Source organism: Syngnathus leptorhynchus, chromosome 11 (genome assembly GCF_054491065.1).
Source record: "Syngnathus leptorhynchus isolate UIUO chromosome 11, UIUO_Slep, whole genome shotgun sequence".
NCBI lineage: Eukaryota > Metazoa > Chordata > Actinopteri > Syngnathiformes > Syngnathidae > Syngnathus > Syngnathus leptorhynchus.
In genome coordinates this window covers 5,264,437-5,525,009 of record NC_141205.1, presented here as the reverse complement: position 1 = coordinate 5,525,009, position 260,573 = coordinate 5,264,437, and the positions used below count along the sequence as shown (strand labels likewise).

Genomic DNA, 260,573 nt, shown 5'->3' with positions numbered 1-260,573 from the left:
TGTCATCTGCTAAAGGAGCACCATTGCTCAGAATTTACAGTGTATGATAAAACTATACTTACTAATTGGGGGCTAATCCAAGTTTTAATCAGACATGGTGAGTAGAAGAACAACCGAATTCCAGATACTCACACATGATATGGAGGTGATCATTTCCGTTATGCCAAGTCCGATAGTAACGTAACGGATTTGATCTGTTGGGATCCCTGCTCTTCGAAAGATGTCAAAAGCAAAAATGCTGATCTGGGAATGAAGGAGATGATGTCGGAATAGAAGAGAAGTTCATGTTTTTTGTTCGTCCTCACCATGGACATGCCCGATAACTGGTTGCAGCAGTAGATGGTGGCCATGGTGATGAGCTGCCATCGGACTGTTTGGTCCTGAAGGAGCAGCAGAGGACTTTTTGTTGGGGCAGCTTCCATCGTTGCCTGCTCAGTCAACATCTCCTCCATTTCCTGCTTGAAGTTACCTTGGCCCCAAAGGCTCTGAAGAGCTGCAAGGGATAGATTACAATTAGTACATTTGATTTAGAATGAGATGAAAACGATGCATTTCGCTCACCATTTCGGCAGCCTTTGTCATCTCGTTTCTCAATGAACAGATATCTGGGCGCTTCGGGAAGATAAGGCATCACCATCACTTGGACCACTGAAAGACAAGCGGGGACACAAAGAACCACGTTCCACAGCTCTTGGCGGCCCAGGATCTCACTATGACAAAGAGAACCAAGTGCTGTGGTGAATCAAACAGCCCAACTTATTAACAAACGCCTTTTAATTGGTCATGGAAATTTATCGAATTACTAACGCTAAGGTTGACGCGCTAGCCGTTCATTCATTTAAAATACAACTCGAAAATGTACCAAAAAAATGTACAAAAAAATCGGGGTTAGACAGAATGTATCGTAGGATCAAAGCAAGTAAAATCGAGATGTAGCTGTAACGATAATAATAGACCGAATGTCATTAAAAAAGCGGCTGCAAAAATAAAAGAAATTCATACCTGAGGCCCATAAACTGAGCAGATAGTTTGCCAAAGGAAGCAAAGGTCGCTGAGGTCATGGTGACAGCGCCTCTTAACTTTCTGGGTGACATCTCGCCGAGGTACATCAGATGTGTGCTCGTTCCTAAAGCTGCAAGCCAAGAAGGAGGATGTTCTTAGTAATCATTAGCGAAAAAAAAGTGCTACATGTTCTTGTAAGGATTTAGCAGGAACCCATTCAAAAGGTTTTAGACACACCAACAGAAGAATAACTTGTACGAATTATATATATTATTATTTTTATTTAATTTGATTTTTTTAAGACGTCTAGCAGGTGACAATTGTCTTACCTGCTGAGTAGCCAAACAGTATTCTGGCCACAATGATCATTTCATAAGACTTGGCCCATTTGCTTGTCAGCATGATGGTGGCTGCAGCAATGGCAATAAAGCTGTTGCAGATCACCGCCTTTTTTCTGCCAAAGAGCAAACGTGTCCTCGAGTGTTGAAAAGCTGCTGCATGTGAGCACTCACCTTCCCAGGAGACCCGAGAAGCACTTGACACTGATGGCACCAAGGAGGCCCCCCACGGCGAACATGGACACGATGAGGGACCAGATGATGGTAATGGTGCCCCCTGATGGCGGCACCGCGTATCTCTCATACCAAGTGCTATTGATGAAGTGCTTGATGAACTGCGTGGAGGGTGAATGAATTCAGATCACAGTGATGCGTGCAATTTTAGAGAATGATACCAGAAAGTCGCTGAAGATTGCACGCATGACAGGTCTCACCGGCGAGGGAGAACTGAGGGAGGTCAAGTGGTATCCCGTCTGGAAGCTCCCTCCAATTCCCAAAATTAGGATGAGAAAAAGAGCGTTTCCACGCGTCTAAAAGAATAAAGCGTAGAGATCATCTTTTGATCAGAAACACAAATGTTTTTGGTTTACTACAAAAAAAGAGGAATTGACTTTGAAAGACTTTTGGAGTGGATTGTAGTAATACATTGAAAATATAAAATGTCACCTTGTTCTTATAGAAAACATGTTTTCAACAACAAAACACAACATCAATGAATTCAAACCAACATGTTTAATTTACTGTCAACCATTGTACTGGCTAAAAAATAATAATAATAATAATAAAAACCCACTAGATAATGACACTTGGAATGACCAAGCAAAAAGCATTGAGATGAGTCACTGCTTTAACTAGCAACTTTTGAGTTACACATTTAATTTCTATACAGCAACATGAAAACATTCACGTTGTCATTTTTGATCTAATATGAATGATACTATATGCAGTAGAGTAAATCCACAAAAGAGATTCTGCGAAAGCCTACCAGCTGCTGCAGCACGGTTTCCATGGCGTCACTTACGTGCACCTTCACAGATCCAGTACAGATCCATTAAATAGCTCAGGCGGTTTATCATTAACTTCTCGTACTTTTTAACCATAAAAGGCACAAATACAGACAAACACGTGTCTTGACGCAACTTTCTACAAGAGTCTGTAAGTATCTAAAATGGTTGACTATTTGAAATAATGAGGAGGAAAGAACTTGGTTTTCAGTGTCATGACCTGTGACCTGTACTCGTCAAATTGTGTTTTGCCCTGGGATATTTGCGTCATACACCATCAAACCCATCATTCATTTTGTATAGCGCTACTATTTGAATTATCTTTTGGTATTTTCCTCGATTCTTACAGTTGGAAGCAATTTGCATCTAATTATCTTTTCTGTTTTGATTGGAATAGCTTTTATTTTCAGCAAACACAACCTCTTAATGCTGCAAATTCAACAACTATTCAGTTCTGTAAAATGTGTTGAGGCACTGCTGTGCATTATTTCAACACTTTTTCAACAAACACTATTTTTTATTTTGGGGAAAAAGAACTGTTGTTATTGGGGAGTTGCAAATTATATATATATATATATATATATATATATATATATATATATATATATATATATATATATATATATATATATATATATATATATATATATATATATATATATATATATATATATATATATATATATATATATACATCTAATATGCATCGACTTTTTCTAAAAATCATAAAAACACATAGCACTGGCATCATAATTTGAAATCTTACCCCTTGGAGTTCCATTCAGCCCATCCTCAGATTGTTTTGTTAAGTGTTCATCTTTGGCGTTTTGTCCATTGTCATTCTCAATTTCAATCAAACATTTACATCACTTGTTTTTTTTTTCTTCTTTGTTTTGGATTCTACGTTTACGCCTCCTTCTAGCTCTATGTCGGAGGTGGGGGGGCGTCACTCCAGTCATCTGACATTAGACAAGTTGGCTTGCTCACTCATTTAACTAGCGGACTGTAGAGGAGGCTGTGCAGCAAATCAATTATCAACCTATATCTACATATTTACAATATCTTTTTGCCTCCCCAAACATAAGCCTTTGTGTGAAAAGTGACTCACTCTACTTTGAACACATCATTTTGGTGCAGTCGAGGCTCAAACATAAGCACAGTTCGAACTGCTCCAAAAATGGAAGTTAAAAATTGCACTCGCAGACGTGAACTCTGAGCGACTCACTCAGTTATCGGCTCTCAGTGTATTTTGGCATTGCAACATGTGCTGCTTATCCAACCAAACCACAGAAAACAGTTTTTGCAGTGGCCACCTTATCCTGCTCATACGCATTGGTTGGGTGTTTATTTTCTATTATGGGTTTAGAATTAAGTCTTCTATGAAATATATCTTTAATTTCTCTTGCTATGCTTCAAAATTCAACCAAATAAATAGATATATTTTACACAATTAATCATTTATTAAAACAATATTCAATTAGGACTGCGAGAACAGTGAATTCACACTGGGTAATTAATAAACTACACATAATTCGTAGTTATGTCCACAAGACGGCAGTACAGTATAACCATGGTAGTTATTGTGCCAAAGACGTGTTCTCTTTTCTCTTCTCGTCGAGCCACGCTCAGGCGGAAACAACGTTGTGCTGTTTGCCGTAGTCATCGTTGATTACTAGCACATTCATATCTGGACAATTTTGCTATCCGTCCTTGGGGTGGAGACAGCTTTACTTCATCTTCCTCACGTCTACATTTGAGACAAAATATGCCGCTAGAGAATCTCGAGGAAGAGGGTCTGCCCAAGAACCCTGATCTGAGGATAGCACAGCTCAAATTTTTGCTCACGATGGACGGTCACCGACAAGATGCTAAAGTGAAGACGGAGCTCATGGACGCTATCAAAGCTAACAGTAAGTTGGCATATCACTACTTCGTGTTCGTGGTTATCACAGAAATGTGAAAACGCTTAAAGTAACGTAAATGATGGTGCTTGTTAATCAACAACGTGCTAACGAGCTGCTGGCTAATCCAAGCTAACAAACCTCCATCGACATGCTCAACATGGATCATAATCCATACAGTAAATATCCTTAACTTGCATTTGACCTTTTGCGTGTCTGTGCCCTAGACATGGCCCCTTACTACGAAACCTTATGCAAGGAGCTCAAGTGGCAACAAGACAGTGACCTACTGAGCAAGATGAAGAAGGCAAACGAAGAGGAGCTGAAGCGGCTCGACGACGTGCTGGAGGATGCAGAGAAGAACCTAGGCGAGAGTGAAATCAGGGATGCAATGATGGCCAAAGCTGAATATCTGATCAGGATAGGCGATAAGGTAAAGCATCCCTTATACTGTCTTCACCACCAACGTCAGGAATGAGAAGAATCAATTGAGGTTCAACGCGAGAACTGTTTCACATCTAAAATATAATAAATTGCATAACAGTAAATGATCATGTTTTATAGGACTTGGGATTTTTCTATAAATGGATCACATCAAATCTGCTTTTGCTATGTGCATCCACAGGAGGGGGCCCTAACAGCGTTCAGGAAGACTTATGACAAGACAGTGGCTCTGGGTCACAGACTAGACATAGTCTTCTACCTGTTGAGGATTGGCCTCTTCTACATGGACAGTGACCTCATCACACGCAATTCTGAGAAAGCCAAAAGGTAAGGAGAAGTGGTTAGGGTTATTTTTGCAGTGTATGCGCTGATGCAAACGGTGTATGTCCTGCAGCCTGATTGAAGAGGGGGGAGACTGGGACAGGAGGAATCGACTGAAGGTCTACCAGGGTCTGTACTGCGTGGCCATTAGAGATTTCAAGCAAGCCGCCGAGCTCTTTCTTGACACAGTCTCCACCTTCACGTCCTACGAGCTCATGGACTACAAAACGTTTGTCACCTATACGGTCTACGTGTGCATGATCGCCCTCAAGCGCCCTGATCTTCGTGAAAAGGTACAAGAATTGGTAGTAAATTTCCCCCCTGGGGATCAATAAAGATAGATAGCTAACAAGTTGCAGAGGGAGCTTTTTAGCAACTGGTATTACGAAATCAATCATGTCTATTGAGGGTTCTGGTGTCATGACGATAATGCATTTTGTTTTTCCAGGTAATAAAAGGAGCGGAAATCCTGGAAGTGCTGCACAGTCTGCCAGCTATTCGCCAGTATCTGTTCTCTCTCTATGAATGCCGCTACTCTGTGTTCTTTCAATCTCTCGGTGAGGACATTTAACCTGTCGGTTGGTATCACTGCTGGGTCAGGTCCACCACGAGAAAGAGTGGCTCATCATTTTGCTGAAGTTCACTTTTGTTGTCTTTTTTTTTTTTTTTTTTACACAGCAACAGTGGAGCAGGAGATGAAGAAGGACTGGCTCTTTGCCCCACACTACCGCTACTATGTGAGGGAGATGAGGATCCAGGCCTATAGCCAGCTCCTGGAGTCCTACCGTTCACTCACGCTGGGCTATATGGCAGAAGCTTTTGGCGTCAGCACAGAGTTCATCGACCAGTGAGTGTTTCCTTGTGATTTTTTTAAATTTATTTTATTTTCTCCCCAGTGTATCTGGATTGTTTTATGTGCACGTTCTTTCTGGAGCTCCATTAACCACACTTCCTTCTTCTCAGGGAGCTGTCCCGATTCATTGCTGCTGGACGTCTCCACTGCAAAATTGATAAAGTGAATGAGATTGTGGAAACCAACAGGTAAGGTCACCGTTCCTCAGACCGCAGTATTGCCCGCCCTTAATTCAAAAGAAAATTGAAAATATTTTCTTTGCCCCTACCAGACCTGATAGTAAGAACTGGCAGTACCAGGAGACCATCAAGAAAGGTGACCTGCTGCTCAACAGAGTCCAGAAATTGTCACGAGTTATCAACATGTAAACACGGTGGCCACATTTTGTCAGGTGGAGCCTTTCTCATTGCTTTTCTTACACCTGTAGTTTGTTTGACAAATTCATTTGTGTACATAATAAAACGTTTGACTGTTGACCCGGTTGTTTTTGAATGATCAGGAACAAGGCAGAGACCTTCATTTGTATAAATAGTATAAATTATTTTATTTACAGAACTTGTTACAAAACAAATATACTATACAATCTTCTTTCCTTAAATATTACTCCTAACTTATGTTTTGTTCATGAATTACATAGCAGCCAATACATAAAGTCTAGCTGTAAATGATTTGAAATCTACAGGCTTTTTGTCATATGAAGGGCGGTCTCACCCCCCCCAGACATTAGCTGTACTCTTGCATTCACATTCCAAGTCTATGGTTCTATTAAAAAAAAAAAAAAAGAATAAATTCCTCATATTTCCACTTGCTTAAAACTTTAGTTGAGATGTCAGTGGAGTTTAAAAGGTAAACAAAGGACCAGATTGAATGTTGTCATGTACATTGCCAAATAAGCCAGAGGCTTCTGTCACGCGCACACACACTGATGACAGGAAATGTTGGTGTCAGTCTCACTGAACACACACGCACACTACGACTGTTTGATACCGGGCAGCTGGCAAGCTCAGGGTTGTTTGTTTTTTTTATATATATTTTTTTTTGACCACATTTAGGGTTCATAGGCAGATTAAAACACTTTAAACATTCAAGTAAGGTAAATAAAAAGAACCCAACAACACTGTCCTAAAAACAGTCAGGGTGAAATAAATTCAGGCACTTTCTTAATTTGATATTTCTTTGAAAAGCTGTGATTCAAATTACTTGTTTGGCAATGACGATGCAAGCGATTTCAATGATTAGTTCCTTCAACCTTCTAAAACAACAACCGAGAAATGGAGTTTAAGGTCAAGTGTATGACTGACGGGTCCATTGAGACAAAGCCCGGTTCGCAGGCTGATTGGGCCGCACGGGTTACATTACTTGTGTTGATTCAGAGGCAACAAAATATGTGTTGTAAAAGCACATGTGATTTGAGACCTTAAAAAAGTGAATAAAGGTATTCGCTGTCAAACAGACACATGCTACAGTGGAAAAAACACTTCACCTTTGTCCCTTAAGAGACCCTCAGACCATGATTCATGAGAGGCTTCGATTCATACTGAATATATCCATGTATTGCATTATATAGATAGACTTGGCAGTGAAACACTTTGAAAATAATCAAATTCTGGCTTCTCCTCTGGCTTCCTAAATAAATAACGACTCTTCAAAACGGTACCCAAAAATTCCTGCATGTACAAAAAAAGCCTGTGCAAAAATACACATTTCATTTATGTACAATTGGTTAACAAAATATTTTTTTTTTTCCAAATAGGGGTAGCTCTTTGACTTCATAAGCTAGGGGGAAGCTTTAAAAAAAAAAAAAAAAAGATCTACTTTCCACTCTTGACTGACATCAGTGGAGGTTTCCAGATAGTAACTGGGTGGCTGCCAAATGTCAAAATATGTCCTGTGAAGCCATCTGCATGAATCGCAAACCATCTTGAAACTTGCTCAAAAGCAGCAAAGCATCCCACACTCAAGACTGTGGACTCTTGCCTGATTCAAGACTCCATTTGGACTCAAGGAATTCAAGGTATAGGGGGCTTCTCACCCCGACACCGGCCGAGGCATCACTACTCGATATCCAAAAGGTTGAGGGACAAAAACACCCACAGAAGACAGTTGACGTGCATAAAGTTTTCTCTAGTTAAGACGTACCATACCTGATTCCCCATGCGGGGGAAGAAAAACAAACCCACATAATTCACATCGCTCCACAGGCTGTTGTGGATCACCCACAGTAATTGCGAGAAAAGATTGTGGCCATAATATGATTTGCACAGATTCTTCACATCCACGCAGGCAATGCACCTTCAACCACTTCAGCGGCCCGACATTCGACACAAAAGTAGCAGCTTTAGGTGAGCTTAGTTATCAAATAAGCATTGCCTGTGCGCTGTGAAGTTCTTTTCGTGCTCTTCACAGTTGGGGAAGCAGGTCGACTGTGGCTATCATTCTGCACATTGACACGATTCTGAAATTCGCTTCAAATTTGTTTCATCGTTAAAAAAACAAAAAAAAATGAAAATCAAGCGTGAGGGGGCATCGGGTTTCATATCTGAAAACGCAACCCCCACTCCTCTAGCTCATCTACGAAGACTCTTTGTAGTACAGTGTAAAAGCTCATAAGAAAACATTGGAATATGATAACACTTGCATAATTCTGCGGGGGCATTCAAATAAAAACATTTACAGGGTCGTCCATACCGGCTCTTCTCAAGCTACCGCACGGAGCCCCCAAAACGAGTGAGCCGAGTCCGAGTGACCAAGCGTAAAAACAAGGTGATTGTTTGTCTGTTGGGGTAGAGCGAGCGTGTTTGCCGCCCATCCTGCTCTCCTTTCCAAGGCTTCTGAGATCAGGCGCAGGGGGTGAAATTGAGTCGTAAATTATTCCAGTAGTCCATCAGAATCTGACATGAGAAGATTTCTCAACACACTCGCTCGTCTTTTTCACACACGTACAGAAAGCCTTCCGAGCATTTATTCCATATCATGAGTTGCGCTGAATCGCTTGGAGTACGAATACACTCTAAACATTGGTCAACAGACTTGAAGTGTCCCTTGTTGTATTTGTAATACCAATTAAAAAGAAATTTCACTTTTTTGTTTTTTCCTTAGCACATGTGGTTTTGGAAATGTTTTCATTATTAGTTTTTGAATTTGACCTACAAAAGGTTGCGCAATAAGGACGTGTATAGGAATTTTGAGCAAAATTTACCTTTAACCTTCATCATGATATTATTAAAACCTGATGTGCTAGAGATTCGTACAAAAAAAACCTTCAAAAGGTTGCTTGATTCTTTGATAAAAAATTTTAAAATGTGTTGACCAGTGTCATACAATCTGGTAGAACTACAAGTTACTCGTGATCCAAAACTGCATTGACATCTGCACACTAAAAGTTTTGCCACACACAAAAAAAAAAAAAAAAAAAAAAAGTTTTTCTACTGGTGTGAAAACAAAGATGGCATCTGCGTACTCCGGATCAGGTTTTAGATATGAAATAATAAAATATAATATACTCACTGATATTCCTAGTTGCAAGCAGATGCCAATCGCTGCCCAGTTTTGTCTCACTAATAACATGCAGTAAAAGCCATTCTTCATAAATGTCATAATACAGTAGTGGAAAAATACATCACAGTTTAAAACGTGACGGCACGTGAGTAGAACGACAACTCAGCGCATGATGATATTGAAGAAATGCTCAATTGGCCTGCCACACGCACGCACGCACGCACGCGCGCGCACACGCGCACACACACGCGCACGCGCGCACGCACGCACGCACGCACGCACGCACGCACGCACGCACGCACGCACGCACGCACACACACACACACACACACACACACACACACACACACACACACACACACACACACACACACACACACACACACACACACACACACACACACACACACACACACACACACACACACACACACACACACACACACACACACACACACACACACACACACACACACACACACACACACACACACACACACACACACACACACACACACACACACACACACACACACACACACACACACACACACACACACACACACACACACACACACACACACACACACACACACACACACACACACACACACACACACACACACACACACACACACACACACACACACACACACACACACACACACACACACACACACACACACACACACACACACACACACACACACACACACACACACAAGGAAGAGATGGGCTTGTTGTCTCCCCACTTGCTCAGTGTCATGCCGGCTTACGGCCGCAGAGCTCACAACAGCTCTTAACCGGAACCCGAGTGCACCCTGGATACTCATGGCTCGCTTTGCTCCCGCGCCGAGACCTTCTGGAAGACCACCCGTAATACGAGGACACCGCCACGCTAGCGGAGCTCCGTGGCGGGCTCCGCGCGCGACCTATCTCCACCGAGCACCGCTTGTCCCCAGTACCCCTCCAACAGACATGGCTTTGGGAGAACGAGTACGGACTTTTGACCTCACTGGGCAGTCCAGATCATCTCCAACCTGAGGATTGTGGGAAACTGAGAGTAATGTGGGTTTTCATTTTAGAAGGCCTCTAACAGTCCAGAGCGGATCGCTGCGGACTATTCCCCGTCATCGTGCCGTATCCACACACTCTGCGGGCTGACACCAGTGTCAGGGACGAGCCTTTGGCTGCGTGGGGAAGGGGGACAAAGAAAATGTGTCAGTGCATCTGAAATGTCCAACGACTGGATTGATGACTCATATCGCCGGCACCAGGTTGTCCCTTTGTGGCCTCACAACTCACCTGATGTAAATGGGAGTTGTTGGATAAGCCCGGCGTCCCCGGAATGTTCCGCCCATGCTTGCCGTGGATGTTGTTAATGGCGGGTGACTTGGACACCTTGGACCGACCCGGTCCGGGACCCCCACCTCCACTATTGACACCGCTGGAGGCAGGCGAGCTTTTGCGCTTCTTGCCTTCCAGGCGCCCCTCTGAGGAATGGTGGCTGAAGCTGCTATGGTGGTCCGCCGAGGACTGGTGGTGGACGAAAGGCCCCAGAGAGAGGGTGGAGTCGCTGCTGTTCATTACCACGCTCATACGCTTGATGGACTCGGCGGGGCTACCCGAAGCCGGGCCTCGCGCCGGCGGGCCCGAGGAGCCGCCAACTGACCCTGCGGAAAGCTCGGCCTTGAGGCTGAGAGAGTTCGTGCGGACGCTGGGGCCACAGTTGAGGCCCACACTGTGGACGCCGCTGTGGGAGGAAGATAACGATGAGCAGGAGGAGGAACCTAGTGAGCTGTGGTGGTAGGTGCTCCCTGAGCTGCCGACATTTGCACAGTTCTTCTTGAAAGTGGACGAGGGAGAATAGTTCGCATTAGCAGGTTCTGAGGAGCTATGGGACGACGAGAGGATAGAGCTGTTCTTCCTCTTCTTTCCCGAGCTGAAGCTGGTGCTGCTACTGTTACTGCTCGCGCCAACTGAGATGGGGATGATGGGTGTGGAGGAACCAGTGGAGATCTCCTTGGGCCTGATGGACAATGACTTGGTCGTGCTGCTGCTGCTGCTGGAGGGACGGGACTTAAGCGCCCGGCCTGAGGCGAGTGAAGGAGCTAAAGGGGAGGTGGATGAGGACAAGTGGGCTGAAGGCATCTGCGGCGACGAAGACACTTGTCGGGCCTGTGTGGTGCCGTAGGCCGGGTGCTCGGGCCCTCCCTGTGGAGAGCTGCGGGCGTTTAAGGTGGTCCCATAGGAGAGCACAGGCTTGCCCTCAAACGATTGGCTATACGGGGTCTGGGGCATGGTCGTAGACGGGCCCAGGAAGCCTGAAGATGGGGTGCTACTGGGGGAATTTGTGCTTGTCCTATGGTTAGGTGCAAAGGAAGAGCTGTTCTCCAAGGCCATAGGGATTTTCCTAAAACAAAACAAATTTTTTTTTTAGCAACGCCAACAACTTGATTTGAATTCTTATGCATGAAGTCTGACGGTTGTCGTACACGTTGCCTGCAACCCATGATGCTCACGTTTGTTTTAATGCGACAGGGCGAGTCACGATACAACACGTAACAGATCGTGGGCCGCAACACTGGGGACACCATCATTAATATCTTCTTGACTTACTTCCACATTTGAGAGTTGACGTGCTTGTCCATCATTGCAGAGAGGACACATCGCATTTTGTCCCATCGCCTGTCAAAGGAGTAACAACCTCTCCCAAACAGTCGACTTCCAAAATTACAGTACTGAAAAAAAGAGAGTGGCAATCAAAGTGGTCAATGTTTGCTCAGTTGACACTGAGGCATTGAAGAGTGAAAGTGTTACAGGAGAACGAAAAATAAATAAATAAATAAACACTTACAGCTACCGGTCGAGGGTGATAACCTGAATAGTGACAGTGCATTTTTTCAGCGCTCTCCTCACGCTCCTCATTCTCTCCCTCATCGCTGGAGGCTCGAGAAAGCCCGTCGGGAGCACTTTGGGGATGATGTGGTGAGTCGTGGACTATTGCGGGGTCCGCTGGGGTACCAGGCCCGTGTGTGTTGTTCAATCTGTTGGGTAGAGAGCACCAAGTGATTCTCAACTTGTAACAAAAAGATGTTGAGTTCCAAGTTAATTATTCATGACATTTAAAAAGAACATCCTAGCAGATGACAGAAAACCAAGCGGCGCTGGACTGGGCATCACTGACCGTGGAAGACCAGGGCTGTGATATTTGAGTTTGTTGGATGGCAGAATCTTGGTGGCGTCTGGGGCAGGGCCGTTGCCATGAGCCACCGGATGGACATCATAAGAAGTGGCAAGATGGAGGGAGGGGTGTGGGTCCCTGAGAGGGGGAGTTGGTTGGGAATGGGTTTGGTGGAGTTCTCTCTCTCGCTCCTTTGTTCTGTACTTGTGCTCTGCCAGCAATGTGTCAAAGCGCTTCCTCCGCCCTGGCACTGCCCTCCGCTGGCCCAAGGAATGTGTCTGATGCGGCAAAAACAAAAGGTCTTGATTCAGAAAAGAACATGTTTGGGTTCCAGTCTTAACATGCTTTGTAGAGGCTGACATTTTACCCCGCAGCGCCTCCTGCTATCGGTAAAAAAATATATTTGTGCCACATGGATATGAACAAACTGATAAAGCATAATTACCTTGCATGTTAGGGATCTTGTGCAGGTTTTCCGAGCTGTCACATCCACAACACCACAGTGAATATCTGGATTGAACTCACGCTCTGAAGGAAAGGAAGAGTGAAAACATGAAATGATATAGACAGTAAAAGAGGAACAAAATGTTTTCAAATCAGTCCAGCCTATTTGAAATATTGTAGCAATGTGAATGCCTTCACCCAGCTGACCTGTCACTTTCTTGTTAAGGTGGCGTCTGCTACTGGCACTGCTGCTGTTGCTGTTGTCCTGCTTCTTGTCCGAAAGGACTGACAGGTGGCCTTTGCCGTTGGGGATCTGACCCGGGGCTAGTAAGGGAGGCTTTGGTATGGAGGGACAGTTAAGGCCTGGTTTAAGGGCTGAGGATGAGGAGGTGGTGATGGTGGTGGTGGAGGTGTTGTTGTTGTTGGAGCTCACAGTGGTGCTAGAGGAGGATGTAGAGGAGGATGAGGTGGTGGCGGGAGCAGAGGGGACCTGCACCAGCTTAGCTGACGAGTCCACATTCAGATGCATCTTCTCCACCTTGACAGCCGGGGTGAGGCTGGAAGAGAAGGTGACAGAAATGAAGAAAGCGGCAAGGAGGAAGCTGAGCGTTAGAAACATAGAGCCGGTGAGAAACGCATGATAAGAGACAAATGTGCACATGTGGGTGGAGCTGGAAGGACAAAAAAAAAAAATAATCTCATGATTCCTTATTTGTGAGCATCAGGGTTATGGCGGACATATCCAGGACAACACGGTGATTACGAGCTGTAATCAAGGTTGAGACGAAAGAACTGATTATTATTACTGGTTGCATAGGACAGCATCCTTGCATAAATGTTAAGTAAAACATTTTTATTTTTTATTTTTTTTTCATGTAGTGTGCAACCTTGGCAGCGCAGCCCAACTTACATCTTGTCCGGCTGCAGCATCCTGAATGGGGGAAAGGGAGGCCTTCGCTGGATGCCCGACACCTTGTCTTTGGCTGGTTTGAGTAGTTTGGGATTGGAGGAAGAGGATGTTGCGGAAGAAGAGAAGTTCGATCCAGCGGTGGCGGTTCGGCTAACAATCCCTCCACTCGTCACTCCGGTGAGAGACCCTGAGCCAAGTCCGGTTCCGAGACCACCGCTACTAGTACTACTCCTGTTCCTTCCGGACAAAAGGAAGGGCGAGGTGGATGCTGACTTGATGGCAGAGTTATGTCTTCTCTCTGGATAAACACAACAAAGCAGTCTGGTGAAATCCATTTGAATCATACGATCACTAGTGTCTGAATACTCCGGCTTCCTTCCATAAAAAAGAAAAACTTCACAGAAGACTAAATTGTCACTCAATATAAATGTGAGATTAAATGTTTGTTTGTTTGCATATGGTCAAGGTCATCTGGGCTAGCGGGAATTCCCACTGACTCCATCTCCCCCCAAATGTATCGATGGATATAAACACAATGCTAATGTGCAAAAGATGATTGAGCATCAGGGCCACTCGGAAGACAATAGGGACCAAAGCTTTGAAGTATTCCCAGGAAAGACATTCATGAAACATTCTTTAACCACCTCCGCATCATTTCGGTATAAATAACATCAAGAACTAACGAGCACTAACTGGTGCAGGGGCAGCAGATTTGTCTTCACACATGACAGTGACATAAAGCTTTGATTGAACACTCGTCTTCCCGCAGCCAAGGAGAAAGGCTAGCCGTAATAGGACATAAAAAGCCTGCTCTGACAATACTCAGCAGCATTTGTGATCCACGCAAACTCAGCCTTAAAATAGAAACAACCGATAGGTCAAGAGCTTCATTGTCATGCCTGAGCATGATGAAAAGCACTGTGGAGGATAGCAAAAATAGTGAAGATGAAGTCATACTGTAAAGAGGACAAAAAAAATATCATAAACTTGTTTAAAATTTGATTGAACAACATCCAGCAATGAGCATATTTCCTTGCAAACAGCACACAAAATTTGTGAGCGACCATTCAATTTAGCACAAAAGCATAACATTTGAGAAAATCATGCAAACCATGCTGACCAACAGCGTAAACATTCGATTCGAATGAACGTTTGATTTGAGCGAAGGGCAAAAGTTTATTTCTCAACAGGTGAGCTACAAACGATCTTGTCGCTGCGGAAACACTCCGCCGCAAACAAACACATGCACACCCATTTAAAACTGCTGGTTAGGGCGAGCCGCTGGTGACTGTAACTGTAATTTGACCTTTGACCTCCATTTTCAAACTTTGAAAATGTGTGTCTTGGGCACAATACGTAGTGATTGATGAGAATCATTCATGGGCTTTGCTCTGCTTTCTGTGAATTTTCATTTGGAGAACTTTATGCGTCTAATTTTTGGGGAGCAATTTGACTATTTTAGCTAAAAAAATAATAACAATAATCCCACAGACACACAAGACAAAGTGACGCCAGGAAAAGTGTACGCAGTCATCATTTTGTAATCCACATCCAGATGCAGAACAAGCTAGGCCACCTACTTTGCAAGAACAGAATAATGGCTTTCTTCCGCTCCTTCCCCCTATCACTTCCCTGCCCCCAACCCATTTTCTATTGCCTTGTCCTAGCCCGGTCACAGTCACAGCGCACAAACTTCCCAGGAAAGCCCACACACGCTCCACAAACAAACCACAAATACTGATTGAAAAACACAATACCAGTTACGTCACGCCTTCATATCCTTTTTCACGTCTAAAGGGTTGGCCCCAATGTTAAGGGAGAATCCTTCAAAAATGCATGCAAGACAGTAGTATAAAAAAATAAAATAAAAAAATAAAAGTAGTCGAGTGGGGGGGGGGATTATCTCGGAATCGAGGTTGAAGAACATGCAAAGCTTTCTCGCGATGCCATGGAAACATGAGCTTGCAGAAAGAGCATCCCAACTGACTTAACTGCTCTGCAGAGACCAGTAAATACTTTTTTTACATATTGCTCCCACTCTAAATCAATTAATGTGCGATCTCAGTTATTATATTGCTCATGTAAATGCCCCATTACTACAATCCCGTGATTACTGCATTTAATTTAACAATGACTATAATGTAATTAAGATGCACAAAGTAATTATGATATGTACTGTTATTGCTCTCTCTTGTGGCCGACCACAAAGTGTGGCTCAAGTAGCACAAAATATACCACTTGCAGATGAACAAACTCGGAAAACTGAGCTGCTTTTTGTGTGTTTTAAAGAAAGTAGCACGTCAGTTGGGGAACGGAAAACGGCATCAAATATTAACAGGGGATTTGGATACATGCATACAGCCACGCACGCACATGGCGGAGCGTTAAGTAAATAAATCAAAGTTGGTGGTGACTACTCTCAGGTTTCTGTGTTAAGGAGGCAAAGTGGTTTGGGAGCTGGTGTCAGGAGGAAAAGCAATACCGCACACGGGTGCCAATGTAAGAAATGTCCTCATCAAGCAACGCTGTAGTGGCAGTGGCATGCAAAAGTTTAATTCTTTGCAGATTTATTGACTTCCTTCTGGCATTCTTTTGAATAATACATCACCAGGGCGCATTGAAAACCACCCAAGTGTCTACCTTAAAAACGCCTCGGAATAGAGCGGAAGTGTTGGCCTTGACAGAATATTTGTGAGACTTACCGTAATGTGCTTGGAAGGCTTGAGGCTTGACTACTTGACTACAGTGGCTGCACATCACCAGGTAGAAGTCATCGTGCGCTGGATACTGGCCAAATATCGGCATATCTATGCACAGGGGAAATTTGGATTGCTCGGGGATGAGTCGTAAAGAAACAAGAACACAACGCAAAGACATATTCCAAGAAAACTACAAGATTGATTGGCAGTGCATTATGTTCCGTTCATAGCCTATATGATCACAGACACACGCCTATGTGTAAATACGACAAACACGTTTGGACTGAATAAATAAATAAAAGATAATCGGAGCAAACTGACGGCTAAGCCCGGCAAATAAAAATAGGGATGACTATCTCGCACTTGGCTGTGTTCATCATGGTGATAAGAAAAGGCCAAGGTAGTGATTCAAAGGTTACCTGCAGTCAAATAACTTTTCCATTGAGTCAACTTTTTTTCCTACGTATGACAAAGCATGTTGTACGGGAATGCTCCAAATAATTGCAAGTTTTTGTTTTTTGTTTTCAATTAGAACGCATCTTGCTTTGAGGTTTGGAGACATTGGATAACAAACAATAGCGCTCTGTCTTTTCCAAAAGGTTACGTTTGATGGTATCCTTGAATATACTGTCGTGGTTTTTAAGACAAGCAAAATCTGTGAAAAGTTTCTCCATCAACTAAATGGCTAGTTCCAACCTCCCAAACACAGAGGGGGGAAAAAAAGAAAAATCCTAATTTGAGGAGGTTAATTAAGAGATTGCTTGGGGTGTGATGGTGAGATAAACGAAGGAGAGAAGGCAAGAGTGGAGCCTCTCTCCAAGATGTAGCACTCAAAGACAGTCAAGGGTCCTCAAAACATCGTTGACAGGGCCTGGAGAGGATGAGGACTGTCTCAATGGCCACATAACAAGGTCTACCTGGTGGGCCGCCTCTCAGGGTGCCGAGTGGCCTTCATTTGTGGCTGAATTGACGGACCGAGTCTACTTTGTGCATGCGTGAAAACACTTTGTGGTTGCTCAACGTCTCCTTCACCAAGAGACTTTTGTTGTGGCCTGAAGTGGCCATAGGGGAGAAAGAAAGAAAAAAAAAAAGCTAGTGAGGTCACAGTTCTGACAAAAGTGTATAAATGACATTTTGAAGGGGTTGAATAGAAACTCATGCTGCTAATGTGTGCTATTAAGAGCCTGGCTTCTCTGAATAGAAGATAAACGTCATGTTTCACTGGTTTGTTCTGTAGTCACGGGCCTGCAAATCCACCTGGCCACAACAGCTTATTGATTTATTTATTTTTTTCCCAAATGACAAGGAAGAAAAGATACGATGGAAAACTACTTGTTCAATAAAGATATGGCCAACTGTGATTTGTTACCAAAACAAGAAGATTTTTGACCCGAGATTTAGTCAACAATATTTGGTGGAGGATTCTTCACACTCAATTCTACTCATCCATTCAATATATTTTTCTCAGCAGATTATGGGAAGCTCAAATAGAACCAAAATACTTGCTAACTTGGGAGTGTTACGCAAATGTTTGGCTCAACTTTAATAGCATCCCCCCATTCAGATCTGCTTGCAATTCTAATTGAATAGACGTACGCACTGACTGTTCTGTTTTTATATAAAAAAAATGAATAAAAAAAAGCATTCACTCTGCACATGTCTCCTTAAATCCTTAAATCACACAGAGGGGAGGGGGGGGGGGCAAGAATGCAGGGAGAAAGGAAGCCATCAAGAAAAGCAAAAAGACGGACGAGAGAAGCAAAGCCAAGAAACTAGCATGGTAGATAGAGACTGAAAAAGAGCAGAAGCGGGCCTCAGCGAGACAAAGAGAGTGAGCAAAGGACCTGCGCGCATTGGAAGAAGAGCGCTGGTGAGCAGCAAAACACAGGCAGGGAATGAGAGTCCAGTTCATTTCAGCATCCTCATCCACGGCAGTGATGAATGATCTAGGTGGCTGCCTCCCAGCGGCACACACTGGATGAAGCTAAACCTCCGACTGACGCCGTATATGTGGCATATATACAAAGTCATTATTTGCTGTGCATTTAGAAGAGAAAAAAAAACCCGCCGGTTTGTATGAATAAGCTGTTCGATAGCATGGCAGTGGTTACACCACAGTAGGAATCTGGCATGAGTCATGGCAGGGAGTGGGAGAGCCACTTGCTATAACCCCCCCGCGCACACACACAAATATAATTCTATCGAGACACGCGGCAAAGAACTGATCAGTCCAATGAAGATCTCGAAAGTGCCACGTGATGGAGATGTAGTTTCAGTTCACAGCTGCATGACAAGAGATGCAACGCCAGTTAGTGTACAATACGATGTTAAATGCAGTAGCACAGTATACATAAGCGTTTGTTTGTTTGTTTGTTTGTTTGTTTGTTTGTTTGTTTGTTTGTTTGTTAGCCGCATGGTTATGCGCTACTTGAATTGTGCAACGGTCTTATGCTCTGCACACAGGCCACATTGTTGACCTATGAAAGGACAACACCAGATAAGTGCCAGGACAAGGAGTAATTAACCCTCAAGTTCACAGTGAGACTAAACAAACTTAGACTTGACACATGCTGATGACATCATCAGCAATCGCCCAAATGAGATGACGTTATTTGCATGTTCACGTCGTACTTATTCTGCTTATGAAAACGATTTATTTGGGAACTAGTGAGTTTAATCTGAAATGCTGAGGTTTTGGTTCATTTTTAGATTTTGAAATGGGACCTGGCATTTTGGAAAAGACTGGGTTGTTTTTCTTCAAAAGGTGTAAGAAAACAAGAAAAATATTGACCAATATTCCTAAATCCGAGCTGATGTTTATCAATCTTTTTTGTTTGAAACAGAGAATTTGTCAGAGGAAATGGGGCTTGTGTAAATATTATTTGAAATCACCAACATTTGACTTCCTTGCTATATTCTATTAAATTGGCTTGCTAATCAATTCTGTTATTATTATTTTTGTTTTTTACTTCATGCGAAAGATGACCCGGAGTTACAAGAATAATGTCGCAAATAATGGGACACTCCCGCATGTTTACATGTGCAAGACAACTAGAGTGTTATCATTGATAGTACAGAACATTTTAAGGCAATACTCAATGACAGACAGTTTAAGTTGTTCAAGAAGTTATTTTAGGATCGGATGTCAACTATCAGATAAATAACATATATTTCACACAAAAAAAGTCCAGCCATTTGATCTGCTGTAGAGGGCATTTTGAACTAAGAGATTAAGTGTGTATGTACAAAAGCCCAGAACCCAAATACTCTACTGTACACATTTGGCCCTGGATAGGGGGGGGGGGGTTTCTCACCTTCTCTGCACAAACGCATGGCTTCGCGATTTTTCCCCAAGTCTTTGAAACTTTCCTCCAATTCAGCACCTGAGAATGGGGCGAGCCGACAACAGAGGCAAATAAATAGTTGCACGTTGCTGCTCCCACTATGGTTTCTTCGTATTCCGCCGACAACTGCATGCGAACGGCCACAAATAAGCACACCAGCGCCGGCGACGGCGCTCCACCTCGCTTCGGCGGACACATTCGGGACGCGAGCGGACTCACCGTCGTTTCCGTGGAGTTTGGCGGCGTCGACCCAGTTGCTCCAAGGCTGTCCCACCATTATTTCTGGACTGGGTAAGGATCTCCGCTCCGCAACAGTCGCCATTGCTGTGGAGCCTTCTCCGCGCTGGCTCGGCTGCTGCTGCTGCTTCAGCTGCTGCCTGGCTGCTCGGCGCTGCTCCCCCCTGACGTCATCCTCGGCCCTTTCCGACATTCTTTCCGCTACAATGTAACGACACGAGAGTCAGCTCGGCGCAGAAGAGGACTTTCCTCATGATCGCTACCGCGTTGTCTCGCCTCGCACATCACTCAAAATGAACAAATAAAAAAAACACGAGCAATCGGAAGGACTCAAAAATAAATTTATTTTAAAAAAAAAAAAAAAACACTACGGAAACGGACGGCCTCAACTCTGCTCCCAGGCTGTTTAAGCATTAGTAATTTTTTTTGTAGTAATCGTTCTTTTTTTGCCACTAAAGCATAAATTGACAATTGCAGTTATTATTGATTCACAATGACAACGCAACAAATTATTGCTAGCCTCCTAGGAATGTACCTGTGTGACCTGAGCATACTACTGAGTTCAGCAACCTTCTTTAATTATCTTATTAATAATAATTAATTATATTCATATGTAAAAGCACTGGTCACATTAATCGCAAGGATTTTCTCAGGTAGGAAACACATATCTATAAGCAAATCTTTATTTCTATAAATATCTGCAAGTGTTTACATTTCCAAATAAACAGTTCTACCACATTCCTTGGAAATGACAATGTCCCATCACCGATGAGCTATTTTTAGACCAGGACCATGGGGGGGCTCATGCTGGCAAACCCTGACATAATCTAACGTGATGTTTCATAAGTGCAACGATCTACCAGCAATGCCATGATACCGACGCCACCTCATTGCATTTCTATGCATGATCTCACCTTTGACTTACAGTACCACAAAAAAAAAAAGGTCCTCATTTTGAACGCATTCATTTGCATGATTAAAGTATCTTCCCACATGCCTGTTCTGCTATTTGAAGCATTCAAATCCCTTGCGTGTTAGCGTGGTTGTTTTGTGTGGTTTTAAATGGATATTTGTCAGTATAGCTATAGATCTCCCAGCATCAATGCATTTTAATGCTTAGAGCTCTGGAGGGAAAAAATGAAGGAGAAATTATCCATTTATGCCATTGTTGTTATCTGTAACAAAAATGTACATTATAAGATTGCATGATAGCTTTTCCACAATAAAAACTAAAAACATATGTGTAATTATCATTTGCAAAGGCAAAACACCCACTCTGGTCAAAGTGTGACAATCGAACATGTTTATCATTTAGATGGTAATGGATGCTTGTGTGACAGACAAAGAAAGAAACAAGGTGGTGGTGGTGACTCATTCATACTGATGTATTCATTTTCCTTTGCATGTGAACGTTCATGAAAGTAAACCATGAGAAAAGGGTAGAAATAGTTTGTTGTGGTACAGACCAAAAGCATTTCGTAAGCTGGCCAGACTGTCTGGTTACTTTCACTTTCAAAATGAAACGTTCCAAGCGTGCCAGCTTTTCTTTGTCTTCACTGACACAAATGGGGAAACATGCAAAGGAATTTTCATGAATGTAGACTGTCCTGATTTTAAGTGACAGTCAATTGTTTTACCTAACAGTCAAGCCAAAAATTCCAATTTAGTAATACCTGTTAAATAAACACAGTTTGATGTCCATTTTTTCATTCATGTCCCTACTACTAAAAAGCTATGTGCATATAAGCGCACACAAGAAGTGAAAACAAAGCATTCAAATGATCACGTGATAAGTTTTCATTTCTGTAAAATGCATTTGTGGAATCTGCATTTTCCTCTTTACTAAGTAACTGACAAGGGGTCTGAAAAAAAATAACCAATAACCACGTTACTTATTTGATTATTGTTTTTGGATGTATTGCAGGATAGGTGCAAAGGGGTACTGTCATATATAAATCCACAGAAATGAAGGTACCCTAAAGTGTGGAATTTTTCTCCCTCATTTGGTGTGGTAGAATGGAACACAAACACTTTAAGACTCCTGCACGCAAAATGGATTACAGTGTTGTGATTAAACAATCATAATAAAATCCAATGTGTGCGTTTGAATGACAAATGTTATGTAATATAAAAGTGGCATGTAATATTTATAACGTAAATTAGATTAGAAAAATTGTTGCTTTATAATGATGTACCATTTTAAATATTGCAAATCTAAATATTGCCTTTATAAAATGTGTTATTGAATCAGTAAATATAATTCCTACCATTATTTCAACAGTAATTAATGTGAATGGCACAGAAGTCAAGTTAAAATGAAGAAATGAGACGTTACCTTGGCAAGGGAAAAAAAGAAACTTATTTGTAACTCAATCAGCTGATCCACATCAGTTTGGATTCGTACTGGCTGCCGCACACACTGAAGAAGAAATCTGGAATCACACATTGGGGGGGGGACTAGTTAGCAGCAGTTTATGTTGACAGGCTTAACCCTTCAAATTTGTAATTCAACAAATATGTTTTTATTGAGCTTTTGATCAGAAAGCAGTACCGGTAATCCTCTCTATAAAATCATTCCAACATTTTAGTCAACTCTTGAGACAGACAAAACACTTGTGATCTGCTTTACGTTTGAATTTATACTTCACTTTTTATTTTTGTAAACACCATTTTAGAGCCGTAATTCTAATCGTGATATTTTTGCCTTTTTCAATTTCTTTCATGTTCTAATATAAACTGAGAGTAAATGTGAATAAAACCGTGATTCTGCGTTCGTGCATTCTCTCATCCCTCACTTGTAATCAAGCCTGACTTGAACTACATTGCGATTTGAACTCTCAACCGCAACTACAATGCAAAGCATAAAAGTGAGAAGAAGGGAAAAAAAACAAAATCGCCTATCATCGCCGATCGACTTCAGTTGGCAGTTCAACACAGAACAAGTTTTGAGTCGCCTCGCTCCCCACCTCCAAAACAACAACGATCATTACCTGAAAAGTGAGTGAGTGAGATTGACGTGCGAAAAGGTACGTGCGCTTCAGCTACTAGCACAAGTGAAAAACGTGTTGTGTACATCTGACAAAAGTCGTGTAGCAAAATCAGGCAGCATCCACTTCAACTCTATCAAATACTATCAGGGAACATTTGGTGGCTACGTCGCCCTGCTAGCTAAAGCCTGAAGCCAGCCATGACTAGCATTAGCGAGGAAGCTGCCAGCAGCCTGACAGCACAGCACAAGTCATTAGCCGTCGTCACGGAGCCGCGGCAAGTTTGCCCTTACCGATTCTATGGATGCCGTATGTGTAAACAAACGCCAGGCCGATTGAAATCAACTGGATGCAAGGGGCGAAGGGGGCAGGACACGGCGAGAAAGAGCGAGTGCGGTGCTCAGCCTCTGTGGAGGTCTTCACCAGGTGCTTCCATGTCTGTTTACCAGACTGCATTCTGGGAATGTGACGTCACTGAGCCCTAGACGAGCGCTCCCCCTGTAAATAGCTCACGCACAGTATGTCTCGCGTTTTATTGTTTCAAGCGTGTTTTGGGGAAAGGAAGGATAGATTTAGGACACAAACGGGTAATTAGAGCTATGCAAACATCAAAAACAAAAAGGTCACTTCATAATTTCCAGAGGTAGGAAGTGACGAGGGAAAATACTTTGTTGCTGTACTTGAGTAGTTTTCTCGGGTCAATGTTCTTTACCTGAGTTTACTTAATTTTTTGGACTTTTTTTTTTTTTCATTTTTACTTTTACCCCTTACTTGACTGAGATGACTAATATCATCTGGTCCAATAGAGCGGAACAAAAATAGTGACAGCAACGGCATATTGTAAAGAAACAGTGACAGCAATGGTATATAGTAACAAACGTTGGCAACAAACTCAAGGGTGATTTAAGTGATTTTGTGAAAATGTTATCAACTACAATGATGCGTTCTCTTGTCAATCTTTAAATCAATCACGAGCAAATCATTGGATATTTTCAAAAATCATTTTTAAAAAACGCTTACATTCCAATCGGACAAAATTGTTTTGTTATGTTTTTTTTACGGATGGCTGTGCTCTGAATCTTATCCAGAAGAGGGCGGTAAAGCCCCTCCATTTGGTCTCTGCTTACTCTGCTAATGCGGAGAAGAAGAATACGAACCGATGAAGACATGATGGGGTCTGTTACAGATGGTAGCTACAAATTTCATCGCTATTTTAGATCATTTATGTTACAAGACAGTCGATTTAAGTCGAAGCTCTAAAACGAGTCGATATGTTTCTCCCTAACAACGCTGACCTTGTTGCAGATATTCCAGATGCAACATTTGCAAGCCCTTCTCGTGTAGCAATTTTAGCCGCTAGCGGCTAGCTACGTGAACCTTAACAGGTTCTTCTGGTTCATTTTCAGATGAAGTCATTCGAAAGCGTCTTCTTATCGACGGCGATGGAGCAGGGGATGATCGGAGAATCAATTTGTTGTTGAAAACCTTCACCAAGTGGTGCAATTCACCTGGAAGCCCAGACGAAAGGTCAGTGAACTTGACCGATTGATAGACCGACGCTGAGGCTTTCAGAAAATGTGTTCTAAAATGTGTTCTTTAAAAAAAAAAAAAGCTTTGCACAGTACCAGAGGATGCTTGGGACACTTGCCCAATGTGAATTCTCCCTGGGGAAGACTCTGATGGTCTATGATATGAATCTGAAGGAAATGGAGAATTATGGCAAAATCTACTCTAATATAGGTACATTTTTATTGCATTATTTTCTCAATTATATGCTGGAAGTTCATTTCACTTTCTATACTTGGGGTGTATCTGCACTCGACAGAACAAAATATAACGTCAGCACATGAGAAGATTGCGGAATGCAAAAAGGAAATCCAGAGAGCAAAAAGAGTAAGAAAGAACCGCCAAGGTAAGAATATTTACATAATTGGGTTCAAAATGAATGGGACAGGCTTTTGAGCCTATAAGAAAAATGCTTGGTACTTTTTAACATTCTTGGTCATATATATTTCTCCTGCAGAATATGATGCGCTTGCAAAGGTTATTCAGAATCACCCAAATCGTCACGAAACACTCAAGTGAGTTCATCATATATTTAGTGGAATCTTTACAGTTAAACCCAGCCTGTTCTGTGAATTTGTTTTGGTTTATCTTGAATTTGAAACCGTTTTTCCCACCTGTACAAAACATGGGGGGGGGGGGAATGAAAAACTGCATTTTGCATACATTTTAATTGCCATAAACTAGTTAAACCGAGACCAAATGGCTGCTCTAACACTGTAATTATGTTGACTGCTTGCAGGCAATTGGAGGCACTTGACAAAGAACTCCAACAGTTGTCTAACATCAAGGAGAATGTGGATGCAAAGGTAATATGCATCAATAATTAAACTATATGTATTTATTTTGAATAAACCAGATGTGATGACCTGTGTGGTCTGATTTCAGTTTGAACTACGAAAGAAGCAGTTCCACGTGCTACTCAGTACCATTCAGGAGCTACAGCAGACCCTTGAAAGTGAGTAAACAAGGACACTTTAAATTTAGAACTTCCTTTTTCTGTCACCCTTTACAAGAAATGACTTTTTTTCCTAATCATTTGAATCTCACTCACCTCCTAGATGATGAGAAACTAGACATTGACGAAAACAATCAGCCAAGTCCATCAGAGACTGTCGAATAAGGACACCGTTCTTTCATTTTGAATTAAGTGAACCAATTTTGTATGCTGAATTTTCTGCATTTTTGAATAAATGTGAAAACTACAGTCTGAAGTTATTCATCAAACCTCTGACAACATTCAGAGGCTTGAGATCATCGGTGACTCTCATTCACATGAGTTTTCTGACATTTGACCATTGCTTCAAATCTATAGCGAGAAGAATATGCATCTGACCTGCATATTAAGCTTTGCTCATTTTTTGTTAAAAATAGAACACAGCACAAGTGTTTTACACTTTTTTTGCATCGTGAGCTGTTTTATTACCACATGCATGCATAGAAGTCAACAATAAGGGTTGCGATTGTTGTATTCCTTACAACAGGCATCATCTCAGTCACTTTGAGTATCATTTCTTTCCATAAACACAAAATTGATTGTCAGTTTAGAATAAAAACTCAGCAACCTTTGTATATAAAAACCAACAACACTTTTTGGGATCGGGTTTTGTCATGTCAGCGGACACGTCGGCATGCTTTAATAGTGCTAAATCTTACTTTTTTTTCTATTACAACTCTTGACACAAGCATAGACAACATTCACAGTAAATTGTTACAAGAGCACCCACTTGTGAACTCAAGGGGAACAATCCCCTTATGTGATCAAAACAAAATTACCTACATTGTTTAACAGGAGTCATAATGTTACCATATAGATACTACATTAAATAAAACAAACTTCCTCTCATTTAAAAAACTAACCATACTGTAAAATAAATTCCAAATATGCCATGCTGCCTGGTCTAATAAAAAAAAAAAAAAGTTTACAGAGATCAACACAGTGTCACGCAAACATGGTATCATGCACACGGTCAACACTATTTCCAAATTTTGGAATATACAAACAGACAATGTCCACGCTTCAAAAAAGCAAATACATAGATATAATCCAAACAAGAAGAAATATAATACCCTCTCTCTCAAAAAAAAATAAAACCCAGAACTAGGAGTTAAAAAAAAAAAAAAAAAGAAACCTGACAAAACCTTTATTCGTAGGGTGCAAACTCATTTTTTTTGCCATGATCAAAATGCAGATGTACCACTCAAGGTGTAAAAAGGCAAACTACATTTGATTGGCGTAAGAGGTGGGACCACCAACCTGACTGTACTCAGACGGCTGGCCGAGGTCTCCCTGGGTGTTGTAGCTCCCTGACTGATCAAAGCTGCCCTGGTTGTAGGGCTGCTCGGTCACACTACCGCTCTGCTTCTCAGAACCCCCGCCCACAAACCTGCCAGCACCCTTGTGCCAACCAGTCTCCTTGAACACAAACCAGATGTTTCCAGCCCAGAGAACAAAGTTGAGGAATCCAAACACCTGGAGAGAAAAAATGAGATTGTATTTATTTCGTGTACTTTCTAGCCATCTTATTACCTACCACTGAGGTGTTGAGTCCAGACCAGCGTGGTTCTTGCACAGAGCCACATTTATTTGTCAGATCCTTGCAGGCAGAGATGAGGAGCTGAACCTCAGCTGGATCTGTAGCTAGCTTGACATCAGACAGAGCTTTGGCCCAAGCTGATGAGCTGACAAGCCACATGAAGGAGAACACAACGGTAACAACAAAATTCTACAAGGAACGCAAGACACAAAAACATAAGTTTGCATTGCACACCCAGAAAACCAGACCTAAGCTTGCAATCTTCACAAATGGAGACGGCTAACGATACTCACGATGAGTGGTCCTCGGTTGTTTCCGCGGTACTTGCTCTGGAAGAAGATGTAGACGATAGTGGCGACAAGGGAGTAGAGGAAAGCAAAGACCGCAATCGTAACAAAGAACTCAGCAGACGATGAATAGTCTCCAATGAGAAAGAGTTGCTCCCTCCTCATGCCCTCGCACATGGGTGCTTCAAATGACGCTTGGTGCAACCTGATGCAAAATAGACACAGTGATCATGTCATTCAAAACACATTTGCTCTCGATCAGTGGTTTGCAAACCTTTTAGACCAAGAATCAGTACCATTCAATAACAGGAGACAGCGATTCTCTAACCTACCGCTAGAGGTAGCTGTAACATACTTTAAGAATCACTGCTGTAGAAAGCAATGTACATGGAGATTTTTAAGCTTCAAGTGAAGTAAAACACTCAAGTCAGTCAAAAGAGCATTGAACCCATTCCAACTATTGCTTAGAGCTACTGAATAGGCATGTTAGGAGTTCAAAGATGTTCAAACGTGTCTCACCTGAAAGGATAAGCAAAGTCAATGGCAATGCTGAGATTGCTGCTGGCCTTCTCCATGCAGTCCACACTAACTCGCAGCTGCCCAGAGTAGCCACCACATGTTGCAAAGGCAAATATGGCAAATAGCTAAGAGAGAGAGAGAGAGTTTGTATGACTTTTTTTTTCGAAATGCAATATTTCACAAAGCACACCTCTGGAACCAAAATGCTAAAATAACATCTATGTTCTCACACTTCCCATAATGGTTTTGATGAGACAGTTGCCCCTGCCAACATGGCTGCCATTCTTTTGGCTTATTCTAGTCAGCTGTAAAATGTTGATCTATTAAAATAAATAATTATAATCATCTCTTTAAAATATAGACTCTTCCACAAATCTTAAGAACAATAAAATCTCAAATGCTGTATACTCTGGCATTCCCATGCCGATCTCAAATTGCCAGTTGGGATAAGACAAGTGGGGATAGGAGGTGTATAATAAATGCTCTTAAGTGTTAGTAACAACCCCAGATGATTATCTGGTTCCTGCTGTACACCACCCTCCTGCAGCTGTCTCATCTTGCCGTGATTTATCGGAGGGGTTTAGCCCCTCTCATTTCAGGCAGGGTCCTTTGAACGGTGGAGTGTGGCATTGTAGCAGGAGGGTGGCTGCTAAGCCTCACACCCTGCGTGTTTATCTGCCTCTCCCAGCTGGGCTCCTCAGGGAGCGAGCCATAAAGAGAGAGAAAAGAGAAGTGGAACGGCGAGAATGCGGCGAGATGTTTGTTATCAAAATTAAAAAAAAAAAAAAAAAAACATCTCCCTTCTTGCCCCCGTTCCTGACCTGAATGGCTTGATATGCAGACTCACAGCATGGTTTTTATAAACAAATTTTGTCAGATCAGAATTTTTTTTTTTTTTTGCAGATAAAAACAAAACACCTGTCTAAATTATTTTAATTTAATTAATTTTCCAACAGTACAGCAGCCTTTACAAAAGAAATGTATGTTTTAATATCACTTCATTATGGTCAGATAAATACTTTATTGAGCCCCGGGGGAGAAATTCAGATAGACAATACTAACATCAATAACAGAAGATAGCTTAATATGAATAAATAAGTAAATACTAATAATAAATAAATACATTTTTGACAATATGTTGAATATTTGTTGACCATTGATTTGATGTGATAGTTTGAGTCATCTTGACACGTTCTAAATAACCCATGTAAAAAAAAATATAATAATAATAACAACTATCCACTTAATCGGAATAAAAGTCTCAAAAGCTACCCGCTTTATGAACAGCAGCACACGGGTGAAATGTCCACACACTTTCATGAGAGAGCTTGTCTTATCTTTTCACAGCAGCAGCATCACCAAATAAACTCATTTAGTGGCAGCTAATCCCTTCATGCACGGGGAGTGCGTTTTATCCTGCATAGCTCCAATTCATCTACCCCACTAACTCATTTCTCTCACTCTCTCTATCACTCTGCAGGCTCCACTGCCCACAAGCATAACAATCTCCATTAAGATTTTCTTACACTGTTTTTCTTTGATGGCCCTCTAATGTCCATTGCTTCTCATGACTATTTCATCCAGGGTCCATCACCTGGACAATGACATTCCAACTAAGTCGGTACTCTTTAAGATTTGCGTATTCAGGTGAAAGAAAAATCGGAATATTTTATCAATACGATACAGCGCCCGTGCAAGCGTGCGAGATGTCGCAAGTACGATGATGCTTCAATGCATAAACAAATGTATATCATTAGCATCATGTGCTCATTCATCTGTGCAATTTCACAGCTTTTCTCATTCCATCGCTCTCGAACGCTCGCACACACAAACACACACATGCAGTGAAGTGCTTGGGCACATCTCAAGGGACAGCTTCTGCATGAGTTAGTCTATGGCGGAGGGAAGCGGACCGACCTTACAGCTGTTTGGAATAGAATATGCCAACCAAAGATTGTGTGCCAAACACACACACACCATCATCATCATCATCATCATCATCAGTCTTTGGAGGCATGGTCGCTAATGACTTCCAATCTTAAATGAAGATGTGGCAAACTCACTGGAGCTCTGTAACAATGAGTATGGCTGATGTGAATATAGCTTTAGTGTCCACATGGCTGATCATCTGTACAGTTAAAGGTTGGACAGTATTAGCCAAAACACATGCTGGTCAGTCAACCAGGAAAGAAAAGCTCTTATTGCCTGAAGTCACGCAATCGACTCAAGTCGCAAACTTGTGATGCTTTCTAACGTGCAATGACATTTTGTTTTTATAGCCTACTAAATGTTATAAGAAAAAAAAAAAAAGTCCACAGAGGCTAAGATGATATTTGAAGTCTAAACCTCAGAACTGCGAGCTCTAAGCACGGTAGGCTAAATTAATACAATATTGCAGAAGGTACAATTGAATTAAACAAGGTTGTGTACTATATACTGTACTTTTATTTATACTGAATTTTCCCATTTGCAACAAACCACGCAAACACACGCACAGATTTATTTACAAGGTTCATTTCAAAGCACATAAAAACGAGACTATTTTGTTTTCCCCATTACTTTCATTGCATTGTTTCTTTGTTTCACTTTATGTTGCATGATTTATGGACGAATGGTGTTATGTGGCGCATCAAAAATACGCACGAATGGAACACTAAAGTCACATGCCTCCCCCCGCTTTGTGTAAACGCCAAATCCATAATATAGATTCTTAATTGGAATTTTTTTTTTAACTTAATCTACAAGTCACCGCAGCATGGTTGTGATGTTGCTAATCACATCACCCCAAAATGATGTGACGATGATCAATTAAAGGTCAATTCAATGTTTGACTGCAAAAATGCGAATAGCGGCGGGCGCGACGTAAATGTCACTTGGCATCGCACATTATGTAACTCAACCGTGTTTAATTAAGTTATCACATATATGAGATGAAAACAAAATGTTCCAACTCACCCATTCCAAAACACGGATAAATCCCAGAGGTAGTTTAAGCACCTGGAAGGTTCCCGCAGATGCAAGCTGCAAAGACACGAAAGTAGGACCATCATCATATTTTTTAGTTTTATGCATTTTAATTCAGTTAAATAAAGGCATCCTGAGCATTGTGCCATTTACTGACCTGATTTGCAGTGTCCATTCCAGCAGCGCGTCCTCGTGCTACTCGCTTGATTGGATGTAAACAAACGGCAATCGGAGACCCAATACTGAAGATGTGAGGTGGTCTCAGTCGGGGGGCTTTCGGCTCGGATTCCGACTCTATCCGAAAGTAACCGATCGAGTCTCCCTCTCGCTCTTATGTGCTCATTTGTGAATTAATTAATCTACGCATTATTTGAGTATGTTTTCTCATCAATATTGATGAATATATGTGAAGAATACTTTGTGCCTACATGTCTATCTATATTATATTGTAAAATACCATACTATTGCATATCTTTTGGATTTTTTTTATGATATTGTCAACATGTTGTAGATCTGCCTGACAACTGAGATTGAATTTTAGGCATACCTTCTAAAAGAGGTTTATTAAAGACTACAAATTGTCAAATCCCCGTAGGCTAGGCAGAGCTCCATTTTTTTTGCCATTAAATGTGCATGTGTGAGTAAAACAGAATGGAAGTGTCTGATAGGATTCCAATAAGTGCAAAGCATTCAGACAGTAATTTGACCACATCTCCGCCATGATTCCAGTTTCATTTTTGTTCATCCCACCATTCTCTATCTTTTGCACACACACACGTATACACAAACACTGCCTGGGGGGGGGGCTGTCTAAGCATCAGAGAGTCATTACATTCGATTGGCTCGTACGTTCACCATTAAATGGATGTGCACGGGGACAGATGAAAAAGTCGATGACATCCTTTTGGTTAGATCTGTATCCTCCATCAAGCTGGAGCTGAATGTGTTCACATAGGAATAGATTGAATGAGAGCAAAGCAGCAGTATAGGAACAATCATTCTCGTTTGCCTAAGCCCATTTTATATTGAGACTCACTGAGAAATTATAGTAGAGACTGGGTCAGCCATTTATCCATCTCATCCAACAACGGAACACTCCACAACCCTGCAGCAATTACTGCTCAGCTGCAATTGCTGCCAAAGCTCATCTATTCACTCTCTGATGTTGATTTAGAGCAAAGCCAATTAAGAGCAAAAAAAAAAAAAAGAAAAGAAAAACCCCTGCCATAACGTATATTTACAAGGAGTAAGAACATAAACATATTTAATCATGTCACACTCAATTAATAATGAAGTCTATCCTCATATGCCATTGATGGCAATGAACCATAATTACAGTAGATACCAAAATAAAAGATGTGCCTTTGAAATGTTTCTGGGTAAAATGCCAATAGCGCCGCTCTCGTCCCGCACCAGTTAGACGGCGTACATAATCGAGATTAACTGTAGCCTGATGGGAAAGAAGAGAAAGAGAGAGCAACAGACAATAGGAGGAAGAGACGAGCAGTCAAATAGACTGTAACTGAAGCATTGGATGTGTTCATGGTGTGTCCGACTGTATTTTATCACTTAAAATGAAAAAGATAAACCATCTGTTATCTACTTTGGTTCCAGAGCCCTTTTTCAGCATTTCATAACCTTACATAGAAAGTTCTTGACTTCATGAGTAGTATACTATTTGATAAGTATTTTAATTCAATGTGCTTTTTTTGCAAGACAACAAGGAAGCAATATTTAAGGTCATATACAAGATATGAAAATCAATGATTTGAGTGAGCAGGGTGTAGCTCACTTGCTGATGCTATTTAGTCTCTGCAATTTTGGGTCGTTTGGCACTTCTTGACTGAGTTGTTGACGGTCCTGAAACTTTCCACTTTGCAATGACATCTTTTACAGTTGATTCTGGAATACTCAGGAGAGAAGAAATTTCATCAACTGATTTGTTGCAAAGGTGACATCCTATTACAGAACCACGCTGAAATTCAGACAGCTCTTTAGTTTCACTCATTTTGTCCACACGGATGTAAGCAAGGTGATCCACTTGAGCCTAATACAACATTGGAATTCAGTAACGGGTAGAGAAGAATACTTTATCCTTAAGTGTGTAGGCCTCGGTCACTGGAAGAAAAAAAAAAAGGAAGTCTTGTTATATATTTATGGCAATGCTACATTTATGCAACAGTATATCAATTTCTTACAATATTTTAATGTAAATATTACCATGTCTATGTGACGAGGTGGGCATGTGGAGGGAATCAGCTGTTCTGATGCTTGATCTGATCAGGAAAAAAAAAATACATGGCTCAAACTGTCATTGTCCAGGACAAAATCTTTTATACTTTTATAATTATTGCCAAGAGCTGCAAATGGTATTTTCGTGGGATTGCGACAGGTGAAAACAGAAACACATAGCCCCAAAAGCAGTCATAAAACGAATGGTAAATAATGCATTTTAAGTTTAATTAATATAATACGTCACGCATTTTAAAAGTGTCGCGCTTACTCGTACATTAAGAAGAAAAATTATGACTTACCGTCGAAGTAGGAGGTACATTGATGTTTGAGTTCTCCTTCCTGTTTCCCGTAGCTTTGAGCATGCGCGTTGGCATCTTCTGCGCTCATTCCTTCCGACGAATAAAGTGTTCTTTCTTCTCCCTCGATTTACTTTCATCACCCATCAAAAATATTGTGGAATTTAGAGACAAAAATAACATGAAAATAGGTGCGGCTTGAACAGCAAAAAATGTCCATGTGGACGTTGCATAAAGTGGGCGTGACTTTTTAGTAAGTCTTCTCAACACATCCGAGCATCATTCAAGTCAGACTCAGAAAGCTTGAAGCTGCAGAACTGATGTCGTGCTAGACAATATGTCAACATCTTGTTTTGCTTTTAGAAGGTTTATTCCACAAATTAGTCTGCAAAAGCTTCACTCAGCACTCATCAACTGAAATTGCCTATTGCAGAAACGTCCGTCTATATTATATCAGCAGTTTTCTCTTTTATTATTATTATTAATAATAATAGGAATTTATAGCATTTTGGAATGCTACGAGTTTGCCTAGTAATTTTGTTCCTCTTATGAGTCTTAAAATAAGGCAGCTTAAATTGGATGGATATGCCCTAACCACACTAATTAATACACCAATTATATTGGGTAGAAACATCCATGTTTTTATAAAACTGGTGCTCATTAGAACTCTAGTAACCGAAACCCATCACAGTTGATTTTGATTGAGGCATAGTACAACTCGACTAGTAACCAGCCAATCACATGGCGCATATCGATGACAAGCATCCCTTCTGCCTTAGCAGAAACTGCTGACATAAAAGATAGTGGATAATAATTATGAAATAAATAATAACAGCAGGTTGAGTCAATCAACTGTGAGCAAATACGTACATTGTATGCATAGTTGCTGTTGGCCAAGAAAAGAATAAAAAAAGGTAAAAACTCAAATCTGTAACACCATTTCAGCATACCACCTGAGAGTATCTTCGGACGCACTTCCCAAGATGAGTGTCTTTTGCTCCGAGCGTTATTGATCAATTTCATTATCATTCTGCAAGGTTTTCATCGCTAGACCCCAGAGAGTTACACTTGAGATGAAGTTACCTTCACTGGCCCGGTATAAGCCACTACTGGAGCGAGTAGAACAGCAATTGTCTTGAACAGACAGGTAAGGCTTGCCTAACCCACCTCTCCCCATCTCACTAGCCATAGGTCCGGTCTCGGCGTAAGGCCCGTATTCCACCTCTTGAGAGCCGTGCGGTTTGAGCAGCTTCATGTGATCCGGGCCAGGTAGCGCCGTGCTCTTGTCCTGGTGGGAGGAAGCGAGGAGGTGATGTGGGACAAGGGAGCGCAGTTCTGGAAGGGAGGTTGGAGTAGAAGCTGGACTAAGATGGACACTCAGAGGTGTTGTCTCAACGTGGGGTGTTGGGGTAGGTGGTGAAGGCTTCTCAAGTCCTGCGTGAGGCATGATAGCAGGAAAAGGCTGCTCGCTTGCGCCATCATCCTGGCAGACACTTTTGGTAAGCGAGACAGCTGCATCCGGGCTACAAGTCTGGTCAGAGTTGTGTGTGACGGCGCCATCGGCTGGTACGCCTTTGCAGCGCATGTTGCTGTGTATTCTCAACATGGCTGAGCGAGTGAAGCTTTTCCCACAGGTGTTGCAGAGGTAAGGTTTTTCTCCAGTGTGAGAGCGGATGTGACGTTGCAAGTCCCCTGAGCCAATGAAGCATTTCCCTGCACAGGTGGAGAACGTACGATCAGTGCATGGCTCTTAAACCCTAAACATTTTTTGACAACTGAAAATGACATCACAGTAGCCAGGTCTGAAGCTCAGCTTCAGAAAAATGCTGAGCCTGGTTGGATGTGATGCTATCAAAAAAAAAAGATGCAGACTTACCACAGGTGTCACAACTGTGTGGTTTGTCGCCACCGTGGCAAGCTTTGTGTTTCAAAAGTTTCCTGTGCGTGTTGAAGGATTTTCCACACTGGTCACACGTAAACGTCTTGTCTGTGACGTGTGTCCTCTTGTGTTCTTTGAGATTGCTTAAGTTGTTGAATCCTTTCCAATGTGAACAGTAAAGTTCAATGACGACAAATATCTAATTCAGGTCATCAATCACAAAAATGAAACTGGACGCATCATTTACCTCGACCGCATATATCACAAAGATGTGGCTTTTCTCCTGTGTGCACCACTTTGTGACGTTGGACATCCCCGGATGAAGTGAAGCTAGGGGGGGAGAAACAATATTTATTTATGATGGATATCTTTCCTGATGCAACATACGCACACTTTCTAATTCTGTATTTGGGGCCAGCAGTGGCAGAGTTAACGCAAGAGAAAAATCAGTTTGAGTGAGGCTGTTTACCTTTTGCCACATAACTCACAGATGTAAGGTTTCTCTCCAGAATGTCGTCGCAAGTGTGTCTGTAAATTTCCAGCCTGGGAACAAACAACAGTTATGCCACTACAGCAAAACAATCCAAAAAAATCCAAAATGCAATTATTTGATCATACTTGTGAGAAGTTCTTCCCACAAACGTTGCACTCAAATGGCTTCTCGCCTGTAACATAAAAAAAAAAAAAAAATAGAATTATTACAACAACAAAGCTGGCTAACAAAATAAATTGACATGGACTAACCTGTATGCGAGCGTTTATGCATCTCTAGGTTGCTCGGGTGTTTGAAGACTTTCCCACACATGTTGCAAGAATATTTGTGGCCCGTTTGCTGCGGTGGTTCTGGTGCAATCTGCAAACCTTGCTCCTCTTGGTTTGTGGGTGGTGGTCTGGGGATTTCTACATCTGATGGCGTCTTGGGTGCATCTTCCCTGACATTCACAAGGTTTTCAACAGGGGCTTCTTGAGCCACAATCTGGGCCACGGAATCTTCTTTGGGGCAATTAAGGATGGGCTCGCTGACCGATTCTGCAAACATCTCCTCTAATGCCTTTTGAGAACCTAGGTAGTTGTATTTCTTTAGGTAAACCGTCTTCTTTGGACGCACGGGCATACTGAGCATGGCGTCTGCGTGGTCAGAGCTTGGGGTGTTCAAACTATCCGAAGGTGTCAACGCGGCCACGTGATTCTTGTCGGCTGCCAAAGATGTGCAAGGCGGGGCGGGCTGAATTGCGTTTCCTGAGCACAAATGCGACTGGTTGCCTCCCTGGGTGAGTCCGAGCTGACACTGGGACTCTTCCACGACAATGGAAGGTCCCGGACCCTGATTTGAGGCCTGAATGGCACTTTGCTTGAAGTATTGCTTACTGTAGAAATCACGGAGCTTGTAACCGTGGACTAAGTGTTTTTCTACAGGTGCCTGGATGCTGCTACTTGAGTCACCTGAGCTGGCGTTGGGCATAGAAATAGCCATTCGTTTGGTTTGCTCCATGAAGCCAGGTCTGGGTACTTCAGCGGGACAGTGGAGGTCAACATCAGTTGGCAGACTGCTACCCAGGAGGCAGTCGTGCTCTGACGTCAGCATGCCTGGGAGAGAAAAGGATGGGATTTCCACCGCTGGGGGGCAAGGCTTAAGGAAAGTGTTACACATGCTTTGGACGTTGGGAACTTGCAAACACTGAGCGATGTCAAGGAGAGCTTGTACGTTATCCTGGTTGATGTCAAGATGGGAGGTGTACATATAGTCCAATATTTGGCCAATGCCACTGACATCCTGGATAACTAAGTTGAACACTTCGTTTTTCTGACTGGGGGAATTCTGGAATAAAGATCTGCAAAGATCAAATAAGCAAAGGATTTCAATGATTCATAGTCCAATTACATGGCCAAGATGTCACCCGAATAAGCAAATAGAAGTAATTATAGATGTGTGCATTTGACCTTTTTGCACTTGTGTCAATTTGGCAACACCAACTAAGGAATTCCTTGCACAAGTAACTTGATGTAGCAATGAGTAAGTACTACATACCTGAAATAAGAGCTGAAAGCAGCCAGTACATTTTTGTGGGCTTTGAAGCAGACCCCTTTGACCACCAACATGCAGTCACAGAGCATTCCCTGAATCCTCTGCTCCTGGAGCTGCTGCAGCAAGTAGGAACTATGGCTGGATAGTGTGTCCATGCTCACTCATCCGTACAAGCGTTCAAAGCTGGTGGAAGGGAAGAGAACAACCGTAAAGTCAATGACAGACAATACATTAGTTTACCATTTATGTGTTTACAATACAACATTGGAATTTTACAGCATGACATACAACATAAACAACGGCGTTTGGTTTTGTCGCTTTGTATTTTTATATTAGCATCAATCAATAGACAGCTAGCATGCTATCTACGAAGCTTTGCCAAACCTGCGAATTGTAACAGAACTAATTCACGCACTTATGTTATCTGTCAAGAATGAAAATCTATTTTATGATTATTATTTTTTTTGCTACTGTTGTACTCGGAACAACCTACTGAACATTTGGTGGTTTCTTTGGACGATCGGTCACCTCTCCACCGCTGTTGCCTCACTTCCTGCTACAGTTTGCATTTCTTGATAAAAGCAACGTTTGTCTTTTTTTTGTCAATAAAATTATACACGTAAAAATGCCCCTAATTGTGTGTAAATGAGAAAACTACAACAGAAACACCGCCGCCTCAACGTCACACCGAAAAGTAGCTTTGTAAGACAGGGCGGAACCTTCGTTTTGATTACGTGTACACTTTCGGAAGATTAATAGCGGAGCGATTTTATGTTCAGTCAAGAAAACGTGTGTCTTGGTAAACTACACAGCTACATTGGTGGATCATTGTGGGGAATTCTTTATAGAACCCGTGATAATTTAACCTCTTGCTGGTTTAAATCGTGACTTTTTTTTATCTAGTTGATTGCAGCATTTCGATTTAAGTATTGTTGGCTATCGATTTTGCATTAGCTGGGTCTCTGTAGAGAGGAGGTCCATCTTTTGTAGCGTTTAGTGTTTCTATATTACTGAGATTACAAGCCGTCGGCAAAGGCGATATTGTGCTCACTATTTAATCCACGCGTAGGTGGACAGAGAAGTCATTCATCATGGTGTTCTTCACATGCAACGCTTGTGGCCAAACCTTGAAAAAAAACCAGGTAGAAAAACACGTGCTGAAGTGCCAGGGATGCCGGGCTGTGTCCTGCATTGACTGTGGAAAAGATTTCGGGTAAATGTCGATGTCCCTTTTTCCTTTGAGTTTTCCCAAACTTGCACAGCCTTGTAAAATTGTTTTGTGCTTTGAAGGGGTGATGACTACAAAAATCACATCAAATGCATCAGCGAGGACCAGAAATATGGAGGTAAAAACTTTGAGGCAAAAGCTAACAAAGGGGAGGTGAAACAGCAACAATGGATTGAGGTAAAAGTCAACCTCCGACCTTGATTTTGAAGTTGTATCATTTCAGAAGAAACTTGTGTACTCAAATGTCATCACTTTATTACTCAAGAAAATCAACAAAGCCATCAACAAACCTGGAGTAAGTGCTAGTCTGAAAGCTGTGCTCAAGCAAGTCGTTGCACATGACAATGTCCCAAGAAAAAAGACCAAATTTAAGGTGGGTGCTTTATGTTGAAAATATTGGCATTTTAATGTCAAGGGACATGATTTGTTTTGATATTTGTATGAATGACCATGTGGGTAAATATACCTCCTCGGTGTCTATTATCTAATCACTGTGAATCCTTCCATTAGAATTGGATGGAAAACTGTTTTAAGATTACCAGCCTAAGCCTGCATGAAGAAGTGTGGAACATTCTCAATTCATCGTCAGACAGTGTAAGTGGTAGTAGATATTTGTTTGCCCACTATTGTTTTACTTTACTCACCAGATCGAACAATATTTACATATAAATTGTACAAGTATTCCTTGCATTGTTTCCAAGTTTTGTTGAAGATTTTTGGGGGGAAATAACTGTTAATTTTCTATAACCTGACAGCCCCCTAATGTACCCCAGGAGAAAAACAAAGTGAAGGAAACGCCGACTGAAGTCAAAGTTGATAGTGATACTAAAGAAAAACAGAATGGCCATGGAGGCAAAAAGAAGCAGCATGCAAAACAAGAGCATCAAGAAGACCATCAAGAGCTAAATCGGAAAACCAAAACTAAATCCAAAAAGACAGAAATAGCAATCGTTGAGAAAGAGCAGGTGGCCAAAAAGAAAAAAAAGGACAGAAAGAGATCACGGGCTTGTGACGAAAATGGGAATGAAGACCAAAATGGTGCTTCTGAGCAAGTGTCCAACAAAAGGATGAAAAGTGAGTCTTATCATGGTCTACACAAGTCCAACGTACATGTCCACTATATGTGGACAATTATGGAAAGAAGCCAAATACTGATGTCATTTGAATCTATTTGTAAATGCATGATACAATATTTTATCTGATTTCTCCCAGATGACCAAACGGGAGAGACCGCTGTATCGGAACAGAGTGAGGATCAAGTAGTTGTCAAAGGTATGATCAATACTGCAGTTTTTTTTGTATGTCACATTAAATTCTTCCTTCAGAAATGGCTTGAACAAGATGTAAATCCTGGAAAGTGCCAAGTTAACTATTAAATTGGGTTTTTTACTGCGAAAAAACTGTCGCAATTTGTCTTGCCCTGGATGCAGTTATCTGCTTTTATAGACAACTGTAATTGTGCTTCAGTGGCTGATAATTGTTTTTGAACACCTAGGCAATTTCAAATGGAAAGAAACAATCAAAGCAGTTTTGAAGAATTCACCTGATCAGGAATTGCCAGTGAAGAAACTCAGGAAAAAGGTAAGATGTTGACCTGATTAAAGTGGCTCTTTCCTTCTGACCACAATTTATTTTGATGATGAATTATTTTGCAAAATGTATCTAGCATAAAATGATAGAATGAATTCCTCTCTGCAGGTCCTGGCAGCCTACTTCTCAATCACTGCTGATGGCAATTTCAAGACAAAAGAGGAGGTCCTTGCACTTTTTAATCACAAGATCAATCACAATCCCAAATTTAGAGTTTTGAAGGACAGAGTTAGACTTGTAAATTAAACTAGCATATTCAACCTCTATGGCATGTTGGGTCAAAACGATTGCCTTGGTTCACTGTTCCATCTTTTAATAGTGACAGGATCTTGATAATAAAACCATTTGTCGTTCTTAGTCGTTTTGTACTCATTCCAGAGGCCACTGTCGATATATTACTGTCGAGCATGTCATTCACACAGAAAATGACAAATGTTGAGTTAGCTGCTTTGCTCAACATTCCAAGGGTGGGAATCGGTACCCTATCCTTGGGATTGGATGTTACTTTGGGGGAAGGGAAACGAGAGAGCTGCACCTGAGGTAAATTTGACTCTCACACGGAACAAAGTTAATGCACATTCCTCGGCATCCACATTGAGGTTCACTTGGCCAGCAACACAGAAGCTCCATAGAAGATGGTGGAAGCGTAAGGTGAATTTTTGATGCAGTCCGATTTTCCGCTGCTGGAATGAGCAGCCTTCACACTTGCGTGCACACACTCGCACAGAAACACACACAGGTAGCTACAGCAGGAAATATGCTTTATGAAGCTTTGCTAATCCCAGCTGCTCTAACACTGATGCTCATTCATTGTTCTGCTTATCTGAAATTGTATATTGCATACTAAGGGTATTAGCGGAGCTGTCAAGTGTGACAGTATTAAAATAGTATTTTCTGTCCTAGAGTATAGTGTATTGTGCTGAATAACCAAGAACATGCAAAGTTTAGCTTTACCTAGTTGCAAAACAAATCTTTTTAGATGTTGCTATGTATATTTAGCAGTAAACTGATGTTTTCCACCCCTTAAGTGTTCATGTTGCTCCATATTATTTACCTTGCAGGGTTTTCTTATACATGGCCAATATGTAGGTACTATTTGTGATGCTCGTTTAAAAGGGTCCTAAGATATTTTCCACATGTCTACACAATTACTTTACAGAGTTAACATCAATTAACCTAAGGTTCTTCCCAGAAAAATAAACAAATACATTAAAGACTTACAAAATTATGCCAATTATAGTGCTGTATCTTTTTTGCAACGTTGAAAGCTGGCAGATGACAGCTGTTTTCTATTAAAAAATATATATTTTAAAATGTATATTAAAAAAATAGATATATTTCAAAATATGAATTTCCGATTTTCTTCGCTCCTTTTCGGAACACAAAAACTACAACAGTCGCTTTCAGTGACGTCACGAAGCGCGACGTAAACAGGAAGGAAGCCATTCGTTTGTTTCTGAGGATCGCTGTGCAAGATGCTGAATGACAGTGAATTCGCAACGCTGAGAAAAAGATTCCAAAAAAATGCCGAGTTACTCATGCAGACGGGAGCTTCGTCGCCCGACGAAGACAAAAAATGTGAGTAGAAATATTTAGATTCTTGCAACTTGTTCTATCTCTTCTTTTCTTCACGGCTAAGTGTGCACTCTTTATCCCGAGTTGCTGTTCTGGTGAGTAATACTTCTGTTTATATAGTAAATAAACCAACAACAAAAAAACTGGTGGATCGTCATCGTACGCACATGGGCTTGTATGACGCACGTCAAACTACATGTCGTGGTGGTGTTTAATAAATTGTGCCACATGACAAGCAGACATCTCATAGAACCAGCACAATATGACATTGCAAAAGTTGAATGGGTTTTTCTCGTAGTGAACAATATTGTCTTTGTGACCGTCACTGGCTCAAGTCCAGCAATTCTTGATTATTTTAGCAGAGCGAACACTGTCAACTTTGTAACCATGCCCATAGGATTGCTCTTTCATTCTGGGGTCATCTCTCTGTCAATGCCCAATGTTTTTCTTCCAAGGGCCGCTTGATCAGAGATCAAGATCGGGGGATGCTTTGAGAATAATTGTCAATTGTTTGTCGATGTGAAACCCTTTGAGACTCCTTGTCATTTAGGGCTATACAAATAAACTTGGCTTGGCTCGGCTCGGCTCGGCTTGGCTTCAAGAAAATGCAAAGATGCAACAAGGCCACTTTTACATTTATCATCATTTAGTATCCACGGAGGCCTTTGCAGTCCCTATCGGGTATCCACTGTATATTATAGGCATAATACACAATAAAGGAAAATGTCAAGATTCTGGCCTTGAGTTGTTTAGCGCTAGAAGTGCCCTTGGACTGAGGGTCAGAATCACATATGCACATTCAGAAATCAAAACAAGAGCAATGACCTTGAAGCAGTAGAAATTTGAACAAAAAAAATCACGCTCACACTATTTTCCACAGGAACTTAATCATCTTTATTCATTGGTGTGTTTGGAATAGAAATGTGATTATTTTTGTTGCAAATTGTTTGTGCATTCTTTCAAATCTACGTTTGATAAGTGTCAGTGGCATCGTTATCAAAAATCAGTATGACAATTTGCACCTATCAAGTGGTACTGACAAAACACATTGGCATAGTCTTACCTTGTACAAGAGGCAAGCCAAAAGGGATCACTTTCATTTAATACGGAGACTGACTTCCTTTCGAGGCCACTGAGTTCTTTGTGAGCAGTGCAGCGTGGTACTCACGTTTTCAGCAGCCAACAGCTGCCCATGATATGTTTAATCCACTTAATCAATGTCAAATAAAGATAAGTACTTCCCAAAGCAGTAAGAAATCTTTCAGCAAAAATCTATTTTAAAGCCACCTTGGAATCAGTGTACAAAATTGAAATTAAATGGTAAACATTTTTGAAAATATATTTCAGATTCAGAAGAAAAAGATGTCCGACCTGTCCCTCCAATCAACAAGCACTCCGTCTTCTGGGTTTTGGCAGCCGTAGGCGTCACGTATTATGCGGATTTCTTTCCCAACATCATTGCGAATGATGACATCAAGAGGTGAATGAGTTCTGAGTGAGAGACTAAAATGTCAGAGAGAGAAAAAAAAAATCCCATCAAGATTCTCCCATTCACACCTAAAGTATTCTGCTTGATGATGTGAAACTGTTTTATTTTTTTTTAGCTGGTGGTTTAATGTGGGCCTGCTGCTCCTTGCCATTAGCCTGTGCCTGGCCATGTTCTGTATTGGCTATTTGGAGTGGTTCCGAGGAATCGTGCACTATGACCAAGAGTACCCTGCAATCCCTCCCATCACCACTGCTGCATTTATTGCCGCATCGTGCAGGTATATCCAACAAAAACGTTTATATGTTAAAGGTGTGTGTAATACTAGACAGTAACCAGCAGGAGGCCCTATTGAGTCAGTTCCAACATTTGTTTAGTTGGCCACATGAGCCAGACAAATAATTTGCAATTTGTCTTTTAAATTGCTAATATTTAAAAATGTCTTTGCAGCTTTAACATTGCGCTATGGCCAGTCTGGTCCTTCTTCACTCCGCTCATCCTCCTCACGCAGTTCATGGGTGTGGTCATGCTGGTTTCTATGCTTGGATGAACATGACAAGTAAGATTTGTTTTTTTTTTTCTACCTGAGTGACCAAGCTTTTTTTTTTTTTTTTTTTTTTTTTTTTTTTTTTTTTTTTTACATCTGTGTTCCAAATCTCATCCCACAAAGCGACAGTTCTTTCGGGAATGAAGTCCTCTCACATTGCTTCCTCAGCCACCTCAGCTCCATGGATTAACTCCCAACTTTAATATACTTGGTCTCATAACCTTGAGGAAACTTTTACGTTACCGTAAATCACTGATTGAAGAACTTCAAGACTGTTTCATTTGGGTTGCATATCTTAATTCTTGCTTACTACCATCACATTAAAGCAGTTTTGTGAAAGACATAATTGTGTTGTTTTTGAGGCAACCATGGATCAATCACCTGAGCTATTTGTATTATTTTTGTTCCCTCACATGAGCTCCCTTGCTTGATATTATTACTGCGCTTACGTTCGCTGCCTTGACGTTGTTTGCTTTGTTCTCATATGAATATTTGCTGCAGTCCATTTGTATTCAGGACCTGTGGGCTTAAGTCAATTCCATTTCTCATTGACTGGCGGAGGAGCGCCAGTGCAATTATTGAAAGACTTTATTCCCATTGCTTAGTGTGTAGACCGTATTTTCCAGGGGTCGGATATAAATTCACCTCTCCTTATTTCCCACTTGTGTTTGTTTTGTACTCTAAATCCCAGGAACACATTTATCCAAACACCAGACAGCTGTTTCTAATAAAATGAATGTTATTATTGCTGACGTGCGGGTGTCTCCGGTGTAGTTGAGCAGCTGTTTGCTAATGCTATGATAAAGCTAAAGCCGAGACACAACGTGTGGAGAATTCCAATGAATCTTCCAAACTCTGTACAACACTGATAAGTTGATGCTAAAATGAGAATTTTTACACAACCTTAGTTGGAAAAGCACATTAATGCGTTCAACTAAAACCGATTCCACTTTTTTCTTGTGTACCAGCAATGCACAAAGGTCTTCAAAGAAATGATGGACTCCTGGAACATTTGACCAAAGCAGCTTGATGGAATTCATTAATTGTTCCTTTTCATGGCACGCAGTTTGTGTTTTAAGAATGTTTCTACTCCATTAAGTGTATTTTTGTTCTTTTAATAAACACACTACTTTTGATATTTAGAGCCATCTCTATTTGAATAACTTTAAATGATCAGCCAATGTGTTTTAAATGTCTCCCCCTTTTTTTAATTTGGTATTGCAAAATCTTTGTTATGTATGAAATCCTGTGACTTCCAAGCTTGAATACAAACGAACTAATCTAATCATTTGAAAATGTCATCAACATGTTCAGACATAATCAGTGGTTCATTTAAGTTAGTTGACAATAATCGGATGTAGTGTGTTTCTAAGTCCGCCACCCTCCTCCCTTGAGGTCGACAAATGGTAATGAATAAATTAATCAATCAGAGTCACTGGGAACGCGCTTCTTGGAAACCACATCATCAGAGCATGCTGCCATTATTTATTTATTTATTTATTTGTTTTTGCTGAGAAATTGGTCTGAGCTCAAAGTAAGAAAACAAAGTTGATTTAGCAGTGTGAACAAAACAAGCAACAAACAGCAACCACGTAAACAACTCCCACAGGGAAGCGAATGGACGGACGTGCGCAATGACGCATGCGGTCACGCGTTGGCCAAATGACGCATATTATGTTTCACGTCTCAGGTGTTTGAAAAAAAAAATAACCTCAATAAGCAATCATCATTTTTTGCGCTACATTAGATGATTTTTAAAAATCAGATCTCGAATTGCGGTAAACGGAACAAATTATGAAGAGTACCCACGAAAGGCAGTGAATATCCCACTAAAGTTCACGCCCCACTAATCACGTTCCAACTACACCCACCTTTTGTTTGACAAATTTAATCCCCCACCCTGGTTGAAGTCAAATACTTATCCCCTCGGACATGCGCTCGTTGGTACAAGCCCACTTTGAATCCCTCCATATGACCCCCCCATCTTGAAAGCCTTGCGAACTACCACCATGACCATCACAGACGCGCTTGCAACTGGAGCTGAATGGGGTCTTAGCAGCTTTTGGAACTCCTCAACAGCAATGATCTCGTGTAGAACCTGATCGTCACATGGGACGGGTTGCAGCAAACTCTGAGAAAACAGATGCAATCAATAGCCGGATGTGTACATCATTCCAACTTTGACGTTGTGGATAATTACGTGATTGTGATCAGGGTTCGACATGCGGCAAGAGCGTTTCCACTTTTTTTTTTTTTAGGATATACCGCAGTGGCAAGTGGTAGCTGAACAAGCGTTTTTGGAGTCTTGTATTAAGTTCGTTAAGGCGATATCTTGACAAAGTAACTGTGGTAGAAGTTAGGATCACTTGGTGGAATTTTACTCGAGTAAGAAATATTAATAGCTGGTCTATTTAAAGTTTTTTTTTAAAATTATTATTCAAAAGTCATTTTTGTAATATTAAATGTACTTAATTTGGAAGTGGATGTAAAAGTAGAAAAAAATTAAAGCTACTAGTAATTCTAATTTTTATTGTTTTCTTTATTTGAATTCAATTTGTATTTATTTTAGTCTCTTTTTTTTTTTCAGTGGTGCGTTTGCTCTCGGTTAATGAGCGAAGTTAGCTTAGCGCATGTTAGGCTGGCCTTAACTTTATGCCCCAAAGAAACTCATGATAACTGCGGTTATCTTTGTCAGCATCTGCTGCTGCAAATGTGTAGGCAGTAGGCGCTTCCATCGTAAATTCCATCATGTCTCACTTTGGACAGGTAGGAAATGTAGTGGTGCAAAAGTGAAAGTTGACAGAAATATAACTAGTCAAGCATAGAGGAGGTGAAAGTATTTTTACTCTATTACAAGAGTGCACCTGAGAGCCCTTCAGAGACACCTTCAGCTTCTTTGACTCTTTGACCCATTTGCCCACGTTCTATCGAACCATGTCTCCCACCATGGTAGAACCCAACAGCTTGGATGTCATGTGTCTGAACAAATACTGCAACAGCTCCTCTTCGTCGTCCAGCTCGGAGAATGAGAAAAAGATCTGGACCAAGCTGAAGTTAAATTTGGCCCAAGATTATCCGAGGAAGAACGCGGAGATCCTGAGTGGACAATACGGGACCAATTTGCTCCTGATTGGAGCGGCGCTCATGCTGGCCCTGGCCCACCACAGCTCTTCTGTCAAAGAGGACCACCTGCTGTCCTTTGTCACCTGCCTCATGATCCTCCAACTCGTCTGGATGTTGTGGTACATGCTGGTGCGGACTCGACACAAGAATACTCGCACTGAGAAAGACGTCCATGCCACCACGTGCTGGATCAGAGGTGAGTTTTACAACAAGCCTACACTGGAATGCCATTAGAGGGGGAATTTTGGAATGCTAGGAGCTGGTTTTTTTTTTTTTTTCATGATTCATTCTTGTAGCAGATATTTTTTTGGAAAACAAGGTCGGAAATATCTTGCTTCTCAGATTCGCTGTTATGTATGTAGAGTTGATTTCACCTCTCTGCAATAACTATTCATAGTATTCTGCAAAAGCTGAAAAAAGTAACTATTTCGTCAAAGCCAGAAATGCCGGAATTTTCTGTTCAGTATTTTTAATCATATACTGACTGCAGTTGCATGAGACATTGACGTCATTTCTGATTTTCTCAAAGGTGGCTTGACTCTCCTTGCACTTCTCTCAATGATTATGGACGTGTTCCGTATCGGATATTATGTCGGGTATCAAGCTTGTGTGTCGGCCATTCTTGGGGTATATCCTGTCATCCATGCGAGCCACACTATAGCCCAGGTAAATTTGAAACAATCATACTTCCCAGTGGAATTTAAGCGAATATTAGGTCTCATCATTATGTGCTCTTTTGTCTCATATTTTCTCTTTGTGGTTTTGATTAGGTGCACTTTCTTTGGTTTCACATCAAGGATGTCATCAAGCGTTTTGAAACATTAGAGAGGTATGTTTATGATAGCACGTGACATTCTAGCTGTCATCATGAACTTTATCAACACTTTGCCCCCCCTTTCTCCCCAGATTTGGTGTCATCCATGCAGTCTTTACCAACCTCTTACTCTGGGCCAATGGTGTGATGTCAGAAGCCGAGCACTTCTTGAACAACCATAATAGAAGGCTCTCTGCCCTGGGCTATGGAAACCTCACTATAGGTAAGGCTTGATCGTTAAATCATAATAAATCATAAATCAGGGGTGTCAAACTCATTTTTGTCATGGGCTGCATCGTATTCATAGTTTCCTTCGAAGGGCAATTATAACCCAAATAAATGTATACATTCGTATTATATACAGTAAACTGATAATTAACTAGATTGGAATCTGGGACTAGTAAAAAAAAGATGAATGGTAATAAAAATTACATCTTTTTTTTTTAAAGACAATTTGCAATTTTATTATTGACACAAATTTGTCTTCGCAGGCCAAATACAATTACACTGCGGGCCATATTTGGCCCGCGGGCCAAAGTTTGATACCCCTGACATAGATGAACAGTACAATAGTTCAATTGAGAGTGTGAGTGGAAGCAAAAAAAGAAAAAAAAAAGGAAGGGTTAGAGAGGGGAAGGCAGGTGAGCTCGCCAACCCTGCAGGACTTGTTGGTGTCCAAAGTCACTTGATTAGGTTTCAGGAGACGCGCTGTTTGTGCTGAGGCTCCCTCCCAAGGCTTTACTACACACTTCAGCCACGGGCACCCTCCTTGGTCGACCCCCCCCCCCCCCCCCCCCCCACCCGCTGCTTGACCTCACACGGCTTTATCCCAGGCTACTTACTCCCAAGGGTGCTGCAATTACAGTAACTGATACATCTAAGCCGAGGGGTTGTGGGGTTTAGCTACTCCTCCTCATATCCGGCTGACTGTCAGCCTGACTGTTGTTCGCTTTTTAATTAAAGGGTGCAGGGCTGTTGGGGTGACCGTGGGGGGGGGTTGCGGTCACTGGGGACACATAGCTGAGTTTGTGAGGAGGGATGCAACCATTGCGGGGTAGTTAAAGAACAGGTAGTTGAAAGTTTGGGAGGGGCAAATAAAAGAAGGAAATTATTTGTGGGAGTAATAATCATGGCTTGGCAAAGCGGGAATTTGTCTTCTTTCTGATAATTATAAGCTCAAGCTCAATTTTCCTCCCTGCCCTCATCAGCATCAGTGATAAATAAGCTTGTCATTTTGCTTTATTTGAATGAAGATATTTGAGAAGAATTTTAATCTTCTTGGAATGTTATGCTCGCATTAACACATAATTGATAAAAAGATAATTGAGGAGGAAATGAAACAAAAAAAAAATGAAGTGTACTCCGAACAATTAATGTTGAATCCGGTAACATGACATCCGTGATGCTTGCGGTTCACCCTTACCGAAACCAACGAGAATGAGTCACAATGAACGAATAGAGATGATTATGTTCATAATTAACATTCATAATTCAGTGTCGCCATCCTGAAATCATGACGTATGCGTTTGACTTTTCAGTTCACGCCGAGCCTCACTGTAACTGCACCACCAGCACTTGCTCCATGTTCTCCAGCAGCCTCTACTATCTGTATCCCTTCAACATCGAATACCACATCTTTGTCTCCGCCATGCTCTTTGTCATGTGGAAGAACATTGGAAGGAACATTGACCTTTCTTCAAATCAGAAACGGCTAGCTACCAAAACCCAAGGTTTGACCTTGGGTCCCGTTCTGGGTCTAGTCGCCCTGGCCAGTACCATCGGGATTCTGGTGGTTTACATAACACACATGGAAGGTTCCGTTCCAACTCGGCGCTCGGCCATTTCCATGTTCTACATCTACGGCATCATCATGCTGGCGTTTATGTGCGCCGCCTGCGCTTCGGGTTTGCTCATATACCGAGCGGATCGCATGGCACCGGACACCTCGAAGAACCCCTCCAGACAGCTGGACACAGAACTGCTTTTTGGATCATCTATCGGCTCCTGGTTCATGTCCTGGTGCAGCATCGTAGCCGTGTTGGGAGCCGACAGCAGTCCGCCGTATCGCTGGACCAATTTGGTCTATTCTTTGCTTGTGGTCTTAGAGAAGTGCATCCAGAACCTCTTCATCGTAGAATCCCTCTACCGCCGGCAGGACGACACCGGGCGGGGTGACCCCGAATTAGTGGCTTCGTCTGAAATCTTCTCAGTGACGTCCTCTTTGGCCCCACCTTACGATGGGATCTTCAACCGAGCCTACGACACACCGGAGCGAGCTTGCGTCGCCGTGGAGAACGAGCAGGAAGAGAGCGGACAGGTGTACAAATTAGCCGAGGTGCCACAACCTTTTGGAAACCAAGTAGCCGACGCTCCAAATGTCAAGAGGCAAATCCTGAAGAATATCGCCATCTTCTTGATTATGTGCAACATCTCGGTAAGAAGCATGTCGGCATTTTAAGATTACTACTGTTGTGACGTGAAACCGAGATGGCGCCAAAGCAGTATTTTTGTCCCCAAAAAAAAACATTCCTCAATTCGCTTCGACATAGTTCTTTGTTAGCGAGTTTGCCAGGGCTGAGCAGCTATTATTCACGAGTTCATTCAACGTAGAAAAAAAAAAAAATCGTATGAGGACAAGCAGCTGGCTCTGCCAAATGGTAAGAGATATCTCTCCAGTTATCGGTCGATATTAACTCTGAACGGACATTTGGACACTACAAAGTGAATCAAGCTCTGGAAGAATAAATGCGTCGGCACGCTTATGGTGAACTTCGATGCTATCTGACTGAGCCAAGATATCAGTTTCCCTATGTTGAGCTGTATCTCAATGAAAGGCTTTCTTTGTTTTGCAGCTCAAACTATAGATGTGCCTTGCTCTTCGTTCAACAATTCTTCGAACTCGAAAATTTGCCCTTTTTTTTTTTTCCATCCAGGTGTTTTGTTACTTCTAGCAGAGTGGATGTTTTCACTGGAAACTTTTTTTTTTCGGTTCTGCATAGGGAAAAGGAGTGTTGATTGTTCTAAATCTTCAGGCGTATGTAACATTGGCTGAAGGAAAACATGTTATTATTCATCTTTTGGCAGAGAGAGCTGAATACTAAATAAATGTCTTTTTTTTTTTCTTCTCCCCCCCCCCAGCTGTGGATCCTCCCCGCCTTTGGCTGTCGGCCGCAGTACGAAAATGGGTTGGAACAGGAAGCCTTCGGTTTCAGTACATGGACTACAACTCTCAATTTTGCGGTTCCTTTAAACCTTTTCTATCGCATGCACTCGGTCGCTTCTCTATTTGAGGTCTTTCGGCGCGTCTGACGGAAAAGCCCAAGTTGGACAATACATCATAATGCTTCCCGGCGTGATTCCCAGCATGGTTCATAATTCACCAGTCTTGAAAGGAAATCGTGACCAAAAAAAAAAATATTCTCGAAGAATAACAATTCCCAAATTAATTCACAAAAAAGCCTCATATGTTTGGTTGTCACACTGCAGTAGGCTTTTGATTAAATCCTACGCTATGCGACGCATACGTACACCTGATTGTATTCTCAAAGCGTCAACGTACCAGAAAAAATGGTTTCATAGCACTCATTATTTTATTCATGGATGATTGTGCAAATGTGCACGTATTGACCCGTAGTGATATGCATTTCAAATATGCATATTATTTATGGATGCTGTTCTCATTTATTATGGTGGGAGTTTAGTGGAGCAAAGTTCAAATCTCAACTCAGAACCAAGTGCAGGGTGTTTTAAAAACTTTGACATCATTTGAAATATAAACGCAATATCCGAGAAAGCACAGATGCTGAGGTGAAAAGTTTATTCTGTCTTTAAAGTAGTCAACATTTACAATTATAATTTTATTCACCACGTGATGTATATATATTGCCAAGAAAGGACAACGGATCTTTAATTCACACAACGTTGGGGGTTCGGTGTCTTACTTCTGGATACTTAGCCGGAAATTTGTGGGCTAACACACCTTTGCGATTGTGTATATAGTAGATGAATTGATGTCCAGTGAAAGTTCTCACTCAGGTGCTACCTACCATCATCTCAGTAAGTGCCAACATGTATGTCAATTTTGTTTTTCAATGAATATATTGCTTGTGTTTAAAATCATCAATTCAACATTGAGACGGGATCTTTGTGCAAGTCACATGAACTGGTGCTCAAGTGAAATTGTTTTTACGGTAGTCACGAAATAAATATTAGTTTTTGGTCATACAAAGTTGTCGACTGGGACTCGGGTCTCTGACATTTCACTTCTTAGTAAACAAAACCACCACACGATGTCGCCACTTATTGTAGTTAGCGTTCAATTCGTCCAACTAAATAAAGCGTGCATGCAGATAAAATCGAGTAAATAGAACCAGAGCATTCAAATTCAAAATACAATTGGGCATTGGACAAAACAAATTCATAATACCAAGACAAGTATTGTACATAATACTCAATGCAATATTTTTCACTGCCAGATGATTTGTTGTGTAATTTTTTTTTTGTCCAACAGAGCATTTTTTTGGTCAAAATTTTACGATATTGGAATACAAACGCTTTTACAGTAAAAAAAAAAAAAAATCAATTTTCAGGTAATGTAACTCAGAAGAAAAACCTTTTCAGACTTGACGTTCGGTTCACAACCTCCTATCATTCACATTTTCACTTTTCACAAACAGTTTTTCTTAAATGTTTGGTGCACTGCCTCTTGACCAGACATCCGAGATTAGATTACTCCTGAGAATTTGACATTGGGTGTCCGGGGGGGATTATTTTGACGTAGTGTCAGACCGATATGACAAGCACACAGAGGAGGCTAAAAATAGCAGTGACGTGGCCAAGCTGGTGACTTGTTGGCTGCTATGGCGTAAACGTGCGGACGACGCAGGGCGTCATTGTGTGTGGAAGTGACTCACCTGCGGGTATAGCGCAAATGCGCACACACAAAAAAAAAAAAGCCTATTTGACCTCCCGTCCAGACGCTGAGCACATTGCGGCACATAAGTACTGTAATGTCAATTTCAACACCATGGACAGCTCTCGACAAGTCTCACCGTGTTTCCTGCATGTCTCCTCCAACCTTTTGGGAGCTGAAGCACAAAGAAACCAAATCAAAAAATTTGGATATATGTTTTATTTGATAGAAATTCAATTCCGAAATTGGATCATGTCTTGTGGCACACCTGATGATCTCACATGGCACATTGAATTTTCCTGAATGTTCTCATCATTGTCAAGTGTATCTGCTCTATTCTGTTGTTTACTTTTGTGATTAACTTTCCTGCACTAGACTCTATCACTCCTGTCATTGCATGGATGTGTGCACGGTGATACATGCCGGAGGGGTTAGACACTCACCTCAAGTGGAAATAACTAAGCCTCGAGTGTTTATTTATTTTGTTTGTGCGTGTGTGGGGGGTGAGAAGGAGTGTCCTTGTGTGAAAGAGCAAACTCTGGAAATGTTGCAGCGTTCCTCACATCTCATTGTTTGTTTTGTTTGTTTTGTAGATACTTTGCCTTTCAGCTCTGCCCTATTTGACTGTAAAACAAAGATTTTGTAGTCTTCTCTTCTTCACATCTTCTTTCCACACAAAGGAGAGGTGGTGCACCTGACAGTTCTAAGTGATGAGCCCATTGTGGGAATTCTTTCATTGCAGTTGTGATATTTTTTAGATTGTCTTTCATGTGCATGCTGCACACTCTTGTTTGACTGTGTTCGAATTTGTTCCGAAACACAAATTGCCATTTCAGCTCCATTTGGGACCGTCAAATGACCTTCATAGTTTTGTGGAGGCTGACCCCGTCCTTCGCACCCTCGCCCTTTGCACGCCCCTGCAATTTGATTTTAAACCTCTCAATAAAAATTTGACCATTTGAGAGAGGATACGTTATTAGACTACACAATGTGTCTTTTGAGAGGGGGCGGGGGGGTAACATCCTGAGGCACCATGCAGAGGCACACTGCTCGAGAAACAATTTACACCAAGCTCTGGGTTTCAGTCAAATATCACCCTTAAAAGTTATTGTATAATGTCTAACACCCCCAAATTGAATTACCAGGAGAAAATGTTGAATAATGCACACACCTGCTACTATAATATTGGTATTTTATTCTCACTGCAGTTACCAGATTGTAAATCCTGATGGAGCAGAAGAAATGTCCACGATAAATGTCCATTTCTACCCTTAAAACTGCCAGATTGAAAATTGGACCAACCCAGGAAGTTGGGTCTAATTAGTTGGGTTAATTTGACCCAGCTATCTTCAACGTATTCAACATATACATAATCATACGTGGGAGTGCTGTATAAGAAATGACTCCAACCAAATAACCTCAAGCCAGACACGCTGAAATGAAACCGTTCCAAACGCAGCGTCAAACTGGACACCATGGACAGTTCTTTGGTGTTGTGTTGTTTTCTTTCCTTCATTGAGCCAAAGCACATATTTTCTGAGAAAACCCTGTTGCAGGTTTCCCCACACCCCTTTTCTAACGCAGTGCGTACTACACCCAAAAGGGGCGTGACGCACCTGACTGGTTCGTGGATGCACTGTGGGAAATTCTTCGGCACTCTCACGCATTGTGAGTGAGTGAGTGAGTGGGTGGCTGGGTAAAAGGGATCGTGTCCGGCAACGCTGCAAAATGAACTCGCCGATGCGTGCTGAGTTCCAATCTTTGTGCTGTGCGCCAGGCGCTCACTTTCAACACGCTTTTCCGTCACTACTGACGCGTCGCGCGCAGCACACTGTGGCTACGTTGCGATGTGAATGAGCGTGGCCGTCCTTTTTTTTTTTTTTTTTATTTGTTTGATTTTTTCTGACGTGAGGCTGCGCACATGGAAATCCCAGCCAAGTATCTGTCGTCGGTGCAAGGGACTGACCTCGCGCCGGTGCCACTCAGGGAGACCATGTGGAACGGCACAGAATCCGAGGCGACCAACGACGGTGAGAGGGACAGCGTGGTTTTGCGCACCGTGACAGGGTGTTTGCTTTTCCTCCTCATCTTGTGGACCCTGCTGGGGAACATATTAGTATGCTCCGCGGTTTTGCGCTCACGCCACCTGCGGACAAAAGTGACCAACATCTTTATTGTGTCCCTGGCTCTGTCGGATTTGTTTGTGGCTGTACTGGTGATGCCCTGGAAGGCTGTGGCGGAGGTGGCGGGATACTGGCCGTTTGGCACTTTCTGCAATATCTGGGTGGCTTTTGACATCATGTGCTCCACCGCCTCCATCCTTAACCTTTGCATCATCAGCGTGGACAGATACTGGGCCATCTCGAGTCCATTTCGCTACGAGAGGAAAATGACTCAGAGAGTTGCCTTCGTCATGATTAGCATCACTTGGACGTTGTCGCTGCTCATTTCATTCATACCGGTCCAGCTCAACTGGCACAAAGCCAGCGGGGGCGTGGCCAAGACTAGCAACGCCTCTGTAGGTCGCCTGCAGCCGGAGGAGAACTGTGACTCCAGCTTGAGCCGAGAATACGCCATCTCCTCATCTTTGATTAGTTTCTACATCCCTGTGGCAATTATGATTGTGACTTACACTCGAATATACCGGATTGCTCAAATCCAAATTCGGAGAATAGCTTCTCTGGAGAGAGCTGCAGAACACGCGCAAAGTTGTCGGACAAACAGATTCGAGTGCCAACACCACAACACTTTAAAAACCTCCATTAAGCGGGAAACCAAAGTGTTGAAAACTCTTTCGGTGATTATGGGTGTCTTTGTGTGCTGCTGGTTGCCCTTCTTCGTCCTCAACTGCATGGTTCCCTTCTGCGACAAGGTGCCCTCGGACCAAGACGCGGGCCTGCCGTGTGTCAGCGAGACCACCTTTGACGTATTCGTGTGGTTCGGCTGGACCAACTCATCTTTGAACCCCATCATTTACGCATTCAACGCCGAGTTCAGGAAAGCTTTCGCCAATTTGTTGGGCTGTCGGTACTTCAGCACGCCCGTAGAAATTGTTAACATCAGCAACGAGCTGGTCTCCTACAACCAAGACACCACATTCCACAAGGAGATGGCCAACGCTTATGTCAACATGATCCCCAATGTAGTGGAATGTGAGGACACTTTTGACAGGATCTCACAGCTCACTGTCAACAATGACAACGCCACCGACTCCGTGTGTGACTTGGAGGACTGCGAAGCTGTTATCAGTCTCGACAGGATGTCGCCATTCACACCCAATGGATTACATTAACCCCTTGCCTCCTCACCATGCGTTATTGGATGTACTGGTGGTCACTTTATTGTTCCATTCTCATCCTGGCAGGTCAAAAATTCAATTCATTAGGTGTTTTCGTAAGCTTTCAAGGTCACACTCCATTCCATTGTAACCCTAAAGTTACCTTTTTTTTGGGCTCGATTCTGTGACTTGCTCATGGACACTTGGGGCAGGACGTTTGTGTCTGCGCCCATCCAGCCAGACTGCTGCCGCTTTGCCTCATGTGTGATGTAATATTGTTGTACTGAGGGAAAAAAAAAAAAAAAATTGGTGTCAATTTTCATGACCAGTGAAGTCTGTGTTGATTTGTTCAGAGTCAGTGTCGTTTAAACCAATGTTTTCTGCAAGGTTTGTCTAATGTATGACCAATGTAGAAAGTGGAAATATTTCTAAAGAGCACATTCTATGAAATATAGAAGAAGAAAAAAAGGAGGAAATTCATGAATCGAATATTTTTAGCAGGACTCTGACTTTTTAACTCAGTATTCCTAAGAAGATTTCCTATTTTTACATGTCTAGTTCTATTTCATAACCTTTGCTGCTTAATATATAGCCAGAACCTGTCTTGACACTGAGGGCTCTATTCGTTGATGGTGCAGCTCAGTCACAAAAGAAATGGCGCATCTTGAGTTTTGAACTTCAATGTATATAGGACTTATTAATAACATTATCAACTTTACTATTATTTGGCGTTCATGCCCAGAACATTGCAAATTAATTAATTAATTAATTAATTAATTAATTTATTTATTTATTTATTTATTTATTTATTTATTTATTTATTTATTTTGGTTATTTATCATTTGGCCAAGAATACCAAAACCCAATCTAGCCTGCCACTGTGCACATTTTGACGACACTTCGCACTGAGCATAAAAATAGAGCCTTGAGCGTGAAAACTGAAGACAGCCTTACAGAACACCCCGAACAATAGAACCCAATGCAGTCATCATCTCAGCGCCTTATCAAAGAACAAAATGTGTTGCATGGACTTCCATGATGCCAAAATGCAGTATTTAAGTGTTTACCTGTACCCACTCCATGTGACTCCTGTCAGTCACCAAGGGGACTTAATTGCAGTTTGATTGCAAACTTTGATGGAGAAATGTATAATTCAATTGCACAAAACTGACAACGTCTCAATTTATAATCGTGTCACCGATTCAAATGAAGCAGCAGAATCAAGGGTAGCTGTCATGTGAGCTATTAAACATAACAATCTTATGCTGGGTTGAACAGACTATCCAATATGATCAATGATTCTAAATCACTAATATGTACAGTACAGTAAGTCAGACCAAATGGATGACATAAGCGAGGCCAGTGCAACAGGATGTCATAGAAGCACTTCTCCATCATTGTATTGAATAGCTGACTTGAATGTATATTAAAGTGAACTGTGTCATTATTTGCTGAATAAAACGCTAACACACTGAAAGAACAGAGTGTGTATATGTGTCATATTATTGTTTTTATTCTAGAATTTTTATTCATTCACAATTCAGCTATATATTGCCAGGCTGTATGAAATCTACCTGGGCCTTAAGAATCAACAATACAGGTATCTGTGCACTGCAGGTGAACGGGCAAATTGATAGTTGCGAGAGCCAATCAGATCACGAATTGTGTCAGTTGAACGTGACGTCACGTTGAACGTGACATTTACGCGTCCTGTGATTGGATATGGATACTTAATAGTTTAAGCCATGACAGTGCGATGCAGATCAACAGTCACACCTGGAACTGTGAAAAACTTTTTTTAACGCTTTTTCCTTGCAAGCTTTTGTTCGCTAAGGATCACTTTGGTGTGTTGCGCTACACTGAATTTGCAAATTTAAATATTTTAACCAAGGCTGCAAAGAGACACCAAAGCACGTCTGGACAATTGCAAGCTACGGTGCTTTTAAAAACCTTTCGGGGACACCAGAGTGCACTCAGATCAACGAACAGGTAAGAGCCCATTTTGTACACATGTGAGAATCTCAACGGGTTTCAGTGATGTTCCTTTTATTCATTTACTTTATGTATGTTCACAATTGTCGCCATGGTGATTTTTCTGGTTATTTCTTAACTAGATTGGATGTATTTTTTATTAGCGTTGATTTCTCCCACTGCCCATAAAGGCAACACTGCGGTGCGTATATTGCGTTCGGAAAGAGGCCAGGAGGGAAGTGAATGTAGAGGAGACGGCTCTGTATGTGAGGGAAGTTGGAAAAGAATAAAAACACCCATGAAAGTCAAGACATGCCCCTCGTCGTGATTCATAACTTGGAGCCACAACACACAACTGAAGTGATGCAATGTTTAAGTGTTTTTCCAACAACTCTCCAGTTCTGGTGTTATAAAAGGTGGCATAATGATAGGGACATCCCTGAAGGCTGAAATGCATAGTATGCATATCAATAATATGCATCCTGTGCAAATGTTGATTATTTCATTTGACGCCATACCTGGGCTCCTCTCTAATGTGGACAAATTGGCTATATTTGCCAAGACATTATTTGCTGCAGAATTCAGATGTGCCACATTAGAATAATGAAAACAGTTGACGTTGGTGCTTGAATTGTAATCACAATGTCATTAAATAATAACTGTAGAAATTATGTGTAAATGTACGTGAGCGAGACGCAAGAACCGTAACTCTAAATGCCACTGCTGTTCAATTAGGACTTTTCACCACAATTTGGCACCACAATTTGATTAAAAGAAGTCATGCCGATAGCTTGTTATATTAAATTCAGAGGCCCTGCGGTGATGTACAACTCACATCTCCCCCTTGCCGCTGATCCCGTGGGAAATGAGAGAGGCAATGGGGAGATTAGTGGTGTCCATCAGAACTGAAATGTAAGCGTTAACCTGGCTGCTAGTTCTGATGATGGTCACAAAGCAGAGACCGCCACAACTGATTTGTATGACTAAGTGTGTGTGTGCGTATGTGTATGTATACCACGTACGCACGCAGGTACACATAAAGGTTTGAGCACCACTGATCATTTTTAAGATTTTCCTTTATAAATAATTGGTTGTTCAAATCAGCAATTTCAGTTAAATATATCACATAGCAGACAATATATATATACAAAAAAACATGTGTATATGTATATATAGAACTCATATATGTATGAGTTCTGTGTCCTTGCAGTACACAAAAAAAAAAAGAAAGGTGACGACATCATTATTCAGTCTTGACAAGAGGGTTGGAGAGGACACGAGGGCAGGCTTTGGGGGTTACACCATCCGTCAGGTCACATTTATCAAAATAATCCTGCACATGCAATACATGCACAATACATACACAAGTACACACGCTAGCATGCCTGCATGCACAGGCGGGAACACGCGCACATTGAAAACATACACCGTAGATGCTTTTAAGAGATTTTCTCTCAATGGATTTTTTTTCCCTCTTTCCCCAGCATGCCCCTTGCTACGTTTGTCTTTAAAGCAATATTTTGAATGTCACATGTGGACAACCATGTCTCAGAGGAGCTAGGTGTGCGTAGTGATTGACATATATCTCTTTGAGCTTATTGCTGCACCGGAGGCTTATTGAGTGAAACCTGACTTTCAGCAAAAGCAGACTTGACAAGGCTTTCAGAGTGATCGATTGACCTGGCAAAAGCATTCACCGGTGGGGTCTCAGCACTTTTATTGATCTTGATCAAAAATGTTAAATGTGAGAACCAAACCATAACAAAGTCGAACTAGACAGGTGTGCATTTGATTGAAAATACAAAATCCCTCTCCACTCTCTGAAGGTTTACAAATTCGGGAATCTTGCAGAGTATGAGAATTCTCAAGCAGAAAGAGCTAGAGGTCAACACCCAATGCACCTCCATTGGAAGTTAATCCATCACCTTGAGCTTGTTTAATTGATGACTCAGGAATTCTTCTCAATCATCAGTCAGGCTGTGATGACTGATTGTCACTCGGCAGGAAGTTGAGGTGCTTCCGGTCTTGGGCTGTCTGAATCATTAGAGACTGCGTCTCTATGCTGATTGCTAATTAGGAATTTAGAATATTAGTTGATTTACATCCAGGATGCTGGTGTTCATCACTATAATGTTTGCCACTGACTCACTTGTGTGATATAAATAATTCTCCTGTCAGAAAGGTCATTGTAATGTTTTATGGGATATGACAACCTTTAGATATTGTAAGTTTGTCAGCAAATGATACATTATCATTAAGGACATTACTCATGGCAGATCTGTATGAGAGTTTCTCATTTCTTATATGCGCTTACTATGCCCAGCCATCCTTTTTTTCGGTTCTTATTTTTTTTAACTGAAAAACAAATGTAGTACAACTTAAGACCGCTGGCCAAATATCGAATCCCGATACTGCTTAATGGAAAACAGCTCTCCTCTGTCAAAATATGTGCATAGAAATGTAATCTCATTGCAGCTCAACAACCAAAAAATCCCCAAAATATCGACTTTTTGTGAGCAGAGTGGTGGAGTTCTACAAATTGGATGCACAGCAATTGTGACATGAATATCAAATCGTCACACAGGAACACATCAAGATGTCAAGTGGCGATTTGTATTTGCAAAGATCGTCACATCAAGACTCACGCATGCATACAAATTGATGTAATTGTTGTAATCTGTGTAGCGTGATTGTCATCAATACCAAAATCATCTTGTCATCGTGAGGATCTTTTCCGTCACATCATTCCTATTGTCGCAATGAACTCACGCTTGAGTGTGTTCACAAAAGAATGTCATCTTTGCTGAGTGCTTTGTGTGTGAAATGTCAAATTATCTTCCAACAATCGAGTCTTTGTGAAAGAATGCTCCGTGATGATTGATTGGTTGCACGGTCAAAACGGTCCTTTGAGGCAAGCCGGTGCTCCAAAAATGACACTCCTGAATAGTCTTAAATCACCAGATTGTGTCGACAATCCCAAAAAGGTCTGCGTTGACAGACAGGTGGCTTTAAAGTACAACCCAGAAAAAAAAAACATGGCCTAAATCCGTGCTTTATAATCTGTTAACATCTGATGCTTCTAGGGCAGTTTCCCCCCCCCAAACGCAATAGTATGAGGAACAAAGACGGCAGATGAAGTGCAGTGGCTCGACAAGTTTGATACCCCCCCTGCCTTTATCCCCAGGACTCAACCTGACAGTTTCTTGGAATTCTAGTTATTGTGTTGATTCACCATAAGGGAAGGCCAAAACATTTTTTTATAATCTTCCTCTAGCGACTTGTAAGGATTGCACTTCGCATGGCGCCTACAGACATCCGTTTCAATTTTTCCCGGTGAAAGGATTTAACACCCAAACTTTCCTTTTTTCCGACACTTTAATTGTGGAGTAAGAAAATACAAAATTGCTTTACATTATTGATTGAATTACAATTAAACAGCACAGCTTGATGTAAAATTTGAAAATAGTTCAACGCCTTGTGAAAGTAGTGAAACACTGAGACCTGAAAAAACTCAAGTGAGATCATACTGTTCAATTAATTGTGGGACTCAAATAGCAAACAGACCTATTTCCGTCGAGCAAAGGCTCACGCTGTTAAGAAGGCCACTGATGAGCGATAAGTCATCAAAGCTGTTTGAAAAGGGCTCCTCCAAATTTTCTAATTTGGCCACTCAACTAAAAAACATTTGCACGATTTAGTGTTTGATGAGAAATAAGTTTATTCTGTGCTTTGTCCTCGCCCAATAAGACATCCCAGCAAGGAGGTTGTTGAGTCATCTTGTGGGCTGGAATAATAGGGAGTAAAATGTCAGGCCTCCTGAGTGCGGGTGCCTGAAGGTGTCAAAACGACTGCTGCAAACTTTCAACATTCCAGCTTGTGCTAAAATTTCACTTCAGCCCTGCCTTTTCTAGTCAAATATTCTGCAAGGAAGTAAGCAAGAAAACGCTCCATCCTGAATCTGTAATGGCAAAAGGTAAAAAAAAATAAAATGCAAATTTGCTGCTATGAATTACGGTGACTATTTAGGAAAACGGTGGAGCACAGAGTATATTGTGCAGGATCTTCTAATGTCGCATTCAATTATGAACTCATTAGCATCTTGGCACCGCCACTGCACATACCTGTTTAGGGATGTGACATTCAGATTGTCCCTCCAGTGGATTAATCACTTACAAGCACTTGATACTGTATTGATTTGACACACACTCTGGTCGCCTACCAAGAAACAGTCATTTGGCTCCAATTTCCGAGACATCTGTTTCAAGTAGCACTAAAGGAAAGCTGAGATCGCCTTTAGGATTTGGGTTAGGTATATTATATAAAATTTAGCAATTCATAAAATAATGTTATTGGAAATACAATATTGGGGAATGGCTTGAGTCATAATGTGAACTTTTTTTTTTTTTTCAGCCAGCTCCCTAACAACAGAAGTACGTTTCAAGTGCCCCAGAACAGTCATAAAATGTAAGTGACTGGGTACCTAAGTGGGCACAAACCAAATGACTGCACAGTGCACACTGGTGCTGAGTTCTATTATAGCCGCAAGACAGTGGACATCACTCAGATGCTGTCCTACTTTTACTTTTGGGTTAACCAACGCCACGGCAAAAATCTTTTTATCATCTACAGTCACTGGTGGAGCTAAGATATAGACTTCGGGGGCCAGATATCTCAGGAGGTCTGCAAAATAAACAAACCCCCCAAAAATTACAAACCTGCAACATTCTTCAAAAATGCTGATAAATATTCAGTGTGTGTTTTGTTTGGTTCCGGTGGAAATGGGGAAAATAATTACTGGAAGAATCAGGGAAAAACCCAGTGCCCCCACTCCCTACTTGCGGCAGTGTACTCAGTTATACTTGGAACTCAACAAAATCGAGCCTTATTATCTTTAGACAGGCCGAATGTTTGCTACAGTTCTTCGATGGTTGGGTCCGAGTGTTTTAGCAAGCCAGTGCCGGTAATATGTGTATTTCATGTGCATGTAGTTTTCCGTAGTTTTCATTCTGTACAGTCACATCATTATCCTTACCTGGCTTCTTCACCCAGGTCCATCTCCTCACCCATCCACCCCACCCCACCCCACCCCACCCCCACTCCGCTGCTCATGCCCTTGTTGTCTTCCACGTCTCGTGTGCACCACGGCCTGAATTGATGTGCCTTTGCCTCAGTTAATCACTTTCCGGTACCCACCATTATTTTAATCTGTTTGTGTGTTGTGCTATTCTCCTGCTTTTACTTTCAAGGATGTGAACTTTCTTTGTTGGAAATCAAAAGAGGTACTAATGTTATTGGACCATGCCACAAGCCCAATGTTCTTGAACCATAACGTTGTATTCAGCGCATAGCCAGAAGAACAGCATCAGGCAGATTGCTTCATTCATAGCAGGAAGAGAAACTTTAATAATAAAAGTGTTTGTCAAGCAACCTTGAACTGAATCACCTCCTGCCCTCTATCAACTCATCTGTTGCCTGGATTTCTCCTGCTGAGAGCACCACACATCAATCATCTCCTTATCGGATGATTCTACCTGTCTGTAACATCCATTCCCTCATGGACCGAGAGCAATGGTTTTCCATGGAGAGAATTTCTTTTCTCCTGATAATCATAACACCAGTCACACATACTGGAACTACCTCTAAACACCAGAGGATTATTATTATTTATTTTTTTCCGAGCTTAATATTCTTATTTTCTCATTTTATCCAGTTTGCTACTTAGCACTACGTATTATATGCTGTAGTACTACTTAACATATACGATAATATATGATTACTGCTTATTGTATTTTGGCCTTTATCCATTGTGGGTAGTTAGAAACGCTGCACGCCAAGAAGTATAATATAGAAGTGACTGATGAAGGGATGACAAATTTACATAATGCGGGCACCCCTCAGTTGCAACTACTTGAAACTGGAAAAGAGTCTTTCACATTTCTGTGGGGATATTTTCATCCACTTGTACGAAAGTGGAAAGCAGGATTGCTTTAATTCAGCAACACTAGAGGGTTTGTGAACACGAGTGACCTTATTATGATCATGCCACAGCATTTCAATCAGACGTAAGTCTGGACTTTGACGAGGCCACTCCAACCCCCCCCCCCCCTTTTTTTTTTTTTCTTTCTTTAAAGCTATTCAGAAATTGACCTTCCGGCGACTTTTGAAGAGCCTAAGTGCACTTCAGCTTCAAGTCACAAGCCAACATTGTGACCATTGGGTCCATTGCTGAGAACCAATATGGTTTTAGAGTAAACAGATCAACAGCACAGGCATTAATGGAATCAATCGAGGAAATCACCGATGCAATAGACAACAAACGACATGCAGTAGGAGTTTTCATTGACCTCAAAAAAGCTTTTGACACAATTAATCATGAAATACTATTTAATAAATTAGAAAAATATGGGATAAGGGGATTAGTATTAGACTGGATAAAAGATTATCTGCGAGAACGGCAACAATATGTAAAGTTGGGTAATCACTGCTCTGGATATTTGGACATAGCCTGTGGTGTTCCACAAGGATCAGTTTTAGGCCCTAAATTATTTATTTTGTATATAAATGACATGTGCAAAGTCTCTAAAGAACTAAAACTCGTAAATTTTGCAGATGACACAAATATCTTTTGTTCAGGTGACAACATTCAACAAGTGGAATCAGTGTTGAATGAGGAAATGAAAAAAATCAAAATGTGGTTCGATTGGAACAAATTATCATTAAATGTAAGTAAGACCAAGTTTATGGTATTTGGCAAAAAGAACAAAAAGATACGAATAGAAATAGATGGGACTGAAATTGAAAGAGTGCAGGAAAACAAATTTCTTGGGGTTATAATAGATGACAGGCTGAGTTGGAAGCCACACATCGAACACGTAAAGTCTAAAATTTCAAGAAGCATGGCAGTTATATACAAAGCAAAAGAATTACTGGATTATCATTCACTTCGTACACTTTACTGTTCTCTTGTCTTGCCCTATTTGCATTACTGTGTTGAGGTTTGGGGGAATACTTATAAAACTTCACTACAGCCACTTATCATTCTGCAGAAAAGAGCAATAAGGACTATTCATAAAGTCAACTACTTAGAACACACAAATCCACTTTTCATACAATCCAAACTATTAAAATTCACCGACATAGTATCTTATCAAACAGCAATCATTATGTATAGGGCGAAAGCAAAACAACTACCAGAAAATATCCAAAACTTATTTTGGAATCGGGACGGAGGTTATAAGTTAAGGGGGCATCACAATTTCAAAATCTTAAACATAAGAACAACCTTAAAACGTTTTTGTATCACTATAACCGGGGTCAAACTATGGAACAATCTAAGTGAGGAACTCAAGCAAAGTCCAAATATCCACCAGTTTAAAAGAATGTACAAAAATATGTTGTTTAGCGAGTACAAAGGCTAAAAGTGCCAAAGGGCTACATGCAAGTAAAAATGAAACAGAAAATAAGTGTGAAAGTGTGTCTACTTGCGTTCTGTGGTAGAATTACAGTATATGTTGAATCACTGGTTTAATGGATAAAGTGAAAAAGGGGTAGGAATCTAAAAAGCTATGCTTCCTCCTACTCCTTTTCGAGCATTCTTTATTGGTCTATTTATTTATGTATTATTATTATTATTTATTTTATTTAAAATAATTATTCTTTCTGTTTCTTGGTTTATTTTTTGTTTGTTGTATGGACTTATATATGGCACTTCAAGTGCTATCTGTTTTGCTTAATTTTCTTTTGTTTTGGATGTTCGAAATAAAGATATGAATCAGAATCAGAATCAACAGTCAAAAGCTTGGTTCCATCAATCAAAGCAACTCGTCCAGGTCCTGAAGTAGCAATACAACCCCAGACCATCGCGATACCACCATCATGTTTGTCTCTCTTTTTTTTGAAAGTAAGGTGGGGAGCTGTAACTGCTTTATTATGTTTGATTCATCGGTGGGTCAGACCCCTTATGGAGGAATGCAATTGAACGAGCAATGATTGAATCATTTTGCACGCCCCCAAGGCACGGCTTGAGTCCCCGGACGCCGGTTTGAGAACGCCTGACCGAGAGGATCCAATCAATATTAAGTCGCACTCGTTTCAAAGTTCAAGTAGCTCCAAGCTCTGGTTTCCCTCAACTCCAGATCAGCTCAAGTCAGGGAAAAGCAGTGAGATATGCGTGTCAGAATGAGATAACAAGGCCATTCCCCTCTCAATGCTTGCACTGAATTTGAGGAGCAGCTTCACATATTTCTTGACAAATTTTCACTGTCAGAGCTGGGGAAACAACAAGGAATGTCGACTGCCTAAAGGCATCTGGAAGACCCATTAAGTGCTGTTGAGTAGCAATTAGGTCACACAATTGACCTAATTAATGTGACCATTTTAAGTGGCTAATTCTCTGCAATCTGTCAGAATTCCAATTAAACATAGCGTTGAAGTCCAAACTATTGAAAGCAACCAGTGCTGCTTTGGAAAATAGTTGCCACCTCCTTGTGAGAAAGGTGCTGCTCGTGTCGAGAGCAGCAACCGTGCATCAAATCGAGTTATACCATTTTTCTTTGTTTCTTTGTTTGTTTCTTTCTTGCTTTGGAAAATTGTTGCCACCTCCTTGTGAGAAAGGTGCTGCTTGTGTCGAGAGCTGCAACCGTGCATCAAATTGAGTTATACCATTTTTCTTTCTTTCTTTCTTTCTTTCTTTCTTTCTTTCTTTCTTTCTTTCTTTCTTTCTTTCTTTCTTTCTTTCTTTCTTTCTTTCTTTCTTTCTTTCTTTCTTTCTTTCTTTCTTTCTTTCTTTCTTTCTTTCTTTCTTTCTATATTTATTTATTCATTTTTGTGGATGTGGGAAAATGTAATCATGCATAGCAATAACAATACATTTCGGCTACACTATTATTTTGTTTGTTGAAAATAGTCTAGCACAGCATAATGAGGGAATTCTGCAGCTTTTTTGAAACTTGCTAAGTTATCAAGTGTAAAAGAAAGCAAGGCTGTCTGTCTCCTTGCTTGATCCCCATTTTATGGTGGCGTTTTTCTTATAATGTCTGGTTTAAGGTGTCATTTTCAGGTTATCCCCACATGTCGCTGCGCCCACACCGATGATTATTTATTTATTGCATTGACCTTTGTCAGAGGAGAGAATATTTATTTATTTATTTATTTATTTATTTATTTATTTATTCAACCCAACAGTGCACACGTTATGATAATTTCAAATCAAGATTCAGCTCTACACCTCTGGACCGCTTGTGGTCCACCATGGACCAGTCCCCCATCTTGGGGCATATATCGACAAACAACCATTCGTACTCACTCGTAAATGAGCTGTTTTCGTGTATGTGCGTGTGTGTGTGCGCGCGTGTGTGTCTGTGTGTGTTTGGCTGTTTTCTAGTAAAGCATTTCCTCCCCACTCCTTCAATCAACCTCACCTTTTACTGTTGCCAGCTTTTAATAAACACACTCAAGTGTTCTAACAACCCTGTAAAAGTTGCAAAGACGCTCGGTTACTTGTGTCAGCATTTCTTGTAGGTGAAGACGGAAGACTCTTCCCATTAACGATGTGCAGGCATCACAAGGACAGATTTAACGCCTACAGAGAAAGTCTACAAATAGGCCATTTTTCCTCCAGCGTGGTGAAAAGCAAATTCGTCACCTTTCCAAGCACGAGACAATATCCGAAATTTAATGCAGCATGTGTGACTGTGGCCAAGATCCATAAAAACGCCGGCGAGGGTTAATGAGTGCCGCAATGCATCTGGTCTCCCGCAACATTCCCAACACGCCATCATGAAGCTGCAAATGAATCTGGAGGTGAGGCAATCGTTACATGTTGTCGCGTAGTGTGTCAACATGCCTGGTTTCAGAAAATGAGTGCTATCCCCAAGGCCGAGCGAGTGATACCTCTGGTGTTCCCAATCAAGCAGTCTGTCAATCAACCAGGCGTTTGGTCTGCCACTCAACTCCATTGGCTTTTTGTCACTTTCATTGAAATGCAGCCCAGTAACAATCTGAAGTATACAAAGTACATTCATTCAATGACATTTAAAAGGGGACATTATCATGATCAGACTTCACTAGTGTCTGTTGTTTTGGTGGATTTTTAACAGTTAAGAGGTTGAGTGCATTATTTTTTGCTTGCTCATTTCAAAAGCTGTTAGCGCTGAGTGAGACAAGTGCATGTAGGTCACAGCGTGCTAGTGTTTTCGACTCATCTCTTGAAAAAGTTTCAAATGACAGCGTGCCCGGCGCACCATCTGTATAGCGGCTGATTATGCCGAGCTACAAAACAGAAGGTTAATGTGGAAGTGGGCCACATTATTTCTTGCCGTTCCACAAATAGACTGATGTGCACTGACAGGGAGTCTTTGACTCGCTGTCCCCACTGATGATGCTTTTGTATGTGAGCCCCTCCCTCGAGTCCATTTCAAAAGACTATCATTTGAAGAATGCCCAATCAACAAATGTAGCTTTCAAATGAAATCAAAGATTTTAAAACCTCTATCTGTGTCTGATGAACATGACTGGCCTGCTTCAGCACCATCTGACCGGGGGCTCTCTCTGTAATTACTCCGGATCAACCACGATCTACACACCAAATCCCTGCAACGTGACACGAGGCCGTAATTACAATATGAATAGCTATTGAGCGCATTCTTTTGTGCTAATAGATCCTTAACTCATTATGGAAATAATATGTCGTACGTTAGCGCGAGCATTCCGTCATATAACCTCGATGATACAATACCGAGTGACGATTGTGTGCAACAGACTCTTCGTGTCCTCTGAGTTTTGTGTGAAGGGATACAGAGATGTGGCCGCACGGTTACGTGTAGTGTCCTTGCAGCATGGCCACCAGCCTGATGGGCTCATTAGCGTCAGAACTCCCACGAATCCAGTGGTGAGAGGTGACACATCAATGGATCATCTCAAACTTTAAGCGGTCGATCTGGTTTCTGAAGAAGAAAATTCTACCTGAGGGTTTGGGTAATTGACGCATGAGCATCAACTTGTCGATTTGCAAAGTTGAAAGGTCTGCCATTAAATATCGAAATAAAGAATGAATCAGCAGGAGGGGAAATCAATGACGCAAGTCCGCCATCTTTCTCTTTGTGTTTCACGTTCTTGTTATGAACAACTCTGTAAATTAATACAAGCATCAAAAGCCCCAGAGGTATTTTCTGACTCAAACTGTAGGTGGCCGAGGGAGCCATTATGGAAGTGCCACCTGCTTCAAGGCCGCTTTTAGAGTTCTTGTGTTTACTACTTTAGTGTATTGTTAATGGTCTCCTACATGGGTCTCCAGTAGCTTTTTATATTTTCTTCCACATTTTCATAATTTTTTGTTTTCCATAATGGACCTACTATATAGAGTCTTGAAAAGATGAATATTTTTTTTTTCCATATAATTGTTTCCATTTTTCATACTTTACATGCTACATACACTCGGTAGATTACTTGAGCTACGATATTGAGCTTCATATTTATTCTATCAATATTTATTCTACACTGTTGGAAACCCTGTTTGCTTTTTTTAAATATATATATTATGTCTCATTTCTATTGAAGGTGCATTTGTGGTATGAGCAAGAAAAGCACTAGTGGAGACAAGCGACCAATGAAAATACATTTTATTTGTTTGACGCAATAAAAATTGGCTGTGGAAAACATCATTGAATCGTGATCAAAGTCAACAACAAGGACAACAGGGATGTGAAAGGCAGAACTAAAACACGAGGTCAGGCTGGGATTTTAGTAAGTGGGTAGAAGGAGGAAAATGGACAGATTAACAAACAAAACAAGCCCCACTCAAAACTCTTTTATTGCACGCAGACAAGGCTGTGCCCATATGTGGTTTAACCTTGTACTAGCTAGTAAGTTCATAAATACTGACGATATCCAATCCTACTGGGGGGAACTACATCCGCTTCCCTATCTCACGCTTGTCTGCTTCCAGATCACTTCCAGCTCACACCAGGTAGCAAAATTGCCTTTTGGGTTTTTGAGAGGCGCCATAACTGTGCATGTCAGATTAACTGGTTTTTTTTTTTTTTTCCCCCTCCCTCATCTCATAGCATATTTTCAGCTGCATCTGTCAGCTTCTTTTACACACAGTAGTTGACCCAGCATCACACAGGAGCTGACCACCAACCAAAATCAAGGTTTTTGACACAACTGGATAATATGAAAACACAAACTATGGTAATTATAAATGCCGTTAGGCTGGCATAAACCTTGAGACTGGGTGGTTGTTTAATACTCTTGTTCAGCAATGTATCTAAAATAAGATCTAAAAAAAATGGAATAAAATACATCAAAAATTAATTTAGCATTACATTTTTCTTTATCACAAGATAAATCTGTATAAAAAAATAAAATGACGATAATCTAAATCTGAATGCTCCTTCAAGACAATTAGAGTTGAGTTTAAAAAGAACTCTCCATCTTAAAGTCATTTCGTACTTTTCCATTCTTATCCTGCCCTGTACACAAAACGAGCTTCATTTCATGGTTGGTAGAGGAGACCGGGACTTTGTTGATCTTGGCAAAACTCTGACTTATGTCCATGAAGGTTTTTCGTTTGGTTTCAGGTAGAATGATAAAGAGGTAGACAGCCGCCACCACGCAGAAGCCCACAAAAACCAGGAAAGCAAATGGCCCCAGCGCCTCCTACATAAAACACAAAAAGAAAGCCTAATACAAATCCGACGCATGTTTTCCTAATGGGTTTAAAATAATTCAAACTAATTAGTCATTCACAGGTTGCCACAAAGAGTCGTAAACATGCTCTAATTAAAAACGGATACAATCAACTAGCTTAATAAAGCCTGGTGATAAATACATTGAACTTTTAGACCTATCACCAATTTTGCCCTGTTTGTGAGAATTTGTGATTCAGAAAGCTCGTTTTGAGTGTTTTGGTCTGACCTTGAGCGTCGGTCGGTGTAAAGGAGGACCGAAGATAATTACTGCGGTATGCGTGTACCTGCTCTAGGTGATGACGAGACCCTAATAACCATGAGCGCAATGGAGACCAATTTCTTGTGTGAGCTGTTATATCACTCCGGCTGTTGACACAGTTTGCACCGTGTTGAGTGAATTTCATAAGAGCACTATCAACCGACATCGTGCAAAAGGCCCTGGCCCACTTTTCATTTAGCCACTGTGATGTAATGCTCATCTGCAAAGTTAGAACATACAACCAAAAAAATGTTCCCTTTCTCTCCCAGCTGTTCTGGACCCGTGAGTCATCTTCAAAGAGGACAACCTTGGCCATGTCGCGATATCCGATACAGAGAATGAACTGCGGAAGCCGACTGTCTGGGACAGCATGTCCAGGGCGGGACGGAACACGGACAAACCTGACAGGATCCAAGTGAGAAGACCTGCTGAGTCAGGACACAGTGGAGGTGAGGAGGTCCTTTTTAAAACCGCGGGACAAATCCCAACATATTTCCGCTTCTAAACGCCCATTGTGGCCAGTCAAATGATTTGCTTTCTGGGGCAGCACTTTGTCATAATCTGTGGTGGAGGTGTGTGCTGTAGACTGCAAGGGATTATATGCATGTGAGAGGGGTTTTATAGATTTACGGCGTCCCACTGGATGCCGAGTGAAGGACAGCGCCTGTGGAGCATGAAAGACTTAACCGTACACCACATGACAGGAGCATCACTGCAAATATCCGCAGTGGGCTGTTTAGGGGAGTTATGGATTATTGCGTTTCTATTACATTCTCACCCCCAGATAATTGGGAGACACTGCTGAGAAAGAAATGCAGTTATGAATCATACCTGATAGAATACAATCACTAGCCACATGCCTGACATGTGGTCAGTCTATATGTTTACGTTCAGTTCCCATGTTACCGACTCACACTTGGAACGAACACTTCTTTAATTACATGGCCTTGTGTTTTTCCATTTATGTCACTTAGGTTAGTTCTGCTCCAGGAGACGAATAAAGTCATCCAATCTCATCTCTGCATGTTAACAAGGCTGCTGGCAAATTTGCGACATTCTATTCCTGTGTTCGTAGAAGTTTAATTACACTCATGCTGTGGGGAAAGAGAGGTTGAACTCATTTGTCACTGGTGTAAATTTAACAAATATTGAATGTCCTGGTGGGTTAAATACTGCTATGGCTTTTAGCATGCTGCTTCATTACATGCCTTTTAAGTTGAATTTTATAGCCCTAACCTTGACGGCAAAATACGTTTTTCAACAATGCATGTTGATCTTAAAATATGGTTACATCATCAAAATGGGATATTTCTGATATTGTTCTATACTCACTATAGTAACGTATCATTCCCTTTAATCGGCACCTGTAAATTAAAATAATTTTTGGACTCAAGAGGTGAGGGGGTTGACTTACCTGTATAAAAGGAAACAGGAGACCCACTGCAAAGTTGGACAGCCAGTTCACAATGCCCGCAATCATGAAGGCGGCCGGCCTGTAGGATTGCTCAAACAGTTCACCGGTCAGGATAAACGGGATGCCACCTGGCAAAGAAGACAAGAAGGTCGTCAGTTATCAGTGGAGCAAACGCTATGAGATGACGTGAAAGAGAAAGTGAGTGGTTTATTCTGTTCCGGTTTGGTTACGCACCGTTGAATGCATACAAGGCAAAATGATTACACAAGAGTCTCTGACGTCTGTCTTACTGGGAATTACGGAATTGTTCTTGTGGACTTTTGCTTATAATGAGGCAGCTGCTGAGCAAATACTGCCACTCGCTGCTACGGAACCATTAGTGGCGGCCAGGCGGCCGACAATTTTAAGATATTAAACATGTTCTGTATGCTCCACAAACATCATTGGTATTTTGCTCCTGCTAAGCATGCATTGTATATAATATGTAATATGTCTTGTCACCGTGGGATAGTAGGAAACGAAATTTCCATCTCTTTGTGTGTCTTGACGTGAAGAAATTGACATTGACTTTGATTGTCACTCAGCAAATTGCAGCAAGCTATGTTGAGCTATTCAGCCCAAATGAAAAAATATCTCAGTTTTACATAAAACATCTTAACTTTTACCATTCTGATATTCTGTTTTGTTTGGTTTTAAGACAAAATACAGCGCATTCCATTCAATCTGGGTTACCATGGCAACAGACCACACACAATATATATTACCATGGTAACATCTGAAAATACGTGTCCCACAAAATACTTCCAACCATGCGTTCAAAATTAAAAGGGGTTCATTCCATTTGCAAAAGTACTAATGGAGTTTCATTTAAATGTGCTCCCAGTTACTTTCTAACATTGTTAAAAGACTTTTAATTATTTAATTTTTTCTTTTGAACGATCCGTTTCTTACAGCCCACATTGTGAGTCATGAACAAATTTTCATTTCTTTCATTATGATATGCTGGAGCCAAAACTTTTTTTTTTGGCACATAATTTTAACAATAATTGAATAATTGAAAAAATTGCCTTGAAGACAAAGATCACAATGACAAAAAAGGAAGCCACGATAATGATAACAAAAATAATCATCATCATTATCGTCATGCCTTTTATTTGAAAGTAGCTTTCAGACCACACAAGGGAAATGAAAATAAACAGCCAAACCAAGGTAAAAATTGAGAAGAAGACATGATGCAAAAAAACAAAGTTGGCTTTAAGAGAGATTATTGCATAAATTTGTGGTAAGTTCCAGAGGTGAGCTAACACATTTTAAAAGAAACTACTTGTGGAAAACTCTTTAAATTAGACATATATTGGCAAACAAACATATGGCCTAAAAATAAAATAAAAAAATCGGTAAAGATGTTTCCCCCGTCAGGAATGTAATGAATGTGCGAACTTGAGGAATTTTTATCTGAAGCGAGCACCCCTGCTGCAAAAACAAGCCGCTAACACGAGCCAACCGCCTTCGCCAGCGGTGCTTGACTATGACAGATGGTTTGGCACATGTTTCCCATTTTTCAACAGTGTATTGTGTAATCATATGAACAAAGCATAACACACATCAAATGGCACTTGTTAACTCCAATCTCACTGGGCATGATGTATTTAATCAAAAAAAGCAGTGTTGATAAGTAACACAGAAACTATATCATGACCATAAATTGTGTCTTATCTGCATTCTGTTTTATCCATTTATCTTGAAATACGTTGCGGCTTGAAGAAAATAACAGTGGCGAGAATGTTTCTTATAAGAAATGAGAAAAATTGTGTTTTTTTGATAAAATGCAGTCTATCCACTATCCTGTTTTGCTCAAGTTCACTTGTAGGCTAAATCCTATTCCAGCAGACTTACAATGAACGGCCATGAACACCGTGGCCAATCAGCTGTCAATCACGAAAGGCTTTTGCCAAATTGTTCCTATTAAGGTAGAAGCAGAGAATTTGTGTTTATACACCCTTGCACTTGTAGAGATCCCCTAAGGTGACAACTCCAAGCATGCTTATAAAGTCTGCGGTTGAATTGGAGGTGGCAAGTCGAGAAAACAGTTGATAGCTTAAAAAAAGAAGGGAAAAAGAAAATCTAATAGCTCTCATTTGGGATGACTAAGCAGGTTCATGCTGCAGGCAATATGATATGCATGAGCCAAATTCTCCACCCTGCATCATTTGTGGACACTCAAGTGGGATGCGGAAAAGGAAGGTCGAAGACACTGCCAGGATTTTTTTTCTTCCAAAAGAACATCAAACGTACTGAATTCTCAAGTCTGGTAACTAACGCTTTCTTCAAATTTCTGACAACATCGACATTGGGTCTCAAGGTACAAAGTTCAAAGTATTGCCTTGAAAGGACATGACAGCCCTGATGAGGCAAAAATATGACATGGCAGTCAGTAGAAACAATAAATGTGGTTGGATAACCTGCAGATGGTGTTATGGCGGGTTGAATATAAAGAACAGCCTTGAAGCTCCAGGTAGCCAGTTGTGTTAAATATGCCCCATTAAAATCCTGCCGACAACAGGCCCAAGGATGTTTCGGTCAGTATTGTGTGTTCTGGAAAGCACAGCGCCTCAGGTCACTCAAGGGTTGGAATTCAAATGGCTCCTTGAAGGTGACCTTCACTATAAATGTCTGTTAATTCTCAGAGTGAGCGAGTATGGGCACAAGAGAAAATAGCAATTAATGTCTTGTGAGAGCCTGATCACATCAATTGTTTGAAAACAAACCTGGCAGATGAATTGTAAAATACATTTTATTGAATAATTGTTGTCTATTACCACTGTATGCCTTGTGAGGACACACACAATTTCTACAATCCTTTTAATTAAGTCTCGCAACAGTTGCAACCACAAAGCATTAAGTGTCACCTTGGCTGTGGTTCATTCCACAGAATTGCCATTACCATTTCTATCAATTGATATTTCCCCAATGTGATCTCTAAGGTGACTAAAACAAAAGTTGTTTTGAAATTTTGCACGTTCAAGCAACAAATAGATTCAACTGTAATATTAAAAAGGGGTTCTTAAGAAAATACAATTGTATGATAATTGAAAACTGTTGACCCCGTATATTCGTGATTACTGGCCCATTATCGTCATTGTCATTTAAATTCCTAATTTACTAAGTTTACCGGTCTCTAACGCCCAAGGGCTCCATTGGATTTATAAATCATGGAAGCTACCAACAGATAATGAATAATCCTAACCAAATTATTCCCTCTGTTCAGATGGGAAGAGCTTTTCTGTTGTCTTTTTTTTATTTTTTATTTTTTTAACGCCACTTCCACCGCTGTTAGAGCCATTATGACATCTGGGATTACTTCACTACACTGATTTATCTTCATCTCTTTAAAAACAGTCACTGATGCAAGAATTTCATGAATATTATTTTTTGATTCACTTATAACGGATATTTATGATCTAGAGATTGTGACTGTTATGTTTGCCACAGCTTGAATAATAATAATGATAATAATAAGAATCCCCAACCACTAGAGTGTGTGTGTGTGTGGGGGGGGCTCAGGCGGTACGCCTTGAACTGGTCCTAGCCAAACTCATCCCACGGACATCATGGCTTTTCCATTTCTGTTTGATTGTAGAGAATATGCTCAGACATTTGTGTCGTGAATTGATGTGCGAGTCAGCCAAGTGATCATTTTGAATTCCATTATCCACTTTTGGCAGAGTTGCTGTCATGTTGAAGGCCGTTCGTTTTTGTAAATCTCACCGCGGATGGAAGGAGCTGGAATTATTTAAAAACGGTCTCCTCGCCCATTCCAGATGGATGGGCCGTCAATAACGTGTGCGTCGGATAGCTCCTGTGATTTTGTGTTGATTTTCATGGACCTACAGTGGGTTTGCTTGCTTTCTTTTTCTCTTTTAATTGGTGCTGGCCAAATTGTTGCTTCAGGATGTCTAATTTCATGGTCTTAAAATTAGTCAGTTAGGCAGTTTGTAGATGATCACCCGAGGGAATGTGTGAATGTGACCTTTGTTTGAGATAATGATGGAACTTTTTTCATCCCACAGCGGGGAAATAAATTTACTTGTCACAGCAGCGCATATGAGAAATTTGCCAAAATTTCAAAAACGGATCAATAACAGACAAGGCCAAAGACAAGTGCCGCTAGCAGAGATGAAACACAATTCTATCAGGTGCCACGCATGTTGTAGAGTCTGACAGCAGAGGGAAAGAAGGACCTGCGGAATCGTTCCTTCCTACAACATGGGTGTAAAGGTCTGCTGCTCAGGGACCGCACAATGTCATGGAGGGGGTGTTGTCCATGATGGATTTCAGCTTAACGTCCTCCTCTCACCCACAACCTCAATGGAGTCCAGGGGATAACCCAGGACTGAACTCGCTCTCCTTGACCATCTTATTCAGTCTCCCCCTGTCCCGGTCCGTATTGCCCCCACCCCAGCCGACCACAGCGTAGAGGATGGCTGAGGCCCTGAGGAGAGCCTTGCACACACCTAAGAACCTCAGTCTCCTCAGCAGGTGGAGGTGACTCTGACTATTCACGGTCGCCTGTTTAATCCATATCGAAAATCTAATTTCCCAGGTTGATTCCATGGTTTTTATTAATGCATGATAAAATACTGGTACCACATCTCAGCAGTGAGGATTAATGTCAAACCAGCTGCACATGGAGAGCAGCAAGGAATACTAAATTTGGATTAAAAAAAAAAAAAAAAAACGGTTTGAGTGAAATGAACGATCCTTTCCATCATGTCTTAGTGTTATTATGGACGAATATTATCGCGATAGAAAGACTTCACAGCAATTGTGGCTCACAATTGGAATTGACCTTTGAGTGAATAGTAATATCATAAGCAGTAGACGGCTGGCTTTCCAGTATGCTATAAATCTCTGCTGTGAAGATGATAGAAGATTTTCTCTGCTCCCACAAACGGCAATGTATGACATCCTTACCGTGTCAAGTGGAGCTGAGCTTAGTGCAAGTGTGTTCGTGCTTCCAAAAGGTTTGTGCTTCCAAAAAATGCTCATTGCATTTTATTTATTCTAAACCACACATGCTGAGCAGCCAATAACTGGGCAAATTGTTGTACAATCTGCTCATTTGTTTACATCAAAATGCTCAAAAGTAATGAGGCAAGATTAGAAAAAAAAAGTATTACCTGGCCCAGAGCAGAAGGATGCAATCACTGCCAGTAAGCAGCCGTAACTAAGGTAAGGCATCCATGACACGCGGTCCTAGGAAGATAAAGGGAAGGTTGTGCCATGGTGAGCATTAATTTGGCAAAATAAAAATCCTTTTGCACATGTGGCATACGTACTTGGCATCAATGTAAAAAAAAAGAAAAAAAGAAAAATACACACATGCCTAATTTTGTTCAACCGTCAATCCATATTTTTTGTTCTTTCTTCGTAATGTTGCCGTATTACAAACACAATACTGGGACAAGACTAGATGGGGGAGGAGATCAATCCAAAAACAATCTTACTTGAAAATTCAAGAACACTGTGAGTAGACTGAAGAACACTGCCATGGCGCAGAATCCAAATATGAGCAGAGGTTTTCGCCCAATTCGTTCTATCACTAAACCCTGCAAACAGGACAAAGACAGCTTTCAAGTTATCCGGCAAAGTCATTTCCTATGCTCTTAGAATTTAAAAAGTGAACCCTACTACATTTATAATTCTGTGTGTTTAAAAGCCAGAATAAATATTTAAAATTTAAGATGTTTGCGCCCTGCCATTCCATACGTCTTATCATGGTCAAGCTAGTCTTTTTGTTCTCTCCTAGATAATGTGGAAAAAAATAATGCCGTTGTAACTTCACTACCGACTGAAACAACAACACATTGAACAAAGTAGTTCAATGTTTTTAATTGTTGAAAACAATGACAGCAAGCATCACTCCTCGCATGGTGCTGTCAATCATTCTTGAGAAAGAATCCCAAGAGATTCTAGTTGGATGCGCTTGACGTGAGATGGAGGCTGCATCTGTACGAAGCTGCCTAAAGTAGCTGTCGATTGCACGTGGAGGGGGCATTCTGGTATTCAGGATTCTGGTCTAACCTTACTGCTCGGAAGCTGGAGAAAAAGGTCATCGCTGTTTGTACAATATTGGACATATCCCACCAGCTCAGCAGAGACGAGGTGGAAAGCGAAAATGCGCGTGTGTGTTGGGGCAACCTTCCACATTACAATTCATTGTGCGAGTGTGTCTGTGTGTCCCATTTGCCCTGAAGACAGAGGACATTTCTCTACCAGACACTTGTGCAGCCACACACACACACGCATAAAAAAATATCATCAGCAGAGCTGCAGCCCATTAAAAACCTTAAGGGTGTAATTCCATCCGCCTGTGTGACTTAGTTTGAAAGAGGATAGAACCTAAAAGATTGTGTATGGTGCATGGGCAGAAAACGTGCTTTGTTCTCAAAGGGAGGCCAAAATCGTCCATCTGAATCATTCCGAAAAAAGTCAGTTACCCGAGTGAGAAAAAGACATAATTGCATTCTACAATGTTCAATTATTTTTCTAACTATTGTCCGTGCAATTAGAAACACTCCGAGTCCACAAGTTTTCTTGTTGGTTATGAAATTAAAGGATTTTTTTTTTTTTTTTACTTCCACAATAGATGAGAACAAAACGTACACCCCGGATAATATAACACTGATTGAAATGGGCGTTCTCACAGAGCATGTCTCATCTGCACTTCTTGGCAGAGGCAACAGAGGTCAAAGCTGTGACTTTAGCGCTCATGGTTGACAGGACTAAAACGTCTCGTCATTATTCATCACATCAAGAAGTAGACGAGCCATTAAAGACAAGTAGCCACAGCTTGAGGCGCCACTGGCCCTTCATATGCCGTCGCTTCAGCACCATCCCCAGATAAACCCTTGGGAGAGGCGTTGAGTGCGAAAATGTACTTTGTTTGGCTTTCACAGTCACACTGGTGACAATGAAACACAAAGACGTGAAGAGGACATGCAAAAAATGCGGCCACAGATTTTACCTGAACTTTTATGGTTGTAGAGCTGCACCGATTAGTTTCATATGCGCATTCACCGAACCCCTCTTTAGCGAAAAAAAATAAAATAAAAATTCAAGACATAGATGTTTTTTTACTGGTGCACAAAATGAGCCGTGCATGATCATCACCTTGGTCAAAGAACAAAACCAATGCATGAATTCAACAAATTAAATACCTGCAAATCAGTGTGCCTTTGCGAGACCAGTTCAGATATACACAAATAAATCAGGTGTATTCTGACCTCCGCAGTGGACCGACTCACTAAAGTTTGATCGAACCCAGGTTGAAAACCATTGATGTAGATTATTGGAGAAATTGTTCGAAAACTATAAACGTCTCCATGCACTCTTCACTGTGTATAATAAAACACCTTTAAGGCAATTACAGCCACTCCATCATGATTTCTAGAGACAAACTTGCTATTGCATGTTTTTTTCTTATTTTAAAGGGTTCATGTGGGGATATTAAAGTAGCTCATGAGCTCTAACCACAAATGCAATAGAAAAACAACAACAAATAGGCTGTAAAATGAACCTGCTATTGTGTGCTACCACAGAGGATCACTAAATTATTCAGCATCATAGTGAGACAGACACCTTTACCCACCATTAAACCTGTCATGATTGACATTTAGTACAGTACTAAAATGTTTACAAATGTGAGGGCCTGTAAGAATAGAAAACCAGGTTCAATGCGGTTTAAGTCAAGGGAACCAACAAACACAACCTCGGGTATTTTGGAATGATTTAAAGAGGCAATACTCACAGAGATGATTGCGGAAAAAGTCTCTATTCCTCCTGTGCTGAGGGTTATGTATGGAATAATATTTGAAGCAAAGCCTGCTTCTTGAAGGATCCCATTGGTGTAGTACCAGATCTGTAAAAAAGTTTTATCCCTCAGTCTTGCTTTGACATGGACAGCAAAAGATGCAAATTAAGATAATGGTTCACAAGTTGCTGTCTGTTTAACCATAAAAAATATAAAAAGTATCAAACAAATATGAGCTGTTTTCTTTCTTCATAAAAGAGGAACCCGGGAAATCCTTGACAGGACGGCGGCGCATATACTTTTTGTTCTACTGAAATAGGTGCAAACATCATTTTAAATTCCACTAATTGCAATCATCCGATCGCTTGAAAAGCAGATAATAAATAATCAAATCAATTCAACAGCCTTTCAGCTACTATACCTAGGTGCTAATTAGCAGATCAGACATTTTGAACACATAACCTAAAAAAAAAAAAAATATGTCAACATGGAACATACTGTTATTAAATTTGAATGACAAAGTGAAAGGTGCATCTTACAGCATTGAGGCCACAGAGCTGATAGCTGGCCATGGTGACTATGACGGTAATGAGTTGCCAGCGAACCGCCCGTGTTTTCAGAAGCTGTAACATAGAGACCGTGTGGAGACTTTCCTGAGCTCGTGCCTCAGCTTGGACCTCTTCCAATTCCAAAGAAACATCATTTTTTCCAAGAAATTTCTGAAAAGCTGATTAAAACACATGCACACAAATAGCATTAGAATAGTTCAAAACAATAATAATAATTAAAACCATCATATTGAAAAGGTGAATTGCATGCTCACATCTTTTAATTAAATGCAATTAATAACTCATTCATCTTTGGTGTTTTTTTTCCAGCTTATTACAAATAAGATAGATAACAGAAGTGTTTGAATGTTTGAAATGTTTGTGTCTGAAATATATTGCCTTGCCTTTTTGCACCTTTGTTTGGAACTTGTCAAGGGAAATACTAGAGGGAATTTCTTGGCATGAACACGTTTTCTTCACTTTAATACGCAGTCGTGAAGTTAAAACCCGGCAGTGACAGGACCTCAGGGTGTGTGCAGATTGAGGGCACAACCTAGTTTGGGAAACGCTTCAAACAAAAGTTTATCTCTCATTGGAAATTTGCTCAAGCAATGCCAGCGCCAATGCTGCGGCCATGGAGCAACTTTTGTGTGTCTCAGAAAATGTTTATGATGTCAAAGCAATTCAGAGATATTCAGCATCAACATTGTCCTTTTAAAATTCTTTCAATATCAGCCTGGCCTATACAAATCAATGAAGGGAAGATTATTCCCAGAACCTCAGCGGTAATAACAAAGAACAATGTAATAATGGCAAGATGGTGACATAATAAAAGGACATTGTAGGAAGGGGTAATATGCACGAATTGTGACAAAGCAATACGCTTTAAATCAGGTCGACAAAATAATGACATTATGTTCTTATATGTGATTATCATGGTCAATGTAAATGTAGCCAGAGCCGCTCGAGATGTGACCTACTTTAGGAAATTTGGGGCATGTCTTTGCAGTGGCCAATTTCTTTACAATACTTTGAGACGAGCAAAGAAAGAAATGTAATGCAATGATAAGATTCTTGTATTATATACAATTGTCTGTAGTTTAGCCAAGTAAGGCCGGAAGCTTTAATGATGTCAAGCGCATGGCGTGAACTTGTCCGTGAAATGGACTTTAAAAATAAATGTGGCAGCCTACCAAAGTGCACGAAGAGCAAACAAATGTTCACAATCACATGCAGTGTCTCCATGTTGTGGGAAAATTGAAAATCCATACAAGCATAAGGGAAGGCAAAGTGATTCAAACCCCAAACTTCAAAACTATGACGCGGATGTATTATTCACTTGAAGAAGAATGTAGGAATAAATTCAAACCTTTTTGCAGTGCAGGCAAAACACTTCAGGCAATTATCCATAATGTCAATGAGCTCCATTAAATAGAACAAAATATATAACAGTCTCCTTGACCTTTTATAACTATCTATTCACACATAAATATAAAGTCAGACAGGTTGAATTATTGAGCAAAAATGATTTTAAATGTAGCTGTGTCAAGGTATTTATGAAATCTATTGAACAACAGTCAACGCTTTACCACGCTAATTTGTGACTTTATGCCAGTGATATGGAGGCCATGTTTTTATGTCTTTACAATATGTTGTACCACATATAATACAGTGGAATTATTTCATTTAAAAAATGTGTATAAAGCTCAACATTATTTTTTACTTTGTGACTGGTATGATTAAAAATATAATGACATCTGCGTGCAGGGTTGTGAAAGACCAAAGTCACTATTCATATTCATTACTAGTGTCAAGGTTTACCACTGCAAGCTTCTGCACCACTTGGGTACAAATGTGAATATCTTTGTTTCTTTTTGTGTTTTTGTTGTTTTCAGAAAAACATATGATCAATATTCTATACTGCATTCTCCAGCTTTGAGATAGCTCAAGGAGGAAAAAGCGAGTATCATAACGCAGCACGCAACTGAGAGTGCTTTCATTCTTGTGTGTTAGTTACCTCTCTCGGCTGCAGCCTCATCCCTCCTCTCAATCAGCAGGTAACGAGGACTTTCTGGGAGGAAAGGCAAAATGCAGAGCTGCAGCACTGCGGGCAACGCCAGGAAGAAAAATAAGTAGTTCCACCTCGATTCCTGCAGTCACATATCACCAAGCGATAATAGAATCAATGGTATCAAATTCAGTGATGTATGCTCAAGTGTGTTTGAATTATACTTCCTGACTATTGCGAGCAACAGTTGTTGTGAAAACATAACTGTCTGTGTGTGTGTGTGCATGCATCAAAGTAACTGTCACAGTTTTTTTTTTCCCATCTCTGTGTGCTAAATGAAACACAAAATCAGTTAGTGATAAGGCCACGATAATAAATTCCAAGAATACGACTTTTATTTGTTATTGTATGCAGTGGAAGTAGCGGCAAAGATGAATAGACAAACAAAGACAGATTTATGAGAATAATAGAGGCAATTTACATTGTCTCAGCGCGGCATGGCCCACAATCTTTGAAATGTGCCTTAGAAGCTACATATTCATCATTCATCGGCCGCTAAATTTATAATAGCGAATATGACGCATCATATTTTCAAGGGACCATACAAATAATGTATATTTCAACAATGCGCAGGTTGTTACCCAAAGAAAATTTCCCTCAGTCTTCAATCCATCCATCTTCTATATTCAATTCATCAGTCTTCTATTAGACACTTATCTTACCTAGTATCATCACTGAATAGATGAATTAGACAATTTAGAGTCTTGCATGTTTTTGGAATGAGGGAGGAATTTGAGCCCTCCTCAGTAAATAGCTTCCTCAATATATTTGAATTCATGCAAAAGACGCCCTTTGTGTAAACTGCATTCATCCATTTCCACAAGACAATATCGTGCACAGGGATATTTCGCACCTATGTATTTGGAACCTATACTATATCGGTCAAGCTTCTATAGCCTTGGAAGAGAGACAATCCTGGAGCCGTGCTTGCGGCACTCCTGGCCAATTTTCCTGGTAACCCACTTGGTGATTCCTCTCACACAAATGTGTCGTGATCAGGGGTCTCAATTAAGCTAGACATTGCAATACTCATTGATAATACATCAATCCAGCAATAAAGCATATTTAATGATTGGCTTTTTTATTTATTTTTACTTAATGTCTCATAATAACAGTGGGATCACAGTAATAACGGTAAATGCTGCAGTAAAGTTACAGTAAAAGGACTGTAATTGGTATAGCAAGGCACTGCAGGCGTTTTTTTTTTTTTTGCAGCAACAGGCTGCGACTGCCATTAAATGCACCACGGGAAAATGAGAGAGACAGTCAGATAGAAATAGAGACAATCAAGGAACATAGCTCCTATTGTTATTAATGTTCAACCTGGATAATTTACTCTTCACCTAAGCGATTACTCCTGCTCCCTTTTGACAAGTCTTTAGGTAGTGGAAGCTCAGCACCCCAATAATAACTTTGGTGTTTGGACTATTATTTATTCGGGTTTTAATGTGCATTGCGATTGTTCATTGCAAGCTGAAAAGGCCCTGGACACTAGCATGTTAATCGAATGGAAAATATAGTGTGATTTTTCAACAAAATAAAATGGTCTGTGTCCTCCTGCATTTTTAAAAAATATTGTGGAAATATTTCATATTTTATAAAGACATGTTTTTATGGTGATAGTAATTTGTCACCATGCTGTGACATAAGCTGACGGAAGGGCGAACTTAATTTAATATTGTGCTCTGTGAGGTTATTGTTGTTTTTTTTCCACTCTTTGAGTCATCACATGCTACAAGGCTGAGATGGAAGGATGCATTGCCATGCTGTGATTGAATGCAGGTAGAGAGAAAAAAAAAAAAAAAAGGTTTTCACTTATGGCCTTTGCAGACAATAAAAAGCAAAAGTGAAAATCCGTACAATGGCAGCATTCCACAAATATATACTGGAGACAAAATTAGTTTGTGAAGTAGGTAAGCTCTAATGGAAAGGTCAGAAAGACCAAACAGTTTAGTTCTGCATTTATAGGTCAGTCTTCATTGCTTTGCCGAACCAAAAAGAAAAAAGGTACTCCGATAAGAAAAGAACAACCCGGTTGAAAATCATCAGTCGCTGATCGTTGATTGAAAATCTTTAATTCAACAGCAAGCTGTGAGATGTAATTGTCTGTCACTTACTTATAGTCGTTTACAGTTTAATGCATGATGGATTACGCTGTGCACTGCAGTAATTATCTGATACATGCTAGCATAAACAACCAATTTATTATTTTTTTTACATCTTTGAGTTGTATTGATACTCATTAGGTCACATCACTTTTTGTCCTTCATTTATACTTTCAAAGGATTTGTACGGTTCACCTACCAGAATCAAGAAACAAATCGACAAGTCTATTAGCTCAACATTCCTCTCATTTGAATGTATTTATTTAATTATTTTAGTTTATTATAGTAATTACCAAGCCTGAGGAAAAAAAATAAATGCCGACTTGCAGTGGTCATCAGTGCCGTGCTCAAGGACACCTTGACAGTGCTCAAAAAGCAGACAAGCTTCCCTGCAGCAACAAAGTGAAATTTATGGGAGTACTCTGACCCTCTGATCTGAAGTGAAGCCCACTGAGACAGAATCTCTGCCACCCGACAATCAATACCAATTACTGAATTAAAAAAAGCATTCCTTGGCCTTGGTTCAAAGTGAACTTCACAAAAGAAGACACAGTGTTATATTAACGGAAACAGAAGTGTGCAATAAAATATGAAGCACCATTTCAGTGAACAAGCACACAAGTAAAAATAAAAAATAGATGTATTTTCCTGTTATTGTTTTTCATTCGACTAGGTAATACAAAAAAAAAAAAAATCCGTACAAATATTTATTGAGTTTATCATGTTATCATGCGTTGTTTAGGTGATAGACGCATAAAATCGGTCAGTGTAGTCAAAAGAAAATTCTTTTATAAACTGGGGGGGGCAGTGAGCATTGCAGCAGCTAAAAATATACACACGTAGAGAGAGACAAATGTCATTTTGGAGCTTGTGTGACAGCCAGACAACTTACAACTGATTTGTTTAGTATGTTCAAGTGATGATAAGTACTGACATTTTTCTATGCGCCGTAAACAACCCCCCGGCAGAGCGTCGTGATTGATTTTGAAAGCGACAATATGAATGAGGCAAGGTCCATTGGCTGTGAAAGAGCCTACTTGAGAAAATGACACGTTCTGTGTAGCAGAACTCGGTAAAGGATTATCGAGATTAGAAGATTCATCCCCGTTGCTGTATTGGAATAAACACGGGAGCGTGGATTGGCTAACCGTGATGGTCAGATAAAAAAATATCATTTGTCAAAACGTATTACTATTACATCTTTAAGTCCGAATAATAGAAGCTTTCACAAAGATCCCATAAGTGTTTTGCATTTTATCACCATTGGGCATTATCTGAATGTCACTCATCATGCATCTGGTATGCGCTTCTGTAAAATTACTGGCAAGAAGAGAAACCTAAAGGGCCAGATAGGTCGTATGAATACATTACGTGTGGGACAGGTCACTATTCATGAATTACAAATGAATTGTGTCGTGCTCGTGTGTAAATGTCAATGCAAAGGGAGGTTGGATTTGAACTGCTTGTTTTAATTCTGATTTATTTTTATGCAATTTAAAAGAGGGGCACACAGACATGCCTAGGCTAATATTTTAAAATTTGTACTCGTTCATTATTGTTTTCTAATTCCGTGTTTGTAATTTCCACGCAATTTTCAACCATGAAATTACTGTGAGCTTTCTTTTTTAATGGCTATGATTGTTATTATTATTAGCAGAAACTGAGATCCCTCACAAAGAAACGACAGCCATCTGTCTTTGTACTATCTGCTCTAAACATTGCCGCTATTTTGATTTAACCAAGCAGCACAGGCTAGTGGTGAGTGAAATAAGCCAAAGTGGCTTAACAGCTTTTACAGATCAATGCCCAAGAAGAGAAAAAAAAAGTTGCAGAGCAAAGCTGCTTCTGGAAAGTTTTATCAAGGGGGATGAGTACCAAACAATGTTCATCTTCTTTGAACATTGCCTTACACATGTTCTCAGAAGACATTTAGGTCATCTGGAGACAAAAAAATCGGAGAAACAAAAAGTATCAAAGTATTTAGGAAATAGTGAGCAAATGCCACAATAGTGGTCTTCGAGTTTTGCCTCCTGTTCTTGCCCAAAGCAACTTTGAAAAGGATAAGTGGTAGAAAATGGATGGAAATATGAATATGGTCTCACATTGTCCAATCGGTATTTGCCCCAGATTTCTTGCCCCACAACCCCCCTGAGGTTTTGCTTTCTTTATTCTTCTCAGGCTGCCGCATCGTAAAACAGCGAGAGCCTTCAGGTGGCCTATATTTCATTGACACCATCTATTTATGTGTTTTCTGCTCAAGAAAACAAAACTTGAAGCCATTTCCAATCATATCACACCATTTTTGAAGCAATCGGTAAAAGAAGTACCGGTCAACAGACTGATGATCATATTTACATAAGCCGTAAACCATCTCAATTCCTCTCTTCCAAAATCTTTCCTTGATGTTGGAATGTCATGAAGATACAAATATTCCATCACTCACCTGGCCCAGCAGCTCAGGTAGACCCAGCACCTGACCCACAAACACTCCGAGACAGATCAGAATTGAGTTGAACTGACCGATGGAACCTCGGATATATCTTGGAGAAATTTCTCCAAGATACATTGGTAGTACGCTGAGAGCTATACCTATGAAGAAAGAAAAAAAAACCAAGACATTCAAATAATCAGAAGACATTTAAAAAATAAAAGGGCTGTTGAAAGTCTTTTTTTTTTTTTTTTTTTTGCTGAATTTGACGCCACAATCAAATCAATTCTAGAATAAGAGGTCAACTTTGTACAAGTGTAAACCCTAAAGGAAAAAATTTCCCCTTGCTGTAGATTGATTTATTTGTGTTAGTCCAACCAGAGAAGAGCTGTCATAATGTTTTACTGAAATGTCTGAGCTGCCTTCCAGATTTTTTCATCGCAATTGTGGCTTTTCTATTCCTATTTTTTTTTAAATCTTTGATAAAAAATGTCAAAGGTTTTAAGCTTAAAAATTAAAATCATCTTGGATTTTCCATCCATCCATCCATTTTCCAAACCGCTTTGTTCCCGCGGGGGTCGCGGGTGTGCAGGAGCCTATTTTCTTGAACCAAAATTTAATACTCAAAATTAGATTCACCGGGTAGCTGTAATGGCAGTTGGAGTCACCATGGTCGACTATAAAGCATTACAAGGCTAAGGTTGTTAGAGAGGTGGATGCTTGTTAGTTTATTTTCTGATGTTATTTTGAAAAGATTTTTTTTTCTCCTCCTTCAGATCTGTATCAGTTAAGGACACAAGAAACAAATGTTTTTTTTTTATAGAACAGCATAGTTCTTAGTTAGTGTAGGTAAGACTGCAGCTTCTGATCCTTCATAAACATGTCTAAAAGCTTAACCTTAATTGGTGACATTGCTTTAATGTCCCTATTTATTCATCACCTCTTTCCAACATCTAATCAAAGTAGCAATTCTTCCCTATTCCAGAAACTCAGTAGAGTTGATGATTGGGACTAAATGCTAATTTCATGGTCACCGCACAGCCAATAAACACAAACACACACACAGGTAATTTCAAATCTCCTGCTTGATGAGACCATCTCTCGGCATCGAGTATACGCAACATTTACATATTTTTCACAGCTGCTTTCATCGCCACTGTCGAGCCGCAACTATATTACATCATATTGAAAAGGTGCAAAGGTGGGCAGAAGAGGAAATTAGTTGACAGAATATATATCGGGTCCATTTCTTTGATCAAAAGCCACTTGGGCTCATGCTGTAGATGTTTTCTGAAAAGCTCCATTTCAAATGATTCTGTGTTTACTCATGCAGGTGACCCAATAAAATGGACACAAAAAATACAGGTACTGTTCCACACCACCAACGAGACAAGAGATCTGTGTGGGCTGAGCCACGGAACGTTACACTTACCAGAGTCCACTCCCATGATGAATCGGCCTATGATGAGCATCTCAAAGGACCGTGCCCTCTCTCCAAAGGTCAGCAGCAATGCAGCTATCACTGCAAAGACGTTATTCAGTAGCAAGGTTCCTTTTCTGTTTAAAAAAATAATAATACATTGATACAATTACAATAAATGAATAAATACAAATAAATAAAGACATAAATACAAATACATAGATAAATAAATAAAGACTTCAAGACTGACATGGTATGGCTCGAAAGGTGAACGATCCGTCTTGACGATTTAGTTTATGGTTTAATTTGTAGGAAAGAAGTTCTAGTAAGTTTGTAGGACTCTTAAGTTATGAAACTTCACTACACTCTATATCTATAGAAGCACCCCCTCGTGGCATTCATGGGTTCGTTCAAGCGGCGCAGTAGCATTTCGTCAGAGCGCCGACTTTGCCTAGTAAATTTGATTTAATAGGATCTGAATACAGCGTGGCCTGTAGGGGTTTTCCCCCATTTGAGCATTCACACCAGTAAGTGTTTTTACCACTAATTTAAGATCTCCCTTGAGATAAGCTAGTCTGCTTTGAATAATTTAGGACTATATTGTATGAAAAGCGACGACCACTTGGGAACTTTTAATGAGTCAGTCGACTTGATTAACATAGTCTTCATCAGATATTCAACACTCAACAGTTCCTGGTCTGATCTTTTTTGTAAACTATTTTGGGGTGAAAAAAAATACCAGCTCAATCAATGGTTCCCAACTGAGAATAAAAGATGAATAATATATCTTAAATTGTCAGCAATATGGATCACGGATGTTAAGCTGAGATAGCTAAGAGCCATAGTAAAGCATCTTTATTACCCGGAATGAGTGAGAATAAAATAATTGACATAAAGTGCTCTCCGAGTGACATCCTCGTCCCCTATGTATAATTGTTCTTACATTGTTGCCACAAAATGAATAAATTAGGCATCAGCTGATCGAACCTTTATTCCTCCCTGAATTAAAATCTCGTTAATGCTCCAAAAGATTTAGATTTTTTTTCCCCCCGCATGGTCATTGTTATGATACATTTTTGCTGCGCCGGTTGTAACTTTAGATCAAGTGGAGAGAAGAAAGCTATTGAGTAATGTATCAAAGATGGAGAAATGTATCCCAAACATGCTGAAGTCATCTCACCTTCCCAATGTTTTTATTGGCCAAGAGACAGCAAGTGTTCCACAAAGGCCCCCAATGGCAAATATAGAGACTGTGACGGACCAAAGTAGTGTGACTGTCTCTGCTCCGGCAGGTTCATCATATCTCTCTATCCATGTTTGATTGTAAAAATCTTTAATGTACTGCAACAGAAAAGGCACAAAAAAAAAGTCATCAACATTTAGAAAAGTGTTTCCCAACATCTACTGACCCGAGGGACATCTTTTAAATTAAAGAAAAAAAACCTTCCTCGAAAAACACACAGCAGAGTGAAGATTGAATTTCCCTCAAATGAATCGTGTGGTTCACTCACCACAGTCACCTGAATTACAAGGCTTTTGATCGGATCAATCTTGTGACTTCTTAACATAAAATTGTGGATTTGCACTTACTGATTCAATGAGGCGAGTGCAATTGAAAAGCTTCGAGCCTTAGAATAACTCGAGATAAGATGCAAAGCAGTTTGATTGACTGTATAAAGCGCATTTCATACACGTATTAAAAAGGAATATTTAAAGGCATATACAAATCAAATAATTTAAGACATTTAAGAGCAAAGAAAACTCATACAAACAAACAAACAAAAATGCTTTAGAAGCCTTTAATCATAGGTACGCAGTGTTTTTACCTTGGAATTAAACGCATTTAGAACAAAAAAAAGCCCATGAAATATAAAGGTTACGAACCTGACGTCACCCTGTCGTTTTAATTCCTCATTAACAAATAAACAAACAAAAAAAGCTCAAATTCAAGAAATGGAATGAATATTATATCAGGTAAATAGACTTGCATGACCCTGAGCTTTTAAAGTGACTACGTTTTGGACTTTTTGGAGAATGGCAAAGTCAGAGATGCTCCATTTGGCGACTTTCCCATGGGATGACTCTTTTTTTTTTTTTTTTTTTTCCCTTTAACTTTATTATTATACAGTAATGATCCCTGAATGGATAGTTTAAAGCCCTGGGCAGTTTGGGGGCACCTTGACAGTGCTCACAAAGGATCCAGCCTCTCTAGTCCTTTATCCTAATTTACATATTTCTCACTTATGGCAGGTCTTGGATCTGTGACTCTCTAGACCTCAAGCCAATAACTAAAAGAGCTAAGTGACTTCATCCTGAGTTTAAAGACTCACTGAGTCTGCTTATTTCAAGAAAAGTGATGCGGGGGTCTTTCTTTTTCTCCAACGTGTCCATCACCATCATTTTCCTTTGACAGTTATAAAACATTTATTCCAGCTATGACCCCCCCGTCTCCTCCTCTCACCGTATGACAGTCACCTTCTGTCTCCAGAGCGTGATAAAAATCAAAGCACGTTCAGTTGGCAAGACTGATATCTGCTTGGTTTAGCCGACGGGGCCAAAAGTCGAGTTCCCTCGTGCCTGGTTTCGAAGGAATGATGAGAAAAGAATAGCAGGCTAGTAATCAAATGTTAAATTTCATTAATCAGCTGAAGTGGGCCTGTTTATACCCATAGCAGCAATTCTCTAGTTGTCTTCACCTCCGTGACATCTCCATCGCTTCTTGAAATCGACCTGGGATCAACTTGCATGATGCTCTGAGCCAGGGGCAATTTTCGGATCAGAATTTTAGATGGGCGCTAACTGTTTTGCTACCAGAGCACATTCAGTGGGTGGACGCTTGCATTTCTGTTGGTAAAATATAACATTTATACCGACATCCCAAACTTGTTAAAAAAAAAAAAAACTCTTCAATATTGGGAGGGAGAGCTTGGATTTAATTTAAGGGTGCCTGAGCACCCCCAAAATGGTCTAGACACTTTTTTCTTTTTTTATATCCTTTTTTTTTTTAGATGAGATTCATCACGTCTATGTAATGAATATAATCAGAAGACACATCTGTGCTACTCTACCCTGTGAATCGCTTTCGTCTCAGGAAGATTTTCACAATAATTCAGCGATGCCTGGTGTTTACACATTCATGAATAAAATATGTCATCCTAGACTGGCTGTCTTCTCACAACCGCCCACTTAGCCATAGTCTGTAGATACAATTTAGTTTTTTTTCCCTTCTTTTTCACAATTATTTCTTTCCAGTGTGGGAGGAAGTCAAATAAGAGCAAAGTGATGATGGTTGTGTAGCCAAGTCGAGGGCAGTTTGGCTTACCAGTGCCGGAGCATTGACGACAGAGAGGTTGTAGCCATAAAGGAAAGACGAGCCCAGGGCACCAAAGAAAGCTGCACTTAGCAGACAGGATGTGACCCGCTTCTATTGAGAAAGCACATAAAAGTGGAGTCATGTAAACCCAAATTGGAGGTCTTTGGAAGGGGCAGTCAAAATGTTATTGATCAAACTCAAGGTTCATTCAAAAGTCAACGCACATGCTTTTAAAGCCGATCTAAGTCCATGTTGGAAAACTTTCACGATCCGTAAAAAATGTTTTACATGGTTTCTTATGTGCATAATCTCCACGGAAACCTTTGCACCTTTCACTGCCTAAACATTGCACAGCTAAGTCTTGCTTGTTTGGGATTCTGTACACTAACCTTTTTGTCGCTGCGGCTCTTTTCAGGCGAATCGGCGTTCTGTGGTTGATCCATTTTAGCGGTTCAGTGGATCTTCTGCTGAAACAGGACACACATGTGCAGATAAGGCCCATTTCACAATCAAGATGAGGAAGTGGGAAAATCTAAAAAAAGATATATCCGCAATTCTGCATAGGACTTGGACGCTATGCATGCAGTCACAAATTTGGGATTTATTCTTAAAACAGAGGAATTATGAAATTATGACAAATTATCTTTATATCCAACATAAAACGAATGAATGCATTTTATTTGTTTCAAACATATATCATCAATCAAATGAAGACAAAAATAAAAAGCAAAAACAAGGGAAAAGTCATATCAATGATGACTTTGTATAAATACTAGGTAAATACAGAAAACAATCGAGTGCACAAAATGGACAAATCGGAGTTTTTATAAAGTGGAATTTTCATCTCATGAGGGAATTTGCCAGACATAGATAATAAATTAAAGATGTATGTTAAAGGCTTGGCAATACCCTCAATAACCCATTTTACATTGTGTTCATTATGTCGCCATTATTGATAGCCAATATGTTCCTTTGTTGTGTGACACGTCTTTTTCAGATGTTGTTACTACGAGGGCGTGACTCTCCTGTCAGATTTGACAGGTGGGTCACTTCCGCTGCTGAGACCCACAAATCAGCCATAACAGATGACTGCAAAAGGGAAAAATCATCATCATCACCATCGTGAAGAAGGCGGAGGTTGCTGCCGAAAAGTTTGTTAAGGTAAGACCTGCTCAATTTGTCTGAACAAATGGCTGGCAACCTATTTTAAATTCTTCATATCAATTTCATCACAATCACTAGACAGTTTTGTCTTACAGTTGGAAACAATGTTGATAATATCCCTCGCATTTACATTTGAAAGAAACATAGAGTTGTTTTTCCCTATCTATTAAAAAATAATCAGGACATTCAGTAGCAGTAATTTCTCCAGTTAATTTTTGACTAATGTCCACAAAGTACTTGTTAAACTAGTTGTACTAAGTTCATTCTGTTTCCTTTTTTCAATCACTTTTTGGTTCTTTTATCACAAACAGGGCATTTTAGGTTGTATTACCTGACATGTTTCGGCATGAACTTCCGCCTTCATCAGAGTATCACTGCTGTAATCGTGACGCGTCTTTACCAGCTGAGAGACGGTTGAGATCCGTAAACGAGGCCCGAGGACCATCAACAGAGACGAGGGAGCCTACATGCTCTCTACCACCTGGAGCAGCATTTTGGAGAGGTGAAGGGACAGCAGAGGGCGTGACTCATCTGTCAAATCTGACAGGTGAGTCACGCCTTCATTCATCGATCAGCTGATAAAGACGCGTCACAATTACAGCAGTGACACTCTGATGAAGGCGGAAGTTCATGCCGAAACATGTCAGGTAATACAACCTAAAATGCCCTGTTTGTGATAAAAGAACCAAAAAGTGGTACTTGTTAAACTTATTAGCAATTTCATTCATGTTGTCAAGTGTACATAAAAGCACACAACTACGGAGAGAACATCCAAACTCCACCCAAGAAGTGCTGAGCCAGCACATCTCAATCTTCAGTGCAATAATCATATTTATTTATTTATTTTTTTGCATATTTTGCTATAATCACCAATGACGTGAAAGACTAATTCTGCCACCGAGTGGTCATAAAAATAGAATGCAACATTTTGATTGGCAATTTAGGCATGGGTAATTACTTCGAGCTTTGAGAATGACTCGCTATTCCATGACAGGGTTTTTTTTTTTTTCTTTTCCCCCGAGGACTTTGGAACAATTATGCTCTTGTATGTATAGTAAACGGTGGAGGCCAGTATCCAATTAAACAGTTTCCTGTTATTCCCTTTAGCACTAAGCTTCCAGAAAGTAAATTAGTTTGATTAGATAAGCAGAATGAAAACAGTTTAGGTGATTATTCATTAAATTGCAAGTCAGTCCAATAAATGATTGAATATTTTAGGGGTATTTAAAGCTGTAAGAAATTCTGTGTTTTAAACTATTTTGTTCCACAAATCAAAGCATGGGAAACACACACACTTTTCTTGCTTATGGTTTAAGATCACCAAAGCAAACAAGTATTGTTGTAGTTACAATTATATTACGTTTTTAAGTAGATTACTGCTTTTCTGTGACTATGATAACAAACAACAACTGGCCTACCTGGATCATTTTTTGTTTTCATTCTCTGCTGTGGGAATATACTCACCCACGTGTATATCCAATGGGTGCAGAAGGTCCACTGACTTGCTCAGTGTGTGTAATGAGGACTGCACCAAAAGTTCACTAATTATTAACTTGCACGGGTCTGTCTGGGGGTATGTCCCGGTATCTCGTGTTACCCAGGAAACATTGAACGTCTCCATTGTATCTATAACAACAGCTTTTGTCCACTTATATAAAGACTGAATGATATTTATCATGGCCTACAAACACTATTAGATATTATCATAAAATTGAGTCCAAATGTACAGTATTTATTGCCAAGATCAAAGACATAACTTTATGAGCAAATCTGAGTTTACTAGAGAGAGATAAGTTATCATATTACACATGTTTACAGCACGTGACGAAACGGAGCTGTTCTGAGCTAAAGCAGTTAAATGCAGTCCATCTGGGAAGCAGATGTGGGGGGAAAACTCAAGAGGCTAAAATGTTTTTTTTTCCCCCCTCTGTTGTGTCTCCCCAAACACTGCCAGTTCTTTTTAAATGATGACATTGTGTTGTTGTCCCCAAAGGTATAAACAGAACGTTTGTGCTTTTGGCGGCAAAAAACACCGATGAGGATTACGCTGATACCCACGTGAGTTGACGAGTCGATCTTAAAAAAGAGCAGAGCTGAGTATTCACGGAACAAAATGGCAACTTCTCTCCGGTCCTGTGTAAAAGAAATTCCTACTCGACAGAGGGTGCAGCTATCAAGAACACACAGAAGCGTTTTTTTATGGCCCATAAAGTTCTCTCCTAAGGCGCTTTTCTTCCATCAATGACTGCTTTATCCTCACGTGGTAATTTACTGAACAAATTATGAAGCAATGTTTAAAACACATGGAAGGCAACCATAAAAAAAATATGGCAAATATGACATGTCATAAAAAAAAGTAGTCCACCGCACGTGGTTGCAAATCTCAACAAAAAATGAACCAGCTGCTCCGTGAGCAGATACTCACGATGAAGAAGTAATGGAACTCGGACTTTTCGGGTCGTCGCCCCTGAGAGTTGTCCTTTTCTCAAGTTCGGAGCCTAGGTAACACGTGTATTAGATTTCCCCTCGTGCGTAAAAGCAGGAGGAAAACAGTTGGACTCCACCACAGGGTGTTAAAGAAAACATCTAAACAATGTTTGCTGTCTTTAGGTGATCCTGTCGTCTGCAGGTTATACTTGTTTTACTTTTTCTTACAAAATACGAGGCCTTGCCCTGAAACGGGAGGTGTTTCTTCTCATTGCCTATCTATCCATTGATAACATTATCAAGGCAAAGGTTCATCCAATCAAACTTTTGGGTTAAAGAAATATACTCCCATTATGTCATCCGATGAGATGTAAAAACGCCTTTCTGTCATGGTCAGGGCTTGGCGATAACCCTGACCCATATTTTAGAGATGCATAATAAATTTGCTATCTTTATCACACTTTATCAAGTTAATTAACACTCACCAGACTCTTTATCTTGAAGATTCCTCCGCCAGAGAAACTGCAGCTAAGCCACTAGGGAAAGAATAATTACATGAGAATCAGTGGGCTGATTCAATTAGCTTGCAAAATAGAAAAAGGAAGACACAGAATTGCTTTCCTCCTCGGACAGATGTCTCGATGAGTATCGGGTTTTTGGCTATAACGTGACTTAGTAGCATGCGATGTTATTGACAGTAATGTTTTCGGTTACCACTTTTGTTTACTTTTTGCTGTCGGCCAATCACAAATTTCTTCAACCAGATCCTCCAAGTTTTTTTTTTGGGTCAGTGCAATGATTCGGTGTTACTGTACATTTGAGGGAACCTTGTCCTTCAATCAGTTTTAACTTCTAAAATCTGTTGTGAAATAATTTAGGATGTCAATTTTGTTTATATCAGAGTCAGTGCTGCACAATACAATGAATCAGGGAGAAAATGCAAAATTGTTTTATTTCCAGCAATATTATTAACAAATGCATAGACAAAACATGAAAATAGTGAGACAAGTAGAACCCAAAAGATACAACAAAAGATCCTTGAATGAATGAACTTAATGATTGTTTTCAGTTGCTATAATTGCTCCCTAGTCCAAGAAGATCTATAAAAAGCAAAGTTTTAGCCAAGAAAGCAAAAAGCTGCACCCACTCACTGCTTCATCCCTTTGAAAGAAAATGTGACATGAGGGCTTCTCATTTCAGGATTGCAACCAAAAGATTCAAATGTCTTTGAAACACAATATTAGTGTTAAAACAACACTTTTGGTTCATCCATCAATTTGGGATGCATTGAGCCCAACAACTGAAATTATTTATGGAATGTTGAGCAGTGTGCACACAATTATTAATGAGATGTCTAAAAGACTCTTGGGATGTTGCACTTATTTGCAAAAAATATATATTTTGCCCAATTTATTTCTTTTTTTTTGTTTACACCATAACAGTTTTCAATTCTGATGTTGGCAGACAGCAAAAGACACCATTTAGATTGGGGGGGGGGTGATTGAACTTGACAGTAGTCCTTGTTCCTGGGGATGTAGATGTTGGTCAGCATCCGTCTCAGTATTTAATAGTCCACTGCTTGACGCTGGCATCGTGAGAAGTGGTGACCAGAGTATTCGCGTCGATCCAAGACAGGCCGCTGACATGGTGCAATTTGTGACAATCTGCAGGCGTACCCCAAAAAAAAAATTAATGCAATTTTCATCTTTTTTTTTTGTTAAAAACAGGATGACCTACCTGGCAGTTTGACCCGCTTGTCTTCATCACCAATTGTCCAAATATAAACCATCATGTCCATCCCACCAGTGGCAAAGTGCTCATTATCAGGTGCCCAGGCTAAGCTAACTGGTTTAGCATGGTGTCCATAAAACTCATTTTTGACCTTGAACAAAATAGCAGGGAGAGGGCAGGGGGTCAGCTTTGAAAACTGTGGATGATAATTGATTAAAAAAAATAATAATAATAATAATAATTACCGAGTAGCCATCTGCCACACTAAAGGCTGTGGCCACCCTCTTGTCATCAATGACTGCCAAATAGGCTCCATTATCAGAGTAACCCATATCTGTAATGGCACCTTTAACCTGGATGGTTTTTTCCTCATCCTTTAGAGTATTGCCTTGCACCGAGTACAGACGAATGGTACCGTCCTGCGGATGAGAAGAGGGAGAGTAAAGGTGAGTCCTCCTTTACCAGGACCAATTAAGATGTGAGAAGAAGCTGTTCACATGCGGTGCTTTTGCTTCCCGGAGACCTACACCAAAGCCCATTTGTGCAACCAAGCAGCTCAGAACAGAACAGCCATTAGCTAAACCACCAGCTGTCTTGTTTCGTCACTTCAGGCTCTGTTGAGTCTGTCATTTGTGACTGCCAATTCTTAGATGTTCACTCACTGTCCCCCCCACGGCGGCAGTGTTCCCTGCTGGATTGAGAACTCCAACTTCGGGTTCGTAGTCAAGGTTTTCCAGTGTGAAGACATTTCGCTTGTCCTTTTGTAAGACTACCTGGAAAAAAGTTTCATGGATTCCTTCATTTAGAGTCTAACATTAAATTCTAATGTACAGACTCGCATGAACATTGCGTATTTAGAATGCGTAATTTGGCTCGAGCAGAAAGATTACCTGGCCGATGCACACGACCAGTGTTAGGCCCCCGGCAGCTGCTGAGATGCTTTTTGGCTGGGAATCCATTTTCACCACATCAGATGCACTGAAAATACAAACCGCTGCATATTTATATTACTCAAACAAACAATTTACAATCATTATAGACTCCTCTAAACTACTTTTAACGCCCCAGCCTAGTCAGTTCAATGCAATAAACCCAGTGAAAGAATAAAATAGTGACTGCATCTGCTAACAATGTAAACTTGCTAATGGATGCACATGCAATGAATGCTTATTTGATGAATGTGTCTACCTGTAATCCTTCTTGTTGATGCTGGTGTAGCGCGCCGTGTCATCCATGCTGCACGTCACCACTTCATCAGCGACATTGACAACCATTTTGCTCACCTGGTTGCTGTGGCCCTTTCCTGAGAAACAATCATTCTCCCCAGTCTCTGCATCCCAGTAATGTGAGACAAAGGTTAAGTGAAAATGATCGCAGAAACATTACTGAGGAAAAAACTGTTAGTTTGTTATGTTTTGTGGCACTAATGGCACAATTTAATTAAAAATGACATGCATCATGTGTATTCTGACATCTATTTGTCCACTTTTGATTCAAATTTAGTGCCATGACATTTGAAATTCTCACCAAAAGTGAATGCATCTAAGCTGTTGTAATGTGCCATTGGTTGAGAAGGATATTGATGTGCCCATCATGACTTCCTGTGTAGATGTATGGTCGTCCATCACTTCTGTGAATCGTCACACACTGGATGGACTTAGTGTGGCCCTGTAGGAAGAACACGTGGATCAGCCATATGGAGAAATAACACTCCGTAATAGGTTGAGCTTACGAGAGCAAAAACTGGCCAGATGGCGGCCCGCGTCTCGAAAAAAAAAAAAAAATCGTAAAATAGCTCACTCATATGTCAAGGCACCAATGTATTAGAAAAGTCTCCACAGCAAAACAGAGCGTGAATCGCAAATAGCTAAAATTCTATTGGGCTGACCTTGATGGTGCGTATAGGTCGGTCGGGATTGTTCTTGTCCAAGTAGTTAATGTAGCCTGTCAGGGAGATGCTGAGGAGATGCTCGTTCTGCCACAGACAGCCCAGCTGCTGGTCCGCTACCTCAGAGCCCATGTTGAAGGTGGTGACCGCCGTACCGGCGCTGACATCCCAGAGTTTGACAGTCTTGTCCCCCGAGGCAGAAATCAGCTGGGAGCTGTCTGGGCTCCAACTTATCTAAGGCACAAAAGGGAACCGGAGGGGGTTGTTTTTCAACATACTCGTGCGGTAGCTCATCAAACTATAACATCATCCATAACTTTACCCCTTTCATGCTACAATACAGTCATCAAAAGTTAAAATAAAACAGGCATCCTAAAAGTGAAAAGGTGTCAAACTTACAGCATATATTCCTCCTTTATGAGCCCTTTCTCCTCCCAGGCCACTGATGTGCTCACCAGTAGCTCCATCAAAGAGTAAGATCTGAGGAAAAGAAATTGATTGGAATGAAATATATACTATTTGTTACTTTGAGCAAAATCTTGTATTTGAATAATACAACACTTTTCTTCAGGTTTTGAGAATTTCTCATCGCCTCATTGCTTACCTGGCCGTCAGCACTAGCTGTGGCAAAGTGACTTCCATCAGGAGAGAAACGAACACAGTTGACAAACTGGGTGTGGTCCTATCAGCGGGACACATGTCAAGCAAAACATTTCTTGTCAATTCCGGATAAATTTCAGTTTTCATAATTGACAAGATGAAAAAGATGAATTATTAGAAACAATTCTAGGTATGATTTTGTGGCAGGGGTCAATGCCACAATTAACTTCAAGTTAGCATACAAATAACCATGACATTTTTGTTGAGAATTCGAAAAAAGACTTAGCAGTCATTGACTAACTTACTGGGAAATGTGAAATCAATAAAAGAAGATCTTTACTCACACGTATCGCGAACTTGAACTTGAAGGGAGGCCCCTCGGAAAAAGAAGCAGAGGTATCGTCGCTGCCGGTGATCATTCGATAGGGACGTTTTGGACGAATATCCACGCTGTTGATTAATTTGGAATGGCCAGAAACACTTCCTACTGAAGAACCAGAGTCCCACAGAAACACAGACCCGAACCTTTAGAAAGAATGCAAACACAGGTTTGGTTTGTGTAGGTCAGTTATTTCGAAATTGTGTTGCCACTAGCTGTACAAGACCAACTGCCTGAAATACAAAGTGAAAGCAAGACAAGTAACAGCCTGCACGAGATGGTGGTTAAAGATACACTTCACCAGTTCATCTAAAGGAAGGACAGATGCTCACTTCTCTCGTCCGTCCCCAACAACAGCAAGCCTCTTGCTGTCCTCTGTCCATGCGATGTCCTTCACCTTGCCCGATAATGGGGTGTATTCGTACTTGAGAAGGTGCTCCTTCTGCGTGGTGTCCCAGATACGGATCTTTCCTGCTACATCTGACACAAATATTATCATTTATAGTGAGTTTGTGGTAATCCATTAAAATGGTCACTGACTGCACTATTTCAAACAGACTTGTTACCTCCAGATGCGATGTAGAAACCACTGGGGGCGTACTTAGCAACAGAAACGGAATGGGCGTGTTCTGTGTAAATGTCTGCTATGGCTGGGTTCTTCAAAAGAAAAGAAAAGAACAAATTGTTGATTGTTTGTTTTCCTTGCATTGCAATGGCATCTAATAAAATAATCATTTTAGATGTAAGGTCAAATGGTAGGAAACTTTGATTTGCTTAAAAGGTCAGAGTGGATTAATACAGACTGAAATTCTAGACTTCCTGACATGACAAGCAGGTTACACATGCACGGTATACATCAACGACAACATTTATCAAAACAAAAGTGTAATTTTCAATAATTACCTGAATGTTCCGGATGATGACACACTTCCCGTTGGTATAGAGGAAATTGTTGCCTTTGGGATCACCACTAATCACTTTGGCAACTCCCCTTTCCATCTGCGGCAGACTGGCAAAAACTTTTCCTGAAAGTAGTCATGACAGGGAGACATTGCTTAATCATAATAATCATAATCGTAGTAATAATAATAATGACAGTATTATTAACAGTAATAATAATAACAATAATAGTAATAGTTGTGTCATAATCATCATCAGTAATGTTTGTGTTCATTCTTACTGTTACTTTTGATGATTGCTGCGACTTTTTTTGAATGAAAATGCCTCGGCTCATTAAAGGATGCTGAAACACTAATCTAATTCAAGCATGTTTAAAAAAAAAACCGGCACGAGATGGTTTCAGCATGCTAAATATTGCAGTCACGTAGATGTATTTATGTCCTCCTTTTCACCAACTTAAGAAACCACAAGCAATGCATTTAATCTGCACGACAGCTTCCACAACTGTATTTTGTTGAGAGGTTGTTGTTTCTTTTTTGATTATTATTGTTTTAATAGTTAAATCATTAACCACTCCATAGGTAAGGTTTCCCGGAGGAGGGATTGTGTTCAAGCCTGTTAAGGCATGTCATAACAATGAGTGAGCACAATAACACAGTATACCGTGCCAGTACGCAAGCTAAATGACAGAAGTTTGAAGACGCCAAACTACTCTAACTGGATCAATTAATCATAATAATAATCACACACACAGAGACGGCCACAAGAGTATTGCATGTGTCCGGATCACGAGGAAGGATGTGTCAAAATCATCAATCGTATGCGGGTGAGGCTCGCTAGTTAGCTTCATGCTAACCGAATGACTGGCTTGAGCGAAACCAGACAAATGAAGACCTTAATTAGATTTTTTTTTTTCACCCTGGCAACTCAACATGCATACTCACTCAGTTCGTACGACATAGTTGCTGTTGATCACTTGATTTTCTTAATATCAATAAATCAGTGGAGCCAGCAGGCTGAGAACTCCCTGAACGCACAAACCCGGAAGCAGGTAGCGCCCTCACGTCGCTTGCCTTTGACCATATATGGTAAACTCACATACCACGCTGTCACTGTCATCCACTGAACACGCACTGTGATGGAATTATTTGGCCCCGAATTTGACTTCACAGGCTCTGGGATATGAGCCCCGCCCACACAAATAGCCCCTTCTCAGAGAATCACCAATTACCTAATAAGATTTATTTTTTTCAACCTGTTCAATAGAATTGTGTTTTACATTATAATTATATTGATATTCAACTGGTACCCTCGTTGAGGAAGCGATCAGTGAAGTCAATAAGAAGCTGGGAGTCCCCGAAACAGAAATCATTGTTTCACAGTACCTTCACTTACATGGATGACTTAATGGCCGATTCAGTTTTACCCTTCCACATAGTGACAGTAGATTCATCATGTATTCCAACAGTCAGTGTCACTGGACTAAAATAGAACTGGGAACCCCCTGACCTATTTAAGATGGACCCATGTCTACTGATGACCCTGCATGCTTCTATAATATCAATTTAAAAAAAAGGTGCGATGAGACATTACTAAACAGGGAAGTGTGAGATGTCCTAAGCAACTCTGACTGATGCATCTCTAGTCACAAGATGCTTTATATACGTAGATTTCTCAAGCAGTATTTTAAATGTTGCAATGTTTTGTTTTGGGGTTTTAACCATTTTTGTTTGATTAGTGTTGTATTGAGTCAAAGTGCAGGTGGAAGCAACCTATTTTTTTTTCCTCATCTTAGCAAATTCTTCACAATAAATAAAACAACCCAGTTCTTCCTCCCTGTAAATGGGGCGTTTCCTGTCGCGCTTTGCACCTTTACCACTGGGTGGCGCTGTAAGTAGAGGGTTCTCTAATCTACGAAGAAAAAACTGTGACCATGGCGGCTGTCATGAGAAGCGGATTGGTAACATTGATCAAGGTGAGTCCAAAGATGTATATTAGCGGATTTATTTCACATCAGTACACCCAAAGTATAAGACATACTGTCGAAAGTGTATATTGTTTTATTCATGATCAACGTAGTTTATTGCCGGTGTCCCATACGGGTTTGCGCTAACCTTTTTCCTGTTACTAGCAACACACCTCCTTTAGCAACACTGCTGTGGCTTCCTTGCTCCTTAGCTGATTTATCGAATTTTGACAGTCCATACACATCTCAACTCAACTGTATTTCTAGAACAATTAAAAACAACCACCGCTGCACACAAAGTGCTGTACGGAAAGCAAAAATAACTCGTACAACAAACACATACAATGACACTAATAGGTCTATTGTCTGTGTTTTCTTGGGTCTAACCAAGTATATTTGTATAACTCTGCCAAATAAGAGTTATACAAACGATTTATTTACAATAAAAATAAATAAGCCATAGAAATTCCTCATGAACTTGTCATGTTTAATATGCATGCATTTTCTATACTCTCAGCTACATTCCTACTAAACGTTGGTATTTATTATGATATCATTTTTTTTTTTCTATCTGCAGGGTCTGAGCGGCCCTCAGTGGCAGCAGCTCGCCTGTCGACCCCTGAGCATATCCGCTCGCTTACGTTCCGAAGCGCCGCTGGCTCGAGCCGATGCAACCTTTAAGGTCACAATGGTTCCAGGGGATGGTGTTGGACCTGAACTGATGTCTGCAGTCAAGGATGTGTTCAAAGTATTTTCCCCAATGACTCAAATCAACTGATAATAATTGTATCCTCTCCCACCTTGCTCTGCTAACACTTTTTTCTCATTTGCTCCACCACAGGCAGGAGATGTCCCTGTGGAATTTGAGGAGTTCCATTTGAGTGAAGTACAAAACATGGCTAGCGAGGAGAAACTGGACCAAGTGTTGACCTCTATGAAGAGCAACAGAGTAGCAATTAAAGGTATTACTCATTGATTAGTCTTAAGTGAAATTTGGTGATGAAGGAAGACTAAAAGATCTTGCATGTTTTTCAGGAAAGATCCACACACCCATGGAATTCAAAGGGGAGTTGGCTTCATATGAAATGAGATTGAGGTACAAGTTAGACAATATTTTCTTGGTGTTATTATGATTCATTTTTTTGGAATGGGGGAGGAAAAAAAAGCCACCGCCGTGTTCTTTCATCAGACGCAAACTGGACCTGTTTGCCAATGTGGTTCACGTGAATAGCTTGCCGGGCTACACCACGCGCCACAACAATTTGGACCTCGTAATCATCCGAGAACAGACAGAAGGAGAGTACAGCTCCTTAGAGCATGAGGTAAACATGAGTGAAATCTAATTTGTGAAACTTGTATTGTCAGATGTTGTGTATCAAAATGGTAGCCCCTAATCACTACTCAAGAAATTCCTCTCTGGTAATAAAATGTTGATGAGGCCTGACGTAGTTGTTGATGAGAAATATTCTTGCTTTGCAGAGTGTGACCGGTGTGATTGAATGTCTGAAAATCATCACCAGAGAGAAGTCGAGGCGCATCGCCAAGTTTGCTTTTGATTATGCCACCAAGAAGGGGCGAAACAAAGTCACGGCTGTTCACAAGGCCAATATCATGTGAGAAAATATCAAATATTGTTTGGAACCGTATCGTTTGACTCCTTACCCTAATTTCTGTGTCCAATTACAGGAAATTAGCCGATGGCCTTTTTCTGCAGAGCTGTGCCGAAGTGGCACAGCTTTACCCCAAAATCAAGTATGAGAACATAATCATTGATAACTGCTGCATGCAGGTAATTATTCTTTTTCGTTTTATTTTTATTTTCAATTTAATAATGATTTCACTCTGTTTAAATTCCTTAATGCTTGATATCTATGACATTCACACCAAGCAACTGTCTAACAATATAACATCTATCAGACTACGGTATTTGTCAATATGTATTTGACAACCTAGATTTATGTATATTTCATCAAAAAGTTTGCCTTTTATTTACTTTAACCTTGGTTATACACCTTTTCTGTAGAAGTGTTACGGCTTACATTACATTTCTCAGCTAAGGATCATCAATTCAAAATAAAATGTGGTTGAATCTTTATCAGCCACTATTGTTTTTGTTCTTTCAATATGTTCACCTACTTTGTTTTGTTGTTGCTTTGTTTCCCCTGCTGCAGCTGGTCCAGAACCCATACCAGTTTGATGTGCTGGTAATGCCCAATTTGTATGGAAACATAATTGATAACCTGGCAGCGGGACTGGTGGGAGGGGCGGGTGTCGTTCCGGGCGAAAGCTACAGTGCAGAATATGCAGTCTTTGAAACGGTAAGAATCTTTCCCTTTCTGATGTTTGCTTAACATTTCGTTGCTGCTTTCAGTCAATCGCTGGTTGCTCCCTTGTCATATGTGTCGACAGTTTATCCCTGTCCCGTGTTCTCTTGTAGGGTGCGCGCCATCCCTTTGCACAAGCAGTAGGTAGGAACATCGCCAACCCCACAGCCATGCTGCTAAGTTCTGCCAACATGCTCCATCACCTCAAGTAAGCAAACTTCGGCTTCGGCAGTCATTCCCATTGGACTTTGTGCCACCATGCCATAACATATGACACTGTTTCACAAAAATAGAAGAAATATTTTCCCCCTGTCTTGAATTCAGACTTTTTGTCATACTTGAATGCTTCATATGATCAAACCAGTTTTATTATCCTAAGACAATGTACTTTAAGTAAATGTAATATGCCAATTTGTCTGGCCCCACGTACTATCTGAGAAAGTATTCACCCCTTGTACTTGTGCCGCCATCCTTCACAGCAATAGCTGAAATCAAGGACTTGTGATAACTGCTGAGAAATCTTTCGCATCACATTGAAGGAATTTTGGCTCATTTTTGTTATAGTGGAGCATTTTCAAACACAAAGTTAAGGTCACACCGCAGCACCTCGATCGACTTTGCCTCTCTGACACTCAAAAACCTGAATTTCTTTTTTTTGAAGCCATTCAGAGTTGAGTCATAGCCCAATAGCACTCAAGAACACACAAACAAACTCCTTAGAATATTCCTGCAAATGTTTTTTTTTTTTTTTGTGTGTGTGTAGCAATATTGTCATCTTGTCATTGTTGCCACGTTTGTGTTGCAGTCTGGATTATCATTCCCAAATGGTGTCTGATGCTGTCAAAAGGGTCATCAAACAGGGCAAGGTGAGTGTGCATGAGCTACATTGAAGTGCCCACCACTCTCCACAGCCTCAGAATGTGGCAACACTTCTGTCCCAACGCATGATCTCAACATAGCACTAACAACTGGTTGTGAAAATGTCAATTCTTCCGACACCAATGCTGCCGGATGGCCTTGCGTTCAACATTCTTGCTGTCTGTCAACCACGACGTTCTGATAACTGGGAATATCTTGCATTTCTTTTGTTCAACCTTTTGGACTTGGTCTCTTTCTCTTGTTGAGTTGGCTCATAGTGGCCTGTGCCACATTTCTAACATTCACTAACGGGCCAACCTTTTGCTTGCCAGATGGCATCTTGGAAAACGTTCAGACTTTCAGAGCTTGTCGCTTGTCTCAAGGAGTTGGCAGAAGGTGTGTGTTTGTCACGGAATGGCAATGAAAGCCTCACAGAGCTAATCAGAGCTGCTAACTGCAGGAACCCAACGCAACGTCGTCACCTCTTACCCACACACTCCTTAACCGTTACCCTTCTCTGTATGTGTGTGTCTGCATGTCCCAGGTACGGACACGAGACCTCGGCGGTTACTGTACAACAGGCGACTTTGTGGGTGCTGTTTTGGAAAACCTGCAATACCGACCTATTTAGATGTGTTCTCCCATATACGCACACGTCTTCATGATGATCTTTTCTATGGACACTCGGACATTGACATGTCATGAAATGGTTATTTAGTATTTGTCACCTTGACAAAAAAAAAAATTCTACCACTGGGTTTACCAATCCTGTTAATGGGTTACCACAACCCAACAATGGTCATGGGGGGGGGGGGGGGGGGGGCGCTGCTCATCAAGGCATCCACTAACCGTGTCATTTGCGAAGCTGTACACAAATGCTGTTTAATGCTTCACCCAGAATATTCGCAAATCGGTTTATACTCCTGATCAAATTCAGCAAGTGAGACATTTTCTATGTGGTGAACTTCCACAAAAATTGCTTTCTTTTTGCTGCTCTTACTTGAAGCTTTTTTTTTTTTTTGCCACAACACTGTCAGAGAATGTTCATGTTTATGACTGGAATTTAGTCAAAAGTTTTACCTGTACAATTTGGTCAAGCAAATAAAGACAACTAAAGACACACACCCTTTTGAGTTGTTCTGCTATTATTTGTTTTCTGAGCATGTTAAGTGTTCAAATCAAAAGTGGAGCAGAGCAGACCATCTCCGCATATACTTGTATTGTTTCTTTCTCTGCTGTAATTGTACATAGACTTTCTATTGAGTGTATATTGCAAGCTATATCTGCTGTGTTGTTTTGAAATGCACTCAAGCATGCTGCCTTTAATACCATACCGCTTGTCGACATGTGCTACTGCAGCTGTGCATACATAAAGTAACACACTGTTCTTATGCTTGCAACAGGTGCGCACCGGAGACCTGGGTGGTTACGCCACGAGTGACGAGTTTACCCGAGCCGTCATCGCTAACCTGGCTGCCTAATCGTATAATCATTTGCAACTCTCAGCTGCAAAGGCAGACACGGGCTTACTCATTTGCTTCCTGCCGACCTCGTCTCTCCACTAGTCCTGCTCACACTTAAAACCACGATAAGACACCAAAACGCACAACTGTAATCTCTAAAAAGTCATGATTTTTTTATTTTGAGTATGATATATATATTTAGGCTTTACTTGCAGTAATTCCTACTTGAATGTTCCAAGTGTGGACAGCAGTAAATATCTTACTATTTCAGATTATTTATTACATCAACTAATTAAGGTATAGTGCCTCTATTTATAGTGAGCTATGAAGAATAAAATGAGTGCGACATGACAAACTGTCTCAAAATTCTTGTTTATTAATTGTTAGAAGAAACACAGTATCCCATTCCCAAAGCTTGCCCGTCCTAGCATCGTGATCGCAGAAGATGTCGGAATTTCTTCTCCGGCTTTCAATGCAGCAGATGTGCTGCAATTCCCCCAAGAGCCAGCGGATGTCGCTGTTGTTTAGAGCAGCAAATGGAGAGTAGGACAGGGCCTGCTGTGGGAGAACGCCGATCGCTTCCCATTCTTCCTCATACACAGACACACAACATGGCGGTCTAGAATGGTCGACAGACGCGCCCGAGCCGACCAACTGTGGGATTTAGCCCCGAATATGCCCGGAGAACACATCTTGAAGCGGTGATCCATGAGGGCGGATTGAGGAATTTAATCGGAATTGCGACGCTTTTTCTTGGATTGACCACGTCAACTGACAGCGGAGTGTTGGCGGCGTGTCCCAGATCTCGTTCGCCTCCCTCTTCTGATATCGCCAGGTCCCCCCACCCCGTTCTCCCTCTCGGCTCCAGGGGTGTGGAGACAGGGGCCGGGGCCGATAGCTTGGACAAGCAATCGGGCCCAGATTCCGACTTTCTTTGGCCTTTCCTCCCTCCTTCAGAGCTTCCTTTGGGCGTTACTGGAGTCTTGGTGAGTTTTGGTTGTTTGGGTTGTTGCAAGCCTGATTCACACATGTTCCGATGTCGGCTACCATCATGTTTCCTTTTTGCTTTTTTGTCAACCTTAGCCATTACTTTTCCCCCACAGGTACACTACTTATTAACTAGCATTGGAGAAACTTCCCATGTTTATGTTTGGAAAAATCCAGAGACTTCAAGTTGTACGACCTCTTTGTTACTACTCGACGTGTAGCTCGGAGGCAGGGAGGGAAATATTAGTGAAGAAGGGGGGGGGGGGGGGGAGTGAGGAAAGAAAGATCCACAGATGATTTTAGAACCAGAAGTGATTTGTTGTGCTGCAATCACAAAAGCCAGTTGTGAGAGATCGAGTTCTGTCTCGCCGAGAAAGTCCACTGTATTGATCATCACTGTGTTTATCTGCATGTTCGGAGAGGGTGCGAGTGGAGATAGTTGAGTGGGGGGGGGGGGGGGGGGCTTTACACAGGGGCCACAACAGGAATAAGGTCACCCCCAACATTAGCATACTTGCACTGTCAAATCACAGCGTCCACCAAATTCCCCCTTCAGATCCTCTTCCGAAGTTCCCCCCCCCCCCCCCCCCCCCCCCCCCCCCCCCCCCCCCCCCTTCCCTGTCTTGGCCCGTCTTTTAACAGCCACTGTAACAGAGCACATTAGTTTAAAAGTGTTGCTCACACTTTAGTGAAAATGTAAGGCTTAGGACCTTTTTTGAGGGTTCCCAAGTCTTGTCAAAAGTGATGCATGATCAGGAAGAATGCACATGGAAGAACCTGGAATGCAATAACTGAAAAACGCAGTTTGCTGTGTCGACAGAGCTCGACTCATCACATCTGGGTATATTCTCTGAGAAGCAGCACATATCCACCATAATGTACCTCTGTTTCATTTCCACTAGATTCCCGTCATTTTGACCAACACTCTTAACCTGGGAGTGTAGGAGTCTATCTTTACTCAAATGCACTACCAAGTTATTCAGCCTGACACCAACGATATGCATTTGTTGGGTTTGAACACGTCCCCCCCCCCCCTCGGTCACAATGCCGTATGTAGAACCATCTGCGTGCACGTTATAGCGCTTCATTATATTAACGGCCGAGTGTGCCAGCATCATCTCCCTTCTGCTGTCCATACGGTTTTCAAGCTATTTATAGACAATGTGTTATTTCTGTCTTTTGCATCTCCAGTGACCCTCTCTCTCATATCATAAGTTTTCACAATTGGCCTCGTTCGGGGATAAACTTCAGTATCGAATGGGCAACTAGAGTATACCTTGGCACAATGTCAGGAATTGACTTTTTGGGTGGGACGTCAAATGTATTTTTGTTTCCACCTGTAGGCGTAGAGATTTTTCCATGGAGGGGCACTTCTGACCCAGAGGAGACAAATACAGCTTCATCTAGACCATTCTGAACACAAGCGACTCATAAATATCAGAAGAAGAAAAGAGTCCTTTTATTATGCATAAATTATGAGTATTCATTTCCCAGTTCAAAATTTGAAAAGAAAATGAAGTGCAACAAACAGGCTTTGAAAACACAGTTTTTGTTCTAAATATGTAAATAGGTCATTTCTGGAGTGCTTTTATGAAATATGCTCCTGTCAAAACATTTTTTGCTGCTTCAGGAAAAAGGTGAATACGAACGCAGTCTACGCTTAGTAGCGGGTTGAATTTTGGAGTGATGAAGAAGAAAAAAAAAAAGTGATACTCAAAGTCGGTCAACTCACAAAAGCAAGTCGAAAGAAGTCTGAAACGCGTGCCAGTAAAGAGGCTTTCTGTGTACCAGCCCACAAAGTGAAAGGATATTAAGTGGATTTGGGCAATGTACTGTCATCACACTGCCATGTTGTCATGTCCGTGATGTCTGTTCGTCTTGCACAGGCCTCTTATCTTTTCAGAGGAAAAGGAGGAGACAAGTTTGGTGGGATAGTCTGATATGTGAATTTGCCGTTTGTTTCCCCATTGTTATAGACTGTGCTCATTGGTTTTTCTTTTTATAAAAATAGGAAGCAAAAGTCAAACGTGCAACACCATCAAATGGTATTCATAGTTTTCATATGATTTATTATTATTATTTTTTTTAATGGGTGGGAGGTCAAAAACAAAAGCATGCACTTACAGAGAAGATATAAAGTACTTCCTATGGTAGATAATGTCTTGGTTAAATTCAAATTGGAGTGACACAAGCAGACCGGGCCCGTCTTTGGCCTTCATCTCGTCATTTGGCTCCACACAACGCTTAAGGGTTCCAGTGGCTTCTGTGGGGAGCCTTTGCTTTGCACCTCCACATCCTTTCTGTGTTCCATGCGGTGATGTATGAGCGGCTTCCCACATGTTCCCTAAGAAACCTCGCAATGAAGAAGACGTAGAGCAAAGCCACTCACTCACTCATTACTTTAACTTACTCCAGTGATTTTTATGACCCCCCCCTCGGAGCCCGATGCCAGCCAATCACCAATTTAAGCTTCATAAGGGAGAAAAAAAAAAAAAAAAAAGGCCGCCCATGGTGAAATTAGCCCAAATAGCAGCTCTGTGTTTATCCTACAAGCCACCGACTGATGAATGAAGCCAGCAAGAGTCCAAACCACACCAGCACGGAGTCGCATCCTTCAGCCAGGGAAGTCCAGACGATTGCGGCTGTTGTACGCGGCACCGGGGACATATAATCTGTGGTCTGTTTCAAAGAAAGCGACCGAGCGGCCCCGAGTTAGGCTCACGTCTGCCTCCTGTGAACAGAGCCATTCACAGTATCCCTGCTGGCCCAGTCACCCCTCCTTTCTTACTCTCAAGACATAGAAAGTGTATTAATATGCAGTGAATGGACAGAGACAGGCCACCATTTTCTTATTCTGGTTCAACAGAATGCCTTGCAAAAGAAAGCCAGAGGAAAGGATTTTTGCCGAATGGAGGCTAACGTACACTTGACCTTTGGAAGTATTGCCTGTGCCGGACCCTCCAGCAATTAGAAATGACCTTTGCTGATTTTGCTACATTAATATTGATAGCGTTCAAGTTCTCCCCATCAATGCATCAAGTTAGATGTCCCGAAACCGCCCCGTCTGCTGTCCAGTACAGTATGAAATAGGAAACGGTGGATTAGGACATCTTTTATTTTGTAACTATACGACTTCTTTTGACTCCGTGAATGAAATGGCATGTGAACAATCCGAACCTTTCGCTGCTGGGTGATTTCACTCCTATGAGGTCTACACTTGGCCACAGGCAGCCAAGCAGCTGTCTTCATCAGTTGTTTGTGGGTGGACTGGGCGGACTGGCCTCACTTGGCGATTAGGTATCAGGTTCGTTGCACAGGAAACTCATTTCAAGTTTCATGTTAAAATGTGTACAGTGATCAAGTGAAGGTCATTGTCGTCAAGAATAGCTTCTGTGGTCTTCTTGGATTGTCGTAAATATGCAGTATTTTCTCAGCGTTGTGTGCCTTTTATTGTCTGTTTAGGAGTAAAACAAAGGTTTGAGACAAAAGACTCGGGTGAAGACTTTGCAATACTTGTAAATTTGCAACAACCCTGTTAATGGCACTCTTGCGATTATAATTTTCACAGTGCAAATGAGGATTTGGTTCCAAGCAATGCGCTCAATATTAGTAATAAGGTCGTAGGCAGTTGATACGTTGTTAAACCGGCTCATTGATGTCAGCTTTCCAGCCTCATTTATGTTTTCAACACCCAATTTGTTCTCTACCCACTTAGGCAATAATATTCCCTTTAAAGCATCAGATTTGCACGAGATGTTGTGCAGCTCCCCCGGTCCTCGCCCATCTGTAAACAAGCAGATGGACCGTCTTATTCCAGGGTCAAAATCATGAGATTAAAACCACAGATTATCACAGTTTTGTTTGGGGCACCACCGTCTCGGTCAGGATCTGGGATTACAGTTTTTGCACGGCCTTCTTTTCACTCAGCGACAGTCGTGCTTTCTCCCAATCCTCGTGGACGTCATCCAAATTTGAATGTGCCAACACTGCTATTTTCCTTGTTCTGGTGGCTAAATGACCAATATTTGTTTGTTGGGTTTACCTCATTAATACAAATACTCACAGGGAAGTCAGGCAAGCCACAACATGCCCAAGAGGGGAGCAGCAGCATGTCGGCCTCCGCCGACAATGATTTTGTAATTTTTTTTTCTTCAGAAAAGGGCGGGTGAAATAAAGCCAACTGTTAAGTCTCACGTGTCAGTCGTCACATTTTTTAATTGATGCCTGACAAGACTCGTTGCATGTAACTTGCTCTTTTCTTCATGCTGAAGATCTCTTTCATGTTTAAAAGGTGCGGTTGATTCTTTGCGTAACACTTTGTCCTCCCTTGTGTTCTAGAAAACTGCTGTGCGAATGAGTGACTGATCTCAACTCCGCTTTTTCAGGTAAACACGGGTTAAGCTTGTACTTGGCTTTCACAAGATAAACCTGACAAAGCATAACAATGATTGGGGTATTGGGAATCAATCAATCAAATATGTGCAGTGAATCACAACAAAATGCATGACTGTCATTTTGTAGAATTGGAATTGCTAAAAATTCAAGTGATGCTACTTTTAAATCATGTGCTTTCCCAAACCTAAAAGTTATACATGATCAAAATGATTCATGTCCTTCTTCTATGTCCTTGATATAGGGCAGAATGGGTGTGTGTCCCTTGCTCCTGTTGCTAGGTCTCGCCCTCGGGGTCTCAACCCAAGATCATGTCCTGGTCACAAGTAAGATCCAAACACAACAAAAACAAGAAGTGCGAAGTGTCTACCACTGGACCATTGCAGCACAATTGACTGTTAAAAAAAAATATATATATATATATAATAAAATCCATGACTTAAAAATCTGTAAGGATGCAAGCGATTAACCATGCTTTAGCGGCAGAACACTGTAATCCTCCAGTCAGGAAAGGATCATGACTAGATTTTGTCGAGTGGATTTTAATTCAGCTGGGCAGACATCTTAAGTGGATCCAATGTCTCTGAAACTTCTTAAGTTCTCCGAAAGAATTTAGACGTTTTATGGTGCTTGACATATTGTCCCATTACTCTCCAGGTACTCCAAATATTTCTACAAACTCAACCCAGCCTCCCACGGCACGTGTCATCAACATCACCGCCGCACCCACGCTATCCCCAACTGCGCCACCCGCAACAGCGCCCCTGGGAGCCGCGCCGACGACAACAGCAATAGCAAAACCGGCCGTTGGCGAGGATGTCCGAGCGGAAGGTCCCAACGCCACCATCATTTCGGCACCCATTCCTCCACCCCCACCTCAAGCTCCGACTGATGGCCCTCTGCCAACGCACAGTCCAGTGACTCCCTCACCTACCGCCTTAGTGGAAAGTGAGAATGGGACCACACCATCAATTCCAGACACCCCTACACCCGACCTATATGATGACATGACCATGGAGACGGAGACCACCGCAGAACCTGACAGGGATTACACAGATGGTAGCCCGCATGGTGAGTACCGATGCCTTACTCGTTTCTGAATTGACATCGCCAGAGGAAATATCTTGAAAAATATTAACCGATTGATGTCTTAACATTATGACCCTCGAGGATCCAGAGTCCTTTTTAAATCCACTTCTTCCGATGTACCCGTTTTGATCTTTGACCTCGGCTCCGCTGCTATCGGACATCGTTCCAAAAAATCAATCTGGACTTTGACAGCATGATGAAGCACAGCGGACCTCCGCATAGTATTTGCCATCGAGTTAAAAGAGTCACACAGGAACGCGTGCATCAACAGATTCCATGTCCTCCGCGAGAGTATCCCTCAATAGATCTTAGTTCCTTGAAGAAGCAAGATAACACAGTCGTCTGCCTTCTCATGTGACCTAAGAGGAAGTGAGTCATTTTTCTCCAGTGGAAAAGCACTTTACCCACGCTGTGGGCTTTGGTCTCATAACGTGGATGAATGGAACATGTAGCCAGACTTATATTCGCTGTCATTGTTTCTCGGGGTGATTCAGACATCATGTGTGTCAGCACGTGCATAGCTATCAAAGCATTCCTCATTTTGCCTACTCTTTTCTTTTATCTTCAGACACATTTGCCAAGTGTTTCTCACCTATTGCCCAGATTAATAGATTTGGTCACTCAGATAAAAATAAAATCACATCGAAGTCTTCTCTAAGTATGACATGATTATCCGCGCGTCTTTGCGGAGGCTGTCAAAGAAGCAGCAGGAAAAAAAAGCCAAGAAGCTTTCTGGTCAAGAGTCGAACTTAAATATTTTAGATCTTCCGCTTTTAGACATTGTAGCAGTTCTGGAAATATCCTGCCGTGACGGGGTTCCATTTATGCGATCATCCATAAAGAGCAGAACAGCATCCATCTGAACTAGCAAGCTGTTGTTGAAAAGATGGTTCTTTCCCCTGGCAGGAATTGCCAACATTTAAGTTTGCGTGCTGACTCTTAATCACTTTGGGTTCCGAGGTGTTTCGTAAATTCTCCATTGTCACCCTCTGGCTGTCTGAGAGCCTTTTGTGGAATAGTCGCCGAGCCTATTAAATGCCTGAAGGCTGTGTCAGGTCCGCATGATGCTCGCAGCCTGCTGCGCTTTTCTTTTCCTCAGTGTGCACATTGTCACAGGGTGAACACTGAAAAGAGCTGGGAATTGTGCGTGAAAATGTTACAGAGCGGGGTCAAGCGGTCCATTCTCTGACCCGCATGGAGTCCGAAGAGCTTTCTTGAATATCCAGTTGACAATTTTGTCTGTGCATTGTCAGCACTAGCATACATTTGTCTGGAATATTCTCTTCTTTTGTTGTGTCTTACAGAGCGGGCCGCTAAACAAACAACAGCCAGTGTTTTCTTTGATATAATCTCCTGTTGTTGGTCAGGCAAAACGCCTTTGTGATAACTATTGCAGTGGGGAAAAAAAAACGTCATAACTTTTGCATGTAATGGAAATGTATACATAGCGGTTAAATGTAACTTGCCCTTCAAAATAAACGTTAATGCTGACTGTACGCCACCGTAATTATCGATGGCCGTTCACTAGACTCTTTTGTGTGGAGGAAAATGAATCTCATACTGCCTCTGACATGCAGAGATCATTTACCATTTATGCTGTGAATAATTCATGCGGAATTCACAGCAAACATCCTAAATGTTTCATTACTTTCGACAGTCATCCTCTGTCTGCCGTCACTTTGCTTGTGACTCGTCACAAGAACATTCTCTAAAAAACACCATGTTGCACTTTATTTTTTTTATATACTCTTGAGAAAGCTAATTAAATATTAACACGTATAACCTTTCCCGAAAGAAGCAATCTAGAAATCACTGTTTGCCTCTTGTTTCTTTTATATGCGAAGTCACATGAAATAATTTAGAGGAAAATGTAATTAAAAAAAAAAAAAAAAAAAAGTACGTCAAAGCTCAAATTGTAAATTGAAAGCACACAGTACATTTTTAAATGAGACGCAGACTATCCTAAACCTTTTCCTCTTTTTCTCCCTCACTAAGACAACAACCCTTCTGATGACATGCCAATCATAGCGGTGATGGTGGCCCTGTCTTCCTTGTTGGTCATTATATTTATCATCATCATCCTCTACATGCTCAGGTAAGCGAAGCGCGTAACGATTCTCCAGTAAGAAACTTCTGGCGATCGTCAAAGAAATGCTACTGTCACCATTGCAATCAATCAACAATCTATTACTGTGCAACCAAATTTGATGATGTTCACCAAGTGCATCTCCATTATGTTTTTGCTGGCTGGCAGGTTTAAAAAATACAAGCAGGCAGGAAGCCACTCCAACTCCTTCAGATTGACCAATGGAAGATCAGATGATACAGGTACAGCAATTGCTGATAATGTCCCCAGATATAACTACTCGCTTGCCAAGTATTGTCTTGTTTTAGTGGAATATCAGCTATTTAGTGCGCTGGCTTGCTCCAGCTGGTTAGTCTGCGTTGCTTATGGTAACATTCGATTGCTCTTGTTCCCTGATCTGATAACATTTCATTGACTGCTGGCAGAATCCTCGTCGCCTGCCAACACTTAACCAGTGTTCTCACAGCGCCCTCTGGTGGTGTTAAAGTAGTACAAACTAAACAAAGTTTATTTAGCTCAAGTTACCTAAGGACACAACTCTGTTATCTCTCTCCAACCTTTCTCCGCTCCTCTCCTGACTTCTGTCTTCTTTGCTTCCTACCCCGCCGGTGCAGAACTCCAGAGTGTTCCGCTATTGGCCCGTTCTCCCAGCACAAACAGGAAGTACCCACCCCTTCCTGTCGACAAGCTGGAGGAAGAAATGAATCGTCGCATGGCTGATGACAACAAGCTATTCAGGGAGGAGTTTAACGTACGATAAATATACACCCTCACCCAACTTAAGACCTGTCATGTACATTCGGCCCAAAAGTCCAACATCAGTTGACATGTATATGCTGCAAGGTCTCAAAATGAAGACAAAAACAAACAAATATTAATCTCGCTGGTCTTCTGCTATTTTTTTTTCCCTAGGCTCTGCCAGTCTGCCCCATTCAGGCGACGTGTGACGCCGCATCCAAGGAAGAGAATAAAGAAAAGAACAGATATGTCAACATCCTGCCCTGTAAGGAAACCACTCAACTCGGCGACACTTGTCCCTCTGACAAAACTGGGCAACGTTGTAATGAGTGTTTGAAAGCAAACCTTTTCTCTTTTCTTAGATGATCACTCCAGGGTGCATCTGTCATCATTGGAAGGAGTGCCAGACTCTGACTTCATCAATGCCTCTTTTATAAATGTTTGTACAACAATAGGATTCATTTCATTGAAGAAATAGTGTTTCTTGTGCTCTGACTTTCAACTCATTTGGTTCTTTTTGTTGTATGCTTTGTTTCTCTTTCCTTTTCTACAGGGTTACCAAGAGAAGAATAAGTTTATTGCAGCTCAAGGTAACGTATCACTGCAACCAAGGTTTACAGTAGCTTTTGTGGTGATCAAACTCATTGGTAATTTTTGCATTCATCTCAGGACCCAAGGAGGAAACAGTAAATGACTATTGGCGGATGATCTGGGAGCAGAACACAGCCACCATTGTGATGGTGACCAATCTGAAGGAGAGGAAAGAGGTATAACGCAGTAGTTCAAAAGTTCCCATCGTCATAGTTTTCAGGTGTCTTCCATTTTTATTTTTAACTTTTTGAAAACACACATTTCAGTTAGCTAGCATTTATATATCTGCGTTTCAGTGCAAGTGTGCCCAGTACTGGCCGGACCAGGGCTGTTGGACATATGGGAACATCCGTGTTTCTGTGGAAGACACAATGGTTCTCGTAGATTACACCATCCGCAAGTTTTGCATCCAGCAGGTGAGAGCGAGGGTGGATGGACGTCATAGTGTGTTTGAAGAAGTTTGATGAATCTGAATATGCTTCGATTGTGTTTCAGGTTGGGGATGTATCTGGAAAAAAGCCTCAAAGGCTTGTCACTCAGTTCCACTTCACCAGCTGGCCGGATTTCGGCGTTCCTTTTACGCCCATTGGTATGCTGAAGTTTCTCAAGAAAGTCAAAACGTACAACCCTCAATATGCTGGTCCCATTGTGGTCCACTGTAGGTAAGTATCCGGTCAGTAGATGTGTCTTTCTTTGTCGCCATGCTGTACAACTCACAAGAGGGTTGTCCTCACTTCTCATGGTAGCGCGGGAGTAGGAAGAACGGGTACGTTCATGGTGATAGATGCCATGTTGGATATGATGAACACCGAGAGGAAGGTGGACGTGTTTGGATTTGTCACCAGGATTCGAGCCCAGAGATGTCAGATGGTCCAGACTGATGTAAGTCGCACTCGGGATGAATTGAATCGAAGCAATCAATCCAAATGCCTCCTTTGGGTTTTTCCCAACTCTGACAGATGCAGTACGTGTTCATCTTCCAAGCGTTGTTAGAGCACTATTTGTACGGAGACACTGAGCTGGAAGTGACTTCTCTGGAGTCCCACCTGGCTAAATTGTACGCCCCTTCGCCAGGAGCCGGCTGCAGTGGTTTGGAGGCTGAATTCAAGGTTGGCGCATGCATTTGTTTGCATCAGAAGAGCACGGGCATGGCTTTGAACCTTAATTCAAATCAAATGTCTTTTTCTAGAAACTGACATCCATCAAGATCCAGAATGACAAGATGAGAACCGGCAATCTGCCCGCCAACATGAAGAAGAACCGAGTACTACAGATCATTCCATGTGAGTGAAGCTGCCACGGCTGTTTTGCAGAATGTTTCAATCAGCAATGATGAACATTCAACACAAAATCACACCTTCCTCTTTTTCATAGACGAGTTCAACAGAGTGATCATTCCGGTCAAACGAGGGGAGGAGAACACCGACTATGTCAACGCGTCTTTCATTGACGTGAGTGGAAAAGCTGCTTCATCCTCACGGGTTTTTTTTTCTTCCCCCCCTTCCATTAAACTGCTCTCTCCATCACTTACAGGGCTACCGTCAGAAAGACTCGTACATGGCAAGCCAAGGCCCCCTGCAGCACACTATCGAGGACTTCTGGAGGATGATCTGGGAATGGAGAAGCTGCTCAATAGTCATGCTCACTGAGCTGGAGGAGAGAGGGCAGGTACGTGAAGCATTCGGGATTGCCGGTGTACCCATCACGAGACGATTTTGATGGCATGAATGATTTATCTCTTGTAGGAAAAGTGTGCTCAGTATTGGCCCAGTGATGGCGTGGCGGCCTACGGTGACATTTCCATTGAACTTAAAAGGGAGGAAGAAAGTGAGAGCTACACAGTGCGGGACCTCCTGGTTACCAACAACAGGGTAAATAAATAATAACTAACAGATGTTCCCCTCAATAAATGCTGTAGATAGAGGGCAAAAAAAAAAAAAAAATCTTCATGTTGTTCACATTTTGACATCATGGTACCTAACAATTGATCAACAGTGCCTTATTGCAAGGCTTGAAAAAAACAGGATGTTCTCAGAGGGAAGTGGCCACTGAGCAAGTTATGCAAAAAAGACCAACCAGTTTCTCACGTGCATTCAAAATTGCCTTCATTTTGGGTTCAGCCTGAAGTGTCAACCGCAAGATAAATATCTCAAGGTTTCTGTCAGTGATTTAGCATCCTATGTATCGTAGCAATAATCTTACCTACTGCAAATCTCATCTGTTCTTCACTTTCCCCTTTTCCAGGAGAACAAAGCTCGAGCAGTGCGTCAGTTTCATTTCCACGGCTGGCCAGAAGTGGGCATCCCCACTGACGGTAAAGGCATGATCAATATAATTGCTGCAGTGCAGAAACAGCAGCAGCAGTCCGGCAACCATCCCATCACAGTACACTGCAGGTAAGAGGCACAGCTCTGGCTTTCCAAAAAAAAAAAAAAGCCAGATAATTCACGCTCACTCTCATTCCCTATCCCGCTATTTATATCGATTTAAAATGGCTGTCTTCCTTTTCCCCCTTGTGTGTGCAGTGCCGGTGCGGGCAGGACAGGGACATTCTGTGCATTGAGTACAGTTCTGGAGAGGGTGAAGGCAGAAGGCATTTTGGATGTTTTCCAAACAGTCAAGAGTCTCAGATTGCAAAGACCCCACATGGTGCAGACACTGGTGAGTAAGATTTATATTGCAGAAAAAAAATTCTCATTCCAAAGCAATAAAAAAAAAAAAAAAATCCGTTTGCTGCCACCTTGTGGCATCTTGGTGTCAAGAAACTATGTGGATGTGTTGAGTTTAGTTGAGACAAAAATAGAGCTTTTCTGCCACTTTGAGGCACTCATCGGCAATTATGAACCTTTTTACGGGAGGTGTCAATTACCGATTGATGATATTTAATTGATTAATGATGTAGAAGATGAACAATAATAAATTACTGGTTTTGATACTGATGTGATGTTTTCCCCACTCTATTTTCCAGGAGCAGTACGAATTCTGCTACAAAGTCGTCCAGGAGTATATTGATGCCTTTTCTGACTATGCCAATTTCAAATAGAGACCCGCTACGGATGGTTGTCTACATATCATACTAACACCACGTGCATGCACCAGAACACACACACACACACCAACATGAGCGTGCAGAAAAGCTGCATACTTCCAGCTGCAAAATTGTTTTCCTTTTCAAAAGTGACGCTTCTGTGGATGGGACAAAACTGCAAACTGCAGAAAAAGGGAACCGAGTTTTCAGTCTGGATGGGAGGGCAGTGCAGAAAGGAGATGCCTTTTGGAGTATTTTGTAACATTGCTCTTGTTGATACAGCCTATGATTTTACTTACATCGACATATTTACTGTGTTGCATCGTTTAACTTTTACTTTCGGACACAGTTTTGAGTTTGGCTGCAATTTTTGGGTGGCACCTGTACATTTTAATGCTATATATATATATATATATATATATATATATTATAAAATTCTATATGAATACTAAACTAATGCTTTGGATGTTTATGTAAGATTTTGTTTTTTTTAAACTCGCTAAGGACTGAAAAAATCTGAAGCGCCAAGCTGTTGTAACGTACAGTGACAAAGGCGTAAGATGAACTTGAGATTTTGGCAGGTCAATTCATTCTCACAGAATTAGTTGTTATGATTCATTTCACACCACTTTGCAATTCAAATATACCAAACGCCCATTGACGGCAGCCTGGTACAGTTTTCGGAGGATGTATTTGTTTGCATTTAAAATGCATGCTGGTGGAGAGGTCACAGGGGCTTCTAATGTATGAGCAGATAGCCAGAGGTTATCTTTAACTTGGTTCTGCAGCTAAGGAGGCACTTGGAAAAAGAATTCCTACGGATTTTTGTCGGACTGGACGACAGCAGTTTAAATATTATGCTTTTTTTTTTTTTTTTTTTCTTCCTGCCCAATATATGGGCAAAGATACTAACCAAACATAACACTTGAGTCATTCAGTCCGACTTAACCATAGTCCTCCTTAGATTATAAATTTATGAATTGGGAACATGTTTGGAAGAACTTGCACAGATCCCTGACCATCAACACATTGAGAGAATAAATAAATCGACCTCAAAGTCTTTCCAGGAGAGTGTAAACGTTTTTTTTTTGCCTGTAAAGGGGAGCCCCGACTCAATAGAGTATTTACTTCCATTTTCTTTTCTGTATGGTCAGATATCCCAATACCTTTGTCCATATATGTCAGGTAAAAAAAACAGCACATGTACACAGCAGTATTTCCTCAAAAGTTGTGTCGAGCCTTTCTTGTATCACTCAGACATCGCAACGCTGTTTTGTGGCTTTTTTAAAAGAATGTCCATTCATTCCCACCATGAACACTGATGTTGAAGAATGTCGCTTTTTATTCCAATGCTGTTTTCTAACAGAAGTAGGTATTGTGTGCTATGCTGTGTTTACGCATTTTTTTTTTTTTTTTTTTTTTTCAAATTGCTGTTCTCTGTGAAACACTTCAACTACCACTATCATCACAGATGAGGTCATCCCCTCTTGATGATTGTAATGAAATAATGAATGATCTCAATTAAGATAGGGGGGGGGGGGGGGGCTTTAAGTCAACCATGATCTTTGCTGGAGCAAACCCAGGAAATGAAGCTCATCCTCACACACTGGAAAACAATAACAAAAGAAATATACACAGTTTGGATCCGCAATCTCCGTATTACAATTTATTCAGTCTTCACTGAGCAATTGCAAAAAAAAAAAAAAAAAATAAATAAAATTCCAATGTCAATGGAACTAAAAAAAAATCCCAATGCACACTGCAATTCTATGGACTGATGATCTATTCAAATTTTTTGTTGTAGAAATCACTTGATCTGGGTAGAAAACCTTCAAACTTGAACATAATTTGCCTCTGATGTGACAACTTGTTTGCAGTGTACCAAACCATTACAAGTACATGTAGCTTTTTTTTTTTTTTGGTGTGCCGGGAGCAGTTGTAGATGTCTCATGCACTATGTGCAGCAGAAAGAAAGAAAAAAAAAAAAGAAAAAAAATTAAAGACCCACATCATGATTAAAATGGTGGAAATTCAAATCCCTATTGAAGTCCAAGCCTTCTATTTGTGCATCGTATAATCCCCCCATGCCCTCAAAGCATCCCATGTGCTCACACAACCTGTTATCGTGACATTTCTTTCCTCCGTTTTGACTCGTAAAGTCACCAGAATCGGACAAGTATCTGCTTGGTTCTTAATTTATGCTAAATTGTCACGCTCACTGTGTTTGAATCATGAGACACTTTGCCAACATGACACTGTGCCAATTCATGTAAACCACAATTTTGCTTAAAAAGTGCCTCATATTAAAAAAATAATAATAATAATTACGATGTGGTGAGACCTTGAATGGTTTCTTCTTTTTTTTTTTTTTATTAATATAAGCAAAATGTGCAGAATGTTTTGCCAAACATGGACCCAAAACAGAATCGGTCATCTTTTCATTCTTGCTCTATCCATTTCCATAGAAGTGAAAAATATTCCTTGGTTGTGAGAAGCAGTGGCTAGAACAATACCGCGGGAAACCATTTCATGGTTGCAAAGACTAACTACTTTACTCTTCTCTCCACCTAAATGTCGTCTTTATGTCTCCAACTGCACTCGCTCGTCCCTTTTCCTCGCTGACGTTTACCTCGGACCATCATCTTCCTGTTGGTCCAGGTTGAATGATTTCCCTACTTTGTACATAATGTAAGGTTATTTATGATTCATTCCTGTCTGCTGCCTTCTTATTTTATTTCCTTTCCACCCTCCCACGCCCTTCCCTTGCTTTTTTTTTTGGAGAGAAAAAAAAAGCTGTATATTGAATTGTAACGGGACCATTTTGAAATGTATTAGCTGTTTTGTTTGCATTTTTTTAACTGGTATAATTGTCTTAAGATAATCCAACTATTTTATTTGCTTATGTTGGTTTCTAGTGTTTTGTTATTCAACATTTGAATATATGTGTATATAATTATATATGATCAAATTATATATAATTATATAATGCCAGATGGCCTTTTTAAGCAAGATACTGTTCAAAACTAATAAAGTGCTTGAGATTTTTCTTCTCACTTCATATCTATGATGCTTATTTGAAGTCAAGACAACGGCCTGATGGAATTTGAATTATTAATAGACAATAACTTTTATGATAATGGATCTGTGAGAATGTACATTGCAAAGCTGTCGCTTTGAGCTAAAAACAATGATTTTAATGTGATTTGCAATTACTCTAATTACGAAGATAAAAACTAAAGTTAAAATCATTCTATCTAAACTAAACCACTGGCGGAGCTAGCCGATTGGGTGGAGGAAAAAAAAAAAAAAATAGTTCAACCCGTACCTTTGACTGTGACACCTGACACCATTTACAAATTTATACTGTAAAAATAATTGAAAAAGGAAATTGTCTGTGACCTGGCTAGGAGTCTGCCATGTTTGTTCCTCTGCAATCAGCCTTCCTATGTTGATCTGGCTGAAGTTAGGTTCAAGGATGAGTCATCAAGATCAACTCAAAAAAAAAAAAATTGATGGTGAATATGGACAAAAATCATCATTTAGAAAATGGATGCTAACATATGTGTATGGAATGTGTCAAATATAGCCAGGAAAAAAAGGCCATTCAGAATATTTGAGGAGGATCTCTTCTCAAAATGTCTTAAAAGACATCATTGTTACATGAATGGGTTTTTCCTCCCTCCTCGTAGAATATCGGAGTGATTCGTGTCACTGTTGTTTGCAGATGATAATTGGAATGAGCCAGGTCCTTTTCCTCTTGTAACCCCAGAGATGTTAATTTCTCCACATGGTAGGGAAGGAGCAACGGGGTCAATAAAGGCGGGACCAAAAGAGAAGACTAATGGAGAAGCAAGGATGAGGTGGTGAATATAGGCTACAAATATTGCACTTGAAAAGCATCTGTTCAGTAAAGCTGACTGGTAACAAAAAGTTGGGTTTGACACTTCTGGAGGTGCCATCAAACAAGATCAAGTCAGACTCAAGACAATAAGGCTTATAAGGTAAGGCTTATATTTTTACTGTATTTTATACATTTTATTGTGAGAATTTAAACATGCAAGAAATTGGTAGCCTAATAGCATAATCGTCCATGTCTTTTTCAAATATTTTGGGAAAAAAAAATCAAGAGGACTCCTATTTAGTTTTCAAAATATTATTCCTTGCTCACTAAGAGAACTATAATATGAAACGGTGTGGCAACTATGCACTAAAATCTTTTACTCCGGAAAGAGTTGGGTCGACATGACTTGTATCCTTCTTTTTTTCTAGGGTCATAATTATGAGTGTATCTCGCCTGGCTTTACTTCTTGGACTGCTTCTATGTATTGAAGCTCAGCTGACCAACGGCCAGCACTGGTCTCATGGTTGGTATCCTGGAGGCAAGAGGGACCTGGACTCCTTTGGCACATCAGAGGTCAGTCGCAGTATTAGTGTGTATAGCCGATTTAAGTTTGGGTGTGTGCTTGATTGATTGATTCTATCATCTCATTCTCAGATCTCGGAGGAGATCAAATTATGTGAGGGAGGGGAATGCAGTTACTTGAGACCACAGCGGAGGAGTCTTCTAAAGGCCGTCCTTGTAAGTGGAAAGAGCCAGTTCCCTGCATCAAATTTCATTTAAAAAAAAAATGCTTTCAATTATAGTGTGCTGTAATTAACTTAGCGAATGTCTTTCTTTACAGTTGGATATCTTAACCAGAGAGCTCCAGAAGAGAAAGTAACAACAGGCCTGTCTGTCTCTCCTTATTCATTTTGATTTTATTTAACGCAATGTTAGCTGTTGGCTTAAACAGAAAGATTTGTGGCATTCAGTAGTTAGTTCATGGGTGTTCAAAACATAATTGAAATAAAGAGTTTATTTTGATATTATTTTTTGTCTTCAATTTGTGTCTGCTACTTCACAGGAGGCTGCAAGAAAAGTATAGAACTAGATTTCTACATTAGTTGGCCATAAAATGCGATCTGCCCTCATTATTATTATGGTGATTATTATATCATAATAATGTTATCATTTTTATTATGTTGTTGTTGACTTGTTTTTACTGTAACGAATACAAAGGTTAGTCATCATCCACACCTTTTTTTGACAGCTATTTTATTCTATTGACTGCAGGTATCGATTTTTTATTTTTATTTTATTTATTTTTTGGGGTTCTCAACAAGCAGCTCTTTAAACTCAGCACGCCTGCGCATTAGTCGGGGCTAAAATGGACCTGCTGAACGTCAGTGCTCCGCAGTCTGTGGAGTCTGGCGCTCAAAATAACATTGGTAATGCCCCTTTAGCGATTCCTATCACAGAAACTGATAAAGTAATAAACATTAAAACTGATAGTACCCAGATCGGAGGTGAGTCTTGCCTAAAACGGGGCAATTCAGTCGTGTGTCATGACCGGACGAACGACGTTAGCTTTCTTGCTAACTGGTTAGCCGCATCGAATTCAGTTTCATAGCTTCTTAGCTACAAGTTCTAACGTCACTGTATTGAATTAGCTAAAACAATAAAAGCTTAACTCCCCGTCAGAACTACCAAACGTTAGGGCACTTTAATGAAATTTAAAAATTGCCTTCCTTCAACAAAATACAATTTTGTTTGTTTTATGTTCTGCATTTTGCACATTACATTGTGCCTTTTTATGTTGGGTTTTTTTTTGCATTGCGTTACCGTGCTGTCTGCAGTCAAGTCAGCATTACATTATCAATAAAAGTTTGATCAGTAAAGAAAAATAAAATAGTATGTTCATGCATGTTAAACTAAGTTACTCCCTTCCTCAAAAGTCATGGGCAATCTTTATAATTTTATGTTCAACTAACCAAGTAATTTTGATGTGCAATATTGTATGTCTGTACTAGTGCAAAGTTATTATTGACCAATCATACCTTTCATAAACCAGTGGAACCTAAATGTGGCCCTTGTCACCGACATGTAATATTGCTCTTCAAACACCTTCCTGTTTTTTTCTCCATCACGTGTCTGTTAGCTGTCAACAAAGGGTGTGTGGTTTTTATTTTATTTTTCTGATTATAGTGGTGAACCCCTTTATATTTCCACTATGTTAACCCCTGGTAGGACAAGCCAAAAGTCCCAACATCTTTAAATGCCTGTATTGAGCCATGAATTAATTAATTTACCATTTATCCCTGCAAGATTTTTCTAAAATCTGAAGAACTCTGCAGCAAGAGCTCTGCCACGATTACTTGTGCTTTAGAACACGTGTGTCGGGGTTAAGTTAGGGTAAAAAAAAAAAGTTCCTTGATGGAGTTCAATAAGCCTATTAGATTCGTGGTTCTTAAAACTCTTGACACCAGGTATCAACCACCAAAAATACTGAACCACCATCATGACCAACAATAAAATACAGTAGTGTAGTAGGCCTAAATGCTCTACAGTACACAGTTAAATGAAACTAAACTGAATACAACACCTATAATATGTATATAAAATATACAATAATATATAGTAATATATATATAATATATTGTATTCAAAACATGTTTAAGACATTTGGCGTTATTTGAATGTTTTATTCAGTGATTCTTGCATTTACCACTAGAGGGAGCCCCTGTACCACTGATAACCACTTTGAAAATCACTGAACTCGAGGATCTCTAATAGTTTACAGTTTTATTGTCGCAATCAAAGAGAGTACTACAGTATGAACTATTGTTTGCTTTAGTCATCACTCCATCTTTTTTTGCATGAATAACCATGTAGTCTTCTCACTATGTCCTTGAACCTTTTTTTTTTTTCCAATCAGTTCATGTGAGTGATGAAGAACTCCTCAAAGGTCTCCTCACTGATCAACGCTGCCATGTATGTGAAGCTGTGCTGTTGTTTGAGGCTCAGCGTCTATCACATTATGAGGTTTGGGACCTTTTAAATCCAACATGCATTGAATGGCGACCTCATTATATCATCTCTTCTTATTTGCAGGGGAAAAAACATGCCATGAAGTTGAAACAGTACCTGCACAACAAGCGGAATGAAATGAGACAAACAGAGTCTGCAGGATTACTGGTAAGTACTTTAAAAAAAAAAAAAAAATTTTTAAATATATTTCAGAGGGGATTTAATATTATTAATATTTTTGTAGTGCCTCATGCCGAACGATAAAGATCGTTTCTGTGAGCTGTGCAACATGGTATTTACTTCTCCCGTGGTCGCAAAATCACATTACAAAGGCAAAGTCCACAAGAAGAATCTCAGGAAACAAAATCTTCAAAAGCCAGGTAAGTCGCATAAGAACAAAGGCATTCGTGATATTAGGTTATTTACACTAATACAGTAACCATGCCACAAGTTATTATTTTATGTGAAAAGTGTAAATGCCATTTAAACTGAATTAATTTCTCTTGGATATTACAGTGAACAACATAGATGTCAATTCTTTAGCCAGCCCTATTTTGGACCGTGCTATACTAGACCGCACGTCAGGATCAGTGACCCGTACAGACCCGACATCTAATCCAAATGTCGCCAGTTCAGACTCAAACAAGCATTGTGTCTTGTGTGCGGCCTCCTTCAACAATCCCCAAACGGCGCTGCAACACTACAACGGCCGCAAGCACCAAAGGAAGAAGGCCAGACTGGAGATGTTCAAAGACCTTGAAGATGCTCAAGAAGGTAACATGGGGGTCGGCTAACAGCGAAGCAACACGAGCAGCAATTCTTTCAATGCTATCAAATTCAAGAAGGTTGCAAGTTGCACGTCTTAGTTTGATCCATCCATTCATTTGTTTGCAGAAAACCCACTCACGTGCGCTATCTGTAATTTACAATTGAACTCGGTTGAGATGTACCAAGCCCATATGCAGGGGAACAAACACCATGCTAGGTAAGCTCGCTACACAAGTCCTCATACTTGCTTTGTTCAATTCATAATGCGTAGCTTTGCATATTCCATAGTAATAATAAATAAACATCATCTCTGGATATTCCACCGGTGATACCACTTCTCCCCCCATTTGTATAACTCCAAATTAAATGTCTACATACATCACGTGATTGATGACAAACAGATTTAGGAAACCACAAATTCAGTTTGTTTATTTGCCAGGAAGAGGAAGGTATCCAAACTATGCGAAAGCCGACAGAAATCCTACAGCACGTTTACCGACGAACTTGCACACTACATCGAAGTGCAGAAAGCCCGCGGACTCGCACCCAAAATTGCCACCGTTCTACCTCAGGATGAAGAGCAGAATGAAGGCGATGTAGCGGATTTAGAAACGGGGCACATGACCCAGAAAAAACAGACTTCTCCCATCTATGACCTCCATTCACACTATGGTGCCCCTCACTTCAGTGTAGAAGTTTTCCAACCTCCGTTTATGGGCCTTCCCTGGCCATCCAGTGGTTGGGACTGCAATCGTGCTCCGTCAAAGCCTTTGTCGGACTCGGATGCTCGACCTCTGAAGAGACGAAAGAAGTGCTCGAGCTCCTCTTCCTGTTCTACCTCATCATCTTCCTCCTCCTCCTCCTCGTACTCCTCTTTCACTAGCAGTGGAGAGAGTGATGAAGATAATCGCAGGCAAAGAGAGAGGCGCAGGAGCAAAAGATCTAGAAGGGAAAGAGGAAGACGATCAACAACTGCCAGCTCAGACAAGGCGAGGCGCAGGAATCCAAAGCGAGCACCAAATGATCACTCGGAAGAGAGGACGAGGGATGAGCGTGGAGATTTGGGGGAAGAGAGAAGAAAGAAGCGCAAATGCCACAGCAAGCAGAGACGGCGAGAAAAGCAACAAGTGACGGAAGCTGATAGGATGAAGGACGTGACTGAAACTAGAGAAGAGACAGAAGCCAATGTTGGACAACAGAGTGACAGACAGGAAGATGTGAAATTTAGAAAAGACAAGAAGAGAACAAAAGGCATCCCGGACAATAGGACTGAGGAAGAAAAGTTGTGGGATGATTCCATTCTCGGCTGTTAAAAACGGACATTTCTTGAAAATGATGCTTTTTAGTCCTTTTCGAGACAATTGAAAAGACTTGTCAAATCCACTTGTAACCCCTTCAACAGCCTGTGGTGGGCGCTTTGGGGTCATTGTGGAAACTTTAGTCATTTCATCTCATGAAGCCTTGTGGGCTTGCTTTCAGAGATGCAGCTCAGGTAACATATGGCTGACAACAGAATAGTTATCTTTCAAATCAATGTGTGGTAGCTAGTTGTTGGCCATATTCCAGGCTGCTTGCCTTTGAGCAAGAGATGGTCCTCACCCCTCCCTGGTTAAGTGTTGCGGCACATCGCTCACTCTGAATCTTTGCTCGCTTGCCTGCATGTGTTTGATGTGGTTCCATGTGAGGCCTGCAACACACCAACAGAGTTGGATTTCCCCCTGATAAGATTATTATGACTAAAATAAAATAAAATTAGATTAGCTTATGCTTGTATAGTACGCTATTGTTTCTTTTGAACAAAAATTCAAGACAGCAACGCTATATAGAGACGTGTGCGGGTGGGGCTCATTTTGCACAAACCTTTTTTGAACTAACTGCCTCTGTAAAGTAAAATGTAGTTTGAAAAAAATAACAGATCAAATTATAAACAACAGAACATGTTTAATGAACCTAATGAGTTAAAAGCAGCAATTTTGTTTTAGACTGCAATGACAAAATCCAAACAAGCGCTTTATAGTGAAGTGACGCTTAACCAACCAACTGAAGCTCATCAAGATCTCCTGTTTTCATAGAATCCTGCGGTCTCGTTCCCATCTCACTCGACCCACATCCTCTCACCTAAGAGAACCCCCATGCACCTTTGGTAGAGCTTTATTTTACAGAAATTAAACTGCTGCACATTTAAACTGGCCTGACTCCATCAAAATCAAAAATACAAATAGTCATCCAACTCCTTTAAATGTTTCTGGAATCACTTAAAAAGTGTGCTTTAATATTTTAGGTCATAATTGAAGCTGGGTTTATAGGACTCGGCTCAGCTGGAGGTTACGCACCTGAGACCACAGGAGTGCAAACTGCTTCTACACGTTTTGGGTCAGGTGACACCCAGCCGAGCGTCACCTTGTCTTTGGCTCTCACTCGTCAATATGCCCCGTTTATTATTGCAATCAAGTCCAAAATGTTTTTTTGACAATATTTTCTATGCAAAAGCCACTAGACTACACACAGGCCGCAAAATCCACCGCTTTTTATCTCACAGAACGTCCATTTTTCCACTTCCTGTCAACTGAGAGACAGTGCGGTCATTTTTCCACTTCCTGTCAACTGTGATATCTTATATATATATTTATAAAAGCACCTGCCGGGTCTTCAGGCCAGCCAGTTAACTTCAGGAGGGTCATAAGAGGGCTGACATGCAGATCAGCAAGCTCCTCCTCAAAGGCAATCTTGATGCAATGAGACCTCGGAAGGTATTTGGCCTGTGTGTCATCTCGCTCGAGCAGACTTCTTCCTGACGCAGCAGTTCTGTTCTTTGAAATGGGTCGACAGTGGATTTGCATCCTGGCGACGCTGTTGTTTTACAACAGTAAGTACATGTGACCTGATAATATATTTATTTACCTGTGATGAGAAACAGTTATAACTTTGCAATTGTCTTCCAGGGTTAAGTGTTGAAGCTGAAGTGCAGAAAAGCAAAGAAGGGCAGAGGGTTGAAATTAAATGCAGGCCCTCTGAGTTTGGTTCCATGGTTATGTGGTTTCGAGTATTGGATAACTACAACGTAGATTTCCTGGCATCTTTCTCCAACAACGGTGTAGCAAAATCAGAAAAGAACTCCTTCTCATCCACCTTCAAACAGAAACCCGGCGAGGACGTGATTAGTCTAGACTCCTTCGACAAAAGCCGTGACAGCGGCCTTTACATTTGTGCTTCCCTAAAAAACAGCGGATTAATATTTGGCCATGTCACCCGACTGATAGGAGGTAAGATCTTTTTTTGAACTTACAATGATTTCAAGCACGACTTTGATGATATCAAACTTTTTTTCTTGAGAAAACGTTGAAGCTCCTGTGGCCCCCACACTCAAACCCAATCCATCCACAAGTGTCTCGCCCTGTGCTTCTGTCAATGCTTCTAAGCAAGGTACGTTACGAATGTCACCAAGCTTGCAATCCTCTGTGGGTGAATACAAGGAAGTAATAATCAAATATCTAAACTCAAATGTATTTCTTGATTAGATGACTCCATGTTCTGTAATCCCATCATACTGATTCCACTATTGGGCAGTTGTGTCCTTCTGCTCCTACTCATCGTCATTATCGTAGTGTACTGCAATCGTAAGTTCCTTTGAATATGTCCAAAATGTAAATGTGGCAGTCCTCAAGGAGGCTATCACATCCCATTTTAATTTTGGGCTTTATCTTTTACATGTTGAGAAATATACTCACTGTATTGTTGTATAGCAGTTAAATGTTTTTTTTTTTCCCTCCCAGGTATGAGGACACGCAGATGCCCACATCATTATAAAAAGAGGTATGGTTTTTTTTTTTTTTTTTTTTATCATTTCATGATGTCAAATTATATTTGTTTGAATTTCAACCGTGGCCCACATTTTAGACAAGATTGACGTTTATGACCACCTGACATGGCATTGTGATGACATCAGCTGAAAATGTACACTGTTCATATCATGAATGTGAATTCATGTGATATGAGAGAATACATAGTAAATAAATTCATGGAAACATTTCTAAATGTCATTCATTTGAATGGCTTCCTAAAGTAACATTTCATAATTTTTTTAAGATTGCTTGTCAGTAAAATAACGTTTGAAAGACTAAAATTTGTCATGAAAAAATAATACTGATATATTAAAATTAAATAGGAAAAAAAAAACAGCTATTAATACTCAAACCAAATGAGCTTTTCCGTCTTTCTCAGGCTGCAGAAGAAAATGGCCCCTGGAAATCAACAACAGCAGCAGCAGTAGTAGCACTATTGATCTTTATACAAATCTAGAAACAATCTATTGTGATGACATATTTTACCAAAGCGTCACTGGATGCGGAAAAAAAAGCTTTTCAACAAAATCGTGTGCTTTGCAGCTCCCATTTTCAACTCCGTTCAATGTGGTTCGGATTTAGCGGCAATGAAGATTTAGATTTTTTTTTTCCTTTATTTCTTAATAACTAAACCGACTGACGTTATTTTTTGTTGGGGTGCCGTGGTAAGTGATGAATGAATGTTAGACTTGTACTGTAGACGCCAAGAATATTTCTTCATTCGGGTGAATATTTATCCAAATTTTGGGATTGTTTTGCATTCTCATTTTAGTATGTACATTTCTCTAAATTTTAAGGATTGTGAATAAAAAGTAAAACGGTGTACTTTGAAGATAATTTAACGTTTATTTCAGATTTTTATTAAAAAAAAATTTTTTTTACCAAGACTGAATCAGAATTTATTTTTGAAATGTTTTTTTTCTAGATTATATTATTTGCCAAAACATCTAAATGTATGGTATTTTAAAATTCGTACGTTTGAGACAGTAGGTGAAATCGAAGAACATTTCCGTATTTGAATTTAAAAAATTGATCATTTGCATTGATGCGTTTTCATTGTTTTGTCATTAAGGATCTGCAAAAGACTTATTTGCACATTACGTGCATATTATTTTAGAATTCCAAAAATTCTAATATTAGCATAAAAAAAGAAAAAACAGCACTCATTTGAATTTTAATGAATCATTTCTTTATTTATGTTCATTGTTTTGTCGCTATAATTTCAACAAACCCGCTCATTTGCATCACCATCCATCAGTCATTCAGGATCCTGGCTAAAATATATAAACATTCAATAGTTTTAGCAAAATAAATGTTGAGTTTAAGCCCACCCAAGTGAACAGGAAGTGGGCTGCTACACCTTTTTGCAATGTGAAAAACCACCAAGTCAGGAGTTTTTGTTCCTCTTAAGGTGTAACACACACACACACACACACACACACACACAAACGGATCCCTTGCACCTAGAAAAAGAAAAAAAAAAGTCATGAAAGATATTCTAAGCAGTATTTAGCCTTTCCCACATAAAGTAGTTCATGTGGTTTTTTTTTATTTCCTTTTAGGCACAAATGGTGTGTAAAATACACATTTAGTGATAATTAGTATTTATTATATATTGAATTATTAGTAATCCCATATCTAAAATATCTCACCTCTCAAACCCAAACAAAAACAGAGGGAGCCCTTTGTAAATCATACAGTGTTTTCTTATATAGAGAAAAAACTTTTTTTAAAGTTTTTTTTTTTTTTTTTACAGTTTGTTGTAAACACCATCTTTGTTTACAAAGTGCAATTGTGGACACCAGTACTTTTTACAAAATATATACCATAGACCCTACATCTATTTCTCTATAAAAAAAAAAAAGGAAAAAAAAAAGGCATTTGCAAGGAAGAAAGCCTCCAGGTTGAGCTTTGCATTTTTGTATGTATTATCCAAAATAAAAGTGAACAAAGCATTGCACAACATTAATACTATACACTCATTCCTCGCTGCTTGTGAAAGATGATAGTCACCAAGCTCGAGCGCCCGTTGTGTGACGTAGAACAAAAACAAGGTATGCCCATCACCTTTTTTTTTTTATCCACATTGGCCAGCAAACTCATTCGATTTTTTTTTTCTCCAGCATGTCTCGCTGCAGAGACAGAAACCAAAAGCTCCTCACCCTTGACTACAAGTGAAACCAAGCATGGTTTTATGTAAGTGTGTGTGCATATGTGTGTGTGTTGTCATTCAACTCTTGTAGATCCTTGATTATTTATTAAAAGTACAATCTCAATGCAGAGAGTAGGGTCCCCACTGGTGCGTCCTTAAAGGCCTCTGGAGGTCAAAGTGCACCAGCAACCTGCAGCACAAACATGTCGATTTAGTTCACTTACTAATAAAAAAAAAGACAAAAAATGAGCATTTGACACCGCTTAAAGATACATTTGATGATAAAAAATATATATTTTGGAAAATCTGAACTGTAACTGTTCATGCGCGTATGCCTGCATGCATCCATCCATCTTCCGTATGCAAGTTTCTGTTTTGTGATGAGACCTTTTGACCCAGTTCTGTGAACGAACAACATTTCCTCTTCATCAAATGCATTTGATGACACCAACCTGACAGGGAGTTGTCTAGCTCTTCCTTCCTTGCTTTGTAGATGTCACGACAACGTCAGAGCTTAGTTTACCAGAGAGTTTGTCCGCAGGAGGCTCTGATGCATGTTGTTTCTGGGAAAAAAAAAACCCACTAGTGTGAACCTTCCGCATACAATCATCAAACAGACGATTTGTATTAGGTGAAGCATACATGCGGCTGTGTGCGGCATCAAGCACAGACAGGCTTGCAAATAGTTATTTGGTGCGATAAAAAAATCAATTCTGAGCATGCAGCACGATCATTGCTTACTTTAAACTTTGACTTTGACTTGCTCTTGCTCTGTTGGTAACACAATTAACATTTAAAAGCTACGCAACCTTGGGGGAGGTTCACTTAAACACTCGGTCCTCGTGAGGGGATGTTGAGCATGAGACCACTAGATGGTGCTAGCTCACTTTGAAAAATAAACAAAGACATATTTGAAATGCTAACAATCCATAAACACATTATAACTTAGGGCCTGATAAAAATACCAGATACCTTCATAACAAGACACAGAGGGACAAGTGAGTGGTGAGCTCTCCTATTGTAATGGTGATTTATGTTAAGAATAACAAAGGGCCAGGGAGTGAACCCACAAATAAAAACAAAAAGGGAAATATTTAAGTAGAATTGAATTTTTTTGCAAATCTTGCAATTCTCGAACAAAGGTTCTGAACAAACCATTTGAATTGACAAATCCTGATTATGTTAAAAAGGATAATCCCATTTTACAATCGCAATTATGAGTGTTTTACCCTCAGAGGCTTCGAGTCAAGGACAGGAGGTGTCAGCTCTGACGATGAGGCTGATGTGTTGAAATCGCTGGACAGCAGGTCCAAGGCCGTCTTATTGTCCATAGACTTTAACGGGGCACCGAAGAATCCAACGTGAATTTCAATATATCCACACAACATGCATCATCTTGTTGGATTATGCAAGGCTCTCACCATCTTTGGTTTTGCGTCCGCGTTGGCCTTAGCTTCGGCCATTTTCTTTAAACAAACAAAAAAAGGAAGTTGATTAAAGTCACACTGATTTACACACACTGAACAATTGTGTACTTCCTCAGTTAGTGGCAAAGGTCATTGAACTGTCTAAAGCAGCTTTATTTGATGGCGTGCGGTACCTTAAGATCCTCCTCGGTGGGTCTGTACTCTGGTGGAAGACTGTCGTCTCTCTCTCCCATTTTAATGAGCCTTTCTTCAACAGCCTTCTTCTCCTGCACACCAAATCAAAACATCAGGACATTTGCGCGGCTACTTCATCACGTCTCGTTTAGCTTTTAGCAGTTACGATCCGAAATTCTGCGAGTGGTCTTTTCTCAGCGCCCACCTTGACAAGGTCTTTGGCACGAACGGGGGCTGGCTGAGGGGCAGGAGTGATTTCCGTGATCAGAGTTTTGGATAGAGCATCCAGTGCGCTGGCTTCTCCTGTAGAAAACTGAATGCGGAAACACGCACCATGACAAATTGCAGAAAACAATCATATCAATAATCTTGATCACTTTTCTTTTTGTTACCTGTGAGGAAGTTTCTTTGGGGACACGAGCAGCAGATTTCACTGTGGGGGCAGCAGAGGATGGAACAAAGTCTTCGGCTAAAGCATTCAGAGCAAAGTCTGCAGAGGACTGAGGGAGAAATAATTCAAGTCAGAATGTTTTCAAAATAGATTTTGGTGTGGGCCATTTTTTTTTTCCTTTTGAATTATTTTTGCAACTCCATGCCACTAAAGAGACTCTCATGCATCGTCAAGAACTTGAACAAGGCAGAGGTGGCTAGGAAAGCCAACAGTTCTCAAAAAACCTTGAAACTAACCACCAGTGTTTGCGGTCAGATTTATATGAGATTATTTTGGTTACATTTATGAGTTATTTGCTGTGTTGTTTGTTAAATAAACCTGAACATCTTCATTTTTACCTTAACCAATATAACTGTCTGTTTTTCAGCCTCAGGAATTGACTAGGATTTAGTCAATTCACATCAGACGCAACAGAACCAACCCAACATACATGCGCAGGAGCAGCAGATGAGGCCAGCACAGGAGCCTGGACAGCAGGAGCAGAAGAGGCGGTCAAGTCGCCAGATAGAAGGTCAAGAGCTTCGCTGGTATTCATCTTGGGCTACAGGTATAAAATGATCACATTATTCAATGGATATTTTCCATATCTGTGACCACAAGCCGACAGTTGTTCAGATTTGAAGTACAAATCAAAACAATCACTCTGATCATATCCTACCTGAGGCTTGGGGGCAGGCCGATCTTTGAGTTCCTTCTCATTAAACCTGTACTTGGGTGCAATGGAGTCATCTCTTTCTCCTACACGTACAGCCTCTTCCTCTTCGTGCTTCGCCTCCTATTAATTGAGTCACATTTGATGCAATTCGTTAGCAAACAATGAACAAAAATACAGTGATGCGTGTTTCTTACGGAAACAATGTCCTCGGGTCTAAGTTTGGGGGGTTCCGGTTTTGGTTCTGATGCTGGCAATGTGTCACTAAGAGCACTAAGAGCATCCAGAGACATGCCGTCACCCTGAGGAGACAAGGCTGAAATTTTAGGATACTTCTCATGATCAACATTTAAACCAAGAGCAGAAAAAAAAAAAAGGATTCTGATGTTCTGTGTTTGGTCTTCAATATTACCTCATCCGTTTTGGGCTTTCCTTGCGGCGGTAACACTGGAGGACAGTTTGACAGCTGAGGAAATACAAGAGAGAGTCTCGGAACACTGAACTGAAGACAGAAGGCTTGAGGGGACAGTGAGCCCAAATTTTACCTGGGGTGCCTTTCTGCTTGTAGGAGGAAGCGGTGCGTGGACACCAGACGATTTAGTTGAAGTCAAAAGATCTTGAGCGCTTAACGTTTTTTTGGTCTGGAAACACACAGATTGTGTAAGCCTCTTTGGAATTGCAGTTTGTCAGTTTAAAACCCCCCCAAAAAGTTATGAAAAATACAAAATAATAATTATCTGTAGGTGACATCATCCATTGGGTACCTGTGTCGGGGCAGCTGAGGAGCTTGTGAAGTCTCCAGACAAAAAGCTTAACGCTTCATTGGTATTCAAAGAAGGCTAGAAGAGACACAAAGGGCAACATTTGAGAACTACCAACTGTTGTGCCCAATTTTTGTTGCTAGTATAAATATCAAATTCGATATCTTCTTTGAACTCTTCAAACTCTTCACCTCAGGTTTCGGAGCAGGATGTTTTTTAAGTTCCTCTTCATCGAACCTGTACTTTGGTGCAATCGAGTCTTCTTTCTCTCCGACGAGAACGGCGTCTTCCTCCTTGTGTTTTTTCTCCTATTATAAAGAAAGACATAAATGAAGCGTTCGTGCCTGACCACTGAAAAAGTGCCGATTCTTGTCATCCTACAGAGACAATATCTTCAGGTCTGAGCTTGGGGGGTTCAGGTCTTGGTGCATCTGCTGGTAGAGTGTCACTAAGAGCGCTGAGTGCATCTAGCGGCAAGGGACTGCCCTGAGGAGAGAATAAAAAAAAAAATGGAGCTCTGTCTATGTTTATTATTATAGATAGGTTCAGAATTGTTACCTTAAGAGGCTCGGGTGCACCAGGACACACACAGACGGTTGGAGCAAATGCAGGGACTTCAGTTTTCTGCAAGAGTGGATGTTAAGCACTGATTGTCACTGCTGCTAAGATGTGGAGTGTACCTGTGTAGAAACTGTTGAGGAGGTCAAAAGGTCTCCGGACAGAAGGTCCAGGGCCTCATTAGTGTTCAAGGTAGGCTGTGAAGAAAAATGCGATTACATTAACTTGCGCATGATGTGCATTTGATGAAATTATAAAGTGGATTTTTGTGGAGAAAAAAAAGAAAAAGAAGAAAAGAGAATTAATGTGAAGGTCACATCAGCAGGCACTATGGCCTTCCAATCTAAACGTTGTGGTCTCACCTCAGGTTTTGGAGCAGGTAATTTTCGAAGTTCCTCCTCATTGAACCTGTACTCTGGTGCAATGGAATCATCTCTCTCTCCGACACGAACAGCATTTTCCTCTTTGTGTTTTTTCTCCTACAAGGTAGACATGGTCACTATGTGTGGTTAGTTTGCTCGTGAAGATACAACATTGAGATGTTTACCTACCGAGACAATGTCCTCAGGTCGAAGTTTAGGCTCCGGTTTGCGTTCTGATCTTGGCAACATGTCACTAAGAGCCCCGAGAGCAGACTGAGACATGGAGCCACCCTGAGGAGATAATCGGCTTTTAAGGAAGTGCCAACGTGGGATGATTAGTGCAAGGAATCAAATGAATGGCCCACTGACCTCATTGGGCTTTGTGTCCAGTCCAGCCTTCAGCGAAAAGTCTGAAGAGGCTTTTTCCGCCTGCATCAGTTTTGCAGTAGGGGTAGAACCCATACCAAAAACTTTCTAAGACCAGGAAACAAAAGCCTTTACGTTGATAATAGTTGCAAACATGACACTTCCCCCCCCAAAAAATTGGAAACCCGTTTGTCATGTCATTACTGCCACCTACAGGAATGGAGTTGAACAGTTAGTTACAGTTGTGATTTTGTACCTGGTCAGGGGGAATTAAAGATTCCAACGAGAAGTTATCAACTTCCATCTTGGCTTTTTTATCAGCTGGAGGTTGAGTCGCTACATTCGGCGCAGGGACGTCGACTTTCTGAAAACACGAACCACAGCAGGGAATGAAGTTGCTAAGCGAGATGCAAAAGAAGCGATGGAAATAATCAATCTGAATGTCTCTACCTTCGCGAGCGATGGCTCAACATAACACGGGGCAGCAGATGAGGCAGCGGCTTTATCTTTTTTCTGAGTCGGGGAAAAATGAATCATCATAAATTCACATTCAAAACAGCTTCAACCAAAAACTTTCTGACCTCCTGCATTTTGGGTACGGTCGGAACAGTTGACGTCATGAAACCCAGCGAGAGGGACTCCAGGGCTTCGTCTGTGCTGAGTGGTTTCTGAGGAGAAAGGCAAAGTGTCACCATTAGCTGAGCACACATTTTCGAACAAGAAGAAAAAGCAGTTGGCTTATTTAGGAGAAAGAGCCATAAGATTCTTTTAATTCTCCACTAGAGGGCATTTTTGACCACAAGCAAACAAAAGAACAGATCAGAAGTCAAGGAAAAGTACTGACACACCCTTAAAATTCCTTCAAGAGGCAAAGCAGTCGGAAATAGACGACTACCTGGAATTACACGTGTAACACAAAACTTCCAAGCGCATTCAAAACCTTAAAGCTTAAAATCACAGAACTCACACGGGAGGAAAGTGGATAAGATCATGAGACTAAAAAAAGGGAGCGCCTTTGCAACGCAAGATGGCAAAGTGTACTAAATTGGAAATGAGGCTCTGATGACCACCAGAAAGGAGACAGATGGGTGAAGTGAAGGGCCAACGTGGAAATTAACCTGAATTTTATTGAGTAACTTTTTGGACATTCAAAACTAAATGTAAGAAAATGGGAGGATTGTTGAGGAATTGTTATGCAGGGGTTAAGTTCAACCCTTGACAGATGAATTAATGTATTTAGGTGTTTTTTTTTTTTTTTAATACTTTTGTCCATTTGTGAATGTCGGACAAGAGCCAACAAGATCTGGTAGGGAAGGCGGCAGAGAAGATTGTGTAGAGCTTACAAAGACAACACCCAGCCAACACCGCAATGCAACATTCCTCAGGCTAGTGTGTTTCAATGTCTCTCCTAACTTTAAATACACTTAAAAATAAAAAAGGTGGCCACTTACGGGGACATCTTTAGGTTTGGTGTCTGCAGGAATTGGAGCCTGAAAAATTTTAATTGTATGCGGTTAAAAAAAGAATAAAGAAAATCCATTGATCAGTTCATGGAAACAAGAACTACATGAAATTATATTATTATTTTTCTTGTTAAGAAACCATAAATATTTATTTCTTTGTCAACCTGTTTTAATGAGCATTATTTTTCAATATTTATAGTAGCATTGCATACGCGTGAATCTAAATAAGTTAAAATATCTCACTTGAAAATGGTATTTGATTTAATCGTTGAAAAGAGTTGAATACAAAAAGTGAAACTCAAAGAACAAAGAACCAGAGCAGTGATGCAGACAGACAGATTCAGCTCTTGACCTGCTGCAACTGACCATATTTTCAAATCTGTACCCCGGAGGCAGCGTGTCGTCTCTTTCCCCACATTTGGGAGCCTTCTCGGATGTGGCCTCACGCTGTGACACATGCGACACATCACACCAGAGCCATGCTACGCGTCAGTGCAATCACCTGTTTTCATCTCTTGACAAAATGTACCTCTTTGACCTCGGGGCCGGTGAATACGGGTTGCTTAGGAGTGAGCGGATCAACAGGTGGGAGTATACTGGCCAAGGCGTCAAACGGATCTACGGCGGGTGTCTGCGCATGCCACACAATTGAGCGTACTGGAACAACATGCTTGCCAGAGTAGATAAATGTCTCTTTACCTCTTTGGCGCCGATTGTTTCTGTTTTGGGATGTACTTCTACTTGTACCTGAAACCAAGAACGTCAATCAATGCGTAGAACCTTTACACCACGCAGCAAAAACCCAAGAACGTAAACAAACTCAGATAAAGCCCATAGCATCGTTTTACGTAGCCCGCTTCGTGTTTCTCGCTCGATAAAACGAGCAAGTATACCTTGGCCCTGTCTTTCGGCGAGCCTTTAGCTGCTGCTGTAGTCGCCGCTGTTCCAGTGGAAGACTTTATAGTGGAGACAGGTGACGTCTACAAAACAAACCATCCCAATTACAAAAAAAATTCAATCAAAAGCTCCAAAAATTGAACAGTGTCTCAGAATAACGTTGAAGCAACATATCACCATCACCCAGGAAGCTCCAACGATTACCTCGGACATCATTTTGGGACCGTCCCTCGTCCCAGACACAGTTGAGCCGGCAGACGACATGTCAATAACAGTAGGCTCGGTGTTAGTCTATAAACCAAGGAGCGAGTGCTTAATTGGACGCCGTGGGGTTATTTTTGTAGGCAGCTCAAAAAGCTTGGAGGAAAGCCTTCGATCCCAAAAGACAGCAAAAAAGTAGTGTGCTGGAGCAAAGACTGTGACAAAGGTGAAAGGTCACGATGTGGACACAGCCCAGGCGGCGCACACAAAGAGAAGCCAGTGAATGGCATCCAGACAAGCGAGCGACACCATAAAAAGGAAGCCGGTAGTTCCGGTCGTACTGCAGCCCAGCCCTTTTTGCTTCACCCGCTGCCCGTCTACCTGGGGTTTAGCTGTCCTGATGGAAGTACTTGCTGAGCTGCTGCCACCACCTTTGACTGTGGTAACTCCCCCAGGCTTTGAAGCCATGGTGGATCCTGATGAGGCCTTCTGAAAAGTACCGGGAGTGAACATGACAGATCTAAATCTTTGTGTTTCTGGATTACTACAGAAATCAGGTTATCTGAGGTTCATACTCAAGACAACCTATTAGCCAAATGATTCGTGTAATGTTTTGTGGAATGATTCGTGTAATGTCGGTATCTCCCAATACTTACAATAAAAATCTGACCAGCAGCTCTTTCAGTTCGTATTTAGTTACTATGATGAAAACCATACGTGGTCATGGTAGAATTATTAGAAAGCTAATAATGGAATTTTGTTTTTATACATGACGTGTTTACCGTGTCTCTTAGCACACTCGTGCAGAATGACAGAAAGTTGTAAACTGACCCGAAGAGGCATTAAAAAAGGCTGCAAAGGTCACCGTCCAAAAATAAGACTCACTTATTAAATTGAAACATGGCTATAAATGACAAAAGTATGTTTAAAAAAAAATAAAGAACATTTCAAGCTGAGCAAAGACAAAACGCACAGAGAGGGACTTGGGACTTTCCAAAAATCAAATCAAGATTGAAGTGCTGCAGAAAACACTTTGAGCCGATCACTCAGCAAACTAATCTATAGCAACACAAATATGTAGAACCGGACTGGCTACTACATATTATCTTATCTAAGCCCTGGACTTGACGCCAGCATTTAAAAATGTATAAATTTAGTAAATATTCTATCAAAGGGTTAAAACTCTTCCAGTTGACTGCAAAACTGGGCGTTTCCTTCACACGCTCAAATGTCACAAAAGGGATATTTTATTTTCCAAGCTAAAGCTCTTCCCTTTTTCAACTTAAGACATCGGTATCAAAACATTTGGTACTGAAACAGGAAAAGCAAAGACAATAGCACACAGTCTGCATACCGGCAGGGTCAAAGGTCACCTAGACAACAATCCTCTCACTGCCAGTGGGGGATTAGCACATGGAGAAAGTCACTTTTGGGAGATAAGATCTCCGTTGTGATTAAAAAACAAATTTTGATACCTCAAGTTGAGACGGCGTCGTAATGGAGACCTGAGCTGCTGGTTTGGGCGTTTCCTGTCTGTGCTGCGACTGCAAAGACACACGCAGGCAAGTTAAGCATGCAGGAAGAAGAAGGAAAAAAAAAAAAAAACACTATGCTCATTGATCATAGGGTGCCATTAAAAAAGCAGAAAGCTACCGCACGACGGCAGATGACTGCAGTCCAACCCAGTATACCGTGAAAAGACCTAACCCGTTCAATTTAGAAAACGTGATCACATTATGTGATGACTCAACTCTTTGCAGAACTTGTTTTTTCTCCTGCAAAACAAAAATGAAAATAATGGTTTTGGAATGTTTGCAACCTGAGTCAAAAACAACCAACTTCTAAAATATCATTATTCCATTTCCAAGCAGTCTTATAATGAGTGAACCTGTCAAGCAAGCTAGTTTGTTTGTGTTTGTGATTACATGCTAAATGTAGCTAGATTGAGAAACAATAGCAAACTTCCACATAGAAAGTTCGCAGCTAGCCCAATCCCTTTCTCTGCAAACAGTGTGACTCCACTATTATGATGTCAAAACATTTCGAACCCTTAGCTATACTTTATGTGAGCTAAACAATTTTGCAGACATCTGACTGCCACTTGACACACACCGTCAGTGATTTCCTCACAGACCGGTGTTGCATGTAACAAAGTGGATCAGAAGTTCTCTCATAGCACGCAAATCACGTGTGGCCTCGACGACAACAAAAAATATCAATATATTGTTTGTCACTTTTCTAATTTGCGTTAGATATGATGAGACAAATAACACTAATTACAGAGAAGCAAGAGAATAATGAAGTGAGCGCACCCAACAGCCAGAGCATCACCCTGCCACATGGTTAGTCATGTGTTTGTGCCTATTGCAGGAAATAATAGTGTTGCTAAGTTACCCAAAAAATAATTCTGACTGAACTACAATGAGAACAAGAGTCGACAGGCTGCAGTATTTTCATTATGATGGGTTCGTGTTGAAAAGTGGATCAAGTATTATACTTTGATATTATTTCTCAGGATGTTTTGACAAGATGGAACTTTGTAGTTTTTGTGCCATTTAATTGAAAGGGAAGTTGCCTAACAGGATTCGGTGACTCATTTGCCTTTTGGTCATACAAGTGTAGTGTTCAAATAAAGAGGTTTGAGTTGTCCATTCAAATGTTAACTTTTGGGAAATCCTTTGCAACTTAGTCGTCGTTGAAATTCTTGCAATATATGTGGAACATTCAGTCAAGACATCCACTCAATCAAGTCCGGGGGAAGGGGGTCAAAGTTCAATCACACTTCCTTAACAAGATGTTGATGGACACTTTTTATTCAGATAATATTGAGTGACGATGACAGTTAAGAGATGCACTTAGAAAGTTTCTACCTAATGGCATTAACAATGACAATATTGTCATACCAACTAGGGAAGAGAAAAAATGGGGAGGCTCCGGTTTCGATGGGTGTGATAGGCTGATCACACGTCAGCTAGAGAAAAACACAACACGAGGAAAACGGGGTCAGCGCACAAACAATGCAGTAGGCCCAGGCAGGCCTTACCCGACTGTAGTTGAAGCTCAAGCATGTTTTGAAAAGTGATGACTAATCTCGGGCTCCGCCCCTCCAAACCGCAGACCGACGACATATTCAAATTTGCACGCCAGCAGCAGCAGCTGCTTCTTAAGGTTCTGCCTCATTTTTTAAAATAGAACAGACAACCCAAGGAGATGGGAACGGTGGTGTGCATCATCACGGTATTAAAGGTGCAAGTGAGGAGAACAGCAGAAAGAGAAGAGACGAGTGAAGTTAATGATGCAGTATCACTACCAGGAGTAGAAATACACGGCAATGGAATACTACTTTGTGTCAAAAGGCTTAAATGTCTACTGTACGACGATGCAGTATTTTACATTCGAATATCTGACAGCACACCACCGAACAAAAGTTATTTCAGCGGATTGTGACAATCGGTGATGATCTCACCCAAGAGCACTTTCGGCCCAAGTTTGAAAAGCGACCATTTCCTTATGGAAGCAGAAATTTGAACCACACGCAGAGACTTGCAATCTGCCAAAGTGTATTAATTGGTCATACTTTGATCATTAACAATACAATGAAAACACATTCTAAGGACGCACAATAGAAAATGTTTTGTGATATAATCTTTTTCAACCACTGTCACTGAAGCATGATGACACATACGAGATATTAATAGAACATGACTGTCGAGTTGTTTACTTGGACGAGTCTGAGAAAGTTACTTTCCAACTTCGATAGCACAACAACACAGTAAAGCTCATCTGAAAGCAGACTGTTGACAGAATATCCATACGAGAAGTGAAGAAGCGCTGACAGGTACCAGTCAGGAAGTCCTTCTGCACATATTTACCAAAGACAAATGTACTTCCCCTTACATACCATAATTTTCTTTTGGGATATTATCCTGAATTTAATGTATTTGCGTCCAAGATGTTATCTTCAGGCTGAATCACCTTAGATCCTCTCTTTGGAGTAAACAATTCTAATCTACATTCATGCCCATGCAGACTCACACACACACACACACACAAAGACACACACTCATACCATCCACACGCCCAACCGAGCCACAACTTGTTGCTCCGCCCTCTAGGAAGTGCTCAACAAGCTGGCATGTCTGTCAGTCAGGGCCCCGCCCCTTCACCCTGAAGCCCAACTCCGTCAGATTGGACAGTCCAACCAATACAGAACCGCCTACTTGCCTACGTGGAAAAAATAAATAAATAATCAACTCAAAGATGGAGAAGCTTTTGGGTGGGCACGTTGCAGGGCTTTAGAAATATAGCACACGACAGTTCTATAATCAACACGATGCGAAATGAAGCCCTGCAGAGAAAGGCCCATGCAGCTCGGCACCATCTGGGTGTGACTGATACACTCATTGCTCTGGAATCTCAACTGCACAGCCACTCCAACAAGAGACTCATGTGTGTTTGCATTTGGAAGAAAGAGAAAAGAAGGAGGCGGATCCAATCACATGTCATGACCCAACCCAAACACAACATGGCGAGGGAACAAAAAGATTCATTTAAAAAAAAGAAAAAAAATGCAATAAAACAACGCAGGAAATAAAAAGATATGTGGAGATCAGACATATTTTCGCTGGCCTGTGCAGAGCTTCAAAGCAGACTTCCGGTCAGTAGTCAGATGTTGTGTAAGAAGGAGTAGAAAAAGTTTCCTCTGCTCCACATGCTTCCTGCTCTTAACAGTTAATCCTTTGAACTACTCAAGTGACTCGAGAAGGAATTGCTGTGGAGAGCAGCGCCTTCTTGTGTCTCGTAATACTCGCAACACTCAAGTGACAAGAATGAAGCGCCGCTCGCTCTTGTCCATCATCTCACACTTTTTTTTTTCCACGCGAAGAAAGGTGGGTTGCTGCAAACAACGTCAATATTGTCCACATCTGATTTGAATTCATATAAACTTGTGTCGACATCCCAAAAGTATGCTCTACTTGCCTCAAACGTATTTAGTAGTTTAAATTGTTGCCTAGGTTGCAAAGAAAATGTATAAAAACTTCTTTTCCTCCAACAGGCTTCTTCTGGTGTCTGAATTATTCCACATGGTGATCCTTTGAAAGAGTGATAACCAAATCATCTTTCTGGTAAGAATGTTTGTGTTTAAGTTATCTGAACAAATCTGCTTGAACAGCTCCACTCTGCCGAATGAGGCCACAAAACGTCTCGTTGTGCTTTTTGACCCAGACAAAGAACATTGTGTCTCAGAAAACCAACATTGCATGCTTGTACTGGATCCAAATGCCTTACTTAGTAACCCCTAACAACACTTATCTCTATTGTCAAATAATGAACCAAAGCAGACCTTGGCCCCGCCCGTACAGAGCTTGTTATCTTAAAGTTTTTTAGAACCAGACCATGGGAGCCTTGCATTCTAGAGGTGGAATACTTAAGATAGTAGAATAGAATTAGAATAAATAGTTTGAGTGAAGAGTGCAAAAAAAAAAAAAAAAGTCACTTCTGCAGAAGAAACTGGAATTGTGTTAATGTGAAGAAACATTAAAAAAGTGACAAATGCACAAAGATCATTTCATGTCAATAATTATCTTGTAAAGACAACATTGCAATTTCCTACAGGTAGACCAAAGTATATGTGACCAGGAAGTGAAGATTTGACATGCCTCGACATGCAAAACCAAACATTGCACAAACAGCTGGCATAGCAACATCATCACATTTATGTGTGACGTGTTCCATTGTGGATAAAAAGCAAAAGTTGAAATAGTTTGTATTTCTTTTTTTGGGTTAGTTCTTCATTCATGTTGCCAAATCAAAAGCCATTCTAATCATGAAAACATGACTGCATGGAGCAAGGAAATTTCTATGTCCTCCTGCTTTAGGTGCCCTTTGCACTGCCTTCTCTAAATGTATCCCCCCCCCCCCCCTTCTCTCATTTACTGTCCTTGACTTCAACTTAGACTCCCACAGTCAGGCTATCACTTTCCGTAAAGCGCATTGAGCTTTTAATGAGCTCAAGATATTAGGTTAGAACTTGTCAGCAATTGTGAAAAGTAGTGAATCATAATCGCACCACTGACAACCAACATGTGTCACATTCATGTGTTTATGTGGATGTCTCAAAACAAGAATCTCAATTACTTTGTTGCATTTTCGAGAAAGTAACTGGCCTATTTTGATTTCCTCTCAGGACAAACAGCTGCTTGCAGATGACAGGAGGAACAAAAAGAGCACGCTCCATAAAGCACTTGAAAAGGTTAGCCCTTTAAATCACGCCTGGGAACTTGATTTTACATGATAGACACGGCAAAAGCCTGCAAGCAATATTTGGATCCAAAGTCAAATTGACCTTGAAGTCTGTTTAAGTCCCGTGCAATTATGTACAACCGCATTCAATGCAAATCATTATAATTTACTCCATATGAAAAAGTCTGCTTCATTTCTTTTTTGCATTACATATAGATAAATGTTAATCTTATCCATTCAGCCTCTCTCTATTTTAAGCTTTGCTGCATATGCATACTTGACATAAGCAACTTCAAATAGGAGGCTATTTATTGATGATTGATGTTCAGTGAGCAGACATGGTGTGACAAATTTGCAGCGACCTGCACGTGACACAGGCTAAGCGTGCTGACGGAATGATAAAGAACACAACTTATGAATCAAAAGCGAACCTCAAATGAATCGAAATGTAATCCATAGTGGCAATATGGATCGGAGTTACTTATTCATTCAAATTTGCACTGTGTTGTCATGAATGTTATTTTAGTAAATGAAAACTGACAAAATAACCCCAAAATAAAATCATGAACTAAATACATTACAAACAAAATGTTTTTGAAATAAAATGAACTAAAACTATTCCTGATAAAGTCAAATGGAGCATTAAAAAAGAAATAATAATACAAATGAAAACTAAGAGAAGTCAAAAGAAAATATAAAACGATCATGAAAAATGCAAAACTATTATAACTCGATTGTGATACAATCAGTAATTCGAGGCAATGTTACTTGGTGATTCCCACCCCTAAAGTATACAGTAAAAAAAAAAAAAAAAAGGTTGAATCAACCTATAATGGCACCACGCTTCTCTTATCTGTGGACTTTGCTCCACTGCTTGTGCATGTGCCATCTAGATATATTTTCCCAGAGGCCTTTTCCTGTCCTTGTCATGAAAATGCTCCCAGACCAGTGGGAATGGTGAAGCGAACCTGAGCACAACCAAATTCCGACAAAGACCATGAACACTCCTGCCTGGCAGTCACACGTAAACAAACAGACTTGATAATGAAGAGTGACAGCGGAATAACCAAAGTACAGCTGTTATATAATCAAGTATAAACGTCAACCCCTCTACGATTATATATATATCACGATCTCAGGATGCACAAAGAAGAAGAACATATCATCTTAAAACCAGCCACACACCCTTTGAAATTGTTCAGAAGATTATCACATGAGAATGCTATTTGGGCGAGACGCAGAAACTCTCCGAGGACTCAAAGTATTTTCCCGAGGATCAACAATCAGTGCAAAATGGAACAAAACAAAAACACACACCTGCTTGTGTGCCTTGAACAAACAAAACACAAACACTGAAAGCCTTGTCCCAGCTTCGGCTTAATATATGACTGCTGGAAAAAAAAAAACATTCAGCTTACAAGGCCTGACCAAGAGCTCGACATTCCACAAATAGGGAGCGAGGTCTTTCTTGGACTGTTGCCAGTACAGTTTTCCTTTGCGAGAGCGTTTCTCCTAGTGAAGCAGTAAAAGACGAACGACCAGGCAAGCTTTCTATTTCAAGGCGACAAAACAATACACACGTGGATACTTTCAGTAAGTTCTTCATGGCATGAGCACTCACAAAGCGACACACACACCTGCTCATCCACGGCAACATCCTGCAGGGTCGGGGTCTCTCGGGGACCTCGGATCCAGCTCAGTATTTGGCCCATGTTGGCTGATGGTGCCTCTGTGTGTGTGTGTGTGTGTGTGTGTGTGTGTATTGTATTTGTCTGTCAACCGCTGGCGTGTCTGTCTGCTCGCAGCATGTTTCCAACACGCAGGGAGGGGAAAAGAGGGAGGGAGCAGAGAGGAAGGGGGCGTGGTGGGACCAGGGCGTGATGGGGCAGGAGATTGACTAGGAAGGGGGGGGAGGTGGTTTGCGTGTGCATGAGTCACAAGAGCCTGAGCTTGAACTTCCCGAGATTAAAAGAGAAGGGAGCTGAACCGCCAGGGGATGTGTGCATTATACGTCATAATTCTTTAAATAAGGTCGTTGTGGAAAGCTAAGCGTATACCCAAAATGCATGAATACACCCTTTTTTGTTTTTATATTCATGATTTAGGCAGGTCAATCAACTGTTATAAAGGGAGCTTATGTAACTTCCCACTGACAACAATAAAGGGAGGCGGTAGAGTTTAATTACAGTATGTTGATGACATTTCTTACGTAGACTCACTAGACTCATATTTTATATTGACTGATTGATATTATTCATATTTACAAAATCAGCATTGATATTTGCGTTATGTACATCGTGTGCATCTTCAGGCCCTACTTGGGTGGAGCTTTGGCATGAGTCACTGCGATAGAATCGCTATTCTGTCTTCTCATTAAAACCTTTCAGACTTGCTACTCCTGTTTGTGCAGCTGACATGGACTGGTCACTGAAACCTTGGGAGTCCAGTGACCCCTTGGCATATATAGCATAATGCTTTATGGGTCCTAAATATAAACGAGTGTTAGTGCACCCCGTGACCTATATGTAGCTGGAACATGAGCCACGGGGCTAAAAACTCTGGAGTACTTTGATATACACCTTGCCAGCGGCTATTTAGGCACAAAGTGATCAAATAAAACCTCCCATAGAATTTTATACAACATATTGAAGTTAAATCTTGAATAAGGCAGTGTATTGAATTTTATAAAACATATTGAAGTTAAATCTTGAATAATGCAGTGTATTGAATCAGATAATGTGTCCACAGAGAGCATGTTAAGTTGAAAAACAAGGAATGTCACGAACATGACATTACAAGTCACTTTACAACCCATTTGTCTTTGCAACGAGACAAACTGCACATGACACACTCCCTGTCATGCAGACACGATCCACAGTGTCAAGCCGCCCAGCCTGTCAAACGAGCTGATGTACCATGGGAAACAATACAAACACAGTCATTAGCCGGGCTCGAGTCGGGATTTAATGAGATCGGACTTGCATGGGAAGAGACAAGAGATGCGTTGTGGACATGGAAGAATATTTATCATGAACATTTTCTACAAGTTTGAAGATAACAGCCGTGTGTATATATTCAAAGACAGAAGTAGATCGTACTCAGTTGTTATCAAAACCTCGAAATCAGGAAATTCCAATCACCATGACATGACTCACTTATGCAAAAGTAATTGGGGCAAGCATTTTTCTCAACACACCCCAGGTAAACAAATATCAACGACTTCATCTTCCTTTTGTCCTCTTGGGCGGGTGTGGCATTCCCACAGTGCGTCTTGATTTTGTGATGTAATTTGGGGTGTTAAAATGAATGACTCAAACGTTGCAGAAATGTTCATTTTGCAACATCTGACTACGCTAATACTCACAAACCGTTGCTGGGTATTTTCTCGAAAGCTGAAATGTGAATATATATATATATATATATATATATATATATATATATATATATATATATATATATATATATATATATATATTCACATTTCAGCTTTCGAGAAAAAAAAAATATATATATATATACTTGCGTGCCAGAGCAATGTATAAAGGTGTAAAGGTGTACAGGCGAAATAGTCACTCAGCTAAAGACTAGACACACAGACCCGCCTGTTATTTCAGAAAGTAGCATTTATCGGCATGAGCTTACGCGTGATTTTTTTCTGCAGCAGAGGGAGACAAACAGATTGAACATTATGTATGCACTCTTAAGGATACATTGTGTCCTCATATCTGACCTGAAACAGAAAGATGGATGGATGGATGGATGGGTGGGCAAAAGTATAAATAAATAGTAGTTGATAAACTGCACATGGTAATTCAGTTGTGTGCTCTTCAGTTTGAACACTAGAGGGCACAATGTAAAGCTACACAAAGATATAAGAGATGAAGAAGCATGTACAATCTGGTCGATATAAAAAGAGTAGGAATGAGAATTCCATTATTAACTACAGAAGAGGATTAGGGTCAGTGCAGAAAAAAACAAGGGGTGACAGGATTCTGAATTGTTTTCTCAGAATTCTGACTTTAAAGTCAGAATAAAGTCAGAATTCTGACTTTAAAGTCAGAATTCTGACTTTATTCTCAGAATTCTGACTTTAAAGTCACTCTTCCGTAATTACCTTTTGGTTACAATGACACAAAAAAGTTGAATAACGCTATCAATAATGGATTTTTAGTATGAAACTTTTTCTTGTGAAATATCCACACTTTCACTTCTATCACTAAAAATGTATGAACAGGGATGTCAAATTTAAACAGGGGTCAATTTCGGGAACACCCTGAAATTCCATCGGTCCAGAAATATACTGGAGAGTTTTTGTTTGGCAACAGACTGTCATCAAGGGGAAAGCTACAGGATGCTGTGTTTTTCGACCCATTGTTTCCCCCGCTTTATGAATTTAACACCATAAAAAAGTGAATTCACTGGTTCATTCACTTACCAAACACACAGTTAGGCGCATGTTTGAAATTCAATTGGCTGAGCAAGAAGATAACACAAAACACCATGACATGTTCATCTCATTATTAAAACAAGTCTGAACATTTTCATTTTCATGTCAGCAGTCAGAAACCCAAGCCGTAATATCAATGCGTATACAAAGTGCGTTCCTCTCAAGCGAGAGACTTCAAAGTACTTACAACATAGTTGTAGAAAGCTGCATACGCCATGAGGGCAGAGGAGGCAAAACACACAAGAGGAATTCAAAAAGTCACCCAAAACTGGAACGCACTCCTTGGTGGACTTCTTTTTCTTGCACACTAAGCTTTATCATGCCACACCAAAAACGTGTCTCGTGCCACTCCCAGCACAATTAACACGCGAAGCTTTCTGTGCTGTCGCTTTCTTTTTGACTCACTGCCCAAGTCACCACAAATTCATTCTTTTCCAGCAGCCTCTTCACACTTCCCGTCTCAGGGAATAATAGTCAACCTGTAATGTGTGTGTGAGTGTGTGCGTGTGCTTTATGCACCACCCCTCACTTCATCCGTAGTGCGCAGTAGTTTCAGAGAAGTGAGCTGCGTGCATGAATAATTCAGGTTGTGCAATAGGCTTTTCTGCAGAAATGACCATTTACTGACGTTATTCCGCGAGTAGAATTAAGGATTATTTCAAATGCGTCAGATTGCGCTCGATATTATCTCTCAAAACAACCACGCAACATCACTTGAAGAAGAGATGGCTTTTGCATCTTCTTCCCTTGGTGTGATCCAAAAATATCTGTCGCAGCTTTCCTCACCTCCTCCGTGGACGCTGAGTGCTTGTGATGGCCGTGGTTTCTCCTCTTGTGTGGCATCTTGATAACTATTGAGTGATCAACCGATGGACTTCTCGCACACAAAATGGGAATGCGGGAGAATCCGTTGAAACAGGGGGGGAGAAGAAAAAAAAAAGTTGCCCCTCCTGCTGGCACCACTTTTGTCAGACTTGATGATTTAAAGATGTTTGGCGCAGAAGTCGAATGTTTCTGTGTTTCTATGTGAGCGCCTGCCTCTATGTGTGCGACAAATGCAGCAGGGATGGTTAATATTATACACAAAGGTAAATTCTTATTATTAGACGTCACATTTCAACCCGTTTGGAACCATATTGTTCCATAGGAGGAAAAAAAAAACGCTCATGTTATTGGACACACCCACAAGCCATTTTGTTTTTTTCTCTTGATGGCTTTTATTATACTTTGTAGCGCGCACACGTGGAACTAGACAAATTATTTTAAGGCTATGCTCGTGGAAGAAAACATGTTTGGAGATAACGTTCTATGTGATGATTAATATTATAAAGCATGCAACAACGATTTGGATGTTATCAAAACAATCGCCACGTCTTTTTTTTTTTTTTTTTTTACATTTCTGCTTGATTATCTGTAAAGCCACAACAATGCGTTACTTGATGAAGTTATCAACTGTCTTTGTGTGCGTTTAACAGAAGGTGAATGCTAAATGGTGATTAAACGTCTTCTTTAAACCTTTCCCGAGCAAAGTAGAGAAGTGATCATAACATACACACCCCAAACCAGTAGACGGGGTGAGTCATCGTTTACGTCATCGTGTTTCCACCGGTGACGCTGCACATTAGTCATGCAATGCTGCCCTCTAGTGGAATTAAAGAAAACCGTCTTAAATCTAAATTTGTGATTGATTTTAGTATTTGTAGTAAATCTACATTTTAGTGCCAAGAAAGTTCAAACAATTTTATGGTATTTTGATGTATTCACATCCCCAAAAAATTGTATAGATAGTGTCATAAAAAGAGGACACACATCCTGTTGCCCCCCCCCCCCCCGGCCTTCCAAATGACGACATCTGAGTGAAAGCATCACCTTCCTGACCTTCATACAAGTTGATAACCATATCCATTGTGTCACATCAATGTCTCATTTCCTCCTACATGCCAGTCCAGATGACATCTGGTTGACATTTTTGCTGCATCAATTGATGACACATGACATTTATGCAACATTGTATAGCTTTGGTGACAAAAAGATTGAAACCAAAGTTTAATATTCAAATATATTTAATGTAACTCAAATGTCTTAGATTTCCACCTTATATCAAATGCCCCTTTATTATCAGATTTACCAAAATACTTCCATCTATTAACGCTCGATAGTGCTTAAGGTGAGGTGAAGCCCAGACATCCTCAACTGACTTTGACTGCCAGCCAATAACAGATAGCCTTTTCCACTTATAGATAATGTTGTCTTTGATACCCTTGTGAAGATAATAAAACCACACGAGGTGCAGGAAACCTGTCTGATGTCTCCCCCTCGTTTTTACCATATTGCATTGATTTTGGGTCCATGACAGTTCACTGGGTTTGCTCCTTCTCATCCTCTACCGATTCTTGTGCGTCATCCACAAGGCCATATGCTGCCTCAGAACTGGAAAAAAATACTTAGTGGATGAAATGCAGTCCGACCTCTGACCTGATCTGATGTTTTTACCTTTCTGTGGGTGGTCAAGGGGAAGACACACAAGTGATCTGAGTCCATTATTGTGAAGGAAACACACACACACACACACACACACACACACACTCGCACACAATCGATGAGGACACGGTTCTGTGGAGAGACTGCTCTAGTGGCGCAAATGCCAATGTTCATTTTTGCCGTTGTTTTTTGTGACGTTTCGACTGTACGTGCTTTTTGTGTGTGTGTGCACAGCTTCCCCTCAGAATAAACAGCTGTTGCTAGGTAAAGGTAGATTATACAGCTGACCCGAACCCGAGCTGTTTGCTCACAACCAGATGAGCATAGCTAATCAGTCAGTATGAGTGTTCACATGTCCAATTCACGGTGATTGAGCACATCTTTTGTCTTCTTTTCTACGTGTCAATTACAGCAAGAGTCCTTGTGAGCCATGTTTGTTTGCGCTCACTACACAGCTTGCTTGATATGGACTCCCTCTTTCCTTTGTGTGCTCATTCACAGCTCAACAACTCCAGCTCAGCATCCTCATTATCAGTAGATCTCACTTCCGCTCCTGCCTGAAAAACATCAACCGATCCAAAGACATGGTCAGTGTTGGAGAAAAATTGGAATTCAATCCCATTTACAGTATTTGTGTTACATCACATGAAGAAAAGTGAAGCAATTGAAAATGAGATAAGTTTTTATGACTTTTATTTTTATACATCTCCACTGTGGATCAGCATGTCCTGCTGATCACTTTTCCTCCTTTGTCTTGCTTGACTTCCGATCGTGATTTGGTGAGGGTACACTGGATGAGGAACTGTCCGTAGTGCTGATCCCATCTTTCTCTTCTACATATATTCATTTTAATTCCCCCCCCCCCCCCCCCCCCGCCAAAAATATTCACATTTCGATTGCACGTGAACGCATCTTGTACACTTATTGCATAACGCATATGAATTGTAATAATGATGCGCTTTAATTCGGATATATCTGATCAATTCATGAGGGGATTTTTTTTTTTATTTGACTTGCCTCATTTAATCTTGGCTCCTCATTCTAGGATATTTTTAGATTCACCTCTCGTCTTCCCTTTCCACTTTCTTCTCAGTCTATTGAAGGAAGACGCCCAATTGACGTCATAGCAAGTGTAATTTGACGTGAACACCCTCCCTCGTCGTCGTGACCACATCCGCGCGCATGCAGACGCACGCAAACGCTCAACCATCCCTAAGTGTTTCCTTGACGGAACAGAAACGCGCATTCCCATCCATCCACCTGCAACAGAGGGGGAGAAAAAAAAAAAAAGAATTGGACATCACTACTCATCAGAATAGATGAAAACAGTTCGGTGTTTTGTTTTTTCCTGAAACATATCCAACCTGCGCTCTGTGATTGATTTTTTTCTCATCTGGTTGAATTTCCTCTGAAATGGAATTGAGATGTCGTCCCGCGGTGATGTGTTGTTTTCTCGCCATCCTCTCGTCCGTGATTCCACGCTCCGTGGGGTCGTCTTTCATGGACAGACAGTATCTGAACGAGTGGGCCGTGGAGATCCCGGGTGGCCTGGATGCCGCCGAGGAGATCGCCTGGGAGCTCGACTACCAACTGGTCCGACAGGTAGGCACCAAGGAGTCTGAGAATCTCAACCACTTCCTGACACCAAATCACTGATTTTGATGATTGTTCATGAATTCAAATTGGGAGATTTTTCATAGGATCCTCACAGAAACCCGAATGAAGTTTTCATGAGGCTACGTTATAAGCTTTGGGTATGTCGTAAAAGTAAAATATATTTATTTTTGCTTTCTTTGATTAGCTCATTCGAGTGGAAAAATAATAGCTTTTATGGTAGACCAAAATTACATTTAGTATTTACGATATTCAGCCATTTCCTAAATTAATGGATTGAATCTGTTTGACTCACAATTTGCACTTTGCTCACTAATGGCGGTTGGTTTCCTTGTGTTCTTCAGAATACACATTAGAACTGGCTGGGTGATGTGTGGTCAGTGCGTGAATGAAACATTTTTTTTTTTTTTTTTTTTTTTTGCATTAGACTAGTCAGATCTTAGCATGAAATTTCTACATTCTGCTGTTTATTGCATGCCATGATATTCATAGTTTCTCTTGATTTGTAGACTGTGTTTATTTTTATGTATACTGATCACATCATCAGGTGCACATAAACAACTAAAAAGTATTACTAAACAAAAGAAAAGAAAGGAAAGGGTTATTCACACGCTTCAGGTATTTCAACAGGTAGCCCTAGGCTTTTCCAGGATACTTTAAGCACACTAGAAAAACGGGTTGTGCAGCACGACCAAATGAGACAAAATTCTTCGACAACGTTCCAGGAACAGGCGGGTATTTTTATGAAGAGGCTGATGATCGGGAAAATATTACATATATCAAATATAACAATTATTCAACATTTCCTGCACGATCCAAGAAAACCAAACATGATTTTCATGCTTCTCTGCAGATTGGGGCCCTGAATGACCATTTCTTGTTCAGGCATCGCAAACATCCCTCCAGAATGAGGCGAAGCGCCACGCACATCACCAGGCAGCTATCGGAGGATGATCGGGTGAGCGGTGCCTTAGATTGTTCAACATAAACACAATTTATTTTTCTTGAACACAAAGTAATCTCATCCATCCTCGTAGGTGTTGTGGGCAGAGCAGCAGTACGAGAAACGTCGCAGCAAGCGGGCATCCATCGGCCAGTGCAGGGACTGCCCGGCGGACAAGCTGTTTGATGATCCCATGTGGAACCAGCAGTGGTACCTGGTGAGTCTGCTAGAAAGTTGAAAAACGGAACCGCTTGACAGAGCAGCTCAAATAACAAACAGATACGCAAGTCAAGCAGTCCGGCCAAAAGCGCCATTTGCCTAATTGGTTATGCTGTCCGAGTGGGGATGAGTGTGGTAGAGAGAAAATAATCCAACAGGATGGAACAGAGCAAAGCAGATTCTAATTTACCCTGAATGGGATTTTTGGCCCATTCAGGCCGGGATGAAGCACACATTATCACACATTTCTGGGTAATACATGTTCAGAACGTCCCGACCGTGGTTTGACCCCTTTGGATGGTGTTGCTACAAAATGAGGCCTTTACTCATGAAAATCCATGATCAACACATACACAGCATATTAGATCAGACTGAGCTCATTAGCTGCGGAATATTTATTGTAAAAGTGTAACGCCCCATAGTATTTTTCTGACTATTTTAAAATGCCACTTAATGTATCCGACCTTCACTTAATGGCACTGTTGAGTCATTCATGAAAATCCAAATCATGCAGAATTGTTACAACGTCTGACGGGAATTATTTACTTCTATTTATTATTTGTCATCGGTGCATTCGTGAGTAAAAGGAAATGGTGACTAAGTGAAGGGAGCAGAGGATGATGATGCTGGCAGATGTGACGTTTGCTTACATTAGAGGGGACGGAGATCGTAGAGTGACGGAGAATTGAGCGAGATACCATTATGCTCCTGAGAATGTAATCCGGGTGTGACTCATTGCTTGACAACATGGCTGTGTTTTTTTTTTTTTTTGGGGCAAATTAAAAGATAGGCCGGTTGCAACACAATGCACTTGTTGGACTCGAGTGTTAAATTAATCAGGCACTGGACCACACAAAAGCCTCAGCAAGTGGAGGTGGAGTGGACGAGCCATGATTAAAAAATACAGTCTTGAAATGCCAAAAAATGAAGCTGAAAAGCTTTCATGGTCTAACCTTTTACAACACTTGATAACATTCAAAGAGCCTTTTTGTGTCGCGGCTAAGCAATCATTGACTTTTTCGTCGTCTTCCATGCAGCAAGACACGCGCACGTCGTCGTCCCTGCCCAAGCTGGACCTGCACGTCATCCCGGTGTGGCAAAAGGGCATCACGGGCAAAGGAGTAGTCATCACTGTTCTGGATGACGGACTGGAGTGGAACCACACAGACATCTACGCCAACTACGTAAGATACTGTTTCCATGGAGACCGTCCCGTCGTCTCAGTCTGCTGTTTCCACAGCAACGCTGCTGGTCCCACCTTGCAAGGCAAACACGTCTTTTTGCCTTTATTTGGCTTCTAATTTTCAATAGCCGCTCTGTCAATTTTTTGTCTGAGGGGAAATGTCTGATGTTTTACCTCTGGATTGCTTCTTTTGAGATCCTTCCGACGTTGCCGCTTTTCAAAGGCAGTCGTCACAGTCTCAGCGCAGCAATGAATAGAGACACTAATGGCGAAAAGCAACCTGTTTATCGAGTCATTAAGACACATTAGTCCGAGAGATTGAGTCAACCAAGGTGCTCACACTCATAAATAAAGAGCCTCCAACATTATTAGTTTTTTCCGTTTTACAACTCAGGCGTCTCACATGTTCCTGAAGCTCTTCTATTTTTGCATTGTATGTGGCAGCTCTTGACAAATGTGCACGGGGCAATCTGATATCGTTTCTTTTTTTTTTTTGCCCGCTCATCATTTGTCATTTTTATTCAAGGATGCAGCAGCCAGCTTTGACTTCAATGACAATGACCCTGACCCGTTCCCCAGATATGACACCACTAATGAAAACAAGTATGTTGACAATGCTGATAATGTTTTATTTTATTTTATTTTTTTTACACATCCACTGTTTACAGTTTGATAAACCCCATATAATGAGAAACTTTTCAATCAGGCATGGGACCAGGTGTGCCGGTGAGATCGCCATGCAAGCGGACAACAATAAATGTGGTGTTGGGGTGGCTTTCAATTCCAAAGTTGGAGGTAAGAGGCTTTTCTAGAAATTGGTGAGCGTGTATGTAAGATGCTGACAAAGAACGTCTGACAATAAGCATCTTTTTATCACGTTTCATGTTCTCGCTTCTTTCCACTCAGGCATTCGTATGCTGGATGGGATCGTGACGGACGCCATTGAGGCCAGCTCTATCGGCTTCAGACCAGATCACGTGGACATCTACAGTGCTAGCTGGGGTCCCAACGATGATGGCAAAACCGTGGAAGGCCCAGGTCGCCTGGCTCAAAAAGCCTTTGAATACGGCATCGAGAAGGTAAATCATTAACAGCTTTTACTGATCTGGCAACGCTGTGGTTCCCTCAAGGCCTTGTTATCTGCCCCCTGGTTGTTAATGACAACATGCTCAGCTGCGTTTACTGTACCCGATCTCGGATCAAATGTCTTTTCCACATTAGTCGCAATGCACGGTAGACCTGAGTGAAAACAAATATCTGACTTCTTGCTTCACTGCGCTCCCATTCAACCTTTCTTCAGGGCCGAGGCGGAAAGGGCTCAATCTTTGTTTGGGCATCAGGTAACGGAGGCCGCCAGGGGGATAACTGTGACTGTGATGGCTACACGGACAGCATCTACACTGTGTCAATCAGCAGCGCCTCCCAGCAGGGCTTGTCCCCATGGTACGCTGAAAAGTGCTCCTCCACTTTAGCAACAGCGTACAGCAGTGGAGATTACACCGACCAGAGGATTGTGAGTCGTTGATGGATTTCCCAAACTTCACACCCTATGAAAACGCATCATATGCTCTACACTCCCAAAATAACTAGGAATTTAAATATTCACTTGAAAAAGGTTGAATTGTTTTTCTACGTTTCTCCAGACTAGCGCCGATCTACACAATGAGTGCACTCAGACTCACACGGGAACGTCAGCCTCCGCCCCGCTAGCTGCTGGAATATTCGCCCTAGCACTGGAGCAAAAGTATGCAAATGAAAGATGATTGAGATTCATTTTCATAAGTGATCACTAACCCCGCTTCCTTATCCATGTCTCCTCTTCAGTCCAGATCTGACCTGGAGAGACCTGCAGCACATTGTAGTCTGGACATCAGAGTTTGATCCATTGGCTAATAATCCAGGTTGGAAGAAAAATGGAGCGGAACTGATGGTCAACAGTCGCTTTGGTTTCGGGCTTCTCAATGCCAAAGCCTTGGTTGACCTCGCTGACCCTGCAACATGGAAGCACGTGCCGGAAAAAAAGCAATGCATTGTGAGGGACGACTCTTTCCAGCCTAGGTATGTCAACGTTTTGAATGAAGCGGCCTGAAGTCGCTGATGAACTGTGTGACCCATTGCTTCTGAACTCAAAAAAACTGCAACATGTCTCATACACACATCCAGAACAAAGACAAAATAGTTTGGGATCTTTTCAACCATCTGCGTTATTAAAGACGCATCTGTTGCTTACTGACGGTAAGACTCGTGACAGTAACAATGAGGCTTAATCCGAGAGCATTCTTGGTGCCGTGAACATGAATTGGAAAGTTTTGGTTTTTTTTGTCTCGTAAAAGTAGAAACCAACAACATCTGGGTAGTTTAAAATGTAGGTCATGTTAATTGATAATTGTCAAATATGATATGATTACTGGCAGAGAATGCAAAGCTGCCAACAAAACCAGGAAGCATTTTGTTTTATTTATTTTTTTCAACATTTGTTTGGATTATTTAGTGGATTTAATGACAGCACACGTTGCCCCCTTAGAAACTACAAAGCAGATGTGACAGTATTCCATCACCATGGATTATTTTTTTTTTTTTTTAAATATTTCCTTCTATTCTAATACATTCCACAGGGATTTGAAATCAGCAGGAGAGACAACCATAGAGATTCCAACTAAAGCCTGTGCGGGGCAGCAGGAGTACACCATCACCTCACTGGAACATGTGCAGGTGGAGGTCAGCATCGAATACACCAGGAGAGGCGATCTGCACATCACGCTGACTTCGCCAGCTGGTGAGACAGAAGCACACACACATCCACACACTGAACTTTCGGGAAATAATCATATTGTGTGCGTTTTATTTTTCCTCAGGAACCACCACGGTGCTGCTAGCTGAGCGCGAGCGTGATACGTCCTCCAATGGTTTTAGAAACTGGTATTTCATGTCTGTCCACACATGGGGTGAAGATCCCTCTGGTACTTGGACCCTCAAGATAACTGACAATGTGAGTTTTAAACTTGACGGACAGATGACTAACCTGAAATCAGATTGTTATTCCTCCTGAGCGTCATGTTGTTTTGTTGTAACAGTCGGGCCGTATCGAGAACGAGGGTCGTATTTTGAGCTGGAAGTTGATTCTCCACGGAACATCGGAGAAGCCGGAGCACATGAAAAAGCCTCGAGTGTACATTGCCTACAATGCTGTGCAGAATGACCGGCGTGGTGTGGAACATATGGAGGTAAGTTAGAGCACATTTGAGGCGGGTTAACCAGTTGACATTCAAGGTGATTTCTGTGCATTTGGGTTTCATCAGAAAAAAAAAGTTTGTCCAATTACAATACTATAATTAATTCTTCAATGATAACTGAATTGGATGAATGAGTGTGCTGTGACACCATTTATTTTCAAGCACATCAGGTTGTGAAGCCATTTTTAATATTTGGTTTTTAAGTTTGACCTATTAGAGCGTGCATAATATTGTGTGTGTGTGTGTGTGTGTGTATGTGAGTGTGTGTGTGTGTGTGTGAGAGAGAATCATGAATTCAGAAGCAAATTATGTTATGGTTTAAATATTTTGGGGAGGCTGAACATGACGTAATTAAACAGTAGGGAATGGATTGAATTATTGGTTTTATGAAAACAAACTTTTGCTATATGAAAAGGAAGCAGAATGGATTTGTTTTGGATTTAACAGGCAAACTATCGACGTGGAATTGTGTTAATATGGAATTGGAATTGGGTGGATCAGTGGAACTGTGTTTTTTTGGTTTGAACATAAGCCATGAGCTTTGTTGGAGGACATGGTCATGTATATTAAATCGAACAAGTGGTCATAGGAAAGGAGTAATTGTCACCTAAGTTATTATTGTTGGAATTTTTTTTCAAGGCATGTTTGTATATTGCTGTTGTGTTCTTACATTAGGGCCTTGAAAATAAGGCGTAGTGATCATACGACGGACAATCTGGGAGGGTGGGGCACCCGCCCTACCAGACCGCCCAGTAGGAGAAGCATCTCGCCATACCGGTCCAGGAGGTTCCTATAGGCTGGAAGACTTCAACAACCTAACATGATTAATGAGATCATCCAGTTTAGGGTCCACGTTGACTGATTAAAATATAGGTTGTTGATTTGGCTTGCTCATGTGCTCCACAGGTTTCATTGCTCACCATAGGGTACAAACTCAGTTCAATATGGGTCACATATTTTCTTGGATCATTTAGATTTGTCCATAATGCGCTGCACCACACTCGTGATCCCTGAAGTTAATGGCGTATGAGGGGGCTAGTCCGAGGGGGGACGGACCCTGAATATTGCCTTGTAGGGGATCACAAGCACATATAGGATTTTTCATACACAAACACGGGTTTTAGGGTGTTATATTGCTGTGACCTTTCCTCTTTGCTTGGCATTTTCTTATCTATGACACCCTTGGCACACATATTAGTTGATTTCAGTTAAGGGCGTGGGCTCACACATTGTTACACGGGCTAGGTAGAGTCACCCCCCATGTGGGTGGGCGACCAAGAATAGATGAGTACTCAGGGAATCCCAGGGGACGGGATTAGAGTTTCTTCCACAATCTTGCAGAATAGGGCTCCATGGCTTTGTCTCGATTTTTCTGGCATCCATTAAATAGTTCAACAGAGATTATGCAGTCTTGTTCTCTTGGCATAGATAAAAGTACTGGCGAAGGTTCCCTCAGGACTTTTTAACGTGGACTTTACCATGGGTTGTAATGTGCTCTGACGTTTCAGCAAAAAAAAGAAAAAAATCCCCTTGTTGCTGAACATAACCCTTTATGAATTCATAAATATGACATATTTTGTATGATTATAAGAACGACATGCACTGTATTAATTTGAGAACCTGGGGTGCTAGAAAAAAAAACAAGGGCAAATTCAGAATCAGTGCAAAAAAAATAATCTATAAATGAACGTATCTTCGATTACAATATTTCGTAAAAAAAAAAAAAAAAGTCCTCAGGGTTTAATAATACAATAGAGCTAAAAGACTAAAAGACAAGTGCATTATAACATTCCGAAAGAAATATTTGACATATCTATTTGCCCTTATAACAACCAAAATGTATAACCTAATACTGTATCCATAACCTCAAGATGGCAATCATTGATTTCAAATCGATGGAGAGAGCGTAACAGCAATCGTATGCGTTTCCTCTGTCATCACTAAGTTCTTTTGCACCATTGGAGGTCATCAATGACATGTGATTCTATCTTTTTGATTTGTCCGGCGATGCAGGAAGAACCCACTCAGGCCCGTCCTCCGATGAAGACTAAAACGCAAGCCTTAGCTCCTTCTGGCGCCGAAAAGAAATCCCAAAAGTCAGCAACAACCCCCTACTCCCCCACACAGGCCTTGCTGCGTCTCCTGCAGACAGCCTTCAACAGGCAAAGCCTCAGCATCCAGCAGCCCCAAACAACCTGGGGGAGGCAGCAGCCTGAAAGGATGTCCTCCCTCCTGGCAACAAGAACCCCCCCACAAAAGTTGTACCAAGCTTTGGACATGATCAATAAGTTCAGGGGCCCAGGCCACAATGTCTTCAGTGACTATAGTGATGGCTTCTACAGCAGTAAGCCGTACAGGCATCGAGATGATCGCCTGCTGCAGGCCCTGTTTCAGATGATAGATGATGACCAGAAATGAGAGAGAGAGAGAGAGAGAGAGAGAGAGAGAGAGAGAGAGAGAGAGAGAGAGAGAGAGAGAGATTTGTGTTGGTTGGGAAGCAGAGGAATGTGGCAAAAAAGGTAAGGAGGAAAAAAAAATTGTGAAAACAACAAACAAGACCTCAAAGGTCTTTTATTCCGTTCTGCGTGGTCCCCCAAATGCTGCATATCGAATGTCCTTACTTTCATTTCATTCGTTTTGGGCACTGATTTAGTTGGTCCATTCATTCTAATCCAAGCATGAAACTGTAGATCTCTTTAGTCTGCAGTGAAAATATATACAAAAATATCTTAACTTTCTTTTGCATTTTTGATTTCTTTTTTTAAAAGTACAATGCTGCATTAAATGAAATATTTTTCTAAGGATCCTCATATTTTATGAAAATAATATACTATCAAACCCCGACACAGTTTATTCTTTCACTTGATTTTTGCAACTTCAGCATGGATTGAATAGGAGCACTGCCGAATGGTTTTCAAGCTTTTGTGTATTTCAGTGACGTTTGTTTCGTGTCCATAAGTTATCAAATATAGCTTTAAAGTAGTGCAATATTGATTGTGTCCATATGTTATCAAATATATCTTTTAAAGTAGTGCAGTAATAATTAAGTGTTGGTACTACTCTGGTACTACTTTACCTATCCGATAAAGTCATCATTTGTCTACATTCTATTCATATTATATTATGATTATTATTACAAGACAGGATAGTCATCTTCACACAGTCACAACTTTTAAGTCAGCTTTTTCAATTTAGTTTGTCCCGAGTGAGCTTTAATCCATTTATTGTGATTTATTTATTTGGTTGTCCCTATACTTCCGTGTGAAACTGCCAGCCCCGCTTCTCTGCCAACCAGATGGAAGGACAAGGATCATGTTTGGGTAAAATGCTGCACTGTAAATTATCTTTAGCGTAGCCTAAATTTAGCTCTTTTGTGTTTGTTTTGGCTGATGCTACCGTTCGGAATTGTTTGCACAAACCATTATTATGTTGCAATTTCTGTAATGGATGTACAAAAATAAGAGACTTATTGTAAACTGCAAATCGACCTCCTGAGTGTGTGGATTTTCTTACATTTGATTTCTGCAACAAAAACACTGAGAGTTTCAAGTTAAACAAAAATCCATTCAAATTGCATAAATATTTGGAATTTAAATTCAACTTTGGGCCTTTCAGTGTGCATATCCTTTCTGTTCTTGTGTGGGCTCTTTTGTGTTACTTGACCCGATCCAACTAAAAAGTTAAATTATTCAAAGTGCCTTGCGGGCCATGTCAAGTTATTTTGAGTAAATGCGGCAGGCCACTAATAATGTACAGCGGGCTGCAAATTGCCCCGAGGCCGTAGTTTGGGCACCTTGCCTGAAATGATTCAAGGCAGCTACTCCACTCGTTTTCTTTGCCACAGATTCCACATGCATCTGGTTTCTTTGAGAAGTGGAAACAAGCGGGAGTCTCTGGGAAATGGGGGAGGAGAACGTTTTGGGAAAGAGAAAAAAAAAAGAAAGTCAGGCAACGAACGAGAGATGAAGCGTTTCTAAGAGTTAAGCAAAATAATCAGAAAGCTGCACACTTTGGAGAAACAGAGTGGATAGATAGAAGATTTTTTGGAAAAGCGTTTGTGTGTTTATCCAGCAGCAGGTCACAGCATGGCGCTATTCCCATTCTGCAAGACAACTACAGGTTAGTACAAGTTAGTACTAGATTTCGTCAGAGCTCTGCTCCACCTCCTCTGCTTTTGTCACATCTGCTTGACCTACACGTGATTCACAAGGGAGCATGCACGGCACAATCTGCTGGAAACGTGTCAAGAAAACTAATGAGATGGTTTTTGTTTTCCACGTTTGATGAATTCAAGACCGTTTCCGCATGAAATCATTTGACACGTCTGCATTTCCTGAACTGATCTTTGTTTTGTTCTCAGGCAAAAGCTTGCAACAACTACATGTCGACTCGATGAAGGACTATTTCATGAATTTTAGAGACGCCGTTTTCTTACAAATAAACTTACTTTATACGAGGAATGCAAACTATGTGTGCGTGTGTGATAATATCATTTAATGCAGCATGCCACATTTCCATGGGGAGGCGCATCTTGAGCAGTACATTCTTTTCATTCCAATGAAGACCAGAGTGAAGAACCCAGCAACTATGGTTGCTTTCATTGCTCTTTATTGTCTGCAGACTATTGTGTATCAAAAAAAAATTGTGCAAATTTGTGTGTTTATCCTCCGAATAGGAGCCGTCAGAGTGTCCAGGATACAGCTCCTCCTGTACTGTGTTCTACTCTCACTTATCATATGTAAGTGTGTTGCTCTACTCTGATCCTGAATTAGATGACTAAATGCATTTCATACCTATCCTTCAAAGGGGGAAATTCATCTTGGGCAACCACGTGGTTTGATGCTTAGCAAATCATTCTGGGTTTGTATTGTATTGTTTGTATTAGTATTTCACATGGGCCCTAGGATTTGTTCAGTTTGAATCTGGTTTCTTCCAGCTTCCGCACGTTCAAGTATATGTTTGATTTCTTCAGACTTCCTCCATGGGCGTAAGGCTGGTGGCAATGTGAAGTCCGTTCATCCTTACTTTCGCGCCATGGAACAAACCGTGGGAGAAGAAACGAAGAACAGCAAGGCAGAACTACAACGCCCTGCGCAGACTCCTTGGGGTGCTCCTTTGGTTTGGGGTGACAACCGCGACTCAGTCAGCCGAAGAACTGAATATGCTCAGCTAGAAGTCCGGGTAGGTCTGCTGACCCTTGTGGTGGGATCATACGCCCAACACGTGAGACGTTTCATCTCCTCGGCAGAGATCTACTTCCTGCCTGGTCAGATGGTCACGTACTATATCCTCATCGATAACCCTCGCATGTTGGATCCTCCCATCAAGTTGGGACCCGGACGACAGCTGAAGATACTTCCCGTCGCCGAGTTCCCCGGCTGGGACAAGTTGGTCTATCGTCGTATGCCCATTTTAGCTGACACCATCAAAAACCGAATTGGCAAGGAGGTTGAGTACATTTTCTGCACTGACATCGACCAAGAGTTTATGGCTCCTGTGGAAGAGGAAATACTCGGTGACCTGGTGGCCACCTTGCACCCCGAACACTACGGCAAAGCACAGACGGCACTTCCTTATGAAAAGGATGAAGACTCATCAGCTTATGTGAAGGAGGATGAGGGTGACTACTATTACACGTCCGAGCTCTACGGTGGGCTGGTTCGCAATGTGTACAATATGGCTCAGGGTTGTTCCTTGCTCATTCTGAAGGATCAGTCAAACGGCATCCTGGCTAGCGGCCGCGAAGAGAGCTACTTAAACCGATATCTGATCACTCATCGGCCAACCTGCGTGCTTTCACCAGAGTACAACTGGTGGGATTCGGGCTTGGCCGTGGACGTGCCTGAGAAGAGGCTGGTCTCGTTGGGAAGGCAATGTGAGGCATTCGATGCTGCAAAAAAAGAGAAGTACCGATGTTGATGATTTGTCTTACAGCTTCATTCATTTTTGGGATAAAACTCGAGTAGGTCTGACTTGGAGCGCGTGAGATCCGAATTTGAAGCTCTTATCTCAAATGTAAACCAACTTGTTTTGTTTGTAAAGGCAGTCATTTTACTAGTGCGAGAAATATCCCTTTAAATGAAAAGTTGAGCTCCCTATTAATGTCAGCCAGTCTTGTAGCAGCTTTGTGGTCAGCAGCGATAAGAGTCAACAGTGTCAGTGCACACTTTCCCCCCTCAATGGGCAATCATTAACTGGAAGCTGTGCTCTTTCAAGGTCTTTAAATACCAAGTGGGAGGCGGAGAGGGGGGAAAAAAAAAATTGTCGACACACGGCGATGCTCAACCTCCAGGTTACACGTGTTTATCAGCTGCTGTGTCTTGACTGCAGCAAAAACAATAAACAAATCTTGTCCTGGTGAGCAATTTTTACAGAAAACATTTGGGCTTCATTGAAAGCCGATGAGGTAAATGGCTTTTTAATGACAAGGAATAAACCCTCTACTTTTTTTTCACCAATTCACATCCCATCCAGTGTGTATTTGTGTTTATGTGTGCTACAGTCATAATGGGAAGCTTTCAACATAGCAGATGCTTCCTTCTCACTGCCAAGAGAATGTGTCCACGGGGCCCGATCGCCACGTGGAGTGAAGTTGAACTTCAGATCACTCCAAGAATCGGATTCCCGTTTGTCGCACACACACACACACACACACACACACACACACACACACACACACACACACACACACACACACACACACACACACACACACACACACACACACACACACACCTGATTCATACTGAGGACACCTTTTCAGTTAGGGAGGGCGTAGAACTATAGCTATATGCAAAAAATTTTTTGGGGAAAACAGACACAATATACTCTACTGTTATCGCAAACGATGAATGTGATGTCAAAAAAATATTCGTCTAGCGCTTTGTATTTTGTCAATATGGATTTTTGGAAACTTTCCTTCACTAGTAAGCATGACAAAAGATGACGGTAAACCTGGCGCAACAGCCACCAGTGATCTTTAGAGAAGCTTTTTCATTTGCATTCCTGTATATGATTACTCATGCTACAAGGCAGCTAAGACATTGCACAATTGCGTTTTTCAAAAGAAGAAGTATTGGAGAAATTGGCTTCTTAGTTCTATTTGATTGGCAAAATTAAAAATGCTGGAACTGCTAAGCAATTTTGCATTATGAAAAATTCAAACCCGATACATGCAACGTAATGTGGTTTTGGAGCCAATACTGCAAATTACATTTGAAAACAAGTAACTTCCCAAATAAACTCACTAAACTTTACAGTTAAATTCCCAATAGCCTTTCTGTTTTTAATGCTTAACCTTGAACAAAGAGTGAGTCATTTTAACTTCTCCATTGCTATTAAGCTACTATCTGACAGCTTTTGGACTTCTGTAAACAAAAACATTCTCAAATCAAAGGAAAACAATTTCATTATTTGCACAGTAGGCTATGATGTGATAAGACCCCTGAAATTATGAATTAAAAATAGATGGATTTGAGATTTAAATTGGCATTTATGACACACGTATTTCTCACGCTGCCTGTGAGAGCAGTGCAAGTCCCTGGATATTACAAGAAGGGTGATTAAGTTCTCGAAGTCTTCTGTGGTAATTCACCGGAGTGATGAAAGTACTGCGTGGTGTGTGTACGTGTGTCACTTGTCACGGGTTGGGTGGGGTGAAGATCCATGTTAATCTGTTGGATTCATAGAGGTCTTTCCACACCCAGCCTGAGGCTACGACACACCAAAACATGCTGACCTAATCTCTTGCATTGGGGGGCTGCTTGTAGCAGATAGTGGAGGTGCAGCCCCCCTGCCTGTGCCCAATGTCCATACTTCATATTAGAACTGGGAAAACACATAATCATGATCGTATTGTCTTTTACGTGTCGTTTGCGTAAAAACATCAGATCAAATTCGCCAATGTCTTGGGGTTAAGGGGTTAGAGATGGATTTTTTTTTTTTGCTATCTTTGTATATTGTAAATTGATTAATGGCCTGCTCTCTACAAATTGTGGGTCGGTCTCTCGGTGATAAATAATAGCACCGCCACATTGACCCCAATAGACAGTATTCTTAATCCAGTACTCACGTTTATTATAAAGTACAAAATGAGGGGGAAAAAAATGCCAATGCAGTGATAGTGACAACTTGTGTGGCAGGATCATTGAAAATAGCAGCAACCAATGGAGAGGAGGTTAGCCAGCGAGAGCGCTTGTAGTCCCTCCCCGGGCCGCTAAGGGCTGAGAGGGGGAGTCGGTGTGCTATATGCTCCGGGCCTCAGAGGGACGATGGTGGAGGCTTGCTAAACATGGCGGCGCTCTCCGAGGATGGGAGCTACGGATTAAATTGTGGCCAACATAGTGCAGACCGAGTTACCGTTCTGCATGTTAAATTGACCGAGACAGCACTAAAAGCGATTGAAAGTTACCAAAATTGCACGGTGAGTGAAATGACATCGGATCACCCGCTTTGCCTTGACACTTTTGCTGGGAAGCCCAAGTGCCACGCATAGCTAAATGCAATTCGTTAGCTCAGTTGTTGGCAGCGAAAAACGAAACGATCAAATGTCGACATTTTTAGTCGAGTAGCATTCAATTTATCAACGGGGAACAATCAATCTGGCTTTGTACGTTTGAGCTAATGGAGTTTTAAGAACTGACAAATGTTGTTTAACTCCGAATATAGTGTTGAAACTATGACACTTCGAAAAGCTTTCGTTAGCAATTTGTGAGTGAGAAGCTTGACTGCTGTGTTGGACTGACCACTGTGCAAAGTGTCTAATCCATTTTTTTTTTAATTTTTTTTAAGGATTTATATTGGACAAACTTGTGCTTTTACTAACTTGTTAGAAGGTAGTTAATACAAGGGCGTAACCGGTATTAATGCAAACATAGCTTGATTAAAAAAAAAACCCTGCTTACTTGTGTTAATGTACTGTACATAATTCGAATAAAGAGGTAAATTGTGAATTGAAATAGGCCGATGAAGTAAATAATCCACAATTGAACCTATTTGCTCGTTCAATTTTGAGATTGTCCAGCCATTTTCCCCATATGGTTCATGATATTTTTGATTATTTTTTTTTTTTAAACGCAGTACGTTGCAGGATAAGATGGAGAGCCAGGCTGCTCATTTCACTGACATGTTGCCACTTTGGAGGCAAGATGAAAAAAAAAAAAAAATCAAGTTTGCTGAGTCATTGAAATCCTTTTACATGTCATGAGAATAGAAGCCTTTTAGTTGTATATATTTGTAGATCTACCTCTGTTTTATTAAATGTTTAGTCCACAATAAGTATGTATTAAGATCTTAACACAATGTTAGCTTTTGTATTCTTGATTGAAATAAGAATCTGTGAACTGGGTGTGCTATTTGGGTTAAACTTAAAACACTGCCGAACTGTAGCTATATTTAACTTTCTAATCTTGAACACACACACACACACGCACACACACGCACGGTGCTACTTCACCTAGGTAAAACACAGGTGATCCAAGCTGGAAAGTGAGTTGCAGATGCCCAAAGTCTAGCTGAACTCAACTTTGGCAACAACAATGCCGTTACATAACACCGACAGAGCCCCCCCCCGTCAGAGCCGATGGACCCAAAGCTGAATATAGTGTTCAGGGATTTCTCATCTGGATTTTTATGGCACTTGTATGTCACACACGAGAGACATCATCTGGATTTTGCCCCCGTGGTCAAACTCTGTAGAGGAAACGATCCAACATTGCAGTTGTGACAAACGGGGGGGTCATTGGAAGGTTGAAGAAATTCTTTGTGGGTTAGTGGGGACTGCTCCGGGCCTAATTGGATGCGGTGATGATGGTGCGCACACTGTGTTGGGGCGGCTTGCCATCTCTTGCTGACTGAGCAGCCAAACCCGTCTGCTTTTTGTTTTTTTGCCCCGTGGGCAACGTGTGTTGTAGCTGGACCAGTGCTACAGGGGCTTTCTTCTGAAATGCGATCAGAACTGGTTGGTGTGGGTGGGTTGGTGGTTGGGGGAGGGGGGAGTTAGTCAGTGGCTCGGAGAGTAGAAGTTTAACAACCGGGACATGGATTGCTCTGTCCCATATAAAGTATAGAGGTAAGGTATATCTTTGCTTATCTCCACGTAGGAGATGGCAAGTCATATAGAGACGCTGTTGTATAATGAAATGCAGATTGCATAAAAAAAATGGTTGACGTAACAGTTTTTGAAGTCTTTGCTCCAGCTGGGAGCGAGCTGGGAGTCCCAGCGACTCTCCGTCCTAACCGACTCTGCAATGCAGCAGCAAAGCCTCTGCATATTTGTGGTAGTCGACACCAGGCCAATTACACATAAAAAAAAACAAAAAAAAAACAAGCATTTCAGAAATAGCTTCTGTCAAATATGTTTGCTCTGACAATATGTGGACATCAGTGGGAAAGTAGCATAATACCTTATTTTGGGGTTTATTTGTTTTCTAAAATGCTGAATATTTCGAGGGGAAAAAAAAGGTTTCATTCCTGTTTGCACGGTCTTCTCGGTGCCACGGGCCCCGAGGGCTCTGCTGCAGAATCCAGATGTTTGAAGTTCCTTTGTGTCAGTCAAATTTATTACCATTTTTTTTCTATAAATTTGGGTTTGTGTTAATAGTTCCTGACTAACCTGACTGAAAAGTCCCTGCCAACAATATTTAACTATTGTGCTTTTTTTTTTTCCCCCCCTCAATTTCTGCAGAATGTATCCTCTTTGCGGCCGACAATACAATTCAAGGGACTCCAAGGGGTAAGAATGTATTTCAAAGAAATGATTTTTATTCATTCCTTTATTTTCTTGCTTAGTCAAGTTAATCATCTGCTTAACTGTTTCTGTTTCAGCGCTAATCCATGCTATTAGTAGTCAGCAACTAAAGGAGTATACTTGTAGGAGTATTTATAAAACATGTTACGAGAATATTTTGCGGGATGAAAACCGCATTTTAGATATCGACAGTCTAATGCTCCAACGCCATTGATTCTGAAATATAAGACAAAAATCTTCATCTTCATCATGTTGGAGGTTCTGAAATATTTATTGGGTGGATTCTTTCAGCGCATTAAAATCCCCAAGACAGATTCTTCCTCTGCCTCCCACAATTTTGATTTCTACCTGTCTAACGTCGGCAAAGACAACCCTCAGGGAAGCTTCGATTGCATCCGTCAATATGCTTCAAGGTAATGGCCCGATCGGCTCTTCTCGTCCTACCGCACTTTTTTGCCGGCAGGTTGTTCTCCTTCACACGCCGCTTGCCTCATTGTCTCCAGCTCAGGGGCCTCTCACCTGGCATTATTGGCGACGGTACAGGACAAGGTCACAGTATGCGCGACCAATGACTCCTACCAGGTGACCCGGGAACGTATGACTCAGGCTGTGGAGGACACACGTGAACGTGGGACCAAAGTCATCAAACCTGGGGGCCAGTACAGAGGCAAGACCCTTCAACTCTCTTCATCACACTTCCCCCAAAACACTCCTGGTGCTCATCTAGTAGTTAGATGTTCGATTGACTCTCCCCACTCTGTTAAACCCCCCCCCCCCCCCCCCCCTTTTTTTTTTTTTTTCCCCAGGGACTGAATAGGTTAAAGCTGACCCGCCTGACTCCATTCATAGCCCTTACGGCTACTGACTAAGCCATTCTGCCATCTCGGTCTTTTCTAGATTAACAGTTGGGCTGATAAGGGCCAAAGGTAGATGATGAGGCTGTTTGTGGTTCACTGACTCATCGCCTGCAAAAATGGAACTTGTTTATAATCCACACACCAAATTTGAACATTTATTTTGTTGTGCCACTAATCAGCTTTGCATGGAACCATCTGTACATTTTTTTAAAGGGGTTTATAATCAATGAACTCAAACCAACGTTTGCATTTTTGTTTAAATACAAGCCTCCAGTTGGATTTCAATAGATAATCATTTTTACGACTTCACCGATTAAAAAAAAATAAAAATGCAAGTGCTGGCATTTATCTAGAGTAATGTCACCGCTCAAGGCCAAAGAAGACACAGACAAGATGTTGCACTTGAATCGTACAATTGGAACTGTCTGCAGATTTTCACGGCAGTTAATAATTTATAGTTTTGGACAATGCTGAGCAAAAATCTAAATGGACTTGCCAGTAAATACCAGGGACCAAGGTCTTTGTGAGCTTTTTGAGCCTTTGGCAGGCTGGCTGCGCAGGTGTTAGAATGCCATCCGTCTTTCTCATCACATTCCTGACATGACACTCTTGGGCGCTTTTAACTGCACAGCCAAGCTGGTTCTCATTGTTAATTGGTTTGATCGCGCGATATATTATGACGATGAATAACGTGACTAACAATCAACAAGGATGGAATCTTACGCAGTGACTTAAACACTTGAGAAAACCAGCACCACAATTTAAGACCAGCCTTTACAATCTGCTTAACAAGCTTTAAAAAAAAAAAAAAACTCCTTCAGCTCGTTTGTAGGGACTCTGGGGATAGATTTGCATTAACAAGGCATTATAGAAATTGGGGAAAGTGAGGAACTGCTGACTTTTTAAATGGGGTGATAAAAAAAAAAAAAAAAAGCTTGTTAGAGGCGCTGCTTGTTGCTAGAATTGGGGCAGTTAAATGTTGGCTACAGAATAAGCCAATAAACGAACTACAGTATAATATATATACTCTTTCCTTTCATTATTATTTTGAAAATATTTTTTAAGTCTTCACATTGACTCTTCTCAAAGAAGAGATGCAGCGGAAGAAGAAGGAGAGTTTTTCCCCTTTCTGGCTAACCTTAATCTCATAAAGAGCTTTTGAATTTCATAATGCCCAAGCATCAGTAGGTGAAAATGTGCAAACACTTGGCCACTTTTCTTTTTCACCGATGGAGACAAGTTGATGGACACCGCCGAGCCAGATCACGCGTAGCATCTAGAGCAGCCCGCTAATGTCAATCACTATCACTTCTCTCCATCTCTAGGTAAGCAAGTACATGTCCGTAAACCAGCACTGTCGACACCCGAGGTGGTCCCGGAGCGCAAGCGGTCGACGCCCATCAACCCAGCCAATACCATCCGCAAGTGCCTTTCCAACAACGCTGTCTCCCAGCGACCATTCCGCGACCGTGTGGTTCACCTTTTGGCGCTCAGGTCCTACAAGAAACTGGAAGTGCTTGCCCGTTTGCAACGGGACGGCATCAACCTGAAGGACCGCAACTCCTTGGGGACCGCCCTGCAACAGGTGTAGTAAGATCTCTTGTGGCTTTCGCCTCAGTTTTGCTGCTCAACATAATTTGCATGCACAGATGTGCCACCACCAGAAGATCTCGATTTGGCCGTTTTCACCCACTCAAAGCTGAACTCGAAACGTTCTCGGTCTTTACTAAACAGGTGGCAACCCTTAACCCCAAAGACAACTCGTATTCACTGAAAGACTTTGTTTATCGTGACGTCCGGAAAGACTGGCCTGGCTACTCTGAAGATGAGAAGACCCAGGTGGAGCGTATCTTGACTCGGTAATTTCTTGCACACACATCGACTTTGAGGATAAGGCACAGTTGAAACTGTGGACTAGCAAATTTATGAAACTAACGACGCGACTTCTCTGTCACATTTCCCTTCTTCCACAGCAAACTAGGTCTTCCTACTGAGGCATCCTCCTCAAACAGCTCTCCCAAAGACAGTTTATCGTCATCCCCTCGGGTATATTTTCTCTCGAAAAACTCTCGCACACAACAATGGTGTCCATGTTCGACCTTTCACAAAATATGTTTCTCCCGTGCAGAAGCGCCAGCCGGATTTTGACTTTATAGATCCTTTGGCGCCAAAGAAAGCCCGCATCTCCCACCTCAGCAACCGTGGGCCGGCCGCATCTCTCCCCTCATCCTCGGAGCGCCGCGAGGACGAGGGAAGCCCCAGCGCCAAATGCTCTTCTCTGCCCTCCAACGTCATCTTGGGCCCGCCCAGCCATCTCCCGATTCCCTCTCACCCTCCAGCGCCCTCTCACCAGCAGCCCAGCCCAGCCTCCAGCTCCAACTCCCCCAGCACCCCGGAGGGCTGCGGCACCCAGGACCTGCCTGTGGACCAGAGCTCCTCCTGCCGGGACCCTTCGCCAACTTCCTTGCCATCCGATGGAGTCCCGTTGCAGCGTTATCAGCCGCCCATCCCGGCGGCCTCGCCGAGCCCTCCGCCCCGCACCTCGCTCACTGTAACCTCCACTGTGATCAGCAGCCCTCCTTTGTCGGCCAGTGATGGCAAAAAGTTTAAGAAGAAGTCCAAAAAGCACAAAGACAAGGACCGACAAGGGAAATGGACAGAAAAGGGCAGCAACAGTTCTCCAAGCGTAGTCGTCGAGCAGGCTACGGAGAGCCCCAAATCGAAAAAGAGGCAGAATGTTGAGGACGAAAGAAGAGAAGTTCACACGCATCAAGGTACATTTCGAGTGATGACCTTCTAGAAGTTCTCTCTCTCTCCGTATTTCTGATGTTCTTCTATTAGCTCTTGCCTTTTCAAACGGCCTCACATTTATTTCAACCTCCTTTAAAATGTTGCGTTTCAGAATTAATGGCAAAATTCAGTCTCAGAGTATGTAACGCTAACATTTTAGAAGAAAGGTCTCTTAACATCAGACGTAAAACGACGCTTCTCCCAGATAAACACGGAGATCCTCACAAGACAACAGCTCGAGTTAAACCCAGGTATGAGTTATCAGACTCCGATTTGGGAGTGTCTGTGCCAGTGCAAAAAAAAACAGTAACGCCCGCGCTTGAAAACTAAAAGCATTCCAATTGATAGCCAACACCCAACTCTAATTGTTTAATTGCACTGATTTAAAAACAAAAAAAAACAACACCACCCAAGAACAGTGAAGCACCAATTGCTTTCATCTTGTTTTGTTGTGCGTCATTAGGTTGTGTGATGATTTAGTCAAGTCTAATTATTGGTCGCACTTAGATGACAAATGTTAAATGTTTAAAAATATTTTCAGTGCCAACCAATCAGGTAACGTCGACTCAAAATGAAACCTTTGCACTTTCCTTTCAGACTACCCAGAAAAAGACAAGAACCCGGGCCAATCTACTGTTTTCGAAGTGCCTGACTATGAAATGTAAGTTGCTCCATCACCTTTCACAATTCACAAAATTCACAGATTTTTGGGGGCTTTGTAGAAAGTACACAGCACTGGTGTCCACGGAGCAGCGACAGCTCTACAAGAACGACTTCAACGCCGAGTACGACGAGTACCGTCTGTTGCACGCCCGCGTGGAGAAGATCACCCGCCGCTTCACGCTGCTGGATTCCAAGTGCCGCAAGCTGGCGCCGGGCACCAAAGAGTATCAGGTCATCTTCTGTTTTAGTTTCACTTTGTCAAACGCTACTTGTCGATAGTTCTCATGCGTTTTTTTTTTCCGTGATGTTTCGTAGAAGGTGCAAGATGAAGTTGTGAAAGAATACAAAAAGATGAAACAAGTAAGTGAGCGAGCACGTGTCATCTCTGATGTCTGGTTTTCCTCGGCAATAATCTCACTATTGTCCCCGTTGATGGATTTGGTGGTCTCACGTGATGCGCTCGTTGTGATTCCAGCACAGCCCAAACTACCACGGGGACAAACAACGCTGTGCGTACCTGCACAACAAGCTGGCGCACATCAAGCGGCTCATAGCAGATTTTGACCAGCGCCGAGTCCAAACTTGGTGCTGAGAGTCCTCTCGCCACATCACTGATCAGTATTGTGAACGGAACGACCAACTGGGATTGAAGGGGGGGGGGGGGGGTGAAGGGGTCCAACTGGGTCTTATTTATGAACACCCCCACGGTTGGTACGTGTTCCGCCCTTCCTTATTGGCTCTTATCCCGCTTTGCTTCGTTCATTCCTTCCTCTTGCAAGCTTTGATTCCACAGGCTGCATTATAGCCTGAAATGTTCTGAGTCCCACTTTTAGCCTTTCTGTTTTGGCCCCCATTTTTTTTTTTTTTTGATTCCCATTTCTTTGTCAGAGGCAGGGCAACATGAAAAGCGAGTGGGTTTAGGAGGACTTCATCTCTTTTCTTTCAAAGGACTTTATCGTGAAGCAATTAGAAGTATTTTGAGTTTAAGAGAAACTATTAAACGTGTATTTAAGGAAAATAAGATCTATTTATTTTGGGACTTGTAGTGCAAGAGTCCGCAGATTGTTTAACGTTTGGTAAGCAAGAAAAAAAGAAAAAAAAAAAAGAACAAGTAATGGGCCTTATGTTTTGACATTGTGAAGCCATTTTGCACATAAGATCCAGATATCATCTCTTGGCAAAAATGTCTCCTCTCCTGACTCACTGCTTGTGTTCTCATGCTGCTGGAGGTCACGTGGTGCGGGGCCGAGCTCGAGAAACCAACAGCAAGGATGCGAGAAGAGGAAATTAGTGAGCTGTTGTCTATATGGATTGTAAATTGTTTTGGCCATATTGGGTGTAGAGAGGGAACTAAAGGTAAAGACCTCTAGGGGGCAGTGTCCCCTCCCCCCTGCACCAATAGTGTTGATGTCAATGGTGCATTTTGGGTGCCTTAAGGTGTTGTTTACGCTGAATGTTGGTGTAGGTTCACCCTTTTGCTGCGTAGTCTATACGAAAGAACACAACTGCCTGGCAAAAGGCTGCGCGTGTGTGTGTGTGTGTGTGTGTGTGTGTGTGTGTGTGTGTGTGTGTGTGTGTGTGTGTGTGTGTGTGTGTGTTTTTGTTTGTTTGTTTGTTTGTGCGTTTCGGAAGCTGAAAAAGAAGGGATGTGAAGCATGGAAGGTGTGTTACAAGAGTGAGTGATGGCAACAAAAAATGTGTAAAAAAATGTGTAAAAAAACAAAACAAAAAAAAGAAACTTGGAAAACTGAAAATGAGATGGAAAAAAAAAAGCTGCTACCTTGTTTGACCAGCCAGAGCACTCTGGATCAACCTGGCTGGAGTAACAAATGAGACGTTTGTCGGTTCTGAGTTGCCTTTAGTGCTGTCATCTACCCGAGGGACAAATATGTATTTTCAGGTCAAATGTATTTTGATCATTTTGAGTTCTGCCGAGCATTGATGCTTATTAGTGGTATTCAATTTGTGCATTCTATGAAAAGTGAAAATATATATTTTGAGACTTTGTTAACAAGGGAAACGTTTACAAAAACTGTTCAATTCTTGATAATTCAACACGTTTCTAGTACACTTACGTGAAGTAGGATTTTATGATAGGTAAATGAACGTGGGCCCCCTATTACGAAAAAAAAAAGTTACATTAGTCCGAACCACTTCAATGCTTCAAATTTAAAACTGTATTTTGTAGACTCCCTGTCATTCATGGGTCAATACTTTTCTCCACCTAAACACAAATAATGAGAGGAACTCAAGTCACTCTTAGAACTGGCACTACCCGTAATTGTGGTCATTAACCAATCATGGAACAGGTCAATTCAACTCCTTTCTTGAAAATAATTAAAAAAAAAAAAAGTTGGCAGTCCAAATTTTCCTCTTCATTGTTTGTGAGAATAAGTGGCCACTTTTGTGCAGACAGAAAACTTGATTCATTTGAAGATTTGATTTCATTCTACCGGGTCCACTTGAAACAATGCATAGGCTTTTACATTCTGAACATCAACACTTATGTCGCCCCCGAAACCAAAGAGATACTTTCATTAAAAAATAATAATAATAATCTTGAAATGTTCTCATCATATGACTTATTGTTTGAGGAGGGAGTCATCAAGTCTTAAACGAAATAACAGAAGATTAAGAAATGCCTTGGCAGTGTTCAGCCATGGTTTAGAAAAAAAAAAAAAAATCAGGTGTATTTGGAATGAAATGCGATCCTGCTCAACTGAAAATGTACAAGACATTTCAATAAAATCCACTTGGTTTTTACAAACATTCATTGTTTTCTGTCGTGTTATTATTCACTCGCGCTTTTTCTTGCAACAAGGCTCGATTTGTTGTGTTTGCACTTTGTCGTATTTCTTTTATTTTTATTTCAGCAGAGCCAGCCCTATAGTTTCACTTTTTTTTTTTTAAATCATTTTATTGGGGTTAATCGGAAGACCACCATCTGAGCCAAAGACGCCGAATAACTCCTCCCCCCCAGTCTTGCAGACTTTCACCTCAAACCCAAGATGGCGCAGCAGTTCGTCCAGGCTAAAATCAAAGGAGACAAAGTAGTCTTATTCATTAAGCCTACATGCTCGTATTGTATTACGGCCAAGGAAGTTTTGTCCAAGTACAAGTTCAAGCCGGGACATCTGGAATGTGTTGACATCAGCGCACGGCAAGATATGAGCAGCATGCAAGACTACTTCCTGGAACTCACCGGCGCCCGCACTGTGAGTCGTCTGGCCAACCTGACAATTAGTGGGGTGAAATCAAAGTTTATTTTAAAGTGAAGAGAACAATGCGTTAAATGGCGGATGTTTACTTGGTACAGGACTAAAATATCTTGAGTCGCGTCGTTAACGTGCAGTACTGCCCACGATCAGCGTGACACAGCGTTTACTATCGGTTTACGATGAAACAACAAAAAATCATACTTTCTGGAGTACAACATGACCCAATGTTGTCTAAACAGGATTTATGTGCGTTTTGGACGGTTTTGAATTTTCTGGCTGATATTCAACAAAATAGAAATTGCTGCAGAAATGAAGAAACTATATTATTGTATATTAAATGCCGTAAAGAACGTCGTAAAATATGCCGTAAAATAATTGATAGTGTTGTTAATAGTGTTTACATGACGATTAGATTGCATGACGTGTGTGCGGAGCAGTGACGTCCATTTAAATGTGTTGCGCAACCATGAGTCACTAACATGCTTGCGGTTATTGTTTACAGTGCAGCATCAATGCTTTTCCAGCTCGCTTTGGTCTATTTTTATTATGGGAAAGCAACTTAATCCATATAAACGAGTGCGAGATGCTTCCATAAGGACGTGCTTTTATACACTTTGACCTCAACCTAGTTAACATGTTCAGGCTTCACTGATAGTATTTGTTGATAGATGTCAGGGAGTGTGCAGTTTTGGCTGACTAGTAACATGGAGTTGTCCAACTAGTATGACAAGACTGGAATTAATAAGGACAAAGAGCATACAATGCATGGACATAGAAGTTCTAGATTAAAAAAAAAAAAAAGGTTAATTCAAAGAGATTTTGGGAGAGACAAAAGGAGGCTGAAATTAAGCAAAGTATAAGTGTCATTGCTTTTAAAAAACAAAACAATTTTGGTTTGGTTTATCAATGTTCATCTTTCATTCTCTTAAAAAAAAAAAAAAACTTTTCAAATGATGTAATTTGTGCTTGTTCATTGGAATTCAGGTTCCAAGGGTGTTCATTGGAGAGGAGTGTGTTGGTGGCGGCAGTGATGTGGCAGAGCTGCACAAGAGCGGCCAACTGGAAGGAATGCTGAAGTCCATCGGGGCTCTTCAGTGACCCACGCTAAACTACCAGGTAGCAAAAGAGTTGAATCGATTTTTCTTTTTTTTTTTTTAAAGCGGGTGAAAGAAAACAACAACCTGCATTACACAGTAATTGTAGCAAACATGAGTCATGCAGTCTCTTCATTTCCTGTTGATACCGTAGGCTGAGTTTTCAACAATAATTATAATTTCACATGGCTCTTTAAATGCATGGTAAATCTGAATGTTTAATCAAGAATGTTAATTAAAGCTTTTATGAAAATCATCAGCGATACATTACAGGTTAAATCAACATAAAATACTGTTGGAATAAAAAAAGGATATATTACAAAAATAATTGCAGCACCAAATCATCATAATTGAAAATAGAAACTGATACAATAAATTATGTATCTAACCAGAGGCATTGTGGTTTTCAATATACCAACACATTGATGGATGTGAATGTTTCCCCAAAGGTTTGCTACCCCTGATCATGCAAGTGTGACAAAAAGTTATTGCCCGTCGATTACTATCCTGGATTTGGTGTATGCAGCACTCCAGTCTTTAGTACATTGATGATTTAATTCTCTGCCCATTTGAAATGTCCACGTCTGACACAGACTACAAGCTGAATGAATGCAATGTCATGGAATAATCACATCTGTTCCTAGTATAGATTGAGAAAGAAATCAATAAATATGAGCACAATAAATTGTCATAAAAAAATGGTTGTGCCTCCTGTTAGGTTATGTGAGTGACAGCTGTCTTATTGGCAGTTTAACCCCAACTCGCCTTCCCCAATGTTCAGTGCACTGCTGAGGCTCAAGAGACACAATATGCAAAAAACTTTTCTGTCCACTACATGAGAGCTACACATCCTGACAGGACAGATGTCAAGTTAAAAAAAAAAAAAAAAAAAACACAAGCTTCCTTCCGCTTGTCCAGCCAAGTCGTTACCCGCAAGCGTAAGAAATGGCAAGCACGAGAGAGATCCTGATGGTTGTTCTTCCATTCGTTGTCACGCTTTTGAGAGTCACAGCACTGCTTCCGATTTAGAATCGCTCATGTTTGTATTGGCCTTAATGGAATGAAGACAAAGTGTCATGTCATGGTGGTTATTAGGGTTGCAAAAAGGTGGGAATTTTCCAAATTGGGATTTGAAAACCAGGAATTTCTATTTCATTTGGAAATTAAATAATAATCCCGATTGAAGCAAGATTTCATTTAGGTATGATATATGTGGTTAAGGTGAGCTATCAATTTTGTTTGCTTATGCCTGGACAAAATGTTCCTTTTCTATTCAATTAACATCAATTTCAAGATAATTCACATTAAAAGATAAAAATTTCCCAAATTCGCCGTCTTAACTTCTCGTGGCAATCTTACACCCTTTTGCAACCCTGGCGGTGAATTCATGTCACTTCTTCTTGACACTTTCCTCCAGGTAAAGGGACTCAAAATGTGTTCATTTTCTTTCTTCGTGTGGCTTGGTCTTTGTGTGCATCCAGGCGACGTCACATGACGACGCAGCGAGTCTTGCGTAATTTGCGTCGCCGCTGCTGGTACTCGCTGAGCTCCTGCAGATATCCTCTGGAAGGCCAGCGCAGCCTCTCGACCTGCTCGCGCTCCTCCTCTGTAACTCACCAATGGACACACGCATGCACACTAATGTATGCTGTACAACCCAATTTCAATTTTTCGCATCCACAAAGGCAGGGAATTGTTTTTTGCGTCTTTACATTCTCTCTTGACCTTTGACTTTTCCTTTGTGCCCTACAGTGTCCGTCCAAAGATTAAAATGAGCCTTGTGTGTGTGTGTATAAGGGATGGAAATAAACTGTAACACCATGAACCGGCCTCTCTCTTGAGCGTCCATGTTTTCCACTTCGACGTGATTCTTCACCGAATTTTCTGAGATTCACAAAACCTAATGAAGGCTTCGAGTGACGTCTGTATTCTTCTATTCTCTGGTTAATCACGGCAAACTAGTTGTGCAAATTGCGCTATGGGTGATGGAGTGTCAAGCATTATTCCAAATTAATTTTCAAGGCAGACTTTTCAAGATAAACATATTGCTAGCTCAGCTTATTTTTAATATTTTAAAGGAAACGTGTATTTTTCCCAATGTATTTGCCTGGCTAGAAATAAAAGGGGATTATTTAAATTTACTCATTTTAAAAATGAACACAAGATGAAATAACAATGCACACTAACCTGAGAGCTCCAGGAAGTCAGGTTTGTGACTGAAGATCAGATAGTTGTTGGCAATGAAGTGGAGGAGCCACACGTAGAGCTGCTCGGCATTGTGACACTAGAGAACGAAGGGGAGGGAAAAAAATCCTCAAATGGTGTTTGAACACATTCGGTAAGCGTTTTAAACTCTTCGATTTACCATTCCCCCCCCTTAAGATTATAGATCTTCAAAGCACTGACCTTTGCCCTTCGGAGGAGCCGAATTACGCTGATACCAGTTGACGCCAGCTCCCTGCTGGGCATGCTCTGCAGGTAAGCACATACGCACACCTCGCACAGATGCTGCAGCCGTTTCACCTGATACATCTCCGCACACACCAGCACGGCCATGGCCTGCAGCACGCTGGCTACCAACAAAAAAAAAAAAACGTCAGCGCAGTCTGTCTGCCTCATGCTGCAAAATAATTAGGAACTAAAAACACTTTTATGACTTTACAGTTTACAGTGCCCCCGAGTGGCTAAATATTAAAGCGCATAAATAAAGATCTGGCCAAAATTTTAAGCTTTATTTTATTTCTAGTGAAGCACCATTAATTGAGGGAATTGTTTGCTGGATGTCCTAAAACATTGATCTATTTTGTGTACAGTAAAACTCTAATATTCATGGTTAATATTTCACATACTCCTGCTTTAGGTCACCTTTCCGATCACGTCAAATACGTCGTTGATTTTGGAACACATGACGTCTCAGGCACCATTACGTAATGTCACAAGGTAAACAGAACGTCTCCTAACATAGCCTGACTGCTGTCACTCCTCCCCTAATACATTTTAGCCTTCAGTGGGCAGGAGGCATCTTTAAAAAAAATCAGGTTCCATAAGATGGTAAATTATGAAATTAACATACTGTATGTTTTTTAGTCAACGTGCATTTCGTTTGTTATATATGCTGTATGTAATGTGTCGGTCGGGATCATGCAAATGGTATCCTCCCTCCCTCCCTTGGTGAAGTAACCTTGCCTTGCCCTTGAATTCTGGGTTCTTGCACAACAGTCAGCGGCTGCAGCCTCTGGAGGTTATTTTGATCGTCTCAATTCCTCATTCTCACAACTCAAAATGAAACCGCCTGTTTGGAAACAAACCTGCTTTGCCTCCTTGAAAACAAAACGGCATCTTTCTCGCTTGGTTATGCAATTATAAACCGAAATTTGTGTGACCTTTTAAAAGTCACCAATCGCCGGAAAGAATAAATGAAATTATTTGGAAATGCAAAATGAAGTGTGACTACGCCCGGATCTGTGCTAAGCAGATGAAGTTGTGAAGCTACACGTGGATGTTGTCGTGGCTAAATTTAAATTCATATTAAGCTAATTGCTGTTCTTTTTTTTTTTTTTTTTTGCTCCCTCCCCTCGGGGAACAACACCGGCAGCATGTTGAGATCGCACAGATGGTTTGATGCGACGTGTCATCTGTGCTCGCGTTCAGTGAGCGAGGGCTCCAGGAAAACACCGCAGCAGCACACTTAAGTCATTTTTCATCTGGCTTGGCTGCTTATTATTAGGAGGCTTTAAATAAGAAGTCCACTGACTGGCTAAAATTCTAACCCAAATATTTCATATTCATCACCATATAGTGTATGGTGGAATCTCTGAAGTGGAAACTTCTAAATACGTTATTCTCTCTGACTTATTTAAATTCAAACGCACAGCCTGAGAGAGCTTGAATGAATAAAACATGAAGTGAAAGTTTCAGCATACATACTCAATTGGAGGATTTAATTAGGGCAGACGTGGTTCACATGCACTGAACGTACCGGGACAACAAGAATCAGTGTAGAGGTACTCCAGGAAGGACAGGAAGGTGTCCGACGAAACCCCGTGGATGGGTACCACCCGACTCCGGGCCTCGGCGTATTTCCCGCTAAACATGGCCGCCATGACGTCACAGCGTGCTACCAGCACTGCTCGGTGTGCCGGCAATACACTCCCTTAAAGAAAGGAGTCATGTCAAACTCATTAAGTCAAGCTTTCTTGAGCTTCACCTGGCAGGCAGGGTCAAGTGTGTTGCGATTCAGCCCGAGTTATCGCTCGTGATCTTTTGAAATAGTGACACAAGTGCACAAGCTGTGACTTTTTTCGCCGAAGCGCCATTCATAGCCACTGACAGCTCTGCCGAGCACTCAGACTGCAATTATTCCCGTAAAAACGAACTCAAGCACACAAAGGGAAGAAAGAGCGTCTCGCTGTCCTTGTTTATCTTGTTATCGAGGAGTCCTTTAAAAAAAGGCTACGTGGGATGAAAGACAAAAAGAGATTCAACACAGCTTGTCCCATTTTGATCTTATTTTCCTCTTCTTATGGATGACCGCGCTTGTTAGCAAGCTCGTAATTCAATCGAGTCTGATCAAATGTGACCTTCCTCTTTTTTTGTGTGACTGCGCATTCATTTGGGAATGTTAATTCGTGCGTCAACCCACCCTGCACCATGAAGATGACATCCGAATAAAGAGGGGAATTGAAGAGGTTGACGAGAGTCTGGGGGCCCAACTGGGCTGCCCGTGCGCTTGGGGTGTCTCGGGCCCCCTGCACGTGCACACAAGAAACCGAAAGAGGAGAGAGAGAGAGAGAGAGAGAGAAAGAGAGCGAGAGCTGTTAAAGACCTGAGCTGGATGACAAGATGTTGCAAGGTATTTGCTATTCTGAACATTTACCTCACTCCCCCAGCGGAATACATATGGCGCCTCGGATAGTCTTGCATAACGCTGGCTGGACACACTCGAATTGCAATGCCAAGCGCATCAAAACAGAGGTGAAAACTAGAAACCAGATGTTTATTTTTAAATCCTGCCCAATTCCAGTTCTTCTCGACGGGCTGCGGCGGCACAGGGCCACCTGCCGTCTTTCTTAATCTCACTCTAAATATAGAGCGAGAAATCCTGCTGATGAATTTCACGCCTGATGTCCTGTATTAAGACCTGACAGATAATCTACTTGTGCTCCCTCGAGAGCAGGTCTTGTTTATTTACCGTTGATTCCCACAGTATCAAAGAGGTGATTATGCTGACTAATTATGTAAATATGCTAATTATATCAGTGCCGTGTCAAAACAAGATCTCGCTGATTAAGGTCGATTTAAAAACATGTCGCAAATTAGAGTTACTGTACCGAATCTCTTATTTGGTAAAGAAAGACTTATTATAGTGCTTGTCTAAATGAACAACTTTTTTTTTTGATTCTTTGGAGGAGAAGTAGCAGAGGAAACGTGAGAGGACAAAATTGAAACTCACCCTTTCTCGGCCAATCAGCGATCGTATGCGCTCCATGAGCTGAGCAACGGCGAGCGAGTTCTTCAGCTTCTCTTCCAAGGCCTCCTGAAGGTGCTCCCACTCCCACGCTCCTACAAAACATCAACAAATGCATCATCTGAAATGGTCATGATCATCACTTCAGTTTGAAGAACGCCCTCATCGGTACGTGCATAATCGAATGCAAATGCGGCATTAAAATTCAGTTTTTAGAATTACATTAAATTATTAATTTTCTTTTTCTTTTTTTTTTAATCTTGTGTACAGCGGAACACTTGTGTAAAAGTGATCATCAGTCTGAGCCAAACATATCCACTGCTTCTCTCTTTTTTTTTTAATATATTATTTTCTATGTTTGCCTTCATCCCATCATGGATATCTTCTTGGATCATCTGCTCGATGATCTGTAGCTTTTATGGATGGGGCCTTAAAGACGCAGCAAATGAAAGTTCTTCTTTAAGACAGAGGCGACATTTGAAATGAGATCAAAATGAAGAAAGAAAAATAAAACCCGTTTCGGTCAACATCTGACAATATGTGATACATTTGCAAATCTACGTACGTAGTAGACAAATCAAATGACTCAGCAGCACGCTTCAGAAGGAGGCTCAGTCTTACAGGGTTAGCATCAACCTAGTAAAAAATCATGGCCTCTATGACACACATACACACACACACAGCGACAAACCAGAGCGTGAAATTATTTCATGGGGAGGGGATTTTTTTTTTCCCTCACAGACACAAGATATCATTCTGTGGGGAAAAAAATCTGCTAAAGTGACTATCCAAATAGCAAAGTCTTCAAACAAATGAACATCAAACAATAGTTCTTGAGGCGCTTCTTTGTTTCCATAGGCGATGTAAAATAAACACATACTACCTGTGTGGCATACGAGATTAGCCCTTTTCAACAAAACTCTCAAATGTAGCAATTCATTTATCGTTCGTTGTGCACGACTGAGAGCTTAAGTGTGACAATGATTTTTTTTTTATACACCACATTGTCTCTGCAGTGTTTTTGAGGACATAAGACATTCATATTCTGCTCTTGGCACGCCAGCCCTCAAGCTCAAAAAGCAAAACATTGTATTATCTATCCTCCATGCTGCACCTTCCTTCCTCATCCTCACTCTCTTTTATTTCTTAGCAACTTTTGCCTCATTCCACCACCACCTTGGTCGTCTCCCGCATGAGAAATATTCACAATGCACACTGCAGCAGCTGTCTTCCAGAAGCGAGCGCTTGCTTCTTCTTCTTCTTCACGCAGTCCTTCAAACAGACTCGGGCTAACCCTATAATCTGCTCAGCTCCTCGCAGAGCTTATGGGTTTGTGTTTCTCCTGCGAGCGTGATAGCAAACGTGAGCAATATAGCGTTTTCATCAACGTTTTGCTTCTAAAGGCACAAAAAAGGGTTGCAAATCAGATGCTTGATTCTTGCACGACATGCATGTCTTTGAAGTGCGCCAAAATCTGACATACAGCGAGCGCAGCACTGCAGACTTTAAGCCGCCGCACTCTGAGAAGATTTTCCGTGATGCGCCGAGTACATCACACACTTGTTAAGCGAGGCAGGCGTCATGAGCTGGGAGAAATGCGCCAATGGAGAACTCCTAGTTTCATCTACAGCTGTTGAAAATGAACCAATCACATTCAAACTCATCATAAATGAAGTAAACACGTGCCAGACATCAGCTAATGTCTTTCCGCAACAAAGTCGGGAAAAGCTTACTAGAAGAGCTCAAATGTACTTGGGGCACTTTGAATGGTGGCAGGTGTGGACTGATTCTGATGGAACATGATTTTAAAGGGTCATCAGTTCATTCTGAATGCCGCCACCTACCAATTATATGAGGGTGTGTACACTTGTGCAACCACACTATTTGAAGTTATCTTATTTCTCTGGTTTGGAATATTGTTTAAAAATAGAATTGAGTTCTCCAGGTTATGTCACAGTAATGATAGCATTTTATATTATAAGTGCACATTTTATTATAAATTAGATTTGGAAACAAATTCGATGCATAACTGTGGGTGGGTTGCTCGGTGAGTTCCTCTCGGGGGGGGGGGGAATGATTTATCTCCTAGTTCAACAGAGTAGTTAGAAAAAAGTCATTTGATTCATGTTGAACTCTCTGAATAGACTAAACCGACTATTAAACACCTCTAATTTGACTAATTCCAGCTCAAGCTTCCCCTGACATAACATTGGACCAAACCCAATAACAAAAAAAACCACCATCTGCTGCCAAAGCACATTCAATATTTATTCATCTAACTTGAAACATGGCTGCTCGTTTTAACGTCAGTCTGCTGATTTTGTTTGCGATTGAAGCGGACAGAGCGTGGCAACAAATCATTTTGTAGCGGTTGGCAGGAAATAACAAAATCGGGGTGAGCGTCATTGAAAAAAAGGCAAAAGAGTGAATGAAGCCCTTCACTTTCATTCTGCGCTTGATCTTTCTGAGCTTCAACCTCATTTCAGAAGCACGTGTGTGTGTGTTAAAAGATTTGTGTTCTGCTTACCTCTGTAAATGAACATGAGAGTCTCCCATAAGCACATACACAGGAGAGGATCCTTCACCACCAGACGAGAGAGGCGACCAGCCAGGTGTCCCTCAGATCGAAGCATGTCATCAATTATTCCTCCATCCCAGGTAGAGACTAACGAGTGAGGAGCTCCGTCCCTCTCCCTGCAGACACACCGTGACTGCGGCCGCTCCCTGGAAAACAACACGACATATGGCGCAAAGGAGGAGGTAAGCACCTGCTGGCTACAGATGGCTTGACGTTGTTTGACGTGGATCTCCTACCTGGTCTTGGGTCCCAGGAGAAGCTGTCGGAAATACGGGCTGACCGCGCAAAGCACGGACGCGTGAGCCCATCCCAGTTCTTTCCCGGAGTCCCCGGCGTAGAAGGCCACGTCGGCAAATTGCACGCCGCGTTCCAACAACCACTGCATGTCTTGGGAGAAGCTCGACTCCTCCACGCGAATTGGAGGAAGACGAGCTGGGCCAGGTGAGGAGGATGGGAAAACGTGCCGCAGGTAAGAAGGAAAGCAAAATTTGATGATGTCATGAATCAAGAAAATAGAATTTCTTTCAAGACTTTTTGACAGTCAGATTTGTTTTCTTTATTAAGCAACATAAAGTGGACAAAATGGCAGAGCGGTGAAAGGGAGAGCATGATGGTATGTCTCCATTTACGCGCCGCTGTAAACTGTCTTCTCGGCTTTAGCTGAGCGGTCTATGGAATGAGAGCGGGTGACACCGTAAGATACGGAGTTAAGCGACGAGCGGCAATAAATACCGCAACCCTGAGGGATCGAAAAACTGTCAGTCTTTTTGTCAGATTATAAACACAGAAGCCAAGAAGACAGCGGATGGAGTTGCATTTTTTTTGCTGATCAACATGTCATCCAAATAAAGAATTAGTTGAATAAATGAAAATATAAGAACATATTTGCGGTCTAATAATGGCAAATTCTGACTTTTTGGTCCTGGAAGAGAGATTAATGACTAATTTTATCTAAATCCAAATTGCATCAAAATAAATCAGAGTTGTTTTTTTTCTCAACTAAAATTGATTTTGACTACCTCACACTTCATCTTGTTTCTAATTTGCAATTCAGAAAAATACATTTGGATCCACACCAAACATGAGCGCATCATTTTTTATAAGATTGAGAGATGACTAGTGAATAGAAAGGGAAATGATATTTAAAAAAAATGAATGAAAACTGACATAAACCACATTATTGTTCTGACCTGGTTGTTCCAAGTGAGGCGGACGAAGCTCGTTAACTTTATTTCCTCGTCTCTTTTCTGGCTTCTCTTTGGCTTTGTGTTTTAGACACTGAATCATGAAGTACTCCAGCTGAACAATACAAAAAAGACAAGGTACAAAAAACAAGTTGTTACATCATCTGTTCTCCTTTTAGGGAACAAATTGCCCCCCCATCATAAGATGTACTATCTCCAAAATGAAGAAGCCTGAGGTAAGAAGCAATATGTGTGTGCGTGCGTGTGTGCTTGTGTGTACCACGCTGCCAAAGTAGCGACCCACGAACACATGGTTAAGTGAGGGTAACTCCAGGTAGGTGGCCCCGAGGTCCCGGGACAGCTGCAGACCTTCACTGTGAGGCACGCAGCTGCTCCAGTCAGACGCGCAAAGCGGACACGTACACGGAGGCCCCTCGTCTGTACAAAGAGATGACCATTCAGTTCTCGTCTAACAATCTTTTCATTCCATATTCTCTCCGCGTGTCTGGTTCCAAAAAAAAATGGAATGAATTCGTAGATCATCTATTTATTGAATGAAAACAATGGTTGTGCAAATTCCAAGCATGGAATATCTGCAGTGTTATGTGCGGATAGGGAGGGGGGGGAGTGGGTGGGGGGGGAATCTGACAGAAAATTAGTGGGATTATCTTGCAGGAGGGGGGAAAAGGGACCAGAGAGAGGCGGAACAAAGAACAGAGTCAGAGAGAATGAGTAGGACATTGCTAAGTGCTGAGGCATTTGATAAATCATAATGCTAATAACCTACAGGCACTCAGCCAAATGTGTGTGTGCGTGTGTGTGTGTGTGTGTGTGTGTGTGTGTGTGTGTGTGTGTGTGTGTGTGTGTGTGTGTGTGTGTGTGTGTGTGTGTGTGTGTGTGTGAGTGAAAATGGGGGCTTGAGCATCTGTCAGGCGGTGGTGACTTGGCACATCAGTGTCGCGTTTATGGCACGCGTGTGCCCTTGGCGGAATGCTTGTGCCCCTTTTTGCTCGCCACCGCTTTAACGCAGCCATCATTCTCTCAACCTATCTCTCAGCAACAACCTAAAAGACAACCCCCATCCCCCACCCCCCTCCCACCTCGGCCTCCACGCAACATCAACAAACACGAGTGCGCACGTACCACTAGCACAACTCGTCTGTGATCTTTCGTCCGAGCTGCACTGACAGAATCTCAAAGGATGTTGAGCGGAGAAGCTAAAAATACAACTCTGTGCATTTGATTGGCTTTTTTTCTTTTTTTTTTTTTAACACTCATCACATTCTGTGGCTCGAAATGAAATTTAATACGTGGCCCCGAAACACAGCACAGTTGCCAAATCTTAAGTTGTGCACACAAACAAGAGAAGGGCAAAGTCATCAGTTGGATATTAGGGCTGCAAACAATTATTTTAATCATAAATTCATCTGTAATTGATTCTCAAAAATAATTTGCAATTAATTTGCTATCAAAAAGAAGTGAAGGACTAATTATTGGCCAAAACAATGACCAACAAAGTATTTTGAAATGTCATGTTCTCACCGTTTAGCCTCGCTCCAACTGCCACCAAGATGACAGGCACGCCCCAGTGTCTCAGAAGTGGGCGGAGTCTTGGGGCATATCCGTTCCTGACCTGCTGGAAAGCCAGCTTGTCGGTCACTGAATACTTGATGACCAGAATGTCCGCTTGCTCAAGAACTTTACGGACGCTGGCCCAGTCACTGTCCAACAAATCCTGGAGACAAAGACGGATAAATTCACAGTTGGCTGTGATGATTATTATGGATGTAACCTCAGATAACACGAGAGCCATTCCCTTCAGAACATCATTTTAATATCTTGTAAAAAAAAAAATCAAAAATGAGAGAAAATCTGGTTGAATTAAAAAAAAAAACTGGCAAAACCTACACAGTGCTCTGTCATTTGAAGAATAACAAAAGATGAGTGACAGAATATTGCCAGGCTAAGACAGCTCCATAATAGAGCACTTATACTGCTGCAAATTCAATTCAAAGCAATTCTCCAATTATTGTGCTTTAAAAAAAAAATAATCCAATTTTTTTGGGCTAAAGTTTGAGGACAGCATGCTAAAATTCCTTCCTGAAACCTACAATCAATGCATGGAAAGAAAGTGACCTTGAAAATAGAAAATGATTGAACGTTTTACGACGAGCGAGCAGCGTACAAAGTAACCATATCAGTTTGGTGATACATTTTATGACTGATATTAGTTCCTCAAAGTTCTTTTTAGCACACGGTGTGTTGTGCACGTGAACAAATCACCATCCATCAAGGTTTACAGTCCAAAAAAAAAAAGAGTCATGGCTCACCCAGCTGGGACAATCTTGGACCACAATGGTGACATCACCAAAAACACGTGAGGTGTATTCCATGAAGGCTGGGTTATGCAAGGTGCTCTCCAGTTCACTGGGGCCCACCAGCGCCCCATGGCCCAAGTAGCTCCACAGCAGCCCTCCCTGCAGCTGACCCTGGCCCATAATCTCCTCCCCTGGCCCAACGCCACCGGGGCACTCGCTCCCCAGAGCCACAATGTGAATGGACCTGTGAGGGAGACAAATGAGCCATGACCGAGTACTTCAGAAAGAAGAGGCGCTCGTTCCGTTTCCCCGTACTCATCCTTCATGTCGGTGGGACGGACGGACAGACAAGCTGGGCGGTGGATTCTCAGGGGAGTGCAAACGGAGGTAAACAGTTATCTCGAGTACTTTATCATTTATCTTCTTTAATCATTTATTAGCCACCGAGAAAAAATCCGCTTTGCAAACCGCACACTGCTGCTCACGTGTAAATTCATAAGCATGCCAAGAAATTGATACCAATAAAGAAATGTCCTTGAATGTATAAATGAAAGGAACGTATAAATGTGAAACATCAGTAGTATTAGCACAGGTGTCTAACGTAAGGCTTGTGGGCCAGATTCAGCCCTGTCTGTGTCATTTTTTTGTGCACTGCACAATTTTTCAAAAAACTCCATATAGCAAAAAATACTGAAAACATATATGCCTCCTAAGGGCACTCCAGATGGAGTGCACAAATTCCATTTTTTTATTGCGTAATAATTCTGATTTTCCTTGCTACAATTGATGTTGCACTCTCCAAAAAGAAAAGATTTAAGCTGTTGATTTTTTTTTATTATTATTATTATTTTAATTGAAATAACATTCATGTGATTTCAGTGTTTTGATCGCCCCCTCGGCAACCATCTCAACAAAAGAAGTTTGACACCCTGGAGACTGAACTTGAAGGTAATTTATATGGCCTTAATATAGTCTTGATAACCTACCACATTTGAATTACTTGAGAGATCGACAGACAGACAGACAGACGGACAAACGGGCGGTCAGACAGACAGATAAATAATTCTGCAATCAAGGAGAACCAGAGCACGAAAGCATCCTTATGTGACGCCTTTGTTACGAGTTGTAGTCAGCAGCCAGCAACTTACATTGTGGTCACGTTGCCGTTGTTGCTTTTTACGCTGTGGAGCGTGTCCCACTCACGGTGCGTTTACACGCCAGTCTGCGGCAGTCAGGTTTGCCTTTTTCCGCAGTGAGCCACGGCTCCGCTCCGCCGTTAATCGCTCTCATCGGCAGCTGGTCCCACTGGAGCCCGATCTCACTAACTGGCATCCTCGCTAGTCATTCATAAAAAAATAAAATAAAAAGAGCCCGAGCCTCGACCTGGCTGGCCCCGATTGCAAGCAGACGACTGGCTGACTGCGTTGGAATAGAAAAACACAAGTTGACAGTGGTGAAGAGATGCAATTAAGGCCGAGAGAAGAAGAGCTCCGCGCTCCAATATCCAGACCACATTAATGACGTCTGACGTTACAACAAAGTCTTATTGGCAAAAGAATCGAGTGAGAGAAAAAGAGAGAGAGAGAGAGAGAGAGAGAGAGAGAGAGAGAGAGAGAGGGGGGGGGGGGGGAGCGCTCGCCTGAGTCAGCAACACGCACGCGAGTACTTGGCTGTAATTCTCTAATTTACTGATGGTTTGTGTGGCTTCGGGTTTTAATGGCGAAAGGCTTGCGTTGTTCACCTTAGCTATTCCATATGAGGTGTTGTAGGCCTAAAGTAATATTTACCTCACTTACACAAAAGAAGCTCATAGAAGCACAATTTTGGATCCTAAATTGGATCACATCCATTCAATAAACAATATGCATTGTGTAGAGAAAAAAAAATGAAGTTGCATCAAGCAAGCGTGCTTTACACTGTGTAATAACGAGTCAATAACAAAGACTGACTCTTTTATTACAATTTTAGTCAAGCGATAGTGAAAACAATTGAAGTCATGGTGTTATGTTTGTCCGTTTTTTGTTTTTTTTTGGTCAATTATCAGATTACGTATTGGTTAACTGGTCCCATGCAGAGGTGGTGAGATGAGATGTTTCCTCATCTGTTAGGAAGAGTCCGTCCCCACATCACCCTCAACCTCAGCCTCAGCTTTGGCCCTTTTCTCTTTGCCCTGCTCTCCTTGGTAGTAGTCTGACTCAACCCATCCAGGCATCGTAGAGAGCTCCACATAGACGTCCCCATTGGTTTCCGTCACTGTGTGGACCCGCTGCTTTACTCCTTTTGAGAACCATTTAGGCATTGGTGGGTTTTTAGTCTTGTCTATGGTCTTGCATAAACCTTCCCCTTTGGCGAGGGAAATCTTGTACTTGTGTTTAGGACAAATTATGCACAGTGTACCACCTAATTCCTGTGTGGTGAAAAAAGAAAACATGATTTGTGTTATTACAGATGAAGATGTGAGGCAAATGAAGTACACATTGCATTCTGTATTTATTTTTGAAACAATCTCACCTCAATATCACCAGTTTCCAGCTTTCCACCAGCATCTGTTAGGCAGGGTTAATAATCAATCCATTGCAGCAATAACACAATACTTGTTATTTAATAGCAATTTTGACTATAAATAATATGTATTATTATATCAGATTTTGCAATTTCTAAAGCAACTTTCAGCCCTGCAAAAAGTGTACTCACGATAGCAGTAATAGTCCAGAGCATAGAAGCACCCTTGATGGTAGATGATCAGTACATCCCGATCATCTAGTGTTTTGAACGTGCGATTTGCTTGAATCAAGTCGTCTTTCTTCCCCACAAAAAAACGCCCCTCTAGTGGTTCCGTCTGCTCCATGGCACTGTGAAATTTGGCAGATGTCATATTTTAGAACAGTATTTAGAACAGTGCTCAAACTGCCCCCCTGGCCCTCGCCAGTGAGTCAGACTAAAGATTAAATAGAATTACAGAAAATGTGAGCACCCCCCCCCCCAAACTCCAAATAGAAAATAACTCCACTATGGAGACATCACAAATGTTGACCTACATTATAGAGACAAGTAAAACACATTGCACACATTCAATTCTGTCATTTTTCCATCCCAAACTACTATCAGACTCATCTTCATGTGCAGTCTTTGTGACATTATTCTATAAATATCTTCATGCAGTGGAATCTGACCCCAAGAACAATTCATGTAGTGGAATAATGAGCGCTTCAGTGCAGGCTGTTTAAACACAGTAGAAGGAGAGAAAGTCACATGTAAAAAAGCCTCCAGCCAAATTGTCAGATGAATTACATTAGATGAGGGAAAGAGCAAGAACTTACAATTTGATTTGGTCTACAAAAGGATGACCTCTTCAGTAGATCATCCTGCAGAAAGTGATGTTTTTCACAAAACTCTATGTTCAAGTGACTATTTTCTTTACAGCTTGTTCTGTTCAGGGTCATGGGAGCATAAGGCTCAGACTGCATCTTAGTAAGTTACAATTGATTGAAACAAGTGGGAGCCAAACCCACGCATGAGAGTAAGTCCAATGAACCACTACGTCAGTCACTCCACATTCAAACACGTTACGCCAACATACAGAAATTACCAATTCATCTGTCGAACCAGATTTTTTTGGGTTTGAGAATAAAAATACATCCTTTTTACCTTCAACTTTAGCAGCTCCTCCGTGTCCTGTGTACCAAGCTGAGGAAATATATGGCTGACAACTCCACACTGCGTGGGAAGGAGGCCCCGTATTTGTTATCTTCAGACACACACTGCTTTCAGTGGCTCTTATCAACACTGTATCACTCTCCTGTTTCCTCCATGTGCAACAGCTTTAGCAGTTGTATTTGTAGATGAAAAGTCAAGAACATATATATATATATATATATATATATATATATATCCTCATATATATATATATATATATATATATATATATATATATATATATATATATATATATATATATATATATATATATATATATATATATATATATATATATATATATATATATATATATAAAAGCTTTTTTAAAAGCGGAACCATTTACATGTTTTAATACTAATCCGGACTGTTTTCGGGACGTACTCGTGCGCTGTGTTTTCAAGCTCGTAAGAAACAAGATACGAGAAGGTAAATTTGAACCGTAAATTCCATTATTCTGTTCTTTTTAAAAAAAATATATATATATGATTTGCTGCATATTCATTGCAAGTATGCAATGTGCATAACACCAAAGAAGCTCCAACACTTCCAGTGCAAGAAGCTCATTTATCAGACACAGAACGAGAAACATGATTACAAATCTACTGTACCTTTTACGAATACAAAATAAATTATTGCGGTTTGCCACGAGTAATTAAATCACCTTTTGAATTGCTTAACATTCTGTGATTTTATTTACCCTCTTAAAGTTTTATTTATTTTAGGATTAGCACGTTTATGCTATTGCCACTCGAAGGCCATATTTCCTGCCAAAATGCAGGATCTTCCCTCGTTAAATGTATACGTGCAAATTTACTGTACAGTCCAAATAATAATTGATCATATTTGTAGTTGTTGTAAGACCGTGGTTGTTGACGTTGTTTATGGTTATTATTATTTTGTGTAAATATTTAATAGATTTGTTTCCTCTCTACCACAAGATGGCGCTGCGAGCCTGTGGCTTCATTGTTTTTCGACGTCTTGCTACTTGTGCTCCTCCACCAGACAACATTCAGTACCTCCTCTTGCAGACCTCATATGGACAGCACCACTGGACCCCACCAAAAGGTAAAATTAGAACATGCTTTACCCTCGTTATGTGGTCGTCAACCATATTCCACTCATAAAAACGGTCTTCTATGTGAAATGTAGGCCGCGTGGACCCAGGTGAGGATGACCTCACCACAGCTCTTAGAGAAACCAAGGAAGAGGCGGGCCTTGGCGCAGAGGACCTTCAAGTAATGGAGGGCTTCCTGAAGGAGCTGCACTACGAGGTAAGAGGCCGACCCAAGGAGGTGCTGTACTGGCTTGCCGAGCTCCGGGACCCGGGGACGGAGGTCATTTTATCCAATGAGCACCAGAGCTACCGCTGGGTCCAGTTGGAGGATGCCTGTACTCTAGCCCAGCACAAAGACATGCAGGACACCCTGAGAGCAGCTCACAGATACTTAGAAGTTCAGCAGGACAAGCAGTGACACTAGCAGTCCTTAATCGAGCGGGATCGGTAAATACAATGTGCTCTCACTTTACAATGGAGTCGAGTCCCCTTCCCATGGCAAATTTGTACATGAGTCGAAATCTTGTCAATTACCTCTCTAACGAAGAGTTAAAGTTAAATGAAGAACAATTGCTAAGATCATAACTGAGCGGACCTTCTTGTGCTCTGGTATACTACATTGCTGTAGCATGTTTTTTAATGTGATCACGTCATGTTGTACTTTAATTAATTAATATAAAAATGGCACCATTAGGATTTCACTGTCCAATCATTATATTTCCTTTTTTGCACCATTTAGCTTCATTATATCCATCCATTTTCTTTACCACTATGTCCCCATGGGGGTTGCGGGTAATAATATAATGTATATATTTGTTATTTTCAACATCCTCACAAAGTTAAAAAAAAAAAAAAACATTTACCTGCTTGTGATAGGATACTGGTTTATTGATGAATTCCAAATGTAACCATGGAAACTGTGCCTCAAGTCAACCCTTATTTCAACCCCTTGGAAACCAACAACTCGTGTAGTGTATTTATATGACTTGTGGGCTCAAAGCAAAACTATCTGGCCACAAACAAAACCAGTGGCATTTTGTTTACAATGAAATCTTTTATCAGTGAAAAAGATTCCTCGATAACAATAACAGACTAGTGGACACACAAAAAAAATATATATATAAAACCCCAACGCATACAGCATTTAACATCAATAGGTTTGGACACACTCAAAAAGATGCAGTTCGATAGGTTCTGAGAGACCGGATGATAGCCTCATCAAAATCTCAGATAGTGTCAGTTGGGGTGGGGTTATCGTACATTAATCAAGTACGTGATTAACCCATTTTGTCTCTGAAAGAGGAGTTTGGGATTCATTCAATTATCCATCAATAGAAAACCAATGTGGATAATGAAGTACAGCAGCGGTGGACTGATTGATCGATGTGGTCATACACTTATGATTGATCAGCATTGCAGACTCAGATTGATTCATTTTGATGAAATTAGGAAAAAATAGTTCAGTTTGCCAGAAACCACTAACCTAACGGATCCTAGAATCCCAATTGGCCACTTCACTTTCATGACATTTATCCTCATAGTTGCTTGAGTCATTTCAAGACAGAAGCAGGATGTGCAAGTGATGGTAGGACAGCTTCACATTGGATAGACACACGAGATACATCAAATGTTCTCACCACGAAAGGAAAAATAAAACACCACATGAGGGAGAGTACACAAGAAAATATCAGGCAATGTCACAAAAATCGGTTCTATTCGTGACCCACATTTGAGCTTTTTGTCACCGAGAGTTTCCATAGCACAGGAGCAAACCATTCACTCCTTTGGTTTCACATTCAAATCAACCTGTGTTTCTTTAAACGGCGTGGAAATCTGCTACTCCACTTTAATTCCTCCCCAAAAAAATTCAGCTGTACTTCAATTCCTTGGCATAAAATCCACCCAGATATTCCAAATACCTGTGAACACATTTAAAAACGCTCCTGCACCGCAAACACAGAAAAAGTCTCGTGAGCAAACCTAATCAAAAACCCCGCCCGGCTTCCAATTCAACACCGGCCGTGAACCCAAGTGCACACATCACACGTTGACGTTGTTATTTAAATACAAACCAAGCTGCATTTTTGACTACCGTCTCGATTGACAGGCGACAAACTCGACTGCGGTGTGGCACGGTACTAAGCATAAAAGCGCCAGGGTGTGAAAGTAACATTTTTACGTCAGTAATATCGTGAGCAACCTCTAGAGAAAAAAAAAAAATAAAAAATCCTCAGCTTGAGTGGATTTTGGTGATTTGAGGGCAAAATGAACCTTGAGTGGGGATCAACACTTGTAAACAATCCTGTTGTAGGATTGAAGGCGACCGTTTGCCCTCAGAAAACATGAAAATAAAGAAAACTGAGTGACAGTCGTCCCTTGTTGCTTTTTTTCCTCTCTCAGAGAAAGTCTTTAGAGGCCCTGAGGTTTGAGAGGCAGAGAGGCTCGCTGAGAAAAGTCTTCAGCCCGCTCAACCCCCTTTTGAGGGATCAGTGGTGATGGACGGGGCACAGCGTAGCCTTGTGTCAACACACTCTAGCATGGAAAAGGCAGATGCCAGCAAGATAGCGGTCTCCTCGTAAATGAGTCCTTTGCAGTTTCACTGTCTATCCTCATTCCTTGAAAAATCCACACACGCTTACAAAAAAGTGACGAGTAAGATGGAGGGTGGTCAACACTACGGCAGGCAGACAGCAAACAGTGGGGCCCGAGAGAATGGGAGCGGGCCGTTCTTTTCATCATTTATCAAATGCCAAGAGTGACTAAATTGGCAGCAATGTCAGTCAGAACTTTGACAACGCCGCAACTGACCGCTCGTATGCCTGCACGGTAAAATACAAAAATATGATGAGGCGCTGTATCCAAAAATATTCATTTGAAAAGACAATAGTGCTCATTTGACACAGTTTTGGCTACCTTATTTAGCTACATGAGCGGTATAACATAGGCAAGGTGTTGCAAAATTCACCATGTCTCTTTTTATCCCCCGCCCCACAGGCATCATTCGGACATGCGAGGCCATTTTTTGTCAGCTTAGTTCGAATGATGCCTAAAATGAAATAGAAAAACACTTAGTGTATGATGAATTTTGCGACACCAAATCATGATTTGGTCAAATACCTCTCGACGGTGAGTCAAAACTGAGCCTTATTGTCTTTATTTTCAGGGCAGAACATTTGTCTAATGAAGTGTTGAGAACTGCTTTTCCACGATAAGAGTTCTTCAAACAAAATAGTCATTGAACATCTTGACAAGATGTTATATCATTTGCAAGATTGATTAGATGCCAAGATGTTTTCATTTTAGTATAATCTGAAAATCTTAAACACTACCAAGGGGTGGATAGAAGCAACGGCCAAATTGTTTCTGCAATACATTTGTACCAGACCAAGTGCAAGCTGTAATTAAGGCAAACGGTGACTCGACGACAAACTTTCTAGTGAAAACTATTGGAGGGACGTTATTTGACTGTTTAATAGTTGATGAAAAGTTTTTTTGGCAGTAGACTTTTGGCCCCACTGTGTACGCACTCACTCACACACTCACTCACTCACTCACTCACGCACGCACGCACGCACACAGGAAATGAGGAAGGGGATGCGGACAGTCGTGCAGATCCGGATCACGACTCTTCGTTGCCAGAGTCATCCTGGTCGTCGTAACACATGTTGGACGTCCCGCCGTCCTCCACGGAACCGACCGCTCCGGCTTCGCCTATCGACTCCATCTCGCTCTCGTCGTCCTCCTCCTCGTCCTCCTCCATGTCGTCATCGTAAAGGTCATCGTAGAGAAGGTCCGAGCTACTGTCCTGGGAGGGTACCCTGGTCTGGACGCAGTATTCCGCCAGCGTGGTCGGAACTTTAACGCCATCTCGCTCGGCGTCGGCCGCTGTGGACATCACCTGTTTTCTGCGATTGCGTGACGAGCAAGTTACTCTCAGGTCTTCAATATTGGCAGCAGGTCAGAATAGGATTGAATCGTGTACATGCAACCTTGCCTGATAATCTCCGCGTACTCTTTGTCCTTGCCTTTGCTGTCTCTCCACCTTCGAAACATGACCGAAGCGTCCACGTTGGCGGGGGAAAAAGTATTTGGCTCATTGAGTAGAGAGATGACGCTAAGAAGGATGGTCCTATTCAAAAGAAAAGCATGCAAACAAACACGTAAGTAAATAATACAAAGAAAAAAAAATAATACAATGTAGCAACTTTAATCCTATACTGTTCAAGGAAATATCCTTTACCTGACATTCTGGGTTGGATTCCATCTTTCTGACGGCAGCTCTCCGCTCTGTGGATCGTCAACTGGAGGATGCAGGATGGAGATGCACACGTCGCCATTCTGAGGCAAAACACCACATCACACCATATCGACGGGCCCACGTCGAAGGCCAGAACACATGTAAGAAGAAGAATACCTCATAAATGTTGGGGTGCCACATCTTGGTGATGAAACGGAAGGTTGGTGGTAAATACGGGTAGTCCACTGGGAACTTGATGTGAGCCTGGAAGAGCAATGGTTATTATAAATGCTGCTCAAATGACATGACATGCGGCTGTGTCTATCAGAGCTGCGTTGGAACCAAAGCGTTCCTTTTTTGCAGTAGCTAAGATACAAGCACTGCGCTCCTCAAGTGCTGCTGCAAACTTGTTGAGACAAGAACAAGCACTCAAGCCTGTGAGGCAGCTAGCCCATACCAGTAGAAAAGAAATGTTCCCTTACCTTAAAGTAGCCTCCCTCATACAGGGTGTTCGGAGGCCCAAAAATGGCCACCTCCCAGTTGTAGAGATCCGACTCCTGAACCAGAGTGATGCGGAAGCCTTCCACAGGCTGCTCTTGTAAAGACTTCAACTCCATCATCAGGGCCTTCTGAGAGCTCGGGGTTGCCTGGTGGGCCATGCTGATCCCACTTCTGAAAGAATAGAGGACCGTGTGAACAAGGCTTATGTTGGGGCCATTTTATGTTTCTGAAGCAGTGATTTTCATACCAGCGCAGAATGATCAATCTTTTCTCAACCATCACATCAAATCATCATTTCTTATATATAGAGAGGGCTTTTTGTTCCATTTATTGTTTGGGGGGGGGGGTGCTGTGACATGTTGCCTTGGGAAACGCCGAGCTATGGCACGCTAGTGAGAAAGAAATACTTGATGGCAAAATCAGCAACAATTTCACACGTTACACTAACATGTACTCTGTAAAGCTATCGAAGGTTCTTTGATTGGTTCTCTGATGTAAATAAAAAGCCACATTAGGATAGACAAGTGTTTTTTTTTACCTGTGTTGTTGCAATGTAAATTTGGTTACAGCAGAGAACCGGAGAACAAAGTGATTGGTAGTGCTTGCCGGTCAAAGTGACACAGGGCGATGACATGAGCCGTGGATGTTATTCTCCTGCTTACGGGTGATCCTCGTGTTGTGTTGCCGAAATTCTTTGTGTTGCCACTGTTGACAGCCTACATGGAGCTCGTTTCAGTGGAAGTCACCGTCTCCCGTGGATCATTCTTGGGCTCGGGAAAAGCAAAGTCGCACTCCGTGACATGTGCCCGTGCAGCTGGTTCGGTTCGGACAGGCGCTCCGCTGATCCCAGCTTGTTTGTGTTTGTCTCTTGCTCTCTGGCTGTCTCAACTTCTCCCCACGTCAGCTAAACCAGTTAGCGAGCAACTTCGGTCAAACGGGGCAGTTATTTCTTCTCGCTACCGTCCTCTTTGACGGCGGGGGTTGTGAAGGGCTATCGAATGCGAAGCTATGTCGTGGAAATGACAGAAGGTGAGAATCACCCTCAAGACCAACTGGGGGTTTTGATCGATTTTTTATTTTCCTCTCAACTATGCTTCCGGTTACCATTGCGCGTGTCTGCGGTGCGTCATCGACGTCCGGAACGTGACATGCGTGCGCGCACTCGATGCTCAACACGGATTGTTTGAGCAAGCGATGTAAAAATAGTATTCGAAAGTCGCTGTGACGATATGGTTTTGTAAATTCGTTATTGATATATATGTTTTAATTATTCACTGACTTCACATTTTGAATTGAATTTTATAATTCCACGTGTTTCCTGAAGGCAGCGCCATGGAAAAGAGTTGAAGGTTGGTGATGTTCAATGAATGAATCTCAGTTGTCACCTGTATGGAATTTGTATGTTATGGATGGACAGCACACCCAGGCACAAAATTCAAAATGGATGGGTGGCTATTTTTTTTTGCAACAAATCGAATTTCAAACAACATGTCAATATGGATTGTTAAAAAAGAAAATATTTAGTGCGCAACTGTATCATACTTTGAATATGAATATGCACTGAAAAGACAGTAGACGCAGTTCATACTGCCGACCAAATGTTGGCAGAATGGCGCTGTCCTCCAAAAAATGTTTCGCAACCGCCATTAGAAAAGCAGAAGAAGACACGGATGAAAAAAATACCTGCCGTCAGACGGCTGAGTGACGTCAGACAGGAACCAGTGGAAGGGAGCCTGACAAATCAAGATGGCGTCCCTCGGCAGAAAAGGAAAGATATTTCAAAACAAATAAAAAAAACTGGACTATAATTCCAATTAAGACAGCACATTTATTAGAACAAAGTCATATTTGTAACAGCAAGACGGAGCAGATAAAGGTAAGAGCAATCTTTGTTTGATATCTTTGGTTTCGGGGCGGTGGCAACAGTGTGAGTCGGGTCGGGCCACTTGCGAAAGCAATGGCTTTGGATGTTAGACATGCCCCCAAAGCGTAAGCCATCAGACGTTTAATTCTTCGCAATTTATTTGATATCCTCGTCCCCGCGAGGATTTAATTCAGCAGTTGTCACTTAATACTGACTGCTCATGTTTGTGATTTCAGACTAGAGTGGCGAAATGTATGATAGCTTAGCCGGTTGCTAATCAATAACTTGGGTGTTTCGGCTAATGTTATCGTTTATCTCTGTGAGTCACACTTTGTGATATAAGGTTGGAGAACAGTGTCATTTTCCGAAACATTACACGAATTGCAAGAACAGTTATGTGTTACACTTTATTAAATTAAAAGCAACATTCCACGGCTTCGATGGTCATACGTCGGTAAAAGCACTTTAGTCACCAACATGTCCAACCTGACTCGGTGTAAAGCATCACTGTTGTTACTGTTTCAAACGAGAACATGATTGTGATGTTATAATGGTTACACAAAGACATTTCCTAAGAACCTTTAACTCATGTGATGGTAGGATCTTCTGTGACCGTTGCAGTCACGTTGAAAGCAAATCGAAAGCGGAACGAAATTACTGCGGCGCAGTGTCAAAGTTTCAAATGTTTTGCCCCCCTCAGAATGTTATGACTTTTATTTCTGTATACTGTATCAGCTGTATCAAATATATATGCACGTGTATAAACAATGGTGTTTCAGTTAATTAAGGCATTGTTGTGTTGCATGACTAAATAATGGATTATGTGTGCTAATTTTCAAAGCAGTGGAAAAATATGCAAAGTTAGTTAAGAGGGTGAGTAGAATGGGTTATTTGTAGTGCCCCATAGGGTTGAGAAATTCTGTGAATTTGAAGACGGAAACTTCCCATGGGAATTAAAGTGCATACATTCGAAATTTACTAAATTTATGGTAGGGTCAATGTGGTTGAGGAACCAAATTTTATGAAGGTACAATTGTTTATGTGGTCATTACAGTCATGCCTGACCCATGTCTGGCACTTTGTTGGTATTATTAGGATCCGAAGGGAGGCGATCGACTGCATTTTTGTTCATGAGTTGAGTCGGTGGTAGATGTAATATTTAACTCTACAATTGTGTTTTTGTTCTTTCATGAACGCATTGAATATAAGTGTATTTTTAAGTGTGTGCTTTTTGCATGGATGTCTACATAGAACAGAACAATCATGAAAGTTGTTTTAATGCTTGAATATGAACATAACTTTGCATTGATGCTTGATGTGTTTTTGCTATTCTTCAGTTCAAAATAGTGTAATTCACTCTTCAACAGCTTTTTTCAGGGAACCTTACAATGTGTGTGTCTTTTTCCCCATACAGTATCTAAATGGCTACAAGGAAATCTTTATCGGATGCACAAAACAATGGTAAGGATTAAAGTCTTTCATGTTTAACTCTTTGTCAATTAGCTCATGGACATTGTTTTTTTTTCCACATAGGACCTATCTGCTACCTTGATGACGTTCCCTTCAAGGTCAATGAAAAATTTTGCTGTCCCGCCAAGGTGGGGCTACCTGTTGGATTTTGTCTGCCAGACTGTACCTCTGTTTTGGTGGACACGCAGGTAATATATCTTTGAAGTCTCTTTCAAACGACATTGTCACTAAACTGACAAGAATACAGAGACAGAACTTCTATTTACCTTTCAGACAAATCTGTGACAATTGTTGTCAACAGGAATGTGAATGGGAAGTGTGTCTCTGGTGTTAAATCGCACACTCCTGACATATTGGCAGTGTGCTATCAGAGAGGCGATCTCAGAAGCTAGCTAGCAAAACAAAAGTTGACAACACAAACATACACTTGTTTTGTATTGGTATTTTACATACACAAAAGCAAGTTGGTTTAAAGGAGGAAAAAGATGAGCAGTTTGTAATTTTCTTTACTGTGAGAGTGACACTGATGATGTGGCCCAACCACTTGCTTAAATCAGTTCGTGACCACTCAGAGCAAAAATGAGTCAGAACTTGCTCAGGCACATTCCGAGATGTGTGACAATAACGGTTCAGTACGTCAAGTGTCTACACTTGAAAAATAGTAAATGTCTCATTTACATAAAATGAACATTGTGAAGTGTTCGAAATATTGCAAAAGTAAAAGATACTCAACAAATGAGTCCATCATTATCTCAAAATGTAGCGAAATTGTAAGAACTCTACGTCATTATGAGCTAAGATTAGGCCGGGAGTTCTCCGAAGTTTCTATAAACAATTGCTATGAACTCTAGCATAGCAACAGTTGCTACGCTCGGGTGAATGGCCACCAAATACTGGCGTCTGATTGGTCTATTGTCCAGATGCTCAATGTGTAATCACAGAGATATCTCTACCAGAACTGTTGAAAAACGTGTAGTGATTTAGAATTTTTTAATATTTAATAAAGTAGAAAACAACTCTAAACGTGTTCCTTCATCTCACCCATGTCCTCTTTCTGTGACGGCAACAGTATGACTTCTCTCTGGAGAATCTAAGTATACGCTGGGGGGAGGAACTGGCCGAGGCACGAGAAGCGGAGGCACGAGCCGAAGAGAGCGCAGCCCAACAGGACGCAGAAAATCAAGAAAGCTCGGCTCAGGCTGAGGACACGAATGGTGGTGGAGGGAAGAAAGCCTCATCGGCTGGAGATGACCACGATCCTCCCCCACCAGCAATGAACCCTGTTTTGGCAGGATTGAGTCATGATGCTATACTCACTCCTCTGCCTGCCCCGAGTGTTGGCCCGAGGAAAATCCAGCCCAGCACTCCTCAGGCACATGGCCTCAACCTTGCTGAATTTGAGCGGGAAGAGGACCCCTTTGACAAGCTGGAGCTTAAAACGTTGGATGATAAAGAGGAGCTTCGAAACATTCTCCAGAGCCAGCCTCAACCCGCTTCTTCGGTATCCCCTCCGGTTGGATCCCAGCAAGGGCCAGCTTCACGTGGAAACACCCCGTCTCCTCCCACCAACGCCAGCCTTCCCGTGAAAGCAGTCTCTGGCCATAAAGCCAACGGCTTGGTCGCCTTGATGGATATGGACAGAGTCGGGCAACATGGCAGATCGGGTTTGGAAGCGGAGGATAGGCCCTGCAACATCCGCTCTCTGAGTTTTCCCAAACTTTCAGATTCCGGGGATCCCGAACCAGTTAGGTACAGCTCACGCAATGCGCTCGTGCCTTCTCCGCAACGGAACCTACCAAACGGCAGCCCCCCGATCAAACCCAAGTCCCAAGTTATTGTTGCTCCCGAGAAGCTCGACTTCTGTAAGGCTGGTGGACCAAAACAGGTGAGCGCCCGCTAACTTAGCTGAATTGTACCATCACAGACGTTGTTGATATCCCTATCATATTGCTTCTCAGGTAAATTTGCTGTCGGGTTCGGCCGGGTTGCCATGTGGGGGAGCCTTGCTTAGCATGACCCCTGCCGAGCGCCAATGCGTGGAGACCCTTGTCGGCATGGGTTATTCTTATGAAGGTGTTCTTCGGGCCATGCAGCGACAAGGACAGAATGTGGAGCAGGTCTGACCCAACCGCCCAATCATCACTCTCACAATTGTGTCTCCCTTCACATTAATGTGCTCAAAATAGATTGTCTTTCGTGAAATGTGCTAATAATAAAGCAGAGGTCACACGATATGTTTGGTTACAATGGCTGACCTCTAATTTTGTATGGATTCATATATCGTCAGCCAACTAAAATAATTGCCCGAGTCGTTTTGTTTTTCAAAAAACAGAACCACCTTCTAATTTATGGATTGATTTCAATTCAATCGGATCATCTGTTTTAGGATGTACCCGCCACGATCCTTGTGAGGAGAAGCGGTTTGGATAATGGCTGCATAAATGACTGAAGTCTTTATTTTAAGAGGCTGATGACATTTTAGGGAAATTAGTCAAAATCTGCATTGGGATGCCAGCAAAGTTTTGTTCATTTGATTTGTGCCACACAATCTACAAAGGGCCAAACCAAAAGTTAAGTGTTGATTTGTGCAGAATGGGCTCTTTGCATGTAATCGAATGGCTAGCTGCTACAAACTTAAACTGAACTATCCAACGTCTAATGGGCGAGACATGTCAGCTATCATACATTGCCGGCAACAACTAATGTATGTGTATCAGTTTATTTTGAAATTGGCCTTCTCACCGCATGTTATTGTCGTGCAAACACATGAAAGCATAAACATTAGTTGCTGCGGGTGGCTTAACTTGTCTTAATACCAATTAATCATGCACCCGAGGGAGGGGGGAAAAAAACAATTTTGGGGGTATTTAGGTACTCAAATTACTCGACTCATCCCTATCATAGTCACTATGCGGTATTTTTCGGACTTTCCCAAACCATCACAGAGGTGTAGGTCCTCCAAAACACCGGTAAGAAAATCGAGAAAGGCTTTAATTTGTGGTTTTATTAGATTTACAATCATTAATATTAGTGTTGTAAAATGTGTGTGGTAATTTATTGTGTTCCTCTGAACATTTCCAGTGATTTGAAGCAATACGCCACTGAAAATTAATTGTCCTTCGTTTGATTAGGCAGCGTTTATAAAACATAACTAGTGCAAATATCAATGGCATCTGATAACCTGATGCTATTCATATTTGATCGATTAATATTTATCCACTGCCTAATGGAAAGAAGGACAATGAACTAACAGTGGTTTGTTGCTTGAACAAGAAATTGTCTGACTTTGTATTGTTTGTGTATTGAAGTTGTATTGACATTATTAGTGTTAGGTGAAGACAGACAGACAGACAGGCAGTTGAAGTTACTGGGCTTTCTTCTTTGGATCCATGAAGGAACAGAAAAAAAAAACCTCAGTTTAAATCTAGCGCTGATTTACATTCTTGTATTCGAGATGGGCTCTAAGTTTCCATAGAAACAAAGAAAAAATATATGGATGGAAATTTATGGCCCAACGTGTAGAATTGAATTTGGATGACACATTGAAACAAACAATGTTCATGGTATTGTTTGTATTGCTTTTGGTATTAAAAAAAAATAATAATAATAATTGAGAAGCTTTCATACTCTGCTGTTTACTCGAGACTATGAATACACTGCTGTTGTAGTTGGCCAAATCAGAAGAGGGTAGACAGTATTTTCCGCAACGGATATGACGTCAGGGCGCTACGTGCAGAGAGCCCATTCAGGTACTGTCATACCCACACATTTGCCACGGAGAATTATCTGACATGAATGTCTGATAGAAACTTTTATTATGCTCAGTTCCCATGTAAACATTACAAGTTGGTGTATTGAAATTCCATCAACATTTATGGGCCCCCCCCCCCCCCCCCCCCCTTTGCAAGCATACCCAGGAATGAGTGTGACTATTTCTAAATGTGCTTTGCGATTGACTTGCGACCAGTCCGGGGTGTACCCTGCCTCTCACCCAAAAAAGACAGCTGGGATTGGCTCCAGCTCACCCGCGATCGTAATGAGGACAAGCGATTTAGAACAGGGTTTGTCGGATGGGATTTTTGACTTCCATTGTAATCTGCCTGACACTCGCGATCGAAAAATCTCACAGAACCAGCTAAAATGCTGTCCCGTACAATAGATTTGTCATAATGAGCATGTTGTCGTTGTCCAAGGTTCTGGATTATCTCTTCATCCACGGACGTCTTTGCGAGCGGGGCTTTGATGCAAGTGCAGTGGAGGAATGTTTAGAGATGTACCAATGCTCTGAAGAAAAGGTCAGTATTTTTTTTTTAACAGTGATCTGATAACAAAAAAATACTATTTCGAGATAATTTGTGTGATATTTAAAAATGCTCTTAAATAATATTCCCTCTCTTTTCTCCTCAGGCATTGCAGTTCCTTGTGCTGATGTCAAGATTTGGTGAGATGGGCTTTGAGCGGGAGGCCATTAAAGAGGTGCTACTGGTTCACAACAATGATCAAGACAAGGCGCTAGAGGACCTAATGGCTCGGGCTACTGCCAGCTGAGCCAAGCCAGTGAAACAACCGCTGCAGAGCCCGCTTCCTGCTAACATCTCACACAGCCCCCCCCTTTTTTTTCTGCCCCACCCCACCCCCCTTAAATCACACCATGCCCTGCAACATGTGCTTGCCTTGGCTGTGGATGGGACAACTGGGAGAACAGTTGCTCTCCATGCTAAAACTGTATTGTTTCTCAAGCACTTTTAAGAGTGTGTGCCAAGAGTAACAATACTTCACAGCGGTGTTTCTTCCCAATAAGTGCTGAGGTTAGGTTCCAGGAGCTGGTACCGCTTTGGTTTTGAAGACCGGCGAGGCGGACCGAGAAGAATTGGGCTATTGGCTTTGATGCCATTTATATTTGCTTCCACTTGGAAGTGTTGAACTGACTTTAGGTCAGGATTTGGAGGAGGTTTAAACTCTTGAAACTGCTTAAAACAGCCAAGCTGCCATCTTCCACTGCTCAGTGCAGATCCCGTAAGTGGTGGAAAGGATACGGGGGCTTTCTTGAAATTCAACCAAGAAACATTCTAAATACAAAAAAAAAAAAAAAACGGGATGAAAATCCAAGGCGCTCACGATACCTTCTTTCAAGTGTTTCCTCTTTTAATTTGGCTGCTTTTCATGTCAGATTCAATGTTTTCACTCAATTTGATTTCAGATTTGCGTCATCAAACATTCATCATCACAACCCCCAAAAAAATAAGTGATACGACCGCCCCAGGTTGCTCTTTACCTGCATAGGAACCTACCGGCTGCATGAGATTGAGGGTCTTGCTCTTGATGAAAACAAAATCTTATTACCCCACTGACATTGACACTTGTTTGGTAATGACCAACTTATTTAAGATAGTACACTGATACGTTCATTTGAACATATAGACTTGGATATAATGTAAGCTATGTTAACAAAGGTGACACTTTTTAATTTCATTGGTTTGCATACTGGAAAAGCGCGGATGGTTGTAGGGGGATGTGCGTTGAGATTTCTGTTTTGTAACCACATCATAGTGCAATAGAGACATGTAAAGGAACCGGTAAATGTTGTCCGGTCTTAAAAAGTCTTGCTGAGAATTTGGATGGAACTTGGCAAGTTAGTCATTTTATCATTTCATACATCTAATCAAACATGACTTATGTTGCTTGACTTGTTCATATGTTTTGATTAAAAATCTCATTCAGATTTGTTGCCAACACTTTTGTAATTGGATGTAAGGAGGGGATAGGGGCATGTTGATCTTAGTAATCATGTACCATAGAAGAAGGCTATTGTGAGGTATCGAGATGAGATGTAGAGCAGACTGCTTAACCCCCCCCCCCCCCCCTCCACACACGCACACACACACACACACACACACACACACACACACACACACACACACACACACACACACACACACACACACACACACACACACACACACACACACACACACACAAAGGCAGGTAACCAAAGGTAAATTCAACCAACTTCACAGCCTGATCACCAGTCATATTATTCCACTGATGGTCCTATTTTTAAAATGACATAAATTAGAATGGCTAAAGTAGCTCTAAAATTGTTCAATTCAGCACTTAATTCTTCTGTTGGGTTTTAAACTCTGCTTCATGTTTTTTGTGTTACTTTGCCAAGAGAAAATGAGTCTTTGGCCTAGTTTCCTTATTACAACTAAAGGTAAGCAGAATAAGTTTGCACCACTAAATTGAGAGCGATTGGCACAATTAGGTGTCATTGGGATTTATAATTGGTTTGGGGCGTATATCATCCAAAGTATTGTGTTGATTCTAATGTATCTGCTGACTATCAAAAATAAGACCTAAGGTGAAGAATGACTTCCTGATCAATGGGTTGTTGGAAATGTTGAGTTTCTTGTGACTTGGGAGGTCCCAATGATTAAATACACAAATCATTTTAATTGTTTTGAGTTTCATTGGCATTTCTTGCGAAATGCTTGCGTGTCTTGTTCATCCACAGGAATTATGAAGTCGTAGATAGAAAAACCCAGATGTGTCATTCCTTCACTAACACTTAACACTGAGATGAATAGACCCCCATATTATTTTGATATTTAAATATAATTATTTTCTTTATGTAAAAAGGTATCTATTTTTTAGAATTACTCGATTTCAAAACACTAAAATAACCAACGGAAGATTATGAATGGCCGCGCGCAATCGTCGTGAACGAGCACGTATGACGGGCGCGTTCACGTGTGACCTTGTTTTTGTTGATGTTTTAATGAGTCGGCTGCGCGCTTCTTGTCGTTGCTGACGCGATTCTCCCTGGGAAAAAGAACGCACCGAGGCTAGCGGCCTAATACTTTAGTATTGATTTGTAAATACACTGTAAGTTAACGCAAGTAAATTGCCAACAAGCCTAGACAGCGAGGCAACGTATCCCGTATGTAATCGTCCTTGCTGGTCACCGGACGCCGCCAGCAAAGGCCACAGAACAAAATTGTTTATCGACATTATATGATCCAACGTCCAGAGTCAGGTTTACCATCCATGTGGGTGAGGGAATTGTGTGTGTCAGACTATGGCGAGAAAAACAGTTAGCAGGAAAAGAAAGGCAGGGGAGCCCAAGGACCAACAACAGGTAGGCGGAAACCGATAGATCTCACCCGCTAAGCTATCAAAACTGATGTTAGCATGCTAACTAGCTTTGTGCTACATGTGATCGGATAATCTAATTTGTGCCAAAGTGCAAAATCGCAATGGCGCTGGGATAATCTGTGTTGCTAAACCACTCAACAGCTAATGTCAAATGCATCAGAACATGTTTGCATTTTGTACATGTGCATGCGTTTATGTTGGCAAACGTTAGCCACATCCAAATGACTGCTAACGGTAGCCAAATATGTTGCAGGCTGATCAGTTATGAGGGGCTTGTTAGGATTTTAGACTTGCCCTGTTTAGGAAACAATGATGGGTGTCGCCTTTGGTGCCGATTGTTGCGCTTGAAGATGATTTTGAATTGTTATAGCAGCCAGTCAGCGAATGGTGACGTTACCCCAAAGTGTAGATCAGATCTTGGTGTGGTCTAAATATGTCTCCCAAATCGGAAGACTGCATTGAAAAAACGTGATCAAATAGAGTGACCAACATAAATTAGAACACTCTGATAGATATATCATAAACGCTTTACATTCAGAATATCTGTATATATATTACTGCACTACCAGATCTGATCTGTGTCAGAAAAGTTACAGGACTGGCGTCACAAATGATCATTTTTAAGACAAAGTAAAGCAAGGTACTTAAATGTGGGGCAGATCAACCAGCGTGCATGAGAAGAGGCGATTATTGTTACAACTGATGGCTGCTTGCTCCAAAGTAATCAAAGTAAAGATGGAAACATGGATGACACCTAATAGTAAATGTCAATTTACGGCGAGGGGGGGGGGTGTTACGTTTACTTTAATGTTAACCATCTTCACCAACATTGTTCTAATTTTCTTACCTTTCCTCTAACAGCTGGGCTGGTGTCAGGCGCCATACAAGCGGAGTCGTGTCTCATGTTCTTCACGTCATGTCCAGTGGTGGCGCAGTCGCCACTCGGTGGTCTGCGCCCTTCGGGGCCGAGAGTTCCGACCTCAGCAGCAGTACGAGTTGCAGCTCCAGCGGAGCCTGCGTGGCTTTGCGGCTGGCAGGCTCCCTGGCATCCTGAAGGAGAGGGAGTTTTCTCTTGGGTGCCTTAACAAAGTATTTGCCTCACAATGGCTCAACCAACAGCAGGTTGTGTGCGGGACCAAATGCAACACGGTGAGATGTTGGTCCAAGACCCAAATCATTTTGAAAGATTTGGAATAAATTATTAGATTTTTTTATCATTATGATTGAGGTATAATTGTTTCACAACCAGGGGCCCAAGTAATGTATAATCACTGATGATGGGCTCTTTGTATGTAAACCATAATACCTGTGTAATCAAATATATATATTTTTTTGTGTCCTTCTTCACAGCTTTTTGTAACCAATGTCATGACCGGGCAGATCACTCGGATTCCCATGCTCAAGGACAGGGAATGTCACAGTGGAGGCTCTGTGGTAGGCGTGGTGCAGAATTACCACAACACAGCCAGCTCTCATTCCCGGCTGGACCAGCAAGGCTGTGGAATCCATGCTATTGAGATCAACCCCTCAAGAACTCTCCTGGCTACTGGGGGAGACAACCCCAACAGCCTGGCCATCTACAAGCTGCCAACGCTGGACCCTGTTTGTGTTGGTGATGTGAGTTGCCCGATCTTTCTCAACAACACTTCAGACTGTTCAATTGGGGGAATCGCTAGATTTCAGTTCTACGTAATGAATGCACGCCAAATCTTTGCTTTGTTTTTCCATGATGCTCTCTTGTGTGTTAGGATGGCCACAATGACTGGATCTTCTCAATAGCGTGGATCAGTGACAGGATGGCAGTGTCTGGTGAGTTCTCTGCATGAATGACTGGTGCTAGAGCTTTTTACACGAGCTGTGCCATAATGTCGCTTTTGTTCCTGCTACAAAGGCCTGTGGAAAAGTAAAAAAAATTAGTACTTGACATGCCGTAGGTGACTCGTTAACACTATATTCCAATTTCTAGGTTCACGAGATGGCTCTATGGGTCTGTGGGAAGTTACAGAGGAAGTAATGAACCAGGCACAGCACAGCCAGAATGATACGGCCATGCCCTCCTATGCCCACATCTCCCACCGAGCCCTCAAAGACATCCCAAAGGAGTACACCCACCCGTACAACTGTAAAGTCCGTGCTCTGGCCTTCAACAACAACCACAAAGTGAGTCAAACAGTCTCTTTATGGCTTCTCGGTCTGAATTCACACTGAGAGCTCGAGGTCTTATTTTTTCTGGTGTGGCTGATTTTCCTTCAGGAATTGGGTGCTGTCTCTTTAGACGGCTACTTCCACCTTTGGAAAGCTGAGCACAGCTTGTGCAAGGCAAGTTCACGCCACTTGTTTTTATGTTCAGGAAAAGAGAAACGTCTGCATCAAAGATCACTTCATCCAGTTCTTGTGGGCCACAATACTGCATGTTTTTAATGAAGTCATTAACTTGTGAATATCTGAGCCCGTCAAATTCTGCATGGCAGCATAAAGAGAAGAGAATCAGTTTTCCGGTCTCATTTGTTATCCCTCATCGCTTACTTGCAGCTTCTGTCTACCAAACTGCCGCACTGCAAAGAGAATGTGTGTCTGGCGTACGGGCAGGACTGGTCCGTATACGCTGCCGGATCTCAGGCCCACGTGTCTTTTTTGGATCCTCGTCAGCCGACGCAAAGCATTAAATCAGTCAATTCCCGAGAGAGGGGAAGTGGTGAGTGGTTCCTCCTTTCGAAAGAAACCCGCCTCCTGCATCCCTTAGAAAATCAATTATGTGTGTGTGCAGGGATTCGTTCGGTGAGTTTTTATGAGCACATCGTGACGGTCGGCACCGGTCAGGGTTCACTTCTCTTCTACGACATCCGCGCTCAGAGATTCCTCGAGAACCCTTTGATCCCAGCCGGAGGGTACTGGAAGTGCTCGGGAGATGGCATCCTCAAGCTCACCACAGGGAAAGGCTGGCTGGTATACAATCTTTGGACCATTTGGATTTGCAAAAAAAAAGCTTGGTTCCATGTAATCTATGCAATTTCACCTTTTTTTTGTTTTGTTTTTGGCAGAATCATGATGAGACATGGAGGAGTTATTTTTCTGAACTTAATTCTTTTCCAAACGCCGTCTACACGCACTGCTACGACCACTCGGGCACCAAGCTGTTTGTCGCTGGCGGACCGCTCTGTTCCGGCCTCCATGGCAACTACGCGGGATTGTGGAGCTAGCCTCGTTATCCGCTGCGTCACTGTATGATGACATCCTCGTCCGCTTTTTTTTTTTTTTTTTTTTACCCAAACAGTCCTCTCCTTGTGCAACATCATCGTCTCCGTTGGACTCAGGAGCACGACCTTGCCGCCAACCCACATCACAGCTATGCTTGTACATCTTTGTGAACGCATCGTAACATTCTGTCATCCCTTGTTCCTTTTCATTCGTCATTCCACCAAACCAAGCCTTTTTAATTTAAATAACATGAGCTAGGCATTTTCAAAAGCTACCAATGAGGAAGGAAGAGGGGCTTTTTAAAACCCATAACCAACTGTAATACCATTTACAATTGGTTTCATATGAAGTTGGGATTATAGCATGCACGATTATTTGTACCGCACCGCATCCTTTGTAAGATATTAGAATGTTTTTGTGAAGATGTAACATTCAGTTTGCTCTTCAACTGGAATGAGTGGCAAAACTCAAAAGGGGGGAGAGGAAACGGGACTGAAAAATTTTGAAGGACCTAACCTGTGTGCAGTTTGACTTTTGATTGCTGGAACATGTTCAGTTCTGTCCCAAAACACATACACGCTCAAAAACAAAACTAACGATGTTGGCCTATTCCAATCAAAATGAGACATTTTGGGGGAGAAATCATATAGGAGAGAAATGCCATGATTGCTAAATACAATGTTCTGTTGTCATATATGCCCTTTCTTTTCCATTTTGATTTGAGTGACATACAACTGCTGATATAATTTGTTTTATATGTATTTATTTCTCCATTATTTCACCTTCATTTGAATGGCTTGGGGGTGATCTCATTTTTGAATTAGTTTTGTTTTTCCCCGATAAACCTTTCTTGTTCGATCAGATTAGACCGCTTCCTGCAGTTTTGCACACTTTTTTTGTGTTCGTATACTTATGTCAAAGTCTGATGTCAGCCAAATAGAGCGCTTTTTATTGATTTGGTTGACTTGCCTGTGATGCTGAGGAGGCTCAGTGTCTTGGGAAGAACAACTGATAGCTCTGAAAATCTTTCATTCAAATAGAAGCGTTATTAAGGTGCATTGCTCGGTACTAAATGCACATGTCACAGTTGTAAAATTTCATTTTCATGTCCACGTTTGGTAGACGCAGGATAGGCTTGAGTTCATTTTTGGCCTTGCTGAGTCAAGTCTTTCTGTGAAAGACTGCCATAGGCGATTAGTAGTTTTTCTTTTTTTTTTTTTACATGGAATATTTCATGAGTGAAAAAGAAAGGAAAAAAAAAAACAAAACCAATTACATCCTCAATTTCAACAAATAACCCCCACAATTCAATGTGTATTTTATATAAATGTACATGTATGTGTGAAATACATAGGACAATTGTATGCATTTTTTTATGTACATTTTTGAGGAATTGTGTGGATTGATGTATCTAATAAGTGATTCCCTGTTTTTTTTATATATATATATATATATATATATATATATATATACAAAACTCATGAATGTTTTTACTCAGACGCAATGTGTATCTAAGCAAAAACATCAGAAAAACAAGTTATTGGATAATTAAAAAAAAGTCAAATACAAAATGTAGATTAGAATGCTTGTCATTTTTCTATCACGTACGCACGAAGCATTAAAAATGTGCTTGATGTCACACAAGCAAAAGCAAAACAAGTTGTGGCCAGATGACATCGGACAAGCATCCAACGCGGTTGCCTTAATCACGTGACCACCTTGTCTGCTGCTGGCTGAGTGAAGCGTGTTAGCAGGTAATAACGGGATTTTCTTAAACATATTTTCGCTTATTTTGCGCACTATTTCACAACGCGTTCAACTGATTTTATTGAGTGTACTTGGCGTACGTAGTCGGTCGCCTGCCAGGGCCATTTTCCTTCATCGAGGCTGTGAGAGGTGTCTTTCGCAATTTTTCTGTTGTCTTGGTTTCCCAGCGAGCAATGTCGTGATGGGATTGTGTTCCGCTCTAAGGCCTTCTTCGTTTCTTTCGATACACTTTGCCTCGTTGCTTGTTTGTCTTATTTTGGATGGTTGTGTTATCGGTGTTTGTAAGAATGACGTGATCTGAAGATAGGGCAACTCTTAAACGAACTGATTAGTCGATCGATTAGTAGCAACTCTGACCAGATTTAGATAGCATCAATTGCTAACGTTAGCTTCACCCCAGCTGCCTCCGAGACTCGCTCGCCTGGTGTTAGCATGTTAGCGAGCCTGCCTCGCTGGCGAGGACAAAGAGGCCCCCGGTATCATAATCATCAAGTTTTTCGTTTTTATTTAACCGTAACGCTACTACGACATGAATTTTCATCGTAAAGTCTAATGTAAATTCATTAAGTCACGCAGGGGCTGTAAATAAGTCATTCCATTTGGGTGATGTTAGCGTTACTCTAAACATTCGTCCCCTTGGCTATTCCCAAATAAAGGACATTCAGAGGAATGTTGTAGTTTTTGTGTGTATATTTGCTCGAATGTCACCCCTAAATGAAACTCATTTACTTTGGCTTAAGTCAGCAAAACCAAACCATTTTATAATGAATGGGCTTTATTGTCAAGATCACGACAATAATAAAATCCCTAATATGGATTTGATTTGTAAATGAACGTGATTGCTTGCTGAAATGATTTTGTCAAGCATACGATTTGAAATGTTTCTTACTTAAATCAAGCCAGCTTCTTTGCGTTAGCTTTGTTCAGTTCAGCAGCCAATGGTGTCACTGTGTTTTTAATGACGTCACTCGGCCGATGTAAACTGCGCTGCTATTGTTCTCGCAACTGTCAGTGAGCAGAAGGATAAAAGTTAACTTCGCATTTACGTCGTGCAGATTTGTTGAGTTTTTATTCTGTTAGTATTATGCAAGAACTAGAACTATCTGCTGGCAGGTATCAACATTTCATTAAGAAATGTATGCATCCAAAATAACTTCTTTGTAGTATTGTGTGCATTATGCCTCTTCATTATTTCCTGCTGCAGAACACACGGACTTTTTATTTTTTATTTTTTTTATGCAAGTAGACACTAGGTCACTCTCCCTCCTTGACCTAGATATTCAGCAATGCTGTTACATCACCAGACCAACTGTGTCCTACTGTGTAACACAAATATGTTGCTATGTTATGCTGGAGCAGTATGAACATAGTTGTGAGTTTTCTTTTGTTTCTTGTTTCCTCGGCAGGATTTTCTATTTTGTACATACAGAGTTTTGTATATACTGTATATGATGAGCTTGCTGGGCAGCGAAAAGGCCCGGGGCCCTCGTGAAAAAGTGCCGCCTGCTGCCACCCACACATCTCAACCACAGAAACAGATACAGGTGAGAGTCTGCAGCCAGGCAAATATCGAAGGAACACTCACTTCATAGCTTTTTTTCCTTGCCAGGGGACATGAAATCATTATTACTAAAATTGTGAACAATATGTAGAACATTTAAAGTAATTCATGAAGGCTTTCCTCTTTTTAAAAAAAAAAAATGAAATAAGGTGAAGCGTTGTTTCGTCAACTGTAATGTTTTTTTTGTGTGTGTGTTCCAGGCTACTGCTGAACAAATCCGGCTTGCCCAGATGATCTATGACAAGAATGATGCTGACTTTGAAGACAAAGTTAATCAGGTACAGAATCAACAATCATTTGTATGAATGGCTAACAAACTGATGGAAGAAACCACTGACTCTTCTTCACCAAATGTTTACAACTTCTTTATCTGCTTGGTATTTCCATAAGCTGATGGAGGTTACTGGCAAGAACCAGGATGAATGTATGGTCGCGCTTCATGACTGCAATGAGGATGTGAGCAGAGCCATCAACTTCCTCCTGGAAAGCACCTCGGATATGGTAGGCTTGTGCCATTTAAATTTCCCTCCCATTTTTTTTTTTTTTTTTTTTTTTGAATGAATTGAAAAACCTATCTGTTATTAACCCGCACCAAACTGCGACATGGCAGCTTCAAATTTTTTTTTGCTGCCGCTTTGTGTTTAGACCTCATGGGAGACCGTAGGGAAGAAGAAGCCGCTGGTCAAGGAGGCTCCTTCGGAAAGCAAGGAGAACAAGGAAAACCGGGAGAAGAAAGGCGACAGGGAAGTGAGCAAGGGCCGTGCGTCATCCAACCGCAAGGGCAAAGGCGCCAATCGGAGCCGCCAGGGTATGTAGCGTCTCGATACATTTCTAGTCCCCCACGACTGGCGCGGTTGTCGCCTTCATTTTGGCACGCGTATTCGTATCAGGTGCTGCTCGTCCTGCAGAAAACGGCGTGGAGGTGGCACCGGTGGACAAAGGCTCTGATCGAGGAAGGAGGGCAAAAGGTGGTCGAGGTGAGATGGGAAATTTTTTAATTCCAAAATAGCATTATACTCATCACTTGAGTGGCTCTTGCAAATGTTTGGCTAATGTTTACGCAGGCTCGGGCGGTCGCGGTAGAGGAAGAGGACCAGCAACCAGCAGGTTCTCAGCCCAAGGCATGGGGTATGTCAAAACTCAGCCAATATTGGCAATTTATTATTCGATCACACCAAATAATTTATGACACAACTTCAGCTGAGGCTTTCATTTGAAATCTGTAACATGAGTCCCGCATTTATTATTTCCCAGAACTTTCAACCCCGCGGACTATACCTCAGAGGCCGGGACAGGGACCACACAGAGTGAGGCTTGGGACACTGCGGCTAACAACAATACAGATGAAATGGGTTTGTGTTGCGTGCAAGGATACAGTCTTCGTTGATGCAGGTGGCATCTGCTCAACCTTTTATTGACACCCTCTGCGTCTTTTACCTTATTCGTCCCTGACATGTTGTTTACTTTTGTTTAGCTAACTGGAGGAACCCGGTTGAAGACTACGGACCCGAAGACTGGAGTGAGGATGTTAGTGTGAGTCTTCACGAAAAGTCTGTCAGCAAAATGACTGATGTTTACGTCATATTCTTTATTTATTTTTACTTGGGCCTATTTGTGTTTTATGACAGCTCTCGGAGACAAAGGTCTTCACTTCCTCATGCGCGCCTCCTGCTGAGAATCATATCACTTCTGGCCAAAGGTGAATAACTGACATGTTAAATAAATTACAGTGTGAATTTTGAATGCATTAAGTTTGAATTAGCTTCCTTGCACACAAAAGTCAGCTCGGGATTGTCGAGTTCACATGCGACTCTCAAGAGCTTAAGCAGCACTTAAAATGGAAATCCAACTTTTTGAACCGTTTTGACCTAATTGTCGTTTTGTAGTCTGGACCTAGCCTCTCTGCTGCAGAAGCCTGTAGTAGGTGGAAGAGAAGCACCCGCCTCCTCCTCCACCTCGCAGAGTCTGGTCTTCACCAACTCTCACCACCATCCTCCACCGCCACAGCAGCAACATCAGCCTCCCCCGAGCCGCAGCACTGCCGGTGGCACCAGCTATGCTCATGCTGCTCTGGTAAACCCAAAAAATATTTAGAAAAAATTGATAATATATAACTCATGCCTTTTACTTTTCCCTGTGCCAGTCATCAGTTCTTGGTGCTGGTTTTGGAGACCTCGGGCAAGCCAAGCGGCCTCCACCCAGTGCGGGAGCGCAAATACTGGAACAGCTTAAGGGTCCAGGCTTGGGTCCTCTGCCGTCGTCCCAGATGGCACATCCTTCCAACACCCAAGGCAGCCCTTCAATCGGTCGCCTGCCGAGCCTGGGCGCGCCAGTACCTCCACACTCTTCGTCCAGCTGGGACATGAAGGCGACCGAATCAAACGCCACCACGCTGTCCTCACAGTTCAGCCGTATGTTTTCTAGCCAAAAGCCTTCTGCTGGAGACTGACGTACAAGCGTGCCTCACTGTATGTTTGGGTGCATCTGTAGGTGAGTTTGGCCTCCAGCCAGAGCCTTCGCTTGTGCTGAGTCAGCTCATCCAGAGGCACAGCGGCCCCTCCCTGCCACTGGCGCGCCAGCCCAGTCCACCATCTCAACAACAAGTGGCCCCCGCGTCCGCCTCCTCTGCTCCCCAGCACAGCGGCACGTCGGCGGGCCCAGCCGCGGCGGCTGCTGGTCCTAAACATTCGGTCCCCGGCGCCGGATTGGATGCTCACAGCTGCGGGACGTCGCAGCAGCGGGCTCAGCTGAAAGGTCAAAAACGAAGGATACCTCCAACATCAAAGGTAAAGTTGTTGCTGACAATCAAACGGTGGGCGACAGACAGTTCAGTTCAATCTTCATGTCGGAGTACGTCTTGTGACAGATCCCCTCGACAGCTGTGGAAATGCCGGGCTCCACTGATGTCCCCGGTCTAAACCTTCAATTTGGAGCACTTGACTTTGGCTCCGAGTCTGCTTTACCAGAGTTTGGAGTTATGGACAACGCTGTCAGTGCCGCTTCCAGGGAATCCACGCCGGCCCCTGGCCCGGTAGTGCCCGCGTCAGGACCAGGGACTCAGAGTCAGACAAGCATGTACTCCAAACCCCTCGGGTACTGTTAGATATCATTGTTTTAAAATCGCACTGTTATCTCACGAAATGCGTCAAACAAACAACTCATCCTTGTCTCGTAGCGAGTCACTGGGAAGCTCTCTCTCTGTCGACCTCCCTCTTCCCCTGTCGTCGTCTGAGCCGGTTTATCACGCGTCCTCGACGGCACTCCCCAGTCTTACGCCCTCGTCGCTGGGGCCCGTCAGCTCCGGCACTCCCTCGTCATCGCTGACCACATCGACCATCTCGTCCTGTTCCGTACCTCCCTTCTCCACGGTGGGAGGAAGCTACGATGGCTCCTTGCCACCTCAAGCACGACTGGCCTTCTCCCAGAGTAAAGAAACGCCTGGACCAGTTATGGTGAGGAGAAATCAGATCCAGAAGTTTATCATTGACCTCTAATTGGTTTCAATTTAAAAATAAAAACAATTTTTTTCCCCCTTATCCTAGAATGGTCTGAATGGAGTAAGGACATCTGCAGCTTTAGACAGTATGTTACCTCGCACAAATCTATTCATAGTTCCCAGTACATACAATAAGTTGTTTTATACAAGCGTTGCCATACTGTTTCCTCAGCAACCTCCACACCAAAGCCCGACTCTCCGTCTCTCAACGCCAACACCAACTGCGCTCCGCCACCCTCCTCCTCCCACTTAACCCCCTCCACATTGCCTGTGCAGAGCTCCAGCACACTCTCCAGCCTGGCGCAGGAGCTTCCCTCAGCTGGCCAGCTCAGCGTTCTCAACAGGTGACACGCTCATTTCATCGCTATCACAAAACGAGCGAACAACTTGAATCCTTTGGACAATTGTTTTTGTGCTTTGTGTCTGCAGCCATGTCAACAACAGTCATTCCTCAGCTCTCGGCTCCAGTTCTCTCACTGTAAGTATATTTAGTAGCTTTGAATTTCGAGGGTCGTTACGTTTTACAAATTTGGGGAGACATCAACTTTGTAGGAATGTGATCATTTGAGGATGATGCCACTTACTGAGGCTAAATCTTGATAAGTGTATAAAGATACCAACAAGCATACCGTACGTGGGCAAAGCAACTTTTGTGTCCTTCCTCAGTACACAAGTGTCGACAGCAGCAGCGTGAGCGCTCTCACTCCCGCCTCTACGTCCTACACGTCGTCGCAACCTCCGCCTTCGGCGCTTCACTCGGTCCACAACAGCAGTAGCAGTGGCGGCGGCATCGGCCATCTGGCCAACATGTCCGGCATGAGCGGCAACATGAGCGGCGCCGGCGGACTTCATTCCGCTGCCACCAGCGCGGCGGCGCTGGGATTCGGCTCCAATGGAGCTACCGGCACATCCAACCTCTCTGGACCAAGGACCGCACCCTTGCTGTCCTCCTCCACTGGTAAGCAAGAAAAGAAAAATGTGTGCTGGTAATAGTCATCGGGTCGGGTAATGTATGTTATTTTGTTAACAGGTAAAGCCCCACCAAACTTGTCCCAAGGCGTTCCTCCTCTGCTGCCTAACCAGTATATCATGGGCCCAGGGGGACTGCTCCCAGCATACCCAGTAAGGGTCACTGTGCAGTGTTTTTGATAACAGCAAAAACTTCTCTATGCTCCTTGAGAGTGTTTTCATTTTGTGTGGCCGTTGGTCTCATATCGCAGATTTTCACTTCCAGTGGTTTGGAGTGGTATTCTGAGCTATTCCAAAGATGTCCTCTTACTTCTCATGTACACTCTTAAATAAAAAAAAAAAATAAAAAAACTGTTGACACATCAGATATGAAATATCTGTATCTTTCACAGCAGATTTACGGCTATGAGGATCTCCACATGCTCCAGTCCAGACTACCAATGGTAGGTCTTAAATCTTCATCGCTCCAATTGACTTGAGTAGTTGCTTTGGAGCGGCTCCCAATCTTGTTTTGCGCCCTCAGCCCTCCCTGCAGGATTACTATGGAATCACATTCCCCGGCCCCACCGCCACTCTGTCGAGCAGAGACGGGAGCCTTGCCAACAACCCCTACTCAGGTAGAGGAGTACTTTGATGGTCATTGGCCACATCTATCTTCATCAAATACATCCATACTCCTGACAGCGGGGCTGATAAGTCTGCCTCTGTGTTCAGGTGAAGTCACAAAGTTTGGAAGGAACGACTCCACCTCTCCTGCACCGCCCACAAGCCTGGCAGCCCAGCAGCAGCCCCCACAGGGCCAGAACCAAGGTCCGAGCCAGAGCCAGCCTCAGCCTCCTCAGGCCCAGCCGCAGGGCCAGCACCACAGCAGTCAGCAGGCCTTCCTGCCTCCGGGCTACAGCTATACGGGGCTGCCTTACTACGCCGGCGTGCCCGGCGCCGTACCCAGCGCCGCCGCCTTCCAGTATGGCCCCACCATGTTCGTTCCCCCGGGGGGTCCGGGACCCGCCTCGGCCAAGCAGCACAGCATGGGTCTCAGCCTGGGGAACCCGTCTGCCAGCCCGTTCCAGCAGCAGACGCAACAGCAGCCCAGTGGCTACGGCCAGCACACCTTCAGCTCAGGTACCGTTGTTTTTAATATATTGTCCGTTTTTGATCAACAAATACATGAGGGGAGGAGCTAAAAAAAAAAAAAATTAATAGCGTATTAAGTATCAACGATCAGGGCGAAAAGTCACAATTACATTAGTCGTTACGTTGGTTCTTTCCTTTTTAGGGTATGAGGAGCTGACAGCAGGACCAGCCGGAGTGGACTATAGTAAAGGCTACAATTCCTCCTCTCAGGCACAAGCCAAATCTGCTGCTAGCGGGCCCGGTAAAGGTAGGAGACATATTCAACAGCTCCACCGATTTGATCATTGTTTTTGGGTGTTGATCTCGTTTGCGGTTGCACTTGCAGGGGTTTCGGTGACATCCAGTAACTCCGGTGTGCCAGACATCAGCGGAAGTGTTTACAATAAGACCCAGGTGAGCTTTATCCTCTATTTTACTTTCCAATCCAATTGTACCGAGTAAGTGAAGGTCTGTTGAGTTTGTACCAAGGCCAAGCATTTTGTCCCCCAAAAAAATGCTGGGAGGTTTTGGTCACAAAGTTTCTGTATTTTCTTTCTTCTCGCCCTTTAGTCTTTTGATAAGCAGGGTTTCCACGCAGGGACCCCCCCTCCCTTCAGCCTGCCATCTGCGCTGGGGGGTCCAGGACCCCTGAATCCTGGAGCAGCCCCCGGAGGTTATGCACCGGCACCCTTCCTTCACATCCTGCCTCACCAGCAACCACACTCGCAGCTGCTGCACCACCATCTCGCTCAGGATGGACAGGTAATACTTGCACTGAGCTGGTGAACCCCTTGGAGACCCACTTGCGAACATGAATTGTTGTTGGGCAGGGGTGGGCAATTGTGGTCCTCTCTAATATGTGCATTGCTTCCATGTTCAGGGTGGTCCAGGTCAGCGTGGACAGTCCAGCGGCCTGCAGCAGAAGAGCCAAGTCAATAAGTCGAGCTACGGCAGCTCCCCCTACTGGGCCAACTGAAGTCGCTACGCTGTGTGTATATGCATGTGAGTGTGTGCGTGACAGGATGATACATTTGTGTGTGTGTGTGTGTGTGTGTGTGTGTGTGTGTGTGTGTGTGTGTGTGTGTGTGTGTGTGTGTGTGTGTGTGTGTGTGTGTGTGTGTGTGTGTGTGTGTGTGTGTGTGTGTGTGTGTGTGTGTTGTGCGCGGGAGTGCATGCGGCACACTCATGCGTCTGACTGATAAAACAATGGAGGGACAAACCATTTTACAACAGAAGCTAAAACACACTACCACCGCCTCTCCTTTGCTCTGTATATCCCCTTTTCAAATTTATGTCTGTTGTATGTATAATATATTTATGTATGTATTTATACAGTATATATGTATTAGTAGAACATGAAATGTGGTTTTCTGCATTTAGTTTTTTTTTATTTTGAAGGGCATTTTATTTAAAAAAAAAAAATGTGGAATGAGAATGCTTAATCATGAAGTTGGTGAATATACTTGAACACAAAGCATCATGTGATGTAGATTCCTTTTTGTATGCATACATGAACTGAGAACGATGTATATAGAATATAAGCATCATTTTCATGACTGAGGCCATTTTTATTTTTTAGAAGAAATGTTTTTGTAATTTTGGTCTCCTGCATCTGTGAATCCTTATTTGAAGTGTGACTTGAGTTGATAGCTTGATTTTGGGGTTGTTTTTTTTCTGCAGTTTTCCCTCCATCTGTCTGTCATTCTTCAACTTCTAATAGTTGGCTGCTCACCAGCCAGGCCTTGATGTCATTTTAACATTGGTTTAATCTTTGTCCAAATTAAAATGTAAACTGTTTGAGTGACTCTTGGTGATTTGTTCGTCTTGTCATTTTCTTTAAAAAAAAAAAAAAACTTACGTGGTCATTTTTATTTAAAAACGGACATTTTATTTTTTTTAACAAACGGTGCTCTGAAAACTAATGTTGGCTTGTGAGTGAACGATTCGTTCAAAAGAACAAATCTTTTCCTGTGTGGTGTACCTAATAGTGTCCCAAGCGACGTCACATCAAACAGCCAATCAGAAAGTGGGGGTGAGGCCGGGTGTGGCACTTTTCACTTTCATTGAAGCTTTGACTATGATTTGTCCCTAATGAAGTGGCCTGTGATTAGGTACACCTGAAAATGGCGGTGTACCTAATGGAGTGTCCTAATGACGTCACAAATCAAACAGCCAATCAGAAAGTGGGGGTGAGGGCGGGTGTGGCACTTTTCACTTTCACAAACTTTTTCCCTAATGAATTGATTAGGTATACCTGTGTCCATGTGACGTCACAGATCAACCAGCCAATCAGAAAGTGGGGGTGACGGCGGGTGTGGCACTTTTCACTTTCACTTAAACTTTTTTCCTAATAAAGTGATTAGACACCTGTGTCCATGTGACGTCATAGATCAACCAGCCAATCAGAAAGTGGGGGTGAGGGCGGGTGTGGCACTTTTCACTTTCACTTAAACTTTTTCCCTAATAAAGTGATTAGGTACACCTGTGTCCATGTGACGTCATAGATCAACCAGCCAATCAGAAAGTGGGGGTGAGGGCGGGTGTGGCACTTTTCACTTTCACTTAAACTTTTTCCCTAATGAAGTGATTAGGTACACCTGTGTCCATGTGACGTCACAGATCAACCAGCCAATCAGAAAGTGGGGGGTTGTTTGGGTGTGGCACTTTTCACTGTCATTTAAGCTTTGACCATGATTTTTCCCTAATAAAGTGGCCTGTTATTAGGAACACCTGAAAATGGCGGTGTACCTAATGGAGTGTCCGAATGACGTCACAGATCAACCAGCCAATCAGAAAGTGGGGGGTTGTTTGGGTGTGGCACTTTTCACTGTCATTTAAGCTTTGACCATGATTTTTCCCTAATGAAGTGGCCTGTTATTAGGAACACCTGAAAATGAAGGTGTACCTAATAGAGTGTCCGAGTGACGTCACAGATCAAACAGCCAATCAGAAAGTGGGGGTGAGGGCGGGTGTGGCACTTTTCACTTTCATTTAAGCTTTGACCATGATTTTTTATTATTTGATTTATTAAAAAAAATTGTATGTCTGTATGTATGTATGCATGTATGTATGTATGTATGTATGTATGTATGTATGTATGTATGAATGTATGTATGTATGTATGTATGTATGTATGTATGTATGTTTGTATGTTTGTATGTATGTGTGTGTGTATGTATGTTTCAGAAGAAAAAAATTCTTTACTCGCTCTCTGATTGAAACATTGTTTGACATAAGAAAAAATGCATACCTAAAAATAAAAATGATAGAATTGGTTGGTGACAAATTTCACCAAGACAAAAGCTGGTATGTATATATGTATGTATGTATGTATGTATGTATGTATGTATGTATGTACGTATGTATGTATGTATGTACGTATGTATGTATGTACGTACGTACGTATGTACGTACGTACGTACGTACGTCCGTACGTACGGACGGACGGACGGACGGACGGACGGACGGACGGACGGACGGACGGACGGATGGATGGATGGATGGATGGATGGATGGATATATGGATGGATGGATGGATGGATGGATGGATATATGGATGGATGTAATGTAAGTATCCATCCATCTTGATGTCTTATTAGTCATAATTTACAAGGACAGTAACTCAACTCCAAAACAGTCAGACCTCACTGAAAGAAAATGATTCCAAATCAGCCCTGCAATTAAGTTAAATAAAATTTTATTATAAAGTATGTCACAGACAATATCAAAATACAAAACCACAAACATTACACTACTAATGTAAGAATAAACGCTTACATCTTACAACAAGGATTGTCACACACATTTAGTTTAACTGTACAATTCTGTTTATTGGCTATTATGGTCCACTGTACGTTTTTGAAAGATAAACAGCACCCTCTAGTGGAACACATCCTCCCTGCACTATCAGGCTGTTTAGTGCTGCATTCATTTATTTGTTCATATTCTTTTCAAGTATCACTTTTAGGGACTGTATCTATGCAACACTTTCAGTCAGGTTTGGGTGTGGCACTTTTCACTTTCATTTAAGCTTTGACCATGATTTTTCCCTAATGAAGTGGCCTGTGATTAGTTACACCTGAAAATGGCGGTGTACCGAATAGTGTCCCGTGACGTCACAGATCAAACAGCCAATCAGAAAGTGGGGATGAGGGCGGGTGTGGCACTTTTCACTCTCACTGAAGCTTTGACCGTGACTTTTCCCTAATAAAGTGGCCTGTTATTAGGAACACCTGAAAATGGCGGTGTACCTAATAGTGTCCGAAAGATGTCACAGATCAACCAGCCAATCAGGACGTGGGGATGAGGGCGGGTGTGGCACTTTTAATTTTCACTTAAACTTTTCGCCTAATGAAGTGGCCTGTTATTAGGTACACCTCATGGACACTTCAATAGGTACACTACACGAGGTAAAAAAATAAATGAATAAATAAGTGTAGCGAACGATTCGGTGAACGATTCAGAAGAAATCTTTTGAGTTTTTTTCTGGATTGTCGGTGTATTGTGTGATGTATAAGGGTTGTTTCCACGGGATGTTGTAATAGAGAAAAATGTGTGCGTTGCCGTTGTCGACATCACCATGCTTACTTTTTTTAGGGGGTCTGGTGTATTGTTTAGTTATTGAAGTTAAAAAAAAAAAAAAAATTATAACGGATCAGTGCGTATGTGGGGGAACGAATCGTTTGAACGAAACTTTTGAGTTCTTTTTTCTGGGTTGAGTCGTTGTATTGTTTGATGTATACAGGTTGTTTCCACGGGATGTAATATAGAGAAATACGTGTGTTGCCGACATTACCGTGTTTGCTTGTTTTGGTCTAGTGTATTGCTTAGCTGTGTTATTGAAGCAAACAAATAAAAGCGGATCAGAGCGCACGTCGGGAAACTATTAGTTTGAACGAATCTTTCGAGTGCATTGATTCTAAAGTTTCAGTTCACTTTAAGAACTGGAATGCACTTCACTACTAAAGACTTCATTTATGAACTATGACCTGTATAGAAAAGTAACTTTCCTAACAGATTGCTGCGCCGCACTGTCATTAACAGAGATAAATTAGTTTCATGAGACATTGGAACAAAAAAAGTATATAACTTTTTTGTTAAGAACTTAAAATTTATTTACATAAGTACATGTACATTTGTAATAATGCAAGGCACGGGAAAGTATCTGTACAGTCCCAAAAAAAAGGACATGAATTAAATGATCTATACACAAAATTATAATTCAGACTGGAGTCAGATCCATTTCATTCTTCACTACAAATTTTTTTTCTTTTTCTTTTTAGACACTGGAGTTTCCGGGCTGACTTCCACTTGCTCAGTTTTAATGACGCCCGACTTTCGTTTCTTTTTCTTGGCTGGCGTGTCAGTGTCCTCCTCAGTCTTTACCACAGCAGCCTCCTGGGGCTCAGACTTGCGTTTCTTTTTCTTGGCAGAAGCATCACCTGCTCCCTCTTCTGCAGCCAATGACTCAGCCTTGACTTCCACATTGTCCTTAGCCACACGTTTCTTTTTCCCGGGTGTTTTGGAGTCACCATTAGCCTAGAATTAAGACAGCCAATTTACCTTTTTTTTTTTTTTTTATTCATGTAAGCTATCAAAAATGATGAGGCATGTATTTGCAGCAAGTTATTTCAAATTGTATGACTCATTTCAGTGATCAAGCCCATGGTTTTGGGCCTGCCAATGGTTAAGAGTCAAAGTTCTCTTGCATGGTGTTTTCTGAGACCAAACCACAGGCAAGGGGTCAGACCTCCTATCAAACCAGCGTGATCTATTTACGTAGGAGGCTCAAGTACCTTGATGTCACCATTCTCTTCTCTGTTTTCAAGGAGCGCTTGCTTCTTTTCACTCTTCTTGCGCTTCTTTTCCTGTTTGCGCATCACCTCAGCAGCCGTGGTTGCCTGTTAGAGACCAAAATGATCAACACACTGTGGGTCATTACTTTGGAAAGCTTCATAATTAATGACGTGTCAGGCTCATTAAATCAGTTTAACCCTCAGTTTTTAATCAGGAACAACTTGATCATCATCCACAGCGTTAACTGCACAAGTGACGATAAGAAGTGAACTCACCTCTTTCATGGCCTCTTTCATCACATCGACATTCTTACGGGGTAGGTCGCCAGTCTCTAAGAAAGCCAGGCGCTCCTCCACCTGTTCACGGAGTTTGTCACCAAACACGCAGGTGGGCAGTTCTGAAAGGAGACCCAAAATGAATCTTAGCGGAGCAACAAGAGTTTCAATAAATGTGTAATATTTTAATTGCGACCAAGCTCAGAAAATATATTCTCAACATCAACCCAGAGGATGAATGCTGCTGACGAAAAATATTTGAATTAATCATCGCAGAGTCGACCCGAGAAGTATAAATGGGCATTTGAGGTCTCTCACCGGAGAAGCAGTCGATGCGCGAGGCAATGCTGCACTTGTTGGCCAGGTACCTGGAGATGCGGCCCTTGTTCTTGACTGCGGCGCGGCCGATGAAGGTTGAGTGGAAGATCAGGCCGTACTTGGGCGTGTTGCCGCGAGTCTTGAGGGCTCTGCGGGAGATTACAGCTGCTTTCACAATGGGGGAGCGATTAACGTGAAATAAAGACTGATGAACCAAAGGCCGGTGTTGACTTTGGCAATTTGGTAAGCGCAATGCAAATTCTGACAAGGTTTTGAAAAGTTATTCTGTGGCAAGCTGCTCCTCTAACCATTTTGCTCTCATCTATCTCAGTGCTGCATGTGGTTGCTCAGACTTTGGGATGCAATGGGGGGGGCGGGGATCGCTCCCGACAAGACCAAGCGGTCTTCTCGGGTCACCCCGCTCTGCTCCGGCCCAGCCCTGCCATCACTGCAACCACAGCTTTGCCCCGCAGGGAGGGGCGCCCCAGGTACCTGAACAGGGCCTTCTCCGCTCCCAGGATCTGGACGGTGGAGGCAGGGTACTTTGCCAGGTTGGTCAGACTGCCGGCGTGGGAGATCAGACGAGCGCCAACCTGGAAAACACAAATACTGAATGATGGGAGCATTTTTTCTTCAGAAGAAATATGCCCAGCAAGACAAGTTGGACCATCAGCACCAGTGGTTTCTCCGCACAAGCAGTCAGAGGATTGACAGATTGGTATAAAACATCATCGGTCTCATTTGTTGCACGAAAGCAGGGAAATCCAAGCAGCTCACCACGTCTCCGATCAATGAGGCCAAGTTGGGGGCCACTTGGCTCATCTTGGAGCGCAAGTACTCTTGCAGCTCCAGACGATACGCTGCCAGAGACACCACGCGATTGGAGAACCTCTCGATGTTGATGAGGTCAATAGGCGAAATGTCCATTCCTGCACAAAAAAAAAATAAAAACGTCAGGGTACATTCATTCGGAAACATGATTGCCTATTTGTCACAGTGACACACTGTATGCGAGAAAGACGAACTGTTTCTCCCGACAGGATCCGCAGTGAGGATGATTGCCTCCACTACAGGTTTATGAGAGATTTTCTCTACCCCTCTGTGTCTATCACCAGAGACATTTGTTGGTCCAAGGTGAGTGTTTTAAAGGGCGCGGTTGGCAAACGCATCACATCAGGACTAACCCATTGAGGAGCGGGACGCGTCGAGGATGGCCTGCGCCCTGGCGTTGTCCATGACCACCTCCTCCAGGCTCGCCACACTCTCATCCGTCAACTCCTTCCGGTTACCGATGAGCTGAGCCAAGCGGCAGTACAGCGAGTTTTCTGGCACGATCCTCACTAGCTCGGGGAAGTGGTAACCGTACCATTCGCTGAAAAGGAGATCAATGTTGTTTTGGTTCTTTCTTACTCTGATCAGAGTTTCATTTATTTCTTCTGCCAGCCCAACGTTTTCCACAAGAAATTTGTACCGGGCTTTCGAGCATAACAACTACAATATTGGGCAATTCACTTACCGGACACGCATGGAGAACGTGTTAATGTCCTTGTCGAGCTGATCCAACAGCGCAATGGACTGGATGATCATGTTGTCCGCCCGGTTGACATTAAATTTAACCTTGGCTCGAGAGTAACTGTGACCTAGGCCCAGCTGGGCCTTGGAGGCCGCCAGAGCTGTCAACCCCTTTACCAGCATGTGGAAGTGAAGGCGAATCCCTGACAGAACACACAGGAAAGCAAAGCAAAGGTTGGATTTCATCAATTTGAGCCATCATTCATCATCATGCGAGGAAACGGCTGTTCAGATTTTCAGTATGAACCTTCACAGGGAGTCAGGGTTATACAGTTGCATCAAACGAGCCGTGCATGTTTTTTTTTTTTTTAAATGCCCATCTGAAGCACAAATTCAACATGTCATCACAATAAATACAAACCTCTTGTTAATTCTGCCACAACACCACTGGTCTGGATGGAAAAACCAAATTCCTCTTGTAAGGCAGCACCAATTTTGGCATCTCCGACTCCCAGTGTTGCTTTCTTCTTTACAGATTTAGGAATATTAGTCTCAAGGAACAACTTGAGGTCAGCATGAACCACCCCTGCAAAAAGGAAGGACAATTTAAAGCTCGATTAAGTGACTGTAAAAGTAGCCCATCACAAGGATTTGACTGATTTTATCCAAGCGACCCCCATTTCAACCAAGAGGCAACTCTGGGACCGTTGCTTTGGTGGCGTATTATCTAATTTAGCGCCAAATGGCTATACAGGCTATTCATTTGCATCTGTATGTCTATTTTGGTAATTTCAGCTCCATTTGACATAATTTGGATGAGTTTATGATTCACAAAATTTGTTGGAAAATAAACAAAGTCTAATTTAATAAAAAAAAAAAGTCAACTATTTTTTTTATTTCCAATGTCACGGTCTACCTGCAATTTCCTCCACGAACCACTAGAGGGCCGTTTTGGTGCCATGTGGCACCACATTGCCTCTAACCGGTAAGTTTAGGTATTACAGCAAATCTCTGATTTGACAAAAAGTATTTTTCTTTTCCCTCCCTACAAGTACCCTCAGATGTTCAGGTTTAAAAGGCTGTCAGCACAATCATTCAGTGGATTGACAGATATGAAAACATCACCACATCTGAGTAAAATAAGGCAATTACTGATGGGATAAATATTCTTGCATGAGTTTATACTCAATGCAAGTTAACTTACCTTCAGAAATAGCATTTATGTTCTCCAGGGCAGTTTGAGCCGACTTAAAAGGGAAAAAGGCAGCCAGGCTCACCATGCTGTTGAATTTGGCCAGACTCAGCACACTCTGCTCCACCTGAAACACACACATGGCATTGAGTCTTGCAAGAATGCGACAAACTAAAAAGTAGCGAGGTAATTCAACCTACCTGAGGTAGCAGCATGCTGATCTCCTCGACTTCTTTGACTGCAAACAACGCATAGCCAGAGGCATGCTCGAACAACACGTGCAACAGTACCTTAAATGCAAATATTGAATCGTTAATTTTTTTTATCAATAATCCAGGATGGGGTTTGTTCTGGCTTAAATAGTTTCTTGCTTTACGGTTTGCTTTTGAGCCAAGCAATTTTGAACTCTCTGAAGCACTAAGGATTTACACTGCATTAAAAATACAATCTACGAAAAACTGGTTAAAATAAGATAAAACTGGGAAAGAGCATTATATAACTGACTGTGTGTTAAAATGGAAACCCATTGCAGATCATAATATGCAAGGCAAAGTATATCATTCGGACCACGTCGGTACACCGCGTGTTAACCACGTGTGCAAACACTTTTGGGTGGAGCAACACGCAGCTAATGTATGCTACAACAAGTTTAAAATCTGTTATCTGTAGACATCTAAGCATAAAATCTTAAGATTTTATAGTTCTACAACATAAGAAGCTGTTCATTTACTGTCAGCGAAAGCGATTCTTTGGTTGAAAGCGACGTGACTCACTTTCGCGCAAAGACAGTCTGCATGAGCGGCTAGCTTAGCTTAATAGCTTAGCTCAGACGGAAAAGGCCTTGAAATGGCCAGATGAAAACGACGACTTCTTGGTAATATGCATAGCAATAATTGCACGTCAACAATACTGAGAAATGCTAAGTTTGCAGCCAAGTCACTCATATGTCTAACTTTTTTTTTTTTTTTACCATGATCGATGAATCTCAGCTGCACACGTCGCGTGTGCGTTCCGATGCTCGTCCTCTGTTGGAAAGACAGCACAGTCACTCTCGTACTCGATTTCAAGGAACCCGAATATCGCGAGACCAGAAAACATCGCGAGATAGAGTAAAGAAGCTGGTTTGCTTCTCGTGCCACCTAGTGGTTGTATAAAAACAACGTCAAGGCGTTACACGTTACTTTAGTAATGAAAGGCATTACTAAAGAGGGCAAAACCTCTGGTTAGGAGCCACGTACTGGACTCCTGTTAAAAAAATAGTCTGGAAGCCTGCAGTATAAATAAATAAATAAATAAATAAATAAATAAATAAATAAAACACAATTGCACAGATGGTACCTAACATTCAGGAAGTGTAAATTTCATATAAGAGTTCTGACGTCAGGCCTACATTTCATTTTGCCAATGCACACTACTTATGTACTTGAATCATTGGGATACAATGACGGTGTGACGTTTTTAGACTGTTTCTCCAGAGTGTTTTCTAAAATCTCACCACCTTGCAGGAACACGGTCAAGTGGTGGATTTGAGGAAAAGCATCATTAACTTCTGGAGCGTTGCAGGGTTTCTTAGGAGCACACGCATGTGAGGCTTTATGTGCGCCACATTATATTACTGGCATGTCATAAATGTCACAGCATGTTGGCTTATTCTTAGAAGCAGACAATTTATGACCAACTTCTGAGGACACACCTTCACACAGATGAGATGTGGTATGCAAGATTAAGTCATATTTTTCTGCAATGAGTTGATCAAAAAGCAAATCTGCTTCCCCAAACGACAACATTCTTATACATTGAGTCAACCCAGCTCTCCTTCCACGAAAAAAAAAAAAAAAGCCCAATTCATGCTTAATATCTTTGTTTCCATGAGTCTGGATGAGAATGTTTGCGGAGGAGCCTGTTGAGGAGCGGATGTCAGGGAGGATGGTAAAAAGCTGGGCCATCAGGAGCACCTTGATATAAAGGCTGACGGGGACAAGTTCTCATTCAGACAGAAGACGCTCTTCTCATCTTTTAACGCTTTGGGGACCAACTGACCAAGCTGACATGTGAGCATGTAACATTTTGTCGTTTACTTCTCTTGTCTTGACACGATTGCCACAGGAACATATATCTTCTAGCGTGTATGGAGCAGTGTTGGAGTTGATGAGATCCAATGAGCTTGTTCATCTTTACATTTTCCCAGCACAGAGCGGATTGAGCATGCGTGGAGCTGTTACTGTCTGCGTGGTACTGGCGTGCCTTGTGGCATTGCTGGTTGAGAGGACACAAGGACACATCACCTTCTTCAGCCCCAAGGAGATGATGTTGATGAAAGTAAGATGATTGGATTGAATTTGAATAAGTCATTTGAAAGTAGTTTGGAAAAAAAAGTTCATTGATCAAAATATTTTGTGTTTGGGGGTCTGCACTCCAGGAGCGCGAGGGTAGAAAGGACATGGAACCTCGGTCGGAGGACGGACAGTTTGAAGAAGTTGCCGTCCAACAGCTTCCCCAAGTGGAGCATGGTGGAAATCCAGTGCGTGTACAACAGACGCCATCCTTGTGCCGTGTGATACTAAATGTTAATTTTCTGTGTATGCGTATAGGACAAAACAGTGGACATCACCGTGCGTCTTTCACCCAAACAGCTGGACCATGTCGCTCCTGTGCTCGAGGAGCTCATCCATGAAATGTAGCGACAGTAAGGCACTTTACTGTTCCAGAACTAAAATCTTTCTTGACCTTTAAGTGACTTCATGAATCAAAGAGGACTCTCGTGCAGAAACTTGAAAATAATAATAATTGGGTCCTCTCCGATTTTTTGTCTTTAGAGCCGAGTGATGTGCTGGGGAACAGAAGATAAAAATGCTGTATGAATTCGTCAAAGAATGAATGCTCTTATATTTTCTTTTAATACATTAGTCAATAAAGGGAAAACACTCTTTAACTAAATAGAGACTATGTTGTATTTTCCACACCGCACCAACTGAAATATTCCGCAATAGTAATAGAAAATTGCAATTTATTATGTTTTTTGTAACAATCGCTACAAGGATCATTTTTATGTAGCTCACTTTCATTTGGTCCAAGTTTCAAAAACCCTGCTATTATCAATCAGATATTCAAATGTTATATACACCCTTTTCAATATTTAAAATTTTAAAACAGTATACAGTTTACAAAGTTGCATGAAATATAACTGAATGAACCTGAGTGTTCGAAAGCCTGAACAACACTTGAACAACAACACACACATGAAAGTGGAGCTCCTTTCTGTTATCAGGAGAAGCATTGTTTCACAGCTTGGATGTGAGTCTTTCGCAGATCTCAAAGTCCTTGACTGCCAGGGCTGTGTCTCGGGCTAAAGGGGCGGGGAGGACGAGAGAGCAGTCGCTGTCAAAATACTTTCCACTTATGCCTTCTGCTTCTTCTGACACGGCGCAGTAGATGACGCTGACTGCCCCCTCCTCTGCGGACTGCGGAGATGAGAAAGTATGGTGAAATAAAAACAAACCAAAAAATCTATTTGAATGCTGAAACCTGACATCCAAAGCACTCACCTTGAAAAAGAACTGTCCAATGAGGCTGAAGATAAAACGAATTCTGAAGGGATAGTGTCTCATCATTCCCGTCAGGACGATACCAGGGTGGACTGAATTGGCGGTGACGCCTCCATGAACATGACCCACGCACACATGCATGTAAACCAAATGACCAAAGCTAATCAATAGAATTCAAAGTCATGGTAGTCCAACCTGATCCTTGAAGCCTCCGTGCAAACTCATTCGTGCAGATGATATTGTGCAGCTTGGTATGATTGTAAACCCGATCAAGGCCGTAAGTTAGATTTTCCCCGTGAAAATGAGAGAAGTCCACTTCACCCTTTTTGTGGTTGACAGAGCTGACGGTGACAATACGTGCTGGAGCTGAACGTTTCATCAGGTCTGAAAGAATCAGAAGGGTGAGGGAGGGGGGTGAGTAGCCTGCTTTTCACAAATAAACCTTTTATTTCATTCAAACCTCAATTGACACAAGCAGTAATAGACATTCTCGAATCGTACCAACTAGCTGGTTGGTGAGAAGAAATGGCCCCAAATGATTGGTTGCAAAAGAAACATCGAGTCCATCTTTGGTCATCTGCCGGGGTAAACCTATCGGAGGGAATTGAATATACAATTCACAATGTAAACATGAAAAAAGGACACATAAACTGACATTTCCACATTCTTAAACATTTTGGGGAGCTGATATGATGTGATATATCACAAATATGATGTGGGATTTATATTTCAGCGTCAGCGTATCTATCACCTGACACTCCAGCATTGTTGACGAGGATGTGAAGGGCGGTTTCTTCCTCCAGAATCGTTTTAGTAAACTCTCTGACAGATGCCAAAGAAGAAAGGTCCACCTGATGCACGTGGACGTCAGGGTTTCCTGTTTTTGCTTGAATTTCTTTCGCCGCTGCGGCCCCACGGGACACACTTCGACAAGCCAGAATGACACGGGCACCCCTGCGAGCAAAGTCCATGGCGATGAACTTTCCGATCCCTATGAGCAGCAAAAAAAAAAAAAAAAACAGTAGCAGTGTAATCATTTGGTTTTAATGACGGTGTTGACAAAAATGCAAAAACTCTTGCATGCTGATACTATCAAACAACACACAAATTCTTCCACCTGAAAATCATTTGTTTAGACTAGCTGGAAACAGTAATGTAAAACTTGTCAAGATAAAAAAGTAGACTAGAGTTAAAAGTATTATCAACCAAACTGAGCATAATTTAATTTTGGTCTAGTGTATTATTATTATTTTTTTTAATCCTAACATCAATTTGAAAACAGAAATGGTGTTTTGAAGTTGTTGATGCATGTATTTTACCCAAAAGGAGACGCAGCTTTATTATGTAAAGCACTTTGAATATTCTCGTACATAAAATGTGCTATACAAATAAACTTGCCTTGCCTAACTTTCCATTTGTGTTATTATGGCTGAAAAAAAAAATCATGGAATCATGAGAGCCAAGCAGACCTGAATTGGCCCCTGTCACTATCGCCGTCTTCCCTTTGAGCTGCGTGGGACAAGCGCGTGGGTCCCAGGGTCCTCTCCGCTGCGAGCGCACCACCATCCACAGCAGCATCGTGATTACCATCCACAGCGGGTGAGCGATCACATCCAACCAGCTCATTGTATCAGCCAATGTAGTTGCAGAAGCACAAACGGATAAGTTCTGGTCCTCAGGCTGCTTGTGAGTTTGATGTATGACAATGTGGGCCAGTCCACGTCGAGTAGGCGTGACCACGGAGTGCTCATGACCAAGCAACTGTATGTAGTTGCTGATTCATCAAGGCTGTCGTAATTGGTTGACACCCAAAGCGGGAAGTTTGCAAACTTTTTAGGTCATTTTTATATCCGTCATTATCTTTCAGCAGGTCACTGTTGCGTTAGATGCCACCAGTGGAACCTGTTGGGCAAAGTTTTTGTTTATTGGTGGCACGCATGATGCCCTGCCTATCTCACATGTGTGCAAAGATTGCACTTTTATCAACTCAAGTCCAGCAGTATGCGCAGCACGAGATTAGGCTTCAATCGTTTCAAAGCCAAATAACAAACTCGCTGACTAGGTCCGCAGAAGAAGATTGTCGCCCGACCTCTGCAATGTTGGTCGCAGAGCTCCACATGAAGCTCCACGCTGTGGAGGCAAAATCCTGTTTGCCTCACCTTATGTAATTATCTGCTGTTGCAAGGTAGAAATCTGCCCAGGGGTGGGCTAGATTACGTGTTTGGTATTTTTGCAAACCCAATCAAGCCATTTTAAAATAGGTTGTGGGTGTGAACACACCAGACCCCGCCCCCTCTAAATGAATGGATAATTCTATGAACATTGATTGACTTTTTATCTCCTCTTTACCATCACTGTGGTGGTATTCTAAAAGTTTTAAAAGTAAAAGGTTTTAGCGATCACAAAATATTTAGAGTCATTTCAATGTTTCAGTGTAATGCTACACCTTATGTGATTTATTATGTGAGTCATTGTCCAGTGATGTTAAGCAGATGTTTGAAATAAGTTTACACACTGGCCAACTATTGGAGGCCGGAGCTGTCTGTATGGCAGAGTGAGCATATCCGGGGGGTGGGAGGGAGAGGAAGATTGTGTCACCGCTATAAAATGTGGACCCAATTGCACTGTGTGATGAAGACAGCAAGAGACCGAGTGAGGTGCTCACAGTTCGTGTGAAATTAGATCAGAGAACTGCAGTGCCTGTTGGGGAGGCGACCAATTGTATTTCTGGAAGCACGTGGGCAGCATGGTAGTCCTACAAGTCTGAACTCTGGATCTCTCTGAAGTAAGCTTTATTCTTTTCAAAAATAGTCTTATAAAACAAAAGAGGCCAAATGAGAGAAATGGTCAAACTACAAGAAGAAGAAATGAAGGACTTTACACAGTCAGCAAATCTAGGAATCGCTCTGCGAAAAGCACCTCTTGTAACCCGAACCTTTCGATTAAGGAATGAAATTATTCGTGTGGGACTTGCTGAAACTCTTTGCACCTATGTCATGATGGTAAGAAGTTGTTTCTTCATTCTTTGTGATAAAATTGACATCCTTTGGCAACAAGATATTGAAAAAGGTTTGGACTTTTATTTCAGCACATCAAAGCAATAATGATGATAATTATTAGCACGTTTGTGATCTTGATTCAAAGCCTCGTGCCTCCAAACACGTTTTTTTGTGTTTGGGGGAAGTGAGAGAAGATTCAAGGAAAAGGTCAGGCAGCGGGCCACGTGGAAGGGGTCGCCAGAGTCACATGTTTGCTGTTCCAATCGATGCCAAATTTAGAACAAGGAGTTACAATGTGACGCCCAGAGGCAAACGTGCGACACATGTCATAAAAGTTGTAACTACAGCAACAAGACATGTCCTGAGCTTTGGTGTGCACCCCCATCTTGTACTTTGACACTCTGCTTACGTTTTAACTTTAGGGTGCATGATTTGTGGGGGCGGATCTGCACATTTCCTGTTCCCTGGATGAATAGCTCAGTGTAAGGCTTTTCCACTCGATTTAATCGAAACGTCCGAGTTGGCGTCAGGGTTTTAAGTTCAGCTTTTTTTTTTTTTTTTTTAGCCCTAGTTTGAAAGTGACTCGTCAGTTATTTTGTCTGTCCTTAATCGTCACTCTGAACAGTCTGGTTTCTGTTTCCAGGTGTTTGGCCTTGGTTCTGTGGCACAGGTCACGACTGGACAAGGAGAATTTGGACATTACATAAGCATCAATCTGGGCTTTGGGCTGGGTGTTGCAATTGGGAATCATGTAGGAGGCAAAGTTTCAGGTATAAAGGTTGCCTCATCTTCAAGCATAAAAAAATAAACACTATCTCTGCCATTATGTGCTTTGTTACTCCACCAGGGGCTCATATGAACGCGGCTGTGTCCTTCGCCATGTGTGTCTATGGCCGCCTGGCGTGGAGGATGTTCCCCGTCTATGTTTTCTCACAATTCCTGGGGTCCTTTTTAGCCGCAGGGTCGGTTTATGGTGTGTATTATGGTGAGTACACGCTGAATGAACAAGAGCGATTGGTACTAAGCGGTTTCTCCTTTCACATGACACAAAGATACCGATTGCCAATTTGATTTGTTTGCAGAGGCAATACACAACTATTGTGGAGGGAATCTGACTGTAACTGGCGTCAAGGCCACTGCTAGTATATTTGCCACTTATCCTGCCCATTACCTCTCCTTGTTGGGAGGATTCATTGACCAGGTACAAACTACTGGATTGACACTGATGACAAATAAAAAATGTAGCGTTGCACAGACTTTGATTGTGTTGTTGCCAGGTATTTGGGACAGCTTTGCTGCTGCTGTGCCTGTTGGCTTTGTCCGACCAGAAAAACAAACCAGCCGCGGCAGGCGGCGAGCCAACCGTCGTGGGTCTCTTGGTGCTATTAATCGGCATTTCTATGGGCAGCAACTGTGGCTACGCGATCAATCCCACCAGAGACATCGGGCCGAGGATCTTCACGGCCATTGCGGGTTGGGGGGTTGACGTGTTCAGGTATGAGGGTGGGGTGCTATAGGTACTCGGGCTCTAAGCCAATAAACATCTGTCTTTCTTGATAACAGTCTGAAGAGTTTTGAGAGTGAGGAGACATGTAATAATTTGCTTGTTGATCTTTGCAGGGCCGGAAACGGTTGGTGGTGGGTGCCCATTATCGCCCCGATGGTTGGAGCCGTATTGGGTGCGGGACTCTACAAGCTCTTGGTTGAACTTCATCATCCTCCACGCTCAGAAAATTGCACTGGACCAATAGAAAGAGTAGAGAAGGAGACTGCATCCCTGGAAAAACAAAATGCCGATTCTGATTTTTGTGTGTGAGAGGTTCCCAACTAATACGATGAGTGGAGCATGTCAAGCCGGGTGCACATGAGTAGCTGACACATTCCAAGATTGCTTTGATTGGACGATCCGCTAATAATGACGCAAACGTGGGACTCGCGTGTCTGTATCTTAGTTACTCGGTTACAATTTGCGTCACTTGCTAAGCTGCTTCTTGCAGCTGAAAGAGAAATGGCACTCAGCTAAGGCTTATTATGCAAATGTTCAACATCCAGGAGTAAGCCAAGTTGAAACCTAAAATATTTTTCTTGAAGAGTCTGCCGACTTTCATTAAGGATGCAAAAGTAGCTGGTCTAACTTTAGAGTAACTGAGTGTTACACTGACTTAAAATCCTACCTCCTTTAAGAGCCTTCAATACTATTCAGAGTAATAAGAACTTATCTATTATTCATTCAGGCAGACAGCAGTCTATGGGCAAAAAGTGAAAAGATAACCTCCATGTTGGAATCACTTGAAAAATAGTTGAGCCCAAAGTTGAGCCGAGAAGTCTTATTGCTTATGCGGCCACACTCCGTGGGCATTACAAAGTGAATAATCATCGACTGTATCTTTCCTGTGAAGCTATGCATTTATAAATAGCACCTGTCATATTGAAAATTTGACACTGTGACCATGTGATCAAGGAATAGCAGCTGTATTTTATTGTGAAGCTTCACAAGTTTACAGTCAAAACAGACATGTGATTGATGCATAGTTAATTTATCTGATATCTAGCATGATAGATCATAATTGATAGAGTACATTCAAAATTGTATTATTTACAGCAAATATCTCAAGCTTTGTAATAATATGCAAAATAAAATTCACTGATCTTAAAGGTGGTCATTGCTCGTGACTCTCTTAAAAGAAGTTTGAGCCTCAGTTATCAAGTAGTGTCCGAGAGCTGCTTGAAATATCATCATCAAACGGATCCGGTTTTATCGCTTCGCTGTGCCAGGTCTTCCACTGCTGCCGGGGCTTTTGGTACTGCTCGCTTGGCTGCACGGTGCGGACGGCTTCTTCTTAGGGGTGGGCACCTTGGCTTTGGCTTTAAAAGCCTTTGTGGGATCAATCTTGTTGATGTGAACGTCTCCGGCAGAAGGAGTCAGGTTGAGCTCACTTCTGAAGGTCAGCGGCTGGTATAGCGAAGACCACTGCTGCGGAGGGAACGGCGGGTGTTAGAGTTAACACACACAAAATATATGAATTAAAAAGAATTGAGAAACGAAAACGAGCAAGATTTAGATTTTTCAACACAAATCATGTGTCTGTTCATTACTTTGAATGTTGAATGAAACACTGTGCTTATCAAAATGGAAAAAAATAAAGTATCTCAATCTATCTGCTGGTGTATTAACTACTTTAATCTCTATAGAGTATTTTCAAAAGAAGTCAGTTTGCTACCTTGGCTTGCGGACTGGGGCCATAAGGTGTAAAAAAATATTGCCACTCAGGCAGGCCCAAGTGTGTGATCATGAGGCGGTAGTAAGAGGAGAAGGTTGAGGTTAAGAAATGCCAGCTAAGCGAGCGGTCCAGAAACCAGATTTCACTTTGCTGGGCGACCACACCTGAAAAAAGAAAAGAATGTTAAGTAAATTGTCAGGGCTCAGATATATTTTTAGACAAAAGACCTCCAAGAACACCTGGGGTGGAGTTTTTGTATACCAAGCACACTTGGCCATTCCCGCCACATGAATCCAACTCAAAGATGCGGCTCCGAGAATCAAAATGTGGAGGAGTGGGAGTATTTTCTGACCCTGTGAAATTACCAAAATAAATTTGCATTATTTCCTGGTGAAGACGATTACAGAATTTGACATATGAGTTGCACCACATTCTGCACTGCCCTCCTCCCAGTCTAGGTCAGCCAGTGATGGTGCATTCGGCAGAGAGAAAAATTGTGTTGGCTGGAGAAGAGTCAGCAACCGTCCCACACTGTTAATTGTCATGCATCCTAAGGGAACACATTCATCTGAAGGAGACACAAAAAACATTACCAAATATTACTAGAGGTATTTTAATTGCAGTGCATGTAAAATCCCATTTCCCAACATATATTGAGCTATGATGCATATTTTCAATTTAAAAAACACCACCAACAAACTCAATTATCAATTATCTCTAAAATCCGCATAGTCAGTGTGAAATCTGGTGCTCTTTTGTTAAACTAAAAGCGATTGCTTTTATATGGGTATCACACAATTGGGAATTTGTCATCGAACATTTCTGGCTTTTAATTGTTCTTCCACAATACATGGCCGGCATAGAATCGTTACCTACAGTACACTTGACAAACTCACATGGCAAAGTTGGGAATCACTGTTAGAATAATAAAAAAACAGATTCACTTGCCGTCTAGTTTGACGCTCCAAGTAAGTGTAAAGCCATCTGTTGTGAGATAAAAATCTCGTAGGTCCTCTGGTAGAATGCAATTGTTTTTCTGCGGAGGGGAAACAGATGTTTTTTCTTTTAAATAATCTGACATTTGATGCTTGACAATTGCATCTTATGGGTTGGGTTTCCTTCACCTGTTCCCATGAGAGCAAACTCCTTTTTTCTCCAGGCTCCCTCTCTGCGATGCGCACATCGACAACACCAGGCATGTTCTCTGGTGCAAAGAGAAATTAGATTTAGAATTTATTTGATGGAAGAAGCGTGACAGTGTATGTTGCAGATGTTGCTAGTTCCGACGCCGCATCAAAATACTCACCAAGGATTCGCGTGATGCCCAATGTCAGTCTTTCAGGCACACATTTAAATGACACGTTTTCTTTTGTCTCGTCCATTTTTCTACCAAGAAAAATCTTTATTAATTTCTAGAAGAGCAACCCCTTTGGTTTTGTCACGGTCACCAAGGTACACCGGCCACTGGCAACGCTTTTTCTTCTTCGCAGAGAGTTTATGATGTTCTACATCGCTGCCACCTTCCGGCGTCACTTAGCACTTGTACATGCCCTTTTATTATATAAAGATAATAATTGATTGTGTTCAACTTTCTTATAGTTTAGGATATTATCATCACGTCACGTGACCGTGCGTTCTGCAGGAAGCGTTTACGTCAGGACGTCTTGTCGCGTGGGTGCGTGTGAGGGGGGGGGGGGGGGCTGTGGGGGGGCGGGGTCCGTTAAGCCAATAGAAAAATGCCTGTTTGAAAACCTGCCAATCAGATCTTCACATTTGACTAAGAGGCGGAGCTACAATTTCTTAGGAAGGTTTGGTTCCTTGTCACTTGCGGCGGTTGTTTCAACATGGCGGCAGTTGACAAAAGGAATTCAAAATCTGGAATATTTTGGGTCAAGAGTGGTATGCTTATGTATTCATTTGTGTATTTACTTTCCAGTCCGTGTGGTTTTATTACCTTTCATTCTTACAAGATGATATGCACGATCTTTTACAAAACAACAAGTAGTCAAGTATCAAAACAAAAAAAGCAAGTAAACAACTCGAATTAGGTTTTTGCTTGGTTCTAGTGCCTTGCTCAAGAGAAATTTAGCAGTCGCGTGGTCACATTTTGGTCACGGGTAGGGCTGCACGATTATGGTCAAAATTCTAATCAGGATTTCCTTGATCAATATTGTATTCACGATTGTTAAATGCAATCACTCATGTTAGGCAAAATATTTGTATTTTTATTGCACTACTTTGCAGCTGCAATATAAATTTCAGTACAAAATAAAACCTGAATAAATACATCGTTATTTTAACATAAAATAAATGAACAAATTTGCCCAATAAATGTAAACTTTATAAGGGGCTAAGTGAATGAAGATGCCATTTATGTTAGTCACTAACAAGCCCAGATAAACGGATGTTGATCCGCTTGACACAACTCGCTCTCAAAAATCCACTGAGTGCTGCTATTTAGGTACTTTAAATAGCACAGATGATCAGCTTCATGTAGTAGTCACAGGCCAAACTCGAACCCTAATAGATTAAATTAGAACTTTGTTACTTTTAGAAATAGCTTTTGAACGTTACGTTTTTTCATTATTCCATTGTGTGAAACTACTGTTCTTGTAAAAAGTAATTCCACTGTCTCTGTTGACATAGTGGCAGATGAGGTACAATCTCCGGTATTTGTTTCTGGTGAGCCGAAATAATATACACTTTCTCAGACATTGTCAAACTCACCATGTTTTCTTTCTCCATTCGCAGGAGAAGATGATGTGATCTCTTATCAGCCAGGCGGCACAAGCACCTCAAGTAAAAAAAATACCAAGATGCAGTCCAGGCGCTCCTCTGACTGCAAGATTGACGTACCATTAAAGAGGGGTGGCAAAAAACAGAGCTATGTACAAAATGATCGATCCAGTTCTGACGTTAAGGAAAATGCCTCAACCTTTGCCAGTGCTTCTCCAACCAGTGACAGCACATCACCAGTAAGGCTTTCATCATTATTTTGGTCATATTTGTAAATGAACTGGATGTAAACCATGTTTCCTAGGTAATATTTGAAAGCATCAGTGCACAGAGCCAAGTCAGTCTGAAAGACCTCTGTCCCGAAGACAAACGACGCATTGCAAACCTGATTGAAGAACTCGCCAGGTAGTTTGCTGATTAAATCCCTCTGAAGAAGCAATTGAAATAAAATCCCTCGTGGATTTTGCTTTCTTGCTTCGCTGGCTCACTTTTACCTCCCATTTGATTTTAATGTATTATGTATTGTCCCCCCCCCCCCCCCCCCCCTTCAGAGTGAGTGAGGAGAAGGAAGAATCTGTGAAGCGCCTGAAAGATGAGCATGATAATTTTGAAAGCAAGATCCAACAACTTGAGCAACAGAATTTGGTTATAGCACATGAAAGAGAAAGTATCCTTTTATATATTATTGACAAAATACCAGTGCAGCAGTCTGTGGCTGCAACATGTTTTACATTTTGTGTGCAAGTATTTTTCTGTGCTGCGCCTGGCTATACAGAAGGACGTCAACAGGGGGCACTGTTGTCTTAGCAAAGCCATTGTGCAGCCAATGCAACTCTTGAATTCCTACTAGAGGCAGACAAATGGGGAGATTCATTTCAATTTTTTGACGTCTGCCACAGTTGTCTTTTGTAAGTGCTTGCAGCTTATTTGCCTTTGTGCACAAAATCAATTTCACGGTTGAAACAATGGCCCAAACTCGAAAGCATCTATTAAGTTTGGTATTTACTAAGAAGACTATTGTGTCTCTTTTCAATATGTTTTTGTAACCTTTACTTTGCGCATTGGATGTCACTTCCTCTGCACACAGTGAAAGCCAGAATTTTATTTATTCACTAATTTGAGGCTAACAATGTTATTATATTTTATGCCCCCCGCTGTCTTCCTTAAAATTCCACACAGGTTAACGGACAATAATCAGTTGACTCTAAATTGCTGCAAAATATGAAGAGTAATTGACCCTGCTGCTAAATTGTCTGATTGGAAATGGAAGTGTGCTAAATTAGGATGGCACGGCTCAATTAAGCGTGCTCGGGATTGCACACTTGGCATTTACATCAAAGTTCTAAACTCCATTAAAAGGTATTTGTGAGAGAAAAATGTTAGGTTCCCAGCACCTCAGGGGGGGATAACGTAGTCTTTTAAAGTGTGAGCAAGAGTCATGAACGCACTTCTCGGGGATAAGGTTCTGCCACTTCACAGAAAGGTTAAGGAGACACCAAAGGCAAACACACTGAATGAGAGTCTTGTCAAATCTAATTCCATTACGCCTTAGCTTATCTTATCTAACCAAGGTTCAGGGTTGACGGGGTGTAAGAAATGTTGGGCTATAGTTTAGCTCTAAGCCACCAAGGATGAGAGAGGAAAAAGTAACCTTGATATTTGGGTGTTCAGCTGACATTTCGAATTGAAATGAATTCGTCTCGGAAAGAAGCGACGCTTGCGTACATTAAAAGTAAGTATGCTGTTATGTGCCGAGGTCACCGTGGCGATAGCGCTCGACAAAACGCAGCAGGAGACACAACTAGAGAAAAGCCAGAGGCCGTGGAGAGTTGGGAACTCTCTTGTCATCGACTACCAAATGTGACTGCAAAATATTTGACGACTGAACTTGACATAATTCCAAATCAAACTTTTCTAGATCGCTTTTATTGGCTTTCATCTTGGGTATGGACCTCAATAATCGAAATGTTTTCCTTATGATTCGTTTTTGCTTTTTTATTTTGTCTGTGTGACTTTGCTGCGCCCATTTTCTTTAGCTTCAGTTGTATTTACAAGGTTACGCAAGTTGTCAGCTTCAATTAATTCACCATCATTGCTTCCTTTCCTACACATTCCCAGCTATCAATCTCCGCCCTTTTCTGTCCTCTTCAGGCTCAATCTGTTTGATTCGGTGTGCTAAAGTAGGCTTTAGCCCCCCCCCCCCTCCCCAGTGTGCAAATTTGTTCCTCCTTGAGGTGGATTTCATAATTTCATTCAAGCCTCAGCCTGACAGGGAAGTGAATCATTTTGACAGGCCTCTTCAACCCAAGCCCTTGATTTGGAGTATTTTGGGAGCAAAGGGGGGAGGAGTAAGTAATTGTTGGCAATTTGCAACTATGATGTAAACAACCGGGCTTGCCGAGTACTGTACTTGGCCCTTGGCTGTTGTCCAAGGATGTGGAGAAAGTCTGTTTTTGTAGCATCTGGCACAGAAGTGGAATCTTGTTAGTATTGCTCTCCTTGGATCAGATTGCCCAAGTGCTTGTTGTCCAGGGAGCGACCGCTTGTCCCCGTCAGCATATTAGCATGCTTTACCGACAGGATCCTGGTGCACAGCGAGACATTCTTCATTGTGCTTTTTGTAATATCATTATATTTCATTCAAATGTTTGGGCATACAAACAGCCATGCATTTTGCAATCTCGGTGCGGGTGCGGTGGCTGGGTACGCATATTCAGTATCCCCCCCCCCCCCCCAAGACCCTTCTTTATTCATGCTGCATAAATAGACCTCCCAGCAACGGTTTACATGATGTGATGTCCTTGTGATGTCCTTTCATCGTGCAAGACTTCCATAGACATTATCAGTGCTGGGAGGGGGGGGGGGGGGGGGCGTAGTTAGATGGAGCGTTCAATCAATGTGTTTCCTTTCCTCACTTTTCTCCCAGTTTATGGAAGCTGCTTCATTGCATTTGTCTTCTCTCTGCTCCTCAATTCAAAGTTCTCTTTCCTTCCCCTCCCGTTTCATTTCCCCCAACCTGATTGAAGTCCTCTAACAACCAAAAGTGTTTCCTTATGGAGTACTCTGCCAACTATTTCTTCAATACGACTCTACTTTGAACTTTGATTTCCTCTTAATATCTGGGCTCTTTTTTTTTTTTTTTTTTTAAATGGATGCTGAGAAACTCATCAGCTGGGGTAGCAGGGCCACCATCATAAAAATATATGGCCTGGAGGAAACACACTTTATGGTCAGCTTGGGTGGGAGAGTGTGTGTGTGTGTGTGTGTGTGTGCACGACTTGCTTTTATTGTAGCGTTTATGTGGGGGGAAATTGTGGTCTTGTGCATCAATGTGTGTGTGTGTGTGTGTGTGTGTCCTAGAAAGTCAAGAGTAAGACGCAGGTTGATTATTGAATATGTATGAGTTTGTCTGTGTATCTCCTAGTCATTATCTTTGTATGTGCTGCTGTGGTGCGATGGTGCTACTGTCATTAGTGGGCTCCTGGGGCGCAGCAGTAGTTCCGCTCCAGATTAGTTTCCTTGTATCTGCCAACTCTCTGTCTGGCAGAAAGCCCCTGCCCAGCTCAGATCAGCGCAGCATGGATCGAACCAGATGGTAAAAATTCTGTGCTCTGACACAAAGTCAGATTTTTCTGGCCCCCTTTTTTTTTCTTTTTTTTTCCCTTTTCTCTGTACTTTCCCGGTCAAGCATGTAACTGTTTGCGCAAATAATGGTTTCATATGGGTTGTCTAGTGAATCTAGCCCCTGTCTGTCTTAATCCCCCAAAGAGAATCGTTTCAGACTGATCTGCATACAGTGACCTTTTAAACGAGGCTTTTTTTTTTTTTTTTTAAAGCAACGTTGGCACGCCAGTTAAACAGACCTTTCATTAGAGCATTCTTATTTTTCCATCAGGAATTCAAAAACCCATGTTCGTTTTTGACCCTTAACCACCGGCGCGCCAGGCCTTCAGCAGCAGTACAGAGAGTGTCAGGAGCTGCTTGGGCTCTACCAACAATACCTGACTCAGCAACAAGTAAAGATCAACCAGTCCATCGCTGAGCTTAGCCAAGCACAAGCTCACTATAAGGTACGATCCTGTTCGTCTATACTCAGGGTGCTGCTAAAGGGTTCATCGAGACGTCATGCAACAGGTCATTTATATTTAAGCGCCAAAAATAATCTCCATCAATTGACTATAGCAGCCCCACTCCCGAAGTCACTTGCTTCGATATGATTACACCACAATAAAACTCTCTCAAGGTCACACTTGAGAAGGGAAGACACTCTTCAGCCTAAGCATCTGGAGATGGAATAGATGACACGGCCAAACCTCATTGTCCCACTGTGGCTCTGAATAATGGCTGTTTGCCTGCTCCCTGACCCTTAGCAAATGAGTCACTCTCTCCCTTCCCTAGTCAACTATCAGACGGGCTTTTCCTCCTTATGTTTATCTCATAATGTGCCTGACCTTGGTTTACCTGCCAGTAATGCTCGGTTGAAAATTAGCCTCTTAATCTTGCCGCCTCTGTCAGGTCGGAACAGGATACGGTAAGCGTAATAGGACGCTGCACGCCATTGTAATTATACGCACTGGAAGAAAACACACTCCAATTACGCATGTGGGGAATATTTTTACCCGCACATCTGCACAAATTGAGTGAATGGTTCATAATTCAACTCTGACAAATTTCACTTTCGGCCAGCTCTAAATTATGCTCCATGGGTTATACAACAGCCTTGCCTATCTTGGCTGAAACACCGCATTCATTTTTTGGAAGCCTCTTTTGTTGGTCAAAAGACATTCATTGGTTTTCTTGTGTGTCCAGGTGCCGAGCAGCGAAGAAGCCATTAACGAAACTACAAGTCAGGCTAACGGCTTAATGTTTGATGGCTCATACCTCAGTTTTGCTGCTAGTCAAACACACAAATCTCAAGTCCACAAGAGAAGTGGCGGAAGGAGAGGAGCCTCGCAAGCTGTCACTATTCCTACACCCGCTTCCTATTTTAGTAACAACTGTCCAGCTGATGCTAGTGCACAAATCAGTGAGCATCAGATTCAGAGAGGAGAATTTGGTTTGCAGTACTATCAAGACAATGGCTATCCCATTCAGCAACCTAGAAACGGACATTCCCTTGAGAAAAGCTGTGAGAGCACCTTTGGCCAAAGGTACGGTTGTTCTGAAACTGTTTATGTTCACTCCTTCTAAATTTTAGATGTCAACACTTTTTTAAAAAAAAAAAGTATAAAATATCTGCTATCAAAATCGTTCTTTCCCATACAGGCCACGTGCAGAGAATGACTCACCAAGTGAGAATAAGGAAGCTTTGAGCAACCCTTTACATAGTTGTGGGGACTGGGAGGAGAAGAGGCACCAGCTGCTGCTGCAGAAGATGCAGCTGGAGTTGGAGCGAGAGAAGCTGCAGGCACGTCTGGCTGATCAGGAGGAGCGGCTCAGTAGACAGAACCAGCAGCTGTGCCAGTCACGTCTCGACTGCAAGAGGTAGGGTCCAAAAACCTTAAAAGAAAAAAGTTACTTGTCATAGTCTAGCAGTAAGTTACAAAATGTCCATATAATAATTTCATTTGATACTCACACATCCCAAAACTGCTTCTTGGGTAAATCGGTGAACATTCCTGCAATCAAAATGAGGATAAGTAGGATTAAAAAAAATTGAAGAATGGATTTTTCATCACAATATACTTAAAGGCTACCCATACTAGGTATCAGTATCGGACCGATACTGGACGTATTTTAATGGGTGATAAACAAAGGTCTCATACTGGTATCAATCTGAAAAAAGTATTTTGTATGATGTAATCTTGAATAACAGTAGAATGTTCTGTGGCAGAACATCAGTTTCTAACTTCAATTCCTTCTTGTGGACATATTAGGCTTCAAGAAGCATGTCAATCCAAACTCAGCAGCTCTGTCACTAACAATGGAACATCACAGCCAGACACCCCTCGTGGCCAAGATTTGCCCTCCAGGTAAAGCAAGTTGTTGAAAAAGCTCCATCAGACCATCAAAGTCCATCACAGAATGAAATTGTTGAGGCCTGCTTATGAAAATTGCTCCTGATACTGTGTCTGTTGCCTGTCTGTGATAGAGAGAATCATCCAGCACAACAAAGCTTGCATCACAACTCTTCACAAACTGCCTCTCGGGAAAAAAATGTTCATTTTTGTGGTAAGTTGCTACTCCCCCCCCCCCCCCCCCCCACACTCCAGTTCATCAAAACGCTGTATTGATACTTGTCACAAACCTGACATGCCACATGAGTTTCTTTCACCAATTCATTTGAGGTAGAGCTAATAAACATGCTTCGGGAGAGTATTAGATCAAGTAAAACTTGGAAGGTGACTGAACAAATGTTCTGGCAGTTACATTTTTAAGGGCCAATCAGATCAACAAATAGGAGGCACTGCTGCCAAATAGTCATTCATATAGTGCTAGTTTGACAAGCAGCCAGCTATTTTGTGTCAAAGCCTGTCAGGAAAAGAGTGAATACCTCCATGTCATCGCAAAGAGCTTTCAGCACTCTTATTTGCTCTTTTGTTAATGAATGAATACATGTTTGCCAAATCTGATTAAAAAAAAAAAAAAAAAAAAAAAGCTACTGGAACACAAAGTTTAAGACATATCTGAATGGTAGTGTGTACATTTCTCGACAGATGCTACGGCGCAGTCAACAAAGGACACTGCCACATCCCCCGTTGGGTTCCCCGCAAGCCCTGCCGAGCTCATCGTGGAACCCCAGATTCAAAAGACATCTGAAAATCGGTAACCTTTTTTACTGGGCGATAATGTAATCCAAAAAGCCTCGTTATCACATTTTAAACGGGGTTCTGCAGAGTTTCCATTTTCTTGGGTAAATTATGACACTTAGTTCAGCTAACTTTTCGGCTGCGAGATGCTAAATGAAGCTTTTAGTGGGCTAGCTAGCGCCGCGGCCAGCCTGTCAGGAGACATGCTGCGTTCCATTAGTCGACCTGGCAGGGACCTTGCAGCAGGTGTAATTGAACAGACTTCTGGATGCACACACTGCCCTCCCTCCTTTCTCTGCAACAGTAATGAGACAGAGAAAGCAAGAGGCAGCAATGTTAAAAGCAACTTTGAAGAGGGTTGGGGGGGTGAACGGTTGAGCATTGCTCAAAAGGAAAATAAGGTACCCTAGCTGCTGTGTAAGATGTTCTTCAAGATAAATAGAGGTACTATAGTGAATACTACTCACCAAAATTCTTCATACAGTTCCAAGGACATCTCGGCCTTTTCAATACTTTCCCGTCCCTCTCATGCAAGCCGGCTGATGACATTCATTGACACTCGAAGCTCAGCGGCCATGGCGTATGCTCCTCTGGCCAAAAGTTGTGATCACTGCCATCTTGTTATTGAAAGTTGCAGCATGGCCTCGGTTATTGTGACAGCGCTCTGTGAAAATAAATCCCTGGATGGAATGATGCAGCTCACGTGATTTCAAACAATTCATTTTTACTTTACCTAGCAACAACGACGTGGCCCTTTAGGTCATCTGATCTAAAAGCGTTTCATCTTAATGTGCAAATTACCAAACAAAGCTCGGGTTAACATGAAGCGACCTTATTAATCCTTTCTTGAATTCTGTGCCAGTTAGTAATGAGACAGTTCCATCTCATCTCCATCTCGCCTGCCGTTACACGCACGCTATTGATTGGTTGGGAAATTGACATGCAAAATCTATTCTTTGGCCACGATATTTTTTTTTTTCTTTTTTCTTCTCTCTTACTGTTTGGACTGCAAATGAATAAGGGCACCGGGGTGAGACGACCATCTTTAATGAAAGAGTGCAGTGAGCGTTAGAAGCGAGGAGGCATGCAAAGAAGCGTGGACATATTTCAAACTAAATGGGAGGAGCACTGTATAGAAAGCCGCAAAGAAGAAAACAGTTTCATTCGACTTCAAATCTGATGCATGCCACGGACACGAGTTGCTAACACATTAGCCTAAAAGTAACGAGAATCATTATAAAAAAGGATGATGCGGTATTCAAAATACTAAAAGTACTTCGACTGAGAGAACATCTGCTCTTGCACATACTGAAAAAAAAAATGCAGGCTACAGCGACAGATTTGATAAAACTCCCTTGAGCTACGAATCTATTAATATCTGACTGCACCTCAGAGTATAAAGTCACAAAGTTAAAGCCTTTTGAATCTCTACTGGCATTCTTTTCTGCCTTATGCCACCCGCTCTGCCCCGCCCTCGCTCCCGCAACACTCTGACCAAACTGTACCCCCCCACCCCCCACCCACGCCTTGTTATAGATTGTGCCCGCTGTTAAGCAATGCATTATTCATTACCAGCATGTCGTTTGTTGATGGATGGCTGTTTGAGAGCTCTGTCCGTTAAATAAATCAACAAATAAAAATGCAAATTCTCACATTTCGCGAGACGGAATCTAGCCAAAGTCCCTCCCCCATGTTCCAGCTCTATATCCACAAAGCTGCATTTGCTTTCCATCTCTCAATTTCTCTCTCTTGGCGAGTCACGCTCACTTTTGCTCATTCTCTCCTGCGCCTGTTGACAGGCAGGAACCCAAATGAGGAAAATACATTAACTTACTTCAGGTGATGTCACTCACTGTTTTTTTTTTTTTTTTTTTTTTTTAAATCTGGTTTTACACTTATCTTCCCTCAGCTAACTTGACCCTGATAAGCCTTCTCTACTGTCACTCAAACATGTTCACACTCGAGTTCATTTTCCAAGAAAAAGTTTCAAGGCTTTTTGCGTACTTTCTCACAAAGTCAGAAAGTAGCCGTCACAAGTGAGTCGGAGCAGAAATATAAAAGACTATAATGACCTTTTGACCATAAGTGAAAATTGTATAACGTCTTGCACACACAGTGTTCATTTTATTTTCTGTTACTTTCTGTGCTATTGGTGCATAAAAATAAAAAAAAGACACAAGTGAAGTGCGGGAACGACATGGTAATTTTGGATAAATGCAAATGAAATGACAATTTAACAAAAGTTTTTCCTGCTTTCTCTATGGCCTAAATAATCCACAGCGCGGCGTTTGGGGACAGCCCCAACAAGTGCATGCCAAACGCGGCGCTCACCTCGGGGAGCTGCGCACAGCACTGCATGTGATGCAAATGGATGCGGCTTTAAACGAGCAGAGAATTATGTTAGCAACTTCACTGGAGCATGCTTTAAAGAATTCATGTTTTGTATTTGGAATGGTTGTCCTTCCACTGTGTATACGTTGAATAATTTATCAAGCCAGACAGACTGAGGGATTGAATCTCTATTAGCCTAATCTTCTTTGTTTTGGTTTATTTATTTCACTGCACATTCCCTAATTTCTATTCCAGGCATCAAGGCGCCAGGTTCTCTGTTTTTCTGTCCCTCTCATGCCGACAAGAAACGGTGTACTTCTGTTGGAGCGCACCAGTGGATTTGGCTTGTTAAAGCCGCTTGTTAGGAATCAGTCCATAATTCAGCAATGCGGGTCGTCATTTGCTTTTATATTAATGGTGTTAACAAGCAGAAGGTAGTTGGCTATATTTTAGCACACAATTTTTACGTCCAAAGTGACCATTTGGCATTTCTGGTGCTGGTACCTCAGCTTGCTCACCTTTTTTAATTTGAGTTTGTATTGTTTAGCAGTCTGGCATTGTGTGCGCATTTCCTGTTATTAGGAGAAGGTTGCCGCAGCCAGGAAATGCCCCTGCAGACAAAAATGTACTGTACATTGAATGGAATAACAGCAACATTCTTTTTTTTTTTTTTCAACCCTTTTTTTCCACCCCCAGGTTTGACTTCTCTGTGGTTGAGTTAATAGATAACTTTAGTCCCATTGCAGCACATGAGCAATGCAAAGCATCATCTTGGTCATCCCAACGTGGACCAGCCCTTACTGCGCCCAAACCAATCTGCAGAGGTCTACGTACCCCTGCAGTGCCTTATCGTCTGAATTGCCTGCAGGACTTGGAGGAAAGCCAAATATTGGATGATATTTTTTTCATTTGCTAACAAGAGGAAGCGATTTTTTTTTTACTTAGTTCTTTTAATTTGAGTTTTATTTTTCAATTCATTCAGTATGTTTTTGAGTGAACTCATGTTATAACTCATAAGTACAAATAAAGCATCATTCGTGGGTATATTAGTAATGTACTTTTTTTCTTTGCCTTCTTGCCTCCGTGGCAATATGGAGCCATTGGCTGCCAAATAACATTACGAGGAAATGTCAGTGAGCCAACTTAAAACAAGCACACAGCTTTGTCTTATGGTCGCTTAATGTTAACACACAAAGTATTAGCTATAGGTGGCCAAACAAATCGCACTTCTATTTGAATACTTTAGTCAACAGAATATATACTTTACTTTCATTTATTTAAAACATATTGACTTTAAAACAACGACTCTTACAGTTTAGTTGTCTTCTTTGTACATTTCTTCACGAGAGGCCAAGTCACATGCAACGGCGTTAAGATTTGGTTTTGGTTTTAAAATATTGTTTGGGCAGAAGCTGAAACGGATTACATATAGAAATTTCCTCTCATCTCAACGAGGAAGATGATTTAAGATTACCAGTATAGTGATCATGGAACAACTGATACTCAGATCTCAAGGCATCACTATTGTCTAAGGCTCTTAAATAGTCTCCTTAAGTGAACTGTGGAATACTTGTAAATTACACTCAGCGGGTCCTTAAAATAAACACATTGTCTTTCAAACAAATGTTTCCCAGCATGGTACACTTTTCGCCCAATAATTACAACGCCACACAGGACATTTTATTCTAGACTGTGCTTTATTATTGGCCTAAGCTGAGACGCATCATTCATTTTAAAATTACAAAAAAAGGAGTCAAGGGAACAAGAAATTGGTGCAGTCTTTCTTGAGAGTCAGGGGCAAGAGCCTAAAGCGCATTGGCCTATCAGAAGCTTCAGGAACCTTGCAAAGCTGAATTATGCAACATTCATCCCCCCCTCCCTCTCCATATGTGCTGAACTTGGGAAATACATTTCCATAGTAGCTTTTAAACCACATGATGCCTCTCCAGTCATTGTAGAGTTTAGGGAAAAATTTATCACAGCACATAAAAATGACAGTAAATCAGTTTGGTTGGGATGGGATAGTGCAGATTTCATTGACTTTTGCTCTTGGTAAAACACAGTTGAACAAGATCAGAGCTCTGCCAAACAATGCGACACAAGATGCAGAAAATGGAAGGAAGGAAGTGAAGTTATTCTTTTTTTTAATAACCAAAGTGGTATTTTATATCACAGATTTTTCTTTGTTCATAAAGAATTTAGCTTTTTACATTGCAGAAGCTCAATTTGATCTCAAGGCAAACGTCTGATTGTACAGTTCGTTAACGAGGGAGCACTAAACTAGAGATTACCAATACATAAAAAATAAATAAAAAAACCCCATTAGAAGACTTCTCATTTCATTAGCATTTTTCAAAAGGAACCTATTATACTCATCTCCAATTCTAAAATTTTTTTACTCTGATAAGATCGAAACCAGGTTTGATATGCACATTACTATTATTTACAATATACTGCATAAGTATGAGTCTGCGAAATCATCATAGTTAAAACCAACCAAGCTATCTTCCATAAGTTATAAACAGAAATATACATAAGGCTTCGAAACACGGTAGCTGACTGCTTTCCGATGTTTATGGGAAACAGGGAATTGAATAATCAATTTTTTTTTTTTTTTTTTTTTTTTTTTTTTTGAGACTTGCAACATATGAAGAGGTAATGTGATGGTAATACAAAGTGGCACTTTTAAGCAAGACCCCTCGGTGGCAAAAATAGAGCTCAGATCTTGAGTCAAACGGCATAAAAAATAAATAAATAAATAAATAAATAAATAAATAAATAAATTGACAAATAAATACAACACAAATATTCAAATCTGTCTTTGACATCACTTGGTCAATAGGAGCTGTTTTCTCCATCTTCCTAAGAAGTGCTGAAGGCGCGGTCCTGACGACAGGAACAATGATCATTTGTGGACCACAAGAGTAGTGTGGCCCATGCATGTCATATAAAAAACTATTTGGTCACGTACCAACTCATAGAAAAATAATGCCATGAAAGCATGCATATCATCTCAGACATGACTTGTAAATAAATACAGAAATGAATAGAACCTATGAAAGTATTTCTGTTATAAAATAGGTCAACGTGTGTCTAAGCTCTAACTGAGGTCAATGCTCTCCCTGACTGTTTTCTGGATAAATGCCTTGGTCAGGTCCTACATTTCGCACTGTATCCTAGCAACCTTTTTTTTTTTTTTTTGTACCTGGTTTTAATGAGCATTACCATGTTTTCATTCATATATATATTTTTGGGAGTATTTAAAGTACTTTATCCAGTCCTTGTAGATAGAAGTAAAAGTCCTATAAAATATGCAAACCTATGTACACAGGAGAACGGAGCAAAAAAAGAAACAATTTACAGTATATTCATTGGTTTATGTTTACATATCTATATATATATATTTATATTCAGACTTCTGCTCTGTTCGGTGTTGTTTTAAACCGTTAGACATTTTTCCTTTTGTAAACGTGTAGCTTACAGTTGTGGGCAAATAAAGATGATGTGCTTGGCATTCTACCACATGTGGCTCAGAGAACTCCACGTCAACAGGCTTTTTGTTTTTGCATTGCAGTCAAAGCGGGCTCACCACACATGCACTTGATTGAGTTTAAGATGTCAGTTTTGCTGGCTCCAAAACCGGCTCTTGGTCACGATGGTCTTTGCCATGCTCGGGACAGTATTATCAGCACAACCAAGCCGTGCCCGGGCGTCCTCGGAAGTCGAATGAAATAATTTAGCCTCATTGGTTTTGGCAGGTAAAAAGTCAATTGTTCAATCAATTGAGCTTGTTGTAATGTGGAATAATGATCCATTTATGGGGAAACTAGTAACACCGGCTGACAGGAAGCATTGCCTCATAGCATTATAAAAATCCACATGTATAAATATTCAGTGCGTAATCTCCAGCAGCTGCATGGCCAATAACTCTGGTGACCTTTTGTACGTATTCTATATTTTACTGTTACCTTCAATTGTATTCTAAAGTAATTCAAAGCCGACCTTAATGGTACAGTCACTATGATGGATAAACATTTTATCCCCGCCACACTTATTGCTACGCTTTCCATTTGATATTTTATTGTATTAAGGATTTAGACAAGGTTTAGATTTAGATAAGGTAGGGTTTTCTCAGAGCAGGGGTCTCCGTCCTCTCTCATGTCTATGTGAGCAGCTTCCCAAGTAAAATAAAATCAGCCGGAAACCACCTCGGTTTAAAATAATAGCTTCAAATAAAAGTAAGGGCTGTTTTAGCTAAATAAATACCTGAAATAATTTTGTCTGAACTGGTTTGAACAAGGAATATGTTTTATACTTTTGAAAAGCTGTCTCAAAGACTTTATAATTTGTTTTTACCACATTTTTTGAGACAGATAGCAGTCCGATACGCAATTGATACCGATACCAGGTACTGATACCATGGGTACATTTGGTACTTACAATTCCCCTCTAAAAACAATGATGGATAATTTTAAAGACCTACATATGCCAATAAACATTTTTCCTTCAAATTGCATGAAATTAATGACAATATTCTATTCTTTTAATTTCCAATTCCTAAATTCAGATATTCTTTTCCCTTTTTGCCAGCTCTAGCAGTAGCTCGGGAATGTTGGAGACCCCTGCTCTATGCTTCATGCTAAGAATTGTCGCAGATTAAGCCATTTATTGCCTAAGCCTACAAACTCAATTTTGACTTCGTCACAGGTGCCTCGCTTGCAGCTTTGCTAGTTAGTAGCTGTGCTTGCATGTTTGAATAATGCCCATCTTTATCGAAAGCGTCATGTGAGTAGAGTATAGACATAATTTAAAAGCTCAAAGACATGGATGGAGTGATAGTGGACATGCATTGAACCTCACTACACAGCTGAGAGTTGATATGACGGCGTTTTGACATCATAATAGTGCGCTGGCTGCTTGCAAAAAGTAGATGTGGTTTCTATTCTTTCATT

At 41.5% G+C, this 260,573-nt stretch overlaps 34 protein-coding genes, 2 long non-coding RNA genes and 2 other non-coding genes across 83 annotated transcripts in view; 23 read left to right on the top strand and 15 right to left on the bottom strand.

The window, feature by feature from the left end:
* slc2a9l1 (solute carrier family 2 member 9, like 1) overlaps nucleotides 1–2,364 on the bottom strand; it is a 3,198-nt gene extending 834 nt beyond the window's left edge. The window contains exons 1-8 of the mRNA XM_085924752.1: nucleotides 2,326–2,364; nucleotides 1,775–1,870; nucleotides 1,515–1,675; nucleotides 1,332–1,456; nucleotides 1,003–1,132; nucleotides 562–710; nucleotides 306–493; nucleotides 133–243 (exon numbers count right to left, since the gene is read on the bottom strand). Of these exons, the coding sequence (XP_085780878.1) occupies nucleotides 133–243; nucleotides 306–493; nucleotides 562–710; nucleotides 1,003–1,132; nucleotides 1,332–1,456; nucleotides 1,515–1,675; nucleotides 1,775–1,870; nucleotides 2,326–2,349 (984 nt within the window). The 5' untranslated portion in view covers nucleotides 2,350–2,364. The remainder of the gene's footprint in view (nucleotides 1–132; nucleotides 244–305; nucleotides 494–561; nucleotides 711–1,002; nucleotides 1,133–1,331; nucleotides 1,457–1,514; nucleotides 1,676–1,774; nucleotides 1,871–2,325) is intronic.
* A 1,585-nt stretch (nucleotides 2,365–3,949) lies between these two features.
* psmd6 (proteasome 26S subunit, non-ATPase 6) lies at nucleotides 3,950–6,337 on the top strand. The gene is made up of 8 exons (XM_085924706.1): nucleotides 3,950–4,254; nucleotides 4,473–4,678; nucleotides 4,871–5,016; nucleotides 5,084–5,303; nucleotides 5,459–5,567; nucleotides 5,689–5,857; nucleotides 5,974–6,051; nucleotides 6,135–6,337. The coding sequence occupies exons 1-8, from the start codon at nucleotides 4,110–4,112 to the stop codon at nucleotides 6,229–6,231; spliced, it is 1,170 nt and encodes a 389-aa protein (XP_085780832.1). The 5' UTR covers nucleotides 3,950–4,109; the 3' UTR covers nucleotides 6,232–6,337.
* Nucleotides 6,338–9,998: 3,661 nt separating this feature from the next.
* Nucleotides 9,999–23,630, bottom strand: atxn7 (ataxin 7). 2 transcript variants are annotated; one of them, XM_085924733.1, is made up of 13 exons: nucleotides 23,460–23,630; nucleotides 22,515–22,611; nucleotides 20,162–20,380; nucleotides 19,913–19,981; nucleotides 16,602–16,706; nucleotides 13,900–14,197; nucleotides 13,197–13,546; nucleotides 12,991–13,073; nucleotides 12,549–12,823; nucleotides 12,219–12,408; nucleotides 11,981–12,102; nucleotides 10,667–11,774; nucleotides 9,999–10,551 (listed from the first exon to the last, which is right to left on the bottom strand). In XM_085924733.1, exons 3-13 carry the CDS (start codon nucleotides 20,370–20,372, stop codon nucleotides 10,534–10,536), a joined length of 2,829 nt encoding a protein of 942 aa, XP_085780859.1. In that variant the 5' UTR covers nucleotides 20,373–20,380; nucleotides 22,515–22,611; nucleotides 23,460–23,630; the 3' UTR covers nucleotides 9,999–10,533. The 2 variants fall into 2 exon arrangements, with proteins under 2 accessions (XP_085780859.1, XP_085780860.1); XM_085924734.1 differs by lacking the exons at nucleotides 22,515–22,611; nucleotides 23,460–23,630 and having other exon boundaries at nucleotides 20,162–21,462.
* Nucleotides 23,631–24,235: 605 nt separating this feature from the next.
* thoc7 (THO complex 7) lies at nucleotides 24,236–25,953 on the top strand. Its single transcript, XM_085924735.1, has 8 exons — nucleotides 24,236–24,355; nucleotides 24,573–24,693; nucleotides 24,779–24,906; nucleotides 24,992–25,078; nucleotides 25,190–25,247; nucleotides 25,472–25,538; nucleotides 25,618–25,687; nucleotides 25,791–25,953. Exons 1-8 carry the CDS (start codon nucleotides 24,301–24,303, stop codon nucleotides 25,850–25,852), a joined length of 648 nt encoding a protein of 215 aa, XP_085780861.1. The 5' UTR covers nucleotides 24,236–24,300; the 3' UTR covers nucleotides 25,853–25,953.
* A 485-nt stretch (nucleotides 25,954–26,438) lies between these two features.
* Nucleotides 26,439–31,226, bottom strand: synpra (synaptoporin a). Its single transcript, XM_085924016.1, has 6 exons — nucleotides 31,194–31,226; nucleotides 31,028–31,093; nucleotides 28,073–28,197; nucleotides 27,560–27,758; nucleotides 27,264–27,455; nucleotides 26,439–27,202 (listed from the first exon to the last, which is right to left on the bottom strand). The coding sequence occupies exons 1-6, from the start codon at nucleotides 31,209–31,211 to the stop codon at nucleotides 26,951–26,953; spliced, it is 852 nt and encodes a 283-aa protein (XP_085780142.1). The 5' UTR covers nucleotides 31,212–31,226; the 3' UTR covers nucleotides 26,439–26,950.
* A 1,477-nt stretch (nucleotides 31,227–32,703) lies between these two features.
* zbtb49 (zinc finger and BTB domain containing 49) lies at nucleotides 32,704–38,260 on the bottom strand. The gene is made up of 10 exons (XM_085924439.1): nucleotides 37,966–38,260; nucleotides 37,476–37,655; nucleotides 36,191–37,278; nucleotides 36,065–36,111; nucleotides 35,916–35,989; nucleotides 35,694–35,776; nucleotides 35,444–35,605; nucleotides 33,571–35,280; nucleotides 33,257–33,312; nucleotides 32,704–33,154 (listed from the first exon to the last, which is right to left on the bottom strand). Exons 2-8 carry the CDS (start codon nucleotides 37,625–37,627, stop codon nucleotides 34,574–34,576), a joined length of 2,313 nt encoding a protein of 770 aa, XP_085780565.1. The 5' UTR covers nucleotides 37,628–37,655; nucleotides 37,966–38,260; the 3' UTR covers nucleotides 32,704–33,154; nucleotides 33,257–33,312; nucleotides 33,571–34,573.
* lyar (Ly1 antibody reactive homolog (mouse)) lies at nucleotides 38,202–40,647 on the top strand. Of its 2 annotated transcripts, XM_085924440.1 has the most exons (9): nucleotides 38,202–38,271; nucleotides 38,542–38,685; nucleotides 38,763–38,877; nucleotides 38,966–39,073; nucleotides 39,211–39,294; nucleotides 39,456–39,774; nucleotides 39,913–39,972; nucleotides 40,196–40,281; nucleotides 40,399–40,647. In XM_085924440.1, exons 2-9 carry the CDS (start codon nucleotides 38,564–38,566, stop codon nucleotides 40,534–40,536), a joined length of 1,032 nt encoding a protein of 343 aa, XP_085780566.1. In that variant the 5' UTR covers nucleotides 38,202–38,271; nucleotides 38,542–38,563; the 3' UTR covers nucleotides 40,537–40,647. The 2 variants fall into 2 exon arrangements, with proteins under 2 accessions (XP_085780566.1, XP_085780567.1); XM_085924441.1 differs by having other exon boundaries at nucleotides 38,209–38,685; nucleotides 39,474–39,774.
* A 1,068-nt stretch (nucleotides 40,648–41,715) lies between these two features.
* On the top strand, nucleotides 41,716–45,161 carry tmem128 (transmembrane protein 128). 3 transcript variants are annotated; one of them, XM_085924342.1, is made up of 5 exons: nucleotides 41,716–41,868; nucleotides 43,213–43,345; nucleotides 43,470–43,631; nucleotides 43,802–43,910; nucleotides 44,867–45,161. In XM_085924342.1, the coding sequence occupies exons 1-4, from the start codon at nucleotides 41,766–41,768 to the stop codon at nucleotides 43,899–43,901; spliced, it is 498 nt and encodes a 165-aa protein (XP_085780468.1). In that variant the 5' UTR covers nucleotides 41,716–41,765; the 3' UTR covers nucleotides 43,902–43,910; nucleotides 44,867–45,161. The 3 variants fall into 3 exon arrangements, with proteins under 3 accessions (XP_085780468.1, XP_085780467.1, XP_085780466.1); XM_085924341.1 differs by lacking the exon at nucleotides 44,867–45,161 and adding an exon at nucleotides 44,022–44,849; XM_085924340.1 differs by lacking the exon at nucleotides 44,867–45,161 and having other exon boundaries at nucleotides 43,802–43,982.
* A 594-nt stretch (nucleotides 45,162–45,755) lies between these two features.
* Nucleotides 45,756–52,093, top strand: otop1 (otopetrin 1). The gene is made up of 6 exons (XM_085923371.1): nucleotides 45,756–47,217; nucleotides 47,551–47,687; nucleotides 47,792–47,850; nucleotides 47,928–48,058; nucleotides 49,374–50,269; nucleotides 50,974–52,093. The coding sequence occupies exons 1-6, from the start codon at nucleotides 46,833–46,835 to the stop codon at nucleotides 51,142–51,144; spliced, it is 1,779 nt and encodes a 592-aa protein (XP_085779497.1). The 5' UTR covers nucleotides 45,756–46,832; the 3' UTR covers nucleotides 51,145–52,093.
* A 2,519-nt stretch (nucleotides 52,094–54,612) lies between these two features.
* drd5a (dopamine receptor D5a) lies at nucleotides 54,613–56,039 on the top strand. Its single transcript, XM_085923377.1, has one exon. It carries the CDS (start codon nucleotides 54,669–54,671, stop codon nucleotides 56,037–56,039), a length of 1,371 nt encoding a protein of 456 aa, XP_085779503.1. The 5' UTR covers nucleotides 54,613–54,668.
* Nucleotides 56,033–94,685, bottom strand: slc2a9l2 (solute carrier family 2 member 9, like 2). Of its 5 annotated transcripts, none has more exons than XM_085923374.1 (13): nucleotides 94,635–94,685; nucleotides 92,442–92,519; nucleotides 92,062–92,163; nucleotides 89,920–90,080; nucleotides 88,752–88,876; nucleotides 87,335–87,480; nucleotides 82,736–82,868; nucleotides 80,710–80,897; nucleotides 80,168–80,278; nucleotides 77,865–77,966; nucleotides 77,538–77,613; nucleotides 72,358–72,485; nucleotides 69,596–70,652 (listed from the first exon to the last, which is right to left on the bottom strand). In XM_085923374.1, the coding sequence occupies exons 2-13, from the start codon at nucleotides 92,493–92,495 to the stop codon at nucleotides 70,410–70,412; spliced, it is 1,569 nt and encodes a 522-aa protein (XP_085779500.1). In that variant the 5' UTR covers nucleotides 92,496–92,519; nucleotides 94,635–94,685; the 3' UTR covers nucleotides 69,596–70,409. The 5 variants fall into 5 exon arrangements, with proteins under 5 accessions (XP_085779501.1, XP_085779500.1, XP_085779499.1 ...); XM_085923373.1 differs by lacking the exon at nucleotides 94,635–94,685 and adding an exon at nucleotides 93,548–93,837 and having other exon boundaries at nucleotides 92,442–92,516; XM_085923375.1 differs by lacking the exons at nucleotides 69,596–70,652; nucleotides 94,635–94,685 and adding an exon at nucleotides 56,033–56,307 and having other exon boundaries at nucleotides 92,442–93,151.
* Nucleotides 57,791–83,394, top strand: LOC147049019 (uncharacterized). Of its 2 annotated transcripts, none has more exons than XR_015067534.1 (3): nucleotides 57,791–58,013; nucleotides 71,213–71,392; nucleotides 82,776–83,394. It is a non-coding gene; the product is annotated as an uncharacterized LOC147049019 (long non-coding RNA). The 2 variants fall into 2 exon arrangements; XR_015067533.1 differs by having other exon boundaries at nucleotides 82,773–83,394.
* Nucleotides 94,686–96,576: 1,891 nt separating the features above from the next.
* On the bottom strand, nucleotides 96,577–102,226 carry wdr1 (WD repeat domain 1). The gene is made up of 15 exons (XM_085924983.1): nucleotides 102,086–102,226; nucleotides 101,145–101,266; nucleotides 100,808–100,898; nucleotides 100,574–100,721; nucleotides 100,207–100,387; nucleotides 99,867–99,944; nucleotides 99,662–99,742; nucleotides 99,263–99,496; nucleotides 98,955–99,042; nucleotides 98,563–98,719; nucleotides 98,265–98,352; nucleotides 98,037–98,147; nucleotides 97,620–97,793; nucleotides 97,381–97,525; nucleotides 96,577–97,307 (listed from the first exon to the last, which is right to left on the bottom strand). The coding sequence occupies exons 1-15, from the start codon at nucleotides 102,099–102,101 to the stop codon at nucleotides 97,201–97,203; spliced, it is 1,821 nt and encodes a 606-aa protein (XP_085781109.1). The 5' UTR covers nucleotides 102,102–102,226; the 3' UTR covers nucleotides 96,577–97,200.
* A 768-nt stretch (nucleotides 102,227–102,994) lies between these two features.
* On the top strand, nucleotides 102,995–108,098 carry idh3b (isocitrate dehydrogenase (NAD(+)) 3 non-catalytic subunit beta). Of its 2 annotated transcripts, none has more exons than XM_085924922.1 (11): nucleotides 102,995–103,116; nucleotides 103,685–103,855; nucleotides 103,949–104,069; nucleotides 104,143–104,203; nucleotides 104,297–104,429; nucleotides 104,587–104,720; nucleotides 104,794–104,896; nucleotides 105,279–105,425; nucleotides 105,545–105,639; nucleotides 106,237–106,297; nucleotides 107,693–108,098. In XM_085924922.1, exons 1-11 carry the CDS (start codon nucleotides 103,075–103,077, stop codon nucleotides 107,768–107,770), a joined length of 1,146 nt encoding a protein of 381 aa, XP_085781048.1. In that variant the 5' UTR covers nucleotides 102,995–103,074; the 3' UTR covers nucleotides 107,771–108,098. The 2 variants fall into 2 exon arrangements, with proteins under 2 accessions (XP_085781048.1, XP_085781047.1); XM_085924921.1 differs by lacking the exon at nucleotides 107,693–108,098 and adding an exon at nucleotides 106,834–107,100.
* Nucleotides 108,099–108,327: 229 nt separating this feature from the next.
* On the top strand, nucleotides 108,328–125,618 carry ptpra (protein tyrosine phosphatase receptor type A). 3 transcript variants are annotated; one of them, XM_085924639.1, is made up of 25 exons: nucleotides 108,328–108,738; nucleotides 113,078–113,124; nucleotides 113,376–113,457; nucleotides 113,789–114,202; nucleotides 116,216–116,315; nucleotides 116,475–116,548; nucleotides 116,921–117,057; nucleotides 117,219–117,309; nucleotides 117,407–117,483; nucleotides 117,598–117,634; nucleotides 117,714–117,811; nucleotides 117,932–118,051; nucleotides 118,131–118,297; nucleotides 118,382–118,517; nucleotides 118,595–118,744; nucleotides 118,825–118,918; nucleotides 119,010–119,086; nucleotides 119,169–119,303; nucleotides 119,381–119,506; nucleotides 119,880–120,031; nucleotides 120,161–120,296; nucleotides 120,604–120,675; nucleotides 124,928–125,077; nucleotides 125,159–125,242; nucleotides 125,346–125,492. In XM_085924639.1, exons 3-25 carry the CDS (start codon nucleotides 113,382–113,384, stop codon nucleotides 125,382–125,384), a joined length of 2,742 nt encoding a protein of 913 aa, XP_085780765.1. In that variant the 5' UTR covers nucleotides 108,328–108,738; nucleotides 113,078–113,124; nucleotides 113,376–113,381; the 3' UTR covers nucleotides 125,385–125,492. The 3 variants fall into 3 exon arrangements, with proteins under 3 accessions (XP_085780765.1, XP_085780763.1, XP_085780764.1); XM_085924637.1 differs by lacking the exons at nucleotides 124,928–125,077; nucleotides 125,159–125,242; nucleotides 125,346–125,492 and having other exon boundaries at nucleotides 120,604–122,699; XM_085924638.1 differs by lacking the exons at nucleotides 108,328–108,738; nucleotides 113,078–113,124; nucleotides 113,376–113,457; ... (17 more) ...; nucleotides 120,161–120,296; nucleotides 120,604–120,675 and adding an exon at nucleotides 124,256–124,664 and having other exon boundaries at nucleotides 124,933–125,077; nucleotides 125,346–125,618.
* Nucleotides 125,619–125,852: 234 nt separating this feature from the next.
* Nucleotides 125,853–130,804, top strand: zmat1 (zinc finger matrin-type 1). Of its 2 annotated transcripts, none has more exons than XM_085924640.1 (7): nucleotides 125,853–126,009; nucleotides 127,419–127,525; nucleotides 127,595–127,678; nucleotides 127,755–127,890; nucleotides 128,027–128,284; nucleotides 128,405–128,495; nucleotides 128,718–130,804. In XM_085924640.1, exons 1-7 carry the CDS (start codon nucleotides 125,871–125,873, stop codon nucleotides 129,589–129,591), a joined length of 1,689 nt encoding a protein of 562 aa, XP_085780766.1. In that variant the 5' UTR covers nucleotides 125,853–125,870; the 3' UTR covers nucleotides 129,592–130,804. The 2 variants fall into 2 exon arrangements, with proteins under 2 accessions (XP_085780766.1, XP_085780767.1); XM_085924641.1 differs by having other exon boundaries at nucleotides 125,855–125,931.
* Nucleotides 130,805–130,964: 160 nt separating this feature from the next.
* cd8a (CD8a molecule) lies at nucleotides 130,965–133,004 on the top strand. The gene is made up of 6 exons (XM_085924642.1): nucleotides 130,965–131,144; nucleotides 131,221–131,541; nucleotides 131,612–131,701; nucleotides 131,797–131,895; nucleotides 132,052–132,091; nucleotides 132,500–133,004. The coding sequence occupies exons 1-6, from the start codon at nucleotides 131,096–131,098 to the stop codon at nucleotides 132,546–132,548; spliced, it is 648 nt and encodes a 215-aa protein (XP_085780768.1). The 5' UTR covers nucleotides 130,965–131,095; the 3' UTR covers nucleotides 132,549–133,004.
* Nucleotides 133,005–133,838: 834 nt separating this feature from the next.
* On the bottom strand, nucleotides 133,839–153,174 carry cast (calpastatin). Of its 15 annotated transcripts, none has more exons than XM_085924623.1 (33): nucleotides 153,061–153,174; nucleotides 143,060–143,128; nucleotides 141,966–142,073; nucleotides 141,561–141,674; nucleotides 141,380–141,466; nucleotides 141,186–141,233; nucleotides 141,016–141,117; nucleotides 140,853–140,933; nucleotides 140,475–140,513; nucleotides 139,605–139,691; nucleotides 139,474–139,536; nucleotides 139,280–139,387; nucleotides 139,027–139,131; nucleotides 138,847–138,948; nucleotides 138,658–138,774; nucleotides 138,418–138,492; nucleotides 138,296–138,361; nucleotides 138,119–138,223; nucleotides 137,929–138,045; nucleotides 137,741–137,815; nucleotides 137,522–137,617; nucleotides 137,389–137,442; nucleotides 137,174–137,278; nucleotides 136,983–137,099; nucleotides 136,755–136,865; nucleotides 136,266–136,373; nucleotides 136,079–136,186; nucleotides 135,873–135,965; nucleotides 135,694–135,738; nucleotides 135,502–135,606; nucleotides 135,014–135,043; nucleotides 134,725–134,835; nucleotides 133,839–134,462 (listed from the first exon to the last, which is right to left on the bottom strand). In XM_085924623.1, exons 1-32 carry the CDS (start codon nucleotides 153,115–153,117, stop codon nucleotides 134,740–134,742), a joined length of 2,793 nt encoding a protein of 930 aa, XP_085780749.1. In that variant the 5' UTR covers nucleotides 153,118–153,174; the 3' UTR covers nucleotides 133,839–134,462; nucleotides 134,725–134,739. The 15 variants fall into 15 exon arrangements, with proteins under 15 accessions (XP_085780749.1, XP_085780752.1, XP_085780753.1 ...); XM_085924626.1 differs by lacking the exon at nucleotides 153,061–153,174 and adding an exon at nucleotides 152,462–152,728; XM_085924627.1 differs by lacking the exon at nucleotides 153,061–153,174 and adding an exon at nucleotides 152,462–152,728 and having other exon boundaries at nucleotides 141,966–142,070.
* Nucleotides 145,382–149,200, top strand: LOC147049012 (uncharacterized). Its single transcript, XR_015067599.1, has 3 exons — nucleotides 145,382–146,473; nucleotides 146,641–146,710; nucleotides 147,772–149,200. It is a non-coding gene; the product is annotated as an uncharacterized LOC147049012 (long non-coding RNA).
* A 2,759-nt stretch (nucleotides 153,175–155,933) lies between the features above and the next one.
* On the top strand, nucleotides 155,934–165,425 carry pcsk1 (proprotein convertase subtilisin/kexin type 1). Of its 2 annotated transcripts, none has more exons than XM_085924683.1 (14): nucleotides 155,934–156,357; nucleotides 157,223–157,327; nucleotides 157,407–157,529; nucleotides 158,569–158,715; nucleotides 159,241–159,317; nucleotides 159,421–159,509; nucleotides 159,621–159,793; nucleotides 160,015–160,227; nucleotides 160,358–160,458; nucleotides 160,539–160,772; nucleotides 161,330–161,490; nucleotides 161,570–161,703; nucleotides 161,789–161,938; nucleotides 163,961–165,425. In XM_085924683.1, the coding sequence occupies exons 1-14, from the start codon at nucleotides 156,169–156,171 to the stop codon at nucleotides 164,363–164,365; spliced, it is 2,301 nt and encodes a 766-aa protein (XP_085780809.1). In that variant the 5' UTR covers nucleotides 155,934–156,168; the 3' UTR covers nucleotides 164,366–165,425. The 2 variants fall into 2 exon arrangements, with proteins under 2 accessions (XP_085780809.1, XP_085780810.1); XM_085924684.1 differs by lacking the exon at nucleotides 163,961–165,425 and adding an exon at nucleotides 162,623–163,946 and having other exon boundaries at nucleotides 155,936–156,357.
* Nucleotides 165,426–165,671: 246 nt separating this feature from the next.
* On the top strand, nucleotides 165,672–168,370 carry LOC147049009 (globoside alpha-1,3-N-acetylgalactosaminyltransferase 1-like). The gene is made up of 3 exons (XM_085923549.1): nucleotides 165,672–166,066; nucleotides 166,623–166,685; nucleotides 166,920–168,370. The coding sequence occupies exons 1-3, from the start codon at nucleotides 166,033–166,035 to the stop codon at nucleotides 167,864–167,866; spliced, it is 1,044 nt and encodes a 347-aa protein (XP_085779675.1). The 5' UTR covers nucleotides 165,672–166,032; the 3' UTR covers nucleotides 167,867–168,370.
* A 1,776-nt stretch (nucleotides 168,371–170,146) lies between these two features.
* ell2 (elongation factor for RNA polymerase II 2) lies at nucleotides 170,147–179,149 on the top strand. Its single transcript, XM_085923539.1, has 12 exons — nucleotides 170,147–170,369; nucleotides 172,632–172,679; nucleotides 172,986–173,107; nucleotides 173,198–173,361; nucleotides 174,877–175,136; nucleotides 175,286–175,410; nucleotides 175,525–175,597; nucleotides 175,680–176,325; nucleotides 176,939–177,002; nucleotides 177,064–177,235; nucleotides 177,320–177,364; nucleotides 177,480–179,149. The coding sequence occupies exons 1-12, from the start codon at nucleotides 170,238–170,240 to the stop codon at nucleotides 177,594–177,596; spliced, it is 1,968 nt and encodes a 655-aa protein (XP_085779665.1). The 5' UTR covers nucleotides 170,147–170,237; the 3' UTR covers nucleotides 177,597–179,149.
* An 806-nt stretch (nucleotides 179,150–179,955) lies between these two features.
* glrx (glutaredoxin (thioltransferase)) lies at nucleotides 179,956–183,141 on the top strand. The gene is made up of 3 exons (XM_085923556.1): nucleotides 179,956–180,219; nucleotides 181,207–181,338; nucleotides 182,798–183,141. Exons 1-2 carry the CDS (start codon nucleotides 180,013–180,015, stop codon nucleotides 181,318–181,320), a joined length of 321 nt encoding a protein of 106 aa, XP_085779682.1. The 5' UTR covers nucleotides 179,956–180,012; the 3' UTR covers nucleotides 181,321–181,338; nucleotides 182,798–183,141.
* rhobtb3 (Rho related BTB domain containing 3) lies at nucleotides 181,351–194,421 on the bottom strand. 5 transcript variants are annotated; one of them, XM_085923542.1, is made up of 14 exons: nucleotides 194,012–194,421; nucleotides 192,876–193,107; nucleotides 192,088–192,280; nucleotides 190,826–190,983; nucleotides 190,552–190,660; nucleotides 189,598–189,793; nucleotides 189,311–189,507; nucleotides 186,769–186,878; nucleotides 185,959–186,064; nucleotides 185,296–185,469; nucleotides 183,840–183,889; nucleotides 183,723–183,774; nucleotides 183,504–183,600; nucleotides 181,351–182,922 (listed from the first exon to the last, which is right to left on the bottom strand). In XM_085923542.1, coding segments are annotated over exons 1-13 (1,659 nt in total). In that variant the 5' UTR covers nucleotides 194,014–194,421; the 3' UTR covers nucleotides 181,351–182,922; nucleotides 183,504–183,520. The 5 variants fall into 5 exon arrangements, 4 of the variants coding, with proteins under 4 accessions (XP_085779668.1, XP_085779667.1, XP_085779666.1 ...); XM_085923541.1 differs by having other exon boundaries at nucleotides 181,357–182,922; nucleotides 183,840–183,885; XM_085923540.1 differs by having other exon boundaries at nucleotides 181,359–182,922; nucleotides 183,723–183,889; nucleotides 194,012–194,420.
* Nucleotides 193,018–201,778, top strand: nudt2 (nudix (nucleoside diphosphate linked moiety X)-type motif 2). 2 transcript variants are annotated; one of them, XM_085923554.1, is made up of 4 exons: nucleotides 193,018–193,250; nucleotides 193,743–193,811; nucleotides 197,501–197,627; nucleotides 197,712–201,778. In XM_085923554.1, exons 1-4 carry the CDS (start codon nucleotides 193,188–193,190, stop codon nucleotides 198,032–198,034), a joined length of 582 nt encoding a protein of 193 aa, XP_085779680.1. In that variant the 5' UTR covers nucleotides 193,018–193,187; the 3' UTR covers nucleotides 198,035–201,778. The 2 variants fall into 2 exon arrangements, with proteins under 2 accessions (XP_085779680.1, XP_085779681.1); XM_085923555.1 differs by lacking the exons at nucleotides 193,018–193,250; nucleotides 193,743–193,811 and adding an exon at nucleotides 196,899–196,988.
* On the bottom strand, nucleotides 194,541–196,644 carry rfesd (Rieske (Fe-S) domain containing). Of its 2 annotated transcripts, none has more exons than XM_085924428.1 (4): nucleotides 196,512–196,644; nucleotides 195,558–195,715; nucleotides 195,375–195,409; nucleotides 194,541–195,270 (listed from the first exon to the last, which is right to left on the bottom strand). In XM_085924428.1, the coding sequence occupies exons 2-4, from the start codon at nucleotides 195,709–195,711 to the stop codon at nucleotides 194,968–194,970; spliced, it is 492 nt and encodes a 163-aa protein (XP_085780554.1). In that variant the 5' UTR covers nucleotides 195,712–195,715; nucleotides 196,512–196,644; the 3' UTR covers nucleotides 194,541–194,967. The 2 variants fall into 2 exon arrangements, with proteins under 2 accessions (XP_085780554.1, XP_085780555.1); XM_085924429.1 differs by lacking the exon at nucleotides 196,512–196,644 and adding an exon at nucleotides 196,184–196,222.
* Nucleotides 198,484–203,483, bottom strand: ube2r2 (ubiquitin-conjugating enzyme E2R 2). 4 transcript variants are annotated; one of them, XM_085923550.1, is made up of 6 exons: nucleotides 202,893–203,483; nucleotides 202,336–202,525; nucleotides 202,031–202,117; nucleotides 201,857–201,954; nucleotides 201,611–201,745; nucleotides 198,484–201,521 (listed from the first exon to the last, which is right to left on the bottom strand). In XM_085923550.1, exons 2-6 carry the CDS (start codon nucleotides 202,510–202,512, stop codon nucleotides 201,236–201,238), a joined length of 783 nt encoding a protein of 260 aa, XP_085779676.1. In that variant the 5' UTR covers nucleotides 202,513–202,525; nucleotides 202,893–203,483; the 3' UTR covers nucleotides 198,484–201,235. The 4 variants fall into 4 exon arrangements, with proteins under 4 accessions (XP_085779676.1, XP_085779678.1, XP_085779677.1 ...); XM_085923552.1 differs by having other exon boundaries at nucleotides 202,961–203,483; XM_085923551.1 differs by having other exon boundaries at nucleotides 203,017–203,482.
* Nucleotides 203,097–211,669, top strand: ubap1 (ubiquitin associated protein 1). 3 transcript variants are annotated; one of them, XM_085923548.1, is made up of 7 exons: nucleotides 203,097–203,383; nucleotides 205,633–205,679; nucleotides 205,752–205,876; nucleotides 206,758–207,573; nucleotides 207,647–207,805; nucleotides 209,882–209,983; nucleotides 210,096–211,669. In XM_085923548.1, exons 2-7 carry the CDS (start codon nucleotides 205,640–205,642, stop codon nucleotides 210,234–210,236), a joined length of 1,383 nt encoding a protein of 460 aa, XP_085779674.1. In that variant the 5' UTR covers nucleotides 203,097–203,383; nucleotides 205,633–205,639; the 3' UTR covers nucleotides 210,237–211,669. The 3 variants fall into 3 exon arrangements, with proteins under 3 accessions (XP_085779674.1, XP_085779673.1, XP_085779671.1); XM_085923547.1 differs by lacking the exon at nucleotides 203,097–203,383 and adding an exon at nucleotides 203,483–203,703; XM_085923545.1 differs by lacking the exon at nucleotides 203,097–203,383 and adding an exon at nucleotides 204,032–204,230.
* A 604-nt stretch (nucleotides 211,670–212,273) lies between these two features.
* dcaf12 (DDB1 and CUL4 associated factor 12) lies at nucleotides 212,274–216,787 on the top strand. Its single transcript, XM_085923544.1, has 9 exons — nucleotides 212,274–212,826; nucleotides 213,705–213,992; nucleotides 214,194–214,460; nucleotides 214,592–214,652; nucleotides 214,810–215,003; nucleotides 215,097–215,162; nucleotides 215,376–215,538; nucleotides 215,611–215,789; nucleotides 215,885–216,787. The coding sequence occupies exons 1-9, from the start codon at nucleotides 212,767–212,769 to the stop codon at nucleotides 216,041–216,043; spliced, it is 1,437 nt and encodes a 478-aa protein (XP_085779670.1). The 5' UTR covers nucleotides 212,274–212,766; the 3' UTR covers nucleotides 216,044–216,787.
* Nucleotides 216,788–217,702: 915 nt separating this feature from the next.
* Nucleotides 217,703–226,744, top strand: ubap2a (ubiquitin associated protein 2a). 3 transcript variants are annotated; one of them, XM_085923538.1, is made up of 27 exons: nucleotides 217,703–217,795; nucleotides 219,215–219,352; nucleotides 219,570–219,647; nucleotides 219,760–219,870; nucleotides 220,015–220,177; nucleotides 220,260–220,346; nucleotides 220,434–220,497; nucleotides 220,624–220,721; nucleotides 220,844–220,902; nucleotides 220,998–221,068; nucleotides 221,256–221,442; nucleotides 221,513–221,780; nucleotides 221,860–222,155; nucleotides 222,236–222,462; nucleotides 222,545–222,821; nucleotides 222,912–222,951; nucleotides 223,038–223,209; nucleotides 223,295–223,343; nucleotides 223,532–223,823; nucleotides 223,896–223,987; nucleotides 224,230–224,277; nucleotides 224,358–224,451; nucleotides 224,549–224,956; nucleotides 225,111–225,215; nucleotides 225,294–225,361; nucleotides 225,518–225,709; nucleotides 225,828–226,744. In XM_085923538.1, the coding sequence occupies exons 2-27, from the start codon at nucleotides 219,257–219,259 to the stop codon at nucleotides 225,921–225,923; spliced, it is 3,738 nt and encodes a 1,245-aa protein (XP_085779664.1). In that variant the 5' UTR covers nucleotides 217,703–217,795; nucleotides 219,215–219,256; the 3' UTR covers nucleotides 225,924–226,744. The 3 variants fall into 3 exon arrangements, with proteins under 3 accessions (XP_085779664.1, XP_085779661.1, XP_085779662.1); XM_085923535.1 differs by having other exon boundaries at nucleotides 224,227–224,277; XM_085923536.1 differs by lacking the exon at nucleotides 217,703–217,795 and adding an exon at nucleotides 217,803–217,937 and having other exon boundaries at nucleotides 224,227–224,277.
* A 3,292-nt stretch (nucleotides 226,745–230,036) lies between these two features.
* On the bottom strand, nucleotides 230,037–235,106 carry nop56 (NOP56 ribonucleoprotein homolog). The gene is made up of 12 exons (XM_085924805.1): nucleotides 235,011–235,106; nucleotides 234,241–234,330; nucleotides 234,053–234,167; nucleotides 233,270–233,434; nucleotides 232,853–233,051; nucleotides 232,521–232,708; nucleotides 232,114–232,265; nucleotides 231,829–231,929; nucleotides 231,337–231,485; nucleotides 231,019–231,140; nucleotides 230,743–230,847; nucleotides 230,037–230,485 (listed from the first exon to the last, which is right to left on the bottom strand). Exons 1-12 carry the CDS (start codon nucleotides 235,011–235,013, stop codon nucleotides 230,201–230,203), a joined length of 1,674 nt encoding a protein of 557 aa, XP_085780931.1. The 5' UTR covers nucleotides 235,014–235,106; the 3' UTR covers nucleotides 230,037–230,200.
* On the bottom strand, nucleotides 230,914–230,980 carry LOC147048999 (small nucleolar RNA SNORD57). Its single transcript, XR_015067667.1, has one exon. It is a non-coding gene; the product is annotated as a small nucleolar RNA SNORD57 (small nucleolar RNA).
* LOC147048998 (small nucleolar RNA SNORA26) lies at nucleotides 232,359–232,490 on the bottom strand. Its single transcript, XR_015067668.1, has one exon. It is a non-coding gene; the product is annotated as a small nucleolar RNA SNORA26 (small nucleolar RNA).
* A 215-nt stretch (nucleotides 235,107–235,321) lies between the features above and the next one.
* LOC147048995 (retinol dehydrogenase 11) lies at nucleotides 235,322–239,251 on the bottom strand. Its single transcript, XM_085923670.1, has 6 exons — nucleotides 239,055–239,251; nucleotides 238,337–238,576; nucleotides 238,087–238,176; nucleotides 237,781–237,969; nucleotides 237,586–237,695; nucleotides 235,322–237,501 (listed from the first exon to the last, which is right to left on the bottom strand). Exons 1-6 carry the CDS (start codon nucleotides 239,209–239,211, stop codon nucleotides 237,322–237,324), a joined length of 966 nt encoding a protein of 321 aa, XP_085779796.1. The 5' UTR covers nucleotides 239,212–239,251; the 3' UTR covers nucleotides 235,322–237,321.
* Nucleotides 235,793–236,955, top strand: mlnl (motilin-like). Its single transcript, XM_085923674.1, has 5 exons — nucleotides 235,793–236,091; nucleotides 236,234–236,359; nucleotides 236,460–236,561; nucleotides 236,632–236,726; nucleotides 236,857–236,955. Exons 2-4 carry the CDS (start codon nucleotides 236,246–236,248, stop codon nucleotides 236,719–236,721), a joined length of 306 nt encoding a protein of 101 aa, XP_085779800.1. The 5' UTR covers nucleotides 235,793–236,091; nucleotides 236,234–236,245; the 3' UTR covers nucleotides 236,722–236,726; nucleotides 236,857–236,955.
* Nucleotides 239,252–240,228: 977 nt separating the features above from the next.
* Nucleotides 240,229–243,742, top strand: aqp7 (aquaporin 7). 3 transcript variants are annotated; one of them, XM_085923668.1, is made up of 7 exons: nucleotides 240,257–240,370; nucleotides 240,533–240,587; nucleotides 241,228–241,354; nucleotides 241,432–241,569; nucleotides 241,667–241,785; nucleotides 241,862–242,079; nucleotides 242,205–243,742. In XM_085923668.1, exons 2-7 carry the CDS (start codon nucleotides 240,582–240,584, stop codon nucleotides 242,398–242,400), a joined length of 804 nt encoding a protein of 267 aa, XP_085779794.1. In that variant the 5' UTR covers nucleotides 240,257–240,370; nucleotides 240,533–240,581; the 3' UTR covers nucleotides 242,401–243,742. The 3 variants fall into 3 exon arrangements, with proteins under 3 accessions (XP_085779792.1, XP_085779794.1, XP_085779795.1); XM_085923666.1 differs by having other exon boundaries at nucleotides 240,229–240,587; XM_085923669.1 differs by lacking the exon at nucleotides 240,533–240,587 and having other exon boundaries at nucleotides 240,355–240,370.
* On the bottom strand, nucleotides 243,049–245,420 carry tpgs2 (tubulin polyglutamylase complex subunit 2). Of its 3 annotated transcripts, none has more exons than XM_085923671.1 (7): nucleotides 245,112–245,420; nucleotides 244,930–245,009; nucleotides 244,754–244,841; nucleotides 244,233–244,373; nucleotides 244,045–244,158; nucleotides 243,806–243,969; nucleotides 243,049–243,558 (listed from the first exon to the last, which is right to left on the bottom strand). In XM_085923671.1, exons 1-7 carry the CDS (start codon nucleotides 245,185–245,187, stop codon nucleotides 243,340–243,342), a joined length of 882 nt encoding a protein of 293 aa, XP_085779797.1. In that variant the 5' UTR covers nucleotides 245,188–245,420; the 3' UTR covers nucleotides 243,049–243,339. The 3 variants fall into 3 exon arrangements, with proteins under 3 accessions (XP_085779797.1, XP_085779799.1, XP_085779798.1); XM_085923673.1 differs by having other exon boundaries at nucleotides 243,049–243,555; XM_085923672.1 differs by having other exon boundaries at nucleotides 244,236–244,373.
* Nucleotides 245,421–245,571: 151 nt separating this feature from the next.
* Nucleotides 245,572–256,663, top strand: kiaa1328 (KIAA1328 ortholog). Its single transcript, XM_085925004.1, has 11 exons — nucleotides 245,572–245,704; nucleotides 246,557–246,780; nucleotides 246,846–246,946; nucleotides 247,093–247,208; nucleotides 250,487–250,611; nucleotides 251,351–251,691; nucleotides 251,807–252,025; nucleotides 252,418–252,513; nucleotides 252,633–252,712; nucleotides 253,198–253,306; nucleotides 256,318–256,663. Exons 1-11 carry the CDS (start codon nucleotides 245,650–245,652, stop codon nucleotides 256,535–256,537), a joined length of 1,686 nt encoding a protein of 561 aa, XP_085781130.1. The 5' UTR covers nucleotides 245,572–245,649; the 3' UTR covers nucleotides 256,538–256,663.
* Nucleotides 256,664–260,573: the final 3,910 nt, after the last annotated feature.

Bases quoted from the DNA above. Each gene is read 5' to 3' on its own strand.
- idh3b (XM_085924921.1), top strand. From the start codon at position 103,075: ATGGCGGCTGTCATGAGAAGCGGATTGGTAACATTGATCAAG. The intron at 104,721-104,793 runs GTGAGAAAATAT...GTCCAATTACAG, and splicing joins GTTCACAAGGCCAATATCAT to GAAATTAGCCGATGGCCTTT. The intron at 106,298-106,833 runs GTGAGTGTGCAT...TGCATGTCCCAG, and splicing joins GGGTCATCAAACAGGGCAAG to GTACGGACACGAGACCTCGG.
- ube2r2 (XM_085923550.1), bottom strand. From the start codon at position 202,512: ATGGCCCACCAGGCAACCCCGAGCTCTCAGAAGGCCCTGATGATGGAG. The intron at 201,955-202,030 runs GTATTCTTCTTC...GTTTTGCCTCAG, and splicing joins GGCACCCCAACATTTATGAG to AATGGCGACGTGTGCATCTC. The intron at 201,746-201,856 runs GTAAAGGATATT...TCTTTTGAATAG, and splicing joins AATCCAACCCAGAATGTCAG to GACCATCCTTCTTAGCGTCA.
- ubap1 (XM_085923548.1), top strand. From the start codon at position 205,640: ATGGCTACAAGGAAATCTTTATCGGATGCACAAAACAATG. The intron at 205,877-206,757 runs GTAATATATCTT...TGACGGCAACAG, and splicing joins CTGTTTTGGTGGACACGCAG to TATGACTTCTCTCTGGAGAA. The intron at 207,806-209,881 runs GTCTGACCCAAC...TCGTTGTCCAAG, and splicing joins AAGGACAGAATGTGGAGCAG to GTTCTGGATTATCTCTTCAT.
- pcsk1 (XM_085924683.1), top strand. From the start codon at position 156,169: ATGGAATTGAGATGTCGTCCCGCGGTGATGTGTTGTTTTCTCGCCATC. The intron at 158,716-159,240 runs GTAAGATACTGT...TTTTTATTCAAG, and splicing joins CAGACATCTACGCCAACTAC to GATGCAGCAGCCAGCTTTGA. The intron at 160,773-161,329 runs GTATGTCAACGT...TACATTCCACAG, and splicing joins GACGACTCTTTCCAGCCTAG to GGATTTGAAATCAGCAGGAG.
- thoc7 (XM_085924735.1), top strand. From the start codon at position 24,301: ATGCGGAGAAGAAGAATACGAACCGATGAAGACATGATGGGGTCTGTT. The intron at 24,694-24,778 runs GTCAGTGAACTT...AAAAAAAAAAAG, and splicing joins CCTGGAAGCCCAGACGAAAG to CTTTGCACAGTACCAGAGGA. The intron at 25,539-25,617 runs GTAATATGCATC...GTCTGATTTCAG, and splicing joins AGGAGAATGTGGATGCAAAG to TTTGAACTACGAAAGAAGCA.
- zbtb49 (XM_085924439.1), bottom strand. From the start codon at position 37,627: ATGGACACACTATCCAGCCATAGTTCCTACTTGCTGCAGCAGCTCCAG. The intron at 37,279-37,475 runs GTATGTAGTACT...TGATCTTTGCAG, and splicing joins GCTTTCAGCTCTTATTTCAG to ATCTTTATTCCAGAATTCCC. The intron at 35,281-35,443 runs GTAAGTCTGCAT...CCACCTGTGCAG, and splicing joins ACACAGTTGTGACACCTGTG to GGAAATGCTTCATTGGCTCA.
- ubap2a (XM_085923535.1), top strand. From the start codon at position 219,257: ATGATGAGCTTGCTGGGCAGCGAAAAGGCCCGGGGCCCTCGTGAAAAA. The intron at 223,344-223,531 runs GTAAGTATATTT...GTCCTTCCTCAG, and splicing joins TCGGCTCCAGTTCTCTCACT to TACACAAGTGTCGACAGCAG. The intron at 225,710-225,827 runs GTAATACTTGCA...TTCCATGTTCAG, and splicing joins ATCTCGCTCAGGATGGACAG to GGTGGTCCAGGTCAGCGTGG.
- nop56 (XM_085924805.1), bottom strand. The intron at 233,052-233,269 runs GTTTGTATTTAT...GTGTTCTGTCAG, and splicing joins TGTGGCAGAATTAACAAGAG to GGATTCGCCTTCACTTCCAC. The intron at 232,266-232,520 runs GTTAGTCCTGAT...TTTTTTGTGCAG, and splicing joins CGCGTCCCGCTCCTCAATGG to GAATGGACATTTCGCCTATT.
- otop1 (XM_085923371.1), top strand. From the start codon at position 46,833: ATGTCTCCCACCATGGTAGAACCCAACAGCTTGGATGTCATGTGTCTG. The intron at 47,218-47,550 runs GTGAGTTTTACA...ATTTTCTCAAAG, and splicing joins CACCACGTGCTGGATCAGAG to GTGGCTTGACTCTCCTTGCA. The intron at 47,851-47,927 runs GTATGTTTATGA...CTTTCTCCCCAG, and splicing joins CGTTTTGAAACATTAGAGAG to ATTTGGTGTCATCCATGCAG.
- atxn7 (XM_085924733.1), bottom strand. From the start codon at position 20,372: ATGTCGGAAAGGGCCGAGGATGACGTCAGGGGGGAGCAGCGCCGAGCA. The intron at 13,074-13,196 runs GTCAGCTGGGTG...CCTTTCCTTCAG, and splicing joins CCTTAACAAGAAAGTGACAG to AGCGTGAGTTCAATCCAGAT. The intron at 12,409-12,548 runs GTCAGTGATGCC...TCTACCCAACAG, and splicing joins CACAGCCCTGGTCTTCCACG to ATTGAACAACACACACGGGC.
- wdr1 (XM_085924983.1), bottom strand. The intron at 100,722-100,807 runs GTAACAAGTCTG...TATTTGTGTCAG, and splicing joins TTTCTACATCGCATCTGGAG to ATGTAGCAGGAAAGATCCGT. The intron at 99,497-99,661 runs GTAAGTTTGACA...TTTGTGCCTTAG, and splicing joins ATAAAGGAGGAATATATGCT to ATAAGTTGGAGCCCAGACAG.
- LOC147048995 (XM_085923670.1), bottom strand. From the start codon at position 239,211: ATGAGCTGGTTGGATGTGATCGCTCACCCGCTGTGGATGGTAATCACG. The intron at 237,970-238,086 runs GTACGATTCGAG...TGATTCTTTCAG, and splicing joins TCTCACCAACCAGCTAGTTG to ACCTGATGAAACGTTCAGCT. The intron at 237,502-237,585 runs GTGAGTGCTTTG...TCATCTCCGCAG, and splicing joins TTGGACAGTTCTTTTTCAAG to TCCGCAGAGGAGGGGGCAGT.
- cd8a (XM_085924642.1), top strand. From the start codon at position 131,096: ATGGGTCGACAGTGGATTTGCATCCTGGCGACGCTGTTGTTTTACAAC. The intron at 131,145-131,220 runs GTAAGTACATGT...ATTGTCTTCCAG, and splicing joins GACGCTGTTGTTTTACAACA to GGTTAAGTGTTGAAGCTGAA. The intron at 131,896-132,051 runs GTAAGTTCCTTT...TTTCCCTCCCAG, and splicing joins TATCGTAGTGTACTGCAATC to GTATGAGGACACGCAGATGC.
- drd5a (XM_085923377.1), top strand. From the start codon at position 54,669: ATGGAAATCCCAGCCAAGTATCTGTCGTCGGTGCAAGGGACTGACCTC.
- tmem128 (XM_085924342.1), top strand. From the start codon at position 41,766: ATGCTGAATGACAGTGAATTCGCAACGCTGAGAAAAAGATTCCAAAAA. The intron at 41,869-43,212 runs GTGAGTAGAAAT...AATATATTTCAG, and splicing joins GCCCGACGAAGACAAAAAAT to ATTCAGAAGAAAAAGATGTC. The intron at 43,632-43,801 runs GTATATCCAACA...ATGTCTTTGCAG, and splicing joins TTTATTGCCGCATCGTGCAG to CTTTAACATTGCGCTATGGC.
- rhobtb3 (XM_085923540.1), bottom strand. The intron at 190,661-190,825 runs GTACACACAAGC...TGTATTGTTCAG, and splicing joins GTCGCTACTTTGGCAGCGTG to CTGGAGTACTTCATGATTCA. The intron at 189,794-190,551 runs GTCAGAACAATA...CACCTGGCCCAG, and splicing joins GCCTCACTTGGAACAACCAG to CTCGTCTTCCTCCAATTCGC.
- aqp7 (XM_085923666.1), top strand. From the start codon at position 240,420: ATGAGAGAAATGGTCAAACTACAAGAAGAAGAAATGAAGGACTTTACA. The intron at 240,588-241,227 runs GTAAGAAGTTGT...TTCTGTTTCCAG, and splicing joins TTTGCACCTATGTCATGATG to GTGTTTGGCCTTGGTTCTGT. The intron at 241,570-241,666 runs GTGAGTACACGC...ATTTGTTTGCAG, and splicing joins GGTTTATGGTGTGTATTATG to AGGCAATACACAACTATTGT.
- LOC147049009 (XM_085923549.1), top strand. From the start codon at position 166,033: ATGGCGCTATTCCCATTCTGCAAGACAACTACAG. The intron at 166,067-166,622 runs GTTAGTACAAGT...TCCTCCGAATAG, and splicing joins ATTCTGCAAGACAACTACAG to GAGCCGTCAGAGTGTCCAGG. The intron at 166,686-166,919 runs GTAAGTGTGTTG...TGATTTCTTCAG, and splicing joins TCTACTCTCACTTATCATAT to ACTTCCTCCATGGGCGTAAG.
- slc2a9l2 (XM_085923374.1), bottom strand. From the start codon at position 92,495: ATGGATCAACCACAGAACGCCGATTCGCCTGAAAAGAGCCGCAGCGAC. The intron at 90,081-92,061 runs GTAAGCCAAACT...TTTCTGTTGCAG, and splicing joins TCGTCAATGCTCCGGCACTG to TACATTAAAGATTTTTACAA. The intron at 87,481-88,751 runs GTAAGTGTAACG...CTTTCTTCATAG, and splicing joins CATCATGGGAGTGGACTCTG to GTATAGCTCTCAGCGTACTA.
- synpra (XM_085924016.1), bottom strand. The intron at 27,759-28,072 runs GTGAGACACGTT...ATTTTGCATCAG, and splicing joins GACTTTGCTTATCCTTTCAG to GTTGCACCAAGCGTCATTTG. The intron at 27,203-27,263 runs GTAGGTAATAAG...TTTTCTCTCCAG, and splicing joins CTGGACTCAACACCTCAGTG to GTGTTTGGATTCCTCAACTT.
- lyar (XM_085924440.1), top strand. From the start codon at position 38,564: ATGGTGTTCTTCACATGCAACGCTTGTGGCCAAACCTTGAAAAAAAAC. The intron at 39,973-40,195 runs GTATGATCAATA...TTGAACACCTAG, and splicing joins GGATCAAGTAGTTGTCAAAG to GCAATTTCAAATGGAAAGAA. The intron at 40,282-40,398 runs GTAAGATGTTGA...TCCTCTCTGCAG, and splicing joins TGAAGAAACTCAGGAAAAAG to GTCCTGGCAGCCTACTTCTC.
- ptpra (XM_085924639.1), top strand. From the start codon at position 113,382: ATGGGTGTGTGTCCCTTGCTCCTGTTGCTAGGTCTCGCCCTCGGGGTC. The intron at 114,203-116,215 runs GTGAGTACCGAT...TCCCTCACTAAG, and splicing joins CACAGATGGTAGCCCGCATG to ACAACAACCCTTCTGATGAC. The intron at 119,087-119,168 runs GTGAGTGGAAAA...CATCACTTACAG, and splicing joins TCAACGCGTCTTTCATTGAC to GGCTACCGTCAGAAAGACTC.
- dcaf12 (XM_085923544.1), top strand. From the start codon at position 212,767: ATGGCGAGAAAAACAGTTAGCAGGAAAAGAAAGGCAGGGGAGCCCAAG. The intron at 215,004-215,096 runs GTGAGTCAAACA...ATTTTCCTTCAG, and splicing joins CCTTCAACAACAACCACAAA to GAATTGGGTGCTGTCTCTTT. The intron at 215,539-215,610 runs GTGAGTGGTTCC...GTGTGTGTGCAG, and splicing joins TTCCCGAGAGAGGGGAAGTG to GGATTCGTTCGGTGAGTTTT.
- psmd6 (XM_085924706.1), top strand. From the start codon at position 4,110: ATGCCGCTAGAGAATCTCGAGGAAGAGGGTCTGCCCAAGAACCCTGAT. The intron at 4,255-4,472 runs GTAAGTTGGCAT...TCTGTGCCCTAG, and splicing joins GGACGCTATCAAAGCTAACA to ACATGGCCCCTTACTACGAA. The intron at 6,052-6,134 runs GTAAGGTCACCG...TGCCCCTACCAG, and splicing joins GAGATTGTGGAAACCAACAG to ACCTGATAGTAAGAACTGGC.
- rfesd (XM_085924428.1), bottom strand. From the start codon at position 195,711: ATGGAGCAGACGGAACCACTAGAGGGGCGTTTTTTTGTGGGGAAGAAA. The intron at 195,410-195,557 runs GTGAGTACACTT...CCTGCCTAACAG, and splicing joins TCTGGACTATTACTGCTATC to ATGCTGGTGGAAAGCTGGAA. The intron at 195,271-195,374 runs GTGAGATTGTTT...TTCACCACACAG, and splicing joins TGGAAACTGGTGATATTGAG to GAATTAGGTGGTACACTGTG.
- kiaa1328 (XM_085925004.1), top strand. From the start codon at position 245,650: ATGGCGGCAGTTGACAAAAGGAATTCAAAATCTGGAATATTTTGGGTC. The intron at 246,781-246,845 runs GTAAGGCTTTCA...CATGTTTCCTAG, and splicing joins CCAGTGACAGCACATCACCA to GTAATATTTGAAAGCATCAG. The intron at 252,514-252,632 runs GTAAAGCAAGTT...TGTCTGTGATAG, and splicing joins GGCCAAGATTTGCCCTCCAG to AGAGAATCATCCAGCACAAC.
- ell2 (XM_085923539.1), top strand. From the start codon at position 170,238: ATGGCGGCGCTCTCCGAGGATGGGAGCTACGGATTAAATTGTGGCCAA. The intron at 172,680-172,985 runs GTAAGAATGTAT...GGATTCTTTCAG, and splicing joins AATTCAAGGGACTCCAAGGG to CGCATTAAAATCCCCAAGAC. The intron at 173,362-174,876 runs GCAAGACCCTTC...CTCCATCTCTAG, and splicing joins ACCTGGGGGCCAGTACAGAG to GTAAGCAAGTACATGTCCGT.
- zmat1 (XM_085924640.1), top strand. From the start codon at position 125,871: ATGGACCTGCTGAACGTCAGTGCTCCGCAGTCTGTGGAGTCTGGCGCT. The intron at 127,526-127,594 runs GTTTGGGACCTT...TCTTATTTGCAG, and splicing joins AGCGTCTATCACATTATGAG to GGGAAAAAACATGCCATGAA. The intron at 128,285-128,404 runs GTAACATGGGGG...ATTTGTTTGCAG, and splicing joins CCTTGAAGATGCTCAAGAAG to AAAACCCACTCACGTGCGCT.
- glrx (XM_085923556.1), top strand. From the start codon at position 180,013: ATGGCGCAGCAGTTCGTCCAGGCTAAAATCAAAGGAGACAAAGTAGTC. The intron at 180,220-181,206 runs GTGAGTCGTCTG...ATTGGAATTCAG, and splicing joins AACTCACCGGCGCCCGCACT to GTTCCAAGGGTGTTCATTGG.
- mlnl (XM_085923674.1), top strand. From the start codon at position 236,246: ATGCGTGGAGCTGTTACTGTCTGCGTGGTACTGGCGTGCCTTGTGGCA. The intron at 236,360-236,459 runs GTAAGATGATTG...TCTGCACTCCAG, and splicing joins AGGAGATGATGTTGATGAAA to GAGCGCGAGGGTAGAAAGGA. The intron at 236,562-236,631 runs GTGCGTGTACAA...GTATGCGTATAG, and splicing joins TGGAGCATGGTGGAAATCCA to GACAAAACAGTGGACATCAC.
- nudt2 (XM_085923554.1), top strand. From the start codon at position 193,188: ATGTCGGTGGGACGGACGGACAGACAAGCTGGGCGGTGGATTCTCAGG. The intron at 193,812-197,500 runs GTAATTTATATG...CTCTACCACAAG, and splicing joins CCTGGAGACTGAACTTGAAG to ATGGCGCTGCGAGCCTGTGG. The intron at 197,628-197,711 runs GTAAAATTAGAA...TGTGAAATGTAG, and splicing joins CCACTGGACCCCACCAAAAG to GCCGCGTGGACCCAGGTGAG.
- cast (XM_085924621.1), bottom strand. From the start codon at position 149,539: ATGGGCCAAATACTGAGCTGGATCCGAGGTCCCCGAGAGACCCCGACC. The intron at 142,074-143,059 runs GTATCAAAATTT...GGTACTTTTCAG, and splicing joins CGACGCCGTCTCAACTTGAG to AAGGCCTCATCAGGATCCAC. The intron at 141,467-141,560 runs GTGATATGTTGC...TTTGTTTTGTAG, and splicing joins TTGGAGCTTCCTGGGTGATG to ACGTCACCTGTCTCCACTAT.
- tpgs2 (XM_085923671.1), bottom strand. From the start codon at position 245,187: ATGGACGAGACAAAAGAAAACGTGTCATTTAAATGTGTGCCTGAAAGA. The intron at 244,842-244,929 runs GTGAAGGAAACC...TCCCCTCCGCAG, and splicing joins GTTTGCTCTCATGGGAACAG to AAAAACAATTGCATTCTACC. The intron at 243,970-244,044 runs GTGTTCTTGGAG...TTCTTTTTTCAG, and splicing joins ATACAAAAACTCCACCCCAG to GTGTGGTCGCCCAGCAAAGT.